The following is a 251,369-nucleotide window of genomic DNA, read 5'->3' on the forward strand; positions in this document are numbered from 1 at the left end:
TTCCTCCCCCCAAGCTACCCCTGCACAGTCAGCCATCCTCGGGGCTGGCTCCCAGCTCAGTGGGTCTGGAGTGCTCTTTACCCATCCCATGGAGACCATGCTCCACAGGAGGTGCTGCTCTAAACCCACCGTTCTCAGCAAAGCATCACTGTAGACTTCCCTCCACTGCTCTAAGAAAACAAGGCTATTGCAAGGGGGAACATGTTCAGCAGGTGCAGCTTTCAGGTGGGTTTTGAGCCGTGGCTGCCCCACAGAGGGGGTACACAGAGCCCCTCTGCAGTGACTGCAGCACCTGATGCTGTGCAGGCGTGGGCAGGGGCAAGGTGGCTGCAGTGGCTATTAGAGGCTCTCATCAGTCTTCAGTCAAGGTGGATGTGAGACAAGGATATGATTAGGAAATGAGAGCATGAGTGAAAACTCATCTATCAATTGGACTTATTAACCTAAATGTGTCAAGTAAGTTTCCACCGAAAGGAGAAAATTTATTTATTTTTAATTTGGGCTGTTTTAAAAATGGAGAAAGAGACAAATTTGTAATTTTTTTATTTTTTAACGTAAGCAACGTTACTTATCAAAGCTTCAGAGAGTACATGGTTATTTGTTTACCTGTCTCCAGCCTGAAAACAGCTAGCAGCAAAGAAGGACATATTGGGATCACAAGGATATCGGGATGAAGAATCTAACTTTTCAAAGAAGCACTTTCCAGGGATTTCCAGGTGCTTTCTACCAGACTAACGCTGCTGCAGCACTCTGTGTCTGCCTCTTGCCTTCTCTGCCTACACAGCATCTTGCAGGCAGCTGCACTGGCACTGTCAGTGCCCTGAACTGGGAAGACACGAGCCAGCCCAGGCAGAAAGCCACTGAGCCACAGTTAGCTTGGTTCTCCTCCAGCTGGCCTGGTGTACCAGGGAGAGAATGCCCATGTCTGTCAGCAAGGGCTGCAGGCAGCACCTTGCTGCCTTTTGGTGGCACACAGATAGGATAGAGTTCTCCTGGGGAAACTCACCCAGCTCTGGGAGTCGCTCCTGGGTCAGAGTCTCTCTATGCAGGTGTCTCAGGGCATGTGACACTGAAGAAAAGCAGTGAGTTTTGAGGTCTGGTGTGTCACGTCAGTAATTTCCCACAGTTAAAACCTATTAAATTAAAATCTGCATTTGGATGTAATATTCTTAAATTCATTTCTTCTTGGAATCTAAGCCTTGAGTTTGGCAATTAGAGAGAGGTTTTTAAGATGCCCATCCTAAGAGAAGAGGTCCTTTCCTAGACTTCACGGATGTTCATGGAGTTATGACTTCAGCACAATCCTTGTTTAAGGTCTCTCTGGACAGCACAAGTGTGGGATTTTTCTGTCTCTTGGGAAAAGGAAGAGGTTCCATGTTGGTGAGAATTTTTTTTCTTCCCCTCAGTCAGACTTTATTCTGTACAACACAATTAAGTGAAGTAAATCAGCTTTCTGCTTTCAGGGGAAGCCAGGATCTGCTGCCTCCCTCCCAGGAGCAGGTGCCTGGTGGTCCCTTGTCCAACATGTAGGGTGCTTTTTCATGTCCAGTGCCACTGCCCTCCTCCTGTGGCAGCTGTGCACCCTACACAGTGTACATGGGAGCGGGGTCATGTTCCTTCTGTGGAGATCAGCACTGTGCAGAGGTGACCACTGACAAGGCATGAGGCTTCCAGGGCTGAGCCCTTGCTTCAGAGCCACACATCTGTGAGAAATTAAGCATCCTTCCAGTCATATACAGCAATTTACTATGAAACCAAGAAAGAGAATGAACCACAAAGTTGCAAAGGTTGGAGCCAGTTCCTGTTGTACCCCTTGCAAATTCATTCCTTCCCCAAGCAGCAAAAAATAACGCAGCTCTTCTGCTCCCTCTGACAAACTCCAATCATTTTTATAAGCAAATACTGAGAGCAAATAAAAATATTTTGGAGGTTCTGAAATGTTGATTCACTTCGTGTTCCGGCCGTAAAGGAAATAAAGGGCTAGAGATCAAAACTGTTTTCACAGTCTTGTCTAAAATGGGAAAAGGAATCATGGCAACCCAAATATTTTTAGATAAACTTTGCGTCCAATTGTGAGTTTATGCCTGGCTACCGCTTCATTTTACAGGAGTTAATTTCTGTCAGCATTAGATGCATGGTTACTGTTGGTCTTCTGCTGGCCTCTTTCTCCAACCTTGAAAGGACCAAGAGAGACCTGCCCCAAGTTTGCTGGACCACTGAAGCACTGAACATGGGGCACAGGAACAGGCTCCCCGGGGCAGTAGTCACAGCCCCAAGTTGTGACAGAGCTCAAGAAGCTTTTGGACAATGCTCCCAGGCACACGGTGTCATTTTTGAGAATGGATTTTTGAGGTGGGGCTGGACTCAATGATCCTTGTGAGTCCCTCCTAACTCAGCAAGTTCTGTGATTTGGAGCTGAGATCTGCAAGGTACTGTCATGGATTTGGGTGCTTTGGGTGCTTTTGGAGCCTCGAACTCTCTCATTGTGTGCACATGTTTCTGTACCTGTATCTGTTTCTGGAGGCAGCCACCCTCAGGGTGTCCCCAGACCACATGGGTGTGCAGGGCTGGTGTCAGTACTGCTGGAGCCTGAGTCCCATGCTGCAAACTTCTTGGCTTAGGGCTCTCCTAGGTCACAAGCTGTGACCTTGACACATCGTTATTGTCCTTCTGTGGGTTTAATTTTTTTCTTTCTTTCTCCCTACCAGTAGAGCTTGAAAAAAAAGAAGTCTGTGGGGGTGCTGCAGCCAGGCAGGCTGGTGCTTCCATTACATGGTGCTAATGGTATGTGCTGTGTGCTCTGGGTTATCGTGTATGAATACTCAGAAGGGGCCAGGAAGGTGGAAGGTGGTGCTGGAGGAGGTACCAAAACTGGGGGCTCCCACACCTGCATTCCCCTGCCTCATGGGACATGTAGGGAAACAGTCTTGTCAGCTGTGCTTGGTTTTCCTTCTGGAAGGAAGTATTTGGAGTGAACAAGGAAGAGATTGCACAGAGAGGTGGCCGATGCCTCATCCCTGGAAACGTTCAAGGCCAGGTTGGACAAGGCTCTGAGCAACCTGATCGAGTTGAAGATGTCCCTGCTCATTGCAGGAGGGTTGGAGTAGATGATCTCTTGAAGGTCCCTTCCAACACATACTGTTCTATGAATATGTGGTATGGATGACCACAGACTTAGGGCCTTGGAGAGAGGTACAGAGCTAAATCTGTCAGTGTAGACTCACATATTTGCATTTTAAGCCAGAATTGTATTGGTGGCTTACAAACAAAAGGGAAAAAGATTGGATTAGTATTAAAGATTCGGTGGCTGCACTAGAAAAACTCAGAAAGAGGAAAGAAGGAGGAAGTGACTTATTCCTTCTGAAAAGGTACTGTGGTAAAATACAGTGTGAAGTTCAGCAGTGGTAAATATAGCTAAATCAATTGAGTTTAGTTCATATCCTGAGAGCCATAAATGTACACAGGTGAAATTTTATGAGCTTTTAAAAAGAACTTTATGAGCTTAGAGGGAGAAGCAGTATAATTTGAAACTAGCAATGGAAAAATAATGTAATATGGATTGTGGCATACCTAGAAAAACCTGTTAACTTACCCTACAGAAGGACCATAAAGGATAAGCAAGGAGAAAAGATCTAGAGATCTCTTTTATTCTTCTCCAGGACCTTGATCTAACCTTCTTTCAAAACTGTAGCACCCATTGAAATTACTCTCTGGGCAGTCCAGGAGTCTAAAGGACTCCCAGAGAAAAAGTCTCAAAGGGGAAAAAGTGAAGAGGAGGGAAATATGCAAGTCCTTGGTAGGTTCTGACAGCTCTCTCTCACTGCACCCTCTGGTTTTCCTCCGGGGGATTAGAGGTTGCCCTACTGCACACTTGATAAGAAGCAATATTCTAAGACATGTAAAGATGCCTGGTCTTGTCTGCCTGGTATAAGAAGAGTGGCCTGTAGCCTCACCTGAGGCATCTGAAAACCAAAATATGCTGTCTCCAGATGCTCTTCTTGTGTGAGTGGCTTTAAGAGCAGAGGGCTGATAGCAGCAGCAGAAGGCTCAGGGTTGTGCTGGTGTTCTCATTTAAGAGACCAGGACAGGTGTCCCCCTCACGCCTCCTGGTTTCCTGCTGAGCTCTGCCAATACCTGGAGCTCTCAGTGCTATCTCCTCCTCTCTGCTATGTTTCAGCAGAAAGTATCAGTTCCTTAGGATTGCAAAGCAAACTGAGGAAGATTTTGGGAGGGAAGGCCACTTGCAGCTTAGCTTAGTGACTGAGTCACTAAATCAGCAATTCCAATCAACTTCTGTCCAGCCATGGTGAGATGGGGCTGAGAGCCATCCTGATAACTGCCAAGCCATCTGATCAATTTTAAATATCAGCATTTCCACCAGTTCAAATAACAGAATAATGTCATTTGATGCTATGTGAGTGGGTTGTTTTGATTTGGTGAGGCCTTGCTTACTCCTGACAGAGTTTCCTTAGACCTCTTAGTCTTTTGAGTGTGGTGAGACAGGCTGTGCCCTAGAGATCTGCACATCAAAGCAGAACCCTCTGTGACTAACCAACCCAGTCTGGTTCAAAATCAGATGTCTAGGAGAGAATTTTCAGCAGACAGCTAGATCTAGAGCAGTAATTAGGTCAAGAGCCTGTTATTGACCTCTTCTCACAGGCAAGAATTTATGCAAGAACAGGAGTAGCCATCCAGCACTGCATTTGAGACATGGTCTTCTCAAACAAAGGCTCTATTCCAAATAAAACATTTCCCCCATGTCAGTAATCAGATCTGGCTTTGATAGAAAAGTCAACAGGATCCTCGTATGGTGCTAATATCTTAGTTTTTCCTTCTGCAGTTGTGTTTGGTTATATATAAACATATATATGTATATATGTGTATTTAAAGCTCCTCTTGTTAATTCACCAAATATGTGTAGGCAATTAACAGAAGATTGTGTTTGATTATGGCTTACAAGAAAGTCTCCAGACAAGTTACTGCTCATTACTCAGTGAGCAGCCCTTTCAGCCATGAATGGTGACCTTGGCAGAAGGTCCTGGAGACCACAGAATTAATTGAGAAAGTTTTAATAAAGGCTGGTGCATGGAAAAAAAATCCCATATGACTAGTGCATTGTTGGCTGGTGAGGATATGTTTGGCAGATACCTATCCCGTTACAAAGTCAGATACTGAGTTCATTGCCTCACTGTGCTTTCAGGGTAGATTTGATGACAAGCTAGAGAAAGGCAGCTTTTAAAAATGTTCTTTGTTACATTCTGAAAGATGTCTTGCAGTTTGACAAAAGTGTAGGCTCACTTAATAGAAGTCTGTTGTATTTAGCCAGATGCTTTCTTGGAATAGCATTTTTCCATGGCATCATAGTTACAGAAGTGGTTGTGAACACATTCACTAGCTCATGTGGCCTAAATGAGTTTTCTTAATGAAAAAAATAGCCTTATGTGTTGATTCCAGTTAGTGTTGTTCCTTCAGTCACAGTTTGTTGTTTGTGAAAGCTCTGAAACTCTCTGTGTCTTTGAATTCATCGAGCCTACATAAGGGGGCAAATATCAGTGTGGATGTAACATCTGAAACAGGCATGGCTAAACTTCAGGAGGGGCTTGGATTTTCTGAGCTAACACTATGGAAGTACAAAGGGCTGGCATACACCAAGAGGGTAGTTGGGGTGTCTTTATGCACCCAGCAATTCGTGTCCCAGCAAACAAAGTGATGGTATCAGGTGCTAATTTCCCCCAAAGTGACCGTGCCTTCACTGGAAATAAAGATCAAAGGGAGGCTTTGTGCCATAACTTTCTCTGAATCAGAGTATGTTGGAAGGACTGCACTATTCTCTCTCCTTGTGCAGCCATAATTAAGCAGTTACATCAATATTTGTTCTGGGATCGTGGCCTCTGAAATCACAGGACTGTCATCTTGAAACATGTAGACCATGACCGTGGGGAACGCTGAGCAGTCCTACAGGACGTGAGGTTTTAATCAAAGCACTCAAAGTCCCAAAGTATTTGGGACTCTTTATACTGACTTGGATGAGTTTTTGATTGAGCTCTTGAAATCCAGCAAGTTTAGGCAAATAGGCGTGGGTAACAAAATGTTTTTCCAAAGCTCATTTTGTCATCAACAGAAAAAACACATTGCAGATGCTCAAGATGCACAATTCAAGCAATTAAAGTAGTTGTTGTTTTTTTTTTTCTTTTAAACAGAGAACTTTTTTTTCAAGAATACTGACTTTGAGGGTTCTATCAACTCCAAGCAAAGCTGTCTCCACTTCTCCATCTCTATTCTGACTGAAAACTACTTTTTTGGTTACTATTTAAGGTGAAATGAGATACACTGTTAGCACAGTTCACAAAGATTTACTCCAAAGGGGATAAAAACCTGAATGTACGGGTTAGACTGGAAGCCAGCATGTAATTGGTGAGCAAGCAGCCTGCTCCTACAGTGTGGGCTCTAAGTTATCCTGTGTGGTTGGCCTTTTATGCTTTATTCTTTTTTTTTTTTTTTTAAACATTCTCCTCAAACAACACCGACAGGCTTGAGAGGAGCCAAAATATCCTGCCTGAACACCTGTGAACTTTGGATCTGGAAGGGAGCAGGGGGTTGGTGCCAGCTCTGTGCTGGCGTGATGGATGGGGCTGGAGCTGCCGGCTGTCCAGGGGCTGGCGCTGAACTTTGCCTTTTAGGAAAGGTCAGCTCCTTCCTGCCGTCCCACCACGCGCCAAACGGTGGGATGAGCCAGGCCACGGGGACAAAGCGTCACACAGCACAATGGAGAGTGTTAATATGAGTAATTATTGCAGTATGTCACTGCACTATTTTAAGGCTGCTCGCTGCATGCCAAAGAGTGCTCTGGGCAGGGTTTTCATTACAAAATCCTGCCAAAACACTTCCTGAGGGGATCGTGATAAATATAGATAGCAGAGAGCCAGTCTGAGTCCACTGCAGCGAATAGCAAGAGTGCACATGCCTTAGGGTCCTCAAGGCTCATAAAGCAGAAGATACTTGAGTTGGCTGAGGTCCCTGAATAATTCAGCTGACTCCAGTGAGGGATTTTCAGGTAGCATTTTGATATGGTATATTTGACACAGAATTGGCTCCCAGCTCCCCCTACCAGTGCAGTGGGGGTCACTTTTATTTCTGGCCGTTGATTAATCGTGATGGATCCCAGTCAGATGTTTTAGGACAACTGCTTTTCTCTTTTGTTACACGGCTTCATTGTTGACCATCTGTAGAGCATTGCTCTTTGCCTCGTGTCATGGCAGAAACAAATAAAGAACAAAGGAAAAATGTCTGGCTGTTTTTAAACTCTCCCTTTACAGCACGAGCATTCCCAATTGCACATGCATGTGAGCAGCACCACTGCTGGTTTTGCAGGCAGCTTCGTGTTTTCTTCTGAGGCACCTGAGCCAGGTATCTGCAGTGTTGTCTGAGGACTACTGAGTGACCCTGATTTTCATCTCCCAAGGCTGCCAGACCCTGAATTTCTACTCAGGCAGTGCAAAGCAATGGCTGCATTAAAGCACCTGTACTTGGGGTCTGAGCAGGGTCACCTCTCCTGGACCAGCTGGCCCAGGGAGCCCCAGTGCTGATGCAGCAGCGACCACTGCAAAGCAGTGACCCCATGCATACAGCAAAGACACTGATGGCTTCTCTGAGAATAGTGGTAGCATTCAGAAGAAAAACCTCGTGGCATGGCCATGATTTTCTAAAGGCTGATTTTCACCACCAGCCCTGCTGGACAGCAGCCAAAGCTGCCAGGCCAGGAGGTGTTTTGTGTCTCAGTGGGTAGCAGAGTTGGGGCACAGAGCATCCCCACAGTGATGTGGGATTGAAGATATGATGGACTGTACTGCTTTTGCTTGGAAGCCTGTAATCCTTCCTGCAGGCTCTGTCACTTGGGGCTGGTGTAACTTGTTTCCCGTGTTGTTGTCAGCCAGGGGTTGTTGCCAGAGTGTGAGACTGGTTCTATGTGCTTGTCCTGGACTTGTGCTGCTGTGTTGGGCAGCAGCGTAGCCCCTGCTGTCCCCTGTCCTGCTCCAGACTCCCTGACCGAGGCTGTCATGGAGTGTAACTTCTGCAGGTCTTCTGCACTTTGTATGTTGCATATTGATTTGCTTTGAAACTTTCTCATCTCTGTGTCTGACAGACTCCTCCATGGAATGTTACTCCAAGAGAGACCTATGAGTCCTCTCCCCAGCCTGGCCTCATAAGTTCCTGCAGCTCTTCTCCCAGCAGAAACCAAGGAGCTTGCTCAACTGATGAAGTCATGAGGAGCAGTGGGGAAAGCTAACAAAGGGGCCCCATTCCTCCCACAAACCAAAAGCCCTGTCCATTAAGGGACAGCAAAAAGCCCCTTCTGTAATAATTCCCTGCAGTATTTTCCCTTCTCACCTAATTTCTTCCCATGTCCTGTCTCCTGGAACCACCTGAGAGACCCCCAGGGTAGGCCATGCGGGCTCCTTTCTGCTATTCGCCTTCTCCTATTCCCCCATTTTGACCAGGCATGTGCACAGAACTCTTCTGGAGCACACACAGGGAATGGCAAGGTCACAGCAAGTTATTCCCTCAGCTTCCACTGAGTGTGGCCTGTTTCATATGCTTTTCCAGAAAATACATCTTTGTGCTCTGAAAACAATTCTGCTATGATGGCTCCAAATGCTTGAGGAGAATTCCAGTCAGCTCACTGAGAGGAGTGGTGATGCATAAGCAGCAATTGAACTTTGGTGTCTGTGTCTAATAAGACCCCATAGCTCTGAGGGCTGCAGGAAGAAAGAAACCTTTTTTTTTTCTTTCTTTTAAGGTATAAGGCTATCATAAATTCAGATTTGTCAGTACTAGATAAGCGGTGTATGTGTGTTATGTGGTTATTGATGTTTATTTCTTGTTATTCATGACAAGCAACCTGGATCAAAGATAAAGCCCACTCTCTTATGTCCTGTATAATTACATGGGTAAAACAACCCCAGACAGTCTTGTTCAAGTATGGGAGATGCTGATTTGCTCCTCACTTTGTTTGTTAGAGGGTTTTGCAGACAAGGTATCCAGCAATAACTCTGAAAATGCGAGAAAGGGTGTTCTAGTGAGGTGATGTCTCTCTGCAGCATCTGCATTTCTTTGGTTGTAAAGCATAACAAGTGGCTATGCAATAGGGAAAACGTCTACTCCAGCAGTTTTGTTCCTCACAGAGAACTCCCTGTACCTGCTGGGACGGCTGGATCAGTTGACTGCTACCTGCTCTATTTAATCATCTGTTTTTGTGAGTGCCAAGAGCTGGAAAACAGGAATAACAACATGTTTAGAGGTCTGATCCTTTCTCACGACCCACAAGGACTGTTTCCACCACTCATTCCAAAGGGACAGTTGCAGGTAGTGGAAGTGGAAAAAGTTATGAGGAAAGATAGCTGTGAAGGTTTGATTTGGACGTGTTGATCTGAGCTAAAAACAATGATTATTTCCACTTCCCACCCTCCCTGTCCCACTCTCATTGTTCCCACCCTCAGCAGACTGAGCTGTGGCTGCCTGTGAAGACATGCTTCTGACATACTTCTCTGTAATGTGCATAAGACAAATAATTTGAGAAGGGAAGATCTGGGATTCCCACCTTTTCTCCATTCTAACCTTCTTCTCTCTTCTCCTCTGCTCTGTGCTTCAAAGGAGCTGTTTACAAAACAGTGAGTTTTCCAAGAAGATACCACCTCTTATAGCCAAAAGTATAAAAGCAAGACCAATTATGGCACCAAATAAAATGCTGCCAGAGTAGCTCCTGGGACCCATCATAACAGTGTCATTCCTATTCCATTTCCATTTTACTTCTTGGTTTCACATAACCAGATTAATGCAGGAGTGGACCAGGTCTCGGGCACAGAGAAATGATTTTGGTAAGAAACCCTGATTGTTGCCACATCCTGTTTTCACAGGATGCTGGTGACCTTCAGACTTGTGTAGCTGCTCAGCCTGTGGCCATCTGAGACTGAGAAGAAAAGCTTGAATAGAAAATTCCAATCATTGATCTCATCAGTACAAAATTAATATTTTGTGGGGGGAAGAAAAAGCCCAACAGTAAAGAGCTGCAATCGGAAAGCACAACCTTGAACCATGACCAAATGGGAATTGGAAAAACCTGGAAGTTACAAATGAATGTCACTTTTTTCCTTTATACAAAATTTAGTGTTGTCCCTAGAGACCAGCGATTTGTCTTTACTTCACAAAGCTTGCAGCAGCAGACCTCAGTGCTGCATTCTTGAGCATTTTGATTTGTGGGGCCTACAGATTTCCTAGCAGCACTGCTCTCATAGTTAATCCAATCCTCCTGCCAGCACACCCAATTTTCTGTGTCTTGTGCTGAACCCCTGGAGCTCCTCCAAGACCCTTGGGGACCTACAAATGACAGGCTCAATGGCTCTGTCCTCCAGCTCTGAAGCAGAATCCCAGTTTGAGGGTTCTTTTGTAACCTACACTGACTAATGGAACTTTGGATTATGTTAAAGAAGGTGGTGCTCTGCCTCCATCATCACCTGCCTAGGAGAGCAATATATTGCTTAAGAGCAGCAAGTAGGGAAGCAGCAACTGCTGTAATGGCTTAGCATCCTGAAAATTCTTCAGAGGCAGAAAGCTCCTCCCCAGGCAGAGTACAAACTAGGCTTGAAATGTCTTTTTTTAATTATTATTATTATTAATTTAAAAATACTGTTCTGGTCTGCCTTTGCCGCAGCACAGATTCCCTACAGGGTGAGCAGATTCTATCCAACTGAAACACATGTTCAACAACAAGAACATCCCCTGGCAGTTATTTAAGCAAAATGCCTAGTGAATCTGTCTGTGTGGGAGCTGACTGGTGCAGACAGCCTGGAGCTCTGGGTCTGAGAGCTCAGGGTCCATTTGCAGAGTCGCTGTGACACTGGATTGGTCACAGCCACTCATTTCTCTGCACCACCCTGACACACAGCCAAGCACAGGAGAGTTTCCCAAAAGCCAGGTAGCTCTTGCTGCTGGGAACAGCTAGTTTGAAACCCATGCATGTCCAGTTTAACCAGGACCCTTCTTGTCTGGGAGTGCTAGTGACTGACAACTAGACTAGAGTTCCCATGGAAATAAAGCCAGTGACGTGCTTCAGTTCTTGGCTGAGTGATGTAACTTCTCAGCAATTTGGTTTCCTCAACTGTAAAACTTAAATAAAAACTTTGAGGTGTTGTCTGACAAAGAGCTGGTAAACGTCTGGGGAACTTTGACTGCCTCTGCTCCAACACAGAATAACCCACTTCAGTTAACTATACTACTACTATACTTTAAGGTTTAGTCAATATTTGTATACCTACAGGAATGTATTAAATGCTGTGTGTATGCAATGACGTTTTACCAGCATTTTTTTCATACTCGTGATTATTTAGATTCTTTTTCTCCTCCTTCTCTATTCTCCTATCCCCTTTTGTACAGTAGTAAGCATAGAGAAGGTATAGGAAGGGCAGAAAAGTAGCAACAGAGCTGTAAATAATTTTAGCTTTTCATCTTGGGTGATCTGTCTGAAATTCACATGCAAGCATGAATTCCCTAAACCTTGGAGAAACTGAGAGTGCAGAATCACCTAATAAGGACACTAGTTCAGCAACTGCTGGTCTTACAAACATCCTCTTTGCAATTAACTTTCAGACCAAAGTCTGCTACTCGTGGGTAACTTTTATCCCTTCCTCATCTCACTTCAGTAAATTGTTGTCAAGAGTAGTTACCAACAACCACATCCCAGGTGAATCTACACCTCCTGGCCTGTTCTGTTTGAAGGTTTCACTTCTTTTGATCTCTCTGGGGAAGCAGGCTGGCTACAGTCCACGTGTTTTTCTCTACAGTAACAGAAACTGGTGAGCACTTTGTTCAGCACAGTGATGGTAAAGGGCAAAGTCGAAGCAAATCTGGCTTTGTCTATTGTGGAAACACCAACTAAGGGTGAGGTTCCTCACAGGAGTGGGTGGGAAGGGCTGCACAAAACAGTGTCAGATCCTGGATGGCTCTGGCAGTGATCAGCACTGTGAGTACCACTGCCGTGGAAACTGCAGAGGTCATGCTTCCAGATAGATGGGGGTCTGCCCAGTCATTATGCAACTAACCTTGCTGGCATCCTTTAGACACTGGGAGAAGGACACGGCCCCAAACACATACCCCAAGATACACAACATTTGACAGAGCAGAGATGCTGCCAGGAATTTTCTTAGCAATACCAAGTTGCATGCCTGAAGCTAAGAGCCTGCACCTGTATTGAAGGACTCTGCAGTGAACTAACAGCCTGTTCATTAGAAATACTGAGTGCCCATTATTTTTATTGTCTTCAAAAGATATAAATTTTCCTAAAATGAAGCAAAGGAAGTCAGGAAAAGGGAATGATGTAATGCACACATCCACAGAATCACAGAAGATTTGGGGTTGGAGGAGATCTTTAAAGGTCACTTCTGACCCCCCTGCCATAAACAGTAATATCTTCAACTAGACCAGATTCCTCAGAGCTCCATCCAGCCTGTGCTTGAATGTTCTCAGGGATGGGGTCTTTACCACCCCTCTGGACAGCCTGTTATCAACCTGTTATTTACAACTCTCATTGTAAAATCCTTCTTCCTTAGATCTAAACTGAATGATCCTCTTTTACTTTAAAACCATTACTTTGCATTCTTTTGAAACAGGCCCTGCTAAAAGGCTTGTCCCCATCTTTCTTATTAGCCCTCATTAGGTACAGAAGTTGCTGTAAGATCTCCCCAGAGCCTTCTCTTCTCCAGGCTGAACAACCCCAGCTCTCTCAGCCTGTCTCTACAGGAGAGGTGCTCAAACCCTCTAAGCATCTTCGTAGCCTCCTGTGGACTGACTCCAGCACACCCATGTTCTTGTTATGTTGAGGCCCAGGAGCTGGTTGCAGTATTCCAGGTGGGGTTTCACAAGAGTGGAAAAGATGGGGACAATTACCCTCCTTGAGCTGCTGGCCACAACACTTTGGATGCAGCCCAGGATGCAGCTGGTTTTCAGGGCTGGGACTGCACATTGCTGGTTAAAGTCCAATTTTTCATCCATCAGAACCCACAAGTCCTTCTTGACAGGGCTGCCTTCAATCCCTCCATCTCCCAGGCTGTATTGGAACCGGGCATAGCCAGGTGCAGGAGCTTGCACTTGCTTCAGTGGCCAGCATGCAGGGATGGCATTGCCCCTGCTCAGCCTCGTGTGCAAGCCTTGAGTGTCCCTGCAGCTTGTGCAGAGTGAGGCCAGAGCTCACTGCCTGTGGATGCAAATGGCTGGGATCTTGGTCCAGCATGTTCTCACTGCATCCCAGCAGCTTGCTCCAGATGCCAGGTATTGATCAAAGTGGCCAAAGGCTTTGCCTTTCCCTAAGAGCTTTTGGTAGAAAAGTCTGTGACATTTCTGTCCAGTCACAATTGGTTTTCCTGGTACACCCAAGCTGTTCCACTGCCATCTTGCATAGTCACGTTCATTGGTTTGAGCTTGGCCTTGGGTGCATTTCAGATTTCTTTTCTATAGCTGTGCTTTTCCCTTCCATTGGTAGCTATCACATCCCTTCACCCTCTGCCATGAGCTCTGCCTTCTGCAGTCTGGCCCTTGCCTAATCAAGGGAGACAGCTTTCCTGTTGTTACTGTTGGAGCTGCAATAAATAGCATATCCATTTCTCCATTTATCTGCTTTTTGAAATCCAGCCTGTAATGCCAGCAATAATTACTGTTTCTATATTTAGAGATCATCAGCACCTCATGAATATCAAATTGTACTGTTATTATCTCTGTACAATATGGGCCAGTCTCCTATCAGTGTAAACATTTATAACAGTGATTATCAGTAGGACTGCTAGAGATCCCAAAATAGACAAGGCTGAACACGAGTCTGCCATTATTTGTTTACTGGGGGAGAGAGGCAGAAGAGCCAGCTGAAGGTCTGACAGCACAGAGCCCATCTAGCAGCAGTGTGGGAAGGCTGGTATGTGGGGAACTGCACCTGGTGGGACCATTAGGAGCAAGTGTGAAGAGTCTGCTGAGCCCAAGCACCATCTTAAATCCTTGAAATTAGATTGCCATCTGCACAAACATCCTGTCCCACAAGAAAATTCCTCAGAACACTTCCTTAGGGTATGTTTTTAGTATCTTCATTTGTCCAGAAGGTGGTTTTTAGAGCTGTAGTCTGACTGGATTGGTAAATCATAGAAACAATTTCCAAATTATGGATTCAACTAATTTTGCTGTCAGTTTCAGCTCGCCAAGGGGAAATGGTTGATGTCTCATCTTCTGTGGCACTGAATGGCTGCATCTGGAGGTGTCTGCCCCCCCAGGCAGTGCTTGATGTTGGCTTGAAATAAAACTGTGTTCTGAGCTCAGGCAAATGGCAGGATGCACAGACAGGAGTGTGGAGAGAGGCTGCTGGTAAATGTTAAGGGCATGGGTGAATGCCAATGGGTTTTTGCACTAGCTAACTTGTTTGTTTTTTTGTTTTGATGGACGTGCCACATTGCATTGAGAAGGGCTGATCTAAACCTCTGTCAAGCAGCTGAAGCTCAGTGGATCTGGCTGCCTCCTAAGAGACCTTTACCCTGCTCTGAATCTCCAGGAAGCTTCCAAGGAATGGTCACTCACCATCATCATCTTTCAGAGCTGTCAAGATGCTTCAGCAGCTCAGCTCTTGGCATGGTTTTGCAGCCCTTGCAGTCTCTGCTGTGGCCCTGGCCATATGTACTGTTTTCCATGCAGATCCATACCCCCCCACCTCAAAGGCTTTACTACCATCAGTGACTGCAGCGCCTAATAGAATTACCTCTTCCTTTCCCTCTCTTTTCCCAAGAGTTATTGCTCCTGAGTGTTTACTTTGCAGCTCTCTGGGACACCTGGGCATGGCTAGGCAGAGCCACCTCCTGGCAGGACAGTAAGGAAAGCTCCCAGTCTGCTGGCCCAGCACCTGCCACTGCAGAAACATTTGGCCACTATCGATGGCACGTCCCCAGCCTGCAGCCTGAGAGAGCAGGGTTACAGCTCAGCACCCAGCTATTCCCACCCACAAATGGTATAGCTGTGCTTTGTAGCACCTGTTTTGCATTTAAAATGGGAGTGCTGAAGTAACAGCAGGTAAGAGAAAATTACTGGCACTTGGAAAGAGTTGGGCAGGAAAGTGACCATGTGACTCAAGTTTGGGCAGTGTGCTGCTTGCAGACAGGGCTGGTGGCACTGAGGGACATCAGGAAAGTGGTAAAACCTTGTGAACACAGTGGATGTTGTGCAACTGCAGGTCCTGCTACCCCACGCTATTTTGCCCCAAGACAACAGTATATCCACACCTAAGCACATCCTTTAGATTCCAGCTGAAAACATTTTAGTGACACTAAAACCAAGCCCTAGAATCACATTTTCTATTCTGAATAGAAAAAGTTAGTAAATAAAGCTGGCTTCTTATCAATTCCTCATCCCTGAAAATGCTGTAATACACCACTTGACAGTTTCTGTCCCAGCTAATTTCTAGAATCAGCTCTCTTTTCAGAGAAACTGCTGCCAGAAGAGGACATGACTAAGCAAGAGAGGAAACTCAACTGTAGCAAAATGTGAGTGAAACTGAAAATAATCACTGAATAAACTAGTACTTGTCGGTTCAGCAGGGGAAACAAATCTAGATCATTCTCTACAGCTTTGGAGAGACCTTGCTGGCTCCTGCACAGCTGGCTTGGAGAGGCAAACAGAATACAAAACAGGAGTTAAAGGCTCCAGGGCTGTGCACGGCACCTCGCACTTTCATCTCTTGCACAAGGGGACGTGTCCTTCCGACAAGAGAGCTCTTGTACACATGTTTGTGCTGTGAGAATGCTGTCTATGTTTGGTTTGGAAAAGCTATGCTTGCTTAACAAAACCTGAATTTATCCCTGTAATCCTTCCCTGCATCTCCATGGCCAGATTGGAGCAGCCTGTGGAAAAAATTCCTGTCTATTTTCAGAAATAGATAAAAGCATTCAGATTACAGAGTGCAAATCTCATCTCAAAACGGCTGGAAAAATCCATTCAGCGCCACTGTCGCTGACCCTCGTGACCTCCCCAAGTAATGAATTTTGGTTGCCTCTGCCTCTCCCCCATGCTGCCTCCTTCCCCTCCTGCCACCACTGCCGGAACTGCCTGCGCTCCCAGCATCTGCAAAATGTCAGCCTTGAGTCCCACTGTTTATCCCACGGGGAGCAGGGAGGGAAGCGTTATGTAAAACAGCTGAGTGTGGAAATTATTATTGATCTCACTGCTTGAAACCTCTAGTGGGATCTTTTCAGCCCAGTGTCCATGCTCACAACTTTTGGCAGAGCAGTCGTGTGCCAAGGAAGAAGTGCTCTTTACCACAAAAGTAAAAGTGCCAGGAATCTGCCTCATGGCCCACACTTGTCCCAGCTCTCTGCTGTGCCTGGAGCTGGGTACGGTGTCATCCCCTCCACTGCCTGGAGACCCCAGAGCAAATGAGCCTTTAGCATCACTTCTTAGTTCATGAGATGGAAGATTCCATGGAGGAGATTACTGCTCATTCAGAGGGATTGTGTGCTTTAGGTAGCCCCTGTGGTTTGATGAATCCCTGCTCATGGTGGATTAGATGCCCTGTTAGCAAGCAAAATATTAAAGACAATGGCAGCAAGCTTACATCTCGCTCATACTTTGCTTATGGATTACAGTCTTCGTAATTAATACCAAGGAAGAAGGCACCCAGATGGACTGTGGCTTTTGAAAGATTAACCTTGATGGAATTTCTTTTTTTAATTTAAAACTTTATTAGTCTTTCTGTGATGTTCAGAGCAGACCAGGGATGCTGATAGCTTTGTGCCTGGCTCATCAAGTGTCTAACAGGAATCCTGTGGTCCTCCCTTGGGATTCACACAACTGACAATCACCACGGTTGTGTTCCCCCTGACAAAATCAGGCTGAATCCTGGGAGGTTCCGAACAAGCCATTTTCAGAGCTGAGGATGCTTCAGATGTCTCCTTCTGTTTCAGGATGATGAGCAGGATATGAAAATCTAAAAGAGGAGTCCATGGCAAAAAAGACATCCATGGCAAAAAAGACATGTTGGAGAGATCACCAGCTCTGATGATGAGTACATGGTTTAGGGTGATAATGTGCTCCTAGCACTGCTGACCTTCCAGGACCTGGGGGAATCAGCTCACTTCACTAGGAAACTGATAAATAGATAAATATGCTTTGCAACAGTGACAAGAGGCTTAGTTGTTACCTAGCTAGTGTGGACAGAGAGAAGCACAGAACCGAGAAATGCTCTAACTGCACCATTTTAAAGAAATGCTAAATGGTTCTTCTTTTAAGATATTATAAACATTTTTTATCATTTCTAACAAAGCCAATAGTGCTTTTGAAAATCATATATCTGAAGCAATGGGTGTAACTTCATTATTTCAGATAATGGTGAAAAACAAGGATACCACAGGAAAGGTCATTATTGCCTATAAAGGTTAATGAATTTAATACCTCTTATAGTAGTAATGAAGGGATACATATTGATTCAAGATTATTGCTATATCTATATGGAATACATAAACCTGAACCCTATTGATATATATATAAAAATAAAGGTGTTCGTTAGAATGTAGAAGCAAATTGCAGGTTATAAAAAATTTGTTTTAATCATCTTCAGAAGATCTGGAGGCGTTTCTGTTGTGATCATGAGCCTGAGAACCCTAACAATGCCTTCTCCAAGTGAAAATCTAACCTGTTAAGAGAAAATGAATGTGGAAATCCAGTAAAAGATTCAACTCTGACCCATTTGAAAGACAAAATAAGCCTATGATATCCTGTTCATTCACCAGAGAGTCATACTTATCATTGAATTGTTACAGCTAGACAGAACACAGGTATTTATGTATTCTGTATGATCCAAGTGCTTAAAATTGCTTTCAACTGTTGACTTCACTGGAGATGAATGAAAGACATTAATAGGACCACTGCAACCCAGCCTCTTCCAGCAGTGTGTAATGGCCCCAGGAATATCTCTTGTGTATATCATTCCCATCCGTTCCAGGAGTTCCCATGGCACTGTGCAAGCCCACAGCAGAGAGGTCACCACAGCTCCCACTGCCAAGCTCCCCCACCAGCTGCTGCCAGCTGATGGCTGCTCTGCAGGAAAACAGCTCTACAACACAGGCAGCTCGTGGGGCCACTTGGATGGGTGCCTTCTGGAACAAAAAAGAGGAGGGGAGGGGAGGGAAAGGAATGGGAAAAAAGAAAAGAGAACTAAAATGAAACACATGAATATGGGTGAGAAAATGAGTTCTGTTGCTCGCTGAAGCTGCCCTTCAGGCAGATTCTCTTACCTGTGTCTATATCACATGATGTGTTTGGCTAGCCAAGAGAACAGATATGTTATCCAACCACCAGAAATTCTCTTCACTGCTCCATTGTGACACTGACCAGTCAACATGGCTTCTCCTGGGCACCATTCCTGTTTGATGGAGGCAGAGATGGACAATTCTTGGATAAATGCCCATGGACAATTTGTGTTGCCTTGTTGCTTCTGCTTGGACTATCTCTATCTTTTCCATGTAAGTCTACTCCTTTACTTCTGACTCCTGCTGTTTCTTGCTCTGCATTCAAAGCTATGTATTTTTGCAATGAGGGATTTCATGAAAGGAGAAAGCACCTTCCTTTTCTTCCAGGAAAGGTAGGCTGAAAGGGTCTCAGAAGGATTATTTTAGCTCTTCTGATTATGTTTCTAGGTTTAGAATGGATGTAATGTATAAATTAATCAGACAAAAGGTTGAAATAGGCAAAACCTGGAAAACATCCAAATCCCCCACACTTAGGACTTTCAACATACACCTTCCCAATAACTTCTAACTCCACAGCTCCATCTCTGAGAGTGATGCTTAGTTTTGAACTTAGCTGTAGTTAACGTGGTGAAGAATCCATCCTAGACCTCACTGAATTGGTAGCCAGCCCATGGGTATTTCAGTAAACTCCAAACAGACCCAGTAAAACAGAGTGGAAGTGGAGAGTAATAGACTCTGTAATTAGAAAGCTGTCAGTCTCCTAACATTGACTAAACATGTTAAATCCTAGGACTTTCAGACCGAAGATCAGCATTGACATCTTCAGCCCCAAATCATTCATAAGCAGCTGTAAATGATGGCACCCATGTAGAAATCCTTCTCACGGTAAATACTGCCCTGGGCACAACATAGCATGAAGCAGCAGCCTCTAAACAGTTTGAAATTATAAGTTCTGGGCAAAGCAGGTTACAGCAACCCAACAGACAGGTTCGCACCTCCCAGCTGGTATGATACAAACACCCAGTAAAGCACAGCTGAGAAGATAAAACAGTTTTGGAGAACACAGTGTTTCCTTTCCAGCCATCTGAGGCCCAGAAACCTTAAGGACCCTTGTGCTTAGGACACATTGAGATGAAAACCTGACTTTTATGATAGTGCCTCAGAGGAAGCAGCATCACAGTTGTATGGGAAAGTGGTCTGTCCTTTGCACACCTGGACTGCTTTCGTGCCATGTCATAAAAGGGGCTGGAAGAGTGTCTTTCTCCACTTCTGCCTGTAGGCTCCACATCACCAGTTTGTTGAAAACTGGAGGACATGAGTTGATGGCACTCTGCTGCCTGAACTCCTGCCTTGCAACTCTGTGCCACTCTGTGGCCTGATTCGCCCTGAGTTGTACCAGTGTGAGTTCTCACTAGGTCCTTGGGAAGTTGGGCAGGCAGCTGAGAGACCTTCTGTCCATAGCACCAACAGCTGGGGTCCTCCATTGCTCCTTGGATAGGACTGCTCCCTGCTCCTGACCCTGGCTGAGGTGCTGGAGCCATGGAGCTCTCTTTGGAGAACCTTTTCACTAGACAGGGGGAAGGGAGGTGGACCTCTGCCAACAGATGTGAAAAAGTGGGTTCTTTTGCTCATTATCTGGATATATATTGCCATTGCTGGCTTTGCCTGGCTTTATGACTGTGCTCCCTCTTGCCTAATAAAGATCTGGGAATGCAAGTGAGTGGTGGAAATCCATCTCTTTAAGAGCTCCCGGGGAGGGTATGTTTAATTTTCTCAGGTTTCTAAGTGGAGATTGGAATTTAGTCCTTTATCACGAGGGGCCATGGGTATATTAAATCCAAACATTTTTCTCTGCTGTTAACCACGTGGCAGAAAGGTTACACTAATTACATCAGATGTGTTTTCTCAAATTTTCCTGCTTCTATTATAAGCGTGAGGCTTATGACAGGGGAACCAGTCTGACCACTGGGAAATGCAACCTGTCTTATTTACAGCTCAGTTCCCAGATTAACCAGGAGACAGTGACCCTCATGACAGGAAAGGTATGGGGAAAGAAACAGGCAGGTCATGGGAGAAGAGCATGGCAGAAATGATCCAATTCTGTCACCACAGAGCTCCAGGTCCATACTCATGGGCAGGGAATGGACAGGCACTGTGCCAGTAGAAAGTGCACAAGGCTATGATGCTTGGAACTTGGAGCAATGAAAGCAATTTCTATGCCATGCAAATGGCTCTTTACCTCCCTCCTAACAATCAACAGGCATTTTTTGGGGTTGCCATTGTGAGAATGGTGGGAATGGCGATGCAGATGTTGGCTTGGTCTAGAGAGGGAGGAATAGAAAGGAATGAGAGGTGGCAGAGAGACCATGTTTATGACACTAAAGATGAGCCTTCATATTCTTCAACAAATCTGTGCCCCTCTGACAAATGCCACAGCATGGCCAGCCATCTCAAGCCCTGCAGCACCACTCACACAAACTAGACTACTTTCCTTCTCTCGCTTTTCCCTGTGCAGTATTTTTGCTAAGAGTGTCTCAAAACTTGGATACGTGAGCCAGGCTTTGGTGGAAACTTATGGTTCTAGGATTTTCCTGGAAAGCAATGGTGTTAATTTTTATCTCCATCCAAAACCAAATTGCTCAGAAGTGACAGTGGTGAAAATAGTATTTAGTAGAAAAACATTGTCCTACTCAAAAGAGACAGCACCAAAAAAAAAAAAAAGTCACAGTTAAAAAAGTAGAGGAGTAAAATATGACTTGACCTTGTTCTTTTAAATGAGACTCAGGCATTAAAGTGCACTGGGGGCTGAACTTCTTACATTTAGTGACAGATCTTCTGACATGCTCCCACCAGATGCTTCTGTAGATTGGAAATGAGCTACAGGGAAGAAATATGGTAGGTTTTTTTTCAAGATGCAACAAGATGTTGTACTTCCTGGCCACATGTAAAATGAACTTACAACGGAAACATGCCAGAAATGCCTGAGGGTAACACTAGCCATAGCAGAATGCTGAGTCTTTTTTTTTTCCCTCCAGCATTGAATAGTGGTCCTGAATGTCGTTTTTCTTAAAACAACCCCAGCATGAGTGACTGGTGAGTGAGATCAAGGTTCCATGTTTCATAGGGCACATCAGGAAAAAGTTATTGTGCAATCTGAACTTAACAGCACATACGTCCTGTGTCACATATACTAAGATAACTCTCAAGGTTATTTATTGCAACAGGCTCCTAAAGCGATGACATTGTGAAGTTAATATTATTACTATTAATAATTTCGTAATTTTCTCTGGCTGTAGTCATTCTTGTTTTCTGCTAATATATACATGTCAATACTGTTCATTGCTGGAGTGACTGGAAACATTTCACATGGTTTGCAGAGAACAGTTTTAAGATTTCCCAGGCAAAGGGGAAAAATCCACTTTGACTCTTTTTGGCCTCAAAACCATGCAAGAGGTTTGCAAAATATTTAAGCACAGGGCTAGCAGGTCTCTGTCAAGGTCACTGTAACCTTAAAAAGACTCCCTCTGATTCATTAGGTTTTCGATTACACTGAAGTGAGCTGCCTCTTAATTCAGAGAAAAGAGGGACAGCCAATCTTGTAATGCAGGTACAACAGTAAATTACCCTGCAGCAAGCCCTGTGTGTCTCAGAGGGCTGACGGCAGCGCTGAGCTGTGGGTGATGAAGAGCCAGGGCTGTGCAGCCAGAGGGGCAGATTCAGGTGCTGATTACAGCACTGCAAATCTCCCTTTCAAGCACAAGCAGTGCTTTACACTTTGCATAGGGAACAGGAGAAAATACCACTGGGCAGTAAGTTGAGAGACCTGGAAGATCTTTATGTCTTAGTTAGGGCTCTTTGCATTAATGTCAGCTCTTCCACACTGATGCACATATGCTTTCCTGACCACAATGCTATCCAAAGCCTCCATCTTGGTTAACATTTCATCATTCACACTCCGGGAATTATCATTTCCTCTAGACATGCTGACAAAGCTCATTGTTTATTGCTCACAGCATGTCAGAACTGCTGGTTTTGCTTTGGACTGCAAGATATTTGGAAAGCTACATGCTTTTTCTGAAGCCGGCTCAGTCTCCTCTGTGCCAGCTTCAGCTGCTGTGTTCGCTTTCGCCCAGAATGTTGGATCCTGTCCAGATGAGCCAGAGCAGAGGAGAGTGTCAGCTCAGACTGACCAAACAGCACTGGATTTCATGTAACCATGGCCAAAATCTTCCTGGCAGCCACAGGTACAGACTTTCTAGCAGAGAGGGCTGGCACTTTACTACCTTGCTCCCCTCTGGACCCGCAGATAAACCTGCTGGATGAATGAGCCACTGAGTGTGACCTGGACACGTGCCTGTTATGCCATTTCCCAACCCAGGGGAGATTACAGCTCTTCCTGGCAGCAGAATTGCCCATAACCGGGCATTGACTACAACAGGGAAGGAGGCCATGCACCACCCCTCCTGGAAAAGAAAATGATCTTCAGCCATGGTCCTGTGCTCCAGGTCTCCCCAACCAGAAATGGGGACAACACCTGGCTGCTCACTGACCTGTTACAATACTGCAGTCATGAGCAGTTGCTAAATGGTGCAGAAATGCAGATCATTATTTATTAGTTACTGCATTTCATATGACAGGACATATATTTTTCCATAAATCCCTAAAAGCTGAACTAACACAGAAAACAGAGAATTCGTCCTACAGATCTGTACGGCATTACCTCTGGCTTCATGGCTGAGCCCTCCTCTCAGTCCAGGAGGGGTGAGAGCTGAGTCTTTTGGTGAAGGCTTAATTTCTGTCTTGCAGAAAAAGTCCTGAACCACATAATCTGACCTCCCCAGCTAAAATATCTCCTGGAAAATCTGTCCTGCCCACAGCAGTATCACAAGCAGGAGAGAGGACATGTGGCACAGGAGCTGCCTGTCCTGGGAGAAAGAGTGCAGCTGCAACCATGAGTGGAGGCCGAGCAGCAGGAATGGATGAGAGCTGTAAGACCAGCAAAGCAGCTGGGGATGTCCTCAGCACACAGCAATTAATGGTCAGGGATGAGCAGGGTGACCTCATCCCTCTTTATTGCATGGGACAGACATGCTCATAGGCATAAAACACATTCTCTGCAGGATGGAGGTCCCTCTGCATCCAGTGACTGCTCCCAAGGTTGTTACTTCCCCACAGTAACCCCAAAGGGACTTGTCCAGCCCAGAGAGGTAGTAAGGAGGGATAGAGAGTCTGTTGTCAGTGGGAAATCAGTAAGTGGTCTGAGTAAGTTTTTTGGGTGAGTAGAAAACTCCTAAAGGTCACTTACACTGATGACAAAGAGAAGTTACCACAAAGAGCCCAGGCAGATCTGTGTTCCTGGGGAGCACTGCCTTTCCACACCCCTCACCTGCACCTCACTCTGTCTCACTGTGCTGCTTTGGCCTGACAAGCCCCTGTAGCTGTGACCTGTCTCTTGGAGCTTGTTATCCCACTTTTTTTTTTGCATTATGCAGGATCTATCCAGGTGATTAAACAAAATACATCTTTTCATTATTGTTGTTGTTTTTACTGTGCCATTGCTATGTCCTTTATAACAGCTTTGCTTTTCCTGTGAGGAATAATCTCTGGAAACTTGGATAGAATCCTTTGGCTCACACTGGAAAAGGTAATAAAATCCTCGGAACCCAAAATGTTTCTCTGTTGTTTCCACCAAACATCTTTTTCCAGCTTGAAAAAATGCATTTCTCATTTCTGATTTGTTTCCTGATTTAGGGAAAATTTCTTCCTAACCTGCCTGTTTTCCTCCTGTCCAGCACACCTGGACATTGGGAAGACTGTGCCCAAGTGCTCAAAGGGCTCCAGAGACCTTTCTCTTGCTCCCCACCACAACTCTGACTCTCCCTATAGTCACAAGGAAGCCGCTAATTTCCTCATTGCTGTGGTTTCTCCATCTGCCACCTTATGATACAATATTTACTTATCTTTTCAAAGCATTTTAAATCTCCATAGGAATGCATTATAAAAGTGCATTAGTGTTATTACTTTACTCCGTTGTGTAACTTTGAGAAATGGCTTATGTAAGGCCAGCTCCTCTATCCCCTCTCTGACCCCCATCCATTGTTCTACTGCTGCTGCTGCCTCATCCCATAACAGCAATAATTAGGCTCTGCTTTCCCAGTACCCTCCTTGGTTCCTACCCAGACTTTGGGGAGCTAGCACCCAGTTCTCTCTACCTCAGTCCAGAGATGGGCAGCTTTGGATTTAGAGGCTCTGCTGCTCCTCTCTCCACACCTCTGTTGCCTGCAACAAGGTCATAAGATACATTTTCAGAGGCTCCAGAATTACCTGTATGAACTCAAAGCCCCCTTTTCTGGCATCTCAGAAGTACTCTATCAACAACATCTGACACTTTTTTATAACTATGATGTGAATTTTATTGGGAGGGCATTTGTAACCTCTTAGCCTCGTACTGCCTCAGGTTCAGCCTTCACAAACCAAGATAGCAGGATCAGAGAAGCAGTCCAGCAATAACCTAAAGCAGAATGTATTCAGATGGTGTGGTGAGAGGTGTGGTGAGAGGAATGGAGCTCCTGATGAGAGCTGACTCCTGATGTGCTACTGTGACCTGCTTTTTTTTCCACAGCATTTTTCTTTTTAGTAGGAAAGTTAAATTCTTTTGTTCCTTGTATTTTCTGTCATGCTGGAATACCTATTTTCAGTGAGATAAAAGGCTGCCAAAAGAGCAGGTACTTGAATTAACAACACTAGGTAGAAGAGGTTTCACTAAAGGGGCAGATGACAGGAATACAAAGGATACAAACTAGTGAGACTCTTCCATGCTCTTCTTCCTCTTTCTCTTCCTCCTTTCCAGAAGGATATTGGTCCACATCCACATCCATTTTATGTGAAACAGCTGCCAAGTTTCATGCCAGAGGTGTCTGCATTTCAGAGACAAGCAAATGTGCTGCTGTATTACTGCCAGATATTGACCTCATGTGTGTTAGCCTTGGCTTTTGAAAGGGCTCCATTGGACTTTGGTTGTGCAGCTCCAGCCTGACCCCAGCATAAAAGAGATCTGAGCCCATCCCACTAATTTTTGGCATTCAAAAAAAGGTAAAGTGTGTGTCTTACAACCATGTGTCCATACACTCTGCCACCCTGCTAAGGCCCATCTCACACAGGCTGTCCCTCTCTCTTAGTAAGTTATTTGGACAAGAACTGGTGACTAATAGAAGCAATTTGTAGGAAACATGCTGTTCCCAAGTAACCAGCAGCAAATTGCTAATGACTGACATTAGAATGACCATTCTCCAGAGGGGAATAGTTGAAAGCCCACTGTGCACAGTACTGATCACATTTAACAACAAAACAACCCCTCCTGATTCTGGCATCTGCCATTTATGCTGGCTACTGCTTGCTTCCTTTCCCTGGTACCTCTGTAAGACCAATTACTCTGAAATTAAGCAACCACATATTATTTGTTGATATAAACATGAAATGTAATAAAATGTACACTTTACTAATGTGACCTTATAAACTTGATGGACAAAACATTAAAAATACAAATGCACTATAGGGAGAAATCCTGCATTTTTCAGGAGATGGATCATAGGGCTTAATAGATCATTTCCATCTCTGAAATTTCTGAGTTGTGGTGAATGGAATTTCTTAGTATTTGAAGCAAGAGAGGGGCATGTTTAAACAGACTGGAGAGGACTGCAGTGTAAAATCTCTGCACTATAAAAAAGGCAGCCTTGGGTTTTATTGCCCCTGTGGGGAGTCTCCTGTGAACCAAACAGCAACTAAATCAAATAAACATTTCTGAATCAATTCCATCTTCTCTTCAGCTTTGGAGGGTTTAAAAATCCCTGTAATTTATTGAATCACCTTTTATGGTTGTACCACAGATGTCTTTTGAATTTGATAGTAAAAACATTTAAACTCATAATGTTTCCCAAATCAGCTAAATCCATTATATCACCTGTGCCAGTTACTATATTTGTAGGGCAGTAAACAGTGGCCTTTATTGTTTGCTGTTCACGGGGCTGTGCATAAGAACGAGCTTAGTCTGTCTCCAGAGATATACACCTACCTTGCAGGCACCAGAAATATTATACCAGCTTAAATCAGTGCAAGCTTTCCATGCTGTCACTGCCTCCCCTGTTTCGATTTGGTGATGGTAATCCCCATTCAGTGCTGTGCTGATACCCTTTGAGTCAAAGCCCCTTCTCTACTTCTGCTGTTTCTGGAAGAAAAATTAACAAGTGCAGCTTAGGCATGTTATGAACAGTTAGCAAATTTCCACACCTAGGAGGGTATGTGGGCTCAGATATCTGATTTTCTTTGCAGGCAGATGGAGAGATGAAAATCCTTATGTGGGCCTGACATATCGTTATCTCAAACTCTCCAGAAAAGTAGGCAAACAGAGGTGAGATGGTGAATTATCCAAGTAACTTAGCTCTTCTCACAGGCAGTGAAATTTACTTAGAAAACCCAAGAGAGAGGAAAAACCCAGGTGGACGTGATGCCTTACGAGGCTACCTAGAACAGAGGCTAGACAGGGTTAAAGGAATAAAGTAGTTATTTATTAAAAAGGCCTTTAAAGGATACACCTTGGGCAGTACAAGAGCCCGGGTGTGGCTCCACCCAAGATGGACCCCAAGTCACAAATTTTCACACTTTTATATGTTTTGGTCCATTTGCATATAGTCCAGTTATAGCTTCAGGTTATGAAGTCCCATCCTCCCAGACTGGTTTCCTCAATTTGCTGTTGTTTATACATTTTGGGCCTGAAGCTGCAAGGGTGTCCGTGGTGCTCAGGCTGGAAAAGGATTGTTTAGTCTAACTAAACCGTGAAGAGAACTTGCTAACACTTTATATGAAGTTCAGAGTTACACACCAATGCAGTACAGGATCTGGAAAATATGAAAGCTAAAGCTTAAGGCATCAGATGTGGAGTATGGCAGTTTCAGCAAATGAGCTACATGAGGGCTCTTAGGGGAAAGAACAGGCATGATGGCAGAGCCATCCCAAAGTGTTCCTGGAGTAAAGGCAGTAGGGACCCTGAGGATCACATCTGCACTGCTTTCTGGGGCAGAGGGCTTTGGGGAATGCACCTCATGAACTTCCACCTCAGGCATTTAATGACCCCTTCTCATCTTTCCCTTTCTGTCATGCAATCCTTTCCTCTTCCTCTTCTTCCACTCCTTGAATTTAAATGGTAACATTTAATACCATCTCTGGGGCTAATTTTGCAACCGTTTGCATGGTATAGGACCATTAGGAAAGCAATTAACACATTCTGATGAGATTTAGGAAGTGGAAATAGCCATGTAAACAGCAGATCCATAAGTAGCTTGTGAATCTCAATTTGAAAACCATTTGATGCAAGCACAGCCTAGGCCATTTCTCAACAAGATCTCCTGAAAGTCTCTTTATTCAAGTGTTTGAGGCTTTTCCAATGAACAGGAGAACAAGAGTTATCTTTCTGCTGTTCTTTGGCAGTTCTAGAGAGGCGTGACTGGCTGCCTAATGATATTTTCCATATTGTTTATCTTTTCTTCCCTTTGAGTGCCACATGGTCTGTCATTCCCTCAGCTCAGATATAGGCCCCAAGGGGACTTAGTCTGCAAATAAAACACAGAACTAAGCAATAGTGATTAAAACCCCAAATCTTTTAGGCATACTGCTGTTGTTAGTAACACTGATTTCAAATTATTTCCCTCCTCTCTGTGTCCCCTCTTGAAGACTCGTTAAGAGCTCCATGATGTCACTTGTCATCCAGCTGAGCTATGCCAACACAAGAGGAATGGAGGGATCCCACTACAAATCATATAGCAAAAAATGTTTTGTAAAGCTAACCTCAGCTATAATAAAAAAATTCCTTTCTCTTGTGTTCCTATGAAGATCTTAAATTCTTCATGCCATATGTTTCCAGGTCCTGTCAGTGGATGGATAGGAGCTTGTATCATTTTCTGGTTTCACTTTCTATTTCTCAGGTTCTAACACAACCTGAAAGAGTCAACCATTTTCAATTTCACCCCCTTGCAAAAAGATTTTAATTGTTGTATGTCCCCCCCACCCCAAACTGTGGGCAACTTTTTAGTTTTTCAATCTGTTTTTTTCACATGAACTTTGCTTATGTGGCCATGCTGCTTTTCAGTCTGGCTGCAAGTCCCTTTCCAAGAACCTTTGAACCTTCTTGACGAATATTGCTCAAATTTGATGGAAGGGCAGAAAGGCAGAGTTGTCAGAAACGGTCATGCTCTTACAAGATCTGTTAATAGAGACATTATGATAGAGGAGTGAGAACTAAATTCATGCCCTGACTGAGCAAACATTATTGTTTCTCTTGGCAGCTGGTACTCACTGGCCCACCTGCACCTACTGCTTCTTGCTTTGCAGGGATGCTGTCCATGGATTGGGAAGGAGACAAAATTAATGCAGTGAGGATGGAGATGGGCTGAGGGGCACAGGGAGCACATCTGTTGGGAATCAGGCCTTGCTGCTTCCAGCTCTTCCCACAGGAATTGTTTTGTGGCTAAATTAAACCTATATTGTTTTATTTCAAACACATGGAAAGCTTGACTTCGGCATCAAATGGCATTATTTTTGTGGACATAAAGCCAGTACCTTAATATTATTTTAACAAAGCCTTCTGAAATGCACATACATTTCCAGTTAGATGGATTCTTCCTTTTTGCTGAATACTGAACATTCTTTTCTTCCCCTCACTGTTGTCTTTGGCTGTAGAAATTGTACTTTCCACTTTTATAAAAACTGTAGGGGCATTATGAATGCCTGTATTTTTCTTGAGCAGATTTCTTGCTTTCTAACAAAATGCCTACACTAACTCACTTCACACAAGTTCAGCTTTCAGTGTATGTGTGTAAAGCACAAGGTGCTTATCTACTTTGCCTGTGTAGTTGCAACTGAAAATTAAATTTGCCTCTGTATTTTCTGCTATGGTGAATGCTTGAAAAGATGTCATGTCCTTCTTCAGCTACCTGCATGTCAATGTGATAGACAATGAGATTTATCTACAAACAGTACAAAATTGCTCTGGGGTTCTTTAGGAAAACAGGAACAAAATTACTCATTATTGTTTGTCTTACCAATTTGTTTTCTTTACAGTTTTTAACTGAAAGTTTATATAGTGAGGTGTTGGCATTGTAGGGAGTTCTGTACAATGTTTCACATTTTCTAATCAAATCACAAACTTTGATTATCATCCCCTGACAGCACTCTCAGCAAGAAGAAAATGTCATTATTCCTACTATGCTGAGAGGAAAGTGAGATGATTTATCCTAGAAGTGGGTTGCAATAAAGATTCTGGTCTACGTTTTAGTGCACAGAGTGCCAAAGCTCCTTACTTAGCTATTTACAAATTTTTTCTCAGTATTTTATTAACTCATTTTAGCATGTATTTCTTCTATGCAGAGAAGAAACACAGAGAAATGCAGAGCTTCAGCCCTTGAGGCAATCAGCCATATGCATTTTTGCCCAGTTTATCAAACTAATGAAAGAGCCGTGACTGCCCTACAGTACAAATACCAGAAGCCACACGTAGACACGACTGCAGTTTCACTCCTCTCACCTTCCTAGACAACAGCAGTATAATAATTTGGGGACAGCTTTCCATTTAGCATTACAGGGTTGCACCAGGAATTTTGCAGATGCCATCACTGCCCTGTTTCTATTCGAAGTTTTGAGGCTGCCCAGGAGCCTGGCCACAAGTCTGGCTGACGGCCCATGGCACATGTTACCCTTGGGGACATTCTGCTGATGCTATGTCTTTCATGCTGAGTTATTGCTACTTAAAATTCAGTGGTCTGCCTTGCTCTTGTCCTTATTTACAGGAGGCATCAGTGAGGATTCATGTCACCTGGCTTTTACCATGTCATCAGCCAGGGTGATCTCAAGGTGAGCCATTTCAGCTCCACATGTGCTGAGCTGTTTCAGACATCCAGTTTGGGACAGAATAGGTCACTTTTTGGAGCTGCCTAGAGGAGGGACTCTTGGTGACTAAGTCTGACTAAATGCCTGTTTCCTGGTTAGCACGAGTCAGCTGAATCACACAACAAAGAGCCTCCTGATACAAGAGGCAGAGCACTCCAACATGGAGTTGGCTTTAGCTCTTCAGCTGAGGCATTTTGAAGGATTTGGGATGCTATTGATACTTTTACAGGAGACCTGGTCCATTCTGGGTTTGAGATTGCACAAGGTCTTTGGGAAACCCCTTCCGGTGCTTGACTGCTCTAATTTTGAAGAACTCCTTCCTGTTAACTAATTGGGGTTTCTCCTGCTGACACGTGGGACCAATGCCTCTCATCTGCTTGCTGTGCACCTCAGAGAAGTCTGGCTCCACTTTCTCAATTACTTTCCACCTGTTGTAGGCAGCAGCTAAGTCCCCCCCTTAGCTCCTGCTTCTCCAGGCTGAATGAATGAGAACCCCCAAAAAGTGATGACAGTGGAATTTCCAACATTTTAATGACTTTTAGGATGAAATTCCCCAAAGGCTCATTCCCTATTGATTTATTTATTTTTTATTTCAGCTATTGACCAAATTGATGACTAATTCTCAAGTCTGCAAAGGTGCTCTCTAATGCAATAAATTCGCACTGGATCATTGTAGGCGTATCAGAAGAGACAACGTTGTCCTCAAAACGCTGCAGTGGGAAAGGATGCCAGAGTGGGGATAGCTATGGAGGGATATATCCCTAAGTGGGTATGGGATCAGGTTTTGCCCTTCATTTGTACTTCGCAGGAGTTTTGCAGAGGGATGCATTCATCTATTCACATGGAATTGATGTGGAATCACAAAGAGAGCCCAGGTTGCTTTGGTCCTCATCCAGCAGCTCTTGTCAGCCACGCATGGACTCGCTTTGGTTTCACACAAACATAAAACTCTATTTAAGACCTCCAGGAGTTTCCCTTCTTGGACTGGGGGTTTCACCAGGCTTGTTTACCTTATAGAAACATACATATGGAAAGAGTATAAAGAGGTTAACCCCATCAACAGTGAGCAGCGGCAAAGGTGGTGCAATAGAAACTGAAAACACAGCCTATTTCGGGGAAAGTTCAGAGAAACCATCTCCTCGCAGCAGTGGAAACCATGCCACGGTCGTTTTCCACTACTTTCCCACCCCACAGGCTATCTCATGACAAATTCCGCAGCTAACCAGCAGTACGGTTTTCCCCTCCGTGCAGCGCTGTGGGGCGGATGAATCACTGTCCCTTGCCGGCTAATTCCCGAATTAAGACGCGTGCTGTGCTGTGCTTTGCCCCCCACCCCCGGCCGCCGCCGTCCCGGTCCCGCTGTCCCCCCCACAGGACGCGGCCGTGTCACCTCCGGGCCTCTCTCCCGCGCGGTCCCTTTAAGGGAGCGCTGCCATGGCAACGGCGTGACCGCCGTGACCGGAAGTGAGCGGGGTCAGGGGCCGCGGGAACATGGCGGCGGCCCTGGCGCCCGCGGGCGGTGGCGGCGGTGCGGCGGCTCCCTGAGCTCCTCCCGCCGCGGCGCTGCCCCGTCCCAGGTGAGCGAGGGCCGGAGACGGGGCCGGGCCGCGGTGCTGGCCGGGGCTCCGCAGCTCCCCATGCCTTGCCGGTTCTTTCTCGCCCGCCTGGCTCTCACTCGCCTCCCGTTTCTCCCCAGGCATGGTCGCCGCGCTGTAGGAGGGCTGGGAGCCGCGGCGATGGAGGAGAGCGCTTGAGTTTGTCTGCGGAGGCGTTCGTGTGTGTGAGACGTGTACGGTACCCGAAACCTCGGTTTCAGTGCTGTTTTTGTTACACCTGGAGGAATAAATAGCCGGAGGCCTGTTGCAATAATCTCATCCTTAGTATCGTTCCTTTTGGGAAAAAAAGAGAGCGTCTTGTTTTGACTTGTACATACACAGAAGCCAGTCAGTTGTTTTTTGGTATTTTTTTTTTTTTCCAGCTGGAACTGGGTGGTTTTCCTTGGTTATTGTGTCTGTTGTCACTTTCCCCGTTTGTACTGGCTGTGTGCTGCTGTCTGGGCTGGACTTGCCCTCTGGCAAAGCTAAACTTTGACCTGAATGGTCTCTTGTGCAGTAAATGCAGGGTGAGTGCTGCAACGAGGCTCGTAGCTTTGCACAGCCGAGCAGTTCAGTACATAGCTGTGGCTGCAAGAAGCTGCACACTAAAAATAAATACTGGAGTTAAACTGGGCGTACAGCTTCACCCTGGTGCTTGTGTGTATTCATTGCAATACAGTTCTTGGTCAGTGGACTTCTTTAATCTCTACTTTTGTTAGTGCGTGGAGTGGACTACACAAATGAGTAGTGTATTTTACTTATTGATTGAAAGCATCACCATATCTCAGTTATTTCATTTCTGGACCATTGGACTTTTCAGTTGTAGATACAATGGTGACATTTTAGTGTTTCTCAAGTATGAACTTATTCCACTGTAAAACAGAGATTAATAGATGGGTTGCCCTCCATCCTGCTTCTTACGTAGCAAATGGGGAAACTAGGATTTCAAAAAAGCCAAAATGTATCTTAAATTGAACTCAGAAATCTAAAATGATTTGGTTGACTTATCAATCGTGTTTTACAGTATTATCTAATAGTCTGAATGCAAAGCTGCAGTGGAAGCTGTTCCTCAGCAAATCAAGGTACCCTTTACCAGTGTGAATTCATAGTTTGGTCAGTGTGTGGGCTGCAGCTGAGGAGTGTGGTCTCACTCCTTTCTATTGCTGGCCATGGGTTCTTGTTACTCTCTTTGTAGTGGATTTAGTGGTTGGATGATTTCAGGGACAGTTGATCTAACAGTTTTACGGGGGTGGAAGCTATTCCAATGAGGGCTTGCTCTGATAGGAATGAAAGCTGTTTCTCCTTCTGCACTAATCTAACCCAGCTGTGGGTCAACCATAATGTGAAACTGTACCTTAAGAAACCAAATCTCAAATTGGTCATTCAGAAAATCAAAACTATGCCTCAAGCTTCTGAAAAGTTTTGATTTAAAAAAAGGAAAGTTTGTGTAGGGAAAAAAAGAGAAGTTTGTGTAGGGAATATGTGGTAAGAGTGAGGAGAGTGTAAGCCTGTGAAGGAACTTTCTCATCTTTCCAGGGTTTTTTCTCCATTCACTGCTTGCCACAGTGCTTCTGTGCTGAAAGAACGAAGTCACTTAGAAACCTTTATTTAGATATCGGGGCTGGTCCACCATGTGTATTCGGTGAGGCAGAATCTTATAAGAAAGATAATTTTGTATTCCTGCTGTGAAAACCAGACTGAGATTCTGCAGGGAAACCTTGATTCTGGTATGGTCCAGCTCCTCAGTCTCAATGAGTTGCGCTTTCATGGAATTGCCTGCCCCCTCCACAAAAGCAATCTGGAAAGAAGATTGGAAGTGGAATGAGGTGTCATCTTCACACCCACCTGGGGTTTTAGTGGTGTTAGGATTTGCTGGATCAAGTAGCCCTTTCTCCAGTTGCTCATGTGGGAGGCTGTCACATGTTACATGTGTTCCTGCAGAGTCTCTACTCCTTCAGCAGCTATTTTTAGTAAAGCCAGATTTTTAATTCTTAAATTCTTAATCTGAACTGCCAGAGGTGCAAATCCTCTTGTCCTTCAGATGGCTTTCTACCTGATTCTGTCCAAGACTTTTCCCCATAGAATTTCCTTCTCTTAATTTTTGTTTGGACAGTCTCATGTATGTCTTTTCTTTCCTGTCACTTGTCCCATCCTTCAGTGTGCTGCTACCCCTTACTCCTCCCAGCTCTGCTTTCCAAAGCACATCTTTTTTTACTTTTGTTGGCCTCTTCTTCCAGCTTCTTGGGATGTGCAGAGTCTTTGTCTCAATTTATGCTTTCCTCCTACCTCATTATTATTTACAAACAATCAGTGTTTTCCTCTGTCCTTTTTCCTTATTTCATTCTCCTCTTCTCCACTCACAGTCTTGTTCAAGGCTGTCCCTTGTTTCTTCTCGTCATGGTGCTGGGAGCACACAGACATGAGGCACTGAGCTCCATAGTCTGGTTAAATGTTTTGTTGGCACTGGCCTGAGGAGAGCTGGCTTGTTTGTGTCGTGTGTGTGGTGCTTGGTCAGCACTTAGGGCTAAGAGAGGGGGAGATGGAACCTTTGGAGAGTTGAATTTTTGGAACGGGTCCCTGCCAGCTGTGGGCAAAGGCTCACAGTTTGATTTTACTACTTGTTGCCTTGGCCTAACAAGTAAATTACTCCTGAAAGACAATTCTGTCTTGTGAATTGTCCAATTTTTTGCTGTGGCAGGGCACAGTGAGATATGATGGAGCTATGTTAGCATACGAAAATGTCTCTTCTTTTTTCTATTTTTTTTCTTCTAGCTGAGCTAGTTTACTTGTGAACTTGACCTTTAATTTAATTTACTGAATTACATTTGTTTGTATTAGAGTTCTTGGATGCTTAGGGGTTAAAAACTGGGAAAGTCTTTACTTGTCAATGCAAAATTAGTACCTTCACTGGGTTCACACACTATGCTTTCATGAGTTTAAGAAAATTAATTTGCCTTTAATCTGATAAAAGGCTTAAGGTGGTTTTGCCTTGAGAACAGAACTGCTTTTTTTCACCTTGCTTTTTCAAGATGTTGCACTGACTCCCCTGACTCCTGAGGAGCTTGTTTCAGGCATCCTTTGGTATAAAACCTACTATTGATGCTATTTTAGGTATCAGGGGAGCAGGTATTGCTTTCATTCTAGTGTTTCTGAAAGATATTTCTTTATCTCAAGTGCTTTTTCATTGAGCTTACAATGGTTTTATTATTTTTAAGGCATTCAGCATCTCTTACCGTTGAGAGAAATTAATCTCTATTTGCTCTTCTCCTTTGATGGCAGCTCCAGTGGTGCCATGAAGGCTAAATGAAGACTGCCTCATGAGTCTGTATGATGCAGTTGTGTGGATGACCTCACACTGCTGGTACAAAGAGAATTAATTTTTGCAGGAAAGTTTGTCTGGTCCTTTATAAAATTACTGTTCGAATGGTGGTGGTCCTGTGAACTGCTGTGTCCCAGACATGCTCACAGTTCCTGTGTGTTTTCATATATAAATGACAGATTATTTTGTACTCCTTTCACCAAATCAGTGAAACAGCAGACTAGGCTGGAGTCAGAAGAGTCAAAAGATAACTGAACACTCAGGCTTTCAAAGGAAACCAAGAAATAGAACACAGCCAAGTCATTAATTTTTCTTCCTAAATTATAAAAGACAAAAAAAGGCAGTGCAGGTTCTGACAAGTGCATGCAATCATGATTTTGAATCAAGAATGGACTTACTTTGAATTTCTTGCAATCCTGCTAATTGCACCAAACTGTTAATAATTGTTGCAGATCAAGATTTAACTTATTTTTTAAAGTAACTGGAATTTACAGTGGTTATACATGAAATGGACAAACAGATCTGAGGTGAGCCTGTGGCTATGTTTAATTTTTGTTTCCTTTTTTTTTTCCTGGTTAGTATGATAATGATCCCATGCAGATATGAGTGTTAATTGTGAAGTAACAGAACATATGTTCTATGACCCTTTGAATCTATTTGAAGACCCTCTCTGTTGTTTGAAGGTAAAAATGTTGCTGTCTTGCTACACGTGAGAGCTTGGGTGAAATGCAGTTTTAATGGGGATAAAAGGGCTGAAGATCATGTTCACCTTCAGCAGCTCTTGGAGAGACAGAAGAAACAGAGAGAGATGCCAAGCCTTTTTTTTCTCCTCAAAGAAAATTCTTGAAGTAATTAATTCCACATCACTTGGTAATTCTGCTCTTAGATTTCGTTATGGTTACTCCTGTCTAGTGTTGGTATTGATGTTTAATACTGATTTCCTCAGTCTTCACACAGACAGCCTGCATTTGTTCAGATCGAGTATTAGCATTGTGTGTTTGAATTCAAAAGATAATTGCATATCTTGCAAATTACCCAATGGCTGTTTCATCTTGAATCATTTAGAAATCCATTTCAGTTTCTCATAATTATAATGTTTTAGTCAGACAGCAATCTAAACTTAGGACAGCACTTTGGCAGTGATATGCTTGTTTTTCTAAAATGAGCACAGTTTTTGTGGTTAAATTTTCCTTTCATTTAAGTATAGATTTTAATCAGTGTAGGCCAAACTTTTCCAACCATCTTTAAAATTAGCTCAAGCCGTATTTTAGAAAGTATGTTATCCTAATGTGATTTAACTTATGTAGAAACATGTATGCAGAAATTAATGTTTTTAAGCTGATTAATGCTTTTGAAGTGTTTTTGCAATTTGTTTATTGACAGCCTCAAATAGGATACTAGTAGTCTCTTTGTAACAAATACCACTGAAAGCACTTCATGCTGTATTTCTGAAATTTGAAAGGTAGCTGTTCAGAAACTGTAAATTCCACTCATCAAGCAGCTAAATTACAACATCAAAACAAAGTAAAATCCCTCTGTTTTTCCCGACTTCTCTGTCAAGCAGTGTGTGAAGTTTTGGAGGTTGCTAAAGTTTTCATTGGTTGTATTGTATGTCCTTGAGCAGAGTATAATTGCCATATTCAGCTGGTGAGTTAAAGCTGTAAACAGATGTATAGCAAGTGTAAAGCTCTGGGTAGAGGATAGTCAACATTTTATATAAGCCCACACAGAAGTGGGAAGGAGTCTGAATTGCATCTCTCAGGTGACTTATAATCCTCTGAGTTGCTGCTGAACACTGGCTGGTTTCAGTTTCTAGAACAAAACTAGAAAAACCCTCGAGTAAAAAGACCCCAAAAACTGTTATCAATCTTGTGTCACTGTTTTTTACCCGAATGCAGGAAAGGAGGTCTTGGCTATACTGAGAAAGTTTTCCAGTTGGCAGAGTGTTCAGAGATGAAGGGAGTCAATCTGTCAGCAGACTTGTCTTCAGATAGACCATTTCTTCTGATCACAGGTAGAGTGAATTCCTTTCCCTAAGTGCGAGGACAAATGTAAGAGAATGATGAGTTCTCTGGATTTCCATTATGTGTTTTTATATGAGATGTTAGCTCTGATAAACTGTTTCTCTAGTGAAAAAAAATTCTCTTCTAGTTTGGACATGGACTTGTGAGAAAGCTCATTCAGTTTTTTACGTGATTTATTTTATTATGCTAGATGCTAGAAGGACTAGATCCTTCTGGTATTAAAAACCATACATTAATCATGCATTTGTTCAGCTGATCAGTTTAATTTGCTATCAAGATCATGTTTGTGATCAGCTTGAGTGTAAAGAGCATTGGTTTTGAAAAAGCTGATAGTATTTAGCAAGAATAAACAATAATAAATGTAATAATGACTGGTAAAGCTTTTCTTTTTTCTTCTAATTGTTGCAGCTTGTGCTATTATTTTAAAGAAACTTATATGATGAAGCACTTTTAATTTCACTCAAGGATTTTTTTCTCCCCAGAACTCTTGTGGTACAGTGAGAATTTCTTGAACATTTTGCCCACTGAGTAGCAGTTACATGTTTTGTCCATATTAAGAAACAACTTTTAACTCTTCTGGTGTGATAAGCCAGGAGACAGTAGTGACCATATGCTGATCCATGGAAGATACAACTTTTCAAAGTGAGCCAAGCTGTTCACTTTCAGTTTTGGTCAGAACTTGGAGCTTGTTTCTGGTTCTGCTGGGTGAATTTTTGAGATTGTGTGTCAGCTGGAGCTGGGGGCTATGTGCCCCAGGGAAGTCATTGCTTGGTTCTTTAACAAAGCCAAGGAAAACTGCAAAAGGTTTCTCAAAGAGCAAAACAAGTAAAAGTCTCTGTTGGGAACCAGTTAATTTTTGTTTTTTTAAACTCTTCACTCATGGAAATCCTGTTTTCTTGAGTCCAGCATTTTAGAAAGTGTGAGGTAATACACTCATGCCAAGGATATTAAGACAACCTGTAGTCTGGTAAGGTAAGGCTAATCATTTCCTTTCAGCCTCCTAATCAGACAGTAGCTTTCTTCTGGTCCACCTTCTTCAGTCTGTCAGCTTACATAGTGAATTTCTTCAAAAAGAAAACAGCTTTAGCAATTTCTTTTAGGAACTCTTGCCCAGGCCAGTAGATTTGTCCTCGAAATGGGCTGCCAGTGAGCTATTTATGTGTAATTCATCATCAGATAGTGGAATTCCCAGTTAACGTCTGTCTTGGGAATTGGCATGCACGTCACATTTAGAAAGGGGGCATTTTGTTTGTTCGAATCTCTCTTAAATAATTACAGACTGTCTAGGAAGATGGGATGTAGAGTCTTGGTTGTGTTTGATCTTTCTAAACTTAGGTGATAGACTGAGGAAAGGATTGGTCTTGCTGCATTTTATGCTGCCTCCATGAGATGGTTAGATTTTGCACTAGAATTTCCTTAAAAAAATACTCGTGTCTCAATGTGATTTTCAATAAATGTTTTGCAGACTCATCTATTTCTAACCATTGGAAGTGACAAAGGGTGTGTCTATCCCAAAATTATGGCTTTGCTCAGAGAAGTGTGTTCTTTTATTAGAAACATCAGGTTTAAATTTTCTCTTGAATACCAAGTTTTAAATTAAATCCTTATCCACTATTTCGAGAGCTTGCATGGGTCTACCATTCATGACAGAATGAATACTTCATTATTCTGTCATAAATTATTTTATCTTGAGATGCCAATTTCAAAAATTTACTTAGAATAATAATTTCTATAAAAATGTATCTCAGAATATTTTTACTTGTGTTGCAGTAAAGATAGGCATTGTATGTATTGTATCTGAGTTCTACTATGAAGAATGAATCTTGGTCTTTTTGGTAAACATTGAGAAGCATTTCGTTTTTCACCTCTCTTGGATACAGTGTCAGATGTTGAACAGTGTCAACTCCACTAAGCAATAAAAAACCCCACGCTTTAAAACAATGCTTGAATTGAGCAGCACATCTCATTTAGATTATGGCACAGTGGTAAGAAAGCTGCATGCTTATCTTGTCTGCTACCTTAATAGTTTTTGAAAGAGAAATGCTTGCAAAATTGTCAAAGGTCAAACAGCTATTGTTTTGTGTGCGTGTTCTAATTACAGCAAGCCATCAAAGGACCTTGAGATATGACTGACTTGCAAAATTGAGACAATGGCTCTGTAGTTATGGAAGTATGGAAATTAAGTTTACGCAGAAGCAAATGTGACTGGAGCGGTCACAACGGGAATATTACTAAAATGGTTGTTGATAGCACAGGAATACATATTATCTTCTGTCTAAAGGGAAAAATAGATGAAATTATGAGGGTTTTGTTGAAGTAATTGTGGTAGGCTGGTCTTCTGAAGAACAATTATGATGTGTTACAGAGCACCTCTGTGCAGTAGTTCTTTGAAAACATACTAATAGCAATTATTTTTTTAATGTAAAAAAGAGGATTCAATAAAGTTTTGTTCTTCCAGTCACATGTTAGGTGGGTTTTCTGATGATATGCCTTCTCTCTGTGCCTTTGCAGCTTGGCAGATCTTCACCCTTCTGCAACAGCAGCAGGCCCCTCAAGTGGCTGTAGGAAATCCTTCCCCTTTTTAAAGGGAAGCTCTAAGTCATTCCCATGTTGTCTGTGGCCCCAAGTTCCTTCAGGTCCTTGTTCATTTTACATATTGTCAGTGGCAAATAGATACAGCTGTTTTTTCTTTTTTAACTTTATGTAAGGTGTCCATAGAAATCTTTTAGGCAAACTGACACTGCAGGTACTGCCCAAAGCTTTGTTATGAGCTCTGGGCCTTCAGCTTGCCTTCAGAACTGAAGGTAGCATTGCTGTGAGCAGAAAGCCAAGATGAGATTGCATGCTAGAAAGAAAGATTGTATTCCCAGTCTCCATGATCTCTCACTGTGTTTTAGAGTACAAAAGTAGCTGGAAAACGCATATTTAGGACAGGCTTTTGCTGAAGTTTAGAAATACGTCATTTCTTCATAAATATACAATAGGCAAACCTTAAAATTTAGGAAAACTGTCTGGTAGCTTTGGATTTCAGTTCAAGATATTCTCTATGTACACAGTATTAACACAGATGATAACGTTTACTAGAAATGATGCTTTGGGTTTTAGCTTTTATATTTTTCAGATTCTCTGCTGTTTAATGTGTAACTCTGAAACTTCATGTTAGGTGTTAATAAGTTCTGTTTGCAGGGTGGTTGGACAGACCAGTCCCTTGCCAGCTAGAGAATCAAGGACACCCATTACCCAAAAAGCAAAAATGACAACGAGGGAAAGGAGACAAGCCAGGGGTTTGAGACTTTGTAGCCTGGGACTGTGGTTGGACAATTGACCCCGGTGTGTGGATGAACCAAAACTTACAAAGGTGTAAAACTTGTGACTGGGATCCATCTTGGATTTGATTTGAGTGTAGCCCCAGCCAGGCTCTTGCACTGCCCAAGGTGTATCCTTTCAATAAATACCTGTTTTATTCCTTTTGCTTTGTCTAGTCTCTGTTCCAGGTCAGCCTTTCCAGGCATCAGTTCTATCACAAAATGGCATATTGGCTAAGAGATGCCCAAAAATGGAAAGTAGTAATTGCAAAATATTGTTGTAAATATAGTTCCACAGGCTGCAGAGTATTTCAGAATAAAAATTTTTGGCTGCACAGAAAATTATTTGATCGGTTAGAAAAGTAATATTTTCATGAATGTTTGTAGCATAACGAGGAAAAAGAAATTGTCAACAGGTATTTCTTTATTGCTTAAAGACTGCTCTCCCTGCTATTGCTCTCCAGCCATTTAGCCAAACGTTTACAACCTTTATAGGGAGTGTATATTACAAGCTGCAAACCCAATACCTTTGGCCTTAATATCCTGCAGAGATTCCATTTTCCCAGGATTTTTGCTTGTGGAATCTTAGTTCTTCTGCATCCAGCTGGTACAAGTCTCCCTCTTAAGAACTTGTGTTTTGATGTTAATATGGAGGAGTGGCCCACCCTTAGGAGCTGCATCTACTTCTGTGAGACCACAGTGTGTGTCCTTCTCCTGAGAAAGATTATGGTGTGCTTTTCTGCTGATTTCAGTGTTTTGAATTATTTTGGAGGGACGTTACAAGAACTTTCCTTTCTGATTTGGGAGCTATTTGTTACAGAACTACCAGTCTGTTGTTCTTGAAAACAATTACCCAGTTAACATCTCTCTCCTAAGCTGAGCCTTACTAACATCTGTCAAATTTCCACCAGACATGGGAATGAGGAATAGAACATAAGAGAGAAGTTAATGTTGGAGTGGAATCTGGAGAGAAGCAGTGTTGTGGGCAAGTATTTTTCCGTTTTCTAAATGTTAAGCTTCAACCACGTTAATAATATTTCTACAAAAATATTACTTGGCTAATTTAAAGCAAAACTCTAGAACTGTTATATGGCATGAAACATTCCTGGTTTTTTGTGTTTTTTTTTCTTGGTGTATTAACTTCATACACAGAAAGGAAATGAATTTTAGAAAGAATGTTATACATAAACCATTTGAGACATTCTCTGTTAAGGAAATACCATCTGTCAAGAAAGATGCAGCCAATGTTGAGTTATATTAAAAACATTGTAAAGGAAATATTTCTCAAGGAAAAGTGGTTTAATTAAAAAAATTTAACTGTTTTTGCTCTGGAAAAAACTTAGGAAATTTCTGTATAAGCTTTCTAAATGCAATCATAATAAAAACTCAATTTTTTCAGAAGGAAGTTAACTTGGATAAGTTGTTCCTTAATGTAGAATAAAGAATTTTTCTGACTACAATACAACTAGTAGGAAAAAAAGAAAAAGGAAAGAAAATACTTGGAATCATTACTTTATTACCTTTAAATTCCATAAGCCTGCTTTCATTGATTTTCTTGATGGACAAAATTTATTTCAAAAGGAAAATAGGTTACATTTTAGGGTTTTCATATTAATGTTTTTATTTGAAAATCAGTTCTTTTATGAGCATTTAATAGCACTAGAAGACATTATTTTGCTTCTGTAGGGGAAAATAGTGAAGTACTCATAAAAAGGTACCTGTATTGAGTATGTTAGGCATGAGAAACATTAAATATGATAGAATTTGCTCTAGGATTTTAACTCAGTCGAGCCTGCTGGTTTAAGGAATTGTACACTGACTATACAGATTTACTCTAATGGCTTGAAATAAAAGCTTTTGCTTTAATTAACACTTTGCTCTTTCATCCATTAACCTGTTGGTGCTATCAGACCTACCCTGAAATGTAGCAAATACAGAAACAATTATGTCTGATCCCTTTTTAGATAATACTCCTATTGGTTGTGGTTTTGTTTTTGTTTGTTTGTTTTTATTTTTTTTTTAGTTTAGCTAAAGAATTTTAAGGGAGCTTGGAACTTACAAGTTTTGGCCAACTTAAATGCTGAGGTTTAGATTTTTAGGAAAACATGGATATTATACATTGGAATGTTGGGTCTTCCTGTGTTTAAGTTATCATGCCTTGTCATTGGAGTGTTTTCCTTTCCTTTGTTTCTTGAAAATACTAAAATGACACCTCTTAAGTTACATGATTGCTATTGGAGATGAGCAGCTGTTATTCTCCCAGATTATCTTCACAGTAGGCTCATGATCTTAGACTTCATTAAGATACCAACAGAAACATCAGTGACAAATGATATATGGACTAAGTTTTTTAATGTCACCCATATCTCCATATTTGAATTGACAGGATGTATTTCCATTGACACATTCTCTTTTTTTTCCCCCCTTAGTAAACAGCAAGTTTTTTATGGCTTGTATTTTAAGAATGCCTTAAAGATTTAAAGAATGTGGTCTGTAGAACCCATTTTACTTGTTGCACCTTGTATCCTGAACTGAATAAAGGATTGCAGATGATATCTGAAGATTTTTGTAGTTAAATGCCACTGAAGACCTGGATTTTACTTTTTGTTTTAAAAGCAAGATATGTAACATCATTAACAGTAACTACTTGTAATCCTTTTATTTGAATAGTGAGGTTCCCGATTAGACATCTATAAAATAAAGAATGCAAAGCTTTCACAGCTGCAACTGAAGCTGATAACAACTGTGAATTGTGCTTGTGATGTACTGCACAGTGACAAATATTCTGAAAAAAAATATTCTGGAAACATTCCAGATTAAGCAGACACAATTCATATGCTCTGTGCTGTAGGCCTTGATTTGTAAAAATATAAATAGGATCTTTTGTGAAAATAAGTCAATAATGCAACACATTCAGATAGCAGTATACTAAACTTAAAGTGGAGGAAAAAGGGGAAGAAAAGGGAGTTTGTCCTAGAATTTTAATATCTGAGCACTTTATTATGGAAAAGGGAAAAAGAAGTACAGAGTAATTTCTCCTTCACCCTGCTGTCAAGGCCTGTGCATTAGATAACGTGGGGTTCCTATGTGAAAAAAACAGACCAACCAGGCAGGGAGCAACAGCCTTAAATCTGATGCTTTATAGTTTCTGTTTCAATTGTGCAGCTTCAGTATCCCAAATGTTTTTTTGAGTGATCCCCTGATCTCGCTGTGAATGCAGCAAACTGTCCTTCTGCTGAGGATGACCCCTTACTGAATGTGATGTTCTCCCTCCTGTAAATTCCCATGTTGCTGAATCTGACCAAAGTTTAGGCTGAAACTAATCATTATGTTTTAGATTTCCGCAGAATCACTTCATCTGTAGTCTGAGACTATGATTTCCTGGCAGTCTGTTTTATTGTAGGCAAATTATAGATACCCGAGATCAATGCTGACTCCAAAGAGAGGTCATTGGATTGTGTTCCTGAATATAGGATCAAGACTACCAGAAAAAGAAATCTGTCAGTATTCCAAGTTTATTTCTACAAAGCCATTTACAATTGCAAATGGTTCTGCATTTTGACTGAAATCTGCTTCATGCCTCTCACTTAAAGCTTGCTTTGGTCCAGAGTGTCTATATACATCTGTATGATTGAGCATGTGGTTATTGTTTCAAGAAGTAAGAGGAAAATAGCCTGTTCTAATTTCTCAACTCACATTCTGAAACTTTCCTCACAGTAACTTGTGCAAATTGTATTGGCCATCCAGGACCACTTCTTCCAGTTTCAGGCTGATAGCTCTGCAGTCAAGATGAAGGATGTTGATTGGGATGCCTTTCTCCTGAGGAATTAATACTGAACCTCTGTACTTTGAATTTTACTGTCTAATTGGTGATAGACAGCATTCCCTAATCTTTGTTGGCTTTCACAGTGAATTTCAGCCTCCTAAAAGTGTACTTGAAGTTACTTGATGTAAATGTACCTTAGTCTTGTATGGTATTTAGAATGAGACAAGCCTGACTTGATGTCAAAACTGGCAGACATCTTTGCAGTTGATAACTTGGAGCATCCATTTTAAATGAGGTATGGAGCTTGGAGTTTTAGATTTATCATAGTCTACCTTATTTGGTCATCACTTAAATCTTTTTCAGCTTTTGATGGAGGACACAGTGATTGCCTTTATTGGTACATCTGATAACAAATTGCAATTAATGCCTTGAATTCCCTGCTAGTAGTAAAAAAAATAAATTCCTCTATGCACCAAGTAAACTTCGATGGGGAAAACTATATATACTTTGAAATATATATATATATTTCAAATATTTCATATCTATACATATGAAATGTATATACTTTGAAAAAGTATATTTCTGTTATGTTGTCTGCATAATAGAAAGTGACTAAATTATGCTATCAAAATGTGCAACAGATTTACAGAAATTGCAGGTTGTAGATGTTATTTTATAGGGTATCTTGCAGCTGACTTGAGGTGATTCTTAATGTATAGAGAAACATACTTCCAACTTTAAAGAGTCAGTTATGATATCACTTAATGTAGTTTCCCATTTATATGCTTGATATCTCCATCTGACAGTATGGAAGCTAGAGATAGAAAGTTATAAAGAGAAATTATTTGACTAGATAAAGTGTTACGGGAGAGTTCATATTGAGTCCCATTAGCCATTGTGTTGAACTGCAGCCAGACATTTTGAAATACTTTAAATCTCTAGCATTCCTGAACAACTGGAGGAGAATCCTTTTCTAATATTCCTTCTACAAGGGATTATTATTTATTTTTGTTGTAGTTTGGTCTAAGAATTTCTGTGAAGTATCAGGAAATTATTACATTTTTCTGTAGTGACTAATGTAGTCAAACCTGATTTGAAGCTTGGAATCTGTTACCAGTAAAAAAGACATATAAATATGCTGTTAGAGGTTTTAGATCACTTTCAATTTTTTATTTTCCATAATATACCTGAAATCCCATTTTTTGCTTGCTCTGTTGCCATTAATCTTCCTTCTTTGCTACAGTGTTAGTTATTAAAAATTCTGACATCCTAAGAAATGCTAATCACATAACTTCTCATTTTCTTTGTCTGTTATGTCCCTTTTTCATACTGCAAATTACTGTAAGTTGCTCTAAAAGCACTATGAAAGAATAATGACTTAATATAAATAAATGTAGAGGAACTTGAGTTGTTGCTCATGTCTTCTAGTCTGCCTAGGTATTTGGTCCTCTTACCAAAGAGGAGGGAGAAAAGTTGGAAGATGGGTGAACTTTTTTTTTGGAAGATATTTATGATTTCCTAAAGTAATTTGAACTATTTTGGTAGGTCATGCTGTGACACAGTTGCTAGTTTTTTCTCTCATCCTTGCCATATTTCACAACAACATTATCAGCTTTTTTATTTGCTTCATGAAGCTTAAACTGTTTGAAATGAAGCTGAAGACTGGTGAATTTTTAAGTGACTTTATAGTCCCCTTATTTTACAGCTAGCAGGGAGATATTTCCAGACAGAATTCAGTTTTTTGAAAGTTGGCCTTAATTGTTCTGCTCTGAGTTAGGACCAGGACCGAAGCTGTTATTGTAGTGGCTCAAGAAGAAACCTCCTCATGGTGATTTTGGAGGGCTCTTTGCCTTCTTATAAAACCCTGTGCAGCAGCTTAGGTGAAACTTTTAACCCTTCAGGCTTAACTTCCTAGCTAATCAGGATACTCTAGATTCTTCCAGAAATTTTTAGGATATCATACTGGATATACTGGAGAGAGTTCAGTGAAGGGCCACAGAGGTGGTGAGGGGACTGGAGCATGTCTGACATGTGAGGAGAGGGTAGCTGGGTCTGTTCAGCCTGGACGAGAAGAGGTTTGGGGAGGGACACGTTATCAGTGTGTGTGAGTACCTGAAGGGGGGAGGGTGCAGAGAGGCTGCAACAAGGCTCATCTTAGTGGTGCCCAGTGACAGGACCAGAGGCAATGGACACCAAGTGAGACACAGTAGAAAACACCTCGTTTTACTGGGAGGGTCAGTGAGCACCAGCACAGGTTGCCTGAGGTGGTCATGGAGTCTTCCCTCTGGTATTCAGAAGCTCACTGGCTGCACTTGGCCCTGCTTGAGCAGGACCAGAAGAGCTGCAGAGGTCCCTTCCAACCTCAGCCATTCTGTGTGGGTCTGTTTTCTGTATCATTGGTTTGAGATGACTCAGGGATGATTCTCTTTAAAAGAAAAAGATGTCTTATTAACTGCCGTGAAATTCTCACAGGAAATAACTACTTAGCTTTAAATAAGCTGCAGAAAACGGGGTGTTATTTGGGAAACAAATTTCCTTTCCACTTTTAAGTCTTGGGAATTGTATGAATTGAAAATGGAAGCTGTAGTTTTAGCTGCTGTTAAAGCAACTTAAATGAACATTGTAACTAAGCCACCCCAGGAAAATAATACTCTTTCCTGAGGGAGGGAAGGACAGAAGCACTTGCTCTGTAGTCTTGCTATAGGCTGTTTCTCCTCTTGTGTTAATGGTCTTGCCCTGTAAGAAAGGAAAGAAGCTCTTTAAAATGCACAGAAAAATGTGGTTGTTGAGCCACAAAAAAATCAGTTTCAAGAGTGGTTTTGATACTATTCACAATCTCTCTCATTCTTGATGTTTGCTTTCTTTTTGATAGTGACAGTTTAAAAAAAATTATTCCAAAACCATGGTTTTCATTAAGGTGATGGAAATCTGCTTGTCATTTTTGTAGTGCTTCCATTTTGAAAATACTGGTTTATTTCCACAACTCTAAATTCAGTGACTTCAAAATGTGCCTGTACATTTTAATTGGCCTTCTTAACACATGCTTTGTTGTTAAATGAAACATTTTTATTGGCACAAAGATATTTGCCCCACCTATTTTCATTTGCTAGTGGTGAGAATGGTAACATTAAAGGCTGTTTGAAATATATGAAGGGAGTTCTGGGGTCATTCCCCACCTGTTGTTTATTTTGGTTTATGCAAGAACAATCAAAAGTAATCATGTTGGTGAAGCTCTGTCATTTAAGTAGTGCTTTTGGAGACTCACAATTTACACATCAACAGGTTTGGCTTCTTCAAGGAAAACTTGTGACTTTTGTGTTAGTGAACAGTGAATGCTGGCAAGAAAGGTCACAGCTTTAAAGTAACCTAGAGTACATTGCACTATGTTACGGAACAAAAGACAGTAAATACAGAAAGTCTTTGATTAACTTCTCCTTTTCAAAGTGTCTTGACCTTTATTGAGTTCCTCTAGATGACATTTTTAGAAGACTTCTAGTATTCCTTTCATTATAAAGGGTTTATTTGTGTATTTGCTCCCACATCTTTAGTTACAATGGCATCTACATTTCATATCAGCATGGTTTCTGTAGTAGTGGAATAATGTAGTCCTTTTTTGTACAAAATTCTAGAAATGCATTTCTGTGACTAGATGGTATCTTGGTACGCAAGAGAAATATAAAGCAAAATTGAGTGAAAAACAAAAAAATTACCAAAGCTGAAAGCACCTAGGAAAACATTTGAAAGACAGAATAATATATTAATGTTAGGAGTAAGTCACATAGGATTCACATCACATTACTTTCTATTTTTAGTTTTAAAATTATTGGTTGCCATTTCTATTTAAAGATAATGACATATTTAGTCAGACTTAATGCAAGTGAATCATAGTATTGCATTATTATTGTATTAAACAGTGATTGTTGGTTGTGTTTCTTATACTTCTTATATTTTGGAGGGCAAAAATAACTTCTCAATGCTCTGGAAGTTGCTCAGACATTTCAGTCTGGTGTGGTGATGAATAAATTATACTCTAAATAAGGCAGGCAACAGGAATTTGTCTTTTTGTTTTCTTAGACTAGCCTTCTCCAGCTGGCACCTTTCCTTCTCTTTACCCCCTGTGGTTTTAGCCACATAGGCTGAGTAAAATTACAGATACTTGTTTTACAAGGAGTCACTGCAGACTTGGTCTTTTTGCATGGCTGTTTGTGCTGGTTCTGCTGTCTGATCTGGTGGCTCCCAGCTGTTCTTTAAAGGGTGTGCCTTTTAGTATGGTTGTGTCCTTCCTTTGCCCAGTTCCTCTCCTGGAGTTGCTGCAGGAGAATTAACTACTGGAGGGAGTTCTCAAGGTTGAATCAGTCTTGTTAGTTGGCACCTTGGGCAGCTGGCCAGCCCAACCAGACCTCCCTGGCTTGGATAGGCAGCTTCTCAAGAGCATCCCTTACTCTGTAATAACTGAACAAATCTCAGATAGAAGATTTAATCTTCTCCTTACTACTTTATGCCTTTTTAATACTATGCTCTCTGAAGCCTTGAAGCTGTTTATATGCTCTGAGCCACCATTCACAGCTAACAATGTCTCCTAGTAAGGTATTCCGTAAAATGGGAGCTTTTCCTTAGAACAAGATGCACCATTTAGACTTTATTTTAATAAAGTCTCAGGATTTTAAGTGTGGGGCTTCTGACTGATTACCTGCTACTGGTAGCTGAGTGAACCCAAGGGTGTGATTTGTACCTTTGTTGCTTGAATGGGCAGGTTGTCTGGCTGCTGTCAGTCCTTTCCTTTCATGAATTTGCGTACTCAGCAAGAGTGAAGAAGGCTTAAAGACTGCTTATGGAAGAAAAGGATTCGGTATTTTTATATAGAAGACAAGATCAGTCTGCTAATGAATGAGTAATAGTGAGAAGAACGTAAGCCTGAGCATTTTATGGCGTAAGATAAATGTTAACAGAGGCTAAGAGTGCTCTCACCATCTCTGTGTCTTGCAGGCTTTGTTCCTGCACCTTCTTACCGAGGCGTCTGGCACAACACTGTCAGACAGGACAACTGGCTGCACTACTGCTGATTGTTTGTCAATTTCTGTGGTTTTTTTCCACTGATCATTTCTTTGAACATCATACAAGATAAAGTTTCCTAGGTCAAGACACTGGAAATATTAATTCTCTAGAAATGTTGTTCTGTTCAACAGAACAAGTCAGAGCTGAGTTTATAGAATACTTTCTTCAGCCTCGGCAGTTTTCCAGTTTTCTGAGGGCAAGCAGCCCAGCAAACACTCCTTCAGACAATTCCTCATCTTTCTCCTTTTTCCAGAATGAAAATCCAAAAATATTGGCAATGGGGGCCAAAATAACAAAAGAAAAGTGGGTGTTGCCACTTCTTGCCAAATTTTTTGTAAATGTTTCTCTCCTTCCCTGTCCCAGCATAATAGCAAAACTTCCCAAAAAATCCACAAAATAAACCAGACTCTTTTTCAACCTCTGCTCCAATTCAGAATAGATGCCATAAGGAAAATGATGGAGAACAAGTAAAGGGTATATGGTTTATCTGACTGTTAAGGTTTTATTCCTCATCAGTTAAGATTACAGAAACTCTAGGGCAACTGGTAGGTCCTTGGTGATACTCAAGTGTTATTCTTGTTCCTGGGGTATCAGTTGGGTTTGTGCCAGTTGCTTTTCTTCTATTTGGTTGCAAGGAATCTTAACTGGGGCATGAAGTGGATAGATGTGTAGTTAAAAGCAGGCAGGAGTGAAATAGTGTTACAAAGAAGTGAAAAAGGAGGGGGTCCAAGCTCCAGAGAGTGATTCTAGGCTAGAAGTTCTCTCCTGCTTGCTTGTTCTTCCTTGAGTGTCAGTGAAGTGATTAAAAACAGTAGGAAGGGGAGGGGGCATGGTAGGCCATGAGATCCAGGAATTAGTGTTAAGCACACCAGAGGTGGGATTAGAAACCAAGGTTGTGCTGGCAGAATGAGTTAATACAACTGAGAGGCCAAAGAGCACTGCTGGATCAGAACCTAAGACCAAAGGGCAGCAAGAGGGACAGGAAGCAGGTTCTTACAGCAATAATCAAGATGTTATCTGTATCTACAGAATAAACCCTGTTTGGGTTTCTTCTGTACCAGGAGTGTGTGGTAACCTCCATTGATGGAGTTCACAAGGTCATCTCTTTGGCTGGCTGCAAGATTTTGTTGAGTCACACCTGCTGCTTTTTCTACAGGTTGTTCTTATATTAATTGAAATTTTGCAGCTACAATGAATTAATTATTATGAGAGTTTTAAGAGTTTTTTCCCTCCAGAGGTGTTTTTTATCAACAAACCATTGAACTTAAACATGTTCATACCTGTTTCATATGAAAGAATAATTTTTTCATTAGTGGCTTTACTAGAAGAAATTCTGTTTGAATTTATCCATTCAAACTGTTGCTTTACCCATTCAAATTGCTGCCTTTTGATGTGTCACATCTGCACAATTGATCTGTATAATGAAATGGCTGTGTGTGAACTGTGCCATGACATATTCAAACAGCTAATAATTGATTCCTTGAAACCATCTCTATGTGTGTGAGTCATGGTGGGACTTGTGACCTTCCTAAAGTTTTTGTTGTTTTTTTTTTTTTTCCAGGATCCTAATTGTGACCATTCCCCAAGGCTTAAGTATCTATAAAGTATTTCCAGGTCAATGACTGTCAGAGTAGAATTAAATCAAAGGGAACAGCCATCCAAATTGAGACATAGTCTGGAATCTGACTACCATGTCTGTGTAGGAAAAGATTTTCTCAATTCCTGTGCTTTTGCTTCTATTTTGATTGCTAATATAGTTTTTTTTTTTTTAGTTGTTTATTTTGGAAAGTGCTTAAACTAGAAATTTTGATTCACTGAGTCCAGACAATGTCTCATTGGAAGACTCCTGGAAAACCACGCTTGTTCAAGACAAACATTATGTCATTTCAGTAGCAGAATCCCTTTGTGAGCCTCCTGGAAACAAATGTTTTGCATGAGGACTCAATTTTTCTTGTTCTGAATTAATTCAGATTGCCCTGCAGACTGTATTTGTGGTAAACTTTTTTAGAGAGAGCCTTTTCTTGGGCCACGTTCAGAGTCAAGACTGACTCTGAGTGATGTTTAGAAGCTGCAAAGGTTATAAGCTTGTTAACAGGTAAATGTATCAAGCAGAGCAGTGTGCTTCAGTCTTCTGAGCAGTTAGGAAGGTCAGTGTTAGAGCTTCCAGCAGGTGTTTCCATCTGCTCTCCAAACTATTGTGCTCTCCATAAGAAAAGCATGTTGGCCTGGAACAGCAAAAGAGCTTGCATTTCTTTCTTTAATTGCGTGATGACTTAAGATATTTACAGAAGAAGGAAGATAATTTGCTTAAGTAAATCCAATTTATAATAGGGATGTTGAGAATCCATCTTTATCTCTTGGAATCTTTTTTCCCCTTCTACATCTGAACATTCCCAAGTTTGTGGTTTCGCTAGTGCAGGAAGGACTGAAGACTGCCTCTGAGTGTCAGGGAGGGACTTAAGATACAAATCAAATGACCTTTTTGGGACTTTGACACATTTGCTTTCCAGCTGATTGAGAACATAGCCATGAGAAGAACGTGCTTGGGAATTTTCCACCTGCCCATTTGACGTAGGAGAAGAAAGAAACCATTCATTTCCTGACAGCATGTCTGAAAACTAGAGATGGAATGGTTATTTAATGTGTTTGGGTTTTGGCAATCTGATTCATAGTTTTTGAATGCTTGTAGTTGCCAGTTCTTGATGCAATGCATTTTTTATTCTGTGAATAAAAAGATGCAGCAGACAAATCTTCAGAGTGTCAGAGCACACTGTGGCCTATTCTCTGTTTTGTTCTCCCTCTAATAGCAGGATTAATAAAAGTATTTTGAGGCCTGTCCTCTTCCATCAAGCTTCTGGGAAAGAAAAAAGAAAGAGCGGGGAGAAGAGGGGGAGGACAACAGCATGGAAAACTTTATGAAATTGCTTATGGGTTTCCTTTTCATGTGAAACTTCCCTGAAATTTTCCCCATGACTCATTTCCTTTTTATTCCTTTTTAGGTCCGTAGTTTGGGCTTTTTAATTTTTTTTTTCTTTTCAAAGACAAGTTGGTAGCTTTTTCTGGCCCAGTGTGATGTTTATTTTGCAATGGTGTGTATTTTGCATATGGACATTGCAGTCTATTCTCCATATGGGCAGTTGTCCTCTTGTCTCTAATTTCTCTGCACAGAGCAAAGACAGGAAGCAAGGAATACACTTCCACAGAAAGTGGATATTAATCACGTGTATTGTGTCAGGGAGGAGGTGGTGGGAAGTAGGTTTTATTTTAGCAGATGTGGATTGATGCTTGCAAAGGTTCTGTGCTGAAAGAAGGTCACTGAGGGAGTTTGTAATGGTTTCATAGCTTCTGGCTTGCAGTTTTCCATTCATGCTGATGTACACTCTCTGCTGGATATAGAATTTTCTAGAACTCATTCCCTGAAATGTAATAAAGGCAGCTCTTTTCTGGATCGAAAACTTATATAATTATAAAACTTGTATAATTAACTCCTCTTCCTTGTCCAGTGTGGGAGATGCAAAAGCTTGACAGAATGCCAGTCTTTCACCAAGACATAGTCATTGCTACTCAAAAATGGAAGCCAAAAATACTTGTATTTACTGTGAATCCATCTAGTCTGACCCAGCTCTTGCATATGCTTAAAGCTCTACGCTCTGACTTCTCTTGCGAGGGAAAAAGAATAAGACAGTACACTCAGGGTTCTTGTACTGCTAAGATATGACTTATTTCTTTTGTGGAAATATACACAAAAATGTGTTCCTCTTGTGCAATTAGTGTTTAGTAAAGCAGTTCAGTGCATCTGAAGAATTGTAAACTCTTGAGGACCTTGGCACTGTTTCTTGGAATATCTCATTCCATAGAAGCTTGTGTGATCAGCTCACCAAACTATTTGAGTGCTCCTCACAATGAATTAAGGCTACTCCCCTCCCTACCCTCATCCAGGGCTCAGATAGATCAGTGTGAGTATTTAAAAAAATCATGTGATCCCTCTAGTGAAGCAAAATTATTTAAATTCCAAATCATTAATTTACTGGAAATTAAAGCATAAATACTATAAGTAAAACTGTCTGCAGAGGTTAATTAGATTTTGAGCTCTACATTGGTAGAGATATCTTTGATTTACATAAACACATACCACTTCTATAACTAACTGTTCCCTTTTTTAAAACATAAGCAACCAAATGGAGAACCTTGGAAGAAGAACGTCACTTACTCTTTAATTAGAAATACCTACGCTGCTCTTAAGCAGTACAGTCCTCCTAAATGTTGAAAATTTCATGGTTTGGCATCCTCATCCTTTATGAAAAAAGAGCTTATCTTGCAGAGAAATTAAGTGGCTTCTTATCTAGGCTCTTTCTACATCATTAATAGCATAATTTCTTCCAGTTGGACAAATTGCTACATCTGAAACAAGTTCATGATACTCAGAGGTCTCAAGAATAAGCTGGAAACTGAAATCCAAAATAAGATTAAGTTAATAAAAAAGGTAAAACTACCCACACACCCCTTCCTATCTCAGTTAAATGAGAAAAACATCCCGTGAATTAACTTACAGCTGTTACCTGCTAGGATCTTGCAAATACTGAAGGTGGCATTTTCCTGTGGCAATGCTGTCTTACTTCCCCTTTCTAAAATGAAATGAGTTTCCCATCCAGGAATAAGTAGCTGTGTTGCAGCTCACTTTCAATTCTGCATTTCCACGTGTAAAGTGTGAATTCTTAGCTTGTTTTGGGCTATGAATACATCTAAATATTGATAGATGCTCTCTGTTTGTTCAACCAGATAGGAACCCTGAGCAAAAGCTTTGCAATTTCATTTTTATGTTCTTGTCTCTGAACATACAAATAAATGTAAGGAGTAGTTGTTTAAAGGCCAAGTTCTCCAAAATTGTGTACATGCTCAGAAAGTCCCTTGTTAAACTAGGAAAACTAAATTTCTGAGCTTTGTCACTGTTTTTTCTTTTGGATTATGAATAATTAGACTGGAGGCTGGCTGTTCATGGTATATTATTGCTTTGTCCAGTTTATCTTAATGAAGACTGGAGTTTTGTGGTTACCTTGCAATTCTCTTTATATATCAAAATTACCATATCAAACTATGGGGAAACCTTTCTGCACACCAGCTATTGTTGAATATTGTGGAATAGCATTCCATAAACTTTTGATTAAGTGATCTAATGATATCTTCTGGCCTTTAACTTTGAGGAGGACTAGTCCATGATAATTAAAATGCTACCTCAATTTAAAACAGTTTTTCCATACTGGTGGTATTGATTGAAGGATCTTTGTATGTTCAAATCAGCAGGATCAAGCTGAAAGAAAACTGAAGAGGGAGCTATTTTGCAGAAGCAATTAATTTTGCAAACAGTTTCTTTCGTTACCGAAGTTTGTTATGATTCTGCACATTTAGTAGTTTTTAATATATAAAGAGAAAAATAGCAATTTTATTGCCACTTTTTATCCTTTACATATCTCAGTGAGTCTGATGACCTGGCTCTTGAACTGTTCTCCAAAACAGCTTGAAAGGGCTAAATTTCATGACATTTTGAAATTCAGTTTAGAAATACAAGTTGTGTGTGTCTACAGAGGTAAGCATGTTATTGTAAAAAATCCTTTTATTCCTAACAGGAAGCTCTTCCAGGGCATCTTGTGCCTTTTTCCTTCACTTCCTTTTCTCAGAGGAAGAACTTGGAAAAGCATTGCCTGCACAGTAACTTGCATTTGGAGGGTCCTAATGTCACAAAGATGTGAGGCATTCCTGGGGTTAAGTGTCTCTTTAGCTTTTCCTACTGTGATTGCAAATTTTACCTGGGAGTTCTAAAATATTAACCCCCTGTAGATCAAACCTCCGTGAAAATAAGCTATATGTATATTTGCTTCTTCACAGGGAAAGTGCAGTTTTCTTATGTGAAATTAGATTATAGGATGAGCCTTCTGAATGGAGAGGGATGGGATGGGAAATGAGGGAGAATAATTCTGGTGACCCAACTTAAGTTACTTATGTAAATGCCCAAAATGAGATGAAGGAAATCCTTCTTTGATGGATTGGTACTAGGCTTGGCAAATTCAAAATTGCATAAGGTAGTTTTGATCCAGGATTTTAAAAAGTCTGTACTACTTTGCTGGTAGGAAGCAGAAGGCAGCTAATTTCTTTTCAATTTAATCTTTTCTCAAAGATCTTTAAAAAATAAAAACAACTAAACCCTTACTCCAAAAACACAGTAATGTATTGTATTATACATACAGAAGAGGTGAAAGCTGAGTTAGGAGACAATTCTTAACATTTTAATACCGAAGTACTAAAGTACTTTAGTACTAGTACTTTAGTGCTTTAATATCTATTTAAACTAAAACACTTGAAGAAATACGCTCTTTTACATAAGCAGGTCTGGCTGTGGAAGCTTTTTTGTGGTTTAATGTTTCATCACAGTAATGGCAGCTTATATGTGCTTGCCAAGAGACCATTACTGTTTCTTCTGCTGCTCAGGCTCTTCCAGTGAAATATCTTTAAGGTGAGAAAATGCATATTTAACAGAACCTGTCATCGCTGCCTGTGCAGTGAGAGAGCTTTGTGTGAACTTCTTACCCCATTCTACCGAGCATAATTGCTGATGTTTCTGTGGAGCAAAGTTTAATTAAAAAAAAAGAGAAAAGGATAGAATAAAACCAAATAATAGAATTAGATGTGATTTTCAAGGAGAGGTTTTAAAAACGACTTATGTAAATAATGAAGATTATTTGATTATAAATACTTAGTAAACACTTGTACAAAAAATTCTTGCAAACACTTCTACAAAAAACGTTTTCCTTTCTGTAAGGAAAAAATAGAGAATTTTCATCTGATGTTAGAAAATGGATTGTTCTGTAATGAGACCTTGATGCTCTTGAGTTTTTATTTTTATCCCTTAATGATATTCCTTTCAAAGAACCAGCTGTACCTTTACGTCGGCATCCTTTGCCTGATGGAAACAAATCAAAGAGCAGCACACACTGGGACTAATGAGGGCTACCCACGTGCTGTTTGACCAGCCAGCTGCTTCCCAACAGAGTTCATATGGCTGTGTTATTTCACTGGCTTTGTATTGCATTGGGTTATGTATTTCTCTTTGAAAAGGGTGCTTAATTGTCATATTGTTAAACTAGTGAAGGTGACGGGAAGATCTAAAAATGCTGGATTTGATCACTATTGCTAGCTTACCTTCTGTAGCAGAAATTCTCAAAGGTGTCACTTTTTTGTCTGTTTCCATTTCTCTATAGCTAAAACCCCCAAACAAACAAATAAAACTTTGATATGCTAATAATATCATTATTTGAAACTGAATTTACTGTATGCATTGCTCATAAAACTTCTTACAATATCGATGAAGAGGATTGTTTGCATTTCTTAATATTCAGATCCAGGGCAGAGGGAAAGTAAAGACTCAAAGAATAATTTCATGAGCATTTGTCTTCAGTTTATTTTCCTCAATACTCTGTTCTGAAGTTCTCATCAATATGTCGACGTTAATAATTGGATTTAATTGCCCAGCAATCCTTGACATCACTTCGTCCAATGGTTGATTCCTCTTACGGGCATTGCTTTAATAATATATCTGTTCGATCCCAACAGAAGAGAGCTTCTTAAAGTTGTTGTGAAAGCTTCTTTTCTTACTGTAATGATTCAATGAAATGTTCAGCTGTGGCTGAATTGGAAAGGAAGCACACACTGTTGTAACTTGTATCTATGTTGGAAAAAATTTTCAGTATAATAAATCTTGGCTGTTGTTGAAAAACTATGTGCTCAGCAGGAATCCATGTTTCCTCAAGTTGTTTTCAAATTTTCTCCTCCTGCATTTTGAAAATTCTAAGCAGCTCTACCCCTCCTTCCACAAGTTAGACAAGGATTCTTGAGAAATATGGGCGGTGGAAAACTCAGGCTCATCCACACCCGAGTCAGTACATTAATCTTCTGGGTTGTAATTGGTTTCAAATTGGCTTTGTTAGAAGGCATGTTGTATTGCCTTGCTTCACTGGAGTACAGGGCTTTCCAATAGCTCTAGGCTTCCCCTTTGACAGTGTGTTCCTTCATTCCCAACACTGTGTTGTTTTGGTTCTTTCTGTCCTCTCTCTCCAGCTCTTCATCTGCAATAGCAGCAGCAGCAGGTGAAAATGATTTGTGTGAGAATAAAGTTTTGAATGTTAAGGAACTTCGCATAAAATTTATATTTATATGTTTTAGCCTTGAGAAATTAGTGCCTTATTTTGTCTAAATTATTTGTGTTAGTCCAAGTATATCACTGATACTGTAACTGCCAGGGATTTTTCTCACAGCGTATTTGTAGATACCAGTAGAAGTTGCACACTTTTATCTTTTACTGGAACTATGAAAAATGCATTATTTATCTTTAAATAAAACAATACAATGCTTTGTGCATTTCTAAGAGAACTTTTAAGGCCGTCTACGTATTAAGAGCTACACTCATGGAAGCCTGTGCTCCTGTATAAATTCAGACCAAATTATATATAAGAACTCATATTTAGTGTTAGGAGTGGAAGCACTCAGAAGTGTCTGCATATGTTCTCTTGTGGAAGTTGGATTTTTCAGCTTAACAGTCACAGCTAGGCTTTTCAGAGATGCCACTCCCTCAGCCACTGTTCAAGGTGGGCCTGCTGAGGGAGGAAGTCAGAGCTATGAAGAGCAAGACCTTGCTTGTCACTGGAGCTCTTGTTTCAGTGCCATTGTGGAGAATTAGGTGTAAAACCCTGCTCAGTAGGAGTTAAGACATTGGAATGAGTTAGCTTCATTTGGTGCCTCCACTAGAACAGAAATTCCCATACTATTCATTCTGCCCGTGATCTTGGAAAGTGGCATCCCTGTGTGGTGTCTTGGGTTTGTGCCTCTGGGAAAGAGCAGGTTAACCCAGCTGCCAGTTAATTAATTCATAACATTCTAGTAAAGGGTTGGAACAATTTTCCTGTCTCTTATTTGATGAAGATTATATAACTACAGTTTCTCTAAGTAGTTCCCATGTATTTACTTATGTTAGCATAAACAAATGGCTTTAATAGGCTCCAAGTGATACTGTGTAATTTCAGGTGTTTGATCTCTGTGTTGCATCATTTGTTATCACTATTCTTGCTCTTGTTTCTCAAGCTGGTTTTGATGGTCTTGCTGGCAACAAGAATATTTCAGAGCTGAACATCCCAGTATAGGAGAATATAGTTGTCTCTTCCCTGCCTAGATAAAAAACATTACTTAACTCTGGAACATTAGAATATTTCATAGTCGATGCTCTTATTTTTAATGCTGGCATTTCTTTGGTTAACTTTGTACCTGTGCTTGTGATGTTTTTTCTTAACTTGAGCATGCCTTGCAGTCATACCTGAGGTAGAGTAATTTTCTTGAGGCTGTTATGTTTGAATGCAAAGTGTCAGAGTAAATAAAAGCATACTGTCCTTTGATTATTTGAAAATACTCTGAGAGTTTCAGCAGACAACACAGGGAGAGAAGCTTCAACCTGATGAAGAAGAGAGGGAAGTGGAATGTTGTAACCAACTATTTTTGGCAAGTCCATAATTTATAATTTCCCCAATAAAAATACCAATCACTTCCTCAATGTGCATTGCAATGGTCTCATTAAAAGCATTTTAAGAGCTGTGGTTACATTTGAGAATCTTTCTATGAATGCAGCTAGAAAGATGTGCTTGCTTTCTCACATACATCCTTAGTTAGTTGCCCAGTTACTAACGAGCGTGTTTTCTGTCTTGAAGGTAAGTTCTTGCTTGTTTCTGTGATATTACTGTGCTAATCAAAAAGAGCAAATTCTTTCCAGAAATTCTGTGTTTTTGTATAATCTTTTTCCTGAAGGGTCAGGGCCTTTGGTAAAAGGGGAGGCACACACCAGGGTATGTTCCCACGTGGAAGTAACTGAGACAATACTAGGACTTCAAGATTCTGGTAGCAAAAGAGAAAAGGAGAAAAACAAGGAAGAAAAATCCTTGAAATGGATTGGTATATCATTAAATCTTTCTGGCCCTCAAGAAAAGTCTAGAAGTGGCTGATGTTAAATGTGTGTTGTGACTATAAGAGCTGCTGTGAGAAGATTCTTGATTTAGATATTTCTGGTAGCATGACCTGCACAGCCAGATTTGGACAGTATTTTCTTTTTTTGGATAAGATTTATCTAGTGCAAAGATTGACTCCTTGCATTTCCTCTTTGATTACTTTTTAATATTTATTTTAAGGGGGAAAGGGGATACCAAGAAATAACCTTCTCCAAACTATTACTATTCTGCCTTGTCACTTGTTTCCTTTATCTTCCACATGATAGCTTTGATGTAGGTCATGGTATTATTTATCTTTTGGCCTTTCATTCTCCAGGTATGAGCAGTGTAGTTTTTCTGAATGATTCAATTTTTTTTTTTTTTTTGCTTCAGTGGCCTTTTAAAAGTTGTTCTTTTTGTTTCTTTCCCCTATCACTTTTCATCTTCTAAGGCACTTTTGTAGCAACATCAATGGTACTGAGTCAGAGACTGGAAGGAGGATCACTTGGTCTGTAACAATGCCCCAGATGTTGTTGAGAGGCTCTTTATCTGTAGCTCTTGCAGGCTTTCCTTCTTCCCCTCTTTTTTCCTAATAGCTCTTGTTAAGCCAGAGCATTGCTCACATGTGTAAAATCTAGAAGTCCCTGAGTAGCTGTAATAGGTTGTTTTCCCTGACTAGGTCACTTGCTGTTGTGTAATTATTTAATGGATACTTTGTTCTTGGATTAACTAGGATCTCTGTGTCTGCCACCGCTTGTCTGTCTAAAGCATCTGCAGCTGCCGAATGTGTTTGCAGCTGACTTGAAGCTCATTCTTACTGTACATTGACTTGGTCTTTGTGATGAAATGCAGCACCTATTAGACCACTTCTAATCATTTTTATAAGCTCCTTTCAGTTCTGGCAAACTTTATTAGAAACGTGAGTTTTTGTTTCAAATGAGGTACTATTTTGCATAATAAAAGGGTAAAAAGCTGAAAATCATTGTCTTAGATGATGCTTTTTTTCCCTGTTTGTCTTCTGGCAGCTTAGTAAAGTATTGCATAAGCCTGGCAGATAAACTTCCCTGGTTGTCTCTGCATTGAATTACTTTATTTAGCTTCTTTATGCTGGTATTTTGTTTTAGGCTAAAATGACCTTGATAAATGCTCATGCAAAACATTTTGTAACTCATTTGTCAATAGCCCTGGATCCATTGCATCTAAGTGCCAAAAAATTTACAAGTCAGAATGAAATGATCACTTAAATCTTTGTAGGTGTTTGAGGGACCAAAGCCATTCTGCTTTAACAAGAAACATGAGTTGCTTTATTGTACTGTACTGATGAGACATTTTCTGGCTTTGAGAGCATTTAAGTCTGAATAAAAATGTTTTACAGAATCAGATTCAATAGCTCTGGAAGCAGGGGTATTAGGCTGCTGCCGTGGGAAGCCCTGCTGAGCCACAGAGCTTCATTAGTGCAAGTACAGATGGACGAACTCAGTTGTGCATCTTCCCAGGCACAGCACAATACTGATGGTTTACATCCTGAAATGCTGTGCTAAAAGTGGCTTTGAAGCCCTCAGTCCACCTGTGAGGACATCCCTTTGGAGTCCTGTCGGGAGAGAAAAGCTTCCCACTGTAGCTGATGAAACGAGGAAATTACAAAAGCTTAAGATGGGGTTAAAGCTTCCCTTCTTAGCAGTGGTTTGTAATGTAATCCTAGAAATAGCCAGATATGCTGTTGACTGGTCCTACTGGTGAGCTTTGCAAACGAGATGTGAAGACTGCTGTGTAGAAGACTGAAAAGCACAGCAGATCTTCATCTCTGGCAGTAAGGTCCCGAAGCAGAAATGCTGTTAGTTAATAGTGGGACGGTAGTTTGGCAACTCATGGGTTTTGACTGTGCTTTGGATATTGAACTACACCAAAACATAATATATTGAAAACAGGATTTCATGTCCAGAAATGAAGCAAATGCAAATAAACTCTCTTCTGCTGCTTTCAGTGGGAATGAAACGTTTATAAATTTTCTGCAGAACTGCTGCATTTTTCTTCTTTTGCTTTGGAGCCTGCCAGGTAATCCATCTATTGTTTGTTCTGTGCTTACCTTGGAAAGCAGCCAGCCTGTAAGCACAGCTCACTAGAAAACTATAATTTATGTGACTTTTAAAGTTGTTATAAACCTGTGATACTTGCTGATGTGTAAGTATGCTTCAGAGTGTTGTGTACTCCTGACACAAAGGCAGCCCTGCAAAATTTCAAGTTCTCAAATGGAATTTTCCAATTAAACGGCTAGAACATTTTTAGTGTTATTTGCAAATGGTTTTTTTTCTTTGATATTTGTCTTGGAAATAGATTTTTATAAGCCTGAGGCGGTTGCAGAGACTCAGAGGCTTGGCAGAATTATATTCCATTGATAATAGCAATTTATCTTTATTATTATTTTAAAAATAGTGACATAAATTTGTCTATAAGTGCTCTTCTCCATCTCTCACCTAAGTACTCTTAAGCCAGAATCACTTCCATCGTGGGCATATAAAGATAAGTATCGAGTCTTTCTCTTCAGTCATTTAATAATTCTGAGAGTAGATAAAATCCATAATCTGATCTTGTAACTGATTTTAGGTGGAAAGTCACTGGCTTCAGTAAGTTTGCTGTTGGGATTTTTAGCATGGGGCCTGCTGAACTTTTGCAGAATATAATGTGCTACTGAGAAAAGGAATAAAGTTGTTTAACAATTGTTGTTGCTCTGTAGGTGATGCCTGTCACAGTATAAAAGATGCTTAAAAAGAACAAAGCTACATTGGGTAAGAAAACCAAACCACACTGCAATATTACCCATCCAGAATCAAATCCATTTGCAGCATATATTATAGCTGGAAAAGGAGGAATTATTTGGGTTAATATATTCTGTTTTAAAACAGAGAGGTTTTTGTAGAGGATGGTCACAAATACAGAGCTATCAGAGGAACCTTTTCTGAGTTGGATAACTTGCTTAAGGCCTCTGAAAGTCTGCTTTTACAATCCCCCTCTTTGTTTTCATAATTACACTCTCTGAATAATAAGAGTGAGCATAAGGTACGATGCTGTTACTGTCGTGGTGCGTTTCCTATGCTGCATGAGTTTTGTTCGTATAACTTTTATTTATTTCTTCTGAGTTGTTAACCTGATGAGAAAATTCTGTCCTGATGAGGGCAAAAAAGGCATTATAAGTTTCATGGGTATCTCCTTCTCTTGGAGTGATTTTTAGTTCAGTGCCAGTGGTAGAGATTTAGGGATACTCCTCTGAAATTACTAGTTTTCTATTTGAGTAACTGTTCTTCAGCATGAGGTCCTTTATTTGTTTCCCCACTGAGGATTTTATTGTGAAATAGATACTTCTGAAATTATAAATGTTTCCCTTTCCCACCAAGAATAGCTCTGAACTAAAGTGTTGGGGTGCTCTTATGCAGGGGAAAAGAAATTGATTTATTGGTTTGTTTGTAACATCTCCAATTACAAAGTGGAATATTTTATCTGTTTTTCATAATTTTCATTTGGATTTGTTATCCATCAATGTTGGTCAGCTTTTTGGTCTGCTGTAGACTTTGAAAACCAAAGGAATCAGATTTGCCAGCTGTTGACCTCAAATAAGTTTTTTGAAAAAGAGATGGCCTTGAGCTGACCTGCAGGTTTTCTATAAAGTACTTAATAAACCCCTAAAACTGACACTGCTCCACGTTCATTGCAAGGTTATGTTTGGTTTTTGTTTGTTTGTCTGTTTTATTTAAAGACAGGAGGGGAGGAATACAGCAGCTCTTTTTCATCTGCCAAACCTTTTCTTGATGACTTGTCAGCCAGGGCACTGTATTTATATTGGTTGTTGTTTAATACGTGTTTGTGGGGCCCCAGCAGGTTGATGGATAGTGCAGAGCACAACTCTATGCATGGAAAGCCATGGAGAAATAATTCAGAATTATTTGTGTCTGTGCAATATGCATAACAAAAAAAAATGAGGTAGCTTTTGGGAGTAAAAGTTCTTGTGCAGTTCTTCCTACAGCAAATTTGTCAATTCATCTAGATTTTCTGATTATAGTAAGGAATAAAAGCAAGCTACTTTGCCATAAATCATTGTTTCTTTTTTTTTTTTTTTTTTTTTTTAGGAAGCAGTTGTAGCTATTGCATGATACCCTTTTACAAATTATTTCAAATACCTTAGCTCATGCTTTCATTCAAGCTTTATTGGTCTAATGGTTGTCTGGAGCAACAGTAGAAATAGAACAGGTAAACAAGAGTGAAAAAGCATCAGACTGATTTGATGTCTGTACCCTGACTGAATTACCTGCTTACAGTATCTAAAGGCTGTACTGCAAAGGATCTCAGCCAGCATTTTTGCATTTGGGAAGACACAATTACTTGGAAGAGCAAATTCAATATTCTATTAAATTTTTATTGAATCGTAATAGTCAGATTAAGTCATGGCAAATAAAAGAGATAATAAATTGTAAGATGCAGCAATAATCATATTTTATTTGTAATATTTGCAGAAATTCCTCATTAAGTTTTGTACTTTTTATTTTGTGCATGTGTAAGCTAATATCTGCTTATACTGTCAGTGGTGTGGCTTGTGATGATAATTACCTTTTATTGCCCTATCCTATATTGTTTTATGATGCATGTATATCTTAAGCTTTTTAAATGCAATAATTGTAGAAAAAAGAAGTCGTTTTAGTGGCCAGGTGCCTGTTTCTTCACATATTTTTTCAGTGATAGTGATCTGTGCCATATTTGAATGTTCCTTAAAATACTGAAGTGCCCAAGAGAAGAATCAGAAATAAAATGTAACTCCTGAAGAGTTCTGTGGAGACTGATGGAGCTTCCTGCCTGTGTTACGTGAACTTCTGATTATAGTGACTGTCTCTGCAATTAATAATTCATCTTCCTCCTGCCATTGCTTCCCCTGGAACCACTTCTGTTTCTGCAGTTCTTTTAACTGAGGCACAAGTGAGAAGTTATGTGATCAAAGGGATGACTTGAGTCGTAGATCTGGAAATAGAGCTGAGTCAGTCTACACTAACCTGCTGTGAGCAAGTTTCTTTATAAATACCATGCTTCTTGCTCTGGGTGCAAGAATTGATAAAAATTTCCTTTGAAATTCTGTTATGGAAGGAAACCATAAAATGCTCAAATAGAAAAACGTGGTGATTTTGCTGGACTTGAAACATTCTGCTAGAATGTGTAATTTCCAGTGCAGCTTTGCTTGGCTGATGTTTTGTTGCTGGGACAGCTGCTCAGGCCTCTCATTTGCATCACTAAAGCTGAGAAGGGTTGTCAGTCTGCCTGCTCTCTGGTCTAGATGATTTTGTTTAGTAACTTAAACCAATAAACAAGTGAAAGTTTGGGTCATTCATTTGCTGGTTTGTTTAATGGACACGTAAGTAGTAAGTAAACTTAGCTCCCCTGTTGACCACCTCCTGGAACTTCAATTCATGGCACCCAGATCAAAGATTTTAAAAATTGTTGTGAAAATGGTATCTTCTGATTTCGGAATTATGTTTCCAAATGCAAAATTGAACATGGAGCTGGAATTTCCAGCTCACCTGTTTCACTTGCCCTGCTTGGAGAAAATGCAGAAGTTAAGTCAGTTTGTAGTTAAGTGCTGGCTTTCTTTGCAGAACTGTTTGTGAAGAGGCATCACTGCCTGTCTGTGTTTCTGCTTGATTTTAATTGAAGATGTTTACCTTTTCTACTGGTAATTGACTGGAAGAAGCATTAAATCCAGTGCCTAGTATTTCCCATTCAGGTTTGAAGACTAATGAACAGTTTTATTGCCCATGCTGATTGAATGGAAACGTGCTGACCAGTAATCATCCACTGTTGTTTTATTGGCACTGAAGAGCATTTCTTAATTTTTTTGAATGGTGTAATAAAACCTGATTTGCTCACTTTGTAGTTACTAAGGGCTTGAAAATTTCTCTTGTTATCAGGCAACTGGCACTGTTTTTCAGGTAGTATTGCTCAATGCTATGCTGAGGTTAGAATCTTGTTTCACATTGAGCCTGGAAGATGAATTAATCTGTTTGTACAAGCACTTTGTATTAGCTGGGAGCTGTTAAGGAAAGGTGGTTGAGTCTTGACTATGCTGAGACTTCTAGACCTTAAAGTTCAGAACTTTTTTGTTTCTTATTAGATAAACTTATTTTGCATCCTTTGTTCATTTACAAGCCATAGAAGCAGTTATGAAGAACATTATTGTTGTAGAGAAACAGTCTGTTTAAAACTTTTTGAAATCATCATCACAACAAGCTGTGGCTTGTCTGTGATTTCAGTTATACCTTCAATAAAAGCATTTAGATGTTAAATAAAACAAGCCAAAATCCGATCACGGAAGGTACCTTTGCTTTATGTTACTATGCAAATGTTTTGTTTGCATAGAATATCAAAATAATTTCAAGTGAATATTCTAATAAAAATTAAGTTTAAATTTTTTTGGGGGGAAACTATTTTCTCCTCTTGTAGGCAAGAATTTTTCAAATTAACTGAAATAGAAAGGAAAATTGTATTTAAAGAATTATTGTTTCCAGTTACCTGGAGACAGAGCATGTTTTCCTTCTGCTGTGGCAACAAGAACATGTAAAGTACAGTACCCCAATAACTTGGAGTTCTGCCACAAAACAGATGAAGAATTACAAGCCCAGTATGAGGGTGCTGTCTTTATCACTGTTTGCAGCTTTCAGTCTGAATTGCAAAATAATTTTGACTGTCTTCCCCCAGCTCTGACCCACACAGCTAATGGAAAGTGGCTTTAAGAAGTGAAAAGGCTACGTGCTAAGGGAGATTGTTGCCTTAGAAAGAGAGTTGTCAGCAGCAGTAAGAGAATACTTCTGTACTTTGGAAATGCTTTCATCCTATTCCTGTCGAATCCTGTAGTTCATTTCTTGTGTACCTCATCTCTGACATGAGTCAGCTCCAATTTTCTTTGTTTTGAGATTTTTCACATTTGTTTTAGGTCATTTTCCAAGTCCTCATTAAGTACTCCTTTGGCTGTATTTTACTCATGTTGCAGGCATGTATTTTGCATTGATTTGTAGCTGTTACTTGTTGAATGAAGTTATTAGATTTGGGATGGCTGACATATCTTAGAGACAGTTCATTTCTAAGGTAGGTATTGAAGGGCTGAGGAGTGCAAAAGGATGAAAATAGCCAGTTCCCTTCTGTCTTTGGTGGTAGGTGTTTGGAATGGTAAATGGGTAGAACAGTCCAGGTGTGCAGAGCCTGGCCTGGCCCAGCTGTGTGCCAGCCCTACATCCTCAACCCATACAAACTTGTGCCCTGCACTCCCAGTTGGATCTGCTGAAACTTTCTCCCTTTTTCTCCTTCGTTATGGTGGAGGTAATTCAGAGACAAAGTCTATCTGTTACTCTAGATAAATATATGTGTAAAGATATATAATGTGTTATGTAGAAGCAATAAGCAAAATGCAGTATTTATCACACTAAAAATGTGGCTTTAAGAGTGATAAATGACATCAGTTGAAAACACACACAGTATCTTTTGTGTCTAGAAATAAACACCTCAATGTTTACCCCAGTGGAATGCACTATAACTTATAATGTATACATTGGAATGTAAAAGAAAGTACTACTTAGTGCTGGTTGAAGAAAAGGAAATTCAGAACTTCCTCAGGTCGTTTCCATTGCTCAGATACTTTCATCTAAAACAAACAAACAAAAAAGCATTTATGAGACAGTCTTTCACAGAAAATACAGCAAGATTTTTTTCCATAAATCTTTGGTTGTGTGTAACAATTTGAGGGAAGGACCAGTGTAATCTGTGAAAAGGACAGCCTCTAAATAAGTGATCTACATTGTTTTTCTAAGAGTCTAGAAGGATGACAGAGCAATGTCTCCTCTCAGTAGCTCTGGGGTACCTGTGTGCAGCAGTCAGGTGTTTGGAACTGGAGCATGTCCTCCATCCCTGTTGTCTTGGCAGCCTTTTGGAGCCGTGGTGTCTGTCTGGCAAATGTCACTGTGTCTGACTGATGGCTCTGAGGACCTCACAGAGGACAGAGCAGCTGGCTAAAGCCTAACAAATGCCTGTTCTGTGTCTGCTAGTGAGTTTTACCTGTCTTAAAGCTGTTTATAGTTGTTTGGATACACTTGTTCCTCAAAAAAATGCCTGTTTAGATCAAGCACATAGAATTTAAATTGTCTGCTGCCTTTTGCAGTAGGTGTTGAATCTTGATGTCAAGAGAAGGCTTTTTCTTCTGGTCTTGCTGCCACTAATAATTCCCCCCAACCCCCTTTTCTGTTGGTTCCTGGTTTTTTCTGGATTTTTGTTTTGGTGTTTTTTTGTCCTCTTCTGCCTTTATCTTGGACTTCCCCTACAGAAGTTTACAATAACAAATAGAAAAAGTCAGGTGGAACATTTCCTTCAGGGCGTTACTCTTCAAGGATCCCCTAATGTGTCAGAATTGATCCTTGCATTGCGTATGTGCAGACATGGTTGTTTAGTTCCTGCTTTTAGCAGAAAAGAGAGAGATCTTTACTCCAGGATATAAATAATATGTATTTGTTTGAATTCAAATTTCATTGTATCAAAATCTTTCTGATACAGCTATCAGGAAACATTTGTATTTAGTGTTGCTTCTTTTACTATGCTGCAGAAGTGAGTTAATACAGCTTCCTGTATATCCTTCTTGCATTAAAAATTTGCATGGCCTCTTGTCTCGGCCTTCCTCCAAATACCATACAGTTTAGGAAATTGTTTAAACCTAGAAGTAGAGCTACTTTCTTGTTACTTGTCAACATGAAGTAGCAGAAGCAAATTTCATCTCCTAGCAACCCTAGCATTGCCATTTCTTGACTGTCAAGTACTTTGCTGTGCAAACATCATTGCTGTGGACATTGTACAAAAAATGCTTGAGATAAATCACGTATGTTACAATACACAAGGCTTAATGGATTGCTTTTCCATTGCTCATTTTAAAATTAAACCCACCAGCTTCCTGTTTTTCTTGTCCTGAAATCCTGTCTATCTGAGCTCTTATAATTTCTAAAATAGCCTGTCAAAAGAAGGAATTCAGTAAAGTGACTAAAAAGTGACTTCTGCTTAACCTTTGATTTTATAAACAATTGGCTGAGTCCTAAATAGATGAAAACAGTCTATTTTTAGGCCCTAATTTAGAGAATTGATATTTCCACATTTGCTTTGTCATAGCTGGTAGTAGTTGCTAAATTGTGAAAGCTTGTAACTGTTACAAATGCTTGGAGGACTGCTGAGTGTTCTGCCATAATGCATTAAGGAGCTCAGTGTACTGTACATTTCAATTTATAATAAGACAGTGTAGCTGATAGCACAGACACTGAAATATTTCAAGTCTAGACTATGCCTTAAAAAACACAGGCTATTGGCTTTTTGGTGCAGCAAGTTGGAAAATAACTGATAAGGGCAGTTTGTTCAGCAGACATCAAAAACTGATGAGGTTTTCTAAGCTAGGGTGGGCCGGGAGGGTTCAGCTTCTGCTTGGCTGCCTTGTTGGGGTGAAAAGGGAACTGATGTTTGAAAGGGCTGGTCAGTCTTGCCAGGTTTGAGTGGTTTGTGAGGGAGGTCACACATAGAGCCTTGTTAGATGGGGAGGATGAGTTTCTGCAACGCTGTGTTTAGCAAGAAGAAATGGAATGGAGAAATAGAAGATCAAAGTTTCCTGTCTTTAGAACAGAGTAACATTAGTATTTCACTACAGACAGAAATAATGGCAAAAAAAGTTTAATGTAGCTGGTGTTCTCTTATATATCCCTTTTGTACCTTTGGATAATAAAAATAGCTTGCTGAAGGTTTTTGAGTGGAACTACATATTGTAGTAATGGGAGGTTATTATGATGAAGCTGATAGTTTTATGGCCCCTTTAATATCCCAATTCACCTTACAAATCACTGTGTTTATAAAGTCCTTCTCTTACTGCTGCTGGGGAAGAGGAACATTTTGGTTGTATTTACTGTTGTGCTGTGCTGTTAGTTGTGGTAAAAAGGAGGAATATAACCTCAGACTGGCCTTGCAGACTTGAAGAATTGCATAATTACTTTCAGTTTGTCTCTCTAACGTAATGCCAACCCTGTTTTTCAGAGCCATGGTGTCATGGAAGGGGATGTACTTTGCACTTGCACTATTCTTGGGAAGCTTCTTTGGAAGTATATTCATGCTGGGCCCTTTTCTGCCTTTGATGTTTATCTCGCCAGCCTGGTACCGCTGGATCACCGACTGCATTGTGGCCACTTGGCTCACACTCCCTGTGGTAAGTGGCACATAATCCAGGTCTGGACAACGGTCCATAATGCCACAATTTAGCTTGTTCACCAACACTTTGGATTTTGTTTTAGAGTTTTTAAAGCTGATTATGCTTCTGTCTAAACAGGACCTGTACACTTACTATCTGTGGAGACTTAGGGTTTAGCTCAGTGTTGGAAACTGTGTGCCTATTTACAGTCCCCCTCTTCTTTCACGGTTTAATTTATGTATCAGCTACTGCTGTGTGTTAATTTTATGCTTGAAAAGGCCTTTTTGTGACATGTTCATCCAGCGTCAGTCAGATGCAGAGAGGAGTAGATGAAACTCTAGTAAACAGAAGGAAGTTTTGTTAAACTGTAAATTTCCTAAATGAGTTGTCTTGTAAACTCTTTCTTTGGACTGTGCTCCAAGCATTGTATTAGGAAATTTTCCACTGTCTGGTACATGGTTGTCAACCTTCACTGTTCTGTTACTTAATCTTTTTAGAACTTAGCCCTTGTAGTTGGATTAGAAATGAATGTTTTCATGTGAAAAAAGAAGAACTTCCCCTAGAAAGGAGCTATTCCTCATAGTGCATCAACTTTACAGCTATATGAGTCTGGAAATCAATAACAAAGCTCTTCCCTGAATTGTTCCAAAGGAAAGGCAATGTGCATGGGATCTGTCTCTACTTCCGTTCTCTGAAAACTGGAGGACTTTGTTCCTCTAGACCATTAGAGATTTGTTTAACTTATTCTGAAGTAAAATGCCATATTGGTGTGCAGAAGTGTGAATCTTGTGTCATAAAGGAGGTTTTATCCTTATTGCATATCAAATAGTTTCTGCTTTTGCTGTTTCTGCCTTGTGAGTTTTGAAAGCGCCTCAGCTGTTTCTTATTCTAAAACTTCTGTAGTTTTTATCATTACTAAATGTAGTAAAATTAGGAAGGCCTATGCAATCACCAGTAAAGGAAATAGATTGTTATTTCTTGTCATGATGAAATTTAACTGAGTACTGATACTGTCACAAAATAACTCTTTCTCTGTTTGTCTTCAAATTTTTTATCATTTCAAACTCCCCAAAATCCAATACTGATCTTTTCTTCGATCAGTTGCCTGGACTTTATAATTCCAGGTTATTAAAACTAGTTTGTGATAACTTTTTCAGTCTAGAAGTTTGATTTTTAGCCCATACTAGAGCTAGACCAAAATAATTTTAACATCATTGTGAAAAGTATTGTCTTTTGAGAATCTTGGGGACTTAGGTTCAGGAAAGGAGTCTACAAAGTTTTTGCATCCAACCATTTTGAGGCTCAAACCTTGTCTGTCTTAGTTTTCTATCTTTACACTCACTGCATTCTCAGTCTGGAGAAGCAGGTTCTTGGTTTGTGTCTCCAGACAATAAAGTGCTTTTGTACCAGTTGGACTCCACCAGGGAAACTCTGACCCTGACCTCTGTGTTGTAAGAAATTTTCACCTTCTTCACTCTGCTATCACATTTTACTTCCTTTCTAGGAGAATCAGCAGAGGACAGTGAGGTGGATCTTAACTATTTCAGTTTAGTTTGGCTTGTACTAAGCACACACAGAGTTGGCAGGAATATGAACAGAAGTTGTTTCACTTTCTAGAGCTCTGTTTAAATCCCCAGTGTTTCTTCTTTTCTTTGAGGAAGAATGGGGAAGAGAGGGTAAGGAGATAATTTGAAGGTGTTTTTATATTAAAGTCTGTAGAGGTCCAATGGTATTTTGCTGGTTTCTTTTTTTGTGCTGACTGCATTGGACAGTGTGCTGCCAGTGACCCTGACCTTAGGGGCAATAGATATTTGTGCAACCAGTCTCTCCTTAGGTTACCTACCAAGTTATAATCTATACTGACTCACTTATATTCCTACATGATGGTATTCCTGGAAAGCCAGGGAAAGGTAAGTTTAATGCAGTGATGGGCATAGAGTGCTTTTTAAGAAGTGCTGCTCAATTGTTGTTTCTTCTTCCATTAAACAGCTATTCCTGCAGAAAAGCTGGTTGCTTTATTAGAAAACAGAAGTTTGTTTACCAGTTGTAATGTGAGTGAATAAGTGCAATTATATAATTCAAATTAATTTTTATTGCTAATGGGATGATGCTTTTCTTCTGGGAGTAAAGCCATAATACTGAGATACTATTTCTAGGCCTTGCTGGAAATGGTGTGTGGTGCCAAGGTGGTTGTCACTGGAGATGGGTTTGTTCCTGGAGAAAGGAGTGTCATTATCATGAACCATCGCACACGAATGGACTGGATGTTCCTGTGGAACTGCCTGCTGCGATACAGCTACCTCAGACTTGAAAAAATCTGTCTCAAATCCAGTCTCAAAAGCATTCCGGGATTTGGTATGTCACTAAACCCTTTAATTGGAAAGGAAAGTATGCTTAAATTATGTCCAGCACAGTTCATAACCTGCTAAATGACATAGGTTTAAACTCTGTTTCAGTATTTAAAAAAGCACTTGTGTAAAATATGTGGCATGTGGAGCGATTAAACCATAAATCTCCTGAGGACACCTGGACTCCATGCCTAAGCATGTCTTTTTTAAGATACTATATGTGCTGCTGTTGCTTGTAGGTAAATATATTTCTGCTTTACATACCGAAAGCATTTTTCAGGATGATGAAAAGTGATTTTCAGTTTTTTCAAAGTCTCTTTCAGCATTGTGGTTTGGGTGCTATTTCACCCCCCATTCCAAATACTCTCATCAAGCTTCTTTCTTCATTATCCAATGTATACTATTGTGAAGATTAAAAAAAAAAGCTCTGTAGGCAATTGCAAAGTTAATGGTTCATTTTAATAACTAATTTTAAATTGAACTTGGCTATGCAAAATATTCTGTGCAGGATATGAAATCATCAGGATTTATAGTGAGGTAGGCTAGAAAGAGATCTGAGTTGCACGTATTCAGAGAAATTGTTTCAGATAGTCCAAAGATTGTTGCACAAATGGTTTCTGAATAAATAGGCAGACTTATCTGAAATAAAAGCATCTCTGCATTTTATTTATCTCTTAGATTTATTTGCTGTTTCATACAAAACTATCTTGGGCAGGATATGCGTCAACTTTATGATGTTGAAAGAGTAACCTTATTTATGGTTGATTTTTGTCAGGCCATTTATCTGAACAGATAATTTTGGCAGGATTCCATCCTAAGGAGCTCTCCTACTGTTGCATTAGATTGCATTCACTGTTGCATTGTGTTGCATTTAGTGCTCTTTAAATAGCAGCAGCAATGAGTAATGTGATTTTTTTTCCCCTAACAGCCACATATTAAAGTCAATTTTAGTTGACAAAAGACATATCTCTTTTAATGTGACAGGAAATTAGAAAATACATATTAGATATCTTCCTTATACAGCAGAGATGTTTTGAAGTCTTGGAATCAGCTGCATATGCAACTTTTTTATAGCAGTGATAGAAGATGAAATCAGGAGTATCATGGGGAAGATTTATAGATTTCTCTCTTCAAAAATAACATATGTTTTGTTATTAAAAAAAAACCCAAACATTTGTATGTGTCCTTGTTAATGCTTTTAATAAAATTGGAAGGTCACCTCCAGGAGCTTGGATGCTAAGCTGTGCTTGGTAAAATCTGGTTCCTGAAAGGATGTTAGGAGTCCTTTCAAGATTGGTTTTTTAAAAGATTTTGTTAAAATGCAATTCTCAGTTTTCTGCATAAACTGAGCACATCTAATAGATTTGATCAGTGGACTCAGGCAGATGGATCCATGTCAGGTCAGTATTATCAGACCATGATGCCATCTTTGTTCTGATGTAGCAGCTTAAGCCACTAACAGAATTCTGGGCTCATCCTCCACCTTGTGATGTAGAGGTGACACATGCAGACATTTGCTCTTGTTGTTTCCATTACAGGATGACAATTTCTGGTGGTAGAGCTGACACCTGGTGTCAACTTTATAGTGTTATAAAGCACTGTTTTTATGCCAGATCCCCAAAAACTCAACACAATACATGGACTTAGAGGACTTTGATTGCAATTTTGTGAATTATAGCTTATTTTTCAGTAAACTGTTAATGTTGGGTTATTAATCACAGAAGGGAAGTTCAGCTAAACTGCATCCTTCAGTGAGGCCATGATTTGATGTCCTAAAATTCTGAAAGATAAGCTTCTGTTTTATCATAATATATCTGAAAGGAGGTCTTAGAAATGCATGTCTCAGGCTGTGTTTTGGGTGGCATTTTCTCACAAAAATGAGGAATTCTGTATGTCTGTGTAATTAGAGGATTGTTGGAAAGTGTGACTCTTGGATTTAATGAAGATTGATGGAAAAAGATGAACCTGTATGAAGTTTGCTGGGGCAGGATCACTGCAGAGAATGATATCTAAACCCTAAATCTTATCAGTGACAGTAGAATTTCTCCCACTTATTGCTCTAGGCCATGCTGTGTTATATGATAGACCCTTAGTAAGTGTTTATTCAGGTTTTGAGTTTGTTTTTTGTGTCCTGTGTATTTTAACTAATTGTTTTATTATATGAGTTTGTAAAAGCCATATAATTTCAGTGCACTGCATCTGCAATTGATACTTTAGATGTTAATCATTTAAGGTATAATATTTGTGATAATTCAATGAGCTACTTTCATCATGTCTTTCAGTTTTATCTTTTCATATATTTATATGGATTAGTTGTGCATAGTCAGATGTATAGTAGGATTAGGGAAGTTTGATACACTGCTGAAATGCAACTTCTAAATCTTAACCTAGTGATAATCATTCTTTGAGTTTCAGAAATATTTGAGTGAATATACTGTACTTCTTTCAGTGCAATTTTTTGGTGATCTTTCAAGTGCCTTTTTTTTTCAAACAAGCTTTAAATTTAAAATTATGTTTAAGATAAGGTTTGTAATGCAAACCTTCCATACCCATGTTTCTGAGAGCCTTGCTGTATTCAGCATAGCACTTTTGTTGTTGTAAGTAATTTCCCATTTGTGTGTAAAAATAGGTCTGTGAGAGATTATGCTCTTTCCAGTGGCGTATATGATAGGTGAAGGGCAAAGCTGGGAATGGAAATAGATCCAGAGTTCTTGTGGCCCCCTTTGTAGGTTAAAAGTGTAAAGGTATCAGATTTAATGAGTCTGTATTACAAGTTGGCAGTTATTTTCTAGTTAATTATAATTAAAATTGGAAGATACACTATTTCAAGGAGACACATTGAGTCATTTATCTAGTTCTTAAGTTATTAATTCCTCGCATTCCAGTGTATGAAAAAGACCTTAAAATTGATTAAAGGTGAGCCTTAAAAAAAGTCCAAAGCAAAACAGATGGTCCTTTCTTCCTGGAACTTTAGCTTTGGCTTGATGAATTGTGTGCAGTAAAGTTTTCAAAAAGAGATATTACATTTCAGTAATCTCAATTTCAGAAACATTCTTGCAGCATTTCAGTACATCTTGCCAAAGCTGGCGTCTGGAGGGAGCACTACTGTGCTCTTGGCTGTTGCTGCAGTTTCTCATCTGACATCATCAGAAGCTACTGACACATTCTGCAGTATCAGTTTTCAAGGAGAATTTATAATGGCATTGACAGTTTCCTGCATGGTCTGACATGATAGGATTTCTCTACAGTACTTGTAATAGATAGGAGCAATTAATATTCTCATCTATTCTCAATTGATTAGGAGTAGTTTGGGAAGGGATACAGATTATGGTGCAGTCATGTTCAGAACATGCTATGGAACACATACTGTTCCAGTGGTACAAAGGAACACACGAGGCAGTGTGAGATGACCAGATAATGACTAGGAAATGGTTTTAATATTTTTCTTAATACATTCATTTGTGAAAGTTTTCATGTGATAACCAGTAAGACTTCATTGAGAAGAGTTATGTGCTTTAATGATGGACAATTTGAATGTGTTGGATGAGCTTACAGTAATATTGGAATTTTAATGGTTAAATATGCCCCAGCATGTATGGGAAAAATAAATTGAAATTTGGGTTTAATTTGAGCACTATCAGATAAATGTATGGAAAAGTGAGAGAGGGTAACTAGAGGGACTAATGTCAGTACATGGCTGCCACATGAGATAATATTAGTTCTAGTTTTGCTTAGTGAGGATGGAAAAGATAAATACTATTCTAATTCAGTGTAAAAATGTAAAGTATGTAGGTAGCACTGATGGACATATCTTGAAGACTTCCTTGTTTTGAAAAGGCTGCTAAAGGGAGGGAATTATAGTCTGGGACAGGAACAGGTAAAGAAAGGACAAGATGAAAAAGAAAAAAGAGGAGAATAAGCAAAGTTGACAAGCCTGGAGTAGTTAGGAGCAGAGATAACTGAGTAACTCTGTCCAGATCTTCATCTCTGGATTTCAAGTTATTCTGTGGCTAACATTGCTCTCAGAGAAGATTGCAAGATGTGGGAGTTTTTTAGTCGTTTTTCACTCATCTGTTTGCTCACGTGTTATAGCTCTCAAAGGCTCAAGTTAAGAGCCAGAGGATAAAAAAAAGGACGTTTGCTCTATTTCAGCACTGGGCTTAGTCCCACCAATCTTCTACTGCACGTCAGTTGATCCATTATAGCTGTCCAAGTGTGCGAGCCTCGCCTGAAGCAAGCTCAAAGTAATTTGAGTCATCTTGCTTTTCAATGAAGCAGGGCAAAACAACTCAAATTATCCTGCCTTTGCCACAGGCTAAGAGCATGCACACCGACAGCTATGATGGATCAGCTACCATGAAGTAAAATATTGTTGTCACTAAGCCTAGAAAATTTTAACACTTAACTCAATTGGGGTATAGCTAAAGCAGCACGCTGTGGAGGACCTGTACACATTTATATTGGCATGGAATTGTTTGTGCTGCCACAACTACTTCCATAGGTAGGGATGGAAATGCTTCAGCACAAAGCTTCTTTGCTCAGGCAAAAGCAAATCTATAGCTGGATTTACATTAAAATTCTTACCAATAGAGCATATTAGTTAAAAAATTAAAACTGTAGCCTACTCAACTTTCTAGTATAGTTCCTGTGTCAAGTATCTTACATTAAAATAGGTTGAGGGTTTTGAGGAGCTGTGATGTTTTGTCTTCTAGCAATTCAATTATGAGCTGCCAGGCTTAATTACCATAGAGTTGTTATTCTATGTGTTTTTGAAAGTAGAAGTTGAAAAGCATGCTCTCTAATGGCAAGCACAATTGTTACTCCACCAGTTATTCCTGGTGAAGACTCTCTTGAAGAAGTTTTACGTGTGAATGATTTTTACTTTGAAGCAGCTTAAGTTGGCTGTGACTTTATATTCCTCTTTTTTTTTTTTTTTCTTTTGTAGGGAAGAAAAGCTTAGGGGCCTGTTTCCCAGCTTGTCTCATCCAGGAAAGGCATAATAGGTTTCTCCCAATCCTGTGAGGGAAAAAAAATCCCACAACCAAAGCCAACAAGTCTGTGTTCCATTAAATGTTCCTTATCCTTTCTATATAATAAGGACTCCATTTGTTCTCTACCCCTTTCCATCTCCAAAATTCACATCAAAAGTGTGAGATCAGATGCTAACTTCTTTCATTCTCCCCATTTTACAAGCAATAAGTAATGGAGGGGGAGCTCACAGAACAAATAAGAGCAGAATTAGGTTGGCATGTTGTCCCAGCTTGCATTCTTTGCTGTTATCAGTGGGTTATGCAGCATCTGTACAGCTCAGGTCTTCAGGCTGGGTTCCTTTCGTGGTCCTCCATGGAGGAGATGAAGCTTCTGAAGAGGATGCAGGCCTCTGGAAGAGGTGTTCCATTGTAGAACCTCTCCCAGGGCCTGACTGGCAGTTCAGATGACGCATCCTTGGGAGAGTCTCTCACTTTGGCAGAGCCTGCTCGTTCTTCCTGAGTCTCACAACTGGAGCTTGTTTTCTTCATGTCTTTGGAGATTTTGGAGTGACGTGGGGCTTTTCTCCAAATATGTATTGTATCTTTTTTAATGCTTAGGTTTTCACTTGCTGTTTCACTGTATTGATGTATTTTTAAAATGCATCAGAAAAAGCTACTTTCCAGCCATCCCAGAGCCTTTGCTTTAGTTTGCTTTACTTTTGAGTGATGTTATGTTCTGTTATGTTATTCTGATTTTACACAGTGCATAAAATTAAATAAAATTTAATTTGAAAGTAAAACTCAAAATAACATTTAAGATGCATACTGTAACCGAAGAGGTTTAATAGTCCATAATGACATTTATAGCATTTTGTAAGTTGCACTAGTATAATGGTAGAGTAAATCATATAATTGTCCATATTCTATAAAATTTGCATAATTTAGGAAATGAAATGAATTTTCGAATATGAAGTGTCCAAATAACATCCTTCTGAACCACGATTAAGGCACTGAATATTGAAAGAATGCTTTCCAAGAAGATGGTCTGTCTCTGGGTGTTTTATATACACATTTATCTTACTACTACTATAATGAATTTTTCCCACATGTTTTCACATGCTCTGTGTGTGTTCCTTGGCTGAGAGATACCAATTCTTCAATGGAATATTCTTTCTAGAAAGTTCCAAAGTGATCTTTTCACAGGTGAGACTAGGCCACTGTATCTGACTAGCTTGTTGACAACATTGTTCTTGCACTGACAAGGAAATCTTGTACTGCAAACCTTGTTTGAAGAAGCTTCTAATTGTGTTCTAAATAAACAGTAAGCTAAAGCAGGGGTTTGTACTGGCACATCCTGTATTCTTCCACAAGAGAATGAAGCAGAGCAAAGGAAATGCAGAAGGTGTTAATACTTGAATTTTACTTAAATGAGCATAAAATTTAGAATAATTTGGTACTGAAATAAATTCATGAGAACTATGGGGAGCTAATCAGAGCAAGACCAGAATATTTTTGGTTTTTTTCAGTTACCTTGAAAATCTGAAAATGTTTCTAACATAGCTGTTTGTTAATTGTTTTAGTGAGGGAAAAAAGGGTTCGTTAGGCTCCATATTCATTGAAAGAGACAATCTTCTGTAGAATGCATGTTAGACTCTGTAGGGATATATATATATATATATATGTATGATCTGAACATAAATGGGACATGACCGTAAAAATAATTTTAAAACAGATATAGATTCATGTTCAGTCTGTTAGGGCAAGGCAATAGCAAAAGCATGGTGGTTTTTAAATGGACACCTCACAGATTGAATGAGATTAACAAATAGACTGAATCAGATGATTCACTGTAAAACCACGAGCACTACTGTGAATTTGTATTGGTGAATTTTATCTCTTGGTTTATATTATAATTTGCTTAAAGAATTCAACCAATCAGATAGTAATCATTCAATTCATTATTTTCCTATTAACTAAATTATTGGAAATGAGCATGGTTAAAGAAAACTTGCCAGGATCAGAGATTGTACTTCAGAAGATTGTTTCAAGAAGCATTTTTTTCTTTATTTTCCTAGTTTCTGCTCTCAAACCATTATGTTAAATATTAAAAAAATAAATTAATTTGCATTGGGATTTTAGACATAAAACTATTTAGGAAATAGGAACAACAGCAAAATGCCCAATGCTAATTGAATTTGCAGAAATGTGCTTGTGAGTCTATACTGATTAAAACTCAATGGTGTATATGCACAGTAACTTTACGCCCTGGCTTCCTGTGTGATTTTCTGTGTGCCAGCATCTTTTCAGTACCCACAAATCTTTGAAAGAGAGGACATTCAGAACTGCATCCTTGTTGCCTTGTGGTAATTTTTTGCAGCAAAACACTTGGAATAGCAAACTGTTAATGGGCCCAGTTATTTGTGTACATTGGGATCAAGCTTCTGAGTGATTTCCCTTATTAAGCCTGGATGTCTGGTTCCCTGGTGCCTCAACAGCCCTGATCAGGACCAGACCCCTGTTGAATGCAGGCACACTGAATAAGGCATTTCTTTTTGACCAAGATAGTGCTATGAAAAACCAGTGAATAATCCATTTGTAGAAGAGAGAGGATGAATTAATATAATAGCAAACCTCATAGTTAGGCCTTTTACCTTCCTACTTGTTTCTGTAATTTTGAATCATTTATTGAATTTGTTTGCAGGGGGTTTAGTATTATTAATTGTTCTGTTACATTGCTACTAGCAACAAACATAGGTATCTATGTTTTCTTTTTTACATTTTTCTCATTTTCTTGAGGGGTGTGTGTGTATGTTTGCTTTCAATATCAGCCATAATATCCCTCTTTGAGATGTGACATTTTGGGGGATATCTAATTTCTGAGGTTATGTGCATAAAATTGTGATGCAAAACCAAACAAAGACTTTTTTTGGCACAACTCAGCTCTTTCTCTCTTTTGTTCATTGTCACATCCATCTTTGCTATCTGCTTATTTCCAAATTACCTTTACAATGAAAACACTGAGGAAATTTCAACTTTGAGTGTTGTTTTCTTCTAAAGGATTTTGGGGTGAGGAGAATAGAGGAGCAGGGTCTTAGAATTTAAAAAGCTTTAGACTTGGAGCTAGCATTTTTAATACAATGCTACAAATTCTCGACCTGCATAAGCTGTAGTTTGCTTTATCCCCAAGGCAGTAAGGAAATTCTTATGTACAGCACATCTCTCTATTTCAATAGCAGCTTTTCTTTTTGTGCAAGCTCTTTTTTCTCCTGCACAGAATTATGTCCTAATAGGATACATATCATTACCATGTCTGTGTTCCTAGAGATTTTAAGCTGCTTGTTTATTTTTTCTCTGAAAAGTTGATTTAAAGGTCAATGTGGCTAGCTATTCTCTCTGGCAGGTTTTTGCACTGCTGTTTGGCAATTTGGAACAAGAGCTGTGCAGTGTGATGCTTTTTGTATGCCTTTCCAAGCGATGTTAGTCATCCAAAATGTCGGCTCTGATAAGAAGATTATTTTAGCAAAGAAATGGATGTGCATTGTTATGGTTTCTTTAGCTTTGCTGTTTCTCTGCTGTGTTTTTGTCATCAATGATCTCGTAAGAATCTGCAAATCCAAAGGCAACCATTTTTCCCCAGTCAAGTAAATGCTGTCTTTGCTAGGAAAATTCCTGTTGTCCAGGAGCTTTTAGACAACCAGAAATGCTGTGCAAAGAGACAAAATATATTTAATTTTGTTGAGCAATATGTTGACCTAAACAGAATAGCAGATCTTCCTGCAGGCTGCACATGAGAAGGGACCACCTTCTGCTGCATTTTCATAAATATTACTGATTAGCAAAACCTTTCATTCTGCCCATTGATTTATTTAATTCCTCCTGTTTCCCCACGCATTCCCATTTGGCTCCCACATCATGGATTTGTAACATGTTGTTTCTGCAGCAGAACGATGCAGACACACTGGATTGGAAATCAAAGCAAGAGCTGCTTTAGTTTTGCTCAAAGGCAGACAAAAGTGAGGTTTCCTTTCCCACTTGACACTGGTGGGGTGGTGAGACACGAAAACAGCAGGCACTGGCCCAACTGGTGCATGAACCAGGTTTTTATAGAAATCAGGAATTTACAGTTTTGTTGTCTGGAGGCCTTGAAGCTTGAGCAAATGTGGAAATTTTCCCACTGTCAGAGATGGTGAAATAGCTTGGCCCAGTGTGCTGTGCAGGGGTAAGTCGGGAGGAAACCAAGGTTCTTCACTCTTAGTCATCTATCTGTTAGATAATCTCTTCCTATTTGAACAGTCAGGACTCTTTTATCTAATTAGATATACACTTAAAGATAGACACATTCTTCCAGAACACTGGATGTTATTTATTGGAAAGGTTAGAAAATCAAACCTGTTGTTTATTTTAAAAACTGGATGCCTCCCAACTCCTTTCCCACTCCTTCTTGCTGACATTGTACTATCATTACATTACTGCTTCTGTTTAATTATTCATAGCCCATATATAACACCACCACTTAGAGCAGGAATGGGAAACTACTGTACTTTATCCTCTGCTTTATGCAATTTAGTCAGGTAAAGTACAAGTCACCCAAGCAGCATCTTTTGTTAGTAGCCAAAGGTGTTTATAATTTGATGCTCACAGTGCTGTTGAAGAATATAGCTAGAGTGAGTTTATGTGCAAGTTTTGATATAATTTAAAGCCTTGTGCTGCATGAAGAAGGGTAGGAGAGAGGATGGGATCTGGTGGTTTTTTCCATATTCCCTTTGTTATGGACCAGAATCACTCCTAAGGAGCTGCTGACCTGGGAAAGTATCAGCAGGCTTCCTTAAGTGAGTATTTATTTTGCTTTCTGCTTCCATTCTTTCAGCCTACAGACTATGCTGCAATGAGAACACAAGGACTGAATAATTTAGGCCTGATGTGTGATACCACACAATAAAATGGCTTAGCACAGTACAGGTTTCCATATACTAATTTAGATGTAGTGTCCTGTATATGTAAAACATACAGAAGGTCTGGGCTGAGGGCGAAGAATGATTGAAAAACACTGAAACCACAGCTGCACTTTCCTAATCTCTGTGTATTTTTTCACTCTGTCCTGTGGAGCATCTACATTCTCACACTTGTAAATGCTATGGTTCAAGGCATCTCTGTTTCTGCTGAGAGGGATTTTGTCCTTTGCATTGTCCATTTTTATGAATTTGATATTTGATATGAATTTGAAAAATCACAGAATATCTCAAGTTGGAAGGGGCCCATAAGGACCATCAAGTCCAACTCCTTGCTCCTCATAGGACTGCCTAAAGCCAAATCATGATCAGGAGCCTCAGTCAGGTGTTCTTTGAACTCTGCCAGGATCAAAGGTGCTGTGATGACTTTTCTAGTGACTGACCACCCTTTTCAGTGAAGAAACCTTTCCTAATATCCAATCTGAATTTCCCCTGATGGAGCTTTGTGCAGTCTCCACCTATCTTCTAGAGGAACCAAATGCTTGGGCACCATTTGGTATGAAAAGATGTCATCTCTATATAACACTAGCCCTGAGTAGTTCAATTTCAAATATTAGTGTGGCCCCATTTTTGTGCCATGTGTTGTAACTGTAGGAGATGATTACATGCCAAAAGATAGCATAGTTAAATTACATCACTTATTTTAAAGTTACTGTAAAATGTACTTTTTTTTTTCCTGCAAACTTTGTTTAAACATGTATAGCCTCTGTTATTAAAGCTGTACTGACACTTCTTCATACTGCAGATGTGGGAATGTGATAGGTGCATAAATGCACATAAAATGTGATGGTCAGAGTTGAGTTTCCTTTACAAAGGGTTTTTCACAAATATAGTATGCAAATATGAAAAGATTTGCTGAGACTGCATTCTGGGCATTTCTTAAGTCATATAACTACTTCTACTGTTCAGTTATCTGAGTATCATTGATTATCTGAGATGCATTAGGTCAGATTGCAGACAGCATGCTAGTTATTCCTGTCCCATCTGTTTTACTAATTTAAAAATCAGAAGTATTTACCCCGTTATATAGACCACAAATCTTTAACAAAACAATTAATATTTGTAACCAATGCAGAAGAGATAATGCAGCAGGGTAATGTATTGTCCAGGCTGACTGACTTACAAAGTTGATTGAAAAATGAATGACTTTAATAAGTAGTTTTCTGGTATATGGTCCTTATGAGCTACTGCTGTGAGCACAATATAAAGGAATCCTGTAAAGAGGAGCTGAAATGAAGGGCAAGAATAACATGCTGTAAGTCATCAGCAAAGGAAAAACAGGCTTTGAGAATGGCGGTGAGCAAAGAGGAGAATGGGCAGCTGTGATGTTTTCTCTTTGATGTGCAGGATCTCTCTGCAGGTTTCTGATGAGGTACAAGCTCACCAAGTACGGTGGCAAGGCAATGTCATGCTCTTCTGAACCCTGTTTAGGAAGGGAGCATCTCAGGCATGTGGTGGAGCTGGAGCCCTGATTTTTCATCCTTCTGTCTGAGCTAATGGACAGAACTTGTAATATTATGTGATTTGTTGTACACTATATACTTGTGCCAAAAAGAGCCGAGAATACTTAGTGAAGATAATGGGGTGTGACCCTGGAGCTGCAGGCTCAGCAGCAGTTGCACTTACTTCACTGCATTACATTGTCAGTTTGATGGCAGGCTGCAAATCTTTGTGTGTATTAATACTAACAAATAGATATAATTTGTTTTTTATTCTATAATCAAGTGTAAAGGAAAGCTTCATATTTTCTTCTATGAGTAATGAAAATTATAAGGAGATATATGTAATAAAGCACTCAAAGATACTTTCTGGTTTTAATGCTTCACCTCACAGAATCGTGGCGTTGTTTAGGCTGGAAAAAACCTTTAAGATTATCAAGTCTGAGCACATTCCCAAACACTGCATCCCTAAGCAGCACATCTACACAGCTTTTAAATACTCCCAAGGATGGTGACTCAAATGCTTCTCTGGGTAGCTTGTTCCCAGGGCTAGCTTGACAACTCTTTTGGTGAAGAAATTTTTCCTAATGTCCAATCTGAACCTGGTGCCACTTAAAGCCATTTCCTCTTGTCCTGATGTATGTTGCCTGGGAGAAGAGATCAACCCCCATCTCGCTGCAACCTCATTTCAGGACAAAACTGACCCTGTTCTTAATCTGGTAACTTGTGTTTTGAGTTTTGAATGCATTTATGCATTCTTTTTTTACTCATCCAAAAGTCTTTTTCATGGTAACCAAGTGCTCTTAATCAGAGTTGAGGACAGGTGGGTAGCAGATTGGGTCTCACATAATTTGTAAAATTCTTTGGAATAACCGACACTGTGGAATTATGAGAGTGAAATGTTGCTAAAGGTGTATTTTTTTAAACTTTAGGCTGGGCGATGCAGGTTGCAGCCTTTGTTTTCATTCAGAGAAAGTGGGAAGATGACAAGAGTCACTTTGAAAAAATGCTGGATTATTTCTGTGACATTCGTGAACCACTACAACTCCTCATCTTTCCAGAGGGAACTGATCTCACAGGTAGGCTGCATTTGTCATCTTCTCAGGGAACGCTCAACATTGACATTATTTGTTTTTTTGTGGAAAGAGTTTAAGAAAGTCCAAGGCAGGAGCAAGACTTGGTTCTCATGGGTGGTAGAAATGATAGTAAATGATCAAACAATGTGCTGATTCATATGAGAGGCACAAACGCAGTTCTACTGGGAAACTTTGCCAGTCTTCTTGAAATAACTTACATTGCAAAGCATCTGATGATTGACTCTGCTTTTTATTGGTCAGTACTGTACATACACTGCATTAGCAGAAGCAGGTTTCAAGAACTGGAATATTTCACTCACTTGCTCCCATTTCCTGAATTACTGTGACAAAATAATTTCATACCTATGAAAGAGTGGTTGAAAAGGAATAACGATTCTATTTGATTTCTAGCCTAATGTTTTAAGAGTGGAACATGGTGATACTTTTTCCTTAGGCCATGTAAACACTGTAAGCAGTCTGTATCTGCTCTATAAGGAAAATATCTCTGAAAAAAAACCCAAACGTTGAGATTATCATGGGAGTAAATGGAATGAGTTTGACCCTGTAGTATTAATTTTAATCAAATATCTACTTTAATACAGGTATCTTGTGGCATCATTAGGAAGCTGTTAATCAATGTTGAAGACAACTCAAGTGCCTATAAAAGAAAATACCGTATGAGTGTTCTATGGTGGCTCATGCCTCCAGCATGATGCCTGATTTGATAAGCATTATCTTTAAATAGAAAATCAATTGCAATTAAGCTTCTAGCTTTTAGCTTATTTAAAAGATTTTTGCTAAACTTTCCATTGCAGATATTCTTAAATTGTATTTTATTGCAAAGCCACGTCAATAAGTACTAGATATGGTATAAAAATAACTAGCATATGGTGCTATATTTTCTTCTGTATTCCAAATATACTTAAAATGGGTATGTATGTAGTATTCAGATGCTATCACACTGTAGGGAATTGTCATCACTTGATCAGCCTTCCTTAAAGAGGATAAAATTCATTGAGCATTCTTGGACTGCTTCACATGATCCCTCTTGTTGAATTGGTTATCTTGTAGCTAAAGTTCGGAAGAAGGATGGAATTTTCTTCACTAAAAGGGTGGTGAGGCCCTGGTACAAGGTGCCTAGAGGAACTGTGGATGCCTCATCCCTGGAAGTGTTCAAGGACATGTTGGATAGGACTCTGAACAACCTGGTCTAGTGGGAGATGTGCCTGCCCATGGCAAGGAGTTGGAATGAGATGATCTTTAAAGGCTTTTCCAACCCAAACTATTCAATGATTCTATTAAATTATCTCATTTCAACTTTTTTTCTTTGAATGCATGAGAAACTGTCTCCTCCTAGCTCTAAATTATGAGGTACAATCTTTATCTTAGTCATGGAATCAGGAAAACACCTCCTTAGAGCACTCATACTCTCTGAATAGACGTTTCCATCTCAAGATACCTGAAAGAATTTGATTGTTTGGAATTTATTCCATAAATTATGTATGCCTCCTAACCTCTAGAGGAATCTAATATTGCTGAGAGACAACAGATTTTTAAAGAACTGAGGAAACTTTATACTGCAGCTTTAAAAAAGATTTGGCTGAGGACTGAGACACCCACAGTGCGTTAACATTTGTGCTGCAAAGTCCAAAAGACAGTTGTGAGTATGCTCCCACCTGAATGTAAAGCTGCTTAAGGAAACACAGGGTTTTTCCTGTGCTGCAGTTACTGGTACAAATGACTTAGGCTAAACCTGGGTATGTGCTGTTGATACCATCCACTGAGAAACTCATGGGGTCAAGTTTGTTTATGTATTTAATTTATAAAAAAACCTAATTGAATTTTTGAACATATATTGTTGATAGATTTTTTTTTTCCCTTTGGTAAGATAATTCTGTTGTTCTGATTCCCTTTCTTTATACCATGTATAACATGTTCTCTTTAACTTCACAATGCTCAGTGGAGATGCACTAACTGTACTGTTTTGCTGAGGCCACCACAGGTGGGTGTGAGTGGCCCAGGAGGAAGCAGGATGGTGGGAAGGATGGAGTGATGGGTAGGGAAGACAATAGGACACTGCTGTGCTGGCTTCTGACATGCAAAGCTGTCCTGTGTTTGTCACTCTTAAATTGCCATCAAGTATGGAATGCCACTTGGAGATTACATTTGTGCATAAAAGGATGAATAGAGATGAGATGGACAAAACCCTGGGATTTTTTCTCTGGAAGGAAATAGCTTTCCCACTCTGATCGTCTTCACGGGAAATATTGCTTAATATACATTTTGAAATACTGTAGGAGACAGGAAAAAATCCCTTGACAAACTAATCCTGACCAAGCAGTATATTTATGCCATATGAGAATGCTAGAACATAATATATGTACCATTTTTAAGAAATTATTTTCAGAAAACTGTTGCATTATTGACATGTTAGGACCTGTTGCAACCTCATGTTCCATCCTTTAGAATAAGAAATAAAGTGTGTCCTGAACAGTTGCTCAAAATTCTAGGGAACATTTTGCAAAAATAGAGGCAGTGACTCTTGTTTTCTGACCAAATGGCAAAACTGCTAATTACTTCTGAAAACAAAATTCTTCCGGTGCTTAAAATGAAGAGTAACATTCTACATCACTAAATTGCAGAGTTGCTGTGCAGCTCTGTGCTGCTGTCATTTTTTTATCCTCTCAGTGGGCACATGACAATGATAGATTTACTCTTCTTTTTAGCATATTTAGGCATTCAAAAATGAGATTTCAAAGAAATGTAAAATAAGACTGTATTTATATATGGGCTACTGCCTGGCTTTAAGGTGGTGAAGTGCTTTGCTGTGGAAGATACTACATAAATAAATCTTAGAAATAGTAATGTCATGAACCCTGAACATTGTATTTACAGACTGGATTGTGTAGGGGCTGAGGTAATAATTATATAATTGTATACTTATTTCTGATAGGTTGGCCATCTTTTCACTCTGGAGTACTTGAAGGTTAAAGCTCAAAGGTATTTTTATTGTAATTGCTTAAAAAGAAGCCCTCAGCAGGTAAACATGTAGCCAGACTTTCGGAAGCCCTGAAGAAAACAAAGCAACCATGAGTCTCATGCTTCCAGAAAGGTGGAATACAACCCACCATATTGCCTGTTCTTTTGTTTCTCTTGGTGTTCCTTACAAGCTTGTTTGGAGTACTTCTTCAGGAAGCAATGACAGAAAAAAAAAAAAAAAAAGTTGCTGTGTTGCTCTGTGCCTGGTAAAGCCTCATTTCCTCTGGATTTGTGTGTGCATCCCTGTACGTGGTCCTTCCTTCACGCCAGCTGCTCCTTTTTCCGTGTGTTCCCTTGCGTGTGACATTTCCTCCACAAAGCTCTTGCCATTGCCTTGGCAAGAGGCGGCGTTGCTGTGGCTGCCCCTGGCCAGTGCCTGTGTCACCCGACGGACTCTGCATGCTGTGCTGAGAGCCCTGGCACACAAACAGCCATGGACCCTGCCCTGGATTTGCCCTTATTCACATCTCTACTCTCAGAAGCTTCCCTTTTCCCGGTTTTTTCTAAAGCTTCTGCTGGGCTCGATTATCTTTGAATCTTTTGTCCCTGATAAACTTTGTTTGCAGGGGACAATAGCTTCAAAAGTTAAGGGGAACAAACGAGTGGACAGTGTGATTGCACAGAGCTTTTTTCCTTGAGGAACAACTGAAAATCAAGTAGGAAAGCTTGCTGAAGTTCGGAATTTGGCAGGAATGATGTGGATGACAGAAGGTAACAATCAACTGCAGTTGGATTTTTAACTTTGCTAGTAAATGTGATGTGCTTTGGTAGTACAAAGAAAATACTGATCAGAAGCACTTGCAGGAGTTGCTCTAACATGGAATAGGTTGAAAGTGGCACAAGTAAGAAAAATTGCTTCCTTTTTTTCTTAAAATATTAACTGTGAGCCAATAAAGCTTTATCGTATCTATGCAAACCTCTAATAGGTAAATGAGGATTTTATTTTTTATTTAGTTTGAGAGACTTTTGGAGTACTCATTTATTCTTTCACTGTCTGGCACTAATATAATTTAAGAGTCCTCGAAGTCATAGAAGAACATGCATGTTTTTATCACAAGTGAAGTTAAAGGAAAAGGTAGTACTTAATATCAAATTTCCTCTTACAAAACTAAAAATTCCATTTTACTAAAAAAACTGAATTTGTTCATTTGATGCACAGCTCTTCAAGAGCAAAAGCAATTTACCTTCTTTAAAATCCGTAACTCAAAAATCAAGAAAATTGGTTAGCACCATTTCTTCCTTCAGTTACTTTAAATGAAACTTTGAAGTGTGGTGCTCCTAGAAAGTGCTGACTTTGAGCTTTTCCAGTACTTTTAGAGTGTGGCGAATGGGATTTGGAGAAAAATTGAAAAAAATATAATCAAATTATTTTCCAAAGGTGGCATGGGAACACAAAAATGTTTGACCGTAACCCTTAAATTCTTGTATTTTTGTGTATTTTAATAGCTGCTCTGCAGAAGTGTGTAAAGACTCAAACTGCATAGTTGTACTTGTCACCACCCCAAAGAACATGCTCTGAGGGGCTGCATGCATTAGCTGTAGGAGACGAGAGAGGAGAGGCAAGTTGGAGTGAGACCTGAGGAGACAGAGTATGAAGCAACTCTGGAAATGTCTCACATCACCCTCAATTGATAAACTGGCAGCTTTCCATAAAAATAAGTTATTCTCCTTATTCGTTTTTAACAGCAAATAGAACCAACAGGTTAAAATACTCCTAATAGGAATGATGAGCAAAAACTTGGGAAGTAAATTGGCTTTGACTTAAATACAGTGTAAGAAAGAAAATACTTGTTCCTAGAAAGCAACACTTGCTCAGCTTTCAGAGGGTTTGGAGATAGGGGACATTACCTGTAGCCAACCAAATGATGTGAGTGGCCTTTTGGGACTGAGGCAAACTGAGTGCATTCCCAGGCCCTGTTTCAAGAGCTGCTTGATGCTATTTGTGTTGGTAGTTTGGAAGAAAAGAACATAGGTTTCCTCTTTTTAAAGAAGTTTTTAGGAATCTTTCACTTTTCCCCCCCCCAAGACTGTTATAAACTTGCCCATGGAACAGTAAAGTCTGTTCTGCTTAAGTTTTGCAGCACTGACGGTGTAGCCTGGTCTATTGATTAAGGGATTTTAAAGAGGCACTTGTTATGTGAATTCCCTCAAGTTGCAGAGGATATTAAAATGGGTTTCTAATTTTCCTGGATTGGTTTTCTAACCTCTAGGTTTCATAGAATTGGGAGCACCACATGTTCTGCCTTTTATTGGCTCTGTTTCTGAGCAGCAGAATTTGCTCTGAATCTCCCCCCAAAAGTTTGGGCACTGGTGTCTGGCACAAGGATCCTAAACAGCAGTGGGTCCTTACAGTGGATGAGATGGCACTGAGAGCATTTAGTCATAAGTAATAAAAGAGTGAGAAACTGGGTTTTTTCCAATGCCAGGAGGGGGAGGAAGGGCATCATTCCTGTTTTTATGTAGAGTATAGGCTTATCATACCCTCGCTTTCAGTATATCATCACAGCACATTGACCTTCCTGACTTGCTGTAATAAATAATGTTTAATGCAAAAAGACCTGTGGCTTTATAGTTGTTAGGAAGGGGAGAGGGAGATGATTTTTCCAGATGACAATGATCGTTGTATTAGCTGGGAGCATTATTCTAGTTGTAAAATCCCATTACACTAGGGTCATGCAAAAGGGGAGGGGAACAGTCTCTGTTATATAAAACTTACAGTCCAGAGGCAAGACAGGCATACAAATGTCAGGAAATAGCTGAATAGTGTTGGCCAGTGTGCCGATGTCCAGCTGTTCACACTTTTCAGAAAGGCAGTGTAGTAAAGGGAAATTTGCAAGATGTTTTGCAGATGTTTACAGTGAGTTCTTTCCAAGTAGAGGGAGGTGCACTTAAAGGAAGTTGGAAGATGATTACTTCAAGGCGATAGGCACTGGAGGTCCCAGGTCTTCATTTCAGCATTAATTCTGTCTTAGTCAGAGAACATTGGTGCCCTTTCGCTCCTTGGTTATTCTTTGGTGCAAATAAGAGTGTTTTGCAAACACCAAGGAGTTCATTTTCATGCTCCCTCTGAAGCAAGGTGCTAGTAAGCAGACACACAGAGATAGTTTTTCTGAGTGTTCACTAACTATGTGCAGTTTGAGATGCTTAAAACTTAGAATTTTTTTTCAGACTGCTTAATATTATGTATATTTATACAGTACTTGTCTCAAAGCTCTGATTGACTTGATTTGCAGATTGCAAATTTTCTGAAGTGAAACCCGAAGTTGAATATGAAGAAAATGAAGAAGATGGTACTTCCATCCTTTGGAAACAACAATACACTACCTGAAGAACTTTTGTGATAAATTAATTTAAAACATTTTACTTGAATCATCCCAGAATCTGGAAAGGAACTCTTGATTTGGGTATTTTTATAGGAACATCAGTGTCATTTCTTAGAAAGTGGTTCTTAAGCTAATTAGGTGCACCTAAGAGATAGAACCTGGGTTTTTTTGGAGGGGCATTTAATAATTACCAGATTACTGTTGCCTCTTCAGCCATTCCAAGCCTGGCTCATGGCTCACTTTGCAAGTTTTGCCATTGCAGTGGGAGTCTGCAAGGCTAGTCCCTCTTTGCTTATTCAGCATAGTCATTTGCACTATTGAATGGAGTAGTAGTTGAGCAGACAAAAAGAGATATTCTGACCACGTGGTTAAAGACATAATGTATATGTCCAAGGGAAGATAAATTAAAGTTACATAGCCAAGTGTAATTCTAGTATTTCACACATTCTGTAATTTTAGCAATGCTTTTTGTAGTTGTAATATTTTTCAAGTATTTGTACATTTTAGCAATTTGGCAAGAATTAAATCTTTAGATCCTCTTTGCTGAATCACTTGCTTGGCTACCGTGCAACAGCTTTCCTTTCCTCCAAATCACATCATCAGGAAATCTGTGCAATGAATCTTAAGGCTTGCATGTATGAAAAACAGCACTCAGGCATGGAAACAGTAGGTCACAGAGAAAAAATATTTAGTGTGGCAGTGTGTTATAGCATTTATTATTTGGTAGACAAACCTTTAGGAGGGGCACCTTTTTTAGCATTTTTGATAAATAAAGAAATCATATAATTTAGGGAAAAAAATAAAGATGGGGGAATGTTACATTACACCAGAAAAGAAATCTCTCACTGCCATTGATTTGTTCACTTGTGCTATTGTACCTTCACAGGAAAAAATTATGAGGTTTTTAAAAGGAAGAATTTATCTCTAAGTATCACTTCTGTTAAATGATTAAACAATGATATGTTTTCCATTACTTTATGTCCCATCTCTGTTAAGCTTAACTGTGGACCCTTAAAAAAGATTTTTTTCTGCCTTAAAACAAAAATTGCTTAAGCAGTGATTTTATTCCCTACATCTGTTGCTGAGATTTTGTCTTTTAAGCAACAGTAAAGCTTCATAAATATGAGTTATTAAATAAGTTATTTGATCAAATTGATTTTTGCCTTGTTGCCAAGGGAACACTGCATATGTCCATTGTCTTTTGGCCCCAGGGGAGGCACAGCAGGACCTGCAGTAAAGAACTGAGTGTAGCCAGCAAAGTCCATTTGGCTGTTGACTGAGGCTGCTTGGAAGAGCCTCCTGCACATCACAGGAGAAAAATTTGCCTCCTTTCCACCTGTCTACAGAAGTTTGTGCTTTGGTGTCCATGTCTTCCTTGCTTAGTGCTGCTCTCTGAGCAGCAGCCCTGGAAGGCCTTTGGTTTTCTCATGAGAGGTTTTTGATTACCCGAGGTTTGAACACATTTGTCATGGGGTTTGGCCACAGTGCTTTCCAACTGCCTTGCATGTACTCTGTACAGTGGCAGGCATATGTTGTGGCACTGAGGTGCTTGGTCAAAAAGTTAAAATGGGGTAGGTATGTGCAGCACAGATTGGTGAATAAAATGTGTCGAGCTCACAACGAAGATGTAAAATACCATTTTAAGGTATTCGATAAACTGCTTTCCTCTTTTTAATGTTTTCTTTCTGAAATAAGTGTAATGTGATTAAACACTGACTTCAGGGTATTTCTGTTCATATCAAGCCTAATTACTATATGTTGTGCCTTTTGAGTTGAAAAAATCCCCAAAACAAAATTGAGTCAATTAATAAATTTTACTATAGAATGGGTATTGAAGCGTACAGAGAACTATTAACGGACTATTAATTTATAAATTTCAGATTGCATTTGATAAGTATGAAAGATCTGCTGATGATTTGCTAAAATTAAATGAGAGGGTAAAAAGGCTTTTCTTGCAATCCACATGGCTCTTCCTCATACCATGGTATGGCCAACTGAAAGCACACTTGTGTCTGCCTCCACATCCATACTGTGTGAGCTGCTGTTGTACCGTTCCTGTCGTGTAATCATTCCATTTAATCCATGGTCTCCTTGCACAGTAACACAAAGTGGTGCTTCCCCTTCTCTCCTCAGCCAATACCAAAGCCCGCAGTAATGAATTTGCTGAGAAGAACGGACTTAAAAAATACGAGTACGTCTTACACCCACGAACAACCGGATTCACCTTTGTGGTTGAGCGTCTAAGGGAAGGTAATCCTGCTCTGTCCTTGTTTTTCCTTTAAAATGATTGCTACATGGAGAGATCTGAGAGAGTTGATTACAGACACTGATATCATCAGGAGGTATGCAGTGAATGAAAGCAACTTTTGTGTTGTTTTGTTTTAAATATTTTAGCTTGTTTAGCGGTCTTACCTCAGAAAACTAGTGGAAAAAATCCCAAGGAAGTTCAGCCTGTACTGTCCTCAGCCCCAAGTGGGTGGTTGACACTGAGTACACAGGCATGTATGTCACTGCCCTCTCTGAAAAAGCTTTTGGGTTTAAATCTGAGAGCTGAGTAAACAGATTGTTATTTTAAATGGACAAGGGCAATGCATAGCAGTTTGGGAATGCAACAAGTCAGCTGCCCAGTGCTGCCAGAGATTTTGGGTGATGATGATTCACAACTGGAGAAGTTGTGTGAAATACAAGTTGTGCTGCTTGGCAGGGTGGTGGGCAAGAGAATATGTGCTACTTGCTTTTTACCCAGAAGTGTTTTTTCATCCCAATATTAATCTAGGGGTCAGGGCTGAGTCCCTTTTATCAGGAGAACAGAGTATGAAGATATATTGTTACATTGAGATGTCTGGGAGTTGTTTTGGGAATGGGTGTTTTGATGAGGTTTGAGGCTATCAGGATGTAACCTTTAAATGGTACAAATGTAGTAGGGATTCAGGTACAGATGAGTGAAAATTTGCAGGATATATGGTTGAAGAAAATAAACACGTACAGTAGATATGAAGTGACTTTTTTATAGGCTGGTTCTTCAGGGAAAAGCAGTTCTAGATCTTTAACACATGCTGATTATTTTGACTGCCAAAAGAAGAAGTTTGAGATTATTAAAAAGAATAGGGGTCTGCTGGTAGGTTTTTTTGCTAGCTGGAATCTTTGATTGGCTCTTCTAAGCAGATGGCTTGCATTTTACCTGCTTCCTCCTAGCCAGATATCCCAACTTCACTGCAAACTCTTCAGAATTTCATCCAGCTGGACAATCCCACGGATCTATTTGACTCTGTGTATTGCACATTCAGAGCTGGACACCTTAGATTTTCATCTCTCTTGAATGCTCAGTTTGCTGTAGTAAAAAAATTTGCCACATACCCAGTTTCAAAAGCTTGATTTACTTAAAACTTCACAGCATCAAGTTAACCTAGTGCATAACAGTATTTCAAACCTGGAATAAATTTTCAGTTAAAGAAATGTTTTCCACTCAAAATATTAATAACTTAAAAAATATTTCTGTGTTTGCTGCAGGAACAAGCTTTGTGGTTTACAGTAATTTTCTAATTTTATAAAAATGCTTTTCTCTTCCACTGCTCTATGAGCAATCTTTACAAATTAGACTGTTGGGTTATAAAAAGGAAAATATTTGAGGCTGATTAACTGGTTTTATGCAGTAGAAAGCTGGGGGAAAAAACCATAATAGTCCAGCCTTTGAAGTGGTTTTACATCTCCTTTTTATTTAAGGCAGGCAAATATTGTGTGAAATACTAATGTCCCTTTTGTGTTCAATTTACTAGATATTGGGTACTTTGATAGGCATCATAAGCTGTATGTATTATAAGTGTATGCTATTATGTAGTAAATTGTGTGAGAAGGAAGTTTAAGTAGCATTTTAAAGTACTTGGTTATTAATTGTTAATTTAAGAATTGGTTTTCAACTGCTTCCAAGTGTGCGAAATGGGGACCATTTATGTTGAAAAGTTTTGGGTTTCTTTGTACACATGTATATATATATATACAACCCAGTTGTAGTTGCTGGACTTTAAAATAGTTCAATATATTATATAGATGTGCAAATCTATATCTCTTATCTTTTCATCTCTACAGTACAGATATCAAGGTTGATATTCAGATGCAGGTGGCCCAGTTGGTACTTGGTGTTGTGCAGCTCTGGTTTGAGTTATAACTTAAACTGATAGAATACCTTTTTTACAATCCTAATTTCTGATACTAGCAGTAATAAATAAAAGCCACGACTGTCAAGGGATATAGTGTTAACCCTGTTTCTGAACTGTCTTAGTGCTACAATCATAGTAATAATCATAAAAACAGATTTATTTTCTTTTTTTACTCCTCATAACTGCAGGCACAATGCAGTGTGTGTGACTTTAACATGCAGGAGGGAGTGGTGGATGTTTTAACATCATGTTTACGTCTTTGAAAGTATTTTTGTGCATAGATGACAACCTTACTGCCCTATAGCTCTCCTGTGAATACATTTTGGCTTGTGGCTGTTTTCCATTCCTGAGGCTTAAGTGTCTTTTCTTCAGGCCTGAGTACATTATTTTGCTTTAAAAATAGTTGAAGAAAAAAGGGGAAAAATGTCATTAGAAGTTTAACTGCTTTTCAAATGGTGAAGAAACTAATTTAATTTGGCAAGAAGCCTGATTAATATGCATCAGAAGCTGTAGCATGAAAGAATTACCTGTTATTATAGAAAAATAACTATTAGTGACCCTTCTGAATAGGAAATGGAAGAATCAGATGAAGATAACCTTCAATAAAATTTTGCCTGTATCTGTGCAAAGGAGTTTATTCCTAGAGGAAGCACTGTCTGCACCTGCCAGTATAAACCAAGCAGTTATCTGTTCTTTGCTTTCCATAGGTGGCAAAAAGCACTCAAAGTCCTCTGGCTGGCTTCTCTCTCTTATATAGACATTATTTCAACTATTTGGTCTCTTTGGCCCATAGATACTGCTATGATGATTTCTAAGTCACTGCTGAGACTATAGGAGCTTAGGAAAAAAATGTATATGATGTCCACCAAAAAGCAATAAAAGTTGTTAGGTAATACATCTCCTTGGCTTTCCCCATTCTGGTTCTTCTAAGTGGTAGCTCTTGCCCCCTAAGCTGACTCTTCTAAACAGAAACCCAAGTAGAAGCTGACTGGAAATTCCAGCTGAAATTCCTTTCGTTATGCTCAGGTGCCAAAGCAGTAAAAATATTGTTTTATTTTTGAATTATCACATTATTGTTTTCTCATTCATAGAAACCGTAGAATCACCCTGCTTTCAGGAAAAAACAGACGATGAACATGCTTTAGGTGTGTAATTAATCATATATATACTCAGGAGAATAAGGACTGCAGCTGTTGCTAGTTTTCAAGCAAGAAATACATGGTTAGTTGACTATTGATGGAAAGCTAAGAGAAATAAAATAGGTGATTTGCTTATTTCTATTTCTGTTCACTTGATAAGTGAATCATTTGTCTTGTCTGATCTGTAAGGAATCCTGATTTTAATCAGCACCTGGTAAAAAATCTGCTAGAGATTTTTGCTGTATTTCTTTAGGGAACAAAGGTGAGCATTTTTTGAAAGACAGAGTAAATGTAAATGAGCAACAGAAAGTGAACTCCAGGCTCCAAAATGAGGATTGGTTATTACTTTTTTTAATTCATCCCTCTCTTTAAGTATCTCCTAAAATAATATTTAATCCTTTTTTTTTGTAGCCTGAAAATTTGAATAGCTCTTATGTATGGAGTAATTTTTGGCAGAACTTGGGTTAAGGTACCTCATTTTACAAAATGTGGGACTTGAAAAGTGATGAAATGTGAAGAAATTTAAATTAGACTTTTATAAAATCATGCCTTTAACAATGTTAATTGAAAACATTTGTGGTTTATAAAATGTTCTTGAAGATCCAGTTTGTGAGATCCTCCTGTAAGAGGTCGGGAGGTTACTCAGAAATGGAGTATAGGTTTTCAGACCTGTTTGTATTTTAGAAAGTTTTTTTCTGAAGTGCCAAATGACATTGAAAGTTCAGCTAACTTGAATGCTCAGTTTCAAAGAGATGGAAAATAATACTGGATTGGTTTGATTCAATATTGTCTGGATTCATTGAATTACATATATTATCTTGGCATAATATCTGTAATTGTAGCCAAATAGTCTGTCAAAAGAAAATAACTGTTTACAAATGTTTTCTTAAAATTGCTTCATGGCTTTTAAGCATTTTCTCAGGACCAAATAAACAGTAAGTGTTAAGAGAGAGCTAACGCTTTAAAGCATCATTAGAAGATTATTCATGCTTTTGTAGACAATCATTTCTGCCAACATTAAATTTAAACTGACCTCTTTTTTACACTTTCTCAACAGCCATCAACAATCTTTAATAGCTGGATACATTGGACTGGATATTCCCATTATGGGGTTTATATTTTACTGGTTGTATGGTATAATGACTAGTCAGAATTAGTTGTCTTATTATAGTATTTCAGCTTTCAATTTATTTCTGGTTCATAATTAGCCAACTGAAAAAATATATTGCAGATAACGTCTGCCAACTGCAGCATCCCAAAATAAACAAAGATACAAATTTAACATGCTTGCCTTCATTGCACATCCTTACTGATGGAAAGAAACTGTGATTCTCATCCTTTTTCCATGATTGGTTCAGAATTGATAGTTTTGCCCTAAAACTAATGTTTTTACACTCACAGTTGAAACTAATCTGTATCTTCTAATATTTATACCTGGGTTTTACAGTTGCTTCAGTAATTGCATTTTTTGTAGCAGGTATTCCAGCCTGATTCATTGCAAGGGCAGGGAAGTTTTCTTTAGGTGTTCAGTCCCAGTTATCTCTATATAAAACTATGTAAGTGTTTTAATCCTTGCTCAGTGCTCAGTGACTATTATGTAGATTCAGATTTTCTGGGAGTTAAGAGTACCCAGATGTGCATATTTATGTACTGGACTCTTCATGGCATTTATTTGGGTTCTGGTGCAATTTGCTTACACGACATTTTGAGCTAATAATGTAGGGAGGCAGTTTGTGATTTGCAGATTAATGTAGAAGGCAGTCAGTAGGAGATGATGATGAACAGTTCCTGAAAGCTGGCACATGGTTTGGCTCCCCTTTGGTGAGGTGTAAAGTAGCCAGGGTTAGGCTGCAGGTCTTTGTGAGCAGTGCCTTGATGTCCTTGCTGTGCACTAGCAATATTTATTAATTAAGCCCTTCAGCTTGAAGAGATTATGAGCGCCCAGAGCTTTTTTCTTACTCTGACTTTGAAAGGAGAGGTAGGAGGTTGCTTGTATGAGTTGATGAAATGTCAGTGAGAAATGCTACCAGGAGACTGCCAAGGGCTGGTCTTCTGGTGTTGAGGACAGTTAGGTCCAGAGCACCTACAGCTTGCAAGACAGGTGTCATTTTCATTCTTTCAAACATAAATCAAAGTAATACAATTTCTAAGGGTGTTACGTTTTTAAAGAGAAAATTAATGCAAGTGTGAAAATCAAGTCTATTCATCAACTGAAATATTCAGGATATGGTGAGTGAGGTGTATGAATGAATAAATATACATGTTAAAAAAGCTGCTTTTTATTTTGATTACATAGTTTCTTTCCTCTTCACATATATATTAGGTGAGGCATGTGGGTCTCTATCACAGAAATGTCTACTGAATTACCTGCAGAGGTTTTATATGCTCAAACAAAATTATGTAGCAGGACTGCAGCAGTTTCCAGGTCTGTGCATAATTTGTCTTGTGTGTAACAAAGGTACAGGACGTAGAAAGGCCCCACATCAAATGACAGGAAAGGTTAGATTTGTTGTTTCAATGAAATTTAGCCTCCCTCTTTGTGACTGTACAGATTTCTGACTCCTAGAATTATATGTTGAGCTTCTGCCAAAATTTCTGTGGGTTTTGGCGAGGCCAGAGCTTGCACACTGACCAGCATGCTGTCTCTCAGAGCTGCTCTTGCCTGTTTGTGCTGGTTGCTCGGTTGTGTAAACTAAAACCAGTCTGTTTTCGAAACAGGAAAACATAAGTGTCCACATCAGCCTTAGCTTTGGGTCCTTAATCAACTAATTTCACCCATATGTCCATCAGATTTGCAGAGATTAAACAGCAGCTATAAACTATCATTCCTTAATGCAAGGAAATTCTTTCTTCACAATTTCTTTTTCCTCTGTGCATGTGTTCCTCCCAGAGTCATGTTACTAAGTGGACTGATACTGTGAAATTACTGAGCTATTGTGAAAGAGCTTTGAGCAAGTTTTAGCTGCAAATCCAGTATTAGAGCTTCACTAACTGCTGTAATTGATCTTCTGCTTTTATGAGAATTGGATGCTGTGCATTAAATAGCATAGCCTTTGATACAGAAATATCAGTATGTAAATTGAAGCTTGCATACTTTTTATGCCTTTTGTGTGTCAGTAAAAAATTCATAACATTAGTTATATAAAAAAAACAACTGAGACCTTGTTCAAAAGCTCGCTTTTATCACTGGGCATGTCTGTGAAATTCTGCAAAACAGAAAATGGGATGCAGGCTGTTGTGCTTTATTGCAAATGCTGACAGTTGTCTCTGTACTCTGGAACATGGGAAAGGGCAGCTCGACTTTTTCCAGAATCATGTTAACTGCTGATGATTACCATGTCTTGCAAACATCTGTGAGTGTTGGCTGTGATGTACTTCTCAGAATGAGCACCAGCTTTCTGTTAGATATTTTCTGGCCTTTAGTACACGTTGAAGTTTCTGTTTCTCTTCTTTCATGTCTTACTGGAGCAACATTCTACACTGCTCACCCCACCTCTGTGGAAAGCAGTCCATTGTTTCATTCCTCCTGGGAAGGATTTGCTTTTTCTGAGCCACTCTTTCTGTCAGCTCCCATCCTTTCCTCTTTGCATCCCCCACTGCTATTGAGAAGGCAGCACAGCCTTTCACTGGAGGGTTTATGGAGTAAGAATCGCTGCCCCTTTAGTGTTTGCAGGGTGACATGTTGCTCTTTGTGTCACCACACATCTGTGATATTCATCGGAAATATTTCAGGTTTTACATTCTCGAGCCTATCAGCGTCCACCTACTGCAGCAATTCCCTTGCAGTCTCTCACGTGTGAGTCATGGACTGTGACAAGCAGATACACCACGCCGTGGTTCATTTTCCATTTACCTCCTCACAGGTTATTAATAGTTGCAGTGGTAACCATACTAAAAAGTTGTCATTTGCCAGCAGTTACCCCACAGTGATATTAGAGGTTTCCACTGTTTTCCCTTGACTCAGAATACACAGTATCTGTGGTAACGATGTGGTAATGTTTGGCGAGTGTGGACTTTCTTAATTGCTTCAACTGGAGGCCTGGAACAATGTTAGCTCATCAGATTGCATATGTAAAAACGAAGCTTGGCCGCAGATGAGTTCAGGAAAAATGATTTTTCAGGAAAAACTAGAATTATTTTCTTCAAAATTATGAAAATGTTCCCATCCTTTGATTTTCATCTAATGTTTGTTTCCTCCTGAAGATATTTTTAAGAAAGGTTTTTCCAGTAGTTACTTTGCTTTGACTAGGTGGTGGACCAGGAGTGTGAGTAACAAGGTGTATCTGCTGGTCTAGACTGGGTCAGCATCTCTCTGGATGTGTGTTTTGAAAGGTTTGAAACATCAATTTGAGTATTTTGAGTACTGAGCTTTATGGTTGTTTTTAAAGACTTACCACAGACAATAGATGAGCCTGAGGTAAAATACAAGTTCATTAATTACTGCTCATTCTTGTCAGCCGATTATCAAGGATTTGCAGGTGATGTTGGTTAGATCGGTAGCATATTTAATTATTGCTGAAGTTGAAATTAATTCCTATAAACAGAGGAATAATATTGGCATCTATTTGTTTCACATGCTATTACCAGATGCTTTACACAGCTTACCCGTTTGTCAGCTCTGTTTATTAGTAAGACAGATAATTGCTTCAAGCAGTCTTGAATGGAGAGGAACCTAAACATACTTTTTCCATACTCTCTTTTCTATTTTTCTTTTTTTTTTTTTTTAACTGCTTTAGTTTCTGTTAGGAGATGATGTTTCCTGATGTGTTTTATTAGAAAAATAGCAGCATCTACAGGCTGAATAGACTAATCCCAAATCAAGACTCTTATTGTACAGGAGATTCTCAGTCATTTTTTTGGATTCTCCACTCTTCCAGTTTTGCAGATGCTAGTTATTTTTATTTCCAGCTGCATTAAGGTTGCTGTAATTGTGTTTTGTGTATTCTTGATAACCACTTTTCTGTATGAGTAATTACTGGCAGGGGAGAAGGTCCATGGAGTATCATTTCAGTTACTGGAAATGTTGGAATCCTCAAACTGTTCAGATATAGCCTCCAAATCTGTAAGATAGTAATGAAACTTTCAATCTCATCTACTTGCAAAATATGCTGCTTATGTATCATTAAACGTTAAGTAATTTGTTCTTTCATTCCTTTCTGCTGTTGCAGCTTCAGCTCTCCTTCCCTTTGCCCTCCTCCCAGTCCCCTGCCACTATTTTCAGGATATAAAAAGTGAGCCCAACATCAGACTTTTCCAAGCTGACTCAGATCCCTGAGTTTAGCAATCATTTGCAAGGCTCTGCTCCAGAGATATTGTGAGCAGTGCCACAACCATGAATCCTGGATGTTGCTAAGGGACTGATACTGAAAAACGAAAAACATCAGAGGGCAGAGGAGCTTGAGAAAAATTGTAGTAGAGCATAAATGCTTTTTAAAATAGATTTTTATCAAAACATAAACTTTAGCATAAATTCAACTCTACACCTCATTCATCACTTTATATGTAATCTGAAATATTCCTGTCTTTGGGACTTATTTTATCAACCTTTTTCTGAACTGCAGGATTTTGGAGGGCAGGAAATAAGGTCTTGGCTTTCTGTGTTCTCAGTAAACGCTAGTGGGGTACAGGATGGGTTTCCCTTTACTGCCCATGTGCCATGCCAGTAATTTGAAGTGCAACATGCATTAAGTGTTGTAATGAAGTATATTACAGCTATAGGATTTAAATGTATTTTCCCATAAATTCATTTATTTGTAGAATGGCTACCAGTAAGCAGCTGGAAAACTCCTTTAATATACATTCAAGTCAGTAATGTCTCTCTTTAGCTCTATTTCATACCATTAAAAACAAATAGTATCTTAAAATAAGCATCTCTGAAATGCCTATCATCTATATTTAGACTTATGCAAAACTGTCATTTTGTTTGCACAATAGTCATTGTTGCCCTTGCAGTCTAACAATAAAAAATAAACACTCTTGATGATTATAAAGTGATTCCAGAAACAGGGACCTGAGCAGGGCTTCTTCTTATCATCAGTCCTTCACTGCACTGCTCTGAAAGGAGCCAGCATGACCTGATGGATTCTGGCATGGCACACAGTAAGGACATCTATTAGGAGAAAAGAAGAGCATGCACAATAAATAAAAAGAAGAGAGGCATTTTCAAAATGCTTCAGAGACTTTGGAATTTGTGAGCAATGTCACATTTGTGTTGCCTGGAAGTTTCTATGGGTACTGGCATTTAAAAGCCAAACACAGAGGGCAGACCTTAGGGACATAAGTCCCATTTAAAATCCTATAAAAATTAGTGTTCTTTTAAATTTTGCTTGGATGCTTTTGAAAAACCATCCCTCAAAAGGATTCTTTGTCTAAGTGCTCTGCAGGTTCATCATGTCAGCAGCACCATGTGATTTAACCAGTTGATTTCTGCCTTCATCTATCCAAAAAGCATTCCTTCCAACAGACCTGAAAGCTCCCTGCCTTCCTTTATGTGCCTCTTTGCTTGCCTGCTCTTGTAGCTTGTATCAGAGAATTAAATGAAATGTGCTCAGCAGCTCTGTGGCTCCTTTCCTCCCCGTTGCTCACACCCTGCCTGTGAGGCCTGTGTCTTTTAGAGGCAGGTATTTTGTTTTGGTGTGTCTGAAACACCTATGTCACTGGTGTGCAAGCTTTGCTGGAGCAGATAGCACTTAAGCCACAACTGTCTCAAACAGTGCACTCTGCAGGCCCACAGCATTGCAAGTATTTAATAAACCTGTAATAATACATTCTAAATCATAGAGGCTATGGAGATTCATCAGGATTTATGCTGCCTGTGGTGCTGGCAAATTCAGTTGACATTACACACCGAGACACACATGTAAGCATGCACTCAATGATCCAATATATACATAATTTCTGATTTATAATAGCAGTGTTGTTCATTAGGATAGAACATTTAAAAAGGATTATTCTCCTCCTTCAAGGGATAAATTCTCTTAACTTTAAGTCTTGTGCCTTTCTGAATTCTGGCACATGTGATCAACGGGCAGCATATTCTTTTTCATGTCTTCTTGTTTGAATAGTAGTGGACAACACAGAATTCATTAAAACTGAACAGCCAAAATGCTGATAGACTATAATGTGCCTGTAACTTAAAATGTGCCTGTGACTTAAATGGTGGGGTTTTTTTCCTGTAAGGTGTGATATATTGTGTACATACGGAACTGTATGTACGTATATAGAGGAGTTTTGGTGGCTGATTTCCGTATTTCTTTGCAAACTGTCTGGGATGAGAATCATATTGTAAAACCTCCATTAATACAATTACAGACAAAACCAAATTTTACTTACCCTTTGTGAATTTATGCATAAGAATATGTGCCCCATGATATTTCACAAACAAAATGGTTTTACTTTGCTACTCCCTCTCAGCTGACCGAAAGCACTGTGGGCAGCCCAGGGCTGCTTTATACCCAAACCAAAGAGATTGTTGTTCAGAATGAGTTTCACTGGCCTCTTGCTGAAGGCCCATTGCTGCCTCTGAGCTGGGTGAGGGGAGGAACTCAATTGAGTAGGTACACATTGCTTGGAAACTGTTCAAGCATCTGCTCTCAGGATACCCTGTCCTGATCTCCAAGTGAAACAGCCTCATAGGGCACCGCTTCTTTTCAAAGTAGCACAGGAGGAAAGTGTCAAGCATTCAGATTGCGTAACTAAATACTGAGAAATGAGAATTTCAGAAAGGGAGATTGAATGCAGCCCTCTTGTGGTGTTCACTTTGGAAAAAGAGAACGAATGTGTTTTGCCAGTTTGGTATTTTCTTTGCTTAGAATGACAAGCTTCTAACAATGTATTTCATGCTTTTTCATTTCAAAAGACGGTAAAAAAAAAGTCAGAATGGAGAGCTTTTGCTGGCAGGACTTTGAAGCTGGTCTGCTGTCTGAGAAGCTATGAAAGAATAAAGCAAATTCCATTATCTGTAACATTCTCTAGAAGAGCCCGAGAGCTGTGAACCTGAGGAAATGCAGTTTCTTCCTAGGAGAAAGGTGGAATTCGGGAATGTCTGGTTGTAACTCCAGAAATGTTGCCTTCATTTTCAAATACTCTATAGTAACTCTTTTAGAGCTGTTATTTCAGCGTTGTTTTCTCAAAATATTTTGCTATCCGGAAACACATTCCTAAGATATTTTCATTATTTTAGTAGAAGACTTGTGGCAAATACAAAAGGATGGAAGTAGTGGAGATAGATAAAAGGAATTAGAGGTTTGAAGATTCATACTTTCACAGCAGCACATATGTCCACATCTTGTAAGTACAATAATGGGGTTTTATGTCTATGAGTAATCCAGACTACACTGTGGGAAACAGTGGTCTGTCAAAGAGATACTTGCCCATGGTTACATAATAAGCATCTAGCTCTCAGATTTTGTTCTCTCAAAAAGAAAAATTGACAAAAGCCCCCAAAATAAGAAAAGAAATAAAAGACCACACAAAAGCTTTTCTAATTTTCAAGTGATACATTTCTTTGTTAACTTTCATTGCAAAATTTTACTTCTGCTTTATGAAGCAGAAGTGTCACGTTGCATTTTCTTCTCATTCTACATTTGCTATGTATACCTGATGTGGAAAAAGATCAAGAGCTATCTTGAAACGGTGCACCAGCATAGTTTTAATCCCAGAAGTATGACACTTCACAATAATCGTTCCCTGAAAAATATTAAACACACTAAGAAGCCAATTACAAATGAATAGGAACATGAACAGTATGCTTGTCAGGCTTTTGTCACAAAACAAACAAAGACTGTTGAGACCTGCATGTAAAATATATTTTGTCTGCTACTTTGCACACACTGTAGCTAAAATGGAAAATTCTGTAGAGCCGAAGGATAGCACTAAGTGAATTGGCATTTGCAATTAGTTTTCCAGTGGTTTGGCAGTATTAATAATGCAGCAGAAGGACAGGATATCCTTCAACTAAGTCAGTATGAAAAAAGGTTTTCATTAGCATTACAATGAACTCTTGAGAACCAGGTATTCTTACTCATGGGAAATAAGATTTGGGGAAACAGATTTTGTGTTTGAAAATGTTGGGTAAATTTTGGAGCATATCTAAATGTGACTATTATCACAAAATGGTTTTAGAATAGTGTAAGGATAAAGTGTCTGTCTCAGGCTGTTATTGTAATTCATAAGATATTATTTTCAGCAGTGTTTATTATACAAAAGAATGTTCAGAACCAGATAAATACACTAGGGAGCCTGGTTAAATAGGAATAGACCAAAGGAGTTACTTAAAGTTACAAGAGAAACAAAATGCTGACATAGATGAGAGAAATTATTCTTTCTGTTGTTTTTCTGTTGGTTTTTTAATCAAAACGAAAGAGCAGTAACTAATATATTTGCATATTTGTAGTTCAAATTTACATAAAGATCACAAACATTCTGATTTATCAACCAAGGTAAAATGAGATTGAAGCAATCCAGTCCAGAGGAGCAGATTCTTATCAGCACAACCTTGGCACTGAAATAGATTAATTGGAAGCCATCTGATGCAAGTTGCTGACAAGAAAGGGTAGAAGAGGAAGCAGAGTGCCTTTTTGTAGCTGTTATCACCACAGGGCACTTGTGTTTGTCCCAATGGTCAAATTCATGCAGCCTTAGTACTCTAGTGTGTAATTCTGCTAAAATGGAGTTGACCTGTCAGCCTACAGCAGCTTTGGAATTTGGTGCCTTTGCCAGTGTAGCCCATCCTGAGTAGCAGCATGCTTAGATTTTAAGCTGATGGCCAGCTACCTCTTTATCAGCCAGTAAGGTATTCTAGGTGAATCACCATGTATGCTGGTACACAATAGTTCAGGGTCATCCAATTTCTCAGTCTTTTCCACATCCTTGGTTAGAACCATAGCAGGATTTTTAGGAAGGCTCTCTTCCTACACCTTCCCTGCTCTAAACACTCTAAATACATTTCCATGTAATGCTTCAAAGTCATTGTGGGTCTGTCCTCTACATGTCCTGATGCCCCTGCCTCATATAGACCTGCAAGAGTGTCCTAAGTGGCATCACAGTTCTGCAGAAGACAATTCATCTTTCAGTATTCTTTTTCTCTTAGATCACCTGGTTTTTTTTTCTGTCTTCATCAAGAGCAGAGGGAGGAAACTCTCAAGTTCAAGAGAATTAAGAAATCTCAAGCATTTTTTATTTTGGCTATTGGACATTTCTTCTTCTCTATGCACCCACCACCATATTCTTGCTCTGGAACTGACCACAGTGCAATTAATTGCTGGTAATTTATGTGTGTTATGCTCAGCTTGTTCTCTTGAAAGAAGCCATAATTTGGATAGACCCCTCTTTCAAGCATGAAAAACATGATGCTTTGCTAATTTTCTTCAAGAAAGTCAGTCCAGATCACGTATTTGTCAAAGGGATCCTTCTGTAGCCTCTGTGAGACTTCTGCTCTGCATACCTCCATCCAAGGCAGCCCTGATTGTGCTGGTGCCTCAAAGTTGCCCAGTGCAATAGTGTTTTAATACAATGGATAGAATTTCTTGCCACACAACAGACACTTATGATAGTAGATTTTCCTACTCAACACTGCTGAAATATATTTGGTTCCTCTTTTTTTTTTTGGTGTAAATAATACACCCCATAGATGACATTCTGAGTGAAATTCAATTAGCTGTCTTTTATGAACAGTCATGAACAGTAGAGTCCCCCAAACTTGTGTTTTAGATGACAGCCAGCCAGCTGGTCACTCCCAAAGGAATTTGCTTCCAGCAGGTGATGTGCTGGAATGATCTTATCTATCAGATTGGAAGGCAGATTCATGTTGAGAAAAGCTCCCAGAGGATGTGTGAGTAAAGCTCCGCCAAAGGACAAAGAAGGTCTGTACCAGAACGTCAGTGATGCTCTGGGCAGAAAGCAGAGACTTGGGGGGAAGGTATCCAGCTGTAGCTTTGCCATAAAGTTTTGACTGGCCTTGAAAATAAATGCCTGGAACGCCGAGTCTGGGAAGGAAAAGAGATTAAGCCTCTGCTAGCAAACAAACAGCAAGCAGTCACCTTGTTACTGGTAGGTGAAATTTGGTGCAAAGTGTCTAGCCCAGGAACAGCAGATGTAAGTGGAACCTAATCTCAGGACTGCAAACTGTTTTAGGTATCTTAAGAGGGAGGGAAATGGCAAAGTTGTTTTTGTCAAACCTGTTCCCCAGCTATTGCAATACCTCAGAATTGTTCAGTCTTATTGTACTGTTAAAATACAAGCATCTTTAATGTTTTGGGGCTTTTTTAAAATATAGCGGTTCTGTCTTACCTAGTCATAATCTAGAAATTCCTTTGCAGAAATTTCAGTGGCTTTTAGTGCATGATTGCATTAAGATAATTTTAGGTGTCTATTTTGGCCACGAGATCTTTGCAGATTCCCTCCCTTGGTGAAGTTCGTAGAAAATTTCATATGTACTAGAAAGGCAGTTGCATGTGTTCTTGCATGTGACAAAAAAAAAGGTAAAACGTCTATATACAGCAATTTTTAAAATCCCAGTGCGTCAAACAGGTATTGATGTGTTTATTCTAAATTTCAGTGAGGTTTTCTCTGTATATCTTGTACGTGAGTATGTTGGGATAGGTAGAATGACTTTGAGAAGGGGCAATACAAAGGAGGGGAGAGCTTTAGATGTGTGTTTGAACTCGGTTGAGTGAAACTGAAATGCGCATCTCCTTTAAGTGTAAAACATCAGAAAAAAAGAATCAAAACACAGAAGAGGTGAAGATGAGTGGGAAATTGCTACTCATCTGTTGAATGGAAACTTGATGTTAAATAAGATCTTCTTATGTTTCACTATTGGAAACACAGTAAGAGTTCCAGGAACTAATTACCTAGCAATGGATGATGACATGGAAATATATTAAATATACATAGATAGCTAACCATGAATACTTGATGCATGCATAAGAAGAGTCTAGTTAATTTTTATGTAAATTAAGCAACATTGAAAGTGGCAATATAATAAGCAACAACACTGTTTTGCATTTGAATAGAACAAAGCAGCAAATTCACACTTGAAATAGAGCCTTTCTTCTTAAACTGTCTTTTCCTGGCTAGATATTTAACGTCTGCTTTATTCACAGTAAAAAACGTGGTCCTCATAGGTAACATCTTATCCAGAAACAATCAGACAGTTTAGGCTTTTAAAAGCGAATTTAATTCTTTAGCGGATTTCATGTCTGTCGTTTTCTCTTATAATTATTCGTGTTGAATCAGTGTGATAAGAAAGCATAGTTAATGCCAAGATTGTGGAAGGATTAGTTTATTTCCAAAACTTCGTGGAAGTAATGAAAAGGGGTGCTCCCTCCCAAGGAAGTGTGTTGGATGTAGACTGGTCTGGCAGAGGTGGAGATGCTCTGAGGGTGGGCTCAGCTGCACCACGCTGTTTCTTTGGGGAACGGCTCCAGCCCAAATTCAGCTCAAGCCTATTATCTGAAAGAAAGAACTCACTTGTGGTGACTGAGTGGAGACTAAAAACTGAGGAACATTGAGGAGGAGGAAGAAGTTCAAAAAGAAGGTGCATTTGTCTTCAGCCTTTAACTGCAGATTGCTTGATAATGGCAGTGTTTATAATGACTTTATGCATGGTTTATTTATGCTGCTCATATTACTTCATCCCAGAGTTGTCCATGGATACCAAAAAGTTCAGATGTAGATGTATATACCTTTTAAAACTCTCTTGGAGCTGTTAGTCTGCTGAGGGTCAGGGAGGAAGGTATTAAAGCCATTATGAAATGTATTGTAATTAATATGTACTGGTAAATAAACTTCAAGCCCTGTGAAAGAACAGCTGCCTTTGGCACGTTTCAGTGGTAAGCATATGGCTATTCAAGTTTGCAATACAAATCCCAAGGCATTTAGATCAGTGACTGTCAAATAGTTTGTCATGACAGAGAGTTCAGCTTGAAGCTACAAATTTGGTGCTATTCCTTCTTTCTAATCTACTGTTGAATTTAATTTGTTGAGCCACCACTCAGCTTCCTGTAAGACAGGAGTCCTTCATCAGCAAATAAGCTGCCAGAGGTGTGCAGGGTAGAGTGTTTTACCTTTGTGTTATACAGTGCTATGTATTACAAAGGTTTGAAAAACTTTGGAAGGGCTGAGGACGAGTGTTTGTTTTAGGGATAATTAACAAGAATTAAAAGCATCATCTGATTTCATGTTATAATGGCCAAAATAAATATAGGCTCTTATTGCAAACAGTTTAATGTGCAAAGTTTTTGGATGAGGCTTTAACAGTTGAGCTGAAAATCAAAATGACAAAATTCTAATTTTTTTCCTTAGCTTGTTTCCAAATCTACAATTTTCACATGGATTTGAAGTCTAAAATAAATGAATAATTTTATTTATAAATATCTGAGAAACAGAATCAGAAAAAACATCGTGAATTAGCTTTATAGTTGCTGATGGGCACTGTTTTTTTTACATGGAAAGTGCTAAGATTTGATCATTGGCATTATAAAATTTGAATCTTCCTTCACAGATCAGGCTTGAGCTTTGAATTTAAAAGCTGGTGCAAAGCAGAATATTTTAAGGTCTAATATATTCTTTAGGACTGAGGCCAGATTTCTTTAGCACACTTCTGCGTCCAATATCATTAAATCTTAAAAGATTATTTTATTCCATTAGTTGCAGAACTGGTAATTTTAATTGGATGAAACCAACAATGAAAGCAAAATTAAAAAGAGAGAGAAAGAAAAAAATTACAAGATTTGGAAAATTTGACACGCAGAAGTTGACAAACATCATAAAGCTATTTGTGGAATCTTAATTTGGTTTTCTTACATGTATATATGAGGTGATTTGGTCTTCAGCTAAATGATTGCATGCCATTCTCTCCACACACATATCCTCTGCCTCATTGAGCACTCACTGAAGGAGCAACTTTTAAATATTTTGTTTTCCTCTCCTCTCCAGTGTGTGGCCCTGGGGCTTATGTGCTGCATTATTCAAACTCTTCTCTGAAAACAGATTTTCTATACAAGCATCTTTGCTGCTCGCTGCTCTAGTACTAGAGTGCGTCCTGATTTTGAAACAATTTATTTTTACAATGCCTGTATTTCTCATGTGTGTGGGAAATGGAAGTGTGCAGCAAGACTAAGGTCAGGTCTGCTGCGTGGTTTCAGCCACCTGTGGCTTTGTTTTCCAGCCGTGGTGCTTTCCATGCCCCTTGCACCTCAGCCTGCTCAGCAGTGCTGCAAAACTGACCCCAGAAACGTGCACTCAGCCAGCCAGAAGATGAGAAATTCAAGTCTGTTTATGAAAAAGGCAGAAATAGCATGCACTTCTCTTGTGTTTCATTTAGCATGAAGATTGGTTTGAGACTCAGCTGCCTAAAGTTAACTTGGCCTGTTTGCTCCCCCCTCCCTCTGTTTTGTTTGTTGCAGACCTTTATGCAGTGGATGAAGCAAAGCTCCTACATTCAGCTGTTAGACAGCGCTGATTCACTGCAGGTTCAGTGACCTCACTGGTCCTGAGGCAAAGTAGTGTATCATCACAGAACTAAAGATAATATCCATTGTATAGGCAGGGGTAACCTTAGATCTGGCATTTCCCTGTATCTGAAAAATTAACTTTATAACCTAATGTTCTTAACTACTGATGTTTTCAAACACTAAATCAGCTGCTGATCCACAACAGATACTGCCACCATCCCTCCACTGGCTGAGTCTCTGATTGCCAAATTCCCTTCAGGAGTTGTTAAATAGTTGTCCCCTTTGCATTTGAATGTGATGGCTTTCTTCCCCATGCTGCATGGGTGGTCATTTGCAGGAGCCACAAGAGGATGGGGATATAGTGTGGTCCTTTACTCAGAGGGAATGGTGCATGAATTGAGGACCAGAAGTTGAGAATACTCAGTAAGGACAGATTCTTTTTAAATTTCAGTTGTAAACTCTACAAAATGTTTGCTGAGCATGTGCAAAATTAAGATTCTTCAAAGGCTCGTAGTTGTTGGCCAAATTTGGGATGTTTTCTTGAAAGTTGGCAAAAGTCATATTACTGACACAAATACCATCTCCTGCCAAACTTCAAGTCCTGGTTCCAAGGCTAGGGGATGTTATTAATTTCCAAAGAACAAACCATCTGAAATTCTTTGTGACTTTTTAAGTAACAAAAACATTTTTTCCATAGCCTCAGTCTTTGATACAGCTGAATTGCTTTAAGTGAGATTGTGGTGCTTCTTCTTCCCTTCAAAAAAAAAAAAAATCTGAGTCTAAAAGAGCCTGGAAATTTAAATCGCTTCAGTCCAAGAGGTTTAAACTTCTTGTTGCACATAGCAATTACAGTAGGTTCTTGTAATGAAACAGCTGGAAAATTGTAATGTGGAGATACTAAGCCTGCTTTATAGAAAAAGAAATTTGCTGTTGTCATCTGAGTTGTTTCATGCTAGCATAAAATTGGTGTTCAGGAATTTTTGTTTTTAGATGAACTAGTCCAATCTGGACTGGACAATCTGTCCTACTTCTGTTCTTGCTTGGTCGGGAGAATGTGTGCTATGTTGGCATTGCCACTGTACAGACTCAGTCCAGCCATCTAAGGCTGGTTTGTTAGGATATCGTCTTGCAATAGGAAACATCTTTTTTGTGACAAGAATGAGAGGAATTTTGTTACTAATAGCATCTTGCCCTTTATGGGTAAAGTTACTTTGCTGCCTTCCAAGCTGAATCCAGCTCTCGCTGCTTTTCTGCCTTACTCTTGCAAGTCTGAGGTGAATTAGTTCAGCTCTCTTGAAATACGATTTGTCACTGTACATCCAGTCAAGTATTTGGGCTTCTTTTAGCTAGAATGTGTGGATTTACACTTGGAAGCTCAGGTTTTTATTTCCCAGCTAAACTTTAGTACTAAAGATAAACCAAGAAGCCATTCCTAAGTTGCTTTGGTTCTCAACAAGTTACACAACTGGGGTGGAGGGGATGGGGGGATTATTAGTCCACCCAAAAGCTTTGTAACCAACTGTGTAGTTTTATGTGCATGTAAACCAGCGACTGCCACTGGGAAAAAATATGGGAGAAGGATTGTTTTACAAGAGGAGAATTGTTCTTATACGATTCACCATTTGGCCTGCAAATCCTGATGTCACAAGCAGTGGTTGTAGGGGGAAGGAGCAAACCTACAGTGCCACATCTAGAAAGCAAGGGAGGCAGATGAAGCTGTTTCATTTTGATGACAGTGGAGAATGCCACCTCAAGTGCTGCACTTCATCTAAAGCAGCAGGGCAATCAGACCAGCTGGTAAAAGAAAATTCTTACATGTATGAATAGGCACATGACTCAGTTTGGTACATCTGGAAAGATCATGGGGTATTGGACTCTTTTACTTTCATGGGAGGTGGGCACGTGATGGGTCCAGATCTCTGCAATACCTCCTCTTCACACCTGTGTGTTTGCTGGACTGCAGAATAAATTGGTAAATCTGGTACATTGGACATTTTGTGGGATACTGTTCTATTTTTCTCCAATTGACTGTCATCTCCCAAAAATTAGTATTTGCTCTCTCCTCTTGTATATGAGCAGAGGTTGCTGAGAATTCAATGCTTTATTTCTACAGATCAAGTCAAAAACACGAGTTCATTAAAAGTCAGCTTGATATTAGGAGTTGACATTGCTGGTTTTAAATTGCTCATGTCTTGTTGATACAGAAGAATCAAAAGATATTAACAAGTGTAAATGCCTTCTGATACTCTCTGGTCAATCTGTTGTTATCTTAAGCTCTTTGAGCTTCATATTGGGTTCCAAAAAACAGCGAATCTCAGATACATAGAAAGGTTTGGATTGGAAGGGACCTTAAAGATCATCTTGTTCCATCCCCTGCTATGGGCAGGGCCACTTTCCACTAGACCAACTTGCTCAAAGCCCCATCCAACCTGGCAAAGCAATTCATTACAAATACTTAACAAGGAACAGTTAAACATTTTTCTTTTCTAGAATGTCTTTTAGGTTGTGGGATTATTTTGATATTTAATTTTTTTTTTAAGCTTAAAAAAACCCACTGTGCTTGGTATAAAATAATTCAGTAAAATACTGCTATTCTCTATATTCAGATTAATCTCTCTTTGAAAATTACTGTGTTAGAAATACCAAAAGATAAAAGATATTTACTGGAATTTATGCAACTTCATCACTTGTTTTTGTTTAATGTATCCTCTTTCTTATACAAATACTGCAGGTATTGTTGGATTTAATTATTGTTTTGCTTTTTAAATAACAAGAGTCATAACAAAAGAAACTAAATGTTCCAATAAACGTGGCTATTATCCTGTATTTAAAGGTACTTTACTTGAAATTATAAGCCAGCAGTGGCTTGTGTGTTGTAGTGACTGTAATAAAGAAATGGTTTTGATAAAATCATGACATGGCCTGCTATACTTCATGTGAGACAGGATCATTCCAAAAGGAGCAAATATTCTCCTCACTCTAGACAAATAAACAAAAACCCTTAGACAGAAACAAAACAACTTTTTGTACTTTAATGAGCTTGTTTGGTAGCCTTACCAGCAGTTGCAATTTTAGTGGTTTTGCAAGAGATTGCAAATTTTAAAGAGATAATTTAAATTTAACACGTGAGTACTTCAAAAGGAGCTGTAAAAGCTGAACCTTGGGGTGCAGCCAACTTTAGGGTAGCAATGAGAACAACCTATCTGCAGGCACAGCCTTAGGAGCAAATGCCTTTCTCCTTGACCATCCTAGGAATTTTAACTAAGCAGGAGTATTTTCAGAAGATTGGTTTGGAGATTTGAAGAGTAATTACATGTATCTAATACATGTAACCAGTAAAAATTTGTCACCTGTGGTAATTGTTGTTCCAGCAGTTTAAGAAATCGGTTCATTTTGTGCTGACCGCTGTAGGTTCTCCGAGAACATCTGAGGAATTGAAACTCCTAAGGAAATATGCAGTCAGATAGATGAATATAAAAACAAACGTATTTTTTGAAAGACACCGAAATACAGGCCAAGTCATGCTTGTAAAACAGTGATAACCTATTTTCTCCTCTGAATTTCCAAGAATAAGAGACATTTTCTTGTTTTAATTTCTTGGCTGGAGTTTGAAATTCAAAGCCTCAGCCACAGAAGAGTTTCCTTAAAACAGTGTCTTTTAAGGTCCATTAATCTATCAGTGGTTTTGATAATAGTTTCTTACATGAAGATTTGTTTGGCAACCTGACTTTTTGCCAGTTTCAGGTCTGTTTAGCCTCCTGTCCTCTTTTCTCTCTCTTGTTTTCCTGAAAAGGGAATATATAAGTGTTGGTTGAGTTAAAGCTTCCATTTGGTGGTTTTTTGAATTAGGCCTTGCTTCCCCTGCCCTCCCACTCCACCCAGCATTTTCTTCATGACTCACACTAATTTGTAGGTAGTAAAAGTATTGGGATCTACAGATTGTCCCTTTGCCACTCCTGACTTTCTTCCAGGAAATATTTAAAACTGTAACAGAGCATATCTCTGAGGCCCTCTGCAAATTGTGCCTGAGTCTCCACCTCTTAGTAACTCACGTAAAGTCTGGCTTATTTGGGGCACATTGCTTAGGTTTTTTTGGTGTGGGTTTTTTTGTTTTTGTTTTTGTTTTAATGTAGCAATAGTTCTTTCTTCATTCCACTGAAATTTTAAATGCTGAACCAAGGAACTGACAGTCAAAATAAAAAGAATATCAGGCAGAACACTGTGAAGGGGTGGTGTAGCAGCGAGTCTCCTGTGCTCCCTTTGAAAACTTCAAGAAACTGAGCCCTGTCCACTGAAATTGTGGTTGAGAAGATGGGGTGTGAGCAGGCATTACAGTGCAGTGGCAAAGGTCTTGTAAAGGAAAGAAAAATAAAGTAACTCGTATCCACAGTCCTTCTGCAGCTGCTGTGGGAAGAGAGAGCAAAGAAATTGTGTAATAACCAGCCTATCTAGGAATCACCTAAATATGTAAATGCTCTGAGTCTGCCACCTAGATCATTGCTGGTTTAGTACAGAGAGGAACATGGGTTTGTATGTGCTATAAATGTGTGTCTAGCAAAATGTACTTTGGTGAGCTGTGGCAGTGGGCAGACAGACTGAAGGGACGCATTCTGCACCTCTGTAGTGTCAAGTACCAGGAGGAAATGGCTTAGCTTAAAAATTGAGGTTTTCAGTAATATAGGTGCAAAAAATTCATCTATCAGATGCTAGCAAAACTATTAATGAGATTCTGCTCATACAACTATGTGAGCCTATTGAAATGTTGGTTCTTCCATCACTAATTACAACCCTGTAGCAAAAACAGCATATCTGTTTTTTTGTGTGTGTGTGTAGTTTTTACGCTATTGTTTTGTAACCTTAAATGGGACTTAAGTTTTCATGTATTGTCTGGTTTTATTCAGTCTTAATTCCTTTGAGTTTAGTTTTTTTGGAGGGTTCCAGTTATTGATGCATTGAAGAATATCATGGACAGAGGTTACCAAAAAAGGGTGTGTGTGACTTGGGAGTGGAGTAAATTTAGCACATCCACATTTTATTAAATTTATGACTCATAAAATGCTCAATATTTCACAGAATAGCCAACTGACCCTCATTTTGCTTGTGCTGATGGATGTCCTGAAGTTTTGCCAAATAGTTTTGGAATTATATACTCCAGAAAATGTTATTGCCTATTAAAAGCTTGAATGTGACCTTTTCTCCTTTCTCTTCTCTCTGACCTCTTTATCTGGACAGATCCCATATTGAAATTCTTTTTTTTTCCTCTGTCCATTTGGCAGAAGGATTCCACCTCCTGCACACCCTCTGTTGTGTTTTAGTAGATGTGGAAATGGACATTTTTGCATGCAGCACCATCTTCAGAGAGACATCTGTCTTTTTATATTATCTTTGTTTCTGCATCTGGACAATCCAATACTTTTAGACAGGATATTTGTAGTAAGCTTCAGCTCTTCAATGAAAAACTGCTTAATTGTTAAGAGGGTTTTTTTTTTTTGTTTAATCTTGTTATGAAATGTTCCTTTTTGTTTTCTGGGTGGTTTTTTCCATACAGCTGTTGATATTGTAAACTGCACATTTGCAGGGACCCATGTGTCTGCAGCGTATGATGCTGTCGGCTTCTTAGTAGTTTTTCCTGTTTATGGACTGGAGAACATTTCAGATGGAGAAGAGCAGCTGGAGGGAGAGCAATGTCAGCATACCCTACTGGGATTTTGATCACACTAAATTCTGTTAATAAAATTCAGGGTCTATATATCAACATAGAATAACTTGGAAATGTTATATAAACATTTTCCAGTGAGGACTAAGGATCTGTGAGATGCAACATAAAAAGTATTATCTTTCTTTAAATCTTTTCAATTCAGAACTGTAAAAAAGCCAAGGTTTTCCTAGCTTCACTGGCAGATTTTAAGAAACAAAGATTTAGGAGTCTTTTTTGGTAAATGTTAGAGGTAATACTTTTAATCATGAGCTAAGTCAAATCTATGAAAATAACCTTTAGTGCTGGTTTTAAAAATTACAGCACTAAAGATAGGTGGGCTTACAGCAAACTCTGTAGATCGGGATATGCAAAGGTACTTTCCAGAATGACTGTGTGTGCACTCACCTGACCTGTGTCCTGTTACAGCAACTGTACAGCAGAGTGACATGGGCTCTGTGTTCCTCCTTTTAAAACTGTGTGGCCGAGAAAATCAAATCAAGTATGTGAAGGGAGAATAACATATGATCTAATTCCCTGCTTCTCCTATTCGCTGCCCAAGCAAGCTCATTTGGCCACTTCATTTCTGCCTCTGCCTGCACTGAATGTAGTTTGTGGATTGCAGGGAATAAGGAGATATGAAGGAGCTGGCACAGGGAAAATTAATAAGTGTACACAGAGGGGTTGTAAACTGTTCAAGGCACTGGTGGCCTTGCATATGAATGAACAGGTACAAGAGGTGAAAGGGTGTTCTTTAAATTTTAGATCCTAATCTAGCAATTTCATTTGTGGTCAAGGGGCTGCACAAATACACCAGGGCAAATTATGCACATCTGATTTCAGGACTGTTAGAGCATTAGGATTCTGAAAATAAAAATAAAGCAATTTATATGAAACTCAAACAGCGTTCCTTATGTAATTCATCATTTGCAGGCATCTTCTTTCTTTCAAACATGTTGAAACACAATATATTTTTATTAGTTACCCTGTCAACTAAAAGAAACAGGCCTGATTTCTGTTTTATTGTGCTTTTTCTCCAAATGTGTTTTGCACATTTTGTTAAATGCTGTCAGTAGTCACTTTCCATCCAATTTGAATAATTTTTTTACTCTAAAACCACAGGAATAAAAACCTTCCACTTGCTTTTTTAAGACATGTAGATAAACAAATACAGCTGCATATATATATGTGTGTATATATATATGTACATGTATATATATATATGTCGTTTTCTGGATAAGCAGTTGATATTTTTAATAGCAATTTTTAAAAACTCTAGCTGCATTCCTTTTTAGGCTAATTTAGTAGCTTTGGTATACGAAAATATATTTACAGAATGCAAAAGTAAGTTACAATTGTCTTTGCATTTCTCTCAAAACCAAAATTTGCCATCTTTTTTGTAGTACCTGGGTTGGGGTCTTTTTCACACACAGAATACCCAGCGCTATAAAGTGGTTAAGGAATGCAGATTTTTACCTCAACAAATGCAATGCAATCATCCTCAATTCAGAATGGCTGCATTATTTTTTCCAAACAGCCCCTCTCCTTTTTGTTTTGGAGTGGAATATAAAAATATCTTTTCTGAAACCTTGGTTGATCTCCTCTCTGAATGTATGAAGTTAACATTTAATTGCAATTTTGTGCATGAATCAAGAAGTGAACGTAGCATTTAGTTGTGTAATTTTGTTTCCACCTGAGAAATGGAAAAGTACAAACTCAAGTTCTGTTTCTAGTGAGGCATCCTTGAACTGTCGAGTGCTTCAGTTAAGCAACAGGAGAAAGTGAATCTACAACACTTAGAAGCTAATTTTCAGAAACATCATAGAAACCATTTAAAAACCTGAACCAAGCTTTTCAGCAACCAGTCTGGTAATTTTAAAGATAAATTATGTGTTCTGTTCTAGTAAGAGCCTTCCTGGAACCCACAGGATTGTTTTGAAATTCATCCATAATGCTGAAAGTAGTTGTAATCAATTGCATTTTAATAATGTTCTGTAGGTTCCACCCAGGACCCAAAGGCTTGATGCATATCTGCAAAGCACAGAGAGCACATGATAAGCAGACAAAAAGATATGGATCCTCCCTGGAAGAAAATTATTTCCATGCAGAACTTTGGTCATTTTGCACATGGTGGGAGCATTCCCAAAAAGCGGCATGAAGCATCTTTGAACTTCAGCACTTTGGAAATCACTTTTTGGTGGGTAGGAGAGTAGGGACTGAGGTAATCCATGTGCAGGGGTGCCAGTAATGTGCCTGCCATGCAGTTTTTGGCAGATTACCTATACAGGGGTGAGTCATGTCATTTGCAATAAAGAATCCTAGGTGTAATTGAGGATGGAAAGTCTAGATGCGTTTCATAAAGGCAGAAAATAAAATTAGACAGGTTTAAGCATGCATGGTTCTTGTGTGTGGAAAAAATACTCCTGTCTCCTAAAGCACTGTAAATTCCAAGTGTTAGGCACACAGACTACAACCTGTTTTTGAGAAAATGAATTTACCATCATTTTATAACTACATTTTCATAGTTGTAACAAAAGTCATGGTGGAGGACGCCTGTGTCTAGTTCAGGCTTGTCTTTTCCATGCCCATTTGATGGCAAATATCTTTTTCTTTGTCTGAACCAGGTTTTTTGCAGACATTTATTCAGTGTTTTATTACTGTAGAGGCGTGTTCAGGCCTCATATGGTTTCTTATAAACAACCCTAGGTAGGATTTGGTTACTGTTTCTGTCTCTGAAGTTAATTTTTTGGTAAAGCATTTTGCCATTTGGAAAGCAGTATAAACTCAAGGAAGCAAGACTAAAGGACTAGGCAAAGCAGGGGTTGTTTTCTTTCCTTTTTTTTTTTTAAAAAAAGCATGGTTACTCATTTTCAACAGTGCTTTCTGTAGCAGAAGTAATTATGTTGCATCAAGCGTTAGCACTGTTTGATCTGTCAGTTTACAAGTGTATGTATTAAGCCTTCAGTAGGAATTCTTATGTTGAAACTGAAAAGCACTGAAAAGCAGAAATGCACTGTTTACTAAAACAATATCAGCTCAATATGTCAAAGAGAGAGCTTTAAGCATCTTGCAGTGTAATAAGGAATATATGTGTCTTGTCAGTTCCCCATCAGTTAAGATCAAGAGCTGGGTGACTGATGGGAGGCAGGAAGCATCTTGTAAACATTGCTGTATTGAAACACAGACCCTCAGTTTGGAAAAGAAAGGAAACAGCCCCCAAACCTAAAATTATGAATTGAATTCAGTTCTGGCTTTTTTTCTGCTGGTGGAGAAGGAAAAAAAAATCCTAAGAAACTATTCCACTTGTTTTTCTGTTTACGCTTTTATTTTGCTTTTAAGATGGAATCTGTAAAATTCCAATATTCATGAGTTCATGGCTATGCATCTGGAGGCAGTGGCATAGCCCAATCTTCATTCAGCTCTTCTCTTGAGTCACTGCTCTTTTGAGTATCTCCCATTGACAACAGGAATCCTTTTATTAGTGTGAAGGTGTCAGAGCTGAGCACTGAGTGATGGCATAGGATGATATTTAATATGGATTTCTTCCTCCATGAAAACTTCTAACTTCAGGAATATGTGGCAACTTCTGAATGGATAAGGATACTGAGAGAGGAATTAAAAAGTGCTAAACCCCACAGTTTCTTGACAACTTGAGTCCAGCATTGCTGTTTTCTTCTCACCTATCTTGGGGATGTTTGTGATAAAGCACACATGGCAGGTTCTGTAATCCAGTCTCTCTTGTGTTTTCTCAGTGCTTAAGAGATTGAGCAGCAGTGACGTGCATGTTTGTCTGCAGGGATGGAGTAAGTGCCTACACCTCTGGAGGGAGGAGAGAGGGTGTGCCCCTCACTTCTGCTGGAGTTTGTACCTGGGAGGTCCTCTTGGGCACTTCACCATTTCAGAAAAGGAACAGCTGTGGTTCCATGCCTTTGTTTTTCCATCTGTTGCTAGCCAGGAATTTGTGAACATCCTTCTCGGATGTGGATCTTGCTGAGGTTATTCATGTCTTTGTCACCTCCCAGGCTGAAATACTGCAATCCATACTTGGAGCAAATGTTCCTAAGTCTCCCGAGCATTTAGCTGGTGTGTACAAAGCAGTGGCATACTTCCCAAGAAGGCTTAATCAGCATGGGCTTGATTTTTTCAAATAGCTCTGAGCCCTTTAGCTCTGTGATGAATTTGCTGAAAGCTGCAGGTGTGTTGTATCTCTGAAAATCAGGTCTTGGGAACACACTGAGCTCATGTCTGTTACTCTCCTCTGGCTACCTAACTTGTTCCAGATGCTGTTCTAGGCAATAGCAACTAATAGAGGAAAATGCTACTCTAGGCGATGGGAGAATAATGAAGAAAAAATGTCCCAGCCCTTGGCCCAGAATTCGTATGAATTGCAGGAGGACACTGTGTTCTGTGTAATCTTGTTTTTGCATCTTACCAACACAACAGATGTCAGCTGCAGGTTGGGTCTTCTGCCATGAGAAGACAAGCCTGGACCCACATCTTGGATGGGTGGGGGAAACAGCACTTAGTCTCTTTGGTGGATGATGGAAGGGGTTTCTAATAGGAAAACATACTGTTCTATAGCATCCAGCCTGATGAGCTTCCTGGCTACACAGGCTGTTTGTAAGAATACCTGTGTCCCACTTAGATCCATAGTCAGGGGTTCAGATTCCTCAGCAGCCCCAGTGCAGCTCCTTGGTAGGTGTGGCTTCCGCTGACTCCACGTGTTGAAAGGACTCAATGCAGGATCTCGTGAAGCAAAGGGAGCATCCAGTGTGGGGCAGGAGACAGCAAGATAGTTCCTTTCAGAGATGGGGTATTACTGGGTTGGTTATCACCTGCATCCCAAGAATAAAAGTGGCTTAAAACCTCCTTTTGGAGGGGAAGATGTTTGCGGTCAGATTGAACAGGCTGCCCTTCTGGTTTGGTAGCTTACTGAACATTCATGTTCTTCTCTAGCCCTCTCTCCAGACAGTTGTCTCAACAATTAAAGGAGCATGAGCAGAGGATCAGAAGATCCATATTCAAGGTGTTCCCAGGGGGCAGAGAACAGTCCTGAGCTCAGATGTGTTTATTTGCCTGTGAGAACATGGGTCATTGTGCTGATGATGCATGAGCATCCCCCATATGTGTCTGCCAGCGGTACCTCCTGCTCCCAGCAGTCTCTTTCCCTTTCCTATTGCAGGGCATGGAGCACATTCCATGGAGTCCTTCCAAACAATCTCTCTGTGCCTCATACCTAGTGAGATCACAGAATCACAGAATGGTTTGGGTTGGAAGAGATAATTTTCTTCCAACCCCAGGGACAGGGACACCTCCCACTAGTTCAGGTTGCTCAGAGCCCCATCCATCCTGGCCTTGAACACTTCAGGGATGGAGTATCCACAGCTTCTCTGGGCAGCCTTCCCAGTGCCTCACCGCCCTCACAGGAAAGAATTTCTTCCTAGTACCTAACTTAAACCTACCCTCTTTCAATTTAAAACATTCTTCCTTGTGTCACTACCTGACCTTATAAAAAGGCCTTCACCAGTTTTCTTGGAGATCTCAAACAGGACATTTCCACCTTCAGGTGGGAAGATTGTTTGGCCATGCTGTATAGGGGTTAGGTGTAGCTCAGGCATGGTATGACTCTTACTTTACCAGCGGGTCCATTTTTTAAACCTAGTTACAGAGTCCTTAAAGTAACCCGTGTGCAACAGTCCTTGTTCCCATGGGGAAGAGGGGGGGAAAAGAAGAAAAAAAGGAAAAAAAATTAGGAATGTAAATATACGTATTTTATTCAGAGGAGCATGTTGCCTGAAAAGCAGGATGACTCTATAAAAGGTTTAGAGGCAGTCTGCTAAATGCAGTAAATATTAGTGGTCCCATCTTACAGAGAAACGAGGGGCTTTCCTGGGAGGCTTTTTGATTTTTAAAAGAGCAAGGAGCTGTTAATGGGCTACCATTATTCTTGCTATGAATCTAAAACTATGCATGTTGTAATGGACAAAATAGAGAATATCTAAAAATAAAGCCCCTCATAACGCTTCTTTAACTCTATATTATAGAGAAGAGTTGGAAGGCCAGTCAGTTTATTTTCTGTGCTACTCTAGCCCTTCTCCAGTCTCTACTGCTAATCAATTATAACAGCAGAGCAGATTGCATGTCAGGACATCTTTGGAAGTGAGAAATTAGAACTGTTGAAGACTGCTTTACAGATGTTTCAGCCCAGGAATTAAGTGAGAATTAGACCTAAGTAATATGTGTAGTCTTAAGAACTGGCTTTGGGTTTAGGTTTTATTATTTTTATTTTTTATATGGTGTAAAGGGATTAAAAGTGAAGGAGTACTAAATTATTCACAGGATTTCACAGAAATTGTGAGGGTATGTCTCCAGCACAATAATTGTCTTGTTCTCTAGGTAGAAATACGGTATTGAAAGCAAAACCAGTGTCAATTCATTCCTCTAATAAAAAAATAATGAAAAATATTTATACACATCTATTCACTATGGATAGTGAAGACAGAAAATGAAACGCAGCGCTCTCAGTGGCATTTAGGAACGTGGAATTTATGATGTGCTGCAGTTACTTGTTTATTGTGTTTATTGTTTCACAATATATGGTGGTCTCACATTTCCATCAGTGTGCCTTAATGCCTGACATGCCTCTGGTGCCAAAACATCTCACTGTGGGTTATCCACAGGCTATGGTGGATTTACAATTTCCTATTTCACCTTCGTAAGCAGAATGTTTTCTGTGCCTGGATAGATAAATGAGCACGTCTTGCAGTAAAAATTTTATATGGGAATTCCTGGAGCAGCCAGCATGAAAGCTATGGCATTCTATACAATTAATGATAAGACTTGGGCTTTGCATTTGGGTTGAATTGTGAAAGGAAGACTGAAATCCCTTTTCTTAACATAAAATATTTAAAATCAAGCATTTATTATGCCTAGATTTGATAAGGCTACTTACCAGCCTAGACATGTTTGCACACAGCAGTATCTTCTCATTTAAATTCAATCACAGTCACAAAACAAGGCTGGCTTAGACTAGCTGAAGATATAAACTTCATTTTCATCTCATTAGGCCACCTGGAAGCAACAATCAGTGAGTAGTCCTGACGTCAATGGCCTCTCTACTTCATTAAAATGTTAATTTCATGGCTTTAATTCCCTTTGTAAAACGTGCTGCTGCAGGACACTATATGCAGATTTATTCTGAAGTAGACAAATCTGCATGCCATATTCCTTTTTAGTGCCTTAGGTTCCTTTGGATTTTTATTTTTAGCCATCCCTATTTTTATAAACTGCTGTGAAAAGATGATCACCATAACAACCAAAAAGTAAATATTTTCTTAAAACGGCCCTTTGAGAATGTATACTTAAGAGTCAGGAATTCAGGGCATCATACATTTACTGGTATTTTGCTCTGCTTTTCCCTTTTTCAGTATTTAAAAGAGAGACAGGTATTGTTACTGGCTGACATTTTCAGACCATGGATCATGAAGGGAAAGCGATGTGTGGTAAATCAGAAGCAGCTACATAGATCAGCTATAGCATCAACATTTTTAGTTGAGATTCTCCTTATGACAGAACTAAATGGTGATATTCTCAATTTTGGACTTCTTCCTTGATAATATGCACGTCTCAGCATCTAGTCATCTTCATCCTGCTTTAGGGGATACATTTCTGGTTGTGTACTTCAAATTTGTACATCATAGTTTGAGTTCAACTGTTGGCAGTAGAAGTGTGTCTTCAGTGCAGGAAAACAAGAGAAGGTAATTGTTCATCTGGTCTTTCCCCCTTTTATTGCACGCAGTTCTTTTTTAAGAGTACGAGCACTCTTGGGCATTTTTCAAAGTGCTGTGTAAATGGTTATTGTGTGTTAGTGTGCCTCTGGCATCTATAGATGGATGAGCTGTTTGCTCCTGCTGCAGATGGTAAATCCAAACCTCAGGGCCTGCCTGGGCTTCTCAGGATGCAGCGCTGGTGGAGCTGCCTGGCTCAGGAGTGCTGTGCTCAGCCGGAGGGCTCTGATGGCACACTTGGGTCTGGGCTGGTGACAGCACTCAGCAGCACGGTCCTCCTGCTGTCACCTGGCAGATCTGTCACTTTAGGCACTGTCCAAATCCCACTGAGGCCCCGCTGGCACGTGGTGCTAAGGCCCCTCTGTGCAGGACTTTGGCTATGTATAGGGTCTGCGTGGTAATAACCTGGCTGCAGAGGACAAAGACCACCAGGTCCCAAAGCAGCTAATTAAGGAGGGCTTGCTTGCTAAGCACTGGACACATCTGAAGTTTTCTCTCTGAGAGTCTCAGTGGGATTTCCCTGCAGCTTGCCCCAGGAGGGTGCTCTTGATAAGTAACTAGGAACAGGTAGTTAATTTGGCCTCCTGCCTACCCTGAGACTGCCAGGAGAGCAGTGGAGATGTAGCTTTATCAGTCTACTACTGTGTGCATTTCTGCTACTTCTCTGAAGATGTGTAGCACAGGGAGCAATATAGAAATGTGCTCTGCAATTGTAATTGAGAAGTAGCCAAAATAGCTTAAAAGGTGTGAATAAAGTTAGTGTTCCAGACTTCTATAAGCTTCCTATTTCAGATTAAGTAAGATAATTTACCAGTGAGTCTAAAAACATGTTGGTACCTAATTTTTCACTCTTAGTGTTGAGGGAGAAATTTTTTGAAAGTCAGTGAAGACAGATGGACAGTAGCCAGTTCATTTCCATCTTGGGTCTCTTGCCTACAATGTTATTTCATCACAGGCAGTGCCATAACTCAATGTACTAGTCAATTTAAAATGCCAAAATGTGCCAGGGTTTTACTCTATGGATAGAATTATTCATTCATGTCTGCAGTTGGTGAGTGGAGTGATACTGTGACAACTTCTTAGATCACAGACTGATCGAGAAAAATATTCCATTTGTAACTTGAGACATTAGCTATTGCTGCAACAGCATACTCACTCTTCTAACACTGTGTTTTGATTTGTCTTACAAATCTTGTCTTTTATAAGCTAATCAAAGAATTTATCACTTTGGTTTAAGTGGCAGGCCACTTAAACATGACTTACTGCAGGTGCTTGAACAGTTGTCATCAGATGGTCAAATGAATTTTGTTGTAGCCTGGATATTTGAAAGGCCGTTTCTATGATAGAGCAACACAGTTAATGTTGCTGTCATCACTTCATGAACTCATGACTGTGGATTGACATGGCATTGGGAGAATAAAAATAAGAGATTTTACTGTTTGGTTTGCATTTCTTTTGTCTCAGTCACTAAGTGTGTGTAGTTCCAGAGATATTCATGCTATGATTGCCTATTGTTTGGTATGTTTATTTGTTTTAATGCTCTTGGAAGCACGGCAAATGGAAGAGTTTGTGGGAGGTAGTTTGTGTCACCATTGCTTAGGCAGCAAATATACTGAGTGGTGGACTGTAGGTTTCAACATTCCATGCACTCCATGTTTCACAAGATGTTCTCCTTGACTTGTGTTTGCTCAAAAAGAGAAAGGTTTTGACCAGAGTTATGTCTTAGAGCTAAACTATCTTTGCTTAGCCCAGCTATACCGGATTTTTCATCACCCACCCTATTGTTTATTTTTGGAAGACTAACTGGCAGTTTGTCATCCAGCAGCTCTTGAAAAGCCTGACTCTTCCTCAGCAGAGAGATTATGCTCTTCAGATAAACTTCAACTCTCTCACCACCTTTTTAACCTGCCATGTGACCCAATGGCAACTTCTTTGTTCCCATTTGTAAGGACAGCCTTTTCCCTTCCCACTGGGATGGAACATGGGAGATAGCCATTTGTACCTGGCTGGTGAAGACATTGTGCTGTACCACAGCAGAGCCTTCCTGCAGGAAGTTGAGTTTTACACCAGCCCTGGGCTGGGTCTCTTCCTTGGCTCTCATACCTCCAGAGCAGAAGTGTTGGTGTGTTTTAGTAGTGTTCAAGGCCAGGTCTTAGAAGTCTTCCTTTGAAGGCTGTGCTGATGGTGTATAGCTTGTCCATGGGCACTGAGGCAGAATTTAGCAAGGCTAAATGTTGTTTGCAGTGACCAGGGTTATGTTCAGGAGCACTTGAGGGAAAATAGCAACATTCTGCTGAGGAACATGGAGGTTTTTTTTATGTCCTCCCAGTGTGTTTCCCATCTGTTTGCTGTTCGTGTACATCTTGGGATCTCCCAGTGGAGGAAGCTGTGAATGAGGATCTTTGTGATGCCTTTTGTGCTTTCATGGTAAACCTTAGGGGAGCAACATGCAGATGGATTGATTGTTCAGGTAGTTTTGAGAGAATGTGTTTCTGAACTCAAATGTGTTAGGGATAGAAAAATGTATTTGTGGAAAACATTGCTCAGAAGGATTTTCTATTGTGACACATAGTTTCTCCCCTTAATTAAGCATTGTCCTCTCCATGCACTATGTGAAATTTAGGGGGCTGCATTTTTCCTTGAGTTAACATATTTAAGGAAAACAATTGTGTACTGACAACAATGGGCTTTTAAAATTGCAGGCCATTTGTTTCTATAATTCCTATGAAATAAATTCTACTGCCTAAGTTGATTCTATTCATTGTGGTTTAGTTATGTACATACTCATATTTGTGTTAAAAGGCAATGTTTAAAACATTAGTGATGAGTGCTTTCAGAGCTTTTTTGCACTCAGTGCCAATGGAGTTAAATGTTCCACTGGAGTTCAGAAATGGAAGTTTATAGCAGATGTTTTCAGGAAAACAATTTTAGACTTCTGTTCAAAGATGCCTCTACAAGAAGGATTTACAACATTTCTCATCTGTGACTTCAGCTGCCAGCATGGGTTTGCCTTCTGATCAGTATAAAAACCAGCTGACCACTGCTGTACACATCTTTAATATGAAGTTACAAGGCATAGAGGATGACCCTAAACCTGGTTGTCTTTGCCTTGAACAGAGAAGCACATTGGCTCAGTGTGGGCTGGGATAAATGGTCTCTCTCAGCCTTGTTCTTGCAATACTGAGACCAGATCTGAAGATGAACCACTGGCCTGTATCTGACTCTTTTGCTGTCCTTGCAAAAGGAATTCAGTTTTTACTTCTCTGGCTGGCAGACTGACAGCATCACATATATGGAAGTACAATATGGGTGCCCAAAATTCAGCTTCCTTCTGGGCATAGGAATGACTGTCCAGGTACTCTGTCAGCAGTCTTCATTCATTTTCATTTAAGGGATTGACTTTACTGTAATTTTTCTAAGCATCTCTATGAATAGCAGTAGTTGGGAAAAAACATTAGCAAATTGTTTTATCACTGGAGACAGATCTTCTTGTTGCTGCAATCTCTTATGCATCTGTAAGGCCATGGTACTGTGTTTTCACACATCCCATGGTATGTAACATCCCTTTCTCTTTTGCATGGCATTGTCATGACAGCTTCTGTTGGTACAGCCATTCTCACATCACCAGTTAAACATAACTGAGCTGGAGCTGAGGGGATTGTTCAGGGCTTCCAGCACTCACTGTGGGAGAAAGTTCATCTGCTCCTGGACCTCTCTGCAGAGCACTGTGGGGTAGAGGGGCACTTCCTTCAGTTTTCCTACCATTTTTACCAGTGAAGGGAAGAAACACTGCTCTGACAATAGAAATATGCTGAAGGATAAATAATGCATGTCCTTCACCTTGGCTTGAGTGAAGGGAGGGGTAGCAAGTGGCCCATTATTCTGTGGGGACCACCATGTCTGTGCCACCAGGTTGCTGTCAGGAGGATGTTTGGTTTTGCAAGAAGAATGGATTGGGTGGCTTTTTATTTTTTATTTAGGAAAAAAAAAACATAGGAGACATTCAGTTACGTGCCATGGGTACCTGTTGGGCCATCCCTTCTTAAAGAAGTGCATCCTGATCAGGAACAATCAGTCCTGTACTCTGCAGGCAGGAAGGGCTGGAGGGGTCTGCACTGGTTTTCCTTTCTCCTTCCTTAGTAGCTGGGAAGGTGCTTGTGTTATGTGAGATTTCTCTGCATGAGGAGGATCCAAAAGCCATCAGACCCTTCAACGTTATGGCTCATTTCCATCAGAGGAGCTCCACCAAGTAGCTGCAATAGGGTTTGGGTCTGATCCTGTGTCATTAGGGAGGAAAGAAACTGTATCATCATCATCCTTTTTAGAAAGTGTGATCATAGCCTGCGGAGGGATGGCAGTGTTTTATCTGACAAATATGTCACTGTCTTTCAGCAGTTGATTATAATCATCTTGGAAGTTCCAGTGTGTCTGTTTTTCCCTCTTCTTTTTTACTATTGTGTTTTGTTTAACTTTCCCTAATGAGCCCAGTGAAAAGCAATTGTCCTAAATAAATCATGTGCGCTACAAAGCAGTATATCACAATTAGGTTTCCATTATGCTTTAATTAGGCATTCCATTATTAGATTGATGTCTTTGGCTTCTTCCAGGTCTCAGACTAATCCTGAAACAAATTCCACTTTCTGGATAAATATTAGTCAGTCATAATTAAAGAGTATTCATTGGCGTTGCGGCTTTTCATTAAATCCCTTTCTGATTAAGATGGCTCCCCCAAGTACTGGGCTGATTAAATTTAATAAGATTTGTTCACTTGTGTGTATCATGGTCTGGTGGAAACTGTTTTAGCACCAGGAGGATTGGGAACTTAAGTTCATATCTTGGTGCAGGCAGCCATGGGTCTAAATGCCTGTTTTGTGCAGTGCTGTACACTCTTGTTTCAGGGGGCTCTATGGTTTGTGTGGCCAGCCAGCGGTGGGAAAAAAACATGGAAATTGAATTAGCAGTGTTAGAGTTGAATTTCAAAGGGCTAAGTTACATCTAGAGGGTTACAATAAAGAAGGGAAGATTAAAGTATGTTAGAGGCTCTGTTTTCTTGACTCTTTCATGACTAGGGCTTTGCTGCTGAGTTGAAACTTGAGTGCTTTTCTACTCCAAGCCGTTTTCTGTCCCTGAGATCTATAGATGAGCTCATTTCTATGTAAATATGCCTCAGCTGAAAATTCAGATAATAAAACAGATGCTCCTGACAGAAGTTCTTCTAAGAACAGAAATGTTTTCAGAGCAAAATCCTTGTCCTGGGTTTCAAAATCAAGGTTAAACTAAAGTGTGATATAGTTTTAGTGTATATATCCATTGGAGAGAGCTTATAAGCATCACTGTTTTCTGTATGTTGAAATTATGCCTTCTTGTGGGGCTGCTGGTGCTGTTCTGCATTCCTCCTGCTTTGTACACTGAAATGAAAACAAACCACTGTGACCAAGAATGGCAATAGCACAAATTGGTGAGGCGTGCAAGAGATCGGCTCAGGACATCTGCAGAAGCACTCCATCCAAATATTTGAGGTGGCAGCTAGCAGGTGTTTTTTTCAATATCCAGTTCAGACTCTATTTTTGGTGCAGGGTACGTTTTCATCTAGTGTTTTGGTTTGGGAGGGGCCGTATTTGTAATATCAAATATCTCAAAATGCGTTTGCAGTGTCGTGTATCCCAAATGTAATGGTTCTGGGTATATCATCTAGCCTGTCTGCCGTATTGCACGGAATCAGAGCCGCCCAGAGCTGACTCCAGATTGCTGTTCCTGGGGCTGCTGAAGGCCCGGGAGCGATGATGCCTGGGACAGTGTGAAGGGCAGGCTTGGGGGCCGTGTCAGGTCAGTGCACAGCTGAAGAGTTCTCTCTAGCGGTGGGACGTGGGTAGTGAGGACAGAGAGCAAAGTGCGTGAGATGAAGGGAAGGGTCCTCATCTGTAGCCACTGGAAAAGGGGAGAGACACAGAGCAATGTGAGGAAAGGAAGCTGACCTTTATATCTGAATTATAAACAACAATAGTTCTAATGTGCTAGAAGCCAAGAATAAAATGTCTTTTCTCTAATAGTCATCGTTTATTTACTTACTTCTACTGTTGCAATGCAGCAGTGGATGGTGTTATGGTATTCATAGCACCATCCTTCCACTGGCCTGAAGTGAGGGCTGATGGACAGCAAGAATCCATGGCATTTCCGAGGAGATGGGCTGCACTTTGATCTGATGATTACCAAGCAAGAACTGCCACAGCTGCTTCCTTCTGAGTATCTGTGGTGAATTAGTTTCCTCTACTCACAGTGACTCACTGTATTTTTTTTGTAGTGGCTTTACCAAAGACAAGGCTCAAAATAAGTTGCTCAGTCTGCAGGTTTGGCAAAATGTTTATTTAAGGCAATGTGAAAGCGATTAAAAATGATGAGGAAATTATGAGAAAATTCCTACCTTACATGCTGACAAATCCTAGAAGTATAGAAAAGAGATAGAAGCATTTGAAAAGAGTATGAGCAAGGGTTTGGGAAGAACATCTAATGAGAAGACTAGAGAGATTGGGAAGTATAACCTCTTTAACCCTTGTATTTTAGTTGGAATCCCAAAAGCCTACATATGCTGTTGTACTACAACATGGCAGTTCATACATACTGCTACTGCTTGCATCTTTAAAAATGTACCACTTTTCTTCTCCAAAAATTCCAGAGTTTAAGCCAGCTCCATTGTTTACCTAGCAGTAACATCCTGCAATGTTGAGCATCATTGGTATGACAGTTGTGTATGTAAACTGTTCCAGAGTGTTTTGTTTTACTGTTAACTCAGTGAGACCAGTCAGAAATGGCAGTGGAAATTGCAGATACAACAGCTGGATTCTGGTAGAACTGGATAACCTCAAAAAGGAATGTGTTTTCTGTTGTAGAGATTGATGCTTCATTCCATCTGCATTGGAGAGAGATTGTTCATTCAAGTAGACAGCAAAGAAATGTACAGGAGTGGATTATTTCTTTCCAGATTCCTAGGGATTTGAAATGCTCAACAAGTAACAGAAAAATTAGGTGGATATTCCCTTATTTTAAAGATAAGAATAAGCTCTGTATGTCTGTGTATGATTTTTTAAGGGTATCTGGTGTCTTATTTTTGCTTAATTGTAATGATACTTAGCTTTCCAGAAATACCTGGATGACTAGTTTAGCTTTTTTTTTTTTTTTTAATAAAAATAACTCAGCCATTTCCTAATTTAGGTACATTTGCCTGCCTAGCAAGACATCTTATCGTGACAAGGTAGAGTACAGATGATGTTTTTTGAAAAGATTTCACTGAAGTGTAGCAAATTACCTTCATTTCAAGCATAATTGTGATTCTCATCTGAGCTGGTTGGCTGCTTGCCAGGAAATGCATGGTTGAGCTCAGAGGAATTGGAAAGTTGCATACCAGTGTGACAGTGTCTCTCTGTTACATGAAACATCGTTTTTCTGTTTGAAAAAACAGTGTTGTACTATAAGCCCAGAAACAGCAATGTCTTCTACCTAACTTGTAGCATACCTACAAAAGCCAAATTCCATATGTATGTGTAGAGAAGACTTGTAGCAGGGGAAGCTGGGAGAGAGCAGATCCGCAGGCAAGGGAATAAACATGGCATTTTTGTTATCTGGATTTGATAAATATAGTTTGGGAATGATAGAGTAAAGAGCGGTGAGTCAGTTTTGCCTGGTCATCTCCAGTGACTGAAAATAACTTGTTATTCCAACCCTTTTATCCCTTCATTTCTTTCTCTCACATATTTTTGTGTCTTATTTATAGCTCAACCAGCTTTTCCTTTGCAATTTGTAAAATAACCCTTCAGAGTCAGGAAGACTGAGGAGCAGCAGCTCCTGGGCAGTCTTGTGGATGGAGCCACTGGATCATTCCCTGTTGCTGTGGCTGGATTCCCCCTTTCTCATGCACATTCTTCCCACATCTGCACAGAGATTCCTCTTTTAAACAGGCAGCCTTGGTTCCTGAAGTCATTAATGGGTTTGTGTTGACAGGAGCCACGTGAGATGTTTCAGACCAGCTGGCTGTGACTTCGACAGCAGCCGGGTCAGAGGCCCCAAGTCTGGAGAGGTGGCAAGGCTGTGAAACCTTAGTGGAGATTGTAAGCTGTTCTGAAACGCATGAAATCCACCACCACAACCACTACTTGTATTTATCCTGTAAAGCACAGCTGTGCAAACAATGCTTACAATAATTCTGAGCTAAATCTTCTGTGTTCTGCTTTAACTACCGTGCCCAGCATTTTTGTCCAGTTTAATCCACATACTAAGGATCAGTTTAGCACTTGGTGCATCTTAACTTGCAGATCAGGCTAAGATACTTCTTCATCTGTTGATGGGTCTCTCACAGTAGTGATTTCTCATAGCATAACTGGACTACCCCATATTAAATCATCTGATTTGGTCTGGAGAGCAGGAAGGGAGCTGGCAGGCTTAACTGCAGTCCTCCTTAGTAATGAGGGGGCAAGGGAAGAGATGTGTTCAAGCAACAAGTGTGAATCATAAAATCATAGAATGCTTTGGGTTGGAAGGGACCTAAAAGATCTTTTGGTTCCAGGCCCTCTGCCATGGGCAGGGACACCTTCCACTAGATCAGGTTTCTCCAATCCCCATCCAGTCTGGCCTTGAACACTTCAGGTTATGGGGCATCCACAGCTTCTTGGAGCCAGCGTATGCCAGTGCCTTACCACCTCCACAATACGGAATTCCTTCTTAATATCTAATCTAACCCTACCCTCCTTCACTTTAAAGCCATTCCTGTTTGTCCTGTTGCTACATGCCTTGTAAAAAGTGCCTCTCCAGCTCTCTTGTAGCCCCCTTCAGCTACTGGAAGGTGCTCTAATGCCTCCACAGGGCTCTTCTCCAGGCCGAATAATCTCAATTCTTTCAGCCTATCTGTAGCAGAGATGCTCCAGCACTCTGGATATCTTCTGGCCAACAGGTCCATGTCCTTCTAATGCTTGGGCTCCCAGAGCTGGTTGCAGCACTCCAGATGGAGTCTCACTAGAGTGGAGCAGAGGGAGAAAATCACCTCCCTGGACCTGCTGGCCATGCTGCTTCAGATGCAGCCCAGGATGCAGTTGGTGGAGCCACTTAGCAGACACCAGCCTGGGGTGCGAGAATCTCAGGCTCTGTCACAAGTAAGAGTGGAAAAACAAGTAGCAAGTAGGAATGCTAGTGTGCCTGTGTATGGACTTAATGAGGCCATTTTGGAAAATTCTACTGGTTACAGCACGCATGCTTTGAAAAGTATATTGAAATATTAGAAGAGGTTCAGAGAGCTACTAAAGGGATTTGAGCTTTAAAAGCCATGTTTCATACTGAGATTTCAGAAACTAAGTAGGTTTGGTTTGTTCAGGAGCAACTTACGAGGTTGACAGATCATACCACCACTTACCTCTGTGAGCAGACAGCTTTCTAATTTAGCCAAGTTATGTGGTCAGGGAGAAGAAGTACAAAAATAATGCACACAGACACATACACTCCCCCCTGATTAATTAGGGGAATTGCTTTTCTCATGGTAAAAGCTTTAGGGATGTTTCTGTTGCCATATCCCATTGCAAAACCAAAAGCATTCTGCATAAGCTTCTGTGTCATTCAGGAGATTAGATGTTGATAACATTCCATCTGGTCTTAAAATAATTAAATGAGGTATTTACAGAGATTTCAAAGTCAAAGCAGATCTCCCTCCCCACCACCACCCTCTCAGCAGCTTCACTTAGTGGTATTGTTTACATATTAATGAGATGTAGCATCAGGCTGCAAAACTATGTGATTTAAATGCATTTAGCAAAAGAATTAAGCACATGTAATGATTGCTGATAGCTGTGAGGATATTCTTATATCTCTTGATCTTTGTACTATCTGGGCTGGAGGTACCTGGTATGGGATCCCAGTAGTCCTTTACTCCTGTATGCAGCATCCAGAGCACATTTCCTTCCTGCTGGGCAGCAGAAAGCAGACAGAGCTGTCCTTTCCCCTGGCTCCTACCCTCAGGAACCAGAGGTGCAATCTCCTTAACCTCTTAGCATCAGCAGATGGAAGGTCTCCCTCTCTCTTTGGATCACAATGCCAGTGGAAAATCAGATAGGTGTAGAAAGAATTGGTATGCAGGATCACTCTTCTCTGTTAATCAAAGCAGCATTATCATTCTGTCTTCTTTTATTTGCTTATTTGATTGCTACACTTACCTAAAAAAGATTTCCAATACTTACTGAGTTGAAAGTGATTTAGATTAACCCCAGCTGACACTGCTGCTTTAAAGAGGGCTGCCTGAAGTTTTAAATCCTCACAAGCATGATACTTCCCAGGAGGAGCTGTAAATCCTTGAAGCTGCTCCCTCCTGATACTGTGTTCTCAAAGAAAAATCACTCAAATCTCGTGAGCCGAGACAGTAATATTTCCCAGCAAGCAGTTTTAGATGGCTTTTGTTTTAATGTCCAAAAGTGTATCTGTGTTTAAGGCTAACATACAATACTCAGATATTGTATAACCTGACAAGTTTTCTTCTACTTGTTTCTATCTTTTCTTTCATTATCTTACTGATCAGTTTATTTACAGAAGTGCCAGGCCTCCTCCTGTCGGGTTTCATAAGAAAATGTGAATAAGGTGGAGGATATTAAGGCATAGGTGGGCAAGTGACAGCTAGTGTTTAATGGAAGCCTGGAAATTTATGAAATATCTGGAGCTGTGCAAGGAAGGGACGTGTATATCACTTTGCAGCAGAAAGCAGTTATATTAAGCTGGGAGGTGGAATGGACAAGGGCCTCACTTATAGGTCCCACTTTCAACAGAGCAGCTTAATTTAAGAATGAATATTCTGTTGTGAGAGCATCTCCATGTGCCTCTCCCCGTGGTGGCTCAGCAGCTCATCAGATGCTGTTCTGTGATGTACCCTGGTTAAGAATAGCATCCTCTTTGCTGTATCAGAGCAGGGAAAGAGCCAGTATAATCCTTGTGAGGTTTAAAGGAATGTCAATTATAACCAAAATAGGATAAATTAGGGCTGCTGAGATCCTTGCTAGGGATGGAAATGGGTAATAGCCACCGTTGTTAATGCCAAGGAGACTCATATTCACCTTTGAGGCTGCTGAGAGTCTGAGCAGTTTATTGCATGGATTTGCCTTGGAACTATTCTCTTTTTTAGCTCACTGGTGGTCATTTTGGCTTTCAGAGCTCCTGTTCTGAGTCATTATTTTGGCCCTCCTGTCCCTGTTTGTACAGATCCCTTTGTCCCACGGTGAACTTGCTCAGCATCACTAGGTAGGAGCAAGCAACCCTGTGGTTGGTGTGAGTCAGAACCGAGGAACAGGCCATGCTTGAGCTCCAAAGTGAGGCTTTAGCACAGGGAATGGGCCCATCCATCCAGGACCAGGGGCTGGGTCCATCCAACTTACTTGTGATTGTGCTGTAGGGCTGAGCTTCACCTCTGCCAGTTGTCTCCAATTGTAGCTGCACTGTAATACTCTCTTTGTGAATGTGTTTGAAGGAAGCTGAAAAATCATTTAATCCTGCTTTTTACATTCAGGATGGATTTTTTTCCCCCCTAGAATTAAAATACTGTGCTGGCATGGTATTACTGAACACACAATTAAAAGTAATTTTCAGTTTACCTGTAACATCTTTATTTTGAACCTAGTAAGAGGCTCTTGGTTGTAAAGTTTTATAATAGGTGATGAGATGAAAGATGTTGGCTGGCTGTGCCTATGTATAGTGCACATGTATTGTGTGTGAGCACATTGGGAATGTGTGCTCAAGTTTGCTGGGGCAGGGGGTTGTAGAAACTGAGCTGTATGGGGCTGCAAGATGCTGCAGGATGAAAGTTCTGATGGAACAACTGGTGTAGTGAAAGAAAACATCCTCATTTTTCCTTGGAAGTGTTTTTTTGAAAAACCATGTCTTTCTCTGATGCTGATATTTTGGTCCTGAGCCTGGTCAAATTCTCCCTGTGCCACCTCTGAGTCCAGTGCCCAAAGCAACCAGCTGTGCATTGTAATTGCCTGAAGTAATGTCGTGTATCAACAGAGCTGAAATGCAAATAACTTTGATTTGGGCACAGAAAGTTCAGTAAGTTATAGTGCTTTTGAGGCATTTTGTCATCCCAAAATGGAGACTGCCACATGGATTAATCATCATTTGCACGTTGTGCAGTTTACAACCACTTAACAATAATTAGAAATAAACTTTATATTCACTCCTGAGCACTGCAGTAAGCTTTCCTTTTCTGAGGTGCTCTTATAAAGCATAGGACAAAATATTATTCTTGGGTATGAAGGATACATAGTTCTACTATTGCAGGAAGAAAGTCATGGGACTGTAAAGCTACTGAAATTGGTGTTTCTATCTGTCCTGAGGAGCTGGGCTACCTGCCTGACATTTTAGCCTTAATGGCACTTTCTTAGCTTAATTAGATTTCAGAAGCAAATCTCTGAACATTATTTGATTTCCTTTGTCCTTCATTCCTTCCTGAAAGGGTCATGGATACTCAGAGGATAAAGATGATCCCTCAGATGTCACTGAAAATATTGCTAGAAGTGTTTACCTCCTCAGCTTCTCTGAGCTGTGTACAGATATGTTTGCTTACTTCTTTTTTGACCCACTAGAGACATAGAATGGTGTTTCCCATGGGGAAATTTTTTTTCGAAACAAGCAGAAACAGGTTGTTGAAGCAGGTCTTCAAATTCAGGTGGAAGAAATATCCTTAAGTCAGTGACTGCCGTGTGTCTTCTTCACTTATGATCATTTGATTTTCTGGTTGACTGGCACTTTGCTATGGATCTGAAACACATGTTGTTAGATATTTCCAGATTGCAGAGACAACAGCCTAACTTCACAGGGAGAGAGACAGTAAAAATGCTCAAAGGATGCAGGTTCACAGCTGCCTGATTAAATGTAGCCTAAGGGAATTTTGTTTCTTCTCGTGAATGGTCTACCTTTGTCTGCTGTGGTGACTTTTCTTCTTTTTAGCAGATTATCTTGTAGCTTGCCTTGCCAGGGAATTAAAGCTTCAGTCTGCCATTTGTGTGGAGTTGTTAAATATGGATGACCCAAGCAAGGTGCCTCTTGCATGTGAAACCTGGTATTCTGGTCTTCACTCTTTCTGATATTTCCTTTCTTTCAGATATGCTAATTATACCTTTAAAGCTTCTTTTCTTCTTGTATAAAATACTTTCATAGGTGAACCTTGCAGCTGGAATTAGAAGATACTGGTTCCAGCTGGACACACAGAATAGGCCATGTAATCATTCTTTGCCTTGATTTCCCCACATGCAATGTGAAAACAGTAATGCCCACCCTCCTCTGTGCAGCTCTTTGAGCTTTGTTCTGGGTGACTAAGAAGCTGTGATGTAGTCTAGACCTTCTACAGTCTGGTGGGAAGCCCTGCTGGAAGGTATCTTGTCTGGGGATGCTAAGGATCCATAGGCAAGGAGTAGAGGCTTTCTTATTTCTGATCAGGAATTCATGAGGAGAAATACACCTGCATGCTAAAGAGATCAGAGCAGCTATGTGAGTGCAGAATCCTGCCAGTCATGCTTGCCCAGAGTCAGAAAATCTTTGTCGTAAGCAGATCTGATGATTTATTACCTGTGGTCTGTATGCCAGTGGTCCTTAAGTGTAAAGCCTTGATTTTCCAAGTAGCTCATGTAGTTGGCAGACTGATAGTTTAGCTGCCCAGACATGAATGATTGACTGCAAGATGTGCAAGAAACTCATCTGGCCAAAAACTCATTTCATAGGTCTTTTTTAATGCAAGGATATCAGGAAGGCTGGAATTTTCTAGCCTCCCTTTTGGGGTAAAGTGTGTAGGTTATATGTTCCACTAGACCTGGGGAGCTATGGAGGATCAAGAGGAAGGAAATTGGAAGAGATGGAAATCTCTTGGAGGTTTATATAACAGCCCTTCCCCTGGTTGGTCCAGGAATGAAGGGATAGATGTCTGTTCTGCAGGATGATTCTAAATCTGATGGTAGAAATATTTGGAATAGGGGAATTAAAATGCAAGCTGTTCTCAAAAGTAAAATGTGTTGTGCTAAGGTGCAACAGGCTGGCAATTATTTTCCCTTTGTGAGGGCTTAGATTCTAAGACATGATCAATTTTGGCATCTCTCGGAAAGAGATCTGAGAGGTTTTATGTGTGAGAACAGGGATTCTCTGTCAGTTTGGAGGTGATCCCAGAGCTAAACAAAATATGGAATATTTAGTTTTGCTCTGATAGACCTCCAAGGAGCCATATAAATCTCTTTAAAACCCCAAGTAACCTTCCACAAAACTGTCCGAGAGAGATTGCTTCAAGACAGAACAATTATAAAGTACTCTGAAAGGCTGAATAGGGTTTTTCCCCCTCTTGTGATATTTGGAGTTGAACTTTAGATACATCATTTTGAGCATGGCCTTTTAAAGTAACTTTCTATTCTTGCCCTGTCATTTTTAGGGCTGTAAAGGAAAACCAAAATGCCAGGGAAGGAAAGGAAATTAAAATGAAGAGTGGGACTAAAGAGTAGGTTTTGATCATCTTTGCAAAAAGTGGCATCATCTGTGAGAACAAAAGTCTTCAATTGCTGCAACTGGAGACAGCTTTTAGTCTCCAATTCTATTTTGCCCTGAGCCAGCCAGCCAAATAAAAACAGCAACATAAATCACTGCTGGCAGAACTTAACAGTTATGCAACGTCCAGTGCACCACATGCCTATTTTTAGATCAGTTTTACACTAGCAGAATTTACTTTATGAAATCTAAAATGAATGTCTGTTTGGAGGCTGGGGGATAAAGACGATATTTAGAAAGTGCAAAATGTAAAAACACTTAGTACAAGGATGCTCTAGCAAGCCCTGCTTTGGTAATACTGACATCCCTTCAAAAATGTTGGCTCAGTCAGGCATGCTAATGAAGAGTAGGGGGTTTTTTATCAATAGCCCCTTGAATTTCTAATCTGCAATTGCTGTTTGAATGCTATGCTCCCTTTACCCAAACAGCTGAACATCAGATTCACATACAGCACTCGTTATCCAAGACCAGATGTGCCTCTTCTCTCCTTTACATTTGACTTAATTCTCTTACTATTGTAATTCTGCATTAGTTTGTACTGTGTATAATCTTGTTCCCAAAGCTTTTTGTTCAGATTCAGAACAGGCAATGATTGGGAAAAGTTTGACCTTTCAGCCTTTAGATATTCTAGCAGATGAAACACAGTCTGCATAGTTAATAGAATCTCTGGGATTTCTGCCATAATTCTGGCAGTTTTCAATCATGTCTTGAAGCAGGTTAGTATTCTGACTGTTGCATGATCTGTATTGATCCTTTTTCCCCCAAACCTTTCTTCTAGGTGACAATCTCGATGCCATTCATGACATAACTGTGGCGTACCCCCAAAACATTCCTCAGACAGAGAAACACCTTTTGAAAGGAAACTTCCCAAAGGAGATTCACTTCCACGTCCAGAGATACCCCATAGAGACAGTGCCCACTTCCAAGGAGGAGCTGGAGCTTTGGTGCCGGAAGCGCTGGGAAGAGAAAGAGGAGAGGCTGCGACGCTTCTACGAGGGTGGCAAACGCTTCAGTGCGGCGGGGCAGAGCATTGTCCCGCCCTGCAAATCCGAGCTCAGGGTCCTGGCCGTGAAGTGCGCCTCGCTCCTCTACTGGACGGTGTTCCCGCTGGGAATGCTGGCGCTGCTGTACCTCTACAGCTTCGCACAGTGGTACTTTGCAGCCATGATCGTCTTTTTCGTTGTGCAGCAAAAGATATTTGGTGGGCTGGAACTCATTGAACTCGCTTGCCATCGGTGTTTTAAAAAGCAACAGAAATTTCACGACACGAAAGAAAAAATCAATTAGTTCTGGGGTAGAGGAAGGGTGGTTTTGAGATGCCCTGCGAATTTTATGCACAGGGAACAATTTTTGCATGAGAATTGTCTTTTACTATCGCCATTGTTAGACATTTGCACATGATTCTGTGAAGAGAAAGAAAAATGTTAGTTATTGCTACATGTGAAAATGGTAGTTTTTAATCTCTGAATGTAATTTTGACGCTGCTCTTGCAAGCAGCTAGCAACTGCTTTCTGCTGTCATTAAGAAACAAATTGCTGGATTGCTGAACAATCATAAGGACATTAATAAATGTGACATGCACTGAAGTTTCTACATGAAACCCAAACAGTTCAGCAAAGAGAGGCAGATGTAGGATTTCTTTAGAGTCACATTGTGTGAAGTAAGCACCGAATTTGGAAAACTGGTAAGTTTTGATGGTAGGTGAAAGGTGAAGGAGAGATTGTTCTGTTTCTTTCTTCTATTTCAAATATTCAGACTTATTTTGAAGTAATATTTTTGCATAAGCTTTTCCAAACACTACTGAACCTACCAAGTATTCAGCTATTCTAGCTTGGTCACTCAGGAGGATTTTTAAGCCTTGCAGTCTTGCGTCATAATACAGAAAGCAGTACAGTGCTCACTCTGCCTCCATTTAAGTGTTTGCTGATTATTTAATAGATCTAAGTTTCATATCTCACTGTTTCATAGTGTTCTAGTCTCCCTGTTAGCTGTGGGAGACTTGTTCCTACTGTAGTATGTAGAGCTGCAGGAGAGGGGAGCCAGCTTTTTATTGGTTTATTGGTATTTTTTTCTCACAGAGGCAAAAATAGCTGTTTGTCTCTGAGTAGCTGGAAAATGTTTTTCAAAAAGGTTTCCTCGTAGCCTTGTAGACATTCTTTTGGTTGAAAACATTTTATTTTGTTTTAAGAGTAGGCAAAATACCTTTTTTTTCTCTTTTAAATTTTTTTTTTTTTAGTATTATTTTTGGTTCCTTTGGCATTTCACGTGTCCATGTGCATAAGCAGGAAGACTGCTTGTTCCATGTCAGACAGACCTGTTGAAATGCAATGGTTCTCTTCCTGGTGGTACAAGAGATGGGTTTGAGTTTTAGACTTAGCACAGGGAAGAGCTGCAACTGGCTTTGTTTGCCTAATGACATCGTTACTTTTTCAACCTTCTTTGCAGCTCTTGGTACTTCCCCTTATTTTCATGACATTCAGAAAACCTGAACTCTTAAACTCAGACAAGGCACTTTCAAGTGTATCCCTTGTCATATAGAGTAAACAGTGTTCAGGCTCATGTAGAAAAAGACAAAAACATTGCCAGCACTTCAGAGACACTTCAGGTCTTCAGGGTAAATTGTTTTGCAACCTCCAAAATTTTAGACAACTTGATCAATTGTATTGCTGCAAAACCTTCATGACTTACTAAATATTTGGTTTTTATTGCATGAGGGCTTGTTTGAGCTGGACCCAGATGGCTGGCTCCGTTTGTTGAGTGGCGTTGCCGTGAAATGTGAAAGTCCAGAGTGCAAAATGTATCTCACACTGTGCTGCGTATCCCAAGTGTTGGGTCAGCATGGTGGACACACCTGTTTGCTTCTAAGTTACAGCACTGAGCATGTTGTCTAATGTGTTTGTTTCAAAGACCATTTTTGGAATGAATCACCAGCCTCTATTCAGCTGTCCCTTGCAAGGTGACAAGTCTTTTTTAATCTATGCTTATAATAACTAATTGTTTATTATGCGCAAAGTACTTGAAGCCATCCGGTTTACTCCAATTTTTTTAATCCCTTTTTTCTTAAGAATAAATAAAAGTAGGTTTCTATTTAGAGTTATGTTTCTTAATGATTTTTCATGTTTGTATTTGTGTACCTGACAACTGGTGTTGCATTGTCATGAGTGAAGGATGTAATTTCTGCGCCTTGAGGTCTTTTTTTAAAGCAATTCTGTGATATCACAGGCATGGTTGCAGCTTAAACATCCATAGCCTGTTTTTTCTTCAGCTAATATCCTGCACATTCAGGTAACCCACTGCAAGGGAAAACCTAAAAACCTCATTTGTGGTTAATGCAGAGGAGACCTTCCAGCTTCTTCCAGTCTGTCCTGAGCCACGGCTGTGCTTTCATACCAGGAGTAACCATAGCCAGCCTACTCCAATAGCCTTAACATCATCTTCAGGAATGACTGCAGAGGACAGGTTCCATGTGTTGGTGGCATAAAATACCAGCTACGTTTTTCTCAGTCAGTCAGAGAACTTTGTGGTGTCATCAAATACACTGGGAACATCAGTGTGAGTCTTGGTCATGGCACCGTACAGGACTTACGTTTCTGTGTAATTAAAGTTGGGCTCTGAAAATGAAGTCAATGCAATCCATAATATACCCTTATAAGGGATTTTCTCCCAGCAAGAGCCAAACATGTAACCTACTGTAATCTGGTAAAAGCATCCTGCAAAATCTGTAATTCATCTTTCTCTCCTGTGTGTTTGGATCAAAGAGAAAGAATAATCTTCTTGTCAGCTGGTAATATGTTTGCAATGCCCAACTCCATGATACAGAGTGAGTGGTAAGTGAAGAATCCTCATCTCACAGGAAAGGGTGTTGGCTTTGTGTCTGATGTAAATGTTTAGATTATGTGCATCGTTTTCCAGGTCAATTAGAAATGCAAGATGGGAAAAATGTTGAATGGAAGCTTAAAGTTTTGTGGATAGAGAAGCTTCTTTGTTTAAAAAAATATTAAGGAACAGGGGGAAAAATTTTCTGTGAATGCTTTTTTTTCCCTCTGGTGAAAATGTAGCTTTTTAATCAAAAGGTTCTGGTACACAGATTTCTTGGAGACTGCTTTGTTCCTACCCTGTCTTCCTTTTCAAAGATCACTAAGGTGGCATTTAGGGACATGGTTTAGTGGTGGACTTGGCAGAACTGGGTTTATAGTTAGACTCAGTGATCTTTTCTCACCTAAATCATTCTGTGATTCTGGTGCTGGGTAAATCACTTGGAATTTTTTTCAATGCTGTTGGGATGAAGGTGCTAATACTCCACGAGTCATATAGTCCTCTTCCATGGGACATGGATTGGCACTGGGTCTCCTCTCACTCAGCAGTGGGTTTGACCCAGTTCACCTTCTCTTGTAGTCCCAGCAGCTGCCCCTCTGAACTCTGTCTGCAGGGCCTACAGGTCTTGCTGGGTCTTGCATACATTGTTTGGGATCAAGGCTCTGCTTTAAGGATGCTGCTCTCCTTTGCTCAATCAAATGTTTTCTCATCAGCATCAGGGGGTTTCTTTCTCTCTGCTCAGAACAGAAGGTTAAAATCCTGCCATCTGTGTGTGTCATCAGGCTCATCTGGGTAGCAGGATGTCAGACCAAGACATTTTTCTCTTGACTTCAAAGCTGCAAGGCCCATAGCTGGTCTGTAAGGTGTTGTCTTGATCATAGGAAATGTAGTTCCTAGTTTTCTGCATTGCATCAATCGGTATTGTTTAAAGAAGATCTGTATTTTAATAACTTGATTTTATATGTGCACTTTGTGAAAGGAAACACCAGGACACTACAAAACTACAGAAAGCCTTAGTTTTCAGATTTCACTGATGATATTATTAGAATGTTTTAACCATGTACCAGTTACTCTACAGCAAAAAATAAAGACCTGAAGCATTGCATGTGTTCAACTTTGCTGTTTTCTTTTTACTGCACCTGTAAGGAAGTATCCTTGTCTTCAGTCATATGGCTGGCTGGCTCAGGCAGACTCGTGTCTATTTCCATGCTTGATTCATGGATTGTGGCTATTGAGGGAGGAGAACCCCCCAACTCTCCATGGGAGGCTGGAAAGGGGCGTCTGGCTCTACCCTCCCTTCCAGCTTCTTCATGTAAAGGGGCACAGAAACCTTTGAATGTTCAAGAACTAAAGCTCAGCTTTAGTCTTGCTGTGCTGCTTAACCAGGATTGCTGAAGATTAACCTGTCTTAGGTAGTGATGGTGGGTAAGTCCTCCATTTTAGCTGTATTCTGTTACCTCCCATGTAATTACTGACACAAGAAACAATCTATGGCAAGGTTCACATTCTTAGAGGACCTTTCTTTAATGTAACTTCAGGTCAGAGGCTCCTTGATTCTCTCTCCATTGCTTAATTGCTAATCTGGTGTGGAGGTAGAAGGGCTGTGTTTCTCAGCTCCTCATTTACAGTTAGAATACCCTTGCTGTGCTGGCCCTGGGGAAATACACATGTCTCCAGCAGGTATGCTGTGGCAGAAAGAAGAAACAAACCCTGATAGCAGTTTCTGCAGCTGGAAATTATATTGGCCATGTCTGTGTATGCTCAGAGCATTCAGATCCTTTCTCCAAAGTCAAAATGAATGGCTTGTCACTCTGGAAAGGTAGTTGTCTCTTTCTCTTGGTTTCCTCACAGATATGCAATGAAAAAGTGTATTTCTCTGTCTTACCTGTCCTTACAGAAAACATTATTAATGGAGGCCAAAGCTTTCACCCTCCAGCTGCCTCAAACCCCTCCTTTGCAGTTCAATACAATGGGGAAAAGGTGGTCTTATTTCCTGTGGAAATAAGAACTTTGAATGACACTGCAAGCAATCTCAAATCTCAGAAAATGCTCCTGGGAGCAGGGAGCATGGACTGTGCTTATAACATGGTTGGGTGACTCTCACCCTAGAGGGTTTGGGCTGAGGCATGTGAAGGGGAGAGAGTTTGCCTCTGTCCTTGCTGGCCAAGCAGTTTTTATCATGAGTGGATATCAGGCTGTGAGTTTTTAAGTAGATGTCTTTGTTGTATTACAGCAGGGCCTCCAGATGGTTTGTCATCCACTTTTCTGGAGGTCTTTGTCTGTGAGGACTGTTTCTCAGGTGGGCATTGCTGCTCTCAGTAGAAGAGGGGAGAGTGCTTGATGCATTTCAGATGCTTCATGCTGGGCTGCATGAAAGAGGCAGATGTGCAGGTGCAGTCAGTGTAATGGCTTTGGTGGTCAGCAGCCTCTTTCTTCCCTGCGTTTCCCTCTCCATCTTGCTTGTCTGAAGGAGGAGGCGAGGGCCCCTTCACCCATAGCTTCAGGCAACAGAAAGCTCCTTCAGCCTTACCAGAGAGAAGAGCTAAAGGGGCTCAGGCCTCAGCATTGCTTCAGGATCAGCTGCTGCATGGTGGGAGAGCACGAAGAGATGCTGTGGGAGGAGCAGAAAGCACAGCTTTCCACAGAGCCATAACCTGGGACTAACGTTGCTGCTGGGTCTTGCCATCTGTCCCCCTGCACTATTTCTTTCCCTGCCTTCAAGGCTTGCTCTGCTCTTTGAACTGCTGGGTGTCCAGTGAGCCAGAGGAATGGATGTACATTAACACTGAACCCAAAGGGGAGGGAAGTTTAAGGAGCACAGGGTAGAGGTGCTAGGGAAGGTGTTGGCTCCTGCCAGTGTTGGGTGCAGCTGTCAGGAGAGTGTCATCCTGCCTTAGAGGCTGAAGGAAAAGGTCTGTGTTGAAATACTTCTTTACTTCAGCATCTCTTGAGAAAGTGAGGAAAGAAAGAACATTCTCCATAGGGTGGTTCCCAGCAGGACCATTGGACTGCCCCAGGAGGAGCCTCTCTCTGTTGGCATTGCCAACACAACAGTGTGTCCCTGTTAGCTACTCAGGGGGCTGTCTGTGCTCACACTTCTCACTTGATGTCCTGTGTTTAAGGACATGCAAATGGCTCCTCCTTCTTCTTTTCCTGGAAGTTGTGCAAGACCCTGAGTTCTTTAAAGATAGAATAATCTCTCACTGTCAGTCAGATTCTCACTGGCACGCCTGGAAGCTGCCCACTTTTCCAGGGAAGTTGGCAAAATCACTTGTGCTGCCTTATGCAATCCATGTTTTGCCTGGCAGCCAGGTGCTCCCTCATCATCCCCCTCCCCACTGGCACAGTTAGTTTCCCTTCCAGATTATGCACTGAAATTATTCAAGTGGAGTTGTTCTGCCTGCTGGTAGGTCCTGAGGTTTGCTTCCTACAGCTTTGCACCCCCTGCCAGTGCTGTTCAAAGAGCTCTCTCTGAATTCTCTTCACTCAAGTGCCCTTTTTATAGCTACCTAAGCAAAGGTCCTCGCTTTCCCAGGGCTTTCCTTGGTGCTTTGTGATGGGCAGAAATCATCTGTCAGTGGGTTGGTCTCAAGGTCACAGCAGGGAAACCTTCCAGCACTTGGGGATCAGACAAACATGCACAGTCCTGGACATAGGCAGGTCAGGATCTGAACTTGTGCTGCTTCTCACACTCCTTACCACCAATTCCTGCAGGAGCAGAACCAGCATTTAAAGGAAATGCTCTAAACAACCTCTTTTGGCAGCAAACAAAACTTTTCTGATTCCTTTATTGCTCTATGCCTTCCTTCTCCTCTCTCCCTCCCAGGAGAAAGAGATGAGAAGGTTTTAGGATACCCTCTATTGCTTGAAACAGGAGAATAATGTCCCTGGAGCCACTGTCCTATGTGTGTCCTACGTGGATCAGGCTGTGCTGGCCAAGTTCACAAAGCAGGAGTCGAGGACTGCTTGACACTGCAGGCTCTGCACTTGTCTGTCCCTGGAGAGACACACAAGGAGAGGGACTGGATCCAGTTCCTCACCCACACTGGGCTCCTGTGTGGGCACCTGCCAGCTGGTTCATCTGCATGAAGAATGTGAGATCCTCATGGCCAACACAAGGACAAAGGGACACGGAGCACCATCCCACAGGATCCCAGAGCTTCAGCCAGCAGCTAGGAGGCCAGAGAGGAGCACTTGGGAAAGGACTTACTGACCAACAGCCCTTATTTTATCAGAGATGCTGTGAGTGATGTGGGCCAAGGGTAGGGACAGAGCACAGGCACCCTTACTGCAAGCCAGAGCTGTGTCTGGCATCAGGCTCTGACACTCACCTGTGGGTTTGATGCTGCATGTCCATCTGGAACAGGTATTATTCCTGGCCCCCGAGGCCTTGGCTGGGAGTAAGTCCCCCCATGGTGGGCAGGACAGCGCAGGAGGCAGCAGGATAATGGCAGGGAACACCACATTGCCAGCAGCAGTGAGGGCTGGCACAGATATTCCAGCTGCAGTAACCACATCTACCCCCAGGAGTTAATCCTACTGATTTGGTGGGGTTTTGTCTGGCACAGCTGGGAGTGGGGCTGGTGTTCATAGTGATCTCTGCTCTCTCACTGTTCTGCTCCTGCACCATGCGAAGGATGTTGCCTGGTCTCAGAACATGGGGTGCCTCAGCCTTCATGCCCAGCCTGGCTTTAAATTAAGGTGTTGAAGCTCTCGGAATAGTCTGGTCTCCTTCTCTACTCCCACACTGGGATGAGTGACCAGGGGCAGGACAGCTGGCTCAGACCTGTCTGGTCCATCACAGGGCTCTTGCAGCAGGGCAAGGGCAAACCTGATACTGTGGTCACTCTGTGGTCAAGTGTCACACCCATCTCCAGCCTCTCTCTACAGATGCTATGCTCTTCTAGAGGTTTTGCTTTCTGCCTGCACTGGGGAAAGGGAGATTCTTTTCCAGGAGCCCCTAAGAGGCAGCACAAGGAGATGTTTTATGCAAGATCACAGCAAGGTGTTCAGGTCTGCCTCCTCACAACATGTGAAGGTTAAAGCCAGGCTCTCAGCTTTCCATTGCTAATGACAGAAAGTGCTTTGTGAGTGAGAGAGAGCATAATTAGGCATTAATGAGAAAGGAGCCTGTGGTTTTATTACCCGTTGGACACCAGTCCCGTGGATGAACAAGAGAGGTTGCATTAGCTGCTTCCTGCTGAGTCCTTCCAGCACAAAAGTCCTTAGCAGACTTTCTGCATCATTTAATGATGGGAGGTAGACGAGGGCACTGCAGGAAAGGAATGATGGGGCTTGGTGTCCTCTGCTGCAGGCTGGGACGGGCCCCAGATCTGTGGCCCCATGGGGGGCCTGTGGGGCAAAGACCTTGGGCTCTACTGTTGGCTCTGCCACTGCCCAGTGGCACATGTCACACACCTCCTGAATCCCAGCTGGTTCAGCAGGACTGGGGACATCTCAGGTGGTGCCCAGTGGCAGCCACAGCATGTCAGGAGAGGCACAGTCCGGGTGCAAAAGCAGAGCTATTTGCTAACGGGAAGGTCAGAGTAGATCCCACCACTTTGGGATGAGCCTTCTGCCCTGCATCAGCCTGAATCCAACAGTGAGGGAAGCTGGAAGAGATCAGATAAAGACAGGAATAAAACCAGGAAGGTTAAACACCTTATCTTGAATTAGCTTCATCATTCCTAGCCGTTGCATAAAAGCTATTAAAGTTATTACAGGACATGCTGGATGCTGGCACAGCAGGAACAACAAATATAGGTAGAGTGGTCCTTGTCATAAATATCACTCAAGCTGCCTTGACAGCCCTCTGCCATCATGACGCTGCTCGCAGCCAGCCTGGCTGAGTGATGCCAAACCATGGGTGCAGCTGATTGGAACAGCTCCTTCTCTCTCTAAATGATGCAAGGCTTGCATCCTCAAGGAAAGAAACCTCCTGCTGTGGGGCAGACCTGCTTTCCCTGGGTCTTCTCCACGGGGATGCAAGTTCCACAAGGAACCAGAGGCCAGGATTAAAAAACCATGGCACAAAAATAAATCATCTCATTTGTGCATGCATTTGTCAAGTCTATTAATAATGTGCTTCACACTGTACTTTGAATGCTCTTTTTAATGATTACTCTGCATTTTGCCACTCAGCCATTGCAGTCACATCTAAGTTCTAAAGTTATCAAACATTCATCTTGGATGATCACAAGCCCGACTCCACTGATGTCTCATTCTGTTGATCAGACATCTTTATTGCCAAGCACATGGACCTTTCAACCCTGACACAGCACCACAGGTAGGTGCTTTTGCTGCTCTGTTAGCTAAACCCTGTGCCTTTTCCAGTGAGAGACCATTGCACCCCTTGGTATAAAGTCCCCTGGTTACCCCTCGTCTGCCAAATGCTCTGTCACCCCCAGTTAGGAAAAGAAGCCAACTTTTAGCTCAGTGTCTCCAAATCCTAATCCTGCCACTCTAGCATGTCTCCTGGAGCAGAGGGGAGAATTAGAAAGGGGCAGCTTGCCCCACACACCAGCAGTGATGGGCAGAGCAGAGAGGTCGCCCTGAACCTGGAGTACTTCCAGGGCCATCGACCCTCACTGAGTCACTCATCATTAAGATGATGCAGCAGGAAGTCATTGAAAACAGGAGACAATGGAAATAAAATGAAGAGCAAGGCATCCATTCACACCCTTGGCAGAGGCATTTCTGTTCCTGGTCCCTGCCTGCCCGCAGGGAGGACGTGGTGCTGCTTATTAGACAGGTTATGTAATTGAAGTGGTCTATATTTATCAGGAGAGCATGGCGTACACACCTCGAGGGTCAGAAGCCCAGCAGTTTGGAGAACATTAGCTCCACTAATGAATCAGCAGGGAGAAGGACCTAAAAATATGACTCAGCTGTAGAAGGACATCATCGGGTGGCTCGGGGAGCCAAGGTCAGGAGGCCCTGATGTGCCTTTCCAGCTCTGGCTGTGCTCAGATGGGCTTTGCCTCAGAAAAGGCAAAATCCACTCTGTGCTAAACTCCTTTCAGACTCTGGCTGTGGTGATATTGAGCTGTGCCTAAATGAGGAGGGAGACCCCCAATCCATGCCATAATCACTGTACTGTAAAGTCAGCCTTCTTTTTGCATAATTTCCCCTCTGAGCCTGAAACCTCAACTCTCATGGGATATTTCCTCCTCTTTAGGGCAGAGAACCACTAAAAATGCTTGATTTCCTTCAGGGTCAGGGTAGTCCTTGGCTGATCACAGACCTGGAGGCTGGTTTGTGCTCCCTTTGCAGAGCCCTGCTATGGGTGCTGGTCAGACATGAGCTTTGTCCCTGCTCCTCAGCACTGGAGAAACACTCTTCTCCGTCATGCTCCGTGCCCAGCCTTCAGGAGCAGCTGTGCCACCCCACAGTCTCCCAGCTGTCATTGCAGTGGGGAAGCTGCAGCACATCAGCAGTGGCCCACAGTCATCACCCCACATCAGACTGGAGACACTGAGGTGAGCCAGCAGCTGGAGGGGTGTTTCTGCTGCTTTGCATGGATAAAGATGGTTAGTGAGAGTTATTTTTAGGGAACTGGAGAGGGTGGAAGGGAATAACAGATAGTCTTTGTTTTCTTGGTTTCTGCTATTGTAAGTGAATTTGTTTGCCTGTGGTGCTGGGGAGCTCAGCTCAGTGCCCTGGTTTACTCAGGGCAGCATAGGCAAACAGTGGCCCTCACCCCATGCTGTGTTTGTGCAGTGTCCACACTGTCATTTACCATTTTAAGATCCTGAATACTGTGCCCTGTGATGCCTTGGGTTTTAGCTTTTGTGTTTTTCAGATTCTCTGCTGCTTAATGTGTAACTCTGAAACTTCATGTTAGGTGTTAGTAAGTTCTCTTCACAGGGTAGTTGGACAAAACAATCCCTTCCCAGTTGGAGAATCAAGGGCACCCATTACCCAAAAAGCAAAAACAATGTCAAGGAGAGGGGGGCAAGCCAGGGGCTGAGACTTCATAGCTTGGGGCTGTGGTTGGACAATTGACCCCAATATGTAGATGAACCAAAACTTACAAAAGTGTAAAAACTCATGGCTGGGATCCATCTTGGATTTGATTTGGGTGTAGCCCCAGCCAGGCTCTTGCACTGCCTAAGGTGTATCCTTTCAATAAATACCTGTTTTATTCCTTTTGCTCTGTCTAATCTCTGTTCCAGATCAGCCTTTCCAGACATCATCCAGGCCAAATTCTGCCTTCTTGTAGATGTGTTGGTGGACCTGCCTGCCCAGGTGAGAGAGCAGAGCCTGGACACTCAGCCTGTCCCCTGAGACTGGCCATGGCCCCAGTGGCTGTGCATTCCTGCCACATCCCCAGTAATGTTTTGGTCCTTGGCTTCATATGATTCAGACAAGTTCTAAGCCCTGCCTACTACTTGAGGGGCACTAAAACTATAGAGGGGCAGATCTACCACTCTGTATCATTTATATCATCAGATTTATCAAAGCTGCTGACTTAGTGTCCTGGTTTAGGACAAATTTGGGAGGAATGACCCATCACAGCCAGGGCTGATGTCCCTCTCACTGGAGTTTGCAGAGCAATGGTACTTGATTCAAATGCTGCACTCCCAGAGGCTCCCTCTGATCCAACCAGGAGCCTCCATGCTTTGTTATGGTTTGGAAAAGCTTGCTCAGAAAGTGCTTTCTCATTGGTATTTTTGTGTGATTCTGAAGAGCAGCTCTCCCCCATGGAAGTCAGGATGGAGGTTACCTACAGGTAACCTGTACAGCTTCCCAGCTGCTCCAGCCAGTGTAAAGCAAGCCTTGAGAGGAGGACCCTGCTGAGCTCTGAGGAGCAGCAGTGTCTTGGGGGCAGTGCAGGAAGAGGTCACAGAGAAGAGTTCTGGGGATGGAGGAAAGCAGGCAGGGGCAGTGCTGGTGCCCCATGTGGAGCTCTGCAGTCAGGCACAGGCTGGGATCCTGTTCCCCATGCCTGGAGGTGCTGGCAGCCCTGATGGCGAGCACAGACCCCTGGAGAAGGACCAGGAGGTGAACACCAGTGGTCACATCTGTGTTTTGGGCCCAGGGCACTGGTAAGGCATTCATCTGTGTTGTGCATAGTCTCAGTCCTACCTTCAGTGTAAAACTTCGGTGCATTTAACATAAACCACAGGAGGATGTTCTCCCATCACACTCTTACTTCTTGTCTGTGGGGTCTCTGTGGTCACTGCAAAGGTCACCCATGCCACTGGATCAGTCCTTCTGGGCTCTCACTTGGAGTGAGACAGGAGTGGCACAGGAGTGGCACCTCCTCTCTGTTCCCAGCAATGTCACTAGCTGAGTCTCAGTCCCAGCCCACCACCACATGGATGCACTGCCCAGCATCCCTGGCCTCTCTGGGATCAGATTCTGCCTCACAGCAAGCAAAGAAAAGAACTGATTCAAACATAGCCATGGGGCTGGTCTGCCCACTGCATATTTCCTGAGCAAGCTAATTTATTTGGAAGAGTTGGTCCTGGCAGAGGTGTTTGAGTGCATTTTTCTGCTATCAGTCCTCTCTGCTGATAACTCAGCTGCCACAGCAACTCCTCCTCCCCTGGCCCCACATCTCCTGGACAGGCTCACAAGGCACATCCTTCTCCTGCAGTAGCTGCTGAAATTGCTTTTTATTTTTAAACCCTGCACAAAAAAGCCCTACCTTTATCATTTGCCTGCAGTCCCAGCAGTTCCACATGTCCTCATTAAATAACCACTGATCATCAAGTGAATCTGACAGGCCCCAAAATCAAGGGAGATACAGATGCCTGGTGTGCCCACAGCTGGTCCCAGCTCCCTGTGGCTGCAAAATATGGGGGGGTCTCCTCCCTGTGGGGTGGGGGCAAGGGCTATCAGGAGCACAAAAAATGGTGAGTTTGTGTCTTTCCACTGCAATGTGGGGGCAGGTGGCTGCAAGGACTGAGTTTATCCCAGCCCTGCCAGAATTTATAAGGACAAACAATAATAATGGCTCTTTACAGGGGGTTTTTGAGATGGAAAAGTGGCAAACTGGATTATGGCCTGTGCAATTTCATATTCCTCTTCCAAGACACAATTTAAATAATCCTTTTTCTTAATTTATTTTTAATCTCTGTAGCACAGACTCTGAGGGAGGATGTCGCCAGATCAAGAGGACTACCAGCCATTGGTCAGCTGAGTGTCCATGGGGCAATTTGGGTGCCAACCTGACCCCCAAATAGAGAAGGTTTGAAGGGAGGGATGGATCATGCAGGGATATTGGTGCAGCTCTCTGTCCAGGGCAAACCTCAGTCTGATCTGTCTTTAAACACCCAAACTTTCAGAAGTGCTCAGACTCGATGTGGGAAGCTTGTGTTTTGGTTGGGATTAGTTCCCAGCTGGTTTCTCCAGCCAACCTTGCTGCAGTGCCTCCCAGGGGAAAGGCCACGTTGCATTTTGGGAGAGATCATGCTAAGATTGGTACATCCCCATCAGATGTGAAACATTCCAATGAACTCAGTGATGGGAAATCAGGAATCACAACTGAGAGAGGTGACATGGCAGCAGCGTGGTACTGGATGGTGAATGCTGCTGCCTCTCCTAAAGACTCTTCTGAGGAAGCTGCTAGGATAGGTACAGACAGTCACTGAATCCACAGGTACACACACCACAGATAAGTCAGACAAGAAAGACAAGAAGGGTTGTCCTGTATAGAGTTCCAGCGAGGTTTATTGCAAAGCCAGGCTGAAGGAATCCGGTGACAAAAGACAAAATCACTGCAGTGTCCTGGGTTAAGTATGGGGATGGGTTCAGGGGCCAATGGTCTGAGGGCACAGGGGTGGTACAAGGGCAGGGCAAAGGGCAGTGACCTACAGGAATAGAGCTAAATTGACACAGTACTGCAGGACACCATGTGGAAAGCCTCTGTCTCATTTCAGATAGTGAGTCTGGCCTGTGCCAGATTTTTCCAGGGCATTCCCCTAGAAGTTTCTTGATAGGCTCAAGGGGAACACAGTGACAGGAGAAAACGTGGTTGCTGGTGGTTGTTTAGGGCCAGGAGTCTGCTTTCTGGAACAGGCTAGAGCTGGGCCTGCAGCAAATTTCCAGCTTGACAAGGATGCTCAGGAGTCCCTGCTGGGGTTCACTTCACCCTGAGAAAGGCAGCAGTTGACACAAAAATGAACTGGGTTTTCCCCCAGCTTCCACAAAGGCTGGTGCTGGGCTCTGTAACTGCACAAAGTTTTAGTACAGCTCCTGTCTCAACTAAATATCTTCAGGCATCACTAATTAAATTGAATTTACTGGGATGGCAAGTGTCTCTCTCTTCTCAGCCACAGATGTTGTAACAGGCTCCAGCACAGCCTGTTTGGACCTGCTGCAGGACCCTCTGGCTTCCCTGGCTCAGGGCTACTGCCTGGGTGCCTTTCCCAGTGTGAAAAACAAGGGCCAGACCAGGGATCAGCCCAGCATGGTTTTTATTTCTGCAAATAACTCAGATGGCCACAGGTCTGTCTGTAGATCCTTTGTCCTCCTCTCAGTGCCTGGTGAGGAGAGTTAATAATAGATGTTGGATGCTGCAGGAAGATGCAGAATTTAAATGAATTCTCCTTCCTTCTCAGTAATAAAAATGTTTCTTCCCTAAGAATCCCTTGATTAATTGATCCAGCAATTGACAAATCAAGGATGGGAAGGCATCAAATCCAATAGAAAGGGATGAAAATAGCATTATGTACCATCTGATGCAGTCAGCGATGTCACACAACCAAATGACGGCAGAAAAATGGGGCCTTGGGCTGGAGGAGCCTTCATTAGGATGTGACATGGGTATTATTAAGTAAAAGATCATTGATTTTGTTTGAAAGATTTGGCCATCCATATTAAACATAATCTCCATAATGTAATCTCTGGAGTTGCTTTAAATGTCAGCATCACTTGGCTACATCTGCTTGCTGGGGTTGTTGCTCTGAAGTGAAGATGAAAACTCCATTCTCCACCCCTGTGAGCAGCTGGACAGGCTGTGCCCATGCAGGGGAGCATCAGCATATGGGCTCCTCACAGGGAACACGGGTGTGCCAGAAACGCCCTGCATCTGAAGCATATGTGACTGTAACAAAACAAGTCATTTACTGAGGCAGAAACAGCCAGCACACAGGATATTTCAAAGCCAAAATTCGCTTTAAACTCTGAGCTTTCATGTGAGACTTGAACACCTGGCTAAATTCTCGGCAGCAATTAACCCATGGAGCTCTAATCAAAGTCCTTGGAATCTGAGCCCCCATCCAAAGTCCAATCTGATAAATTCTGACAAAGACTTTTATTTTTTTCTGTCTCACAGATGTCTAGATCCAGCAACAGCAATGCCCTCTCAGGGCTGCCATGGGTGTGTGTGGAAGGCATAAGCATGCACTTGCTGATGTCCCCATAGCTCATCAGAGAAGCAGATGCTTCAAGTCTGGGGAAAAGCACCATGGAACTCACAGCCCTGCAGCACAGCTGATGCCAGGGTCCTCACCCTGATGAGTGTTTCCACAGAAAAATGGTGCATGGTACATTGGTCCCAGCTGGGAACATGGGCACAATCCCAAAGAGCCATGAAACTCACATCTCCCAAAGCTCAGAGGAGTTGGGAATAGCATTCTCTGGACCACTGTGTGGGAAGGAGGGAGGAGGAGGATGTCTGATGGAGACATGAAGCCAAACCCAGCAATGGTTGGTAGGAGTGCTCTTGGCTGGCTGCCAGGGGCATCTGCAATCAGAAATCCAGCCCAGCACATGCAAAAGACTCTCGCTGTGAGAGACAGAGAAGATTCTCTGACAGGAGGGACCATGGGCTGAAAAGCACCTGGGAAAGCATTAGTAGGACCAAGGGAAGATTGGAAACTTTGGATGCAGTTATTCCTGCCTCCCAGAGGCCCAGTGGGCACAGAGAAGGCAGTGGTGTGAGGAGCAGGTGCCTGAGCACATGGGCTGCATGGCTCTGCTAAAGGAGCTCGATAAAAGGCCTCAAAACAATTTCCTTGAGAATCAGAAGTGTCCAGACACAGCTGAAGGCACCCAGCCACTTGACTGTAATGGAGACAATTTTCTCCTTCAAAGTGCAGCATATAAACCTTTTTATAGCCATGCACCAGCAGAGCTATTTTTATTTCCCTACCAGCTGTTGAAAGCCATTTCTGTGGCTCCCTGTCCATGCCCTTGCCCACTGTCCCACAGTCACTATTTCATTGTCTGCTTGAGCATTTGGGACTTGAATGACAAAGAAGCAGAAAGTTATCACTCCACTCTGGCACTGCTTTGGGGCCAGGAAGGAATTCTGTACAGGTGGAGGGTGGCAGGAGACGGGAAGTGGGGGCAGTGGCAGCAGTCACCTGTGGCATGTGGCACAGACACATCTCCCTATGTCCCTCCAACAGGAGATCTGCTCTGTGCATCACTTGGGGTTGTGGGGCCACAGCAACCACCAGCTGGGCCTTCACATGGTGAGAAACAAAGCAGGGTCCAAGCAAAAAGCCCTTTGGAGGCCCAGGAAACATCTCTGGTGCCAAGCTCCTCAACACCATCCTGCTGGAGATTGTAGGGTCTGTGAGGAAGAACCCTCATGGTTTTGCCCTAGTTTTGTTCTTCTCCCAAGAGCCCCTTTTCAGGTAATGGGGCTGTGCAAACCTTTGCTCTGACCTGCTTCTGCCTGGCCTGGTGTGGGAACAAAACAATCCTTCCCATAGGTCCACAGAATATTTTTCCATCTCTGTTGTGACTATGAAACAAAAAATGAGATGAAGATCACCCTGGGCAAAGCCCATGTTGTCCTAAGGTAGCTCTGAGCTAACTGTTAGGCTTGAAACAAAAGAGGCTTTCCCCCACATCTTTCTTCACAGTAACTGCAAAGAAGGAACAGCATTACCTTTCCCTATGGAAAAGGACTGGGTCACCTGCCTGTGGCCTGTGTCACACAACTGTGACTCTATGGATCATGTGTAGAGCTTGACATTTGGGGCACAGATGAGGCACAAATTCTTGCCTTCCCTTGCAATCAGTCCCAGGGAGTGTCCGAAGGAAATACAAACACAACTTCCATTTGGAAAAAAACAGAGAGAAGAAGAAGGAGAAAATCGATAGAAAATACATTTTTGTGAGTCTGGTCATTTTGAAAAGCCACAGAGCACAAAGGTGAAAACATACATGGAAAGCAAAAATACAGGAACTTTTGTGTGGTGCCAGCAATTTCCTTCCCTTCACTGAGAAAGGAGCTGCCTGGATGTGTGGTGGTACAATCTGCTCTTTCAAATGGCTGAGTCAAATACCAGCTAAATTACAAAGGGCTGTACAGAGACATGAAGGACACATAATGACAATATTTTGTCATTCCTCCCTCAGATGAATGTGAAAATGGGAAGGAGAAAAAATAATTACATTAGGGTTCAGATAGGGTTTTGATAGCAGTTATTAAATGAAATGTAATGGTTATTTTCAAACCTAAACCCTAGATGCTTCTCCAAGCATGAACAGATGATCTGAATTTTTCCATTTTCTTCATATCGTTCCTATGGATGTATTTACCACATAGTCCAGCATTGCAAACTTAAATTTTGAAAAAGGAAAGGGAAAGAACAAGCATTTTGCTGGGTACCAAGGCAAAATACAAACTGACTGAGCAAGGGCTGGATTTGCTATTTCATTGCCAGGTTACCTTGCCCTGGGATTAGAGAAGCAATAAGCAAGATTGGGCCTCGGACTATATGAAACAGAGTATTCTGTTTCTGCTCTCAGAGCTTCAGCTCTTCAACCCTGCAGCACATACTTGGTATTCAGAGAAGGAAATGTGCCTGGTATTGTCCAAACCTGGCTGAAAAGCCTCTGCATTGATGCCTGTTGACTTTGATGAGTTGTTCTCGGGCACAGGCAGCCAGAGCAGGCAGGCAGGAGGCTGGCAGGGCTTCTGGAGACATCCAGGCAGCCTTCACACCTGAATGCATAGGAAGCTTCTGCATGTCCAGTTTCTGGTCAAGTTTACATTGGATTCAGCTGTGCCTAGATCTTGTCTGAGAAGAGGAAGGAAAAGGGCTTTTTGTTGCTCAGCCACAAAAGTCAGTCTTGAAATCAGTCCACCAGCCCTAGTGAGGTGATGGACATTGCAGAGAGGAGCCATCAGCCCAACCACCTCAGGGCTGACCTTCTCCCTTTTATCCCAGTGTGCAGGGAGCACTTCCCACAGTGCTCAACACCAGCTGCCCCTTCTTCCATCACACTGGGCTGCAATCTTATTTTTGAACAGCTCTTCAGAGTGATTTGTTTCAGATCCTCCTCTCTAGCTGTGTTTTATCTAGCACTTCTCCCTCTCTGCCATTATATTTTATCTGGGCTGGTCCCATGTCACCTGTGAAAAACTCACCTGACAGCTTGAGGTCTGCCTGGTGCTCAAAAACCAGCTGTGATCCCTCCAGTGTTTTTGGGGTCAGAACTGACTATTGCACCTGCCTGGCAAGATTTTCCTCTCTAAAACTTTTCCATAATCTGCAGTGCTTGGGGCACTGGCAGCTGATGCTGGTTTTTGCCAATGTGTAGTGGTTCCCACGGCAGAAGATGAGTGTGGAGCAGGGCAGTAAAGGTGATTGCTGACCACAGTGGTTATTTCCCACAGTGGGGCAGAGACTGTGTTCAGTAACAACCCTTTCTTTTTTGCTGCACTGTGGTTGTTGGTGTTGGCTTTTGCTGACCTGTGGGATCAATATTGAGGCCTGATTAACAAAATGCCTGCTTTCCTTTTCTTCTCTTCCCATTTCTGAGGAGCTCAACACTGCAGGATCATGGAATCGTGGAATGGTTTGGGTTGGAAGTATCCTTAAAGATCCCAAGCCAAATCTAGACAGTGACATCAAGCTGAGGTTACCTAGACAAGCTCCTGCTTGCTCATCCTTCCTGGGTAAGTGAGGCATCCCGTGGCATTCCAGTTGTCTTTAACAGTATTTTTGGTGCTATTCACCATAAGCATCATGCACAGTAGTAGTCACAGTATTGCTGTGAGAACCTGGGAAGCAGCATGTGCTGTCAGTGACACACCAGCAGCTCCCTCCCTTCCCAGATGGGGTATTTAGGTATTTTCCCTCCCTTATGAGCTTCCCCTGGCTGCTGCCATTCCCTGGAAGTGGTGAAGGTAGAAGGATGCTGCCTCCCCTCTATGTGCTGTGCATGGCTCTCACGGATAGCAGACATGGCATCATCTGAGAAACGCCAGAGGAAAATGCTGAACCACAAAGCATTCAGAGGAAAAGGTTAAAGACTTCTCCCAGCAGCCCTGCGTGCCCTGCCCGAGTGAGAGGCTCTGACTGCAGCACCCCCCGCGCTGCCCAGCTCCTGCTTGATCCCACATTTTTGTGTCCCGGAATGTGCGCAGGGAGCACTGGCTGCACTCCTCGGGGCTGTGCACTGAATGATGATGGAGTAACATCGTCATGGCAACACGTGCAGATTTCCTGGTCGCCTAGCAACCTGATGCAGGCTGATGTAAGCGTGTGCTGGCTTCCTCCGCCGGCTGCACTCCTCCGATGTGTCTGGGAAATTTGCGGTGGCTTTAGCTGGGCTTTTTCATCGGTTGGACGTGCCGTGACATCAGAATGATGAGGATGTTGTTCTGTGTGTGCACAGAGGGGAAGGGATGGAGATTATCTCCTCTGAGAGCCCTCATCCCGGGCACTGTCTTGCTCTGGGGCACTAACGTGCACAGCTTGTTTTGTTTTTAGAGGCTTGGTAGTACTTAATGTTGTACTTACTGCAATTGCTTTGTGTAATACAGACTTGAGGAGACACAAAGATGCCTGGAAGTGATTTTGTCTCAAGCTATCCCTCTTGATTTTTGCATTAGTCTTGTCAAACGTATAATATTTTTAAGCATGAAGCAGCTGTAAACAGGTCTGATTTTTTTCACAGCGTGACAGCTCATCAGAGCTGTAGGGGAAAGCTATAGACCTGATTTTTGTGCAGACCAGGTATCTGCAGAGCTGTTTCATGGGTCATCTGCAGTACAGCAAGACTAAATCCTTGTTCACAGTCACACTAAATCTCTGTACACAGTGTGAAATGGCAAAAGCCTGCAACGTGCTTCTGGCTTAAAGGTGTGGTCCTTTATAGGGAGCACAAAAATATTTTTACAATGATGAGTGTGGCTTCAGTCTCTGCTGATGGCCAAATCAGGATCCACAGACGCTAGAGGTGTCTGCTAAATGAGTCTCGGTTCAGTGACAGTGAGGACCCAGGTAAGATGCAAGAGGTAGCTCATTAGAAGCTCATGTTGCATCAGTCTCCTCCTCGTTTTGGAAAATCGCTTTGGAAAATCTGGTCCTCAGCCTCAGGAAGCAAATCAGCACTTTGATAGCCAGTGGCCTTAGTGGAAGGTGTTAATTCAATTAGCACAAAGTGCTTGGATTTCTCTGGACAGCTCTGCTCTGCTGCAGATCATGGGGAGGCGGTTCCTGTGAGCCACAGCACAAAGCAGCCAGGGGAATGTGCTGGGAGAGGAGTGTCCAAGGGCCCTACTCCATCAGCACATGGGCAAATTAAGCAGAACAGGTCTGGTAGGAAAAGCAAAGCTCCTCAGACTCCTCCATTGCCCTGGTAAGGGTGAGAAAGCATCCCCAGATGACATGGGGTGCTTTGTCTCTGGCATCTCTTCTAAGGTTATGGTGGGTTCTCAATCATATGGACCCCTGTGGTGAACATCAGCTGGAATCTCATTTGGGAATAAAGAGCAACATTACGAAGCAGGGAAAGCTGAGTTAGACTTGGGGGATCAACATCAATCAGCAAGTCCTTCCAGATCTACTGGACCATCCATTTCTGGCTGCTTAGCCCTTTGTTTGTCCTACACAGATCAATGGAAATGACAAAATACTTCTGGTGATGCTCCATATGGCCCAAGGAGAGAAGCAATGAGAGAGCCTGGAAGAGAGAAGGGACAGCAAGCCTTTAATGGGCCAGAATCTGCATTACCAGGGTAGCAGAGAGGGAGAGAGCAGTCCTGAGGGAAGCCAGGACCACCTCAGTCAGCCACTCGCCCTTGCTGAGAGAAGGATGGAGATAAGGACCTCCTGCTTATAGACTCGTGCTTGTATCTTCTTGTGCTCTATGGGACAAGAAGAATGGGCACTCAGCAAAGTATGCCACCCATGCCATCATTCATGAGCAGACAACCTCAGTGGTTTGGGAGAGGTGGAGTATAAAGGAAAAAAATCCCTGGCTCAGCCAGGAAATCCATGCATGTCCCAATAATTCCAAAATCTAAGAAGGGACAATCATGATAAATAAATAAGTAAATTACATAATAAATAATAAATAAAAAATATTGCTGTCAGGTTTCATCGATATGGCACTGCCAATTCTACAATGAAGTGTTTCAAAAGAGCCAGAAGAGATTTGTTCCCCAGGTTTCTCATCATTGGGTCCAGGAAATGCAGATGAAGAAATCTGTAAGGAGATTGAGCTGAAGGCTTTTATCATCCCAAAGACAGATGGAATGGCTGTATAGATCACTTCTCAAACATGCAGGGTGTTTTTTAGAGACAGCAGCCTCCAAACAGCTCTTCCACGTGATCAATGGTAGTAAAAAGGAATCCGTCACTGTTTGGCTTCAGGCTTTTCACTCCAAACCATGTTTTATACTGTGTTTGCTCACAGAAGAGAAAAAAATTACTTCAACAAAGACTATTTATTGGCCAGTAAATTGTACAGAACCTGAAAAATGAGCATACCAAATTGGTGGTGCTTTTCCCCAGGTCATTTGGGTGTGAGTTCCCAAGGGCTGATGCCAGACAGGGAGTCAGCCCCAGTGGTCAAAGAGTTAACTCTTACCCTGAAGCATCCCCTTCTGGAATCTGCTTTTTTGATATTTTTCAGGGTTTATCATCACACAGAAATTTCCTCATGTGAAGCCTGGGTTTCTGGAGTGAAAATCAGAAGAGCCTTTCTAGATGCCTGCTTGTCAGGTGCTGTGGAAGTGCCAAACTAAACAAAATTACTGTTGTCTTTTAAGATGTGTGCCTAAGAGAGGCTGTGGCAGGCTTTTAAAAAGCCTCTTCAGTGTCATAGACCTTTGATAGCACAGTTCTTCCTCTTCTCATCCCTTACCCATCACCTCTCTTTCCAATAACTCATAAATGGAGAGTCTCCCTTTCTCACTTTCTCTTTTTTTTTTTTTTTTTTAATTTGTTCTCTTTTCCTTTTGGATATCGACTGCATTTATTATTTCTTTCCCATCCTGTCCTGTCCCACTTGGTCAAGTAATTTCTTTGAAGGGATACACCTGGGGCAGCACATCCAGCTTCACTCACACAGATGCCCCAGGCTGGAGGATGTATGGCTCAGGTCGGGATACTTGGATTGCTCACATGGGAGCATTTCCTCCCCAGTGCAACGTTTTTGGCTGAAAACTGACTTCTTTGTTGCCAAAGAGAAAATTCATTTCTGTGAGAAATTCTCATTTCTTTGAGAAAAAGCAGCTTTTCCATCAAAACTTTCAAGCACCTGGAAACAATGTGGTAGAGCACATGATAGATTTGTTGTCCCTTGGGAAGTTGTACTGATGCTTATGAACCCCTTGGAATGGCACCTCCCTGGCCAAGCCTGCCTCCACCTGGCAGTGGAAGCTCTATCCCTGCAGCCTTCCTAGATCCTTGCCATGCAGCCCTGGCCACCAGCAGGTCTCCAACATGAGGTCACCAGGAAGGGTTTGGCTCCTGTCGGGATCCCCCTTGACTTCTCCTCTGCCTCCCACCATGGGCCTGCCACAACCACAGTGTTTGGGGAACATCTGTGGTAAGAACAGGGATGAAGGTTGGATTCACCAGAGCCATCACGAGGAAGAGCTTATCCTCTGTCTTAACAGTGCCAAGGCAGTGCAGGCATTGCACCAGCAAGGTCTGGAAACAGAAACTGGTTTGCAAACTGGCTTGATGCCAGCCACAGTATTGGACCAATTCTTGCAGGCTACAAGCACAAAAACTCTGTATGAAGCTTGGAGAATTTTAGTATTTTTAATATTCTGCAAACATAGACGACTCCTTAGGTGGGCAAATACCACCTCATCCTCAGGCTTCTTACCAGGCATAAAACCTGCCTGGGGTGTGTATCACAAAACTGCTGGAAACAGCAAGGAGGTAAAAAAGCAGGACTTGTTTACAGCCCCTCTTCTGCTGGCTGTTGTGTTTGGGTGAATGGTTTATTATCTTCTGCCTAATTGCTTTGCTTCCCAGCCCATTCACAGAAAATCTGGGAGCAGCACCAGCCTGCCTCCCTCCTGGGATGTGGAAATAACAGCGCTGGCAGATGACATTTGCAGGGGGTTTTTTTGAGGGAAGGAAAAATTGTTTCTTTTATGTTTTTGTTTATGAAAGACTGAGAAAAGTCTCTCTGTTTGCAGATTGATCTGTTTGCTTTAGTTTTGTCGCATTTGATTGATTTCCTGTAAATCAGACACAACTAGCTTTGTGGAGGAGACTTTTTTGGCATCAAACTTGTTCAAGAAAAGAGGGAATGCAACCTGGGATAACGGAGGGCAGAGGCTGTTCTTCCCTCTGCACTGCCAGGCCACCAGCCCTCCCCATCTGTGCTGGACATGGCACAGCCCATGGGGGTGACTCCAGCTCCTGGGTTGTACTTCTTCCCATTTCTCTCTTGGGAAGGGCAACACATCCTAGAGACAGCCCTGCAGATTTTGTCTGACTCCCTCACACAATGGCTGAGCTGAGGGGATTAAGGAGATCTGTGTCTCTTTCCAGCTATCTCACAGTTTGGGGTTGAAGAAGACATTTGAATTCTTCATTTTTATTTCTTTTTTTTCCTCATAAATACAACATGGAGATTGTTCTGGCACTTGGAAGGGAGACACTGCCATTGCTATTGCTGTTATTGTTAATATTGGTATTGCTGCTTGAACACCTTCAGGGATGGGGCATCCACAGTTTCTGTGGGTAGCCTGTTGAAGTGTCTCACCTCTCTCAGAGTGAAGAATTTCTTCCTAAGACCTAACCTAAACCTACCCTCTTTCAGTTGAAAGACATTCCTCCTTGTCCTGTCGCTACATTCCCTTGTAAAAAAATCCCTCTCCAGCTTTCTTGTAGGGCCCCTTGGCAACTTATTTCTGGATCTTCCCAGCCCTACCTCTCTGTCCTGGGAGCCCCTGGGCTGCAAAACTCATCTCTGTCCTGGGCCTATGGGGAAAGGAGAGGGTAGAAGAAGTGTTGTCCTGATCTGCTCAGCCCAAGGTCTGGCTGCAGAGCTGGATCCAAGGCTCAGGAGCTGTTTCTATCTGTCCTAGAGGAGAAGGATAGGGCAGGTTTTGATAATGTAATGCAGGATTTCTGCTTTGCACCCAAGCCTGGGTCTTCCTTCTCCTTGCCCCTGGAGTAGCCATGGGTGGGCAGCCACTCACGTCAGCATTTGGATTTTTCCTGAGCAATCCTGTGTTTCACCAGGAAGCTGAGATTTCCAGCCCCACAAGTGAAACACAAGCAGGGATAACCAAAGGATGGGAGCCGTGTCCAGAGGTGGCCCAGGGTGTTTCCTGTGCTGCTGTCCCAATGGAATGTTGGTGTGAGCTGGGGCTGGCACTGGCTGTGGGGCAGAGGGGGTCACAGGGTCCCTCCAGCCCCTTGGAGCTGGCTTCCATCGAGGAGCAAACCAAGGACAAGCAGCAGAGAAGCCACTGGAACACAGCAGGTCCATGGGAGCTGCAGCCTGCAGGTAAAACACAGCTGGGGCTGGGAGATGATGGAAACAGCTACAGGCACTTGGCAGCCCTTTGACTCCCAGCAGAAATGTTCTGTAATGTTTGTAGTGAAAGAGAAGGGAATTATGCAGAAATAGGGTAGTAAGGAAATGGTCTGGGCTGCTGCTGAGCAGGGAGTCTGTCAGGGGGAATGGCTGCCTGTGCCCTCCTGGACAGGTATTGCTGAACTGGTCCCTAAGGATGGCCTGGGATGGGTGCTGGCAAGATCTCCGGGCATTCCTTACTGTTGGAAAGACTTTTCCATTATTCAGCCCAACCATTTCTCCCTTCTTTAACCCACACAGCCCTGGTTCAATCCATTTTTCCTCTCAGGTCGTTTTGGGAACACCAGTGGTGGTTGTCACAGCTGGCAGCTGTCCCCTGGACACCCCTCTGTCCTCTTGAGTCAGGGGCTCCCTCTGAGGTGGCTTTGTGGCAGCTGTAAAGGCTGGACCACGCTGGAGGGGAGAAGACAAAGCAAGAAAAAGAAATAAAAGCCAAAAAACAAGAGTGGGGACAAGTGGTAGCAATTTGCCTCCCAAGTTGCTCATTCCAAGCATGCTTGAACGCTGCCTTTGCATAACGTGTAGGGCTATATTTGTCCATGAGACAGAAAGGGAGAGAGAGAGAGAATATTTTTCCATTGAGGTCATTCTTGCTCACTTTTTCCTCTAAGAAAATCAATGTCCTCTCCAGTCCTTTCCATTCCCTTGCCCTCCACCCTGCAGACTCACAGCCCTGCCCCTCCTAAGCAGTGATGTGCTGGATTCCTCTTGCTAATGGTGGTTGGGACCTTTGGCCCTCTAAATCTTACACCTCCCTGGAATTTCTTCTGGCTCTTCCCTTGGAAAGCATCTTCTCCCCCTCCCCTGTTTCAAATCTCTCTGTTCCAAATCTCCCTGCTCCTCCTACTTTCCCTCCCCTTCAAACTGGAATGGGGAATGGAAAGCCCTTTCCTGGGGCTGGTTCCCAAGGGTTCCAGACCAGCTGCAAAGGAGAAGCTGTGGTGGGAATGGTGGGTGCCTCTGGAGGGCTCCTAGCACCCCAGGGCAGGTGCTGCTCTAGGCTGGGTGACTGCCTGTAGGAGCTGGGGTGGCTTGCAGCTGATTTCAGGAGGTGCATTTCCCAAAGGTGCTCATCAGCTTGTCTGACTGCCACCAGAAACCCAAGAGCAGTTTCTTGATCTAAAATAGAAACTCGAAATGCATTTACTTCGAGCAGATCCTCATTCCTGATCCTGGGGTATTCCCTCCTCTCTTGCTCAGGGAGATGTTCAGCTCAAGGAATGCAAGTTTTTCTCTAACAAATCAATGTCCTTGAAACATAAAACATTTTTTTAGCATAGCTGGGGGAACTTTTCCTGTGAGAGGCAAAAATGATCACAAAATTGTGATTAAACTTGATTTCCTCTTTGCCTTTAAATTAACCTGACAGCTGAAGGATTTTGTATCACCCAAGGAAAACTATATGGTAATACTGACATTTCTTATTCCCTAGGTGCTAAACCTTCAGAAATGCAAAGCTGCAGCTGTGCAATTCAAAAAGAGGTGCAGCACATTTTCGTGCCACTGTTAGCTCAGTGTTACTTCTTCTGGAGCAAAGAGATGTCACTGCTTCCCTCAGCAAAGCCTTGGGGACCCAGAGGCAGAGGACAAGCAGGGAAATGTTCAGGCTGGGGTCTCTCCTTGCTTGCTTCCCCTGGGCAATGGAGACACCTCTGACCTGGGACTGGCACAGTTTGGTACCCCAGCAGAACACAGTGGGCAACTTTCTTTAGAATTTCCAAGTTTGGATTTGGAAACAGGTGCCAAAGAGGAAAGTTGTCCCATGGAGCAGAGTTAATGTGAAGGTGTGGTGCTAGCTGGTTTGCCTTGCAAAGGGCCCAAACTCCCAAGAACTGAAGTCCAGCCTTCACTGTCCTGTCTGGCACTGACATGCAGCTCCTCCTTCCCACTTTAGCCTGACATGCCTCTTCCTGCAGAGACAAGGAGCTGGACTTTGACCTCCTGATCCAGTTCCAGAGAAGTGGGTTCAGTGTTTGGTTATTAATGCCTGTTGGCTAAAACCCTGGGGAGTTGGGCACTGTGCTTCCATTGAGATGTCTTCCCTAAAATTGTCATCCCAGCTTTCATGTGTTCAAAGTCTCTCTTGTTTATTATCTGTTTCCCTTAACCTCTCTGCTGTAGTGCTTCATTTCCAGGGAAGATCAATAAAGAAGTTAAGCTAACTGGGTCTCAGGGCATCTGTAACAGCAGCTCTTGCATTGCTTTGCTCTTCAGATGATTTTCATTACATTGCTCAAAAACACTCCAGCATGTGTCAGGGCAAAGGTTGTTAGACCCTCTTCACTGACTGATTTTTTTCTGTGCTTCTTTTTTTTCCCCCTAAACAAAATTTATTATCCAGCTCAAGTGCTGGAGGGCTGCTTACTGTAATGCTTCCAACAAAATTTATGCTGAGATCTCCTTCTCCCATGTCATCTAGTTCCTCTGGTTTTCCTGGAACAAACAAAACAAAACAAAACAAAATCCCACGAAAACATCTGTGAAGCCAAACACTGTGTTCCAGCAGCCAAAGCCCCATCCCTGCAGGTTACTGTTCTTGCAAGCAAGTTCACATCACATTTCTGGTGTGTTTGCTCTTGGACTGATGGGGCTGCAGATAGAGAGGAAGAAGAGGAGCAGATCTCTTCAGGGTGGAGGAAACAGTCCCTGTGGGAGGCACAGAGCAGGGGGACCAGCAGAGCACTGCACTGATCTTTGCTCAACATCATCACAATCCAAGGAACACTGCACAGTCAAGGACCGTGTGCTCTTGTGCAAAAAGGCTTTGGGGTTAGTCCAGGAATAGATGAGAGACCTCCCAGGAAAAAGAACCCCCGAGGAGCTTTCCTGGGTTGACTTCCCTGCCTGAAGCACTGCTAATCTGGGAGTGGGATGCCCACCAGCCTGGAGCAGCTCACACAGCTGAGAATCCCTGGGCCCTGCATGTGGGGCAGAGGCAGGAGGTGTCACACAGGAGGGCAGGGCAAGGGGCAGAGATTCCCAAGCCACAGCTGGACTTCACAGCTGCAAAACATTGCTGCTGAAAGTGATGAATCCAAATGCCTGTATCCATTCCCGGAACAGCAAGATCCTGGAGGTGGGTCCTATCAGAGTGGCAGTGGCTCTGCTGTGATGGAGCAGGACAGAAGAGTCCAGGTCACAACCATCTCCAGGCCTTGCCTTACCTCTCATCCTGCTGGTTTACCTCACCCTATGAGGTAGGTCTGAGCAAACAGTGGAGAAAGCCCTTTGCTCAGCCTTTTTCTGAAGCAGAACAGACTCTGGCACACAGCAGCTCCACATAATTACTTGGGATGGGAGCCACTGTCATGTGGAGGCAAAGCTCAGCCCAGCGAGGGCTGGAGGCAGCCACTGCCCAGGACATGCCATGCCAAGAGCTGTGCTTTCACCCCTGGACACGTGTGCATGGACACACACACACACACGAGTGCCCAGCTGCTCCCTGCACATGCAGCCATAAATGGATTCCAGCATTATTGCATGAGGTTTGGGAACAGGCAGATTAGAGGGCTATCCACAGGCAAATGCAATTATGGAAAAGTAGTCCAATAAATAGAATAATGCTCCCCCACCCCAGCAAAGGATTCTAGTCAGGCCTTGAGCAAATTTAGGGTAAGGGGGAACCAGGCACTGGACATGGAGATTACCAAGGATCTGGAAACAGGACAGTGCATGCTGCTGGGGCAAAAATCCCAACATCCTTATCTGCATTGGTCAGTGTTTGCTTGGATGCTGCTTAGGGCCAGACTGACCCTTTTCCAGTGTGGAAAGCCAGGGCCAGCATTCAGGTAGGTGCCTTCTCCCTGTCCCCTGCCACAGCAGCAAGCCAGGGCAGGGCATAAGCTAAGAGCAGACTTGTTCTTCTTTTTGGCCTGTCAGTAACCAAGTGACTTTTCGTTGTTTAACTACAAAAGGTGAGGAAGAGCTTATTCTGCCATAGCTTCACCAAGCACAGGTGATCAGAAACATGGACTACTCATTTCTCACAGTAATCAACCAACAAGCAGCAGATTTTTCCACCTTGATAATCCTGTTCATTGGCCAGTCAAAAAGAAAAACAACAAACTACTGCAAACAATCTTGCAAATGATCTCACATCAGCACATGCTCCATTTCCCTTGTAATGTCACTCTCACCACTGCACCTGCCCTTTTGCAGGGATGGTTACCCCACCACTTCCTTGGGCAGTCAGTTCCAATGCTAGGCAAACCTATCCATGGAACTCTTTTCCTAACATTCAACCTAAACCTCCATTGGAGCAACTTGAGGCCATTTCCCCTGGTTCTAGCAGATTTCATAACCTTATAACACAGGAAGTCTGACTACAGACAGGAACACAGAGCCCTCCTTTCCAACCAGATCAGACAGCAAGCTGAAGAGCCTGAATATCAAGTCCAGTCAGGAAGAGCATAAAAGGTCACTTGGCTGATGCCAAGAAGACAATCAATGGACCTGAGCAGTTGTTGATCATCATTTCCTATTAACTAGCTGTTAACACTGGGGCAGTGGCACTTCCAGGGTTAGTACTGAGATCTGTTAGTTAGTGCTGCTACTCTCCTCTATTGGCTTTACAGCTACTGCTGCCACCATCCCCACCATGCTGCACTAAATCTAACCCTGCCAGGAAATGGCTGTGAATTTGGGCTGTTCCCATATTGCCAACTGAGCCTGACTAAAATGGGGAAAGAGTTGTTTCTTCCTCAAAGAGAAAACAGGTTTTGAGAAAGGCACTAACTCGGATGTTGTTGATCTGATTCCTATTTTTCTCCTGCTCCTCCTCCTCCTCCTCACACAGATCCAGACTCATTAATTACACCTTTTGGTAGGAAAGCCATGCTGGACCCAGGGTTTTCTTGCTCCAGCCTTGCTCTGCACTTGGATAGCCAAGGGCAACCCAGGCTCCCCAGCTGCTGGGGCTTCCCTCTGGGATACAGACCATGGAAGAGATGCAGCCTGGCCAATGCACCACCAGTAGGTGAGAGCAACAGGCCAAGCTCTGCCTACCAAACACTGACAAGGAGAAAAGGAGGCAAAGAATGGATTTTATTCTGCTCTGCAACTGCATGGAAAGACTTTATAGTGAGCTGGGGATTGGTGTCTTCTCCCAAGTAACAAGCCATAGGACAAGGATATTAAGGGACAATTTCTTTACCAAAAGGGTTGTCAAGAATGGGAACAGGCTGCCCAGGGGGGTGGTTGAGTCACCATCCCTGGGGGTATTTAAAAACATGTAGATGTGGCACTTAGAGACATGGCTTGGCAGTACTGGGTTAGGGGATGGACTCAAAGACCTTAAAGGTCTTTTTCAACCTAAATGATTATATAATTCTGTGACACTTTACAACTCCACAGTCCTAATACCAGGGACTCACCCTGCCTTTCCCTGCTGGTTCAGTGCAAAGAGGCTTAAGGACACAGTGCAATGCTGCCATCCCATGACTTTGGAAACCCTGACCCAGGAATCCCACCTTCCCTCCCTTCAAAACCCACTTAGAGGTCAAAGAGTGATTTTTTTTTTTTTTTTAATATAAGTACATTTTCTCATCTTCTAGCCTCAGAGCTCATGCAATGTAGCTGGAGTTTTGTCCTGGAAAAGGACTTCTGCAATTGAAAGCTGAGCAGCTCACAGCATCCCCTAAACTGGCTCCTCAGGCCAGGGCCACTGAAGTGCTGCATCAGGCCAGCTGAAAGTCTCCTGACTCCAGCAGCAGACCCTGGGAAAGGTTTAATGCCTGGAACTGACTTCCTCATAAACAGGAGGGGATGCCTTTGAGTATGGTACCCCCTGATTGATTCCTCTCTATGAAGCTCCCCAATCACTTTTCAAAGCTCTGCAAAGGTTTGGCAGCCCCAGCACCTCACAGAGATGAGCTCTGCCATTCCAGGCCACGGGGAGCAGTACCTCATCTAGCATCTTTGGACACACCAGCAAGTGATTTATCTGCTGCTCCTGGTTCTTTTATTATAGGACCATGAATGGTCCTTTTTTATGCACCTGTTCTCCACCATCATTGTAAGCAGCTCCTCTCCAGACTAAGATAGCCTTATCTATTTAATGATTCCTCAACCAGAAGCTGCTCAGAAGACTTTGATTCCCTTCAGTGCCTTTCTCTGTATCTTTTTTTACTCTTCTGTGTGCATAAGGAGTGGGTGCAACACCTTCAGGGCAACCCCTGTGGTACCAACATTGGCTCTGTGTTTGTGGAGGAAAATAATCTCATTTTTCAAGAGGGGTTTAACACCTCCAAAGCAAGCTTTGAGCGAGGTATTCCCAGTGTCACCTACGCGGTGCTGCTGTGCCTCGGTCCCTGGCTGAAGGGATTTGCTGGTTAGGAGAGCAAGGAGCGCTGGTGATGCCGGGCTCTGCAGTTCAACCCTGCCATCTGCAGCTCCCGGCTGGAACTGCGGCAGCATCTCCTGCCCGCAGGTGGGCAAACAGCCCCTTCCCTAAATTACCTGCTCAGGTGAAGTTTCTGGGTTTAAAATTCCCGGAGGTGAGAACAGGAGAAACAGGGCTTGAAGAGGAGTGAATACTGTAAATGAGATAAAGTCTTTTATCGAATGATTAAGTAGTTAAAACACACACCCCTGACAAATTAAGATGAAATTAGTCTCGGGGGAGTGTCTGCTTATCAGCAGTACAGGGGGCTTTTAGCCGTGCTGTTTCCCAGAAGTTCTTACACAATCTATCCATTTTAAGGGGGGAAAAAAAAAGTTTGTTCAAATACTTTTCCAGGAAATTCCAACTTGCCAAAGCTTTGCATACCTTCAGTGCTTTTTAAATGAAATCATAGAATGGTTTGGGTCTTAAAGATCAAGCCCCTGCCATCAAGCCAATTCTTCTGCTGGCTGTCCCTGTGAGCCATGCCCAGCTGGATCCCAGTTTAACTCTGGGACCTGTCATCATCCCCATCCAGATCTCACCACTTCATATCCTTGTGCTGGAGGAGAACATTGTGCTCCATCCATCTGAACTCCTGTATTATGCATGACATGGCACATCCCTGGATTAATGAAGTCTTCATTAAATCAGAGTATATTTCATCCAAAAAAAAGAAACAATCTGTTCCTGACATACCGATTTCTACCTCGGACTTTCTACCACTGGGTTCACTTGAGTCTCAGGCCTCTCTAAAAGCTCTTCCATTGCTCAGTCAAAAGCAAAAGGGAGTTTTGGAAATCCTGTCCCCTTTTTAATTGACTCAGTGTGGAGCTAGAGAAGGAAATAATTCTATGCCTTGCATGATTGAACAGAATCAATTCATCCATAAAGTGTCTTGAAAGCCATGAATGTCTGCATAAAGGCCTAATGCCAGTTATTTCTTTGTTAAACTATGTTAGAGTACATCATTATATTCAAATAATCAAAGGCCCTTGCTTAGTATCTCACACAAAATTCCATCTCAGGAGCAGCAGCCTGTTCATTAGAGAAATTATTTTTTTTTCATGTGTGAGTCATAAATCCCTCTAATGCAGGTCAGTGGGAATGTGTGTCAATCCACCACCGGCCTGGCAGCACAGAGGGCACATCCTGAGGGACAGCCCTGATGGCTCAGTTATGACACCACACCTTCCTGAACCTTTTCAGCAGCTTTGCAAGCAAGGCCCTTGCCTTCCTCAGTTTGGCACTTCCAGCTCAACAAAACAAAGCTGTTTGCTCACCTGCTGCCTCTTGGATGTGACTGCTGTCCAACAGCATGACCCTCTCCCAGCCTTGGGGACAAGGAGAGAAATAAGGCCCTAAAGTGAAATTGCACAAGGGTAAATGCCCAGAAATTATTTTTACAAATGTGGTTTAATGGGAAAAGGCTTCTTCTATCCCATATTCTAATTTTGGCTTTTAAACCCAGCCTGCTGTCTAAGCAGTGCTTGCAAAGCCATGCCTTCACATGTCAGCAGCAGAGCTGAGTGACTGCAGATGTCTGCCTGTCCTGGGACTTGTTCACATCAAGTGAACATTAAGGAGAGCTGGATCCATCTCCTGCTCCAAGAGCTGAGCCAGGAGTGATGTTTCCCACATCTGCTAGCATGGAGCTGTCAGGGGAGCTGTCAGTGCCTGGAGGGACACGGCTTTGTGAGCCCTCCAGGTTATCCCTGTCAGCACCAGGAGCAGCAGCAGAGCCTGCAGGAAACAGACTTCTCCATGGATGTGGGGACCCAGGCCTGCACACAGGAGTATGCCAAGATCTCCCAGTTTGCCTGGGTGTGACTTTCTGTCTTGGGTTGCAATACAGGATGTGACCAAAAGTATGTATTCTATCACCATCTGTTAAACCTGGTGGGGCAGTGTTCCTTATCTTTTCCACAACCCATCCTTCCTCCATGGAGATATCTTCTGTTAATGGGCCACTGACTGCCACTGCATGACTGATAAAATTACATCATCCCATTGGGAGATGCTCCATCCAGGGGGAGGAGCCAAGCATTTCCTACCTGGATAAAATCTCAACTTTGGAACATTAGGGCAGCTTTTTTCCACCGGATTCCAGAGGAAAACCAGACCCTTCCACATCATCACTGGACCTTTGGAGGAAAACTGCACCCTTTTACAGGAGCACTGCTTCAACAGAACCTCATCTGTCATCCAGGAGGATGCAGCCACCATTTAATGGGACTGATACCAACACCCTGAGTGACTGACGGGGTGTCAGGTTGTATTCTGACTCTGTCAGTGTTTTGGGTTTCTTCTTTGTAATGCTGTATTTCTATTTTAATTTTTCTAGTAAATAACTGTTATTCCTACTTCCCATATCTTTGCCTGAGAGCCCCTTAATTTCAAAATTATAATAACTTGGAGGGAAGGCATTCACATTCCATTCCAAAGGGAGGCTCCTACCTTTCTTAGCAGACACCTGTCTTTCAAACCAGGACACTTTCCCAGGCCCCATGATTTTTCCAGGGCAGTAAAACACAGAAACCTCCCCAGAGCATCTCTGCAGTCACCTCTGGCACAGGCACTTGCTGGAGGGGTTGGTGCTTGCCCCAGGAAGCTTCTGCAGTGGCACAGAAAGTGCTGCCTTTGCTTCCCTGTACCCAGGCCATCCATGGCCAACTTCATACTCACTGCTCCTCTTCCTTTATTCCAGCCAGGCCACCTGATGTCCTCCTGCCCCACAAAAGTGCAGGGAGTTTCTGATGCCTCCTTTTGGGAAGGAGCAATGATGTGAACCCCCTCCCCAGACCAGAGCCAACACCCATATGAGGAGTTTGAAATGCTGAGTGTTACAAAGGCTGCTTAGAAGTCCAGAATTCCCTTCTGCTGCCTTTAATGAGAATTTTGGCTGGCAACCAGGGCCCAGAAGAAAATGTCCAGGTCCACCACAGCACACTGTTCTTTTTGGCTTCCTAACAGCTTCAGCCTGATGTGGAAGGCTTTGTCCAAGGGACTTCTGTGGTAACAAATGATATCTAGGAGCTATGGGTAAGGTGTACAATTCATCTTCTAAATTTGATTAAACACTGTGTTGGCCTTCACTGATCACCCTAAGAGCTTGAAACTGTTTATTTTTTTTCAGTGGGGGGAAAAAATCCTTTGGTTTCACCTGATATAATAATGAAAAGGGAAGCTTTTATGCCAGTGTCTAGGAGGAAAAAAATAAAGAATCAGAAAAAGAAAAATCTGGCACTCACAGCTACAATTTTCATTTAACCATTCTTCCTTCAATCCAGTAAAATCAAGACAGCCTGACAATCTCAGTTTCATTTTATATCTCCTATCACCTCTGAGTTCAAGAGCACATGGAATGCTGGTTTGACAAAAAATCCCAAAACCAAAAAACCCAAACAACTAGACACATTATCATTTCTACAGGTCAATGACTGTGTTTAGGTCTTGAGAATCATACACACCATTGGTAAGCAAAGCACCTTCCTGCTCCATGGATGGAGATGTAACTTATGTCCCTTTGAGATAAGGAGAAGGGGTTTTAGGCCATGAAATTCAAGGTGATGGAGAAGGTTCACTCCACAGCTGTGCTTCCCACCTTGTCTTGGCATTTCTCTCTGTGTGGAGCTGGGAATCATCATTACAGTCCAGCTTCTCAGGATCAGGCAGACAAAATAAGTAAAGAGGAGAGGAGGGTGGACATAAGACACAGGATGGGCAAGACCCATTCCTCAGACTTTTTACTGCAATATTCCTGCAAATTTTTTATTGAGAGAAAGCTCTACTCCACTAAGTTGCTTTTTCCCTGATTTCAGGATAGAAGATCATTTGCAATCTGCTCTGCTGACTCAAAATGCCTATGGGATATCACTATAGAGAATACACATTCTATTGAATACCAAGTACCTTTCATACAGGCAATAGTATTCCCTGTCTCTACCCATGGTAGGTATTTCAGCTCAAACCCTGGGAATGCTTCAGGAGAGGCATTCATCATCTGGCTGAATAATTCAGCCTATGGAGATGATATATTTCCTTCCCTTTTCTTGAATGCATCGCTTTTAAATGCATAATACTGTTTGCACAATAATCTTTCATCTTGCACAGCCAGCCGTGATACAGAGGTATTTCTGTGGCAGCTTTGCCTTTGATGCTGGATGGCATCAAATCTAATGGATGGCATGTAAAACAAGGAAATAATATTTCCTCAAGTGGAAAGCTGTATGTATTATTTAACCACCACCAGCCTCATGTGGACCAGTTCTCTCAGGGAAGGGACATGGGCTGGCTCTCTCAGAGCTTTGGTATCCCAGAAACAATGTCAAATTTTCTTGGGATGCTACAACAAAAATCCTTCCCATGGTGGCTTAGGGAAGGAGGGGCAAGGGAAGGACTTGGATTTAAGCCTAGCAGTACTTCAGGCCTTCCCAGGTGCTTTGTGAGGAACAAAGCCAAGAGCTGTGAGCAGTGAGACAGGAGCTCAGGCCAGGGAGCCTCTAGATGTCACTGCCAGGCAGGAGAAATGGACACAGAGTCACAGCAGGCTGGGGACACCCAGCCCAGGCACAGCTGGTGGCACAGCTGGTGGCAGGGACACGGGGTGGCAGTGGCCAGCCTGGTGGGGGGCATTGGGAAACCTGCTCTGAAGAAGCTGCTGCGCTTTGGGACTGCCCCTCTCCAGGGATGAAAAGGTGCAGCAATTTCAGGGTGGGAGCAGGTGCAAGGAATGCAGCCAGAAATTGCAGGTTGAGGTATTTTGTGCAAGGAATTGCCAGGTAAGAGTGAAATGTTTCAGCTGCAGACCTGCAGCAAAGAGATCCTAAAGACAGGTACTAAGGCTAAGCTCAATAGTGCTGAATAGAGCTGACACCATCCACCAGAGAAATGATCCCAATATTTGGCTGTGCCCCTGCTGAGCCCACCTGAACCTGGGGAGGGGTTCCTGACAGAATTTCCATTGCTTTCTACTCAGGTAGCAGTTTTGAGGAAAGGTCACCATCTCACTGAGGACAGCAGCAAGAGCTGAGCATTCCCAGGCACCCCTCCAGGCTGCACACTAAAATATCACTGAAATCCCTCACTGCTACACCCCTGCTTGAGAGAAGCCTGTGAGTCTGCAGCCCATGGCCAGGACATGGTATGGCTGTTCCCTGCTTTGAGAAATGCATTGCATCAAGAAACAAAAATAAAAATCATTAGTGCACAGAGAGTGCAGGGGCCACTGGGCTGCTCACACCCAAGGTCTCACCCAGCCTTCCCCTCTCCAGACATGCATGTGGTTATGGAATAATGAGCCTTTTTTTTTCCCCTTGAAAATGTTATAGCTATTCTGTACAAATTGCAGTAGCAGTTTCTCTATAAGAAACCTAAGGCATAGCCAAAGGCAGAGAGGGAGGTTCAGCTGCTCCAAAACTGGCCATGGACACCCCCAAGTCTCCCAGACCACAACAGCAAGATGTGTTCACTGAAGTGTGGGCATCAAACCACAGCCTCCAAGGTGCCTGGGAAAGCCTTGATCCAGGCTGCATGCTCAGGAAACAGACTCTGTAGGTAAGACATGTGAGAACTTCCTCCTCTGTCCATCTTGGCACAATTTAGGCAGGCAGATGTAAGACACTGGGGCCTTTGGGTCTCAGGAGAAGGGCAGTAAACAGCAGGGCTCCAAGATTACACCTAGAGATTATACTTGCAGAGTCAGCTGTCACCACTCTCCACCAAAGTCCTCCTAAAGTTAATGGCCGGCTTAGATCTTACCTAATTTCATCAGTTCTATATCCCATCTCCTGTGCTAGGAAGTTCAGCATCACTAATCTCATCTGCTTCAGCCTGCTTCTTACCCTCTTGAGGGCTTTAGCCTCATGAAGATTTAAAAATAGAGCATTTGTTCTAGGTCCTTTTCTTCAATTTCTAACAGCAGATTCTCTTAGGGCTTTCCAGATTTGTGTCCCTGAGGATTAGGAACTGATTTTAATCAAAAAAATTAGAGACTATATTATCATAATTGGATGAATCTCAGAGCCTTCACAAGTGCCAGAAACCTCATGGGGACCACACTCACATTTCAGAGCTGGCAAACACAGATGAAGGAGCCTGAAGATTTTAATAGGGGCACCATCCCCTTAAAGCTTGCCTTCACAGCTTAATCACACAAAGATGAAATGTAGAAGTTGTCTCTCTTTATCTAACACCCCACTGATCTGAGCTGCCTTTGTTTTCAGTATTGGCCCCAGTATTCGTGAGATGTATTAAGCTTCTTGTTGCTTTTGGAAATAATAGCCACCACTATATTATGGCCAAATCATTGCTTTTCTCCATTATTGACCCTTTTTTTTTTTTTCAGGCTACCAAGCACCCTTGACTTTGTTCGTAGGATGGTTAATCAACAAGTCTGTCACAATGATGGATTCCTCCTGAATTGTTGCTTAATTAGCTTGGTTGGAGGTATAAATCAAGTGGAATACCAATTCTTCCAATGCCACAGACAGGCAGCCATGCTCAGCTTGACAGCAGCGAGTTATTACTCTGCCCCAGTGCAGGATCAGCCTGCAAAGCCAGAGGGGCCACGGGCTGGTCCCTGAGAGTGCTGGTGTGCCCAGAGCACAGAGCCACACTTATCTGGGTGAAGGGCTGGTGGGATGGAGCTGAAGGTGGGCTCTGCTGGGGCTCTGTGCCGGGGGACACTCCCCAGAGCATCACCCCCAGCAGCTGCTCACGGGGAGATAACTCAGGGATAGGTGATGATTCTCACCAGGGGTGCCTGGTGTCTCTGCCTGCTTTGTAATGAAGAGGAGACATTTCAGTCCGTGGCCAGGCTGAGTTATGAGACAAGGATCTGTGCCTCCCGACAGGCAGAACTGCCTTCCACAGAAAGGCAATCACGCATTGCAACAAAAGGAGAAGTAATACATTGGCTGCAAATTAAGATGTTTAAGATTAATCCTAATGGCTTGGTATTTTTATAGATGAGACTTTCACACAACAAGAATGTATTTAAACCAGTTGACTTGAACTGAATTTTGCAGCTTTAACAGAGATGACTTCTCTGTAGCTACAAAGAGCTTGTTCCCAGCAGGTCTGAGCATCTTGAGCATGGCCAAACCGTGTGGTGGAAGTCATCTAGAAATACCTGAAGTTTTTAGATTACCTTTTTTGAATTCCCAGGCCAAGATACATAAACCTTTCTCTGAAACGATTCTACTAATAAACCTTTTTAGCAAAGCATATTCATTTTTCCATGGCCCCCTTTTAATCCTCTCTCTTTGCCAACATTTGCAGAGGGCTTAATTAGTGATCAACAATTTCAGGTGGGATGTGTATGTCCCACTTTGGAGAAGGAATCAGTTTGTTCAAAAATTACTGAAAAAAACTCCATTAGAATAATCTAATTTAACTGATTTCCCCTTGCTCTAATTTTCAGTGGAAGAGTGGGTTCAGTGGCCCCTCTTGCCTAGGACCTACCTACATGATTAATGCTCCCCAAGCTGCTGAACGAGGCAGTGACACAACACAGACTGACCTCACGATAACAAAGATCTGGGTTTCATACCTACCTTGTGATGTAGTTGTTGCTCCAGTGTGCAACATCTCCCTGCCAAATGGGTAAATCTGCTGCTAATGTGTGGATGCCTCAATGGAAACCTGTGCAGAGAGCCTGGGTGAGGCACGGTGTGAATAATATTGCCATGGCAACCTTGGATTTCTTTCATCCATTTACATTTGCATCCTTCTTTTTTGGCATTTTCACAAATAGTCTCCAAAGATTATTGTTTTTTTTCAATACCTGAGTGGAATAGATCACTAAATTTGCTGCTAAAGCCATGACAAAAAAGTATGAAAATTAAGTTCATGTGTGGATAGAGAAAAGTTACAGTTATTTTGCAGGTTTAAGTTAAATTTCGAGCAGGAATTATGTCTGAAGAAGACCTGCATTTTTAAAGACATCGAGGAAGAGAATGCAGTTCAGACAAACTTTTCTACTCCCAGACAGTCCCAATATAGATTCTGGAAGTCAGAAAAAAGCAGTGCACAATCTGTTCTATATCTCTAATATGCCACCTCATTGCTGTATCAAATAAAATGGAATACCAATAGTTGATGAACTCAAAAATGGTAAAGACTTTTTTTTTTAAAATTTAGTAATAAAAAGTATAAAGAAAATAAAAAAGCTTCTGATGTTATTTATAATTTATGACTAATTTCCTCAATCATTTTCTGGCACTTATAAATAGCACACAAGAAAATTAAGAAATAATTCAAATAAAACTGTGTCTTGATTGTTGTTGTAACTTACATCTTATACACTCTTTTCACACAAAAGGCATGAGTCTATTCTTTTTCACAGTGGACCTAATGGAGCTGTTCCTAACTTCTGTACTATTTACAGGAAGATGAGAGGAGGTTACAGTCACTTCCAGCTTTCCCATGGAGTGCTTGCATTAGCAATTCTTCTCTCTCCAAAGCACCCCCATTTTGCCTGGAAAGGACTCTTCATCCCAATATCCGAGTACCACCAAGCATAAGGACACCTGGCTTCACTCCTTCACTGTGGTTTTTCAAGAACTCCGTGGATGGCTTTTGTGTGGGATGGCCTTGGGCACTGTTCTACTGAGGAGGAAGAAAAGTCACCTAAAACAGAGGTAAAGAGACTGACTCAGAACACAGCCAGCTTCAGGCGAGCCTTTAGGAATCACTAATGGGAATATTTTTGCCAAGAGGATTTTTTCAGCGTATGCCAAGTGTGTTTTCCTACATCAATCACAGTTTGTTAGGCTCCAGTTTCACCAGTTCCAGTCCTCTGAGGGTCCTGTGCCATGACTGCCCAGGCTCCAGCTGCAAGTGTCTGCTAAATTGCTCAAGTGAGCTGCTTGCAAACACCCTACAGGCAGGATTTCATTACAAACCAGTAAGTGAAAATTATGATTAATTATATATTCCCAGAAGTTATGATCAGTTTATGAATGATTAATGAAAAAAAAAAAAAAAGAAAGATTACTAAATAGACTATGAATATAATTTGCAATCAATAATTTAAGCAACTTCATCTCCAAAGGCGAGGTCCTTCTCATATTTACCTAATGATAGTCTGCAGTGCAAGTGCTGGGTGCAGTATTGTGAATATTCTGCTTCCACACATCAAAATGCATGTTTGCACTGTCCACAGCTCTGAATGCAAAGGGCAGAGTTTCAAACAAAAACTGTTTGCAAGCAGAGCTCAGGGGCTGAAGGCATCACAGTGCTGAGGGCTGAAGCCCAGCTCCTTCCACAGCTGGACACATTGGATGTAACCAGGAGCCAAGAAGGTGAAAGATATGGAGCCATCCCTGCCTTGGCTCTGAACCTACCATGCTTTCTCCCTGGGAGGTGTAATTCACACCCCAGTCATACATTTCCCCTTCCAACTTCTCACCAAAGCTGGCATCCAATGCAAACTGCCTTCAGAAAGAGGGTGTGAGACACCAGAGATGCTGTTCATGTACGATTTATTATTGTAATTCCTGTCTGTAGGAAGGCTTATGTGGATGCAGTTCATGGATTTTAAAGAATGTCATGGGCTTGGGTTTTTTACTCCGTTTTTAGATGGGGCTGATAAGGAAAGTGTCTGAGTTTGCCCAAGGATGCTCCACAAATTCCTGGGGCCAGCTGCCCCTCCACTGCACGTTTTCTCTAAGGATTGGGTTTCCTCCCTGCTTTCTCCTCAGTGACAAATGTTTGGGTCCAGCACTAACACTGCAACTGGAACAGCTGCATCACAGAGGGTTAGCAGAAGCACGATGGCTGAGATGGTTCTCAGATGCATAAACAGCACCAGTTTTGCAGGAAAAGGCAGAGTCTTTCACAAGAACCAAGCAGCTAAATTTGAAAGTCCAGAGGAAAAAATGTCCCTGACATGAAGGAGCAAACATCAAAAGAAGCACAAGATGGGGAGTGTAGTTCAAATGTAAACCAAATCACATAATTCTGTTAAAAATGTGAATTCGGACTGACCAAGAAATCGAAGTTACTTCGTATACCCACCCTTTGACTATACATTTGCTGCTGTGTAAGATATGTAGAAGTAGTTGCACGCCTCAGAATACAAAAAAAAAATTCTGCTCACTCATCAGTGATCTCAGGTGGAGGCAAGTTTCTAGCAGAGCCATTGGTGGTCTGTTTGACTGGGAAGATCATCAGCAATTCCCCAGAAAAAATAGCCCAAAGACGAATTCTTTTTGCAGCCCTTCTCATGCTGCAGGTCTCACCTCTTTCCCTCTTCCTCTCACAGCTGCTTCTCTCAAAAGCCCCCATAACCCCAGGCTGAGATTACTGCAAGGACCTCACCCCTCTCTTGTCAGCACAAGATTCTTACCATGACCTCTGGCGTCTCTCTAGGTGTACATGACAAGAGTCAGCCACTGGAAAAAGGAGAACAAAAGGCGCATTTAGACAGTGATGGTACACTAAGTCTTCAGACTTGTCTCAGGAACCTTCAGGGGTGACCCAGTGACTGTAGTCCTCTTGTACTGCACAGGATAGTTAAGGGATTTTGGAACTGCCTCTTTCCCTTATTACAATTCAGATCCAGAAACCCTTGCCATATGTTGTTTTCCATGATAAATCATTGCAGCAGCTGCAGCAGGAGCAATTTCTGGGGAAGGGTGGCACCTGCCTGATTGCAAGTGGAAGAGAGAGCAAGTTCTGGGAACCTGGCTGTCCTACAGACCACCCTATAAAAGCGCTTCAGGTCCTCTGCTTGCAAACTGTGCTCTGCCCTTGCTAAAAACAGATTTAATGAACAATGAGGCTCTGCACTAACCACAGAGTGTAAATGGGAGCTGGTGAGATTGTAAAAGGCTTTTAAAAAAAAATCTTTTTAAACACTGGGTTGTCAAATAACAGTCCCCAGACTGATAAAATGCAGTACTCAGGCATATCACTATGGAGCACAGCAGGATTTTTGCTTCAGACTAGCTGATAAAAAGGCTGATGTATCCCCATTCAGTGAGCTATCCTTCAGGCTGTGCTTTTAAGACAAACAGCAGCAGCAAGCATTTGTCTGCTGTTTCTTTCTTAAAACCAAGATGTTTTGCAATTCAGGACTAACAGAAGGGGCAGTAAGAAATCAGGGCACGGATTTTTTTATTTTTTTTTTTTTTTGTCACTTTCTCAAAGTCACTTTGAGCAGTGTTTCCAGCAACGACTGGCTGGTGTCAGCAAGGGAAGACTCCATGCCTTGGCCAGGGATGGCCACTGAGCTGTGCACCAGTGGGGCCAGGGAACCCCAGGGAAACACCTCCCACAAAGGATGTGCTTCCAGCCAGGCAAAACCTCCAACGCTATTTGCTAGGACAAAAGTTTAGCAACTTAACTTCACCGTTCTGCTAAAATGTGGTCCCACTTTGGAGCTGGAGTGGAGAGAAGAGAAGGAAGGAGCATTCTTACCTCCATTGCCGTCATCAAAATTTGTGATCCACCCTCTGCTAAGTTTTGGAATGCATCTAGGGGCAGAACAAAAAAAAAAAAACAAAACTTACTTCATGACGAAGAATCAAGAATGCAATGCAGACACAAGGCTGTGGCAGCTGAGGAGCAGAGCTGCAATCCCTGTGCTGGGATGCTCTACCTGGCTCAGGTGTCCTGCCTGGCCACATCTCATTTCTGTGCTGGGTACCCCTTCTGCCTTGGCCCTCGGATCACAGCCTGGGAAGGCATCCCAATTTTGGGGCCAGAATTTGGCAGAATTGTAGGGACAGGCGGTGCTCAATGTGGCTGCTTTCATCTCCTCTCATAATTTGTTTCAATTGTTTTGCTGCCTGAAGACTGACAGGAGGACGGTGAACTAATGAAACACATCTTCCCACAGGGAAACTTTCTGCTGGTCCTTTTCCATCCTCCCTGGCAGTGAGTGATCACAGTGTGCCCTAAAGAAAGTGATTCTCTTGAAGTCATTAGTATGCCTTGCAAGCTTTTTGCAGGGAATATAAATGCAGATGCTGCTGTTATTCAGCTAGAGTTTGAAATTAACATTGCTGAAAGTTTTTTTTTTGACAGAACACTTTGCCATCAGAAAATTTAAATCATTCAAATATTGTTATTCTATGTGCATATTTATACTGCAGCATGTCTAGGAGAAGTCTTCAAATCCAAATGTTTGGATAAACGCAAAACACAGTATTTTGAGGGTTTTTATTTATTTTGAAATTACTTTTCTCCTAGAAATGTGCTGTTATAAACAGTAATAAAAAGTTGAAAAAAATTTAAGTCCGTCTATCCTTGAATGATACACTTCTCCGGGAGCCTGGAATTTCCCATCCTGAATGGAAAAGACTTTGTTAGATTCCAGATGTTTTGAAACTTACCCAGCCTTAGCAAAAAGGCTGCTGGGAGAGGGTAGGAACAGGGCACCAGGGCTCCTTGCTCATCTGCCCCTTAGGAGGCCACCAGAGCCACCTGTCTGGCCCAGAGCAGGGAGGAAAGGTGGCACAACCAGCCTACAGTGCTCTGAAGAAAGGCACAAGGAAAACCTCATGCTGTGCCCAGCCCCTTGACAAGGCTGTATTTGCAGGACTGGGCTTGCACCCAGCTGCCTTTTCAGGAAAAAGTGGCAGCGCTGAAATTACCTCCTCTGGGCAGAGGTAAGTGCCTCTTTACTGCTTCATTAACTCCAGTTAAATAGAATTTGCAAAGAATCTGCTGCTTTTGGTTTGGGTCTCATCTCTGGCTATCTTGAAAGGATGAGTAATGATTTAATGGGACAGATTTTATCTTCCCTGCTGCACTCACATCATCATAAAGGTTGACTGACTTTTATTCCCACTTGGCACCCTTATCTTCTCCTGTAACAAACTTATTCACAATGATCTAAAAAGTTTGAGAAATGTATTCCACACTAAACCCTCTGTAAAGTGATAACTGAAAGAGTGGAGAGCATTTTAAGATTCTCATTACAGACAGCAATGAGACTTTTAGAGACTCCTTTCCACATGAATGCAAAGAATTTGTCTTTACATTGGCACTTAAAATGTAAAAGGATCTTTTCTAAATGAAAAAAAAATACTATGGCACTAATTTAGGCATAAAAACTTTCATCTACAGCAAGTGACTTGTATAATCACAAAAAATGGGTGTTTACAAGCTTTTTTTTTAAATGAAAGCGTTAAAATCAGGACACACTGATTGTACAACATTTTCAGAACTGCTTCTGCTGTACTCCCTTGAAATGGGATTTTAGGCAGTGCCATCCAAGCAGATCTGCTGACCACTATTGGCCCATTAAACATCAGTGCTAAAAACACATGGGAGAAAATGAATGCTCGTTTCCATGCACTGTTGACACCCAGCTCATTCTAAAGATGAAATAAATTGCTGTAGTGATGTTCTAGCACTGGGGTCACGGTTGCTGACTTTGTTTAACTACCAATATCTCCAGTCAAAATGCTTATTATTAGAGTAGCAAAAATTACGATTTTGTGAAACAGAATTTCATTTCCATTCAGGCAAAAACTCATTTACAGACAGTCCCTCGTTGCAAGTGCCAGATAATAGCTGGATGGAGCACAGGGAATGGGTTTGTTTATTCACAGAGGATACTGGACTTTCTCCTTACCAAAAAACTGAGAGAACTTTACTGAACACTAAACTGCTCTCTAGCAGCCAGTTGCTCCAGTGGACAGGAGATAAATCCAGCTCCTGGCAAACAGGCTGCCCAAGGAACTGCCTGGGCCCTGCCTGGACTTGGGGCAGGTGAGTCACTTCCAAGTGAGAGGAATGATGGATTTGTCTTTACAAACAAGCTGTGGATCTGCTGGTAGATAAGACTAGCGCTGAGAAATAAAAGAAACAACGGGAAGGATTCCACTGACTGATGAATGGAAAAAGAGATATTTGCCTTTACAAACAAATTGTAGGTTTGCTGATAAATGAAATTGGATATTGAAAGGTGAAAGAAGCAATTGGGGAAAACCATGAATTCTGTAAGAATTAAAAATTAAAAGGGAGGGTTATACATTAGAGGGGAATCTCAGGTATCAGGTGTTCTGGGAAGTCGGTACCTCTCAAGTACCTCGGTCAACAGGGAAAGAGAGAGGGAAAATAGGATAAAAGGGAGGCTGCATCCTCTAAAAATTTGAGAGATCTCAGGGGAATGCCCCATGGCCTCTCCCTTTATTAGAATAAAGTAAAAGGACTCCTCTGTCTCCGTTTTGGACATAAACCTCCGGCGTTTGTGGCTACATTTCCCTAGCACGAGCTCTGCTCTCAGGCACTCATCATTACCCCGCCCGTGGCGTCCCCGGTGCCCTGGCTGCTCTCAGCCTGGCTTTGCAGGCTGTCCTGCTGCCAGGGGCCCCTCTGGGAGCTGGCACTCACGGCTCATGGTGTCGAGGCGCAGCATGCAGCACACGAAGTCGCAGAAGCCAACCCTGCCTTGGGCATCTCCGTAGCGCAGCGTCAGCAGGCGCAGCAGCTGCGCGTCCATGGGCAGGCCTGCCGAGGGAAAGCACACTGGAAAAGCACCGGCTCTGATGGCCTCCTGCACCCTGCCAGCCAGCTGGGGACACCCTCAGCCCCCCTGCCCTGTCCTGCATTCCTGGACAGCCTTTTCCCCGCTTCGTGCCTAAGAGTCGGGGTAGGGTAGTGGAAAACCAAAGTCGCCTTACTCACTGACTCCCATTGTGGCTTAAGTCAGCAAGCTGCAAGCACTGAGCTAGTTAAACTAGTGTTATCTTGCTTTGCCTTTTTAGCTTTTATTTTCTGTAAGAAAGGGTGATTTTCTTTGGCTCATAACTGTAAAAGTCTGAGCGTGGCATTTACAATATCACCGGCTCTTTCTGCTAAAGAGGCAGATGCTGCATGCTCAGGCTATTATGCTGCATAGCATGCCTGGGATTCTTAATTTTTACATTTTCTCTTCTATTAGAAAATGGTGAAGGGTGCATTTCTTTTTTATTAGCTGATTATTCAATATTTGTGTCGCACTCTGTTTGGATGGAAATTGGTATTCAATTGAATGAACAAAAATTGCTTTTTAGAATGATTCTTTTATTAGTTAAATAAAACTACCCTAAATGTGCTGGCTATATAAGAGGAATGATTTAAATATATTTTGCACTAAAAGCTGATTTGCAAAACAAAAGGGAAATTTTCTGCAGTGAGCTGGACTGATAGCTTTGGTTTAATGCCTTCTCTGAGACTTCAGAAAAGTCTCATTTGCTCACTCCAGGTTTTAGTAGCTCAGCTGAATGTGAAGTAACTTTCCTGCTTTTTCAACCAGCTCTAAACTTTTCAGTTTTAAATGAATTCATCATGGAGCTAAATTAGTTGAAAAAGCAGAAATAAAAGAAATGGCTTCTCCACACCTGCGTAGGGAGAGAGAGAAGTGGTGGAAGTGGTTTAGTACCACCATTGACAAACTCTGGTTGCATGAGCCTAGTTGGAGGTCTCCAGCAGGAAGCAGGTACACAGTGCTGAATAATTAAAGAATGGAAAAACATTTGGGCTTAAGATACACTTCAAATTAAGGTAAACATGATTTTATATTCTTTTCAAAGGAGATAAAGATAGTAATTAAAAATAAATCTAATTAATGAAATGCCTTCTTTTAGTCTGGTTTTAAACCACTGTAGCAGTGAGCAAGAAATTCTATTTGTAACCTTTTGAAGACAGTGGGAATTCAATCAAGTTCTCTCCAGAGAGTGGATTCCAGCAAATATTGCTTATGGGATGCTACAGTCAAGTTTTACACCAGTAAAACACCAACAATTTGGGCTGGTCAGTCTGGAATACACCTGCTCTGAAATCTGCTTACTTGGCAATGTCTCTCAATTAACCTCATCAAGGGGGACTGAAAGGTCAGTCCTCTCTGCTCCCAAGACTTTTTGGCTGATTTGTATGACTGCTCCCCAAGCCTTTTATCTGCTGGATTCCTCCCTCTGGTTTTAGCCAAGCTCTTAATTACTGACTTGATGTTTCCCTATTTATAAAAATTATTTTGAATCATTTACTGTTGCCAAAGAGGAGTTTGTAAATACATCTAGCCAATGCTGCTGCATTTCAGGGCAGTGCTGCTGTTAATGCAGCTGGCCTGCTTTACTCTGATCCATTATTATTCTTGGAAGCATTAGGAAAACTGAAAATTAAGCACACACTGCAGTGTTTCGTTGGGAAAAGCACTAAACACTTCAGGGAACAGCTGTCTAGGAGCTGGATTTAGATACATTAATTCCATTCCCAGGGGTAGCACCAAGCTCCCAAACACCTTCTGGGGTTCCTGCTCCAAAGCCAGGACAGGGATCATCCCATTGCCAAGCCAGATTCAAATGCAGATGTCTGGCTCAGAGGGCAGCAAGAACGAGCTTGTAATTTTCTTCCCCACTCAGAACTACTTGTAGCCAAACATGTGCTGAATTTGCCACTTAACAGTGTCTTTTTATGCCTTCAAACAGCTGCATTGTTTTGGCTGACAGGATTTTTCCATCTACAAATTTCCTCCCAGTTTTACACTCTAGCATCTTTCTCACAGAACGGCCCTGGCAACTTCTCCTTTGACATTTGGCACATCAGTGCTGCGCTTCTCAGACAGATGCTGATGATTTGTCCAGCTTCCAGCTGCAAAAAAAAATTATTCATGCATCCCCCCAGCTGATGGCTTCCAGGGATAGCAATCCTGCACCAGCTTCCTCCTGGTACAGCACCCCTCCGAGCTCCAGGCAGCCAAATGGGAGCTTCTCGACTGCACAATTAAAAGGGGATCGCTGTGCCAGAGATGTACTTCACAGACGAGGTCCCCGTTGAGACGACTCAGCTAAAATGCTTCACTCGTGTGCACTCACTGAGAGTTTCAGCACTCAGTAGCCAACAGAGGTCAGTGCAAACTAAATAAATGCCTGTCGGTGCAGCTTTCCCTTCTAGACTTAGTCGCTGCCCTGGAAAGAAACTGCAGGAACTGAGGCAAGTGCAAGAATTCACTCTTCCTTTCTGCTTTCCCCTGCTGGATGTTCCATCCATGACCTATAAACTAGTCTGGCCAGTGCTGCACTTCTCTGCATCTTCCCACCACAGACCTCTCAGCAGAGCTGTGGTCTAACTGGCATCTCCATGAAATCCTCCATGAAATTCTCCCTAAAAGTCCCTTTTCTTTCCTCTTTCTTTTTCATCCTTTCCTTCACTGCCACAGGAACAGCAAGGGGAGCTGCTCAGCACCTCTGGGCGTACCTGCTGCCTGAATCGCATTCTTCAGCTCAGCAACATCAAGAAATCCAGAACGGTTTCTGTCTTCCTTGCTGAAGATATCCTAAAATACAGTGCAAAGGCAGATTTCAAGCTCTTACCACCATTTCCCACATTTACTACTACAACCAGTTATGTATGTTCTCCTCCCTTAGTAAATAAATATGCTGCAAAGAAGCTCAGCAGGTGAGATGGGGCGGCCGTGACAAGGGAGACCCATTTTCAGAAGGCTCTGACAGAATGTTACTGTGTAAGAAATCCCACAGTTTGGGGTGGGCAGAAGACTTTTTGCTTTCCTAACACACCACAAGCCACATTTGAGATGCTGTCAGTGGGAAGAGCACCATATCTAGATGGGGAACTAGGTGGTCTCAGACCATCTCAAGAGGGCTGGAACAAGTCAGAGCCCACCCAAACCTGAGCCTTAAAGAAACCCTCCTGTCCTGCACCAAGACTGAGGGAGAAGGACCTGACAAAGAGAAGCTGCCATGCATGCCCTGAAGAATTTAGGTGGTACCCTAAATACCATGTCACTGCTTCCAGTGCCTATCCTGGAGCAGAAACATTTCTCCCAGAGAAGTTTTCATCAGACCCTATACATTTCGACTAGAAATTGCAGCAATGTGGAAATGACATTTTTCAGATGACTCTGTTCAAGAAGTCATTTCAGCTTAGAAAGCATTTCACACACAAAAAAAAAAAAAAAATTGGCAGTGGTGGCATAGACATGGAGATTTCCATCAGATTCTGAGCCTAATTGGCCTTCCTACCTTTCCCCTCGATGTTTTCTGTGCTGGCAAAGCCTGGGCTGCTCATTTGGAGCACTTTACACACACGGCTGCCTGCCTTGCGTGACAGGAGGGAACTCTGACCTGCTAAGCAAGCAATCTCTGCAAGGCTTCCTCCTGCAGAGCTTTGAGAGCACGGAGCATCTGCTCCCCACTGCTGCAAAGCCCTGGGGTACAGAATCCACAGTATCCACATAACCCACAGGACCCACAGCCAAGAGAGAGCCCCCCCCCAGCCCGTACCATGTACTTTGTGAGACATCGCCAGAGGGTCCCAAACTCCTGCAGGGTGAGTCTTCCATTCGAGTTGAGCTGTGCATTTAGTTAAGAAACGAGCACTTAATGAGAGTTAACCTGGCTGTCTTTGCTGCCAAGAACTAAATACAGAAGGTGCAGCCTCCTCTGTCTGTTACTCTGTGTTGAGAAAGCCGAGAGTTTTCCTGCTCTCAGTCCTGTTTAACTCCACCTTCTTTGTCACATTGTACAGTCACTCATGCCTGTGCTCACAAAACACAAAAGGTTTCTATTTGTAAGGTGCATTTAACCACAGGGGAAGCTGCAGTGACTTTTAGCCCTGGAGCATGGACATGCCTGTGAATGAACATGTCCCTCTGCACGGGGCACCACAGGATCTGATCTTCCTGGATCCTCCAGGAGAACCGGCACTGAGGAGCCAAGAACAGGAGGAGATGATGCTGATGCCTTCTGTTGGATGGCAGCAGCAGCCTTTGAGGCAGACAGCCCCCAGGAAGGCATTGAAGGGCAGTGTCAGTGCCCTGCTCCCTTCTATGCAGCATCCACCCTAATGCTGGATGGGGAAACCTCCCCGAAAGCAAAACTCATCACCAGTGAAATACAAGCAGACCAGTGCCACTGCCATGGAACCTGAGTGAAAAAAGCTGATCCTGGCTTTGCAGGCCAGGATAGGTCACACTGTACATGGGTTATCTGCAAGCCAGAATTAAAAATCCTCCTGAATTATAGCAGAGCAGAAGCTTTGTCAGCTCTTTGCACGTGCCATGCATTCACAGCGCCCACTTATCCCAGGACAGGCTTTGCAAAGGAGGAAAAGTCTCTTTCAGTGGCTAGATGCTGAAAGCTGGAAAGAGAGAGGCATTTCTGGTCATTTTTATTCATTCTCTGGCAGTCTTTAAAGTTCTGAGAATGCCTCAAAGTTTTTTCAAGGCATGGAGGAAAAGAGACAATGAGCAAGCAAGAGGGAAGAAACACACAAGGGAGATGTATGTTTTCATCAAGGAGCCCTCTTGTTCTACAATGGCCATAAATGTATTTATTGTGTTGTCTTGTTAACAGTAAAAAGAGTTGAGTGATTCAGCTAAATAGGAAAGATACACTGGAAACAAACACTGGGATGACCTGCCAGGCAAGTGCCTGGAGATGCAGCAGTGCTTCTGCCCCTGACACCAGCATTGCTGGCAGCCACCCCAGGCTGGCATGGTGCAAGCACCACAGAACAGCTGAGCTATGCCTAAACTCTGTCCTGCCTCCTTGTCTCAGCTCTGCCTGAGACCCCCACCCAAGGGTGGAGCTTAGCCAAGCCCAGTGAGGGCAAAATGAGAGCAAAGAGTCAGCTGCTAGCAGAAGGTTGATCCTCACCTTCCAGCAGACACCCCAGAGCCAGGGCATGCACAGCAAAGTCGTGCATGGACTATGGGACAGTTATTTATTGGGGATTGGGGCTAATATTTACTTGCAGGTTCTCACACTGGGATGCTCAGCCCAGCCATAACTCAAGGCAAGGATGGGCAGCACCAGGGAAGTTTATTGCTTCTGCTGAAAGGATACATCCATCAGAGCCAAAATGCCTCTGCATGAATCAAAGCTGAATGTCCCTCCCACGCTGGTCATTTCATCTGTAAGGATTGACAAAACAGAAGGAATTAGCAAGAGCAAGGGCTGTGACAGGCATCAGGACACTGTTCTGAGGGAAGGAGAACACCAGGCTGAAGGCTCACACAGCTGAAAAGCCCCAGCACTGGTTCAGGTTCTCAAACAACAGCAAGGGCTCTGTGCCAAACAGGGAATCTGCACATCTCAGACATCTCTACCTTCCCCAAGGACAGGTGCCCTGTTTGGGCTCACTCTGCACAGTCCCTGCCCAAAGATGGAAACCCTTCCTCTTGAAATAAGGATAAAGGAAACGACAGTGACCACTGAAAGGCCACTTATGCTGATTTAGGAAGTCTTAAGAGCCCTTTGAGCCTTTTGCATGGCTGAGTTGGCTCCAGCCCTCCAGCCATGCCCCTCTCATGCTCTGATCCCACAATGCAGTAAGCCACAATGAAGATTTTTCAAGCACCATCAGGACACCATTAAATCTTATGTCTAATTTACTCTAGTCTAAGGATAGGGAAGCACCAAAAACATTATCTGGACTGTAAAACCTTTACCTTTCAAGATCACTTCATTAAGGAGTTGTTGCAGCTGCAAGGCATCAATAGTTGAGTCCTAATGCAAAACAAAACACAAAGAGAGAGAAGTCTGTGAGCATAAGGTTTTCTCCTGTGTCACTTTTGCCCAAAACATTTTTTTTCTCAGGCACTGTGGCAACCAAGAACCTCTGTTTATGTATCAAAGGAGCAGCAGCATCCCTTCTGGAGCATAACAAGGCCCTCCAGGCACTGCCATCACCATGGGGTTTGTCCTGCAGGGATGGGGAGCTGTGGATGGGCAGCACAGCAGGCAGCTGTGTGAGTGGGCTGGGAGCACAGGCACTGCTGCCCATCCCCAATCCTGGCTGCCTCTCTCCCGAGACACCCACAGGGCACCCAGGGTGGCAGCCCCTGCTCATTTTCACCTTCACACATTGATATAACCATTAACTGCAAGAGGTTCATTGTGCAGAGACTTTTGACAGTGATTTTTTTCCTCTTGACTAAGTCAAGGAGTTCTTTATAACAGTTTATTAAACCATTAAAAGCATCTCCTGTGAACACAGAGTTTGGCTCTGAGAGAGCAGGAATCAATTACTCAAATACTGACTGATGTCTGCTTTCCAAGTGCTGAGAAGGCAAATGGAAAATGAGGCTGATGAGAGGGGGGGACTACCCAAGGCTTTCTAATTGCTTTCAGCAAATAAACAAACCAAACCAAGCCAAAGAAAAAAAAAAAAAAAAAAAAAAAAGAAAAGAAAAGTACACATGCACACATGCAAGCCCATCACCAGCACAACTATAAATCTCCAATAAATCTAAAATATTCCACTGATATATGGCACTAGACAATCTATCCCAGCTGAATGTCCCATTTTTTGGGGGGATTTTGGCAGGTCAATCAATACCATTTTCAGGATATCCACTTGAGGATGGAGCAACATTTAAAAAAAAAATCTAAATGGATTTGTATCAACATCATAGATCAGTTTTTCTTTTTGCAAGTCCACCTGTGGTTTTGGGTTTGTTGTTTTTTTTTTTTTTTCAACAATATGTTTTAGAGAGGGTACCTGCTTAGCGTATCTTAGGAAAAGGGCCTTATAGGAGCTGTCCTGGTTCTGTCTTGGTACATCCTGAATCAAAAACAAAGAGCAGACATAAATAATTCAGCTAAAAATAGGAGGCAAAAGTCTGCATATCCAAATAGCACTTTAATTTCAGGGGCAAGGAATGTACAGCACAGGGTGCAGTTTTCACACCCCCAAAAGAAGCATATTTTGGATGTGCACAGCTAGTACAACCAGGAAGGAGCAGTTCAGGGCTTAAGGAAGATGACAGAACACATCCAGGGTGGAATTCAGCAAGTCAATACACGAGTATAGAGATAAAAGGCCTGATCCTTACTGGTGGACTTTGGTTGGGATCACTGCTCAGGGCATGTGAAGATTCATGTGAACCAAGAAAATAAAGCATGAATTGACTTTTCACTCTCTTGTACCTTGTCAACCCCAAAGATAAGCTTGGACTATACCTGATCAATTGCAATTCAATGGTTAAGTGATTTTTTTCAACCTTCCAGTGAAAAGATCCTCCAGGCACTAAGACAAATTATCCTCAACATTATGAAGTTTTCAGAAAACAATCTAAGCCCAAGACCCAATGCCTTCATCTCTGTGTGAGATCCTTCATACCAAAGAAGCCCAAATACCTGAATAGGAGCAGAAACTGTGGGTACCACAATTCATCAAAGTCAAAACATTGGCTAAGGACAACAGCCAGGTAAACTGACAGCTTATCAGTGGAAAGAGATAAAAAGTCACCATTTACACTACCCCTCTAATGGGGCTTAATTGCATGCTGGAAAATGAATCACAGGGAAAGGGCTCAGTTTTCTCTTCTCCTGAAGCAGCATCACACCTCTGGCTTGGAAGGTCTGTGTCTTTGAAGGCTGTAAATAGCAGCCTCCCAGTGGCTGGGTTTTGTTGGTGGGACCAGCAGGGACTGGAGCAGCCCTGGCAATGTGCACAGCTCACAGCAAGAAGTCAAGAAACCCGTGGTAGCTGGGCTGGAGAAGCAAATATGTGGGCTGAACTAGAGATGCAGCCAGTTTCAAAGTGCAGTTTGCTTTATGTCTCTGTCTCTGATGATATCCTGATGAAAATCAACAGAATCTGATTTGAGTCTCCTCCCTATGGACTCCTGTACATTATAGGGTACAAGCACTTGAATTACATCATTCTCTTGGGAAAAGCATGTCCAATCTCACTCACAAGAATTGTTTCCCCCCCCCCTCTCTTCCATAGATATATCCCCTTTTTACAGACATTGAAAGAAATTAAAATCTTTTAAGTGTTCTCTCCCCTGCTGTATTTGGTTTGTCAAAGTGCTAAAGATGGTGAGGTGGAAAGGACAGACGGACAAGCTGACAGAGGGACTGTATAAGACCCGTTTCCTCAAAAATCAGGCTATGAAAAAGACATATGAGTAGAGAAAGGCTTTGTTGTCACTCCCATCTCTCCAGAGAGGTGTCCTGCCCTCCCAACAAGGTTGCAGGGTACCAGTTAAGCTCTGAGACAGCAGTGGGTGGTGAAGGGAGAAAAGAGCAGATGAAGAGGAGTCAGTAGAGGTGACTACCAAACAGTCAGCTCACTGGGAACCATTCACCACCACCAGGATCTACTCCACTTTTCAGACTCTTACCATTGGCAGCCCTGGGCTGGTCAGGAAGTTTGAGTTCCTAGAAGAGAGTTACAAAATCAAACTGGGACAAAGGAGGCCTTTCCAGAGCATTGATTTGCAGCCGTGCTGGAAGGCAGGCACCAGCAGCAGCACTCACCCAGCCCATGGTCCTACAGCACCCATGGCCCAGCCTGGCCCCATTCAGACAAGGCTGCTGCACCACTCCTGGGTCTCTCTATGCAAACAAGCACAGGTCTGCGTGTCCAGCTGCTCTGGGGCCATGCCTTCCCCAAGCCAGCTCTTTTGGCACCAGCAGCAGAGAAAGGGTGGCTTGGCTCACTCTGAGCATGCCAGGACCAACCTCACCATGCAGAACACAGGGCTGCCCTGCCTTGAGCCACAGAAACTTTTCACCTCCTTTCTCTTTGCCCAGCTTAATAGTCAGGAATAAAAACAGCAGCTGGGCTATTAAAAGGCAACATCTAAATGCCTGCAGACTGCCTGAAACTGGGCTAGGGTCACCATTCCTAAAACATGCTTAGCTGCCGCATTCAGTACTTGAGTTTTGCTTTCAGTAGAGAAATTAGACAAGCCAGGTTCTATTTTTATAACCTCTGCATAGACAAGTGCTGCAAAGACCCACTGGAAGGTCATCTCCACACTTGGCCTAGCCCATGAAAAGCTCACTTCCAGGGCTGAGCTGTCTCACACATGACTCACCCCACTGAAGGCAGCCCAGCCCACAGCACAGACTCCTTGTGTTTGCTTTCCGTAACTCAGGAGTTGGTTCTGGGCTATTTTTGTCAGAGGCCAAAGCCTGGAAAGCAATCTCATTATTAAGATATGGGCCAGTGAGGTAAGAGCTGCAATCACATCCACTCTGAAGCTCGCTGAAGGGAAGGCACTGCAGAGGTGATGCTTGCAGGTCATTTGGTGAGGCTGAACGCTGGGACTCAAAGCTTGCTCACCTAGAGTAAGCCACACCCAAATACTCACATAGTAGTGTGAAAGTGTGTGTGTGTGTGGTAATAGCTGCCTTTCCACGAACTCAGATACCATTTTTCCATTAAACTTATCTTCAAGGCTGCTCTCGTGCCTACAGGGAGCCCTGTCTATGAGATGGCTGAGTGAAAGGATCAAGGCCTTTCACTGCTCTTGGCTTCTCCAGGTCTCGCTCCAAGCAGAATGGGATGTGATCCATGTGGCATCCAGCCAGCAGAACATAAGAAACTACCAAACAGCTGTTAAGAATTAGGAAAAACTCCCAATCCTCCTTTCAGCCAAGAGAAATGACCCCACAATCAGGGGTAGAGGACAAATCTCACAATTATTGCTCCCCTGTGTGGTTCTTCGTACCAAAGCTGAGCTTGGTGGCTGCAGATGAGCTCCTGCCCTGCTCTGCAGTGGCCAACCTTGTGCAGCTGGCTGTACACCTGATCCCCCCCTCAACAGGTGCTTCACACTCCTCTGTGCCTTCTTCACCCTCCAAGAATGCATTAAAAGCAAATTACCACATCAGTTATCTTGACATTAAGTAGCTAATTCCAGGCACACAGTGAGTCTGGGGCCTTTAAGGAGAGAATGTCATCTTACTCATTGTAGTCTTGATTCTTTATGAAAATTCGTAAGAGAAATTCGAATTCTTGGTCCTCTGCTGCAGCAGGAACAACGGCGTAGGTCCCTGGGCTCAGGATAAAGTAGCTGGTCACATCTCGAGTCCGGAGAAAGATTTTCTTCAGAACTCTGGAATTCCCCTGGAAGAAAAATGCAGCTGGCTATGCTCCTGCTAGGAACCGAAGTAAATCAGGAAGCACACTCACAGCAGCCTTCCATTCCACTCCTCTCTGAGCACACACTGCATCTAGCACACCTCCACCTCCCCAGTGGCCTGAAAAGCCCATCCAGGGGACAAACTTCTTTCAAGGACACAGCATAGTTGCTCAAAGGTGGAGAAACTGAAAGAAACAGAAGCCAAAATGAATGTAAGGAGGTTTGAAGAGAACTTCAATTAACACTGGAGTTCACAAAGGAATCAAGGATGAATACTACTACTAAAAAAAAAAATTCCCTGAGATCTTCTGTGACTAGAAGAGGTCAGAGAGCCCTCTAAGCATGACACACAGATGCCAATGCTTCAAAAATCCCAATCCAAACCAGCAAGTGTCACAAAAATCAGTGTTCTGATTTTGCATCTGTTATTCCAGTATTTTTTTGCTGAGATGAAACAAATATAATGCAACAGCTATTACTATGATGACATGTAAAGATAGCATAATAAAAAACCCTTCCTTAACATATTCCCCAAAATATATCAGCGTGTATAAATTCCATTTAGAATGGTTATACAGCGTGGCAGAGTTATTTATGAGCCATGCCTTTGGGAGACAAGAACATAAAACTGCTATTTTGGAAGGAAAAAAAAATAGGATGACTAGTGATACAGACAGCTGGGAGGTACACAGACTGCCAAGTATTATGGGTCAGATCTTGAGCAGATAGAAATGGGCAGTGTTGCAAAGAAATAAATGCTGTAATACTTTTTCCCCCCACTTTTGAGCCTTATTCTACATTCCTTCTGGTAAAAAGCAGAAGCAGATTAATATCTCAATGGAATCAAAACCGGTGTGAGATAAGAATCAGCCTCTATACATTTCTCAGCTCTAGCACACAACATTAAACTTCCCTCACAGCCATGTATTAGTGCTCCACGTCTATATTTAATCAAAGGCTTCCTAGAGCTATCAGATATGTCCATTCTGGTTTGCATCCTTGCCTGCACTGCATTCTCCTCTCATCCTGCCAGGGGATAGTACTCCTTTGATTTCACAGCAACAATTGGATGCGTCTCGGAAGGTAAGGAACAAGGGAAGGTGCAGCTAATGAATCATGGCAGAGAAAGCAGATCAGGGAGGAAGGGTGAAGCCACATGAATCTTGCCCACTGCACTCTCCTTGTACAAAGGGGTTACAAAACCCCTTGTAATCTTTTATCCAAAGATGCTCTGACTGCCCTCAGGCACTGAGGCTGAATACTGGGAAACAAACTGAGGGAATGGCACTCACACCCACTCTGGTTTTAGCTCCTGGACTTGGCTTTTGCTGCTACCAGGACAGGACACCAGGCTGGCTGTGAGGAGCTGGTAGAGCAGCTCTCATATTAAAATACTTCGTGTGTGTCTACGAGGGAATGTTTTCTGTATAATCCTCTGTGTGAATATGCACCAATATATTTATATTAATAAAAGCTATGGTGTGACAGAGCAGCAAAACTGTTCCCTCGCCCTCACTGCCCAGGTGCTCCACAGTAATCCTGGTGCCTCTTGTGTTCTGTGTCCTGTGCCTCCTCTGTTCCCCTTCAGCTCCTGTGTAGGAGGTCACTCACAAGGTCAGAAATTCAAGTGACCTGAGCCGAGCTATGGGCTGACAGCACACAGAGGCCACGCCATCCAGGCCTGACAAAATCACTGGGCTTCATCCATCCTTGATCCATCTCATACCAAGAGAGAGAAAACACACCTGAGTATCAACAGGAGGGAAAGAAAAAGTTTAAATATAAAGCAAGAATAGAGAAAATCTGTCTCCTAGTCTGCTGCCTGATTTTTGGGAATGCTGAAAGGAGCAATTCCCCATTTACCAGGAGCAACTCTTTCTGAGTGGCACAGCTGGCCTGATGGAGTCCTGCAGGCTTGATACCTGCACAGGACAGAGGATATGCTCCCACAGGGATAGCGAGCTCCACTTGCTGGAGGGATGCCCTTTTAATGATATTTTTTATTTCTCAGACACACTTTTTTATGAGCTACAAAGCCATGCTCTTCCTTTATGAGTAGCTGTTAAACTTATGGCATCAATTATTTAAAGTCTAGGTCTAGGGCAAAACTCTCCAGTAATGAGGAGAATGAGGAGAAATTAGGGTTATATCAATCCCTGTTTCCATTTTAGTCTTTGGGATTAGAACAATAGCCTGCCACAGTCATCAGCCAACAACAAAAATACTTTGAGAAAGATTAGCATCCATCCACACTAGTAATTGTGCTTTCAGTAAGCCTGGTAATGCTCTGAGAACAGCTTGAAAAGGCACCTCTCTGGACAGACACCAAGAAAAAAACCCAGAGAAACTGTAGTGGAGGTATCTGAGTGGATTTCCTCTACACTGGTCTCGAGCAAAGGCTCTCACGTGTTTTGTAAATGTTTCTACACGGCTTTTCAGACAGAAAACAGGAGGATGAGTAAGACAGGCCCACTCTGGGGAACGAGAGACCATCTGCTTCCCCACTATACCTGCAATGCTGCTCGAGGGCTGTGGCTAGTGCTGGCTGTCATGCCTTGTGCCCCGCCAGCACGGCATGTCACCAGTACTGCTGCTACAGAGGACATTGCCCTGGCACATAATCTAACCCGGGGACTCCCTGATCTTCCCAGGGCTATTCTGGGATGCTGCAGAACTAAAAGTGCCACTTTTGTTCCTTAAGACATGAATAAAAGAAATCAAGCCTGCTTAACTCTATTTTTACTCTGAGTTTCTACAATACAAGGCACCCAGAAATTCACACCACATACTGACTTTGTAACAGACCAAAAGGCAATTCAGTAAAATAAACCACACAGAGAACAACAGTGCCTACATGATATCTGATTGCCATGCTTACCGTGGTGATGAAAAAGCCAATCTTCAGGTTTTTTTCCTCCTGCATACGCTCAGGGTGTTTTTGCATGAGTGAAATTGCTACATTATAGGTATTTGGGTCGTGATCCAGCACTTTGAAAAAATACTGAGGGTTTGTTGAAGCTGCACCTGCTGAGAAAGTGTTAGTAGGTTAATAGTAGGCACAGAGATGTTCCAGCAGTAGTAGTGTAAGATGTGGCTTGTGTGGACCCAGAGGAACAGGCAGCCACTGCTCCAAGATCCTTTCAAATGCCACAGAGCACTGTAGTCTCCACACTAGCACTAGAAGTTGAGGCATCTGGAGGCAAACTAATTGCATGTTTATCATTTTAGAAATCTCTGGCAAAGTCACAGAAATCGTGTGGATTTCTCAACCCCCTACATCTGCTTCACCTACATGGCACACTTTCCCAGCAGCAGAAAAGCAGTGGCCCTTAATCAGGCACCAGAGCCAGAGGCTGAGCTGAAAAGGACTGTGGCTTTGAGATGACAAACACATAGAAAAGGACAAAAGGGTGCAAAGCATCGTCTCCTTCCCTCCTGCTAATGTTTGTGATGGACACACAGAATGTCGAGCACCAGAGGGAAACAGCTGCTTCTTGGCCAAGGCTTTGATTAACAGGAAGCATTCCTGATGTTTAAAAAAAAAAACCAAAAAGAAAAAGCAATGAAGTGCCCAAAAGGACTGAGATGGCAGCAGACTTGACCTTAAGCCAGATCCCTGTGTGGCCTCGAAAGCTGCAAATTAGAATGATTGTACTTGGACAGGGACTTTACTAGAGGGCTGCTGGAAAACACAGCTCCAAGGAAAACAGTTCTGCCCACACACTCTCAGTTCAGCACCTACATCTCCTTGCTCAATCCCAGTAACTGTGGTGTGCAGCAGCACAGGCATTGCTTTGTTATCACACCTTGAGACCTGGTGATAAGGTTAGGAGCAGGAGCCTGAAATCTGTAAGCCAAAGCCTGTTTGCTGCTAAGTCAAGGATCATCATTTGAGAAAAAAAGAAGCCTCTTCACTGATCAGATACTACCATCCTAGATTAAAAACACAAAGCCCAAACACTGATACAGCTGTAAAAAAAAAAAAAAAAAAAAAAGGTGAGATAAAATAAAAATGTAAAAATATACTACTACTGATTGGAACTTACAATGTCAGAAGAGTTCTTGCACAGGCAGTAAAACCACTGGTCTCATTGGCCCAAATACCTTTTTACCTTAAAAAATTGAGCTTTGTAGCACCATTTTTTCATTCCATATCCATTCAATTTCAGAATACTTTTTGCTCTGTAAAATCAGCAGCATATTTGCCAGAACAGACTTTCTGATGAGGTCCCCAGTAACACCTACTGCAATTGGCTAAAAGAAGATATACAAGCTCATTTTGACTTAGACTCCAGGGTTCCTAAATCACAAGCCTTCAGTTTTAACTCAGCAGCCAGTGCTGTTGCTTTGTTTCTGCCTGTTTAGCTGATAAGTGCTGTAATGGGAAAAGGCAGGTATTAGCAACTGGCAATCAATACTTCTGCAATTGGGTGCTCAGAGTGAATGTTTCAGGGTAAGCATCAGTGGAGAGGAGGCGACTGCAGTGAGCATCCATCACCTGAGGAATAGCGGTGCCTCCTCGTGGGAAGGCCTGGGCTCCACAGGCCGGTGTAGCTGGTCAGGGACCACGCTGTGGACTGCTCATCTCCAAAGTCCAGGAATGCTGGGGTGTTGTTACATATATACAGCCATGAAAACTGCTCCTGGAAGTTCTCACAGGACATCCTGCAGAGAAGGAGGAAAATCTCGTCATTCAGTTTAAGACAGAAGAACATTGCCAACAGGTCAGGGAGCTGATCCTGCCCCTCTGCCCAGCCCTGGTGAAGCCAGTCTGGAGTGCTGTGTCCAGTTCTGGGATCTTAAGGACAAGAGACACAAGGAGCTGCTGGAGCTGGTCCAGTGGAGGGCTACAGAGATGATCCAGGGACTGGAGCATCTCCCTTCTGAGGAAAGGCTGAGGGAGCTGGGCCAGCCCAGCCTGGAGAGGGAACCTCATCAGTGTCTGTATCTGAAGGGAGGGGTCAGAGGTTGGACCTCGGATGATGCCAAGCAATAGGACAAGAGGGAATGGGCAGAAACTGATATACAGGAAGTTTCTCTTGAATATGAGGAAGAATTTCTTTACTGCTCAACTCACCACACACCGGATATGTTGCCCAGAGAGGTTGTGGAGTGTTCCTCACTGCAGTATTCCACAACCATCTTACCACAGTCCTGTGCCGTGTGTGCTCTGGGACGACCCTGCTTGAGCAGGATGACCCACTGTGGTCCCTTCCAGCCTGAGCCCCTCTCTCATTCTGTGAGGACACCACTTAGGTACCCACATTCACCCCATGTCTTTAAAGAGGGATTGCTGAGAACACTGCAGGCACCTGCAGCTCTTCCGGCTGCTACCTTGCAGAAGAGTTCAGCTCTCCATGCATTTTGGGCTGCCCTAACTGCCCCTAGTGCCCCAGGGTAAACCACAAGGCACATTCAGGGGAATCTCACTGGAGCCCTGCCATCTCCAGCACACCTCTGCCACTGTCCCTTGCCTTTGTACCTCCAGAGTTCTCTGTCCCACACTCGTGCTTCAGTCAAGCCTCAAGTATGTATTTCAGACCCATCTGCTGTTGCCCTGCTTACCTCAGAGGCCCACAGGGCAGATGCCCACTTTCTGAATAATCACTTTTTCTAAGGGACAGTCAGATTATCCATGGCTAAGCTGTATCTGAGAGCAATCAGAGGCAGTGAAAAACCACAAGCACCTGCAGAGCAGTCAAGTGCACAAGCTCAGTGACCTGCTTAGCCAGCTGTCCCCTTCAAGCATCTGTTAGTCCAAGGTTCAAACCACACACTTTATGAGGAGAGGCAGTGTGACAAAATGACCAGGTCTCAGAGGGCTGGATTTTTACTTCTCTCAGTTTTCTTTTTTTTTCATCAGCCTGTCACTTAATCTTGGCCAACTCCGTTTTTTCAAGTCTTGCTTCCTCTGAAACCACAGGGTCAGGACAATCTCCATTTTGCTGTTTGCACACAGCTAACACAGGGTGCCTTGAGCCACCACCAAGAATAGAGAGAACTGCCAAAATTACTTTTTTTGTAATGAAGGTGAATAGAAAACACAGTAGACAAAGAATCAATAGGGAAATACCAGAATTCTCCATCATCCTTATTTCTGAGGAGGGCTTCTCTGTATTTAGGCTCAACACGGTCCCATTGAGGAGAGCTGCAAAAAAGAAGAAATCAACAAGATGTGAGGCACATTTTTTCATCTTTGGCCTATTCCTCTAACTAGTCTGTCAGGTCATGAGGGATCAGGAGGGATGAACAAACTGGCAACAGGACTGTGTGTGATACCTTCACAGGCCAGCAAATCAAACTCTGTGCCTTTGCTGTGCCTGAGCTGCCCATCCTGGGGTGGGGAATCCTCCACACTCTCCTGGTCACCAGTCCCCATGCTGGAGAGGTTACTGAGGCACCAAGCCAGAGCACTCTGATTCACTGATACTACACTGACATGTAGAGTGTACATTTCCTAGTCAAGTGTTTATAATTAAGTGATAATTGTACTTTCTGCAGAGTTTAAGATAAATAAACAGCACGTGAATCAATAATATATTGATCTGTGCAGCTTACCTGTGAACGTGCTACTGACATTTCAATTACACTTAGGATTGTAGTTCACCCTACCAAAAGGATGGGAGGATGCTGCCTGAGCAGAGAGCTGTTATCCCTGCCTTACACTGGTCTACACAACCCACCAACCCTTCCTGACACAACACTCCAGCCTGACTTTCTCAGCAGAATGCCTGTGTGTGGTCCAAGAACCAGGGAGGGGTGGGATGCTATTAAATAACCTAAGAACACCTGTCTAATCATGGAAACACTGATACAATTCCAAAAGGAAAACTAAGATCTATTTATTTACAAAACACTGTTGCAGTCTATATCATTCCTTTCTTTAGGAAAGAGATGCTGGATTATCCACACAGGCAGCAAAATGGTCTTGCATCCCCAAGGCTGCATGAATGATCCAGAAGATTAGTTCAAACCATTCCCTGGCGCTTTGCCTCTGGAATAACCAAGGATCTTTTCTGTCCCTCTGTGTTCAATACTGCCCTGCTCCACAGACTCGTCTAACCAGCCTCTTCCCAGAGTCAGACTCATGGGAGCAGAAGAAAGAGGAGGAAGGTGGATGTGTGATTACTGCAGGAGAACTCAACAGAAGCAGCCAGACTGCATCTAAGGAATGGTCAGAGCTTACTCCAGGAAGTAAGAACTCTCTCATCCATGACTTATGTAGAATTATGCACTGGGTAAAACACATACACACAGACAAGAAGGGACACTTGAGCCTGGCAAGGCTGCATTAGTTTTCCCTGGATTGGATTTCTGTGGGCAGTTGCTACACAGATGGAAATAATGCTTATAATTAACTGATTTGGAAATATCTGTTTTGTTAAAATGGGTTTGGGGCAGAGGTTCTTATAAAAGATTGATTCCCTATGACACAAAAGCTTTAAGACCCTACTTATCACTCCAGGGCCCCTTCCACTCCCCATGGCCCCATGGATTCCAGATCCTGATGATATGTTTCCAGCCATTCTTGTAGGGGATCTGTAAAGAGAAACAAAGAAAGAGAAAAACCAAACTCAGCTGCAGCTTTTCACAGTTGTGATATTCAGTGGAGAGAAGGGTAATAAAATGGAACTCCCTCTACACCTCAGAGAGCAGATTTAACCTCTGATTCATTTTCCCAGCAGTGAAAAAACAGAGCCTTCTGCTACATGGCAAAGGAATGATGTGTGAGAGAAAACTGCACCCATTTTGCTTTCCCGGGGATAGTGAATAGCTGACACTGAGAGAAGCAGCAGCATTCCGGTCACACTGCATGAATTCAACAGCCTTGGGAAATTCCAGTGCCTAATTCTGCACATCTGATGCTGTGAGTCAGCAAAGGCAGGGACTTTGAGGAATGAGGTCACCAGACTGCCTGGAGTGAAAGCCAGCAGTCAGCACAGAGAGCTGATGATAAACAGAATCTGTGGGTCTGTATCTACAATATTGTGGTTTGCAACAGCTGGAGTTTTTTCCTGGTGCTTTCCTCCTTTTGCTGCCATTGATTTAAGCCAGAAGCAATTAACTTTTGCCAGTGAAACCAAAATGGTGGAAGAGGAAAAGAGAAGCAACCTTCACCAAGCATGTCATGGCACAAGGGGACATGAACCAAAGCCAAGCTCATAGAGAAAACCAACAGAGAGAGAGGGAAAAGGGAGAAAATAGCTTAGGGGAAGCAACATCTCCTTTCCAAAGTACTTTAGGTTCCAAGATTCAAATGTTTTGTAGCTATCTTGCTTGACAGCATAGCTATTGTTTGGTTTCCTTCTTCACTGTTAGCGCTCCCTGTGTGCACTACAGCTTACTGGGCTAAGCCATGTTCTGACTTCTGGCTGTAAAAATCCTTAATTTCTTTTGATCCATGTGATAAATTGGTTCTCAGATCATCAATATTAATATTCAGCCAGGAGCAGTTCTGCATGAGTACAACAGCTTCAAAAGATGCAGAAACGCTGTTCTTGAACCAGTGATTTACTTTTCACACAGTGATTTTTGGCAGCTTGTGATTGAGCTGAACAAATGTAGATTTGCATCATATGACAAATCCCACAATTTCAGCCAGTGCTTCTACTTGCATTTGAAACACAAAAGCACATTTTTTAAGACTCAGCATGGAATGAAAATCTCCAGAAATATTATATTTGCTGCTGAAGTGTCCCAAAACGAAAGTAAATTTAAGTTGCATTTTCCATTAGAAAACAATATGGATTCAGATATCCTCCCTCTTTTTGTTGTGCCAGAGTCCTTCCATCTCTTGGAATTTGACCTATGTGCTATCAGTAATCCCCCCTAAGTGTGAAGTTAATTCAAATCTCTCTGACTGGAACAGCAGTGCAAGTGCCCTGTAGTGGATCATCAGTACAAGATCTCCAGGCAGGAACAAGTCCCAGCTCTCACCTTCACAGCTCCTGTGACGGTGTAGGCATGACCCTGTACAATCCCATTCCTCAGCTCTATGTTCCTCGTTGACTGCAGAGGGGAGAAAGCACAGCTTTTAGCTCTCTGCCACGCTGTAAAGACACAGCCACCAGCTCCCAGAGCTGTCATTTGCCATGGCCTCAGGTCTGACCACAGCAGTGTCTCAGACACTGAGATACTCCACAGGAATGGGACTGTTGTTCCCACTGCAGCCATAAGGAAGCCAGGAAATTTAACAAAGCTACAGATCTACACTTCTTTGTGAGCTCTTCCACAGCCCAGAGCTGCTGCAGCTGCAGGATGACCTGGACTGGCTGACTTGCAGTCAGTCTGGGAGACTGCAGAACTTCCCTGGCACTCACAGCCAGGTCACCTGAGCCACCTGAGCCAAGGAATAGTCCTTGGTTGTTTGCAGCAGCCAAGCTTCCTGTCCTGAGTAAGCAGGCACCACAGGAGCAGTGTCACACACTTTGCAGCCACATGTCACAAGCTTCAAGGGAAGCCTTGGAGACATTTTATCAAAGCTACTTGCTGAGTATCACACGGCCTTTTGCAAATTCCCAGCATTAATGCCAGTAAGCCTGCAGGCCACAATGAGATAATTGCATCCTCTTACAGAAGAGAGGTGTGTTTTGGCCTTGCCAGAGTTGATCACAAAGCTATGAGGCCAAAATCAGGGCTGCTGCAAGAGGACACCACTCTACTGCAGTGGAATTAGCCAGGAGAGAAGCCACAGCCCCCTCTCCCACAGACCAATCCATCTACATCTGCCCAAATGCCCTTAGAGTCCTTACCTAATAATCAGATCTATTTTCTGCCGCCGAGATCCCTTGGGGCATCCATAAACTGTAAATGTTTTACAGAGTGAATATGGGCTTACTTTTGCCCTCCAAAGAGCAGCCTTTGTGCAAACACAGTAAACCAAGAGAGGCAGGCGAGTGCCCTGTGACTCACCTGGCCCGGGGTGCTGCACCCCATGAGGCACCGAGATTTGTCAGCTGCTTTCAGGATCTCCTCCAGATCAGGAGGTGGGTTCTGCAGTGAAAACTGCACTTGGACTCCACCTGAGAGGTCCACTAAAGCATCTGAAATGTAGCCTCCATTCAAGTTCTGGTAGGAGCCATGCAACCTAGGGAAAAATTTTAAAGGATTAAAAAAAAATAATAATAAAAAGAGAGAGAAAGAAGTTAATTAGTCCTTACACTGTTTTCATAAACAATGCACAGTGCTTGCTTTAAAAATGAACGTGTGCATCGAGGTGGTGAGCACAGGGGAGCCCAGGGTGTGTAGACATCGTGGCCAGGCAATGAAAGGAAACGTGATCAAAATACTTGGCCAGGCACAGCATAACACATCCTTGTGGAAGGAACAAGACAAAGGGGCAGCTTTTTCTGTGTATTCATCTCCATCTGAGGCAGCTGTCCAGAGCCATTTACAGACAGTGGAAAAAAATAATAAGGTACATCTCATGCCAACACAGGCATTTTAGGGAGATGAGCTGCATCTCATCTTGAAGCATCCAGTTTCTTTTTTCTGAACAGGAAGGGAGCCAAGGGTGACTAGTTCAAATGGATGTTTCAGGTCAAATGGAGCTGAACTGTTAGTTTCTACATTGCAGTTTTACAGGACTCTTCACAAAAATTGCCAGTATTGCTTTTGCAAATGAGTAAAAGGAAAAGAGAGGTGAAGGTATTTACCCACGCTTCCAGGGCAAGGCAGAAACGAGTTCTCAGCACTGTTCCCAGTTCACTCTGCTAGAGTGCAATAATAGGATAATAATTTAATATGGCCAACAGAGTCCTTGTTGTTTTTATCGTGTGGTTTTTATTGAGACAGCAAATAAGCTGGAACATGCTGTACTTAGAGCAGGTAGAGCATGCTGTTAAACCCCACCATACACACTGTATTTAATGAATGTAATCAAATGAAGTCTGCAGCTAATTGTATTTTGAAGAGTTGTCCTTGTCCTACACTGATGAAAAGAATTTGTCTTGGGCACTGGGGAATAACTTCTCAAATGGGAATCTCATAAACAGCATTGCTTGCAACTTTAATTTAATAGAGGTTTGGTATGCATTGTAATTAAAATCTTATGCAGCAAATTGATACTGAATCCTGAGTCAACTTTTCTGAGGTATCTCAGGGCAAAATGCATCCTCTTCCTGAGTCGCTCTCATGTTGCTTTAACATTTGCTTATTCCTGACCAAATCTGCCAAAATTATTTTCTCTTTCCTTCATCTCCTCTTCAGTGCATTGCAAATGTTACACCAGCTTCAGGTACCATGTTCCAGCCCTTCATATGACCCCTATCACAGGACCTTTCCTTCAGCATTTTTAATAATGGGAAATGGGCACATGCTAAGGGACCACAATCTGATCCCTTCCCTCTCCAGAGGATTTAAAAAAATTGTTATCTCTTTATTAGGCATTATTTACTCTGCATACTCTGAGGACCTCAGCTAAGAGTCACAGCTCTCTTTGAAGTGAGAGCTGATCAGAGTCCTAGGACTGTAAGTGTTGTACACGTGTTGTACTGGGCATGTTCTTCAGGTCATGCTTCCTCTCATTGCCTGCTCCAAATACCCACATGATCTCTGATTAGTGACTGTAAACACAGGTAATCTATGCTTAGACTCTGCAGTTTTAAACAGAGGACAGCATGGGAAGAAAAACAAACACGTTTGCCTGAAATCAGGAGGACAGTCCAGGCCCTTTTGTGTCACCGACCATTGCCCTGCTCATTTTGCTTCTCAGGCATTAACATCTCAGAGTTGAACTGGGTAGATTTAGGACTGGGTAGAGTTAGGTCTAACCCAAGGCCAGCATCTCCAGTTTATGTTGGCCCTATGCTTGCTGCAGCCACGGTTCCCTGCATAAGCACAGTACCACCTAGGCAGCTGACAGCCTGAGCTCCTTCCTGTGTGCTTTGCACAAGGCAGAGGGTGAAACCACCCACAGGAAGCTTTCAGCAGCACTGGGTGGAAGAACAGACCAGGTATATTTACTTGGCATATGCTTTTTCCAGCAAGGATGGCCAGAATTCATTTGAAGTTCGGGGGTGTACAGACAGATATCTTCCATTTAGGATTGGCAGCCGGTCATCTATCACTACATCCACCCATTCTCCATATTGCCAGAACTGGAAATAAATAAAATAAAAAATATGTTTTAAAAAGAGAGAGAGAAAATAAAATGAGCCTCTTTTAAGCACTTACGTCCATGCCAAGAAAAAGCCTCCTTAACTAGCATAGGAATTAATTTAAAACATGGAAATATATGTGCAAGTTCCCTCCTGAACTGCCTCAGGCTAATGGTCCCCATTGTTAAACAAGCTACCAATTGGCTGGATTTCCCAGTGGCAGGGAAAGTTCCTGGGGAGTATAGCTAGTCCTGCAATCAGTGGGAGGAGCGATACAACACGGGCAATGTGCTAATACTCTTGGGCAATAGCAAGGTTTCAAGAAGATAAAGAATGATCAGCAGGTGGATTCTATGAGCCTCTCTACTCAGCCACACCTGGATTTTTCCCCACAGTGCAGCTCTTGGCCAGAGAGGCTTTGTCAAGATCCAGCCTCTAAATTTTCTTTCCTCTGTGTTTCAACTCAGACTCTGAGACGCTGTCATGGACAGAGACAGTGCAGTGGCTAAAGAGTGTTTTGAGGTGTTATCCATCTCCTTGATGTGAAGGACACAGGCAGCCTCTCCAGCATGTGGGCAGAGCAGGTATTCCTCCAGCTGATCCAGCTGATGAAACTTTTCAGGGGAAAAGACAGGAATAGAGATCTGTGGGGATGAACTAAAGGAGCCATTTCCAGAGTCATTAGCAGATTAATGTAGCTTAGCATGATTCGAAATCATAAGAGGCCAAGCTCTTATTTGCAGTAATGCTAAGGACTCTAGTGGAAGTATGCCAGCAATAGATTTAGTCTAGCATGATTTTATTTCAGCAGCTTTGGTCAATGAAAAACCCCAAAATGAAGCTGTTCTGCTAGAAAAGCACAAGATCAGATCTGCCCAGCAGCAAAGCATCTTACAGACTGCTCAGCTGAAGGCAGGTCTGATCCTACTTATGTCCTGCCTCACCCAGGCCTCTCCTTTCCTACATTAATAGTGGCAGGAGGCAGCAGGGCTGGAACCCCCAACTTGAGCTCCAGGAGAGATTTGAGCCTTCTGCTTGATTTTGGCAAGAGGGGACTTGAGGAAAAGCCTTCCACCAGGTGTCCTCTGAAGGAGAGACAGGCAAAAGGACTGTCCAAAGGGAGCTGTCCTTTCAGTCACCTAAGGAGCCCTTCTGTCACCAGCCAGAGCAGGGGTGTATGGAAACAAGGTGTGACATCCAGCCACACCTCCCCACGGTGCTTCATGTGCAAACAAAGAGAACATACAGAACTCGCTGTGGGGATTACTGCAGTCCAAACCCACTGAGTGATGTTTTTCCAAAAGTCAAGTTCCTTGGCCGTGTTTGGTAGGGAGCTCAAGCTTGGAGGCTGTCTGAATGCAGCACTGTGCTTCTCTTCAGCTGGATAAAGACAGCTGCTTTGTCCTGACTGTGACAGATTTTCAGGTGGTGGTCTCATCTGAGCTCACAAGGACAGGAAAAGCCAAAGTGGGAGAAAGAAACCTCATGGGAAGTCCTAGAGTGCTCTGGAAGTACAAGAGTGGTGCAGGAGAAGCCATTCTCCTGCTTTCAGAGAGGATCACTTTTTGTCTTGAGTCTGGCTTTGTTAAATTTCTTTATACCCCTTTATGGGATTTAAGTACTGCAGCTGTGAATGTGGTAGTAAATAAAACCAAGAATTGCTATTTAGGCAGGATGCAAAGAGGCAAGTTCTTCGATTCCACATTTATGATAAGCCTTTAAATCAGGACTTTATTTTCCTGGGCTTAAGAGGAGGAAAAATAAATGGACAGTCGCAAGATGACAACAACACATCTAGGGTCCTGATGGTCAAGGGGGGAATGCTGTGTGGTTATTTTGCCTCCTTTTTTCCTTCCTCGAGAGGGATCTTAGAAAAATCCAGTTCTGGAATCGAGAAAGGAGGAAATCACATGTCTATCAACTATCACCAACCTTTTGTATAGTGTTAAAATGCACTTTTTGGATGTTTCCTGAAACTGAGGTCTTGACCATTGATGGTCTTTAAAGATTTCATCTGTTTCTTCCTGAGAGCAGGAACATTAACACCCAGGGCAGATCCCTCCAGTTGAGAATTGATGTTCTGTGCAATAACCCCCTGTAGTCCCCTGGAGAATACTTCTGGGTTTTTCCCAAGTTGAGGTGCTGCTCCTCACTGTCACAAGGAGTGACACACTCTGACTCATAGGCACCACAGTTTCTGTGGCAGAGAAAGGGATTCCTGGACAAACATGAGACTAACTTAATCCCCGCGGAAATAACATCACTGGAATTATTCCCTAGATAAAAACATTGCCCATCTTAACTACAGCTGATGAAGTGCTTAACATCCTTGGCTCTTGCAGCTGAACAGCTCATGCTGTACAGGAACACTGGAGCAGCCCCTTGTATTCCTGAGAGGCAACATGCTCCAGTTCCAAAATGGTGGGAAAAGTTATAAGCTAAAATTTTTATATTAGCATATGATATGCCTTGTTTGTAATTCTTCACTGAACTGAGGACTAGTGGCTTAGCCTGTGGATGGCAGTAAAATATCTTTGATGGAATAATTGAAAGGCATTGCAGAGAAGCATTTCCATTCAGAGGAGCTTTCTCAGGGGTTTATTGCTCAAGGAAAGCCAGAAACAGTTGCATTGATTTGCAGATGAGATGACAGGGAAAACATTTTCAAATACTGTAAGGTATTTATACTGCTTAAGATTTAAGGATTGTGCCTAACTAATCTTTTCAAAGCTCCCATGAAAGACAATCTAGCTTGCATCCTTTTAATGTGTTTTAAGCAGACTGGTGTCCCTTCAGCTGGTTTATCTCATACAGTGTGGTAGGGTATGCTGGGCGTGTGCCAAGATAGAAACAGCTGGTATTCTAAGGAGCAAAGGAACAGAGCAAACTTTAGACTGTCCACAAGATAATCCTCCTGGTGCTGCTCCACAAGAGCCTAGGAGGTCAAAGAAGTCTCACTGCCAGAGCTCTTTGTTTGGTGCTGAGCTGCATAAAACAAAAGAGATTTTTGAAATAAGGGGGATGCGGAATGGCTGAGTTTATCCTGATTTTCTCCACATCCTGTTTAGCTTCTGGAGTTTAATGGTGCTGCAAATTCTTCTAATCCCACCAGGTATTTGTTTGACTCAGATATAAGCAAGCAGAGCCTGCCAGTTGCTACTCATGTCACCCTTCTGGGAGATTCAGACAATTTTAGGAGTTGGTAGAAAGTGAGATTTACTAAAAAGCCTTGTTCCTCTCTCTGAAACAAATCTCTTTTCAAAATATCAAAAGCCTGTTCCTCTGATCTGTCTCCAAAGATTTGTAATTTCCAGCCATTACAACGAGCTAAAAGGGCAAGGTGAAGTGGGGAAACAGAAAATGAAGCCGAATAGATAGTGCAGGTGAGATGATAGCCATAACAGACTGCCCAAATCAAAGCAGCCACCAGAATGCCATCTAAAACATATATGTACACAAGTCTATCTGAACAGCTGGTATTGCTGCCTTTGCAGTCATAACTTTCAGAAAAGGGCATCAAATTCCCTGAAGTGCAATTGCACCACCTGGAGCACAAGGAATCATTAAAAAATTCAGGATTTTTTGCAAAGGTCCGAATTGGGAGTCAGCATTGAAGAACCAAAGCATTCAGGGATGTTGAGATGTGGGGGCTGCAGATTGGACCCTTTTGCAATCCAACCAGCCAAGCTCAAGTGGTACCAACACCACAGGGAATACATACCCGGAAATGAAATATCCCAGCATAATCGTCCTGGAATCCTTGGTCCTTTGGTAAAACATTTTCCAAAAATTGTTTTCGCAGTGTCAAGGAGCCCAGGGCAGCCAGCATCCAGCAGTCACCTCAGGGGAGGGGAGAAATCAGTGCATTCAGTCAGTTACTCACTGTTCTGGATGACAGCTGACTCTTCAGAAAGAGAACGAGCTGCAACATCTAAGAATCACTTTGCTAAAAGCAACCAACATTCTTCTGTCTCCTTTTCCCCCTCCAAAATGCTGAAGCACTGCCCAGGATTCACCTGCAATGTCCACTGGGAACCCTGCTGTCACCCGGACACCGTTTTGTACTTTCAGGCTGCTCCTATCTTTTGCAGTCATGTTGAAGCTTGCAGTCCAGAACAGGAAAGCTTCAAACTTCTCAGTGGAGTGGGAAATGGAAGGGCTTTTCTTTCTATGTGGGAGCAGAGCTGCTCCCAAAGACCAACATGGTCCAGGAGTACAAGATGGAATTGTCACAGGGTGCAGATACATACTCTGATACTGGGTAAATATCAGAGGATTGAACAGAAATATCCACAGGAAAGAAAACACTGACAGTCAAATGAAGATACTAGGATGGAAAGAAAATTCAGCCCTACAGAAGATGGAGCTGTGCCTACTAATCTACCTACACTTAACTGTGTTTGACCCTTCTTCTTGAAGCATCTGCCTGATCTCAGCTGGATCTCCATTTCTAAGCTTGGCCTTACACAGACAGAAGGCAGATGCCAGACAAAAGTAACGAAGATCTGAGCTGCTGCATTTGGGAATCCTGTTAAATATCTGCAATAAGCTGTGTGTGGACTTGTGCCAGTCTAGATTGGCCTGCACTGATTATTTACTGCAGCTACCATGCTTCACATCTTCCCACAAAACACTTGGAACATGGCAAAGCAGTCACAGGTTATTGCTTTGTGCAGATCTCTTCTAAATCAAGAATATCACCTTACCTATTTCTCCTTGCATGATATCAAATCTGCTAACTCCATCCATGATCAAGTAAGGATTTCTCTGAAGTTCCTGGAGGAAAGAAAATGCAAAGAACAGTGTAAATGCCCAGCCTTTGCCAGCAGTGTTCCTGCCCCTTGAAGACTTTGCCTACATTTTCCACATATGAAAACTGCTTTTCTTGAGCCCTGATGTTTTGCTGCCTGCTTCCAACAAAACAAGAGGAGATACGCAGTCATCTCTTCTTTAATCTGCTCAGATATTCCTGGGGGTGGGGACTTGAGGGTGGGTGCTCCCTGAGTTTTCATTTGGGTTTCTCTAATGCCACTGACACCTTTTAGAGAGAGCTCTGAGCTTGGCATTGCAATCATGCAGTTTCCCGGGACACAGCAGGGCAGAGACACACAGGTCTCCAAGCAAAGTGGAACAGGGTCTATACTTCAGCTCAGCAGTGGGTCTGGGAGCATTTTTCACTCTGAGCCTTTTGTGTTTCCATTCAGGTCTAATACAGGTCAGCCTGGGCTGCTTTTCTTCACTCTGGTGAAGAAGATATAGAAAGAGAGCTTAATCTCTGTCTGCAAAATCCCATAGGCCTGGCTGACATTTTTGATTCAGGGAGAATTTTCCTTAAGAGTCTTGCTTGGGCAGTGAAGGGGGAAGCACTTCAGAGCTTGGCTTTGCACACAGAAATGTGAAACATTCTCTATTCTGTGGGATATCTGAGTGCTCAGGAAGGAATGGTCTCAGCATCCCCCATGAGTAACCCTTGGCACTCTCCATTGTGGTAAGGCTCTGTTTGGAAAGAGCAATCAGCCTGAAATAGGCAAGTCACCACACATGTAAGAAAACAAAGAGATAAAAGGAAGGAAAAAAAAGTCCTGGTAAGAAAAATAATATAGCAGCCCTTCCCTGAACAGGCCCTGGCATTCCTTCTCCCCAGCTGATCTCACATGCTGCACAAAAATGAGACCAGCTCACAATGTGACTCATGACTTGCACGGTTGCGTGAGCTCAGCATTAGCAAATGCTGTCAGCTTCCTGAAATGGCTTCACAGTGATCAAACCCCTCTAAAAAGTTTCCCTGTCAGGAAAAGATGCAATGCAACGTCACTGCTCCAGGCTGGTGGGCAGATCGTGCTCCCATAGCACTGCTGATGTGGGGGAAAGCAGCCTCAGCAGGCAAATTCCTTGAGAAATGCTTTTCTACAGCCATCTCCACCCATCCCAGGACTTTGGGGATTTGCAGTGAGATTTGCCCATGGCATGGGAGCAGGCCTAAGATGTGTGGCCACCAGCAGCAGTGGTTGCTTATTGTATAAGGAAGAAGCAGCACTGAGCCCTTCTCCCTTCTGCTCTACATCCATCCAGCTTTATCTTCTCCCTACCTCCATTTCCCAGAGCAGTTTGTGCCCCTCACCTGGGTGAAATCAAAACTTTCCACAAGCAGGAAAGATTAAACTGCGTGACAAGGCTTTGAACTTGCCCATGTTTTTGTGTGTGTCTGACTTGCTAATAGTCATCCCAGAAAACCAGCAGCATAAAATAATGGGTATTTTTACTTCCCCCATCCTTTCTGAGGGCTTTGAAGTCTGAGTTGCCTGAAGCAGGGTGGCTGGGCTACAGTGCATAGCTGCCACAGGGGTAAGCACCACCCAGAAGCATGAGCCTGAAACAAATGGGAAGGCATCTGTGTCTTTATGGGATCCCCGAGGAAAGGGCTGATGCTCTGCTCTGTGCCAGGATGCTAAAGCTCATAAGTGCTCTGTGGATTCTGCTAGCCTGTCGTGGGGACTAGCTGAAAAGTCAGCTAATTAGTTGTCTCGCCAAATATTCTATAGCCCACCAAGGTGTTTGACTCCCCAGTGAGCAAACTGGGATGAGCTGAGTCATTAAGCAGGTTCCTTGCTGAGAGAAACTGGCAATTCAGTCTAAAACCAGAAAAGACATAATCTGAAGTCAGCCCCAGCCAACATGCCTTGACTGTGCCCACAGACATCTCTGTGGCTGCCAAAGGGAACACTCCAATGCTGTATTCCCCACCATCCTGCTTCCAGGAGCCTGCACTCCCCACAGACTCCGGGGCAATAACTGAGACACAACACACAATATAGAGACACAATACAGAGTGTGCTGTTTCCACTAGCCAGGGGAAGGGGCTGCTCAGCAGCTGTCTGAACCCACAGAGGGCTTCTGACAGAGCACAGAGAGGACATAATTGTGATGGGTGCAGTGCTCTGGAAATCCGGACCTTTTCAACCAGGAGGAAAGGAAGTCTCCAATTATCTCTTCTTTCTTCAAAGGCAAGAATACAGCAGTCATAAAACACCATATCGTCCATTATTGCAAAGCACTGCTAAACACATAGTTACCACTACACAAAATGTGCAAGCCTCACTATTTCCTACTGCTCCAATTGCATGACAAAGAGAGAAACCACAGCTTTAACTATAAGTCTGTCCAGAAGCATTGCCCTGCCTCACTGAGATGAGGCTTTGTGGCATTTTCACGGAGACTTCTCAGTTTTAGCTGGAGGAGGAAAGAAGAGGGAGCTCAGGGAGGCACATGGTCTCTTCTCAGAGTATCTATGAGCCCAGCAGTGAAGGCAACCATATGGGCTGCAAGTAAAGCACTCTGACTGAACTCATCCCCCCAGGACAAAGCTCTCATCACTCGCTTTCCCCAGCCCACTGAAGAGTTCATTATGAATTCAAAAGTAAAGAGAAGTTCCAGTTCAAACTAGTTCATCCTCTAGAGCATGGTTTTACCACAGAAGTACTGTTCATATAAAGGGCAAGATAGAAAATTAATCTGAGAGGTGGAAGGAAAGCGTACTGTACGTGCATTTATCTCTAAATCTCTTTTTATAATTGCTTGAAATTCTTAGGGAAGAACAAGCCCCCAGAAGGAGCTGGAGGTGAGTAGTGTAGATGTAGACCACATGCAGACATGCAAAGGACACAGTCAAACAGTTCTGTGAGAAACTGGAAGCCTGAGGTGGGATTTCCCAGGCAGTGTAACCCAGCTTGGCAGCAGGCTTCTCTGGCTGGGTGCTGGCCTCTTTCCCACACATTTCCCCACTGGCCCAGCATGATCCTCATTGCAGGCACAAGGCTACTGAAGGTTAAGAGGCTGGAGCTGACTGTTTGCAGAGCCACCTCCCGGTCAGTTCCCCTTAACCCTAAAATAAAATGCCAGCCCTGTTTCTGTTCCTGCCACAGGTCCACATGCTTCCCTTCAGCTACCCTTGTGCTGCTCCCCCATCCTTACACATCCTGCCACCATGAGTCATGGTGCTCCCTGTTCAACACACACCAATTAAGACAAATAAAAAGGCTGCTATTTATTGAAAGCCAAACTGTTCTCAGCTGGACAAATGTTAATTCAACAGCACTGCTGCGCCTGTAATAGTGTTGCTGTGGATTAAGAAATAAACACGGAACTACAGTTCCCCGGGCTGAAGGTCCTGCCCAGCAGTGGGCTGAGGAGGGGTCAGTCACACCACTCATACATCCCATAACCACAGGAAACCTCCACAGAAAGAAGATAGTTGGGGTAATGAAGGAGGGCAGAACAAAGGACAAAGCTAGCAGAGGGTCTGGAGCACAAGTCTCATGAGAAGCAGATGGGGAAGCTGGGTTTTTTTAGCCTGACGAAAAGGAGGCTCAGGGGTTGACTCTCCACACCTTCCTGAAAAGAGGTGGTGGCCAGGTAGGAGCTACAGAGTCTCTTCTGCCAGGTAACAAGTGGCAGAACAAGAGGAGATGGCTTCAGGTTGTGCCAGGGCAGGTTTATGTTGGATATTGGGAAAACATTCATTCACCGAGCACTGGAACAGAGGTGGTAGAGACACCTCCCTGGAGGTATTTAAAAGACACGTAGATGTGGTACTGGGGGACATGGTGGCTTGGCAGTGCTGGGTTAATGGTTGGACTCTGTGATTTCAAAGGTCTTCTCCAACCCACACAATATAAGCTGTGCTGGGCCACACCAAAGGTCTGACATGCAATGACTTGTCCCCAGCAGATCAGAGAGGGAGAGGATAACTGAGCAAACCAAAGTTAATAGGAAAATCAGACTACTCTCAAGGGGTTTGCTTGCACTGACAAAACTCAATTCCCTGCTTTACAGCAGAATAGCTCAATTCTTAATTAATTCTTAATTGATTTCAATGCAAATGCATTGGTTGCTTACAAAAGCCATGGTCTGCTCCAGTTTTCTTTTACTTTGGAAGAATGAGTTCACCATACTCCACACAGGTGTGGAGCCCACAAATGTGAAAGCTAAGTCCTGCTGGAGGGGAGACTAATGTTAATAACTAGAAACCTGTTTGCTTTGTGTGGCAAATTGCTAAAACAAAGACGACAAAGACAAAGGAGGTGAACAAGGGAAGTAGTCCTGTGTGCCTGGAGCCTTTGAGAGGCAGCTTCCTTAGAGGTCTTGGAACCTCCCCCTGGGATCATACAGTAAAAGCTGGAAGTGCCACGGTGTTACCAACTACCCTTCAGCCAACACAGCCATATAATCCTGCCTGAGACTCCCCAGCCTGAGAAACAGGCAAGCAGGGCAGTCAGCAAACCATCCACCAATCTGCTTTCCAATCCACCTAGGATGTAAAAATTCCCCCTCACAAGCAGCTCTCCCCAAAGACCAGTGGAATCAGGAAATACTAGGCAAATAAACATTTTCCACCTTCCACAAAGACAGGCGTAACAGCTGGTGATGCAGTGCAGCTTCCCCAGGCCACAGGGGTGAACTCTGAGCCGGGGTCAGGTACAATCAGCTGAGCAGGCAAGGGCTGAGACAAGGGGGATGCTGCTCCCGTTCAATTACGCTGATTGCACATGCACACTCAGAAAGAACAAGGAGAATTGATTTTGATTTTTATCACGGAGAAACACTGAACAGGATCCAGGATCCTGCTGGCCCCTGGGAATGACTGAAGCTGTGAACTCCACCACAAGCAGCTGGTGAGCAGCTTTGGCTCATGCTGGGGGCTGGCCCCAAAGTGACAGACCTGCAGGACACCGCCACCCCTCGCTGCCACACATTTCCCATAACTTTCCTCATTAAAGCAGCTCATGTGACAACCTGCATTTCTTCTTCCTCTGCTTTTTTTTGTTTTTTGTTTGTTTTTGGTAGGTTTTTCTTCATTTATTCCTTCTTCTACTAGAGACAAGTTTTTGGGTTAACTTCAAATTGTTGTCTAAATTCTTACGTGAATGAAATTTGTTTTTTAGTCCCCTCCAGCTACAGACAAGCCAAGTCTGATGTAGTAGAAATCCAGCTCAGCTTATCGATCTAGAAAGATGCTAACTTCAAAATTATTTTTTTAAGGGGTCCATTTCTTAAGTCAGTTGCTAGATTCAAAATTCCTCAGTGCTGATGCTAATTCTTGGAAATTTCTGGAAAATAAATAACAGGTCAGGGAACAAATAATCGCCAAAGGCTATGCAGGATAACAATAGATACTCTGCTCCTGAAAGGTGATTATGTTTTCTTTGGGAAGGGATAGAGGAAGGGAATTAAAAACATGAGCAAGCCCATTTACAAAATGAGTGATTCAAATGATGGATCACTTTTCCCAGCTAACAAGCATTGGCTCAATAAGTATAATTTTCTCCTAAGTTTTTTAGGTGCTGAGTGCAGTAGCACAGGGCTCTGCTATGAGAACAAGGTGTATCCCTTGCCTGAGCTCACGCTGCCTCTTTGTGCATCCAAAGAATTCTATTGGACACTACCTTTCTCATCACCTGACCCCAGACACCTGAGACAACACCCACGGAATCCATGCCCTGATGCTCTGAACAGACTGATGATGCAGACAAAGGCCATGTCACCTCTTCCAGACAGTCCTTTCACCACCCACCTCTCTACAGGTTACATCAGAGGCACCCTGGGATTCCTCCCATGCTGATCCTCAAAATGCCACTGGCCACCTTGCAGCTTTTCTTCCAGCTGCCCCCACACTAAGTGTCTATGCTAATCAGAGGACAGATCTTCCTATGCCAGCTCCTGCTCAGCATCCCTCATTCCATAAAGGAGCTAAGGTCCCCAAGAGACCAAGCGTGAGCAGGGCAGGAGCAGTAGTCTGCAACCTTGAAGACCGTTCAGAAAAGCCTTCAGCAACTTCACCCTGTGCCCATTTTAGCATTCTTTTAAAGCATAAGCACTGAAGATCACGGACTATCCTTCACATTTACAATGGGCACCATACTGAGCAGAGTGCTATCCCTGGTGCAGGGCCAAGGCACTGCTGCACAGGTGGTAATCTCTCTCCTCTCACACATATCATATCTGAAAATATAACCAATGTTAGCAGGAGTGAAGCATTCCACATTTAGCATCACCACAATTCACATCGTCTGGACCATCCTCCTTCAGTTTCTTTTTGCATCTGCACAATATTATACACTGTGATCAGAACAGAGAGAAATCTTTAGGCCTGAATATTAATTGAATAAAAATGCATATTCTGCAACAGTTAATCATTTCATAGCTTCCTCAGTTTCAAGCAGAAAACAATGAAAAAAATTGTTCTGAACATTTTAAAAGAAGCATCTCAGTTTTAAAATTTGACATAATTCTTCATGGAGAATTTCCCTTTGATTGATCTTAAGGAAAGCCTAGCTATAGAAAACACTTTATTCAGTCTAAAATAGAACTTCTTTTCCATTTCTCAAACTGCTGGTGAGCCAAAGCAATAGTTAATTGTGAGGTCCTGCTGTATTTGGTACCTTCAGCCTGACCCCTAGTAATGCTTGAAGTGCCGCAGGCAAAATCTCAGTTACAGATTGCACATTTCAATGGGCATAGATTGAGGGTCTAGGGATGCAAACACAGCCTGGAGCAGTCCCCATCTGATGGGAAACTGTAACTATGGCAGAGTTGCAAAAGTGACATTTCAAATGTTGTCTTGGTGCTCCTGAGCCACCTTCTCTCCCTTTTCAGGTGCACGCCTATTAAACAAGATCAGTTTACAAGTCAAAAAGTTGTTTCTGACTGTCACTGCTGACTGTTACTGCCTGAAATCAAGCTGTTTTCTCTCTACTTTATACATTACCCCCAAATATGAAGACTCCAAACTCTGAGCATAATTGGCAATTCTCTTGACAATGTACGAGGTAAAATAGAAGCAGCATGTTGCTCAACTGCTCAGTTGGATCTGGAACAAAGACAGCAGTTATAATTGCTATCTACCACTAAAATAACCAGATACTGTGTGACAGTAAATGGAGGCTAAGAGCTTATTAGGACCAAGGTGCCAGTCACAGGCACAATTCCAGACAAATTTATTTTAATGTCAGAGGGAGCTAATGGTAGAGGCTGAGAAAAATACAGATATAGGTTAAATTGGCCATGATTTGTCAGCAGGATACAACTGCAGTGAGTCTCTGGGAGATGTATTCAGGTAGGAAACAGTCTCTCTTGGGGAAATCATAGGTATCTCTTGGCTGAGCTGTTTAAGCAGCTTAAACACCTGGGATCACATATCCTTAGAGTTAGCACTGCAATGGCTTACAAACAAAGATTGTACAAACATTTCTGCACGGGTGAAAGGTGCACAACTGAAAAACTTCAGGTTTTGGGGCACCACTACTCCTGACACCTCCCTCTTCCTCCCGGGAGTTCAACTCTCAGAGGCAACTGGACACAGCACTGGCCTTTCAGGACTTAGGAAATGCAAACACAGTTTTATTTGCTTCCTGACCTTTCACTCAAAACATCTGCAGCTCTATAAACAAAAAGACCCACTGCAATTTAGCAACTTCTTTTACCCCTGTTTCATTCTGTCAGGAAAGTGAGGCCACACTTCGATGTCACCATGACACAGCATGGCTTCTGTGGTGATGTTTGGGAATTTCTGGTTGGTCTCCTCAGGCAGTTGATGCCACTGCCCTTTATCTTGCATCTTGTCTGGCAAGGTGAAGCCTGCAAGGTTGGGAGACATCTACAGGTGAAAATTCTGGTCAAACTGAGGGGGAAAAGATGAGGCTTTCTTCAGCATTGGAATCCTGAGTTTCTGTTCTAGACAATCCAGTTGAGCTGGCATTCATAGAAGAGCAGCTGGTGATGCTGCTTTAGTCTCTATAAAAGAACAAAAGGCTTTTCAACATTCACGTCATGAACTCTGGGTCATGAGCATATGGTTTAATTTTTTGAAGGAGAGCTCTGGCAAAACCAAGGATTTTGATCCTGCTCCTTCCTGAAAAAGCACTCTGGAAAATTGTTGGCTGCTGTAAAAAAATTCTTCAGAAGAGAAGTGCTGGGATGGAGAGGACGTATGCAAATTTTTGAAACCTATTTCACAAAAACTTTTATTCACAACCTTAGTATTCATGGATTCAGCAAAATAGAAGGGAATTCTCCAGTACCTGCCTCACCTGACAAGCTTCAAGCACTAGCAGCAGCAGATTCTGCTTTTGGCAAGGTACATCAGTCCCTTTGCACATGAAATAACTCTCAAGATATTAGAGTAGGATAGATGTTCATCCCACAGTGCAGTGCCTCAAAATCAATGGTATTTGGGTTTCCAAGTCACTTTGTATGCTTTTGAAGTCCTACACTTCTCTGCTGCAAAAACACCGGCATGTTAGCACTTAAAAGAACTGTATCGTAATATTTTATTCCAGTTTATTCATCTTTAAAATGCCCCTGGAGAGTCTTTGCTAATATCTGTGTTTGTCTTTTGTGAATCTAATGCTTAGTTATCCTGTTTGTTCTCTCTCAGACTGGAAACAGAGGCAACTAACTCCTCCCCTTTGCATTTTTAGTTACTTTCCTAATACAACCAACTTTCAAGAGAGATTATTCCCACCTGCTGTGAACCCATAAGCAGAGTGCTGGTGTAAAAATCACATCACCAGCTGCACTCTCACCAGACACAGACTTTGAAGGAAAACTGCCTAAGGAGAAGCCCAGACATTCAGCCTGTGGTAGGAGCACCTTCTGCAGAAGAGAATGATCTCTTCATAACATCTCCACAGAGGGCATCCAAATATCCACACCCAGCACCTCCACACCTACCAATCCACGTGGGCATCCACATTTAGCAGCTCTGCAGGTTGTCCTGGCTACTCTGCTTCCCTTCTGGGATCCACGAGTTTCAACATCCATGCTGCCTGCATCCTCTGCTGCTGTGCCAAGGCCACCACGCTGCAGCACACCCTCACTGCCCTAATGCACCTGCCATCCAAATAAATCCTTTCCTGTTGTTTTGTGCTGTCTCTTTACAGTCTCACAGCCACTGTCTCTACACCCTGAGGCATTGCCTCCAGGGAGATGAGCTGGTTTGCCCAGCACAGGGAAACCAAAGACCCCAGGCACTAGCAGTGTGCTCAGCAAAACCCAGAAAAAGGGCAGCACGTGGCTGATCCAGGAGCTGCACCAGCAGCACATGGTGCACAGCAGTGCTATACAGAGCAGTTGGACCACGGGAAGATTTCCTAAATTAGGTCCTAGGATAAAAGAGCTGAGCATGTGATTCCACCTCCCATTCTAAACTTCCATATGCCAGACGATAACTGCCTATTAAATTGCAACTGGGAATCAGCACACAAATGTACTTCATCTCCTGCCTTGCCCCAGTTACTTTAAAATAGGTATTGCTGAGTCAGTCGCTTGGATTACAGAAATCGGAGATCTTCAATAGAATTTAACAACTTTTCAGGTCTGCACAAAGTCCTCTAGAAGCAGATCAAAGTGGGAACAGTAGTTCTAGCCAGGTTCACAGATGGAAGCAAACTTCCTACAAAAACGTACCTAATGAAACCATTAATGTTGCAGAGGTTATCTTCCCTCCACACATCCCACAGCAAGGATCCCTCCTTGCCAGTGTGCTTCCAGTGTTCCTCTTGAGGTCTACCTTTGTGCACAGGCCTCCCAGCCCAGAGTGCAGGCCTTTGGCCACTGGCCATCAGTGCAATAGTGCCACAAAGCACCCACCTAGAGGAACTCACCGTTGGCCTCTTCCATTGTATTTGCCGGAGCTGCTCTTTCGGGAGCAGGCTGGGACCGATGGAGCTGATGTGAGCGGGGAAGGTGGCATCCTCAAAGAGCACCCCTTGGCTCAGGCACAAGGCTCGCAGGTTTTTGAAATCCTGGCTGTTAAATTTCTTCAGGTTCTGGAGGCTTCCCGTTGCTCCTGGGGTTTGCCAGCCGTGCTCTGGCATGGGAGCGGAGCTGGAGGCGAGCATCATTCCCCTTTCCTGCGAGGGGAAGACAGGGACTGCCATCAGCTTCCCGATGCAAAGTGGTGCATCAGGAGTGTGTGGGATAACACCTCCCCCTCCCACCAGGAGGATTGTGAAGCAGCAGCTCGAAAAACTGAGGGCAGCCACAGTGACAAAATCCTTATTAGCTGGAAATGCATGGGGAAAGAGCAGTCGTCAAATCCCAACTGGTTTATCTTAAACCAGTGCTGTCAGTGCTACAAATTCAATTTGGAGTCTTCCCTGAGGACAGAGAGCAAAGCTGTTAGCGAGCTGCTGTGTGAGCACTGAGGTACAGCTGCAATACAGGCGGGCACAGGGGATGGAGCTGCAGAGGCAGGGGAGTGTGAATGCGAGCAGGGACGATGCCCACGGGTACCCAGGACTCTTCTGGTCAGCTGTGCCCAGGGCACAGGATTTCAAGCTGCTGTTTAAACTGGGCAGTCTATGACTACTGCATGGCCCCTACAGGTATTCCAGGCTGAATGGCTGAACCCCTCTCTGCTAATGTGTCTAACAGAAAGGGGCACTTCAATCAGGAAAATGAACATTTCAAACGTGCAGTGAAACCCTGGACTGAAGAGACCTGCTAATACACCTGCTGGCACAGCTAGGGATGGATGCAGGAGCCAAAATCTCCCTTTGAGAGCTTTGTTCCTCTACAGGCATCAAAAAGCACAGCAGGATTCCTGCCATCAAAAATCTACTTTTGTTCCAAGGAGAGATAGTTCATCTTCCATGGAGACACTGGACTGTGGGATGGGCTTTGAGGACAGGACTGGGAGAAGGGTACAAGAAAGAGGAAAAACTGCATATTTGGAGGGGCTAGTGGCACTGGAGCTTAAAGAAAGCAATTTGTTCTGTCCAATCAGAGCACAAGCTTTGAGGTGTTCTCCCCAGAGCCACACGGATGTACAGAGAGACACACACCTGGGCACCACCTCCTGGGGATCTCCCTTCAGCTGGAAGGTTCTGTTGTGGTTTCAGGGTTCAGAGAAGTAGCAGGAAGGTTGTGCAGCCCACCTTGCCTCCTGGTTCCTTCAGCTCCTATTGTCACACAAAATTACATGTTGCTGGATAAAAACACGACTCAGGGTCCACACCAGTTTTCATTCTTCATTCCCATTTGCCCCGACAAAACCAAAATATTAACTACCCTGAGCTATATTTCCCCTTTTGCCTGTTTCCTTAGGAAAAGAGAAGTCCCTTATCAGCAGACTTTTAAAGGCAGAATCACTGTGATCCTCCTCTGGCATCTTGCTTTATGGATGTCATAAATCTGATTCAGGGATTCCTACTCCCAGCTCCTGACTTCCACTTAAGATGTACCTTTTCATAAATTAGCACTGGAAAATCCACCACATGCCCTGGGCAAGCCTCACCAACAGTTAATTAATTTTGCTGTGCTAATTTCTAGCCTGAAGTCGCCTAGTTTCACTTCTCAGCAACCAGATGCCATAGCTCTTTTGATTGGTTTTGTTTGCTTATTTGATTTTTTTTTGTTTAAATTTTTTGTAGATGAAAGGACTCTTTTCTACCAAAAAAACTTATCTGTGGATCTGAGATGTCCCTGGTGCTGCACACATAGAAAAGATGGCTCCAGTAAGAGCAAAGCCTCAGGTTGGTATTACGAATTCTTCCCACACGTCAAAAACACAGCTCAGCCACAATGAAGGTGTGATATAGCCCCCCCACTCCCCTCCCTACACCCTTTTTATTTAGTCTCATCACCTTTCTTGGTGCTTCAAGTCACTTAGCCTCCTGGCATGGTAACAACAGTCTAAACAAGTAAGTGGGTTTGCATCTCATTGTTGTAATTAAAAGCCCCACAAAAAACATCCAAAACCACCCTCAGCCACAAGAAGAGAGAGCATTCCCCTTGGGTTTGCATTTTTTAATACAATGGAAATAAATCTCATGTAATGTACCATAACATGACAAGGGAATGGCTTCTTAACAAATACTCATTTGAAACTGTGCCCAGACTCCGTGCATGCTAAGATCTATTTCTTGAAACAGTGTTCCAGCTAAACTGATTACTAATTCCAAAACTCAAATTAAAATTAACAGAGCTTGAAGGCCGGGTCTGACACACGTTCCCTCTCTTCTGACAGAGAACAAGAGTTTTTAGCATGTGTGTGTGTGTGTTTAATTGCGTTGTTTAACATATCAGGATTAAATTAGCAACCAGACTGAGGAAAATAACACACTTAACTACGACTCCCTTGCAGGAATATCTTCATCGCCACAGACACAGGAGTTCTACAGCCACCCATGCCCCTCTGCGGGCAGTCCATGGGGTCAGGACCTGGCTAGCAGTGTCCTGGCTGCTCCAACATGCTCTGATGGCCTCCTCTTCTGGAGCAGCATCCTGAATCCTGGCCACAACTCTCCCACGTGGCTCTCGTGGGTCCGTCAGCAACAGCAAAGATCACAAAAGTTGGTCAAGCTGAATATTGCCTGCTTGACTGGGGAGCTTCTTACTGTTACTGACCTGGAGAGCCAGAAGGGCTTTCAAGGGACAGAGTTATAATGGAATGGATATCAGAGATGTTGCCCTTGGACTGCTCCCAGCCACAAGATGCAAGGAGAGAGGGAAGGATTTCAAATGCTCACAAAAGCTGGTTCAGACTTTTTGTCAAACTCTAAAGAAAACAGACTGCCACTCAGCTAAGGAAAGTAATTATTCAGAAAGAGGTAAACATTCAGGAGGGGTTAAACAAACATTTGCTTAGTCCTGGGATCTCCTTCCACTCACTTACTTATATGAAATGGGGAAGGGAATCAAACACAACTTTGCACCTGCTGCTCTTTTGTGGCTCCTCTTCATTCTTGACAGAGGGACACCCGTGTTGTCTGTCCCTGAGAAAGGGACAAACAGCAAAGAATGAGGTAGAGAACGTAAGCAAAGAAAAAGCTACAGAGAGAAGGATAAAAAGAGATCAAGTGATGCAGTTGGAAGGGATGGGAAGGAAAGAGGAGTCTCCAAGCACAGAGGGGCAAAAAGGTTGGTGACTCTGGCAGAAATCCATGGGGGAACCCCAAACAGCCACCATGCTCTGCACTGACCATCTCAGAAGGCAGCAGTGAAGGTGTGTCCTGTCTCCCTCCAGCTCTCATTCAGAAAAGATGTCAAGCCATGACTACAATCAGGTACTCAATGGTGGCAAATGCTACTGACAGCTAATTACACTTCGCATAAAGATTTATGTCACAGTACAGACACTTCCTTCAATGGCTTTGGTATTTTTCACAGAGTAGAAAGTAGAAATAGGCAATTAGAAACCATGTGTACTTCACAGCAGAACCTTCTCTTCTCCACTGATTTTCTCAAAACATTTCCATTATACGTTGGCTTAGCTCAGTTTCTGTACTTTTGAAAGAGCAACTAATTTTCTCAAACACAACGAAGAGTACCAGAAGAGCCAAAAAGCCAGCAGCCCTTCTTCCCCTCTTTCCTCTCAAACACTCCAAACTATCAAGCTACATTTCATCTCCCCATAATACTCAATATATGCCACAGTAATGCCAGCACTCTTTCCTCTAAGATCTTGTCATTCATGTACTTGAAGCATTGTAAAAACTTCAGGGACTCAGTTCCAGAATTATCTTACAATGAAGCAAAGTGTGAGTTTATTATCTTTCCTAGCATTCAGAGGAAAAACCAAATGAGAGTCAGCAGCCTCCTGCAGAGACAGCAAGTTGAAGAGGCAGTGCAGGGACCAGAACGTGGACATCCCAAACCCCAGATGGACAGCAGCTCCTTGGACACACCATGTGCAAAAGCCTGGGGTACCACAGAAAATCAAAGCCAAAGCCAGGCACTCTGGCAACCCTCCAGGAGATTACTTTCCCAGTGGCATCTTGCATGACCTTCTGCTCCCAACAGCCTGTGAAGTACTCCCTTCTGGCTATTTATTAAGTCAATTTTCTTCTTGTTTTGCATACACAGCATAGGACAGTTCCAGATACCTTTTTTCTACCTCATTTAACAGCAGCCTACAGTAACTACAGCATCCTCCTCATCTTAGAATCTCTACTCCCACTTGATCCAATTACTTCTGACAACTTACCGTTTTACAAAGGAGGCTCTTTCTACGATGGCAAATTCTTCTTTTCTTTCCCTCCAGGTAACATTAAGGACAGGAACTCTAATTTATTCTGTCCCTCCAAGGCAAATCCCTCTCAACGTGTCTGTGGTGCTTTTCCAGTCCTATTATTTGTATTTCACCTGCTTCATCCTGTGCTAAATAAAACAGCAAAGGGATGTTTTTTACCTGCAGTGCCTCCAGTGTAACTCCAGCCAACCCCAGCAGAGACACGGGCTGGCACTATCCCTGCTCTCCTATATAGGGAAGCTTTTGCCACGCCTTGAGTAAACACAACCAAGTTCAACAGCCAATCTGGCTCGGGTGTAATAGTTTCAGATATCACACCATGAAGACACACACATATAGAGATACGCACACACACACAGTTTTATTAGCCATGCACAATGAACTGTCTATCGATCTGCATTTGTGGACAGCATCCTGTGGCCAACGGTGGCTTCAGCTGCAGTTATTCTTAGAGGAAAACAGGTTTATTGGCACCTCTCATCTGTTTTCCTCCTCCTCAAAGCACCAGGAAATGCAGTAATCATTCTGGATCCAGGCACAGCCTGGCAGGACTCACCACAAGACAAGTTATCAGAGGTGCATGTCATTCTTTCTGAAGCAGAAAAGCAGCAGATATTTTTAGGCCAATGCCTGTTAGCATTTATGCTGGGCTCTTACTTAAATTCCACATCAGTTCACTTGAGCAGCTCATTTCCTCCAAGACTGCCTGACGAAGTATCCTTTTATTCAGGAGGGGACTGGCCTCCACTATCTTAAAGCCCAAAGACCAATAATTAAAGAGTATCTAGCAAAAATATGGAAAAGTTTATTTTTGGAAGATCTAACTGAGATAGTCTAAAGAGGTCCAAAATTCAAAAGAATGTGGGCAGCACATTCTCAGGGACACATTCCCTGGCAGCAATCCTAAGTGTATCCTACAGCCTGCAAACATGTGTTTGAGTAAAAGTCCTGATGTACAGCCACCCAAACAAGAGACAACGATGCAACCTTGCAGTAAAGCAAACCAACAGCACCCTGGGCTGCACGAGTTGCAGCACAGTGAGTTAATGCAGGGGACCCTTCCCCTTTGCACAATACTTTTGTGATGATATCTGCAGTGCTATACCCAGTTTGGGGCTGCCCAATGTAGTTGGGGCACTGGAAGTGCAGCAAGTTCAGCAGAAAACCACCAGGAGGGTCAGGGGGCTGGAGCACACGATGTGAGAGAAGAGAGAAAGAGTTTGTCTGCTCAGCCAGGAGGGACACCTAATTGCCCTCTCCCACTATCCAAAAAGTTCCAGAGCAGGTGGAGACTGGCTGCACTTGAAAGTGCACAGCAGATGGGCAGAGGCAGCAGGCACAAGGAGCAGGGAGGAAAATTACATGTGGCTGGAGACAAAAGAGATCTTCAGAGTGGCTCAGCCCATGCACAGGTGATCAGACAGCCTGGAGCATCTCCACCCTTGGAGATACTCAGGTGGACAAGGACAAAAGCAGCACCACCTAACTCGGAAGTCAACCTGCTTTGAGCTGGAGTGGGACTCAAAGACCCAAGAAATTACCCTCTCATTTTCAAGGTACCACAGCTTGTTCATGGAAAGGAAAGTTATTCTGCAGTGAATGTTCATGAAGTTTACCTTAGAGATTAACAGAAAATCTTATCAATCTACAGTTCTTTATTTATCCAAACTAATCCTACAATCACCTGAGCTCAAGAATTTCCCCAGAAGAAGACTTTCTGTTTGGTCTGCAGTCTCTTTGAGCTGAGGTGTTAACAGTTCACATAGCAGCTGGTTCCTAGGAGCTACGGGAGATGAGAACATAAAAGTGCTCATGAAAAAGACAGTTCATCTTCTTCATCATATAGCATTTACTATAGTTCTGTGGGTCTGAAAGCTGGGTACTGCACTCTGCCTGCTCGTGTTCAAAGGCTTTCATTTCCCCATGAGATCCCAGCATTTAACAAACTCTAATAGGAAATGCATCCATGTAAATTAGAGCAAAATCTGCCTCAGAGGGCAAACCAGGTGCAGTTTTCCTTTAAGAGCTGTTTTCCATAAGCACTACATAAATAAAAGCTGATTGCACCAGAAGCAGGGAGCAAAGATCTCCTTCACTGCAGCAAAGGAGCTGTGAGGTGATAAATGCCATAGCTGCTGGCTCCTCTGACAGCACGGTGCTGTTAATCGCCTCCTCTCTGGGGAAACGGCAGGTATATCCCCCTCCAGGTATGGTGATTCATTGTCTGGAACTGATATCTCTGCTTAAATGGTGGATTAACATGATTTAAGAAATATTCATTGCAAAGTTGATTAGAAATCCCCATCACCAACCTGGCAGGAGATTTTCGGTTATTGCAGCATGAGCCCGTTTTGAGATTGTCAGCTTTTCTGCAGAAGGCTGTATTGATGTGTCCATTTTCACAGTGGCTCCAGAGAAGGAAACCCAGAAGGCTAAGGGATTTATGTGCAGTAATGAGACTTGGGATTATTTGCTATCCTAAGTGTCTGTGGAAACCTGCAAGGAAAAAAGAATAAAATAAATCCAGAAGGATTGGAGTAAAAAGCACAGAGCTGTGCACTGGGAGAGCAGGGGTATTTTCTTCCAGTGGTACCCCGTGAGATTGTGGCAAGTGCCAAAAATTCCCCTGATTTAAAGTTTGCTTTTGCAAAGCAGGGACGTGAATCCATCTACAGGTAGATGTGCAGTTTAATCTACTAATGAACAAAAGATGCTGAAGGATCACTGAAAAATCAAAACTGCTTCTGCACTGTGAGTCACCACCTCAGGACTGGTAAAGCCCAAATAAAGAAGGGCCCCTTTACTTAGGACCAACAGTTTCCTCTTTCACTGGGTACTGGCACCAGAGGCAAATCCCAACCAACAAGTGCTGTAGAACCCAGGTTTTTGTGAAGCCAACATGGCTTGTGAGGTCTCAGCTGGCACCACAGATTTTTGGCATCTCAGATTCTTGGAATTTAGTGAATCTTTATTCCTGTCTACCCTGGGATAAAAATACACCAAAAAAATTGCACAATACAGGCACTCTTTTAAAATAGATTTTAAACTAAACACATACATCTCCTCTTTGCCTGGCTTTCCTGAGGGTAGACTGTTGTTCTGGATGGATGTCATGGTCTAACTGCAGCTGTCAGCTCACTCACTCCACCACCACCAGATCAGGAAGAAAACAAGAAGAGTAAAAGAAAAAAACTCATGGGTTGAGGACAAGACACCTCAAAAGTAGAGCAAAAGCCATGTGCACAAGGAAGGCAAAACAAGGAATTAGTTCCCTGTTCCCCATGGGCAGGCAGCCGTTCAGCCATCTCCTGGGAAGAGAGGCTCCATCACCCACAGCAGTTACTGGGGAAATCAGTAACTCCAAACATCCCCCCCTTCCTCCTTCTTCCCCCAGCTTTATGTGCTGGACATGATGCCCGTGGTGTGGAATGTCCCTTTGGGCAGTGGGGTCAGCTGTCCTGGATCTGTCCCCTCCCAGCTCCTTGTGCACCCCCAGCCCGCTCACTGCTGGGTGGGGTGGGGAGCAGGAAAGGCCTTGGGGCTGTGCAAGCACTGCTAAACAATAACCAAAAAAAAGCTCTCTTTTATCAGAGCTGGTTTCAGCACAAATCCAAAGCACAGCCCCATGCCAGCCACTGTAGAGGAAATGAACTCTCAGCCAGTTAAAACCAGCACAGTGGCCAGCAGGAGTCTGAGGCAGCGAGCTTTGCATCATCTTCCAAGGCTGTCTGGGGAGGAGCTGCATCACTTTGCCCAAGTACAAGTGGAAACCTTGGCCTTAGGAAAGGGAACTCTCCTCACTCCGCCCACAGAGCATCTGCACTGAAGTATTAAGACTGGTACTTTTTGCAACACTTCAGGCATATGCCTTAATTTCTTTCTTCTGCTGCTCTTACCCCTGTGAAGATCGCACTCTTTTTAGCAGAAAGGCTCCTAATTTACACCATGGTAAATAAAAGAAACAGGCTAGGAAATTTTCCAGGGTAGTGAACACAAATAGGTTTTGTGTAAAAGAGGAATTATCCTTCAATCATTGTCACATTTGCTGCAGTGATTGGGCATCCCACTGTTTTTGCATTATGGGACTAATGTAAGAATACCATCAATCCATTCAATTTCCTCATTCATAATTTTGTATATGGGTCAAGTGTTACCGTTTATTTGCTTCTCTTACACAAGATGCAGGGAAGCTATGATTAATATTAGTCATAAACAAGCTCCTTTGCTCTGTGTTTATGCACTCCTATTTCTGGCAGGACCTGCCCTTCTAAAACATAAACTTTTATGACTGTAAAAACTATCAGGCAAGCAACGAAGTCCTACTTCAGCATCTGTTTTTACCCAATCCTCACCCACGAGCTGCTCCTCAGTGCAAATTCACCACGAGCTGCAGCACTCCTGCCATATTCACATATGCATCATTTTGCTCATAAATGAAGCACAAGTGTTGCCGGAGTGAAATGTGGCAGCTGCTTAACAGTACATAATGAATCCACAGAGCTAGATCCTACTGCCACTTGGGGGAGGGGGGATTTGGTTTGAAAAATATCTCTCTCCAGAGCCCTATTTTTAGAAGAAATATCCACCGACTTCAGAACCACAGTGGGAATTCTTTGAGAATAAAAATAAAAATAAAAAAAATAGGCAGCCTGCTACTGACACCCATATTAGCACTAGAATTTCCCAGTGGAATATTTTTCCTTCAGAAAAATGCAATTCTGTCAAACATGAAAGACACTAACAATGAATTTTCACCACGAGGAAGACACAAACATTTCAATAATGCCATAGGGCTCCATTCTGATTTTGCAATAGTTGCAACTTTTGCTTATGAAAACCCCATCACTTCAGGCTCCTCTCTGCATTATCCAGAAGGTTTAACATCGCAATGTAAAAAAGATTTCAAATGTTATTGCAATAACTCTCTGCCTTCAGTCTGACATTATTTTTAAGAATGTGACTTCCCGGGAAATTTTGGACTTTGTTTTTCATTTGAATGAGGAACAGAATATGATAGCACTTTCAATACCGAATTTCCACAAAACCTCTACAAAAGTTTGGCCCCTCAGTAGCCAGCAGTGAAACTCTCCTTGAGAATAAGCCCATCCTATCACCAGGAGTAACAACAAAACATTTTTTTAAGCAGAGCCATCATGACATTGTCCTTGCAAGTGACACGGCCTCCCATGTGGTCTTAGCACCGCTGCTTTGTTTTATTCAACCTTGCTAGCAGCTGCTTGGAAAGGTAAGCAAAGGAGCATCTCTATTCCTCTCTCCTTGGTGTCCCTCTTCATAAGCAGCTTTTGGGTCCCTCTTTGTGAAGGTCCATCAAAATGAAGCTCTTGTTTCCATCAGCATATTAGCCCTTATTTGGCATTTCTGCCTCCAGCCTCGTTCAAGCCCTGTGGTTACGAGAAAATTTATTTCACGCTTTTTTGTTTTGCTTTTGTCTTGGTGTGAACATATTGTGACAGTCTCACATTTGTTTGTTTTCCAGAAACATTCCCGCCATCCTCTCAAGGAGAATCCTTGGCCTGCAGATCGTTCTGACAGCTTACTAAAAACATTTGAGGTTCCCAGCCCTCGCCTCACTCTCTGCTGACTACTGACGTGCATTGCTCAGCACAGCTTCCTCTTCCTTCGCATTTTGCCATTTGTAAGCTGCCAGCAAGGGTGCACTGCTGGTATTCCACCTCTCCTCCTCGCTCCCACAAGACATCCAACACCTGGAGGGATTAAGGGCTGCAACTTGATCCCAGTTCCTCTAGGATTCCAGATTCTTCAGCAGGTACGCGAAACCTGAAAATGGGGTTAATATCCAAATCAGTGCAGAGGGATCTGAGGCTAAATTATGGCAAACCCTGATATTGTCACAGGGGAATTAAGGCCAGGAGTTGGCTGGAGGTCACAGATATTACACCCTGGCCTTGTCCTCTAAGAAGTGCAGGTGGAGCTTCTCCCCCACAGCACAGTAACTGTGCTGGATGCTGACAGTGCTGGCCATTGTTTGAACATACTGGTTCCACAAAACACAAGTAATAGCATTGGAGGAGAAATTTAATTAACCTCTCAGACTAACAACTACATCACCAAATTCATGCAAATTTAAAATATTAGAAAAACCAGTAATCATATGTTTTTGATGATTCCAGCTTCATCTTCCCTTGATTCAACAGAGGTGAGCTCTCCTAAAGCAGTAGTACCCGAGCATGCACACCTGCGAGGTACCTAGGCAGTTTAAAATGAAAAGCTGTCTTGAAAGAGGATGGTGAGATACCTACAGACCTGATGCTGATGGTAATGGCAGAAAAAGAATTGTGTTCACCTCAGTTACCATGTTATGTAAGAGTGGTACAGATTTTTCTGCCTTCTGGGCAGGACAACAGGCAGCTCTCCTTGCAGCCCCAGGCAGAATGGTGCAAGGCTCCCAGGATCATGCTGTGGAATGCTGGAATACACAGGGTACCTACACCAGGTGCTTTTCCAAGCAGTCCACGCTTTGTACCGACTCATTAGAGTAGGTATGAACCAAGACTCCCAGAGTGGGACCAAACCCATCTGGTCTCTAAAAATTATTTTGGCCAAGAGAAGAGTCATATCATAGCTTTTGTAACAGCATCAGCACTTACCAACATCACAGGGTTGGAGAGTAAAAAACCTCAACCTAAAACATTGCCAGCTTGAGTTTTTTCATCCTGATGACTTTGTAGCCAGATGCATCTGAACTCGCTCATCTGACTGACACAAGTAAAAAGCGAAGCACTGGCCATAAAGAAGGCTATTGAGCTTAGTCTGGAGACTACATTCATTCAGCACAAAACCAAAGGAGAATATGACCTCGGTTTTGAAAGGCATAGGAAGGGTGACAAATCCATGGAGAAAAGCTCCACACAGAAGTGTCTCCTCCAGTAATTGAGACAGTTTTGCTGCTGAGGCCTGCTGTCAAGAGAGGAAGGTAAAAAAAAAGCAACAAGAATATCTTGTATAGAAAGAGTTTAGGGGTTTACCAGGATGAACTTTGAATAACTGTACAGACTTGTGGAGAGAGTATTTGTTCCTTTGCAGTGTGGCTCTGGTGGGTGCTCTAGGACACGTGAAAGACTGAATCCCATCCGAGCTGAAGAGAAGCCAAGATCAAGTGGTGAAGTTGTAGAGTACAAGTGGAAAATCTGAGGCACAGAGCTGAGTGGTGCCCTCCTGGGGTCAGTCATCCTGGGCATCACAGCATCAGGACTCAGCTTGGGTTCAAACATACAAATCCCTGATGGAAAAAGCTCCCCTCCCCAAATTCTGCTTCCCAAAAGCTGTGGGGGGCCAGCTGTGACCCGCATGGACTAACAGACCAGCACATCACTGCAGCTCCCTCGAAAGGAAAGGGTTTGTGTGTTCTGCCCTCCTGTTCCTCTGGCTGCCACAGCCTTTCCCAGGCTGACCCTGCACTGTGACCTCTGTCCCCACACTGTGCTGGCAGCAGCTCCCCTTTCCTGCCTCAGAGCAGCTCCAGCCCTGAGCTCTTCTGTCAGGATGAAAGGCTCCTCTCAGGGCTGCACGGTGTGCTTTGATAACAGGGCTGCTCTCTTTGCTCTGCTCTATCAGTACATGGAAAAATGAGGATGGGTACTTGATCTGAGGAATTAATTAAATACCTTAAATAGCTAGATAAGGCACTTAGCTGGGGCTCAGAGACAAGCATGAAGAGAGAGATGCCAGTGCAGAGAACAGCATATGGTCCCTAGTGAATGGTTCTTCACTGATTATCTATATTCTACAATGTATTAAGGAAGCACATCAGACACTGCCTTTAACTTGTCCAGCCAAACTGCACTGCATTTCTAAATGCTTCCTTCTTCTTGGGGGAGGAGGAAGAGAAGAACTAAACTCTTTAATTCGATGGTCAAACACGGAGTTTATGGGTAACAGTCACAGGATAGAAACAGGGCCAAAATATACAAGACTGTAAAAAGAAGGGCAGAGTCTTAGGTCATTTACAGAGGATGACTTCAGTGAAAATTATTCCAGTCAGTAAAGAAGTGTAAAATGCAAATAGTGCCTGAAAGGGAAGAGGGACAATAGGAGAGGACAAGGCTCAGCAAGACCAGCCCTAAGGTGAGACAGACTTGGAAGTGATTGCTTCCCAGTGAGGTGAGAAGAACTGGCACACCACCATGCTGGGAAGCACCCAGGAGAGTAAAGATAAACTAGAAAACAACACGATAGTGCCTCAATTCCTGGTGCCTTTTTAATTTTAACTTTTTCTGAAACAGAACTTGTTAAGTTTGGCGAGCTTATTAGAACATTCCAGACCGAATCACTAATCTCACTATATCAACACTCATTTAAGAGAGGGTTTAAGATGGAGCAAGAGCTGAATGAGAAGCAGTCACATCCCACCCTCTGCCCTCCTGGTGAGAAAAGTCTTGTCCCTCTCCCAGACATCTGATTTCCTCCAGCTACTCTGGTGCTGGTGAGCCACAGGGAGGTGCAGAAAGGGAGTGAGAGCAGAGCAGAGCAGCTCTCCTGACTCACTAATGGAAAAGGCAACAGGAATCTAGCAACTCCCAGGAACTAATCAGGGACCTTGACTCTGCCACAGTGAACCATCAAAAGTTTGTACTCCAGAGGAAAAAGATGAGACACTTTGAACCTAAAAACAACCAGTGCTGGGATCTCTGTGTACTGTCATATTTTTTTTACTAATACGGGATAAGACTTTGGGGCAATACTGAATCAAGCCCCTTGTTTACTGCATCCAGGAGAAAACTCTGTATAAGCAAGTGGGTGATGTGCTAAAATGAAGACTAAGCCTTTTGTCTCCTGCAGTCTGAATTTCAATTACTGTGCTTGTTGCAGCGTACTGAGACCAGGCCTCAGCAGCCATTAGCTGAAGAATCAAACCATAATGTGTTTGACCCAACATGTGCCCCTGTGAGTGACAGAGAATGGTATTGAGCAGGAAATACCTCGGGCTGTGATGGATCGGATTCCTAGAACAAAGAATTACCTTCCTCTTCTCCACTCTCTCTATATCCTCCTGCCAAAGCACTGGGGATGGTCCTATTAACTATGGGCAGCACAGAGCATTGCAGCATCTCTGGAGGAAATCACAAAGATGGGTTTTGCACTAAATAACTGGCCTGTCAGAGAAAGAGAGGGAAAAGACATCACTGCATCGCTGGGAGACAAAAACTGAAAAATAGCCCATCCTGCAGCTTCTTTGGGGCCACAGATTTATAATGTGTGTACAGTGCCTCACACAGTAAGACTTTAATCCTTTGACTGGATCTTCAAAGACCTCTGTAATCCAAACAGTAAGAACAAACAATTATTCCGTGTCAGGATGAGGAAGGATTAAAATCATTTTACTATATTTTAACTGTTGGGTATGTAAAAACACAAGGAAGTTTCAGAATAGTTAATCTTTAATTTTTTTTTAACAGACTTCATAAATCTCTGGGCATTTTGTTAATGAGCATAGTTATGAGCTGTGGAAAAGCCAATTGATTATAATAAAAATTATATATTATGAAGATTTCTATGCCTTGGTTCTACTTGTGTTACTTGGTCAGCAACACAGGCCACAGAGCTCCAGTCACTTTTTCTAACTCTCTCTCCTTTTGAGTACACACCTTCACCTTTTTTTGCCCCTACCTCTGGTGGCAGGGTAGAGGCAGCTTAGACCCTCTTAATCAACATGGAGCAGGAAGAGCAAATATTTTATTGGTGAAACATTCACAGAGGGACAATCTAAAGCAAAATCAGAAACAATTGAGTTGCAAAATTAATTCCTATTAATAATTCAAGAGTCCATCTCAGAAACACACCTGAAAAATCTTGTTTCTCTAACCAGGGATTAGCTCAAAGTCTGGATTTCTGAATAAAACCACACCCAAGTGTCTGCTGGCTCCAGGATCTAACCCAAAGGCCACTGACTCTGGCAGAATAATCCAATAAGGTCAGTGTAGCCTGGAGCACGTCTTCTAAGACAAGGCAGGAGCACCCTAGCCCTGCCTGGGGTCAACAGCCACATCAGGAACAAGCCACAAACAAGGAGGTTTCATCCCTACTGCTAAATACCACGGGACATGCCAGTGGCCTGAGTCAAACAGCCATGTGCCCATACCACAAACTTATTTTCTGCCCTAAAGAAGGCATCTGATCCAGGCTTGAGGGGATGGGCATCTGGTAAATAAATAACAGTGCTGCTTTGCCAGCCAGCAAAAGCAACCTTTTGGGGTTACTTTCAGATCTGAAGGAAAGCCCAGATGGTTGAACATTTCCCTGTTTCCTTTCATCTGCATCTATGTTGACAGCTTTAACACAAGATGCTACATCACGCCTGCATCTGTGCAAGGCCATTTATTAAAATTTGTGTCCAAAGTGTTTGAAAAGTAAATACTTGTAATGACCACGTCCACTGACTGTACCTGCTGACTATTACCTGGGGTTGGGTTCCTCATGGCACAAGCTGGGTGTCACCAAAACCCAATCTGTTGACTCCTGCTGCTGTCATTGTCTGAGGTAAGGGTTGGAGATCTGACTCACACATGCACCTGTTTATTCTTGCTGGAGTAAACCACTCACAAACACCCTCAAGCACCCCTGTGGCCTGGGCAGAGGGAGGGCAGGGCCACAGGCACTTCTGCCCCAGACCCACACACCAGCACCTTTGGTTTCACAGGGAGTTACACCAGGTATGAAGTTCACCCTTGCACTTAACCAGGCATCTCCCTGCCTGATTCTTCTCTCTCTTCCCCCAATGTGCCAGAGAACTGACCCCCAGGAGGTGACTGGTGGGGGCAGTCAGAGAGTGCCCTTCAGAATGGCAGGGTAGTTCAGGAAGGCTGTGCACACCCTTATTTGAGGTCACCGGGCTGGTATTCAGTGGAAGAGGCTCACAATACCTGTGTTGTTTTATAATATCCCTGCTATGTGTTGTTTATCTGAGAAATTATCTTTCCTCTTTTTAAAAGGCTTGTTTCTTTTTTTTTTTCTTCCTGCTAACCTATGTTACTTTTCTACAAGTGCACTCTAGATAATGTTACTGGCAATAATATATTCAAAAGTAGTATTCTAAGTGTCAGGAAAATTAATCCACAAACACCAGAGGTTTATGTCCAAAAAGGAGACAGAGGAGTCCTTTTTGCTTTATTCGAATAAAGGGAGAGGCCATGGGACATTCCCCTGGGATCTCTCAAATTTTCGGAGGACACAGCCTCCTTTTTATCCTATTTTCCCGGCCGCATTTCCCTCTCTCTTTCCCCATTGGCTGAGGTACTTGAGAGGCACAGACTTCCCGGAACGCCTGATACCTGAAATTCCCCTCTAATGTATAACCCTCCCTTTTAATTTTTAATTCTTATAGAATTCATAGTTTTCCCCCCGTTGCTTCTTTCATCTTTCGATATCCAATTTCATTTATCAGCAGCCCTACAGTTTGTTTGTAAAGGCAAATATATCTTTCCATTCATCAATCAGTGGAATCCATCCCATTGTTTCTTTTATCTCTCAGTGCTAGCCTTATCTACAGGCTGATCCACAACTCATTTGTAAAGACAAATTCAACATTCCTCTCATAAGAAAATATTTCAGTTGCAAAAAAGTCACAGAAAGCAGATTTCACATTGTGTAGCACGAGTCACTAAAAATAGATGGAGTTTTTATCATTTGGGTGAAAACTCACAAAGTTTTCACATCAACAGCCCAGTGCAATGTCCAGCCTGTAGCTAATGAAATGCAGAGAGCTTTGCTAGGAATAGTCCTTATTAGAGAAGGCAATCACACCAAAACAAATAATTCCCTTTCACCTGTGTCTTTTTCTGGTATAATGGAAGAAATAATAAAACAGGTGCTGATAGCTTTACTCAGGGTTTTTCTGCAAGATACTCACTCAGATATGGCAAGGAACTGTACAGATCAAAAAGCAATCCTGTCAAAAGAAGCTGGGGGAAAGTTCACTGATATAATTTGTCAATAAGCAGCCAACAGCTGTTCCTTCCCAGCTCTGGATAATATTCTTAAGGAATAGGCCAACTACTAAGGATTTTAATGGCTTATTATTTTTGGTAGTACAAAACATTTTAAGGTCACACTCATTTTAGTCACAAAATAGAAACATATCTCAAGTACCTCAATGCATTCAGACCAGCTAATCAACACATCAGCACAGTCAGGATTTTGAATCTCAAATACCTCACTTCGAGATGCTCACAGATTGAAAAATTCATAAATCAGAAATGACTTATGGCCGCATTCAGCAAATAATTCCAGACAGCGACTGCATTTGAGAAGCCCTCAATCTGCCCATATGAAGATCAGAAATGGTAAGAGGAGGTGACTTTGCTTGTCCTTCTCTGGCAAATATGCTGCTCATAGGAAGCCCCAGTTATTTGGCCCCCAGGAAACCATCCCTGAGGAGTTGGGCAAGCCAGTGTCCAGCTCAGGCTATGCTCTTGGCAATAATAGCAGCTGCCCTGCAGGAACCCTCAGGAAGAAATCTGCAGTAGTTATCACATTTATTTAAAAAGAAATACAAATCTCTGTCACTCCATCCCTGTGGCCCAGTCCCTTCAGGAAAAGAAACATCTCTTTTTGCAGTGGATGGCTGCTGCCTCCACTGAAATGCATGGGTGGCTGTAACAAAGCATTGTGAGCATTTAAAATTAAATTTGCTATGAGATGGAAACCAGGCAGACCTGCAGGGTGATCCTAAACCCTCTGTCCCACTTCCTGACCACACAGAAAGGCTTCCATTTGGGTGTCCCCCAAACTCCTTCCCTACATCAGGCTGGGAGGAGGTGCTGCACGCACTGGAGCAAAAAAAGTCCCTTCCCTCCCCTGTCTCCTCTGCTCCTCCAAATCACTCAACAGGGAGAAACCCAAACCCCAAATATCACCAGCTCTTTTCTCTGGCTCTCTAGAAGGGGCTGCCACGGAGGAAGGAAGGCCAGGGCACCCCTGCCACAGGGCAGCTCAACACCTGGGAATCCTCCTTATGGAGGATTAATCCTCCCCAGCACCCAGGGCTGTGCCACATCCCATCCTTGGGACAGAAAGCAGCTTTCCCACCCATGGCTGGCTCATGCAGAAGAGACCACACCTGAGCTAGAGCACAGGTGACCGTGCACATTTAAATCCCACACACACAGAGCAGAGATGTCCATCCATTCCACACCTATCCCAGGAATCCTGTCCCTTCATGTGAGGGAGATCTGCAAGAACACGGGAGAGCCAAAACATGCAAAGGACAGCTACAGGACAGGCACCAGTGCTGAATGAGAACACCTCATGCCATGCTGAAGCACATGTCAGATCTGCTCACTCTTCCCCTCCTGCAGAGATCTAATTAAATTGAGAAGAAGCTCCTGGCCGGCGGATCAGCCCCAGCCAGCCGTGCTCTTCCATGTTGGTGTCAGATACTCTCTACTCAGCTGAGCTGTTCTTCAGGAAAAAAAAATATGGTTTTTTTTCCTTTTTGGGGGTTGTTTTGCTCAGAGCTTCTCTCCATTGGTAGAATTCTGCAAGGCTCCAGGGCAAATCACTCACACCACAGTCAGGGCACACCAAAGACAGAGGGTTTTCACTGGTGTTCAATGTAATTGCTAGCATTTATCACTTTAATAGCCTAATGAAGGTGAGATGTAATTAGAAAGGGTGTCAACTGGAATATGGAGTTTGTTTTACAATTACCTATACAGTGGGTAACCACTGGCACAGAACAGTGCAGTTTATAAAGCTGGTAATATGTGGCATAAATGTTCATCACTGGGTGACTTAAAGTGACCTAAAGCCACGTTCTGTAATTGCTGCCTTTCTTCCTAAGCGCTTGAAACAAACACAAAAAGGTTGAGCTTTTCCATCCAATGAAGATGGTTTATGTCCATGAAACTGAGCCCATATAACTGTCACCTCATCATCATTCCCACTTGCAGAGTGATCAGCAGTGATTTTGCTTGAGTGAGTTTTGTCTGTGTAAGCAAGCTCAAATGAATGCAACAATCATAAGTACTCCCAGCAGGGCCATTGCAAAAGAAAAAAAAAAAAAAGCTCCAAAAAGCTCCAGAAGCACACACAAAAAGCTTTCTCATCACATACAAAAAATAAAATAACAATAATTTAAAAAAAGGTAAATTATCTTTAACGAAGTTCAAGCAATTCAAGAAGTTATTTTTAACTAAGAATTAAAAGCAATTCAAGAAGTTCTTTTTCTCTCTGTTTTACTCAGAATAAGTGTTCGGGTAAAGTGAGTTTTATGCATTTGGCAGGAGGGCTGACCCTTGTTTAAGGCAGAATGTCTCGAGGCAGAAGAACACTTCTCCTGGATAAGAACCTCCTGCTGCTAAATAGATACCAGGGCTCGTTGCTTGATGGATATTGTGCAGTAATGACGGCTGATGGTGCTGTTAGCAGACAGCTTAACACGGAATGGGAGACCTGAGAGTCACACTCAGGAGCCTCCCGAGCCCAACAAGCACAGCACAAAGTATGACTCTCCTTAGAGAGCTAATCTTGCTTCTGAATAAGAAAACGCAGTTTTAATTTGTGTAATCTCTCGAGGGTTTGTCAGGTTACTGGAAGAGTGATTACTTCTGGGAATCAAGCCCTTCCCTCTCTGCAGAATGGAAATGCAGACTTCTGGGAATCAAGCCCTTCCCTCTCTGCAGAATGGAAACGCACTTTGGTACTCACTTAACATCATGAGTGCACCCCAGCCCCGGCAGCTTTGTCCAGGTGTTACAGCTGTAGGATTAACAAATAACCTGCTGCACTGCCACCCCTCTAACATCATCTCATGTGTGCCGTGGCCAGCCCTGCTCTAAGATGAAAACACAGGGTCTCATGCCTGCCTGTGAGATGCTTCCATCTGCTTTATCCCGACAGGGTTCCCTGGGGTCTCACAAACCCGCAAGTGGGTCTGCACAGAGCCCCCCACTGCACAGGCAGCAGGGGTTAGGTGGGGGTAGATTCCTAAACCACTCCTTTCATCAGTCCACTATTTAATATTTTCACCAGATGGTAGGAAGCACCCAGATTTTCCAGAAACATCACCCTAATAGCTATGCACTGAATCCCTTTCTGCATGAGGTGACCAGCTACAGGGCTTTTGAAGAGTGTGGGTCACACCCTCACCAGTCTGCCTCCTGGTCTTCATTCCCTAAACAACGTGCTGTCACCTCCAGGTGGCACTTATTGTCATGATGGCATATAAACTGAGTTTATGAAGCTCCTTAAAATTCAAGTTGAGACCTTATTCTGTATTTCCTGTACTTTGTGTAGCCATCTGAAGCTATAGAAAAAGGACATAAAAAAGAAACATTTCAGAGAGGCACCATTTTGCAGGTCACCTTGCACGGTTTTAGGTGCCTTCACAAAGAAGAGGAATTAGCTCAGATACTCCCTTTCCTGTGGTCAGGTGAGCACAGCTTCTTGATATTACATAGACACCCCAGACATCAGCAGAGGGTACCCCAACAGGTGGGATCCTGCTACAATGTGGAGGCCATGGGATAACAGCGATGGCTCAGAGAAAGTGATGCTGCTAATTGCAGCAATTAAACAGTAATGACATAATTAATGCAAAAATTATGCATGGCTCAAATCCAAGCTATTGCAGTGTAAGAGGTATTCATCACACCTAGAGGAAAATCATTCCTGTGGAGATGGTATCATATCTGCTTTTATGACTTGATTGGGGATAATGGTTATGGGAAATTCAGGGAACAGTGACAGCAGTAGAAGCAGCTGATGGGAATGGCAATGAAACACAAAAGGACTTTAAATTTGAATGGACAAATTGAACACTGAACGTGAAGAGAACTGAAAAAGCCTTTTTACAGCAAGACCCTCCAGATCCATGCCCCAGACCAAGATATCTCACAGAGGAACATGCAAAGATGGGCTTCAATTGCAAATAAGAGTCAATGGACATTTGGTATTTCCCTTTCCAAGTGCAAAACAACGAAGAACAGAAAAGTCAACTGGCTCATTTTTCTTTTTACAAAGTAACTTTTGATGAAGAACAGGTTTAAAGATCAGCATTAACTCTGCATAATCTACATCCTGCCTTTCTAGTCTATTCACAAATCCCTAATCTGATAAATTAAATAATTTAAAACTACATGAAATGTTAAGAAATTTCTATATTGCTTAAACCTCAGAAATCAGGTATTCACAGAGAGCTGATAAAAATAGGTGAAAAAATTTGTCTGATGTATTTGCTCCATTCCTGACAGCTCTCAGTTCATTCTGCAGTTCAGCTTCTCAATTTTGAAAATCCACTTCGTCACATTTCAAGGTATCTCCTTTAGGAGGACATGTTAAAAATATGGCTGATAAGGCCTCATAAATTGCACAGAAAATTATTTTTTTTGGTGATGTTCAAAGCCAATTGTGGCAGCCCACAGTCACAGTCTCATCACTCAGAGGGCTGTGCCCAGGAACTCTTTCCCACATTTAGACGAGATGATTGCTGTGATTGCTCTTTGACTATGCAGCAAAAGCAGAACTGCAAAATGTAAGAGTTCCTTGGCCATGCTATGGGTTTAGAGCATAGTGGGTTCAGAAATACTCTGGATTTGCAAAGTTGGACTGAAAACATGGCCAGCCCCAAGCCTTTCCCACAAATCCAGCTTGAAATATTACTACATTAAGTGGTAGTTTACTTGAACTGTATTATTTATGCTTCCATACTGGCTATCTTAATGTGGCAATAAATAAAACCAAAATGTTCCCTGCGTATTACCAGACATTTTACTGATTGATCTTCTTATGGACTGGGCACTGGGCTTCAGGAAAAGGAAGGGCTGAGCAATCTCTGAGTTGAAAGTACACAGTGCATATTGGAAAGCAGAGTTGCTTTCAGATGGTTTCGTACCCTGGCCCATAAAGCTCCACTTTTAACCAACCTTTCTGTGCTGAACCCAGAATTCTTTCTCTGGTTTCTTTCTTCACAGGAGCAAAGTCACCAGGGAGTTTTGAGTCAAAATTAGCATATGGTGTACAGCTTTGTCCTCCAGTAGCTTCAAGCACTTTGGTTTATTAGTGTGTAGCTAAACATAGGAAGCCCTGAGGTCCAGTAAAGCAGACTGTGTATTTGTGTTCAGGCAATACAATGTATTGGCCATTTGGCTTTATGAACATACCTTGTTTGGTGTCTGAGGAGGAGTGATGGTTTTCCATTTAGACTGTGGAGTCTACTGCTTATTAATAATAAATACACTCCTGACATTGTTAAATGATAGCCTGCTTCTAATAAACCCCATGCTGATCCCTGTGTTGGTTAGAGTGGGTAATTCATCTTCCTGGGCTGTTGAAACTTTAGCTGAGATTACAGAGACGACATGAATCAGACATGATCAGCATGTCCCCTGCTGGCTTGCTCATTTTCTCCCCATAACAAAATGCTGGCTAGTTTTCTCTTCACATTGCAGATCTTGTTATTAGTTGATTTCATTATTAATCGCTCCTAAGGCTTTGGAGGCCTCTTCCAGTCACATCCATAAGGGATCCACATGGTCTACAGCAAAACACCTCCCCTGTACTTTCATGCTCACACTTCTCCCAGGCTACTTGATATCAAGTTGTAATCCCTTTGTGTTACCGAGTAGAGCCTGCAGCCACACTCTGAATACACAAGAATGAAGTGAGAGCTCCAATTTTTCCCTTGATTTGCTACCAGAAAGAAAGAGGGAAAAAAAAAAGAAAAAGAAGAAAGGGAAAAAAAAATCTTATTATCCTTAAATCTAATTACAGCCTCAATAGCTCCTGAGGATTTGGCTTCATGAAGTGGTTCATAAAACCTTCCTTGTCATTATGCCCACTAACACCCTTTGGTCTCATGCACTGATGAGAGTTTGTGTGAGTAATTTTAAATTAGCTGATAATATGCCAACAACTGCAGGATGCTCCGGGCACAGCTCACTCCGTGGGGTCCCACCAAAGGTAACTGTGCTCCCTCTGGCTGTGCTGAGATTGGCATGGAGCCCCCAGGAGCAGCAATGTCCTGGCAGGAAGGGAAGGTGCAGCACAACAAGGGGGCACAGCACACCACGATGGATCCCCCCACAGCCAGCACTGATGGAGCCTCCACAGCTCCCGGGGACCCAGCACAACCCTGCACTCCTGAGCATGCAGGACACCTGACAGAGCAAGCAGAGCTCTTAACCCTCCATGGCCTCCCATTAAGGCAGCCCAGGGCCACCCTTTTCAGTCACAGACTGGATAGCACAGTCCCTTCTTGCACATCTGCCCACCCATGACTGCTGCCATCATTATTTGCCACAAAAAGTTGAAGTCAGATTAAGAACATGTTCTTTTTCTTTCCCCAGTCCAGTAACTTCTTACAAAATCCAGTTGAGGCACCACAAATTTTTCCTTTCCCTTGCTTGTGTTCTCAGGCACCTTTTGACAACTGCCATTAATTCTGTGATACATGAACGTGGCACCTTTCATTTCACAGCTACACGCAGCCAAACCCACAGATTTGCTTTCTGCCATCAAAGGCAACAAGCCCAATTGTGAATGTCACCCCTTTCCCTGCAGAACAACCAGTGCTTGCCCCAGGCCTGGTCCACCACAGTCTTTTCCCCTGCAGTCTCATGGACAACCTGAGTTGACACATCTTGCTAGGAATCCATCTGCTCCTGTTTGGAGAAACTTCTCAGCGTTCCTGAGCCAACCTGACACTTGTGCTGAGGGAAAACTGCAACACAGGACCCACAGAATGTACCTAGTGTTAGAACTGGAACTGACAGCCTTGTGCCTAGGGAAGAGAAGGGATGGCTCCAGCCCAGAGCTGGACTGCAAATCCACCTGTATCTTCAACACCACTGTAGCTTCCCAAGCCCTGATACCTCTTAGATACTCTACAAATTAGATGGTAGTACACATCAGGGATACCTATTACAAAAGACCAAGAGATTGGGAGAAGGGAAGGAGGAAAAAGTAGTGGGTTTGCCATGTTTCTTTTCTTTTCCTCACTGCTTTTCCCTTTAAAGCATACCTTCTGTGTTGTTCTTTCTGTAGGTTGGCTACCACACTATCTAAACAAACAGAGACAAACTGAGGACTAGACTGGAAGGACTGAACCACACAGAAGATACAGGACACCAAATCTATCCAGAAAGAGAAGAAAGCCACATAGGTAACCCTCCAGAGCCACTACTTACTAGGCAGCAGCACAGGTAGAACCTCACAGCCCAACTTCCAGATCAGTGGGGGCAGTTTAGCATCTTCTTTACAAGGCCAGTCCCTCAAAGTAGACAATAACACTGCCTTACTTGCCTTGCTTAGATGCTCAGTGTTAACACCACCAGGCCTCCCCAGTCTCTGTAATATGATTGGGAACTATGATACACCTGTCCTGAATTAAAGGAGATAGGTTTATCTCATTTCAGAGCCAACTCACGGATGAGTGGAGATCAGATCAGCCGTAAGAAATTATTTTTATTGTGTGACTTGTTACTCAAGGTAGGGTGAAAACGTCTTCAAAGGCGATCTCACGCACTCTGAGGGATATCTGCTTATCTCTAATGTAGTTTATACAAACCAAATTGGTTTTTGCTTCCAACAGCTTTCCGTAGAAGAAAATCAATTTCAAGATGCAATGAGTGCAATCCTTCACGCTGAGGATCCATTGCAAACATACCAATGCATACTCTGGCAAGACACAGCAGCAGAGACAGGACAAGCCATGCCTGTTATCAACACATGGGCTGTGTCCAAATCAAGGTTTCACATCCAGGGCACTGAATAATCCACTGCCACTCTAGCAACAGTTCCATTAACAGAAGTGAAAGTATGTTGTGACCAGATAAGCAAATTCCTTTTAACCCCTACAGCGTTCTGGGTCAGCCATTTCAAGCACTGCATCAGCTATCAGTCAAAATAAATCCCCCCTGAAAGTGCAGGGTGCTGAGGTCCACCCAGGCTCTCTGTACCCCTGGGTGCAGGTGTTTTAATGCTCAAATCATTTGAATTGACCTTGGTTACTCCCCAGCCTCACACCTGCACACTTTGTGAACCCATCCACTTTGCCCTCCATATCAGCTCCAGTGTCAGGCAGTGCTTCCTACCACTGCCAAACCTCCAGGAAACGTCATTTTCACCTTGCCTTCTGCACAGCCCCGCCGAGATCAACTTCCCAAGGATTAGTAAGGAGGTGATAGCAGCGTCAGGATGAGGATTAGAAGTGCCCTCTCCCAACACCACGTTCTTCTGCTTCTGGTGAGATGATCCTTGCTGCACATCCTTGCTGTCAGTGGCCTCGGGCAGCTGGAGTCCAGTAAAATGTGCAAAAGCCATCTAAGTTGCGTGGGCTTAGGCCAAGAGAGTCAGAGCTAATGTTAATAATACCCTTGGATTTGGTTGTGACTACACGCAGGCTTTGGGTCTGATGCTGCATTTAGAGAAAACAATCACGTCTGCTACACAGCATAGGCTGGATGTCCATGGGGATGATCCAGGAATTGTCAGCAGGATCAGAATTCATGAAAACTGCTCAAAATGCTTGTAACACCGACCCTTCTGAAAACATTTCAAACACCAGAACACCACTACAGCACCAGGATGCCAATCTCCATTAGAAGAGGCTCAAACAACTGCTCCAAAGCTGTGAAAAGGAGGCAGGGGTTTTATCTGTCTGCTGCAGAGACACAGACATGTGGATCAGCAGGTGTCTCCATGGCCAGAGTTAGGACCACACAGTGCATGTTTAACACCTGACACAAGCACAGCTTGGGCCACAGGAGCAGTGCAGAGGCTCGTGTTCTTTCAGAAAACTGCGCACTGGGGGGACTTTGTTCAGGTGTTGTGTTATAAACTTGTCCCTATGGTGCAACTCTTAAGTCACTAGGGCTCTTAAAAGTAACTCTAAATACATGTTTACTGACTTGCAGATTCCCAAGCCTTTCACCCCGGGAACAGTCCTAATTTCGCAATATCATTCTTTTATTACATCTATCAGGTTACATACAAGCTTTCAGTGCTCCTTCTCCTTTTTTTCCTCTTTGGTTGGATGGCTGGTTGGTTTTACAAGTGAATTTAACCCTGTGCAGTAGCAATACTTTGTCTGGACATTTTTTCATGTGAAATCACAGGAAAATGAGGGACATCACTCATTGTGATGGACAGATGATAGAGAATTATTACACAACTGCTTATGCAAAACCTAGCCCTGAAACCCAGTCATGGCCTCTTTTGTACATCACAGAGAACCAGTTTGGGTTTCTGTAGTGCCCAAGCAGTATCAGAGGAAACAGAACAGCCCTCAGCACCATAAAAGGAGCATTCTTACCTGTCAACTTTTGTGTTGCTTTTTTGTCAGCTTTGCGCTAAAATGCAGCTCCATTCAAAACTTAATTAGACTCATCTGGAGAGGCAGTAGCTTGCAACAGGTTTTTATTCTTACAGGGTTCTGAAGGCACTTCCAGTGAGAAACAGAACAGTGGACATTGGTAAAACATCCATAAATCTGGAAAAATGCCACTGGATTTCAGCATGTAAGTCTCAACATAAGCTGGACACCCATACCAGGCTTCCTTTAACTCTCCAGCTGCACATTAAAATTGGTGCTGCACTGATCATTCAAAATTAATTTAGGCAGAGCATTAATGAACAGCGTTTCTTCTGTTGCCTGTGTGAAACCTGCCTGACTTTGCTTCCTCTACCCTTTCTACAAACAATGCTAGCCCCCAGGTTTTCACTGAAGCTTTTAAAATCTGAAACGTGAGCAGTGCAGCTCGTACTGCAGATTTGTGACCAGAGCCTGAGCCACAAGGAACACCAGCCTGTTAAACCACAGACCCTGCTTTGCTTTGGGCACTGGGGTGGGCTGATCCCCTCTGGCAGCTCAGCCTGTACTCCCTCCCTCCCTCCTTGCCCAACAGGATGGGAGAAAGAGTCAAGATAAAGACAGCCATGAAGGAAAATGAAACAACCCCAAAACAACCAAGTGATGCAAAGTCAGTCACCATTTGCAACTTGATGCCCAGCCAGGTAGAGACCTCCTGTGGCAGAAAACTCCCCCCAGGTTTACCTCTGAGTGTCACATTATATGGGATGAGATGTATCTTTGGTCAGTTTGAGGGAGCTGTCCCAGTTGTCCCCCCTCTCAGTCTTGTCCCCCAGCCCCAGACTGCTCACAGGGGCAGCAGAGGAAGAGATGGAGAAGGCCCTGACACTGTGCAGTCACAGCAATAACTAAAATATTGTTGTGTATTATCAACACTGTTTTGGTCACCAGTCTAAACCATAGGACCTTACAGGCTGTTACGAAGAAAATTAACTCCATCTGAACCAGACCCTGTACAGGCAGATAAAAAGGGTCCATGGAGACTGCCAGTCCAGTACTGCTGGCATTGCATGCAACAAAAACTAATCCTTGGCTTCTACTCTCTTCAAGACACTCAGTCTTCACTAAAATTTTGGAAACTGTGGCAAGGAAATTAGGTAAGCTATCCCAAGCCACTCCTAGAAGCAGAAGAAGGGATTAGCACTCAGGGCTGTGCTTGTCTTGAACCACCACCAGTTCTCCAGTCTTCATCCACCAGCCCCATTTTGCTGTTGCATTGCTGGATAAACATAGATCTTTGAATTCAGTTTCCACCTCTTCACCACTAAATCACTACCTCAACACGTTGTAACCCAAGGTTCAAGAGATGTGAAAAGATGATTTTGTGGTTATCTTATGGTACTGCACTAGTTCAGAGAGAAGACAAGCACAAGACACCTAGAAATCACATAAGCAGAAACATAAGGACTGCAAGACTTCTCCAGCCCAACTAAAATCAGACAGGTTTTTTTCTCATTGGAACATGGATCTCCTTCGAGAGGGAGGGGAAGTGTTTCTCTTTACTTTTTCTGGTGTGTTTTGGGGTTTTGTTTTGGTTTTTTTTGGACAGTCTTAGTTGGCTCTTTAAAAGCCAGTAGTAGTTCTAGCCTTGAGTTTCCTGCTCTGAATCTAATTTTCCCAAGGCACAAGAAGTGACTTACCTGGAAATCATAAAGGCTGTCACAAAGCTCAACAGCCAGGATTAGAATCATATTTTCTACTTTATCTTATGTTCTTTTGAGTCAGTGCAAAATATTACCAAAAAGCATTACTACCAAATGACACTGAGGCTTAAGAAGCATTGGCATGGGAACCCATCTAGATCCCAATCAGTCACATTGTACCTGTTCACAGCATGATAATAATTTGTCTACGCATTGAAAATACACAAAGCAAGAAAAGTTCATCTGTTTTCAGTGTATTTTAATAAATGAAACAAACCTGAAGGTACGAGTTGGATTTCAGCAGCAAGTTAACCTTTTCCCCGACACGATGCGAGGTGTCTCTGCCTGGGTGTTAAGCAGATTTGCTAAATGCCATATTGGGGCTAACTCTGGAGACTGCCAGACCACTGCCAGCTTTATACAAAGCTCCCCAGGAGTCAGGCTGATACTCCCAGGCTTCTCTGAAAACACTGCTGATCCATAGGGATAATCTCATTTCCTGGACCATGAAATAAGCTGTAGCCTAAGGGTTACAGCTGATGGATCTGTGAGACACAATCACCAGTTTGACAAGTGTTGCTGTTCCAGGTCTGTGAGGTCCGTGGTGGCTTTTGGGCCTGCAAGAGACTTGGCTGAACTTGGCTGCTGCTCTCTGGTGGGGGACACCAATGTCTGATGCTCCCGTCGCCACTGCCTGCCTTCCATTGTCCCCAGACATGTTCACAGCGATCACTTAGCACATGTTTTGGAACAGGAGGGATTTGCTGCAGCGTTTGTGTTTTCCAAAAGGAAAGAGAGCTGCAAAGCTGATCAAATAACTCCTTCCTAGAACACGTTCCTGCAGGTCCCGTGGGTCCATGTGCCCGAGCACACACACATCTGCAGTGAGGTAGCTGTTTCTGCTAAGGCTAAGAGCAGTTGAAAAAGCTTTGGCGTCAGGAGAATGGAGAGTTTCAGCTTTGGTGCAAAAGAGTAAAGCTAGATAGGTCTGAGGTCCTGCTCAGAGTGTACCTTCCAGGTGCTGAACTTCAAAACCCAAGCCAAGTTGTTCAGCCATTTGAATTTTCAGAATCAAATTGCCAGCTGCCAGGCAGTGCCAGGCTGTGGGCACAGCACAGGTGTGAATGTGTTAAGCTTCATGTTCTCAGGAGCTGCCTTTCCTTGTAAACACTACAAGGGGAATTACTACCCCTTGCCTGTCATCACCATTGTGAAAAGTAGATGTGATATGTCCCTGTTCGATTAAAAAGAAGCCCAAGGTCACTGCCCTCCTTTGTGAAATGGGTCCATTCTAATTTGAAGTGCTCCCCTTTGTTTCCTGCACAGAGTGGTGGCAGGGAAACAATGCCACCTCCCACCATGAAATGACAGCTTGCTCCAGCCCTTTCATAACAGAAACCCTTGAGGCTGGCACCAAGGGAGCTTGATGAGGTTAGTAATCACTGCGGCACATGAAAAGCATTTTGCACTGAGACCTTTTGCACATAAAGAGCTATACTGGTTCTGCTTCTAAAGCCAAGAAGATTTAAACACATGGCTTTCTCCCAGAACTGAGGGAGGAGAAACTGAGGCAGTAAAATCCTGAAAGCCAGCAATTTATTCAAGAAGGGATGCTGAGAGCACTTGAAGGCTTAAAGCTTTTGGTATTTCACCTGCAGTTTGCAGCACAGGAAACAAAAGATAGGACTTTCACTAAATCCCAGCATTTTTAGACAGAAACATGAATGTTTTTTCAAGTCACATTGATAGTCCTATGAAAGTTCTTTGAGAGTCGTTAGGAGAGCTGTGTGCACAGCCCTTGGTGATGCAGGGCCTGCTACCTGTGGCTGTAATGACAGCTACCCTGAAAGACAGGCTGGAAAGGACCTTCCAGTCTTCTAAGACCCCTCCCGAGGTGGTCTGTCCTACTCTCCTCAGGCAGTCACCTCGCTCCCTCACAGTGGCAGCACTTG

General features: G+C 42.5%; 2 protein-coding genes across 8 annotated transcripts; one reads left to right on the forward strand and one right to left on the reverse strand.

Annotated features, from left to right (window-relative positions):
* Positions 1 to 31,661: 31,661 nt before the first annotated feature.
* Positions 31,662 to 143,420, forward strand: LCLAT1 (lysocardiolipin acyltransferase 1). Of its 7 annotated transcripts, XM_088161077.1 has the most exons (9): positions 32,409 to 35,984; positions 37,013 to 37,128; positions 40,325 to 40,574; positions 40,993 to 41,428; positions 69,367 to 69,535; positions 71,674 to 71,872; positions 84,216 to 84,362; positions 92,855 to 92,971; positions 139,278 to 143,420. In XM_088161077.1, the coding sequence occupies exons 5-9, from the start codon at positions 69,371 to 69,373 to the stop codon at positions 139,784 to 139,786; spliced, it is 1,137 nt and encodes a 378-aa protein (XP_088017203.1). In that variant the 5' UTR covers positions 32,409 to 35,984; positions 37,013 to 37,128; positions 40,325 to 40,574; positions 40,993 to 41,428; positions 69,367 to 69,370; the 3' UTR covers positions 139,787 to 143,420. The 7 variants fall into 7 exon arrangements, with proteins under 7 accessions (XP_014732892.1, XP_088017203.1, XP_088017202.1 ...); XM_088161076.1 differs by having other exon boundaries at positions 40,325 to 41,428; XM_088161080.1 differs by lacking the exon at positions 40,325 to 40,574 and having other exon boundaries at positions 41,355 to 41,428.
* Positions 143,421 to 178,949: 35,529 nt separating this feature from the next.
* Positions 178,950 to 223,336, reverse strand: CAPN13 (calpain 13). The gene is made up of 22 exons (XM_088161082.1): positions 223,241 to 223,336; positions 222,059 to 222,307; positions 212,105 to 212,174; positions 211,120 to 211,238; positions 207,265 to 207,398; positions 205,213 to 205,387; positions 204,238 to 204,309; positions 202,754 to 202,839; positions 201,374 to 201,448; positions 199,799 to 199,965; positions 198,179 to 198,324; positions 195,124 to 195,284; positions 193,552 to 193,588; positions 191,922 to 191,984; positions 190,870 to 190,927; positions 190,265 to 190,332; positions 188,702 to 188,770; positions 187,656 to 187,734; positions 184,812 to 184,928; positions 181,887 to 181,942; positions 180,814 to 180,859; positions 178,950 to 179,093 (listed from the first exon to the last, which is right to left on the reverse strand). The coding sequence occupies exons 2-21, from the start codon at positions 222,296 to 222,298 to the stop codon at positions 180,833 to 180,835; spliced, it is 2,019 nt and encodes a 672-aa protein (XP_088017208.1). The 5' UTR covers positions 222,299 to 222,307; positions 223,241 to 223,336; the 3' UTR covers positions 178,950 to 179,093; positions 180,814 to 180,832.
* Positions 223,337 to 251,369: the final 28,033 nt, after the last annotated feature.

This window comes from Sturnus vulgaris, chromosome 3 (assembly GCF_052056855.1).
Source record: "Sturnus vulgaris isolate bStuVul1 chromosome 3, bStuVul1.hap1, whole genome shotgun sequence".
Lineage (NCBI taxonomy): Eukaryota > Metazoa > Chordata > Aves > Passeriformes > Sturnidae > Sturnus > Sturnus vulgaris.

What these genes read in the sequence shown, in the direction of transcription:
- CAPN13 (XM_088161082.1), bottom strand. Translation starts at nt 222,298, where the DNA reads ATGATGCTCGCCTCCAGCTCCGCTCCCATGCCAGAGCACGGCTGGCAA. An exon ending in AAGAATCAAGACTACAATGA is followed by an intron (nt 193,589 to 195,123) that starts GTAAGATGACAT and finishes ACTCTCTTCTAG; the next exon opens with GAACTCAAACTTCCTGACCA. An exon ending in TTTTGATGACGGCAATGGAG is followed by an intron (nt 180,860 to 181,886) that starts GTAAGAATGCTC and finishes TCCTTTTTCCAG; the next exon opens with TGGCTGACTCTTGTCATGTA.
- LCLAT1 (XM_014877406.2), top strand. Translation starts at nt 69,371, where the DNA reads ATGGTGTCATGGAAGGGGATGTACTTTGCACTTGCACTATTCTTGGGA. An exon ending in CAAAAGCATTCCGGGATTTG is followed by an intron (nt 71,873 to 84,215) that starts GTATGTCACTAA and finishes TTTAAACTTTAG; the next exon opens with GCTGGGCGATGCAGGTTGCA. An exon ending in AGAGGGAACTGATCTCACAG is followed by an intron (nt 84,363 to 92,854) that starts GTAGGCTGCATT and finishes TTCTCTCCTCAG; the next exon opens with CCAATACCAAAGCCCGCAGT.